Here is a 288358-nt window from a genome sequence, read left to right as displayed (position 1 = left end):
CTACTTTTCCACACTGTCTGCACACTTTGTCTTTGAACCAGCAATCATTCTGGTCGTGTGTTGTTCTGCCGCAGCAATAGCACTTCTCTGTTCCATATGACATTTCGTTTGTGCCATATTCTTGCGGTCTCTGTTGTATCTCTGCAGCGCCCCATGCTGCTACTTCATATGATACCTCAATGCTGAAAGCCTTTTCCAGCGTAAGGTCCTTTTCAGATAAAAGCCGTTTCTGGGTTCCTTCACTTTGAAGCCCACATACAAACTTGTCCCTTAAGGTATCTGCCAGTCCCGCTCCAAACTGGCAGTGTTTCGATAGTTTACGCAGTTCTGTTAAATAATCAGCATTGCTTTCATCCTTATGCTGGTTCCGTTTGTGAAACTTGAATCTTTCTGCTATCAGCAGCGGTGTGGGTTTAAATGTTCCTTTAGTATCGTTACTATGTCTTCAAAACTCTTTTCCATTGGCTTCGTTGGGGTTACTAGATTTCGTAATAAACCATACGTCTTTGCACCCATTAAATTTAACAATACCGATGCTTTCTTGTCATCTGACACCTCATTTGCCTTGCAGTACACCTCTATTCGTTCGACATATGTAGTCCAATCTTCGACTTCATTGTCAAATGCGGTGATACTGCCACTCTTCGGCATTTTGGGTGTGGTTTAAAATGGCGTCTCCCAATGACTTAAAATTGCATCTCCCGCTCTTTCCTTCCTCCCCCGCTGCTGCCAACGCCGCTACCGGCGGTTCTTGTGGCAATGGCGGCGCCCTGTAGGTTTCGTGCGCTTCTCCTGCACTGCTGCCAACACCGCTCTCAGCGGTCCTCGTGGCAATGGCGGCGCCTCGTGTGTTTCTGCGCATCTCTCTCACCCTCTCTCCGATGCTGCTCGGCCCCTGAACACCGGCTGCACCCTCTGCGCTCTGCCCTCTCTCTCTCTCCCCCGTCGACGCTGCTCGGCCCTTTGCTGTGCCGCTCGGTCGGGTTCTAGCCCGCCGCTGTCCGGGAAGGGTCTGCGCACTACCTGTTGCCAGCCCGTTTCGCTGGACCACCTCGACTGGAAAGCCAAGCCTGGCTCTCGACAGCCTCCCCCGCAATTCTCGAGTCTCTGCTGGATGACTGGGCGGTTGCCCGTGGTTGATGCCCAAGTCTCTGGCCTTGACCTCCAATCCACTGATCTCCAGGAACTAATCCCCGGGAGGTGATGCAGAGTTGCAGGTAGGTTCGTAATTGCCTTGTCGCCAATGTTGCATCCGTGTATAATAAGACAGAGACTGCGGAGAACGGTACAACAGGTGTTTACTCAACGTGGCTCACACTGCAACTGACCTGTACAGATTACTACTCAGTGCTATATACAGGTGTGGTCACTGCCGGTACTGCAGTATACATGAGCTGTAAAAGATAGATCCCCCCCCCTTAAAGGTATATACATTACACTCTCCTACTGCCACTTCTACCACTTGCCCGAGTACATTCCCTAGAGTTAGTTCCAGTACCGCCCCCTCTCTTGTAGGACTTTCTACATGCTGGCTCAAAAAGCTCTCCTGGATGCACTTTTAGAATTCTGCACCCTCTAAGCCTTTCACACTCTGACAATCCCAGTTAATATTGGGGAAGTTAAAATCCCCTACTATTATTACCCTATTATTTCTACACTTCTCAGATTTGCCTACATATCTGTTCCTCTATCTCCCTGACTGTTTGGGGGCCTATAGTACACTCCCAGCAAAGTACTTGCCCCTATTTGTTTTTATGTCCTACCCATATGGCCTCATTAGAGGAACCTGCTAAGATATCATCCCTCCTTACAGCAGTAATTGACTCCTTGATTAATATTGTGACACCCCCTCCTCTTTTACACTCCCCTCTGTATCGCCTGAAGATTCTATACCCCGAAATATTGAGCTGCCAGTCCTGCCCCTCCCTCAACCATGTCTCTGTGATATCAACAATATCATACTCCCATGTGTTCATCAACACCTTTAATTCATCTGCCTTACTTGCAAGACTCCTTGCATTAAAATAAATGACATCCAGCCTGACCATACTCCCTTGTGCCGTTACATATTTGCTCTGCCTTCCAGACTGACTTGTTTTTTCCTCTATATTTGGCTGTGCATCACCCCCTACTATAGCTCTGTATCCCATCCCCCTGCCAAGTTAGTTTAAACCCCCCCCCCAACAGTACTAGCAAACCTCCCCGCAAGGATGTTGGTCCCGTTCCGGTTCACGTGCAACCTGTCCGACTTGTACAGGTCCCACCTTCCCCAGAAGCAGGCCCAGTGATCCAGGAAACTAAAACCCTCCCTCCTGCAACAACTCTTTAGCCACGCATTCGTCTGCTCTATCTTCCTATTCCTATACTCACTAGCACGTGGCACCGGGAGTAATCCAGAGATTACAACCTTTTCTGCTTCAGCTTTTTAATCTGCTACCTAGCTCCCTAAATTCTTGTTGCAAGGCCTCATCCCTCTTTCTACCCATGTCGTTGGTACCAATGTAAACCACGACCTCTGACTGTTCACCCTCCCCCTTCAGAATGCCCTGCAGCCGTTCAGTGACATCCTTGACCCTGGCACCAGGGAGGCAATATACCATCCTGGAGTCAGGTCTGCGGCCACAGAAATGTCTATCTGTTCCCCTTACGATAGAATCCCCTATCACTATTGCTCTCCCACTCTTTTCCCTCCCCTCCTGTGCAGCTGAGCTCCTCACTTAATTGAAGGTAGGAGAGGTGCTATCGGAATGCCCACAGAGGGTAAAGCCTCCTGGTGAGGGCCCTGATGTCCCTCCTTGTTGTGTTTTGAATGTTGTATTTGAACTGTCCCACATAGCTTACCGTAGTTGTGATGTGCAATGCACTATGGGAAATAGAGTGCATTAAGTGAGAGATTCTTCTGGAAGTAAAGATGGCTGTGAACTGAACTCTGTCTCCTGCGTACTCTTTTAATTGTTATACAAGCAAGGTTATTAACCTCTTGAGATATAACAAAAGTGGTGACGAGGACGTCTGAACTTACGTGGACTTGAGGAAGGGGAGGAAAAGCAGTGAGTAAATCGGGAAGGACATTTATTCAACTGTGAAACGATCTGTGAATTGAAGCACTAAATAACTGATAGTGATTTTAGTTGAGTTCAACATTGGAAGGCTCCTTAGTGAATGATAATTAGGAGCCTGAGAGAAGGAAAATGGCTGGAATTATCGGTAACATTGGATCATTTGATGAGAATGTCGAACAATGGAGCTCATACACAGAACGATTTGAATACTTCACACAAGCAAATGACATTGGAGGGAACAAAGTAGTACCTACATTGTTAAGTGTGATGGGACCAAAGACTTTCAATCTTTTGCGTACTTTAGTGCATCCAGATAAACCAGGGACTAAACAATATAGCGAAATTGTTGAGATACTAAAAGGGCATTTTTCACCCAAACCCCTAGTCATAGCTGAGAGGTTTAGGTTCCACAGGCGTAACCAGGAAGAAGGAGAAACAATGACCATGTTTGTAGCGGCACTAAAAAGACTATCAGAGCACTGTGAGTTTAATGACGTGCTAAATGATACTATAAGAGACAGGCTAGTGTGCGGTATGAGAACTGAAGCCATACAGAAGAAACTATTAACGGAGAGTAATCTGACTCTACAAAAGGCCATTGAAATCAGTATTTCCATGGAATTGGCAGCTAAGGAAGCTCAACAGTTGGGTGCAACAGAAAAAGTGCACAAAGTAAGAACAGAGAGCCAAGGGCCATGTTTCCGTTGTGGCAAAACGGGGCATCTTGCGTCTGCATGCTGGTGTGTGGACATGGATTGCCACAGCTGTGGTAAAAAGGGATATATTCAGCGCGCATGCAGAAATAAAAAGCACACAGCGAAAACGTCAAAGACGGAAGGAAGAAAAAAAACATTCAGACAAAAGACAAAGAAGCATGTCCGCTCTGTAGAACAGGACAAAACAGAGGCAAGTGACACTTCAGAGGAGGAACTATCACTGAACATGCTGACTGTAGTTGGGGATTCGCATGGCTACTGGGTCTCACCCTTGTTAGAGGGGCAGCCTGTGCGAATGCAGATCGATACCGGGGCAGCAGTATCTCTTATGTCAGAGACAGTCTACAAAAAGACATTAAAGCACCTTCCACTTCAGCCAGCTAACTTAGCATTAAAGACATATACCAGTGAAAGAGTAACCGTGAGAGGTATCACTGAGGTCACAGTTCAGTTGAATGGACAAACTAGGAAGTTACCACTCTACGTAGTTAAAGGAGTTAAAGGCACGGTGGCATAGTGGTTAGCACTGTTGCCTCACAGTACCAGGGGCCCGGGTTCGAATCCGGCCTCGGGTGACTGTCTGTGTGGAGTTTGCACATTCTCCCCGTGTTTGCGTGGGTTTCCTCTGGGTGCTCCGGTTTCCTCCCACAGTCCAAAGATGTGCGGGTTAGGATGATTGGCTATGATAAAAATTGACCCTTAGTGTTAGGGGGGATTAAATACATGGGGTTATGGGGATAGGGTGGGATATGTGTTGGTGTAGGGGTTACGGGGATCGGGTGGGATATGTGTCGGTGCAGGCTCGATGGGCCGAAATGGCCTCTCTCTGCACTGTGGGGTTTGTGTGATTCTGTGAGACTACCCCTCCCTACTGGGACGTTCGTGGATGGAGAGAATAAAATTAGACTGGTCATCAGTCTACATGATGTCACACAATGATCCAGGCTTACTCGCCATCTTAAAGAAACATGCAGAGGTCATTAATGGAGAACTGGGTAGCATGAAAGATATTACTGTGAAGCTTCGTATTAAGCAGGATAGCAAACCCAAGTTCATGAAGGCACGACCCGTACCTTATGCCATCAGACCAAAAGTCAAGGCTGACTTAGAAGCCCTAGTTGAAGGCGGAGTACTAGAACTGTTGTGTATGTACCTTTAAGGGAATAACTGGTCTTAGCTTGCAGTACTGGCAGTGACCACCCCTGTATAAAAGGCCCTAGCAGGCTTCTGTAGTTTCAGTTTCAAGCTGCCTCTTGTTCAGTAAAATACCTGTTAAGCTGTTCTCCCGAAGTCCATGTATTATTGAGGCACAGACTTTACAGTGGCGACGAGTAAGTTCGAACTCACCTGCAGTGTGGCATCATCTCACGGGGATCTCGCCTGAAAGGAAGGTCCTGGAAGGCCGTAGTCTGAGCAACGGGCGTCGACCGAGGGCAACCGCCCGAAGAATCCATCGGTGTTTGGAGAATTGCAGGAGAGACTGTGGTTCCAGCGAATCGTGCTGGTAGCAGGTAGCGCACTGACCCTTCCGGACTGCTGCGGGCTCAAGCTCGATCGAGTGGCTCTACAAAATCGGGCGGCGCAGCGTCGCCGGGAAAAGAAAACAAGAGAGAGAGGGCGGAGTGCACAGGGCGCAGTCGGTGCTCGAGAACAGGACAGCGGAGAGAAACTAAACGGGGGGGAAGGAAAGCGAGATGCGCCGAAGCTGCGGGTCGCCGCCATTACCCCGTAGAACGCTAGGAGCAGCGTGGCAGTAAGGGGAAGAAGCAAAAGCACGGGAGGCGCCATTTTATCCCATTGGGGAAGAAGCAAAAGCGCAGGAGGCGCCATTTTAAATCGCCCAAGATGCCGAAAAGTGGCAGTATCACTGCTTTCGACAACAAGGTAGAAGACTGGACCACATATGTAGAAAGAATTGAAGTGTACTGCAAGGCAAATGAGGTGGCTGATGGAAAGAGGGCGTCGGTATTATTAAATCTGATGGGTGCGAGTACGTACGGCCTATTGCGGAATTTAATTACCCCAGCTAAACCAATGGAGAAAAGTTTTGAGGAGATTGTTCATATATTACAGGAACATCTAAGCCCTACACCACTGCTGATAGCAGAAAGATTCAAGTTCCATAAAAGAAACCAGCACAAAGATGAGAGCAATGCTGACTATCTTATGGAACTACGCAAGTTATCGAAGCATTGCCAGTTCGGAGCAGGACTGGCAGACACCTTATGGGATAAGTTTGTCTGCGGGCTCCAGAGTGAAGGAACCCAGAAACGACTACTTTCAAAAAAGGACCTGACGCTAGAACAGGCTTTCAGCGTGGCAGTATCCTACGAAGCAGCAGCATGGGGAGCTGCGGAAATACAACAGAAACCACAAGAATACAGCGCTAACGAAATGGCGTATGGAGCCGAAAAGTGCTATCGCTGCGGCAGAACAACCCATGAGCAGAAGGACTGCTGGTTTAAAGACAAAATATGCAGGCAATGTGGGAAAATGGGGCATATAGCAAGAGTCTACAGGTCGGGAAAGAAGACCAACACGACAAGAACTACTAAGGAACAGTACAGGAAAGTAAAGAAACTGACAGATAGTAGTTCAGAAGATCAGGAGAGTGATAAGGACTCCGGGAGCAGGCGACTAAGTTGTTTAAAGTTACACAACATGATCGCAAAAGAAGATCACCGAACCATTTGGGTCACCCTCATGATAGCAGGGTCCCCAGTGAAGATGGAATTGGACACAGGATCAGCCCTAACTGTCATGAATCGACGAGACTATGAGCGGCTATTCTCACACATACTCTTAAAGGACACGTCCATTGTATTGAAGACATACACGGGGCAAAAGGTCTACCCCAGAGGAAAAATAAGGGTGCCAGTTGAATATAACGGAAAGGAAACATAGAAACTATACATGTATATACTACGAGATGGAGGACCACCATTATTGGGACGTGAATGGATCCGAAGACTACAATTGGATTGGCATTCCATTCTGGCACTAACTGTGACTGACAAAAAAGATGATGACGTCGCACCTGGACGTCTGTCACAAATTCTATCTGACGCGGAAGAGGTGTTCCAACAAGGACTTGGGACTCTAAAAGGAGTAAAGGCAACCATAAAGATTGAGGATAACGCAACCCCAAAATTTTTCAAGGCCAGACCGGTGCCATACGCGATACGCCCAGCTGTGGAAGCTGAACTGGAGAGTCTGGAGCATTCGGGGGTGCTGTCTAAGGTGGACTGGAGCGAGTGGGCCACACCCATCGTTCCTGTAATGAAGAAAGCATTGAGCAGCACGCCTGGGGAGCCAAGGAAGGTTTGCATCTGTGGGGACTTCAAGGTGACTGTGAACCCAGTCCTGCATACAGTACAGTATCCGCTTCCGCGGATAGAAGATATTTTCGCCTCACTATCTGGAGGGAAACGTTTTACAAAGATTGACCTGGCTCAAGCGTATCTACAAATGGAGGTGGAAGAAGCATCTAGGAAATACCCCACGATAAACACTCACAAAGGCCTTTACCAGTACAATCGACTGGTATTTGGGGTAGCACCGGCCCCGGCTATGTGGCAGAGGGCAATGGAACAAGTCCTGCAAGGGATCCCGGGGACCCAGTGTTATTCGGACGACATCCTGGTTACGGGCGAAAATGACAATGAACACCTTGCCAACCTGGAACGGGTGCTCACGAGATTGCAGGAATATGGGCTACGAGCCAACCGTCCCAAATGCGAGTTCTTCAGGAGACAAATCTCGTATTGTGGCCACATGATTGATGAGGAAGGGTTGCATAAGTCGCCGGACAAGATTGAGGCTGTAGTCAAGGCTCCAGCACCAGGAAATGTGTCGCAACTGAGGTCGTTCCTCGGGTTGGTGAGCTACTACCATAAGTTCTTGCCGAATTTATCTACAATTCTGCACCCACTGAACGCCCTCCTTCAAACTGGTGTAACATGGAAATGGAGTGATGAGTGTAAGCGTGCCTTTCAGGAATGTAAATGCCAAATCACTTCAAAAGAAGTATTGGCCCACTACAACCCAACACTACCGATTCGGTTGGCATGTGATGCGTCACCTTACGGCATTGGAGCGGTGCTGTCACACAAATCCCATGACGGTTCAGAGAGGCCAATAGCCTTTGCATCGCGCTCGCTAACCTCAGCCAAGCGTAACTACGCCCAGATTGACAGGGAGGCCCTCAGCCTGATGTGGGGGGTGAAGAAGTTCAATCACTATCTGCATGGGCAGAAATTCACCCTACTGACTGATCATCAACCCCTGGTCTCAATTTTTAACCCAAAGAAAGGCGTTCCGGTGATGACAGCGCAACGGCTGCAAAGATGGTCACTGTTTCTAGGGGCACATCAGTATGACATAGAGTACAAAGGTACGAAACAACATGGAAACGCTGATGGGCTGTCGCGCCTACCGTTGCCTATGGCAGAAGAAGCACCTGCAGTGGACCCTGTGGAGATATTCCATGCAACCATAGTCGAATGTTTGCCTGTTACAAACGCAAGTATTGAGAAGGAAACCCGAAATGACCCGACACTCTCTCGGGTCTATGATTTGATGGTGAAGGGATGGCCAGCATATGGCGACTCACTGTTGCCAGCATTCTCGCCAAGGAGGGAACAGCTGTCAGAGTGCCGGGGAACCTTGATGTGTGGATCCCGAGTGGTAATACCACCCAAGTTGAGAGATAGAGTACTCAATGAGCTTCACGAGGGTCATCTGGGAGGGGTAAAAATGAAGAGCCTAGCCAGGGCATTTGTGTGGTGGCCGGGAACCGATAAAGAAATTGAGGATATGACCAAGAGATGCACAGGATGCCAGAAGGTCTAAAACGCTCCACCACAGGCCCCGCTACATCCATGGGAGTGGCCCTCATCTCCATGGCAACGGGTACACATTGATTTCGCTGGTCCCTTTATGGACTCAATGTTTCTAATCGCTGTGGACGCCCATTCGAAATGGCCAGAGGTCATTAAAATGTCCTCCACCACCACGGAGAAAACTATTGCAGTCCTAAGGACCATCTTCACCAGGAATGGGTTGCCAGAACAGATCTGTTCCGACAATGGCCCACAGTTTGTGTCTGAGGATTTCCGGAGGTTCCCGAAGAATAATGGGGTGAAACATTACACATCTGCCCCATATCATCCAGCCACAAATGGATTGGCTGAGAGGTTTGTTCAGACCTTTAAAAAGGCCATAAAGGCAATGTATAATGATGACATACCACTGCAACACAAGGTGGATAACTTCCTGTTTGCTTACCGGAATGCGACACATGCAGTAACCAACCAAACTCCAGCCGTACTGTTTTTCAACCGGAGACTAAGATGTCACTTGGATTTGCTCAAACCAAACATAAGACGAGATGTTGAGGATAAGCAGTTCCAGCACATAAATAAGAAGCCAACCAGGAGCTTCAAGATAGGGCAACCAGTCTTGGCCCGCGACTACCGAACAGAAAAATGGCAGCCAGGCACGATATGCACACAGCAGGGACCACTAATGTACACAGTGGACGTTGGAGAGAGCATCGTGAGATGCCATGCTGACCAGATTCTAGAGTCACAGGAACAAGCCAAACCTGTACCACAAGCATGTGCACCTGGTAATGAGCCCGAAGTACAGATTGCGTCTACCTCAGAAGCAGGGGTATTGGAAGCTGACGAACCAACCAATGACAATGAGCCAGAATTGACTCCACCACCAGAACAGGATACTCGAGAAAGGCGCTATCCAGTCCAGATCAGGAAGCCTCCTCAAAGACTGAACTTATAAATGACTATTTCAGTTGATGTATATATTACTGAGAAAATTGTAATTGTAATTAGTTAAATGAATGTTATGTACTGTTTATCTAAAAGGGGAGGAATTGTTGTGTATGTACCTTTAAGGGAATAGCTGGTCTTAGACTGCAGTACCGGCAGTGACCACCCCTGTATAAAAGGCCCTAGCAGGCTTCTGTAGTTTCAGTTTCAAGCTGCCTCTTGTTCAGTAAAGTACCTGTTAAACTGTTCTCCCGAAGTCCGTGTATTATTGAGGCGCGGACTTTACAAGAACCAGTCAGCGTGAGTGAATGGGCAACACCCATCGTACCAGTGCTCAAGAAAGGGGGTGGAGTTAGGATATGTGGAGATTTTAAAGTAACTGTTAACCCTGTATTGTCAGTGGAGCAATATCCACTCCCCCATATTGATGATTTGTTTGCGGGACTTGCTGGGGGCCAGAAGTTTAGCACAATCGACCTCTGTCAAGCCTACCTGCAAATGCATGTGGATGAACAGTCACGAGAAATGCTGACTATTGTGACGCACAAGGGCCTATCTAGGTATCGTCGACTTCCTTTCGGAATTACATCAGCTCCAGCGCTTTTCCAACGTGCTATGAACCAGATCCTTAGTGGATTGCCTGGGGTCCAGTGCTACTTAGATGATATCTTAGTTACTGGGTGTGATGACCAAGACCATCTGCGTAACTTGGACGCAACGCTACAGAGACTGAGGGATTATGGACTCAGAGTTCGCAGGGATAAATGCGATTTTTTTCAGGAATCAGTTGAGTACCTCGGTCATGTGATCGATGCCACAGGCCTTCACAAGGCACCGTCCAAGACCAAGGCAATCGTGGATGCCCCAGCACCTGAAAATATCAGCCAGCTGCATTCTTTTCTAGGGTTACTGAACTACTATGGATGGTTCATACCGAACCTAGCCTCGATGCTGAGGCCGCTGCATTGGTTGCTATGTAAAGACAAGAAGTGGGAATGGACTAACAAGTGCCAGGAGGTGTTCATGACAGCAAAGGACACGCTCCTGAAGTCAGAGGCTTTGACGCATTTTAACCCTTCATTACCAATACAGTTAGCTTGCGATGCATCGTCATATGGTGTGGGAGCGGTCGTTTCTCATATCATGCCAAACGGAGAAGAGAAGCCGATAGCATTCACATCTAGGACTTTGAACAGAGCTGAAACTAACTACGCCCAAATAGAACGAGAAGCACTGAGCTTCGTTTTTGGCATTCGCAAGTTTCACCAATATTTGTACGGGAGACAGTTCACCCTACTAACAGATCACCGCCCTCTCACGATCATCTTCGGGCCACACACAGGGATTCCGTCACTTGCTGCGAGCAGAATGCAAAGGCGGGCGCTGCTGTTGTCTGCACACACATTTGACATTAGATATTGTAAGTGTGACCTGCACGGCAACGCCGACGGTCTTTCCAGGTTGCCACTGCCTGTTACCAAGCTTATGACGCGTAGCATGAACATCTGCTATTTTAGGCAGGTGGAGAACGCGCCTGTTACTTCGACACAGGTCCGACGAAACACCAGAAACGACCCAGTGTTGTTTGCAGTGCTGGACATTATCATCAGGGGCAAGCTTGACAGCGATGACCCAAACCTGAAACCATGGGGGAGAAATTGGGTATAGCCCCGTTTGGGGTGCTAGAATTGGCGCTGCGCAAATTTTATCGCCAGGCGCAACTTATCGCCACCTCGAGCGATATTGGGTTGCTGCGCCCCTAAATGTGATTGCGGCGTTGATTCAGGCGCTGCACGGGAGTCTTAAGGCGCTAACCCGGCGGCGCTACTCAATATGTCGGTGGCCGGGTGCAGCGCAGGTGCTGTCAATAATCGATTACCCCAAGACATGCTGGCGCCAGCCAGCTCTTAAAGGGGTGGGTCAATTAGGATCAGCAGCCACACTCTGCGCCTTGTAGGTCTCAAAATCGGCGCTGTGCTTTCTGTGGCGTTCCAAACTTTGAACATATGGAGAGGGTGAGGCAGAGAGCGGAGCGCTTTACCGATGGGGCATTGGATGCTTTGGTTGGCGAAGTGGAGCGCCGGCGAGCTGTGCTGTACCCCGACAATGGCAGGAGGCCTCATCAGAGCGAGTACCGCAGGGCTTGGAGGGAAGTTTGTCAAAGAGTCACCTCAAGCAGCGTGGTGCCCAGGACTCCTGTGCAATGCAGGAAGAAGTTCAACGACCTCACTCGGGTCGTTAGGGTGAGTGCCTTTTTTGCAATCTTCTTCATCCCTCCATCTGCACCTGACATTATGGCCAGAGGGTGCGCGAAGCCCCAATGGCTATCTGTCAGCCAGCACCCATGGCCCTTTCTGGAAACACACACGCACATTCAGCTCAATGCATAATGTAAGGGCCATTCTACCATGGGGGGCATGTGATGTCAGCTCAATGCATAATGTAAGGGCTATTCTACCACGGGGGGCATGTGATGTCAGCTCAGGCCAGCATGTTTCATCACTTCCCGTCCTTTCTCCTGAAGGCCAAGCTGGCCAGGAACCGGAGGGAGCAGCTTCTTACCGGAGGAGGCCCTCCTCAGCTGCAGACACTGACGAACCTGGAGGAACGAGTCCACCAGATTGTTGGAGGCCGGATGATTGGTCCTGTCACCACTGGAGCTGCCGACCCCATTGTGCACAGCGATGGTAAGGTCATCACCTTTTTGAACTCTCTCCTTCAACTTGTTCCCCCCACCAGCATGCTTTTTCACTCTGGACCCATGTCAGAGCATTGCAGCACTCATGCATCCCTTGCTACCACCCTGTCCTTTCGCTAAAGCCACTCTTCAACCTCCCTGCTTTCAGATGCTGCATCACCAGCTCGGGAGCTGGGCCCTCAAGCTGCCACTGCCATTGACTCCGGAGGCGACGAGCAGGAGGAAGCCGGACCATCCCTGCCACCCTCAGGCGAGCCAGCCCCTCTGCAGACTGGGGAGACTACTTCCCTGGAGGGGAGCGGGGGGGAATGCTCTGAGGAGGAACCAGTTCCAGGAACCAGCGGGCTGCAGCAATGCAAGGGGGGTAGGGAAGCTCGGGGGCCGTCTCCCCGGAGGGCGAGTCAGGCCGTGAGTACTGCTGCACAGAGCGCAGAAGAGGTGTGTTCCCTCGCAGAAATGAGCGCCCAGGCTTGGCTCAGGCACACTGAGCTCATGGCTGCAGTGACAAGGATGCCTGAATCCATCGAGACACTGGCAAGGAGTGTCCAAGACTTCGGGGCAGCACAGGCAAGGAGTGCGCAGGACTTTGGGGCAGCACAGGCAAGGAGTGCGCAGGACTTTGGGGCAGCACTGGAAAGGACTGTCCAGGGCATCGGGACATCACTGGAAAGGACTGTCCATGGCTTCGGGGTAGCACTGGAAAAGACTGTCCAGGGCATCGGGTCATCACTGGAAAGGACTGTCCAGGGCTTCACCGAAGCAGTGGAAAGGACGGTCCCGGCCTTCAGCGAAGCACTGGAAAGGACTGTCCAGGGCTTCACCGAAGCACTGGCACCTGCCACGCAAGTGCTGAGTGCTGCCACGCAGTCACTCGCTGGTCTCATGCAGACGCATATTGAGGCCACGCGACCAATGACTGCTGCCACCCTCGCTGGATCAGGCGGGATTACCCGGGGCCCTTGCAGCACCACAGCAGGGCATCAATCTGTGGACCAACCGATTGGTGCGCATGCTGCGGTGCTGCCCCGTCAGAGTGCCAGTGTGTCGGTCGACCAGGGAGCTGCTGTCTGCTCTCAGGATGTCAGCATTCCTGATGCCACCGCTGGCACGTCTCCACTGCAGCTGCCACCACCTACAGGACAGACTGCTTCCACCCATGCACAGTTGGAGCAGTCAGCATCCGGGCCCTCCAAGGCCAGAGGTCGTCCAGGACGTCCCTCAGGGGCATCTACGCTTTTGGACAGCCAGCAGGCCTCCCCCAGCCTTGATGCAGCCACTGGGGTCCCATTACGGAGGAGCTGCAGGGAGGGAAGGGGCCGATCTCGCAAGAGAAGTAGATCACCATCAAGGGGGAAAGAGTAGAAGGTGCTGCTGAGACATCTTATTTGTAGAAATCAAGGCCGTGGATGCTGGTCTGAATGTTAGTAATGTTTTGGATAGTCTCCCGGGTGTGCGAGCCACTTATGTGTTAGTGTGTTACTTTTGCTTTCTGTAGCCATTGCTTTGTCATGTTGGAAGGAAGCACATTTTGCAAAATAAACAACTTTTTTTATTTACATTGGCCATGTCTGCTATTTACATTCATACTACCCTTCATAGGCTTTGGGTTATCTGAACTGTTCCATTCTTGCTCTTCGAATGGCACCAAGCATTCCGTCAGAGGGGCCTAGAAGCGGCTTGTTATCAGCCTCTGACGGACGGCCCTTCCAGTTTGTACCTCCCTCCCGTCTTGGTCCTCCTCCTCCTCCTCCTCCTCCTCCTCCTCCTCCGCTGGTGCTTCAATGTCTGGTGGCATTGGCTGGGTGTGTAGGATGGCGAAGTTATGCAGCATGCAACAGACTACGACGAAGTGGGAGACTTGCTCTGGTGAGTACTGCAAGGCGCCTCCGGAATGGTCCAGACAGCGGAACCGCTGCTTCAGCACACCGATTTTGTGCTCCACAATGTTCCTCGTCGCCTGATGGCTCGCATTGTAGTGCTCTTCAGCAGGGGTGCTGGGCGAACGGAGCGGGGTCATCAGCCATGGGCACAGAGGATAGCCCTTGTCACCGAGAAGCCAGCCTGCTGGGTGAGCCGGGGCCTCGAATAGGTCTGCAACTGAAGTCTGGCGCAGGATGAAGGCGTCGTGCCTGCTGCCAGGGAACTGCGCATTGACTGCGAGGATCAGCTGTCGGTGGTCACAGACCAGCTGAACATTCAAGGAATGGAACCCCTTGCGGTTGCGGAACTCCTCCGGATTCAAAACAGGCGCCCGCAAAGCCACGTGCGTGCAGTCAATGGCGCCCTACACCATGGGGAAGTCCGCTATTGCTGTGAAGCCCTCTGCGCGCTCCCACTGCTTCTCCAGTGTCATAGGGAAGGAGATGTACTGCGGCCTCCTTTTAAATAGGGCATCTGTTACTTGACGGATGCAGCAATGCACCGCAAACTGCGATATGTTGGCGATGTCCCCAATTGCGGCCTGAAAGGAGCCGCTCGCATAGAAATTCAGGGCAACAGTCATCTTCACAGCCACCGACAGAGAGGTCCTGCACCTTATCTGAGGCTGCAGATCTGGCTGAAGCAGGTGGCACAGCTCAGTTACCACCTCCATTCTGAAGCGCAGCCTTCTAAGACACTGCTCCTCTGACATGTTCAAGTAAGAGAACTGCTGTCGGAAAACCCTGGCAGCGTAAGGTCTGGTGTGGCGACGTCTGTTGGCCCTCCTCCGTCTGGCCATTCCTGCCCCTCTCTCCCTGCGTCTCTGTGCCCTTTCTAGATGGTTTAGCAGCAGGACGTTCTCCTCCAATGCAGCCCCCATAATAATAGCGCACAAGAAATTGTTAACGTTGTAAATGCTCACCAGCAGCAAGGTGATGGTCAGAAGGCTGAAGTTCCTCTGGCCAGCGCTGGCTCACTGGTGCAATGGCTCTCAGAGTGCAGCTCAGCAACTCTGGAAAGTCTCGAGGAAGTTGTGCTCCCAAAATGGCTGCCGCTTTTATACCAGTGCAGTCCCCTTTAAAGAGCGCCCCCCCAGCCTGAGAGCGACTGGGGAACGTTCCAGGTAAGCAGTCCTTATTAGCGCCAGGCGGAACGGAGGGAGGCGCCACTGAATTTCCGGTCCGGGGCGCCAAAAAGGCGTTGCACACTGAAATGACGTCATGATCTGCCTGCGCCCGCGAGCGGGCGCTAAGATTTAGCGCCGGCGCTAAAAGCCCACTCAATATGGCAAGAGGCGCAGGGTTTGCTGCGCCCGGGCGCTAGTGGGTTAGTGCCCCGCTTCTCGGCCTCTTTAGGCGCTAATCGCTGGCGCTACCAACCGAATTTCTCCCCCCATATCTCTTAAGGAGAAATGAACTGTCGGTGCAGTCTGGATGTTTGCTGTGGGGGAGGAGAGTGGTTATTCCACCATCGCTACGGAAACCAGTGTTACAGCAACTGCACTCCGGACACTATGGAATGGTTCATATGAAAGAAATAGCGAGGAGCTACTTCTGGTGGCCGGGTATGGATGGACAGATTGAGGACAAAGCTAAAACCTGTTCCTCGTGTCAGAGAGTTCGTAATGTGCCACAGCTTGCACCTCTTCACCCCTGGGACTTTCCGGAGGAAGCATGGCACCGCATTCATGTAGACTTTGCAGGTCCATTCGAGGAGAGAATGTTCCTGGTGGCTGTTGACATGCACAGTAAGTGGCCAGAGGTTGTTATAATGAGGTCCACCACCGCTGAGAAGACCATCGAAAAGTTAGTTGAGGTGTTCAGCCGATTTGGATCTCCGATGCAACTTGACTCAGACAACGGTCCACAGTGGGTGTCACAAGAAATGGCTACATTCTTGCAGGTGAATGGCGTACAACATATCAGGGCTGCACTATACCACCCTGTGACCAATGGTCTAGCTGAGAGGTTTGTTCAGACCATGAAACACTCTCTAAAGGTATCGCAAGGCCAGGGAACGCTTCATCAGCGCCTGAATAGTTTCCTGTTGAGTTACAGGAACACACCACATGCAACCACAAAAGCATCACCTGCCACTCTACTGCTCAAAAGAGAGCTACGAACCAACTTCGACCTGCTGAAACCGCCAAAGGTGAAAGACGTGGTACAGTATCAGCAGGACAAGCAGATCAAGCGACGTGAACAACACTCCAAAGAGAGAGTCTTCAGTCCAGGTGAACATGTGTTGGCACGGAACTACAGTGGTGGACCTGCTACTGTCATTGCACAGACTGGTCCAGTATCCTACACTGTACAGACACCTGAGGACATTGTCTGGAAGAGACACACCGATCAGCTTCTACGAAGTGCAGCAACACCCACTGAACCACCAACAGCAGTTTATCTGCCATTGGGTGACGCTGTGGGTCATCCGCCTTCTACACTGAGAGACTCACCTTCTGAGGAAGCAGCCGCTTCAGCCCCTATCTCATCAGCAAGGGAGACCTGTATACAGGCACCTCAGCCGCCCACACCTGTGTTGATGTCACCTGTGAGAGACAATGAACTGGAGAGCCAGATTGACTGCCGGTATCCTACCAGAGAGCGGCGGGCCCCTATACGTTTGAACTTATAGTTCAGAGACTTACCCTTTATCTGGGGCAAAATAATCCCCATGGGTATAACAGGTTATTGTTTTTTAAAAATGTTGTGGTTCTATTGGGACATCTAATGTAAGAGGGGAGGAGATGTTGTGTATTTTGAATGTTGTATTTGAATTGTCCCACATAGCTTACCGTAGTTGTGATGTGCAATGCACTATGGGAAATAGAGTGCATTAAGTGAGAGATTCTTCTGGAAGTAAAGATGGCTGTGAACTGAACTCTGTCTCCTGCGTACTCTTTTAATTGTTATACAAGCAAGGTTATTAACCTCTTGAGATATAACACTCCTCACCCCTCTGCACACATGTTCCCATATTTCTCACTGCCTACACTCCCTCTGCCATAGGTCCTGGAGGGCGAGGTGGGTGCCAGTACAGCCCCCATTAACGTTGTCAAGTGTAGCAGTTTGACTCTTTGAATAATAAATGTAGCTACTTTACACTTGCCAGAAGACTGCTGATAAAAAGCTTGAAATTACTTAAACAAACTCATTAAATGTGTGAAACTGAAAAGAAACCACTGAAACTAACCTGCCCTGACAGCTGTGAGTGATTAATGCGGATGCCTTTAAATCATGTCGCTGGAGCCAGCATCCTGCAGCTGTAGGCCTGCTGTCCCTGTCACTGTCTGGTTGAGGCGCAGAGGTAAGTGGCGACAATGAATTTTCCAGAACGGGCACCCAGTGCTCACTGACGTCACGATCTGCCTGGCGTTGAAGTCCCCGGTGGTACCTTGTACTAGCGGTGCAATGGAGGGGGGGGGGGAGCGGATTTGCTGGATTCAGCTTACCCCAGCGCTACTGCATCAGCACCTCGTTACTGCCCTCTGTAGGCGCTACACTACCGAATTTTTCCCCCATAGAATCATAGAATGATTACAGCACAGAAGGAGGCCATTCAGCCCATCGCGCCCATGTCAGTTCCTGCAAGAGCACTTCAGCTAGCCCCACTCCCCCGCCCTTTCCCCATAGCCCTGCAAATTATTTTCCTTCAGGCACTTATCCAATTCCCTTTTGAAAGCCATGATTGAATCTGCCTCCAACACCCTCTCAGGCAGTGCATTCCAGACCATAACCACTTGCTGCATAAAAATGTTTTTCCTCATGTCGTCTTTGGTTCTTCTGCCAATCACCTTAAATCTGTGTCCTCTGGTTCTCGACCCTTCCGCCAATGGAGCGAGACCCCTCATGATTTTGCACACGTCTATTAAATCTCTCAACCTTCTCTACACTAAGGAGAACTGCAGTGTATGTGCCTTTAAGTCAGAACTACTTTTACAGCTCCTGTATACTGTAGTACCAGCAGTGACCACACCGGTATATAAGCTTTGCGCATGCCTCTGTACCCCCAGTCTAGAGACTACCCTCCTCCAGTAAAGACCTGTTTATTGTTAATGTACAGCATCCATGTGATTATTTAATAATAGCATATCCACTGAACCACGGATCCAACAGTGGCGACGAGTGGCGATTCGAATCTACCTGCAACATAAAAAAAAAAATAGTCGAGGCCAGGAACACGGGCGTTGACCATTAGCAACCGCCCAGCAGTTAGACAGAGATTCAACTTCGCAGGGGAGGCTGTGGAGAGCCGAGCTTGGTTCCCCAGCCACAACGAGCAGTAAGAGACCGACGACAGGTCCAGCGCAGACCCTTCCCGAGCAGCGGCGGCTGGAGCCGACCGACGGCGGAGAGAAAGCCGAGCAGCGTCGACGGGGTAAGACAGAGGGTGAAGAGCGCAGGGCGCAGCCGGGGGTTGAACACCGAGCGGCATCGAGAAAAATAAAACAAACCGGAGAGAGAGAGGGTTAAGAAACAGCCGGGTTCTAGACTGAGCGGCATCGAAAAATATAAAAAGAAGAATGCGCAGAGCACAGCCAGGGCTCACGGGCTGAACAGGGTCCGCGGGGCGAAGAAAGGGGAGACGCCATTGAGCCACGGAGAAGAAGGAAGAGCGCGGGAGGTGCCATTTTTAGAAGCCGCAGCGGAGAAGAAGGGTGAGCGTGGGAAGGAAGGAAAGCGCGGGAGACGCCATTTTGTGCCAGCGGAGAAGAAGGGGAAGCGCAGGAGGCGCCATTTGTGACAGTTAACTCACACCCAAGGATGCCGAAGAGTGGCAGTATCTCTACGTTCGACAATGAAGTCGAAGATTGGGTGACATATGTGGAATGTATTGCGGTGTACTGCAGGGTGAATGAAGTGCCAGATGCTAATAAAGCACTGGTTCTGTTAAATTCCATGGGTGCAAAAACTTATAGGTTACTGCGAAATCTAATAACCCCAGAGAAGCCGGTAAACAAGAATTTTGAAAGTATAGTAGAAATCCTACAGGACCACTTAAACCCCACACCGCTGCTGATAGCAGAACGATTTAAGTTCCATAAAAGGAACCAACACAAAGACGAAAGCAATGCTAAGTATCTAACGGAACTGCACAAGCTATCGAAACACTGCCAGTTTGGAGCGGGACTAGCAGATACGTTAAGGAACAAGTTTGTGTGTGGGCTACAAAGTGAAGGAACCCAGAAACGGCTTCTATCAGAAAAGGACCTTACACTGGACAAAGCTTTCAGTGTGGCAGTATCACACGAAGCAGCCGCAAGGGGCGCTGCAGAGATACAATGGAGACCGCACGAATATGGCACCAATGAAATGTCCTATGGAACAGGGAAGTGCTATCGCTGTGGCAGAACAACACATGACCAGAAAGATTGTTGGTTCAAGGACCAAGTGTGCAGACAGTGTGGGAAAGCAGGATACATAGCAAGAGTCTGCAGGTCTGGGAAGAAAACCAACAGTAAGAAATCTCCACAGGAGAAGTACAAAAAGGTACACCAGGTGATGGACAGTGGTTCAGACGAACAGAAAAGTGATACAGACTCCGGAAGCAAGGAGCTGAGTTGTCTGAAACTACATAAGGTAACAGAAATGGAGGATCACCAGACTATCTGGGTTACACTCAAGATAGACGGAGTCCAAGTGAAAATGGAATTGGACACAGGGTCAGCTCTAACAGCCATAAATCAAAGAGACTACAAGCGGCTATTTTCACACATACCCTTGAAAGCTACAGAGATTGTCTTGAAGACGTATACGGGGCAAAAAGTCTACCCCAAAGGAAAAATAAGGGTGAAAGTGACATATAAAGGCCAGGAAATACCTAAAATGGATATATATGTATTGCCAAATGGAGGACCACCACTGCTAGGACGTGAATGGATCCGGAAGATACAATTAGATTGGCATTCCATATAGGCACTAAAGGTTGAGGCCAAAAAGGATGACGACGCCACAGCTGGACGACTGTCAAAAATGCTAACTGGCGCAAAGGAAGTGTTCCAGGAGGGACTAGGAACACTAAAAGGAATAACAGCAACAATTAAAATAGAGGAAAATGCAAGCCCAAAGTTTCTGAAGGGCAGACCAGTGCCTTATGCGATCAGACCAGCTGTTGAAGCAGAGCTGGAAGGGTTGGAACGTTCAGGAGTACTGTCCAAAGTGGACTGGAGCGAGTGGGCTACACCCATCGTTCCTGTAATGAAGAGGTCGTTGAGTAATACGCCTTGGGAACCAAAGAAGGTCCGCATCTGTGGGGATTTTAAGGTGACAGTGAACCCAGTCCTTCACACGGTGTAATATCCGCTTCCACGAATTGAGGATATTTTCGCCTCGCTGTCTGGAGGTAAACGCTTCACCAAAATTGATCTAGCCCAGGCGTACTTGCAAATGGAGGTAGAAGAAGCTTCGAAACATTACCTTACGATCAACACTCATAAAGGTCTCTATCAATACAAACGGCTGGTGTTTGGAGTAGCCTCGGCTCCAGCTATCTGGCAAAGGGCGATGGATCAGGTCCTGCAAGGGATTCCAGGGACCCAGTGTTATTTGGACGACATCTTGGTCATGGGCGAAAATGACGGTGATCACCTCGCCAACTTGGAGAAGGTGCTCACCAGATTAAAGGAGTATGGGCTACGAGCTAATCGCCACAAGTGCGAGTTTTTCCAGAAACAGATCTCGTATTGTGGCCACGTCATCGATGAAGAGGGGTTACATAAGTCCCCTGACAACATTGAGGCAGTAGTCAAGGCTCCAGCACCGGAAAATGTGTCACAACTGAGGTCGTTCCTCGGGCTGGTAAACTACTACCACAAGTTCTTACCAAATTTGTCCACGGTATTACACCCGCTGAACACCCTACTGCAAACAGGGGTACCATGGAAGTGGGATGACGAACGTAGATGAGCTTTCCAGAAGTGTAAAGAATTGATCACATCAAAAGAGGTGTTGACCCATTTCAACCCAGCACTACCAATTCGTTTGGCATGTGATGCATCACCCTATGGGATTGGAGCGGTGCTGTCGCACAAATTCCCAGACGGGTTGGAGAGGCCAGTAGCCTTTGCGTCTCGGTCACTAACCTCAGCCGAGCGCAACTACGCCCAGATTGACAGGGAGGCCCTCAGCCTAGTATGGGGAGTAAAAAAATTCAACCACTATCTGCATGGGCAGAAGTTCACCTTGCTGACTGACCACCAACCACTTGTCTCCATCTTTAATCCTAAGAAGGGCATTCCAGTGATGACTGCACAGCGGTTACAAAGATGGTCCCTCTTTCTAGGGGCGAATCAATATGAAATAGAATATAAAGGCACGAAACAGCATGGGAACGCTGATGGGCTATCACGCTTGCCACTGCCTACTGTGGAGGAAGCACCTGCAGTGGACCCTATCGAGATATTTTATTCGTCAATAATTGAACGATTGCCAGTAACAAACGTGGATATAGAGAAGGAGACCCGCAATGATCCGACGTTGTCACGGGTATATGAATTGACGGTGAGGGGATGGCCAACACATGGCGACTCACTGTTGCCAGCATTCTCATCCAGAAGAGAACAGCTGTCAGTATGCCAGGGGACAGTGATGTGTGGATCCAGAGTGGTGATTCCACCCAAGTTAAGGGAGAGTGCTAAATGAGCTACATGAAGGTCATCTGGGGGGAGTGAAAATGAAAAGCCTTGCTAGGGCTTATGTGTGGTGGCCGGGAATCGATCAACAAATCGAAGACCTAACTAAGAGCTGCTTAGGATGCCAGAAGGTCCAAAATGCACCACCACATGCCCCTCTACACCCATGGGAGTGGCCCGCCTCTCCATGGCAACGGGTGCATATTGATTTCGCTGGTCCATTCATGGACTCAATGTTCTTAATAGCAGTGGATGCTCATTCAAAGTGGCCTGAGGTGATAAAATGTCTTCAACCACTACAGAGAAAACGATTGCAGTCCTACGGACCATATTTGCCAGAAACGGTTTGCCAGAGCAGATTTGCTCTGATAATGGACCACAGTTTGTGTCCGACGAGTTCCAAAAATTTATGAAAAGGAATGGGGTAAGGCATTACACATCCGCCCCATATCATCCAGCCACAAATGGATTGGCTGAGAGGTTCGTACAAACCTTTAAGAAGGCGATAAAGGCCATGTGCGACGATGAAATTCCACTACAGCATAAGATGGACAGTTTCTTATTAGCCTACCGAAATGCGACACATGCAGTTACCAACCAAACCCCGGCCATGATGTTCTTTAACTGAAGGTTGAGATCTCGTCTGGACTTGCTCAGACCAAATGTGCGAAGAAATGTTGAGGACAAACAATTCCAGCACATCAACGAGAAGCCGACAAGGAGCTTCAATTTAGGGCAACCAGTCTTGGCCCGTGACTATCGAACAGAGAAATGGCAACCCGGAACGATATGTACAAGGCAGGGGCCATTAATGTACACAGTGGATGTTGGGGAGAACATTGTGAGACGCCACGTTGATCAGATCTTAGCGTCACAGGAACGCGTCAACCCCATGTCTCGAGTACCTGGGGATGAACCCGACATACCGGTAGCATCTACTTCAGACCCAGTAGCAGTGGAACCCGATGAACTACCCGATGAAAAGGGGTCAGAATCGCCTCTGCACCAAGAACAAGAACCTCCGGAAAGGCGCTATCCCGAAAGGGTCAGGAAGCCGCCCCAAAGACTGAATCTATAAATGGACTTTTGTTGTTTAATGTACATGTTGAAATGTTAATTGTTATTTGAATATTAGGGGTATTACTAATCTAAAAGGGGAGGAATTGTAGTGTATGTGCCTTTAAGTCAGAACTACTTTTACAGCTCCTGTATACTGTAGTACCGGCAGTGACCACACCGGTATATAAGCTTTGCGCATGCCTCTGTACCCCCAGTCTAGAGACTACCCTCCTCCAGTAAAGACCTGTTTATTGTTAATGTACAGCATCCGTGTGGTTATTTAATAATAGCATATCCACTGAACCACGGATCCAACAAGGACAACCTCAGTTTCTCCAGTCTATCCACATAACTGAAGCCCCTTATCCCCAGAATCAATCTTGTAAATCTTTTCTGCACCCGCTCTAAGGCCTTCACATTCTTCCTAAAGCGCAGTGCCCAGATTGGACACAATACTCCAGTTGAGGTCAGACCAATGTTTTATAAAGGCTTATCATAATTTCCTTGCTTTTGTACTCTATGCCTCTATTTATGAAGCCCAGGATCCCGTATGCTTTTTTAACCGCTATTTCAACCTGTCTTGCCACCATCAACGATTTGTGCACATATACCCCCGGTCTCTGTTCATGCACCTGCTTTAGAATAGTATCCTTTAGTTTATATTGCCTCACCTCGTTCTTCCTACCAAAATGTATCCCTTCGCACTTTTCTGCATTAAACTTCATCTGCCACGTGTCCACCCATTCCACCAGCCTGTCTACGTCCTCTTGAAGTCTTTCACTATCCTCATTGTGCAAGGTCATATATATATATGTAAAGAAAAGCAGTGGTCCCAGTACCGACCCCTGGGGAACACCACTATATACGTTCCTCCAGTCCGAAAAACAACTGTTCACCACTACTCTGTTTCTTGCCACTTAGCCAATTTTGTATCCATGCTGCCACTGTCACTTTATTTCATGGGTTTCAGCTTTGCTAGTAAGCCTATTATGTGGCACTTTGTCAAACGCCTTTTGGAAGTCCATGTACACCACATCAACCGCATTGCCCTCATCAACCCTCTCTGTTACTGTTAGATCCGTGTATCTTGATGTTGTGTCCTTCAATAATTAGACAAGAGACTGCAGGGAACGATCAACAGGTGTTTACTGAATGAGGGTTACTCTAGAACTAACTGTACAGATCACTACTCAGGGTTTATATACAGGTGTGGCCACTGCCGGTACTACAGTATACAGGAGCTGTAAAAAGTAGTTCTCCCCTTAAAGGTACATACATTACAATTCCTCCCCTTTTAGATTAACATCACCATAACACTCATTTAACAATTGACACTTTTAACATGCAACATTAACTGAAAATAGTCTATTTATAAATTCAGTCTTTGGGGAGGCTTCCTGATTCTTTCTGGATAACGCCTTTCCCGAGTGTCTCGCTCTTGGTGCGGAGGCGATTCTAACACCCTGTCGTCAGTTGATTCATCAGCTTCCAATGCTATTGTTTCTGAGGTAGATGCGACCTGTACATCGGGTTCCTCACCAGGTACGTATGGCCGAGACATGGGGTTGACTCGTTCCTGTGACTCTAGGATCTGGTCAGCATGGCATCTCACAATGTTCTCCCCAACATCCACTGTGTACATTAGTGGCCCCTGCCGTGTGCATATCGTTCCTGGTTGCCATTTCTCTGTTCGGTAGTCGCGGGCCAAGACTGGTAGCCCTACATTGAAGCTCCTTGTCGGCTTCTCATTGATGTGCTGGAATTGCTTATTCTCAACATCTCTTCGTACATTTGGTCTGAGCAAATCCAGACGAGATCTCAACCTTCGGTTAAAGAACATCATGGCCGGGGCCTGGTTGGTGACTGCATGTGTCGCATTTCTGTAGGCTAACAGGAAATTGTCCACCTTATGCTGCAGTGGAATATCGTCATCGCACATGGCCTTTACTGCTTTTTTAAAGGTTTGTACGAACCTCTCAGCCAATCCATTTGTGGCTGGATGATATGGGGCGGATGTGTAATGCCTCACCCCATTCCTTTTCATAAATCTTCGAAACTCTTCGGACACAAACTGTGGTCCGTTATCAGAGCAAATCTGCTGTGGCAAGCCGTTCCTGGCAAAAATGGTCCGTAGGACTGCAATAGTTTTCTCCGTGGTGGTGGAGGACATTTTGATCACCTCAGGCCATTTCGAGTGCGCATCCACGGCTATTAAAAACATTGAGTCCATGAATGGACCAGCAAAATCAATATGCACCCGTTGCCATGGAGATGAGGGCCACTCCCATGGGTGTAGAGGGGCATGTGGTGGTGCATTTTGGACCTTCTGGCATCCTGAGCAGCTCTTTGTCAGGTCCTCGATTTGCTGATCGATCCCCGGCCACCACACATAAGCCCTAGCAAGGCTTTTCACTTTCACCCCTCCCAGGTGACCTTCGTGAAGCTCATTTAGCACTCTCTCACTTAACTTGGGTGGAATTACAAATCGGGATCCACACATCAAGGTCCCCTGGCATACTGACAGCTGTTCTCTTCTGGATGAGAATGCTGCCAACAGTGAGTCGCCATGTGCTGGCCATCCCTTCACCGTCAAATCATATACCCGAGACAGCGTCGGGTCATTTCGGGTCTCCTTCTCTATACCAGCGTTAGTTACTGGCAAGCATTCAATTATAGTCGAATGAAATATTTCGACAGGATCCACTGCTGGTGCTTCCTCCGCAGTAGGCAGTGGCAGGCGTGATAGCCCATCAGCGTTTCCATGCTGTTTCATGCCCTTATACTCGATTTCATATTGGTGCGCCCCAAGAAAAAGGGACCAAATTTGTAGCCGTTGCGCAGTCATCACCGGAACGCCCTTCTTTGGATTAAAGATGGAGACAAGTGGTTGGTGGTCAGTCAGCAAGGTGAACTTCTGCCCGTGCAGATAGTGATTGAACTTTTTCACTCCCCACACTAGGCTGAGGGCCTCCCTGTCAATCTGGGCGTAGTTACGCTCGGCTGAGGTTAGTGACCGAGACGCAAAGGCTGCTGGCCTCTCCGAGCCGTCCGGGAATTTGTGCGACAGCACCGCTCCAATGCCATAGGGTGATGCATCACACGCCAACCGAATTGGTAGTGCTGGGTTGAAATGAGCCAACACCTCTTTTGATGTGATCAATGCTTTGCTCTTCTGGAAAGCTCGTTTACATTCGTCACTCCAATTCCATGGTACCCCCGTTTGCAGTAGGGTGTCCAGTGGGTGTAGTACGGTAGACAAATTCGGCAAGAACTTATGGTAGTAGTTCACCAGCCCGAGGAACGACGTCAGTTGTGACACATTTTCCGGTGCTGGAGCCTTGACTACTGCCTCAATCTTTTCAGGGGACTTATGTAACCCCTCTTTATCAATAACATGGCCACAATACGAGATCTGCTTCTGGAAAAACTCGCATTTGTGGCGATTAGCTCGGAGCCCATATTCCTTCAATCTAGTGAGCACCTGCTCCAGGTTGGCGAGGTGATCACTGTCATTTTCGCCCGTGACCAGGATGTCGTCCAAATAACACTGGGTCCCTGGAATCCCTTGCAGGACTTGTTCCATTGCCCTTTGCCAAATAACCGGAGCTGATGCTACCCCGAACACCAGCCGATTGTATTGGTAGAGACCTTTATGAGTGTTGATCGTGAGGTACTGTTTCGAGGCTTCTTCTACCTTCATTTGCAGGTACGCCTGGGCCAGATCAATCTTAGTGAAGCATTTCCCTCCAGATAGCGAAGACAATCTTTGTATCTCTCAAGGGTATATGTGAGAATAGCCGCTTGTAGTCCCTTCGGTTTATGACTGTTAGGGCTGATCCTGTGTCCAATTCCATTTTCACTTGGACTCCTGCTATCTTGAGCGTGACCCAGATAGTTTGGTGATCCTCCGTTTTGATCACATTATGTAGTTTCAGACAACCCAGCTCCTTGCTTCAGGAGTCTGTATCACTTTTCTGTTCGTCTGAACTACTCTCCGTCACCTTATGTACCTTCTTGTACTTCTCCTGTGGAGATTTCTTGCTGCTGGTTTTCTTTCCCGACCTGCAGACTCTTGCTATGTGTCCTACTTTTCCACACTGTCTGCACACTTTGTCCTTGAACCAGCAATCATTATGGTCGTGTGTTGTTCTGCCGCAGCGATAGCACTTCACTGTTCCATAGGACATTTCATTGGTGCCATATTCTTGCGGTCTCCGTTGTATCTCTGCCGCGCCCCATGCTGCTGCTTCGTGTGATACTGCAATGCTGAAAGCCTTGTCCAGCGTAAGATCCTTTTCTGATAGAAGCCGTTTCTGGGTTCCTTCACTTTGAAGCCTACACACAAACTTGTCCCTTAAAGTATCTGCTAGTCCCGTTCCAAACTGGCAGTGTTTCGATAGCTTGCGCAGTTCCGTTAAATACTCAGCATTACTTTCATCTTTATGCTGGCTCCTTTTGTGAAACTTAAATCTTTCTGCGATCCGCAGCGGTGTGGGGTTTAAGTGGTCCTGTAGGATTGACACTATGTTTTCAAAATCCTTTTCTACTGGCTTCTCTGGGGTTACTAGGTTTCGTAGTAAGCCATACATTTTTGCACCCATTGAATTCAACAATACCAGCGCTTTCTTGTCATCTGGCACTTCATTCACCTTGCAGTATACTTCTATGCGTTCGACATATATCGTCCAATCTTCGACTTCATTGTTGAACGCTGTGATACTGCCACTCTTCGACATTTTTGGGTGTGGTTAGACTGGCTTAAAATGGCGTCTCCCGCGCTTTCCTTTCTTCCCCGCTGCGGCATAAAATGGCGTCTCCCGCACTTTCCTTTCTTCCCCGCTGACGCTGCTCGTCCCTTGAACACCGGCTGTGCTCTGTGCATTTTCCTGCGCGCCTCTCTCCCCCGTTGACGCTGCTCGGCCCTTGAACACCAGCTGCGCTCTGCTCTCTCTCGCCTCTCTCCCCTGTTGACGCCGCTCGGTCCTGAACACCGGCTGCGCCCTGTGCGCTCTACCCTCTCTCTCTCTTCCGTCGATGCTGCTCGGCCTTTTTCTGTGCCGTCGGTCGGCTCTATCCGCCGCTGTCCGGGAAGGGTCTGCGCAGTACCTGTTGCCAGCCCGTTTCGCTGGACCACCGTGACTGGAAATCCAAGCCTGGCTCTCGACAGCCTCCCCTGCGATGCTCAAATCTCCGCTGGATGACTGGGTTGTTTCCCGTGGTCGACGCCCGTGCTTCTGGACTCGGCCTTCTTCCACTGTTCTCCAGGAGCGAATCCCTGGGAGGTGATGCAGAGTTGCAGGTAGGATTGAATCTGCTCGTCGCCAATGTTAGATCCGTGTATCTTGATGTTGTGTCCTTCAATAATTAGACAAGAGACTGCAGGGAACGATCAACAGGTGTTTACTGAATGAGGGTTACTCTGGAACTAAGTGTACAGATCACTACTCAGGGTTTATATACAGGTGTGGTCACTGCCGGTACTACAGTATACAGGAGCTGTAAAAAGTAGTTCTCCCCTTAAAGGTACATACATTAGTTACCTCATCAAAAAACTCAATCAAGTTAGTTAAACACAATTTGCCTTTAACAAATCTGTGCTTTCTTTCCTTAATTAATCCATACTTGTCCAAGTGACTTAATTTTATCCCGGATTATAATTTCTAAAAGCTTTCCCGCTAGAGGTTAAACTGACTGGCCTATAGTTGCTGGGTTTATCCTTACACCCTTTTTTGAACAAGAGTGTAACATTTGCAATTCTCCAGTCCTCTGGCAGCAGCCCTGTATCTAAGGAGGATTGGAAGATTTTGGCCAGTACCCCTGCAATTCCACCTTTACTTCCCTCAGCATCCTAGGATGCATCCCATCTGGTCCTGCTGACTTATCTACTTTAAGTACAGCCAGCCTTTCTAGTACCTCCTCTATCAATTTTTATCCCAATCCAGTATCTCAACTACCTCCTCTTTCACTATGACTTTGGCAGCATGTTCTTCCTTGGTAAAGACAGATGCAAAGTACTCGTTTAGTATCTCAGCCATGCCCCCTGCCTCCATGCATAGGTCTCCATTTTGGACCCTAATCAGCCCCACCCCTTCTCTTACTACCCATTTACTATTTATATGCCTATAGAAGACTTTTGGATTCCCTTTTATGTTAGTTGCCAATCTATTCTCATACTTTCTGTTTGACCTTCTTATTTCCTTTTTCACTTTCCCTCTGAACTTTCTATATTCAGCCTGGTTCTCACTTGTATTTTCAACCTGACAGCTATCATATGCCCCCTTTTTCTGCTTCATCTTACCCTCTATCTCTTTCATCATCCAGGGAGCTCTGACTTTGGTTGCCCTACATTTCCCCCCTTGTGGGAATGTACCTCAACTGTACCTGAACCATCTCCTCTTTAAAGGCAGCCCATTGCTTGATTGCAGTTTTGCATGCCAATCTTTGATTCCAATTTACCCAGGCCAGATCCGTTCTTAACCCACGGTACATTTCCATGAGGGGGGAAAGGTAGGGCAACCAAAGTCAGAGCTCCCTGGATCATGAAAGAGATAGAGGGTAAGCTTCATCGGAGAACCTCCAGGCTTTCTCCCTGGTGCAATGATCTGCCATGCGTACACAACTCTTGCTTGTCCTTAAGCTTTTCCTTCGGGTTGTTGGGGAAGCTGCAAACCGAACAGCCCTGACAATGAGGTGCTGCAGCATCAATGCACCTCCCCTTTAAGTAGTGGAAAAAACCTGTGCCAAACATAACTGTGAGTTAGACTGGCTCTGATATTGGTCCACCTGTTGAGTGTTAAGCCAATGAGCAGCAGTTTTAGTGCTGAAATCATAACTATAATCATGTTAATGAAGAGTGAGTGCAAATTTTGCGTACTACCTATAACATTTTCAGGTAGCACAGCTTAACATCGTTTGGCCTTAGCACTGCCCATTTCGTGGCTATATCCAATTTCTAGCCCTATACAATTATAGTTAGCAATGTTTCCAGAATGTACCGCTGATTTGACACATGACCTGCCTTTTTCAACGTAGCCACTCCATTCAATGCCCTCTCCTAAATACACACAGCTGAACATGCGTGCAGCTGCATGAGGGACCCCCCACCCCCACCTGCACTACTTAAGGGCGTATATCTAACTTGCACGGAAGTTGATTATTGCTTTTGTACTGGTTCTTGCAGAGTATTGGGTTGCTGGAAGAGATTAAAATTTGTTAAAGTGTGCAGGGAGTGCTGCAGGATGTTAGGAAGGCATTGGCTGCTACTGGAAGACCTCTAACTACACCACTTGCTCCCCAGTCATGGGGGCTCTAGTTGCAGTTCCCCTCGCACTGCAGCATGACAAGGAGATACAGAAGAGGCAGAAAGACTAGCTCCTCGCAGAGGGAGGAGGGGCAGGAGGACTCTCAGCAGGAGGCCTTATCCACCTCTGTTCTTCAGGGAGCACTTCTCCTACCTACACTTAAGCCAGGAGCAGTGTGTTCGGTGGCTCCGCTTAACCAAGGAGGTGGTCACAGAACTCTGCCACCTCTTGGAGCCAGACCTGCAGCCTCAGAGCAGGGTAACAATGGCATTGCCAGTGCCCCTCAAGGTGACCATGGCCCTGAATTTTCCACCAGCGGTTCCTTCCAGGCTGGAACAGGCGACATCGCAAATATCTCTCAGTTCGCCATCCATCGCTGCATCCAAGAGGTCACAGAGGCTCTGTACTCCAGGAGAAGGGATTTCATTGCCTTCTCTCTGAACAGAGAGAAGCAGGAGGAGCGCGCTTGTGGCTTTGCCAGGATATCAGGTTTCTCCCTGGTGCAGGGTGTAATCGACTGAACACATGTGACTTTACGGGCACATCTCAAGGCTCAGTTGGTAGCACTCTCACTTTCTGAGTCGGAAGGTTGTGGGTTCAAGTCCCAATCCAGGGACTTGTACACAAAAATCTAGGCTGACACTCCAGTGCAGTACTGAAGGAGCGTTGCACTGTTGGTGAGGCCCTGTCTGCTCCCACAGGTGCATGTAAAAGATCCCATTGCACTATTTCAAAGAAGAGCAGGGGAGTTATCCCTGGTGTCCTGGCTGATATTTATCCCTCAACCAACATCACTAAAACAGATGATCTGGTCATTATCACATTGCAGTTTGTGCGAGCTTGCTGTGTGCAAATTGGCTGCCACATTTCCTACATTACAACAGTGACTACATTTCAAAAAAGTACTTCATTGGCGGTAAAGTGTTTTCAGACATCCTGAGGTTGTGAAAGGTGCTATATAAATGCAAGTCTTCCTTTTTAAAAAATTTTCAATGGTGAGATGTTCCATATCCACATGGAGGAGCCCGGCTTAATGTGCAGTTGGTGTGCAACCAAGCCCAGCACAACATGATGGTGAATGCCTGGTATCCTGGCAGCAGTCATGATGCCTTCATCCTGTGCCAGTCCAGTGTGCCAGCAATCTTCCAGCCACCACATTGAGCCTGAGGGTGGCTGCTATCCGCCCTGCACCTGGCTGATGACACCCCTCCGCAACCCCGCCACTCATGGCCAGCACTCATATAATGACAGCCATGCTGCCACGAGGAACATCATCGAGCAGACCATCGGGGTGCTCAAGCAACAGTTCCGCTGCCTTGACTGCTCAGGAGGAGCCCTCCATTACTCGCTGGAGTGGGTGTCCCAATTCGTGGTGGTCCGCTGCATCCTCCACAACTTGGCCATGATGAGGGCACAGCCCTTGCCACCACGGGTTCCATGACCACCACAGGAAGAGGAAGAGTATGAGTAGTAGGAGGAGGAGGAAGGGAAGTGGCTGCCTGCAAATTGACATTCTGGACGGGCTGTCCATGAGCGCATCATCAGACTCCGCTTCCCCTGAATGAAAACCCAGATCTCCATTGCTCAAGACTTCCCCAGCTTGCCATCCCTCTGCCACGGAACATCACAGCGTCCTTTTGGCCACAATGCTCAAATGAAAGCCACCACAAAACAAACATTCCAAACCTAATTTATAAATGAATCAAAGTCAAGTAATCAGCCTTGTGCATTCCCATAGTGCCCCTCTTCCATATGCATTTGCCTGTCCTAGTACTCCTATGAAGTGCTACCCCAGTGGCTGCAGCATGGCTGGTGGAAGGCTGCTGACTTTCCATGGGGGACAATGCAGGAAGACCTTGAGCAGGTGAGGGACTAGAAGGCCCGGCTGTAGACTGCACCTCCTCGGCATGGACAGCAACAGCCTGGACATTGGCGGAGTGGCAGTGGTGGAGAGAAGACAGCACGTTCATGCTCCATGGAGCCACTGGTACTCCCCCAGGATGGTGCCTCAGCAATCGTAATAATATGTTGGAGGACAGGTTGTTGGACTGCTGTGACACCCAGCAAGCCCCTTTCCACACTGGTAAACCCAGCCACAATGGCAGCAGCCTGAGCTTGTGTGGCACCAAGCTGAGCTGGCATTTCAGTCTGAGCTTCCACTGCAGCATTCAGATGTTGGGTTGCTTCTACTTGTGCTGTAATAGAAGCTGAGACGTCGGCCATCAAATCCTCCATCACGGTTGGGTCCACAAGTTCTCTAATGGAGTTGCCCATCACTTCCATCCTGGAAAGTATGGGCTCCAAGCTTTGTGCAAAGCCCTGTGCAAGGTTGGAGCCGGACTCCTCCATGCGCCTTGACAGTGACGACAGGCTCGCTGGAAGGCCTGCCATTGCACCAAGCATTTCTGTGAACATGCCCAGCACCCTTCTTTTGCCCATCAAAGTGTTCATCTGAGTCCTCTGCAGCAAAACTCGTGTGCGACCTCGCCCTCCGGGGAGCTGACACCTGCACTACCTTTCTTTCTGCCCTTGCTGCAGCCCACTCGTGCCAGGTGACTCACCACATGCAGATCCCCCCTCTATGCTAACTTCTGAAGTACACTCAGTGCCAGTTTCTGAGCTGGTGCCTGTGAGTGTCTGATCGAGTGATGGTGTCTCTTTTCCATCACTCTCCTCTTGTTCTTCCTACACTGGCTGGGAAGTTCTGAAAGGAGAAAGGCACAAGGGTAGGGTTGTGGTAAGGGAAAGGGGTGTAAAGGAAAATGTGCATCAGCATCTTGTAAATGAGAAAAGATTGTGGGATGAGGGGGAAGTGGGATGTGAGAAGGAGGATTAGGTATGAGCATATAGTTATCATCAATAGGTTCAGCCTTTCTGATCACCACAGCCTCAGTGACGGCCCCTCCAATAATGTATAGCACAGTCTCCTCCAGCTGGGTCAGGTTATACAGCGGTGCCTGACCCTCGCAGATTAGCTGCTGCTGTCTCCTGTTATGCGCCACCTTGGCCTGCAAGAGAAAGGGAAGTGTGTCAGAGAGTGTGGTGCAAGTTGTTTGGGTGATGTGCCTGTCATGTTTGAATAGCTGACAGTGTGTGCAAGTTGTGGGCGGCTTGTAGCAGTGTTAAGTGTATGAGGGTGAGATGAAGCTATGATTGTGAGGTATGTGTCGAGGTTGATAGAGATTGTTGGTAGGTGAGTACTGGGGGTGTGGTCCATAAAAGTGGCTAAGGCTAGTGGTGCAGTTGGTGGCATATGGCATTGGAAGATGCATTCACTGACCTTGACCACTCGTGTGAAGTCATTAAACTTCTTTTGTCATTTGATCCAGTTCCTCAGGGTTAAACTACTGGCAGTGTCCACTTCAGCTATGTGCAACCACTGCCTTCTTACAGTGAGTTTGCAGGGCATCCTGGCCCCCTGCAGGTAGAGAACCTGTCTCCTCCATTCAACCCCCTGCACTAAGGCCCCCAGTGTTGCATCTGAGAACCTAGGTGCCCTTTCTCAGTCCTATTGAGCCACAACAACCTTACAGTTGCCTCGACAACAGTTACAATGAGGTGCTGAATTCAGAAAGCACCTCCCCCTTAAGAAGTGCAGACTGCATTTAAAACTGGAGACTAGCTTTAAATAGAGCTCACCTCCCATGAACTTGGGCCCCCCTGCTGAGCGCTCAGCCACTCAGCAGCGCTCTCGGCACTGGGCTGAACACATCAATCATACTCCAATTTTTAGCCCTATGTGTCTTAATTCTTATAACAAGACTCTTAAGTGGCACTTTATCAAATGTCCTCTGAAAATCCAGATATACAACATCCATTGCAATCCCTTTATCTAAAGCTTTTTTGATTTCCTCTAAAATTTCAACTAAAATTGTTGGGAATGGTAGCATAGTGGTTATGTTACTGGTTTAATAATCCAGAAGTCTGGAGTAATAATCTGGTGATGCATGAGTTCAAATCCTACCATGGCCGCTGGGAAATTCAAATTCAATTAATTAAATAAACCTGGAATTTAAAAAAGCTAGAGTCAGTGACTGTGAAACTACCAGATTGTTAAAAAAAATGATCTGGTTCACTAATGTCCTTTAGGGAAGGAAATCTGCTGTGGGTCTGGCCTACATGTGATTCCAGACCCACAGCAATGTGGTTGACTCTTTTAAATGGCCTAGCAGCCACTCAGTTGTATCAAAACCGCTTCAAAGAAGTGATGGACTGCAGTGGTTCAAAAAGGCGGCAAATTTAGAATTTGTGGTTTTGATTCCAAAGTCTAAATTGTTAATATAAATTGTGAACAACAGTGGTCCAAGCACTGACCCTTGTGGGACACCACTTTCCACATTCTGCCACTCTGAATAGCTATCCTTTTCCCCTACTCTCCACTTTTTGTCTTGAAGCCAGCTAACTATCCATTCATAAGAACATAAGAAATAGGAGCAGGAGTAGGCCATTTGGCCCCTCGAGCCTGCTCCGCCATTCAATAAGATCATGGCTGATCTTCCATCTCAACTTCACTTTCCTGCACTATCCCCATATCCCTTGATTCCCTTAATAGCCAAAAATCTATCGCTCTCTACCTTGAATATACTCAACGACTGAGCCTCCACAGCCCTCTGAGGTGGAGAATTCTGAAGATTCACCACCCTCTGAGTGAAGAAATTTCTCCTCATCTCAGTCCTAAATGGCCAATCCCTTATTCTGAGACTGTGACCCCTGGTTCTAGACTCCCCAGCCAGGTAAAACATCCTCCCTGCATCTACCCTGTAAGAATTTTATATGTTTCAATGAGATCACCTCTCATTCCTCTAAACTACAGAGAATATAAGCCTAGTCTACTCAATCTCTCCTCGTAGGACAATCCCCTCAACCCAGGAATCATTGCACTCCCTTTATGGCAAGTATATCCTTTCTTAGGTAAGGAGACCAAAACTGTACACAATACTCCAGGTGTGTTCTCACCAGGGCCCTATATAATTGCAGTAAGATGTCTTTACTCTTATACTCAAATCCTCTTGTGATAAAGGCCAACACACGATTTGCTTTCCTAATTGCTTGCTGTACCTGCATGTTAGCTTTCAGTGATTCGTGTACAAGGACACCCAGGTCCCTCTGAAAACCAACATTTCCCAATATCTCACCATTTAAAAAATACTCTGTTTTTCTACTTTTCCTACCAAAGTGGATAACTTCATATTTCTCCACGTTATATTCCATTTGCCATGTTCTGGCCCACTCACATAGCTTGTCTATATCCCCTTGAAGCCTCCTTGCATCCTCCTCACAACTTACATTCCCACCCAGCTTTGTTTCATCAGCAAACTTGGATATATTACATTTGGTTCCCTCATCCAAATCATTGATGTAGATTGTGAATAGCTGAGGCTCAAGCACTGATCCTTGCGTTACCCCACTAGTTACAGCCTGCCAGTCCGAAAATGACCCGTTTATTCCCACTCTCTATTTTCTGTCCATTAACCAATCCTCAATCCTTGCTGGTATATTACCCCCAATCCCATGAGCCCTAATTTTGTTTAATAAACTCTTGTGTCACACCTTATCGAATGCCTTCAGAAAATCCAAATACACCACATCCACTGGTTCCCCCTTATCTATTCTGTTAGTTACAACCTCAAAAAACTCTAACAGATTCGTCAAACACAATTTCCCTTTCATAAACCCGTGTTGACTCTGCCCAATCCTAATATTATTTTCTAAGTGCTCTGTTACTGTTGTGTATGTACCTTTAAGAGAATAACTGGTCTCAGACTGCAGTACTGGCAGTGACCACCCCTGTATAAAAGGCGCTAGAGAGCCTCTGTTGTTTAGATTCGTTATGGACTTCCACCAGTAAACATCTGTTTGTTTTCACTCCTGCTAGTCCGTGTCTAAATCATTCACGGACTTAACACTGGCGACGAGGAAAGAAACGAACTTACCTGCAACTCAGCAGCAGCTCCGACGACGTTGTTGAAGGTCGGAGCCAGAAGAAAAAAAAATAGAGGCCATTGAAACTCGAGAAACGGGCGTCGACCGTCAATCATCGGGTTCAAGGCTTTGCAGGAGCGACTTTCCAGAGCCAGGCTGGGTTCCTCGGTCCGTGGTTTCCCAGCTAATCGGGCTGGTGGCAGGTAGTGCTCTGATCCTTCCTGGGCTGCGGCGGGCTGAAGCTCGATCGGGTGGCCTTTCAACGGGGCCGGGCAGCGAGTCGGGAAACAAAGAGAGAGAGAGAGGGTGGAGCACACAGGGTGCGGCCGGTGTTTCGAAGCCGGGCAGCGTTCGGACCTCAGAAGAGGGAGGGAAGTGTCCCAGAGGGTCCGCTCCATGACGGGAAAATAATAAAAGAAAAAGAATACGCGCAAGAAACCGTGGAAAGCAGTGCTAACAACAGCAGGGAAGAAGACAAAGTGTGGGAGGCGCCATTTTATTAAATCGGAGAAGAAGGCAAAGCGCGGGAGGTGCCATTTTAGATTTGCAAGATGCCGAAGACTGGCTGTATCACTGCTTTTGATAATACATTAGAGGACTGGACCACGTATGTGGAAAGAGTAGAGGTATATTTCGAGGCAAACGATATAGCGGAGGGGGAAAAGGCATCGATATTGTTAAACTTAATGGGTGCTAGAACGTACGGCCTATTGCGGGATCTGATTACTCCAGCCAAACCGAAGGCGAGGGGCTAGATTTTCAGTTGCTTGCGCCAGCAGTTAGCGCCTTAAGAGAAGTGATTTTCGGGCGCTATGCGTGTAGCGCCCGGGCGCAGCGCAGTTTGCGCCCCGCCCCAAATTAAGTTGCCCGTTAGCGCCGGCGCAAAGTTTAGCGGCCGCCCGGATGCGCGCGCAGAAAATGACATCACATCCTCGTGCAACGCCCTTTGGCCGCCCCGAATCCAAACTTCAGTCGGACCGCCCCATTGTGCGGCTGGCGTCCAGAGCGTTTGTAAAATGGAACGCAACAGACCCTGGGGAGCGCAAATTAAAGGGCACTCCTCATGCACTATAAACGGCAGTCTGCATGTATTGTGTGGAAGGATCCAGTGTGTTGTTGTGAACGGTGTATTTATGTTTTCCGGGCACCACCACCACCACCACCACCACCACCACCACCACCTCCTCCTCCTCCTCCTCCTCCTCCTCCTCCTCCTCCTCCTCCTCCTCCTCCTCCTCCTCCTCCTCCTCGTTTCCCCCCCAGACTCTGCTTTTGAAAAGAAGACATACACCCTTCCCCTTTAAGAGCTCACTGGCACCAGAGTGTCTGCCGTGCGCTGCGCCCGAGCTCGGGCGTTGCGCTCTGCACCGCCGGCTTAGCGCCTAAAGATAGTAGTGGAACGCCTCTTTTAGCGCTCCACCAACCTCTTAGGGCGAAGCCACTGAATTTTTGGCAACGGGGCGCTACTTTGGGGCGGGCGCTAACTTCGGGCGGGCGCTAAGGTTAGCGCCCCAAAACTGTCTATACTGAAAATCTAGCCCGAAGAGTTTTAACGAAATTGTTGCTGTTCTACAGGAGCACTTAAACCCTGCACCGCTGTTGATAGCAGAAAGATTTAAATTCCACAGGAGAACTCAGCACAAAGATGAGAGCAATGCTGAGTATCTTACGGAACTGCGCAAGCTATCAAAGCACTGCCAGTTCGGAGCAGGACTGGCAGATACCCTACGGGACAAATTTGTCTGTGGACTCCTGAGTGAAGGAACACAGAAGAAGTTACTCGCAGAAAAAGAGCTGACGCTAGATCAGGCTTTCAGCGTGGCAGTATCGTATGAAGCAGCAGCCAGGGAAGCTGCAGAAATTCAACAAAAACTACAGGAATACGGCACCCACGAAATGACACGGGGATTTGCAAAATGCTATCGCTGCGGCAGAACTAACCATGACCAGAAGGACTGCTGGTCCAAAGACAAAATATGCAGACAATGCGGGAAGATTGGACACATTGCACGAGTTTGTAGGTCTGGGAAGAAGACCAGCGACAACAAAAAGGCTACTAAGGAACCGTACAAGAAAGTACAAAAGACAGTAGTTCCGAAGCAATTATAAGTTCAGTCTTTGAGGAGGCTTCCTGATTCTGTCTGGATAACACCTCTTTGGGGTAACAGGTTCTTCTGGCAATGTTGAGTCGGAATCAATGTCGTTGTTTGGTTCATCTGCTTCCAATATTACCGGTTCTGCGGTAGCTGCAATTGGAACGTCAATTTCATTACCAGGTGTATCAGATCGTGGTGTGGAGTTGACGTTTTCCAGTGACTCTAGAATCTGGTCAGCATGGCATCTTACAATGCTCTCCCCAACATCCACGGTATACATGAGAGGTCCTTGTCGTGTACAAATCGTTCCTGGCTGCCATTTCTCAGTGCGGTAGTCCCGGGCCAAAACTGGTTGACCTATCTTAAAACTCCTGGTCGGCCTTTCATTCATATTCTGAAACTGCCTGTTCTCCACATCTCTTCGGACGTTTGGCTTAACCAAATCCAAGCGGCATCGTAGTCTTCGATTGAAGAACATCATGGCTGGAGTTTGGTTGGTAACCGCATATGTCGCATTCCGGTAGGCAAACAAGAAGTTGTCCACCTTGTGTTGTAGGGGTATATCTTCATTACACATTGCCTTGATAGCCTTCTTGAATGTTTGGACAAGCCTCTTGGCCAATCCATTAGTGGCTGGATGATATGGGGCAGATGTGTAATGCTTAACACCATTGTTCTTTAAGAACCTCCGGAACTCTTCAGGCACAAACTGTGGTCCATTGTCAGAGCAAATCTGTTCAGGCAGCCCATTCCTGGCGAATATTGTTCGTAAAACTGTGATAGTTTTTTCCGTGGTGGTTGAGGACATTTTTATTACCTCTGGCCACTTTGAATGTGCATCCACCGCAATTAAAAACATCGAGTCCATGAAGGGACCAGCAAAATCAATGTGCACCCTTTGTCATGGAGATGAGGGCCACCCCCATGGATGCAGAGGAGCTTGTGGTGGGGCGTTTTGGACCTTCTGGCATCCTGCACAGCTCTTGGTCATCTCTTCGATTTCTCTATCGATTCCCGGCCACCACACAAACGCTCTGGCTAAGCTCTTCATTTTTACCCCGCCCAGATGACCCTCATGAAGCTCATTGAGCACTCTATCCATCAACTTAGGTGGAATTACTACTCTGGATCCACACATCAAGGTTCCTCTGCACACTGACAGCTGTTCTCTTCTCGGCGAGAATGCTGGCAGCAGTGGTTCACCATGTGCTGGCCATCCATTCACCGTTAAATCATAGACCCGTGATAGTGTCGGGTCATTCCGTGTTTCCTTTTCTATGTTTGCATTCGTCACAGCGAGACATTCGACTATGGTCGAGTGGAATAACTCCATTGGATCCACTGCAAGGTGCTCTCTAGATTGAAGGAACATGGGCTCCGAGCTAATCACCACCAATGCGAGTTTTTCCAGAAGCAGATCTCGTATTGTGGCCACGTTATTGATAAAGAGGGGTTACATAAGTCCCCTGAAAAGATTCAGGCAATAGTCAAGGCTCCAGCACCAGAAAATGTGTCACAACTGAGGTCGTTCCTCAGGCTGGTGAACTACTACCATAAGTTCTTGCCGAATTTGTCTACCGTACTACACCCACTGGACACCCTACTGCAAACGGGGGTACCATGGAAGTGGAGTGACGAATGTAAACGAGCTTTCCAGAAGAGCAAAGCATTGATCACATCAAAAGAGGTGTTGGCTCATTTCAACCCAGCACTACCAATTCGGTTGGCGTGTGATGCATCACCCTATGGCATTGGAGCAGTGCTGTCGCACAAATTCCTGGACAGCTCGGTGAGGCCAGTAGCCTTTGCATCTCGGTCACTAACCTGAGCCGAGCATAACTACGCCCAGATTGACAGGGAGGCCCTCAGCCTAATGTGGGGAGTGAAAAAGTTCAATCACTATCTGCACGGGCAGAAGTTCACCTTGCTGACTGACCACCAACCACTTGTCTCCATCTTTAATCCAAAGAAGGGCGTTCCGGTGATGACTGCGCAACGGCTACAAAGATGGTCCCTTTTTCTAGGGGCGCACCAATATGAAATTGAGTATAAGGGCACGAAACAGCATGGAAAAGCTGATGGGCTATCACGCCCGCCACTGCCTACTGCGGAGGAAGCACCAGCAGTGGATCCTGTTGAAATATTTCATTCGAGTATAATTGAATGCTTCCCAGTAACTAACGCTGGTATAGAGAAGGAGACCCGCAATGACCCGACACTGTCTCGGGTATATGATTTGACGGTGAAGGGATGGCCAGCACATGGTGACTCACTGTTGCCAGCATTCTCATCCAGAAGAGAACAGCTGTCAGTATGCCAGGGGACCTTGATGTGTGGATCCCGAGTGGTAATTCCACCCAAGTTAAGGGAGAGAGTGCTCAATGAGCTTCACGAAGGTCATCTGGGAGGGGTGAAAATGAAAAGCCTTGCTAGGGCTTATGTGTGGTGGCCGGGGATCGATCAGCAAATCGAGGACCTGACAAAGAGCTGCTCAGGATGCCAGAAGGTCCAAAATGCACCACCACATGCCCCTCTACACCCATGGGAGTGGCCCTCATCTCCATGGCAATGGGTGCATATTGATTTTGCCGGTCCATTCATGGACTCAATGTTTTTAATAGCCGTGGATGCGCACTCGAAATGGCCTGAGGTGATCAAAATGTCCTCCACCACCACGGAGAAAACTATTGCAGTCCTACAGACCATTTTTGCCAGGAACGGCTTGCCAGAGCAAATTTGCTCTGATAACGGACCACAGTTTGTGTCCGAAGTGTTTCGAAGATTTATGAAAAGGAATGGGTTAAGGCATTACACATCCGCCCCGTATCATCCAGCCACAAATGGATTGGCTGAGAGGTTCGTACAAACCTTTAAAAAAGCAGTAAAGTCCAGGTGCGATGACGACATTCCACTGCAGCATAAGGTGGACAATTTCCTGTTAGCCTACAGAAATGCGACACATGCAGTCATCAACCAGGCCCCGGCCATGATGTTCTTTAACCGAAGGATGAGATCTCATCTGGATTTGCTCAGACCAAATGTACGAAGAGATGTTGAGAATAAGCAATTCCAGCACATCAATGACAAGCCGACAAGGAGCTTCAATGTAGGGCAACCAGTCTTGGCCCGCGACTACCGAACAGAGAAATGGCAACCAGGAACGATATGCACACGGCAGGGGCCACTAATGTACACAGTGGCTGTTGGGGAGAACATTGTGAGATGCCATGCTGACCAGATCCTAGGGTCGCAGGAACGAGCCAACCCCATGTCTCGGCCATACGTACCTGGTGAGGAACCCGATGTACAGGTCGCATCTACCTCAGAAACAGTAGCATCGGAAGCTGATGAACCAACCGACAACAGGGGGCCAGAATCGCCTCCTCACCAAGAGCAAGACACTCGGGAAAGGCGCTATCCAGAAAGGATCAGGAAGCCTCCCCAAAGACTGAATTTATAAAAAGACTATTTTCAGCTAATGTTGCATGTTAAAAGTGATAATTGTAATTAGTTTGATATTTAATTGTTAAATGAGTGTTATGGTACTGTTAATCTAAAAGGGGAGGAATTGTAATGTATGTACCTTTAAGGGGAGAACTACTTTTTACAGCTCCTGTATACTGTAGTACCGGCAGTGGCCACACCTGTATATAAACCCTGAGTAGTGATCTGTACAGTTAGTTCTAGAGTAACCCTCATTCAGTAAACACCTGTTGATCGTTCCCTGCAGTCTTTTGTCTGATTATTGAAGGACACAACATTAAGATACACGGATCTAACACCTTTAGCCTCAGGAAATATATCCAACTCCTTCTTGAATATATTTAATGAATTGGCCTCAACTGCCCTGTGTGGCAGAGAATTCCACAGGTTCACCACTCTCTGGGTGAAGAAATTCCTCCTCATCTCAGTCCTAAATGGCTTACCCCTTATCCTTAGACTGTGACCCCTAGTTCTGGACTCCCCCGCCACCGGGAACATCCTTCCTGCATCTAGTCTGTCTAGTCCTGTTAGAATTTTATAAGTTTCAATGAGATCCCCTCTCATTCTTCTTAACTCTCGCGAATATAAGCCTAATCGGCCCAATCTCTCCTCATACGTCATTCCTGCCATCCCAGGTATCAGTCTGGTGAATCTTCGCTGTACTCTCTCCATGGCAAGAACATCCTTCCTCAGATAAGGCGACCAAAACTGCACACAATACTCAAGGTGTGGTCTCACCAAGGCCCTGTACAACTGCAGCAAGACATCCTTGCTCCTGTACTCAAATCCTCTCGCTATGAAGGCCAACATATCATTTGCCTTCTTAACCGCCTGCTGTACCTGCATGCTTACCTTCAGCGACTGGTACACAAGGACACCCAGGTCTCGTTGCGCTTCCCCTTCTCCCAATCTATTGCCGTTCAGATAATAATCTGTCTTCCTGTTTTTGCCACCGAAGTGGATAACCTCGCATTTATCCACATTATACTGCATTTGCCATGCATCTGCCCAATCACCCAACCTGTCCAAATCATACTGGAGTTTCTCTACATCCTCCTCACAGCACACACGCCCACCCAGCTTTGTGTCTTCTGCAAACTTGGAGATATTACATCTAGTTCCCTTGTCTAGATCATTAATATATATTGTGAATAGTGGGGTCCTAGCACCGATCCCTGCGGTACCCCACTAGTCACTGCCTGCCACTCGGAAAAAGACACATTTATTCCAATTCTTTGCTTCCTGCCTGCCAACCAGTTCTCTATCCAAGACAGTACCTTACCCCCAATCCCATGTGCTTTAACTTTACATGCTAATCTCTTATATGGGACCTTATCGAAAGCCTCCTGAAAGTCCAAATACACCACATCCACTGGTTCTCCCTTATCTATTCTACCAGTTACATCCTCAAAAAATTCCAGTAGATTAGTCAAGCACGATTTACCTTTTGTAAATCCATGTTGACTTTGTCCGATCCTGTCACTGTTTTCCAAGTGCTCTGCTATTATATCTTTTAAATAATGGTCTCTAGCATTTTCCCCACTACCGATGTCAGGCTTACCGGTCTATAATTCCCTGTTTTTTCTCTACCACCCTTTTTAAATAGTGGGGTTACATTAGCTATCCTCTAATCCATGGGAACTGTTCCAGAGTCTATAGAGTCTATAGCACTGAGATAACGATTTTCATTAGATTGGGCTTATTAAAACCACCGTGTGCGTTACCCGGCCGAATCAGTGGGTGCCGGTCTGCTGCTCGCTTCTGCTGACATCTTCAATTCAGCTGCATTTAAGGGGCCCATGTAGCCTTTGGGTTTCATTAACATTCTGATGCTCCTGAGTGCTGGTCTTTGCGAGATGACAGCTCCAAGAACAAAGGCTTCTCCCCACTTTGATGATGACTCCCTCCATGCTCTTGTGGAGGGAGTGAGAGGGGACAAGGAGGTTCTGTTCCCCTCAAATGGATGGAGGAAGCCTCCTCAGCAAACCAAAGCAGCCTGACTGCGGATTGCTGAGGATGTTAGTGCCAGGTCTTTGTGTTTATGCACTTGGGTGCAGTGCAGGAAAAGGTTCAATAATCTGCTCTGCTCAGCAAAAGTGAGTATAACATCATACTTACCTTCAATGTGCTCCCCATCTCCTCTCAGGGAACTTGGCGCAAACATGCATAATGTTCTTCCTGTGGTTACACACCAGCTGGACGTTAAGGGAGTGGAAGCCATTGCGGTTGACAAAAACAGTTGGGTTGTGATGGGGTGCCCTGATGGCCACTTGTGTGCAGTTTACGATGCCCTGCACCCGTGGGAAGCCAGCCAGATTGGCAAACCTAACCTCCCGTGTGGTAACACTTGCTTCATCCATTGAGAAGTGGATGTAATTGTGCGACTTGGCAAACAGGGCATCGGTAACTTGTGTGATGCAACTGTGTGCGGCCGACTGGGTGATGTTGCTGATGTCTGCTGCTGATCTCTGGAAGGACCCTGAAGCAAAGAAGTTGAGTGTGGTGGTGACTTTGACAGCCACAGGTAAGGAATGTCCACCCGCTCCTCTGGGCTCTAGGTGTTGGTGCAGCATTGTGCAGATCTCAGCAACTACCTCTCGCAAAAGTCTCAGCCTCCTTTGGCACTGCTGCTCAGTCATGTTGAAGAAGCTCATCCTCTGCCTGTAAACCCTGTGTTGGGGGTATCTCCTGCGGTGAGGTGCAGCCCTGCGCTGACGCCCTCTGCCCTGTGCAGCATCAGGCGGCTGAGGACAAGGTTGGCGCTCATGTTGTTGGTGCTGCTGATGTGCCTGGTTCTGCTGCTGCCACGGCTGCTCTTCCTCCAAATCTGAGGACCAGGATGAGAGGGTATAAGTGGTTCCCATTCTGCTGGTCTATATGTCAGTTGAGGAAGAGATTTATAAATGCTCAGTCAATGTGGGGAGAGGTTATTCCAAGGAGGTCACAGTGCATATGGATCTCAGAACAAACACTTACAAGCTCAATGCACCTGAAAAATGTCTTCCAAATCCTGAAACCAGAAAGTTCTGGCATCTGAAATTGAACTGATGTTGCAGGTTAGCTTTTATTTTGCAGTCGCAGTTGTCGACTATTCAGCTTGTTGCAATATCTGACACAATCAGCTGGCGTGTTTGTCGAACGACGTGGAACACGCTGAAAATGTGGCAAAATCGAAAAAGCCTGTAAAAATAGGATTAAGCAGGTAGTTAACAAGCTGTTAATTACCTTAAGTGCCTCTCCCGCCGCTTGGTATCGGGTCTGATCAGAAGTCGCAGACCCGGCACTTTGGAAAGTTGCGTGGAGGCGGGACAGCGGCGGGTTCGCAACCCACCGTAAATCATTTTGATTTTAACTCCGGACCCGCCTCCAAACCCGCCCTCTGAGTGCCGGCAAAATCGCGGCCAAAGTATTTGTTCAGCCACTTGTCCCCTGACTCTGCACTCTCTGACCTTATTCATTAATCTATTATGTGGTACCTTATCAAAGGCCTTTTGAAAATCTAGATAAATTACATCTACTGCATTACCCTTGCCTACTCTCTGTGTTACCTCTTCAAAGAATTCAAGAGGTTGGTCAAGCAAACTTTCCCTTTTGAAATCCATGCTGACTATTCATTATTATATTTTTAGTTTCTAGATGTTCTTCTATTTTCTCCTTTATTAGGGATTCCATTACTTTTCCTACCACCAATGTTAAGCTGACTGGTCTATAATTCCCTGGACATGTTCTATCTCCCTTCTTAAATATAGGCATTATGATAGCTATGCACTACACCTTTTTCTAATGAATTATTAAATATGTATAATAGTGCTTCTATTATCTCTTCCCTAAATTCTTTTAAAATGCGCAGATGTAATCTGTCTGGACCAGGGGTTTTATCCTCTTTGAGTTTGATTAGTTTATTTAATATTTCTCCTCTTTTTATTTTAAATGTGGTTATATCATTTCTAATTTCATTTTCCAATGTCATGTCCACCTGATCTACCCCCCTGGTAAATACTGAATCAAAGTAATTATTTAATAATCCTGCCATTTTGCTATCGCTGCCTGTGACTTTATCGTGTCCATCCCGTAGTGGCCCTATTCCCATCCCGACTTTCCTTTTTTTATTTACATGCCTGTAGAATATTTTACTATTTTGTTTTATTTCCTTGATAATTTAATTCCATTGTTCCACTTTGCCTTCCAAATTGTGTTTTTTTTAATGTTCTCCTAAGCTCTTCATATTCTCCCTTGTCATGCTGTCCCCTGCTGTCCATGGATGAACAAAGACATAAGGGAAAAATGGAGGATAAGGAAAGAGGCATGCACTAAGTACATGGACTGCAGGGGAGAGCATGACAAGGGAGAAGTACCCGTCCAGAAGTGGCATTCCAGCTTCTAACAGCCTCTGGGAGTGAGGCTGTGGAGTTCTCAAGGAATTATGGGCAATTAAAAGGGCTATGAATTAAAGGGGAAATGCATTCAGAACTAATAAAAATTAGAATGAAGTGGAAAAAATGAAAAAGGTCCATACTGCCTTTCAAAAAAAAATTTACATTAAAAAGCCCCAAATGGGAATCTTCAGCACTAATAGCCAAATTCCCTTCTGAACATCAAAAAATGGGAATAGTGCTTCAATACTAACACAAATGGCTCAGTAAGCCAGGGAGGGGGCACCCAGGGTCTCGCATGCAGCACTCCAGCTTTGTGCAGGGGGTCAACACTGCAAGAGAGGTCCTATACCCACAGGGGCCAGGAGGCCCTCCAGAAAGAACGATGTGGGACCAGATCACTGAGGTCATCACTGCCAGCAGCGTCGCCTCCACCCCCTGGTTCCAGTGCCCAAAGAAGCTTCGTGACCTCAGACCAGTGGTCAAGGTCAGTGAATGCACCTTCAAAGGCCGTCTCCTACCAACTGCACCACTAGCCTCACACATTGCTCATTGCACAACTCCGCGCACCCCCCGCACCCCCAATCACTTGCCTAATAACAATCTGTACCAATCATGAGGCATATCTCCCATTCCTAGCCTCACCTCACCTCCTTGGAGGAGATGGTGCTGGCTATTCTTGGCAGGGGCATGGCTGAGTCCTTGGCCAGTGGCAGGGCAGAAAGGATACAAGATGCTGGTATCCTCATATGTTGTCATCCTCCTGGCATATATCTCTTGCTTTCCCGCCCTCCCCTCACCACAGCTCCACCCTTGTGCCGTCCTCATTTCACACACCCAAGAAATCTAGCCTGCTCAGCCAATGGGTGACCAAGAAAAGGGAGAGGAAAGTGAAGAAGAAGAAGAACGTTCATTTGACGCAAAACCTGCTATTTTGGAAGTTGCTGTTGGTATGTACGTCCTCTTCAAAGCACACACAACTGAACATGCATTCAGCTGCATGACAGACCCACCACCAGCCGTACTTAAAGGGACACACGTAACTTTGAGGTAAGTTGTTTTTTAGTTTTGTACTGGTTCCTGTACAGTTTATTTGAGTAGTGGCTTGGTGTAAGAAGTTGTTAAATGTGCAGGGAGTGCAGGCAGTGCAGTTGGATATTTGCAAAGTGTTGGCTCTTAAAGGTAGGCCTCTGGGAACACAACTTGCTCCCAGTCCACGGGGCTATAGTTGCAGTCTCCCTTGGAGTGCAGCATGACATGGAGATGGAGCAGAGGCAGCAAAGGGGACAAGCTGCTCGCAGAGGGAGGAGGAACAAGAGGAAAAGGAAGAAGCAGAAGAGGAAGAAGTGGAACAGGAGGATGAAGTGGAAGGAAGGAGGCAACCTAGAGAGCCTCTTTCTGGCTGGGATATCTGGGATCGACTCATCCGCCTGTGGTATCAGTGAACGCAACCCCAATTCCCCTTTCAACATTAGTCCACACCTTACCTTCCCTGTGTTACTGACCATCACAGCATCTTCTTGGCCACAATGCTGAAATAAAAACCACCACAAGGCAAACATACCAATCCAACTTTATAGATCTATCCATCCAACATTACATCAAAAAATCAATTAATCACCCTTGTACATTCCCTTAGTGTGCCTTGCATCTTGCATGTGCCGTTGCCTATCCTAGTGCTCCTATGCAGTGCTATCCCAGTGGCTGCAGCATGGCTGGTGGAAGGCTGCTGACGTTCAGTGGTGGAGACTGTAGATGACCTTGTAGGGTGACCTAAAGCAGCGCTGGGCCGAGTAGGCCCGGCTTCGGATTGAACCATCTGGGGCATGGGTGGCAGCAGTCTGGGTTGGCTGGCTGACAGGCAACAGCAAGGGCACTGGCGGAGTGGTAGTGGTGAGAGTATGAATGCTGTCATCCTGAGAGAGGACAGCAGGTTTGGCCTCCACAGATCCATTGCCACTCCCCTGGGGCAGCACCTCACCAATTCTAGTAATCTGCTGGGGTACAGACTGCTGTGAAACCCTGCAAGCCCCTTTCAACACTGGTAAACCCAGCCATGCTGGCAGGGGTCTATGCTTGCGTGGCAGCAAGCTGAGCTTGCATGACTTCAGTTGAGCTTCTGTTGCAGCATTCAAGCATTGGGTGGCTTCTGCTTGTGCTACAATGGAAGCAGAGACTTCGGCCATCAGACGTGGTATGATGTTTGGGTTTACAAGTGCATTAATGGATCTGCCCACCCCTTTCACGCTGGAAAGGATGGGCTCCAAGCTCTGTCCAAAGCCCTGTGCAAGGCTGGGGCTGGACTCCTCCATGCTCCCTGACATTGCATTCAGGCTTTCTGGCAGGCCTGCTAATGCAGAATTTTTCATCTGAGCCCTGTGCAACCGTGTACAACCTCACCCTCCGGGAAGCAGGCAGCTGCCCACTCATGCCCGGTGTCTCACCATGTGCAGATCCCACATCTAACCTCGCCTCTAACATATGCGGCGTGTCAGTATCTGAGCTGGTGACTGTGAGTGTGAAATCGAGTGACAGTGTTTCTTATTCACTCTCCTCTCCCTCTTCTGGTTCAACCACTGTTTGGGGAGGCTGGATTTTTTGGGTGTCTGAAATGAGAAAGGCACAGGGGCAGCCTACTAGGATTGCTGAGGTGCCGCCCCGGGGAAGTGGCAGGGGATCCTTGGAGCACAACCCTGCTGTCCTCTCTCAGGATGACAGTATTTGCACTCCCACCACTGCCTCTCTGCCAGTGCCCTTGCTGTTCCCTGTTGCGGTGATGAGAGGAGGGGTGTGGAAGCAAGAGGTGCATGCCTACACCATGTGCAGCTTGCAAATCAGAAGGGATTGTGAGATGAGGGGGATGTGAGAAGGAGGATAACATATGAGGATACCAGCATCTTGTATTCCTTCAGCCCCACTGCTAGCCACAGGATTAGTAATGCCCTTGTCAAGAATGGCCAGCACCGTCTCCTACCTGGGGGTGAAGTCATGCAGGCGAGCCTGCCTCCTGTCGGTTAAGTTCGGCTGGTGCCAGTTATATGCCACCTTTTCCTGCAAGAGAGAAGTGAATGTGGTGTAATATGTTTGGGTGATGTAGCTGTCATGGTTGAATAACTGACAGTTTGTTCAAGCTGTGAGATGTGGGTGTGAGGCTTGCAGCTTTGGTAGGTGTGCGCGGGTGAGATGAAGCTATGAATGTGAGGTGTGATTAGTATTTGGTAGAGATTGTTGGAAGGTGAGTGATGGGGGTGTGGTGCATTGAGCAGTGCATGAGGCTAGTTGTCTATTTAGTAGGAGATGGCTTATGAAGATGCATTCACTGACCTTGACCACTCATCTGAGGTCATTAAACTTCTTTGGGCACTGGAGCCACATCCTAGGAGCGACACTGATGGCAGTGACGGTCTCGGCGATCTGGTCCCACATCCTTCTTACAGTGTTTCTAGAGGGCCTTATGGCCCGCTGTGGGTAGAGGACCTCCCTTCGAGCATTCACCCCCTGTACAAAGGCCTCAAGTGCTGCATCTGAGACCCTGGGTGCCCTTTCCCTGGCCTTTTGAGCAATTTTGGTTTATGCTGAAGCAGTTTTAAAATTTTTGACCACCAGAAGGCAGCTCATCTTTAAGAGGTGCAGACTGCCTTGAAGAGGTGCAGGCTAGATTTAAATAAAGCTAGCCTCGCGTGAACTTTGTGTACTTCGGCCCCCTGCTGAGCGCACGACCAGTCAGTAGTGCACTCAGTGCTGGGCTGTGAGCTGCTATCATTTTAATTAGCAGGCAGCATGAATTTTACATGCTGCCTGCACGCCCCGCGCCCATTTTCGGGCATAATCTAATTTCACCCCCCCCCCCAGAGAAAGCTCGATGATATCCAGAGAGAGCTTAGCAACACCATGGCCTGGATATTAACAGAGGCAGGTTACGTGGGCGGGGGAAGGGTGGGGTGGTGTGGGGTGTGGGCGGCGTTTCGGATGGGATAACCCCGAAGTCTAGGTTTCCTCGCTTGCAGTGGGGTTTTAACTCCACAGCGTGCGCCTTTTGGCTCTGACAGGTTCCCCGCCCGGAAGTCAGCCCGATTGACAGGCTTGGCTTCCAGTCAGGCTGGGAGCACTCCAGAGCAGGCTACAGGACCAAGTAGGTCCGATCCCGGAGGTGTCTGATCTGGGGCAGGGTTCCAATCCCCGACCCGGGGGGGTGGGGGGGTTGTCTGATCCCCATCTCCAGGGGGTCAATTCCTGGGGGGCGCGGTTCCGATCCCCAACCACCGACCCCCTACTCCAGCGGCCTATGTATGGGGGGTGTGACGGTCTGATGGGGATGTTCGGGGGGGGGTGCAGGAGGAAGCCCTCCTGCTTCTCCTGGCCCACAAGCAGTGCTATGAAGGTACTTACCTTCTCCACAAAGCTTTCCTCGCCTCGCTTTAGCTGTCGGGTTTCTCAAGGCCTGGAAGCAGGTTGGCTGTCCCCCTCTTGTCCCGCCTCCGTAAAACCAGGAATTAGGTGGGTTGGAGTCGGGGTTCAGAATTTTAAATTTTTTACTCCCCCACCCGCTCCCAACCCATCTGTTTTTGTGTGCTAAAGTTCCCCCCATGAGTATCACTGAAACCTGTTTGGTGTGGCCTCATGTCCCTGGAGTTTATACTTGTGGGCTCTCATGTCCCTGGAGTCTAAGTTATAAGTAGATCTGAGCTCAATAACAGCAAATTCACAATAACTAGGGAAGAAAAGGGTTTAGTGCCATTTTGTTCACAAAAATGGCTTTTCACACAATCTCTGACTGCTATCAGTAATTCTGTCCATTCTGCTCTGTGTTCTTCATCAAAGAGTTCAGTAGGGTTGGTTTACACAGGATTGAAAAGAAGGGAAGCAATGGTGGCTTCATATCAGAGCAGTACACAAAAGCATGTATAGAGCCAGCAAGAATTTGTGACGGGTATATCCTTACAATAAAATATGGCACTATTACAAGGCATGAAATGTTACTCAGCCAGACAGCAGTAAACTGAGGTATTATTTAGAGTACAGCTACACTCTGACCCCACAATCAATGATAGCACTGACCTTCTGTATTATGTGAGTGGTAATTATTGCATCTTGACCAAACAGTAATGAATAGAGGAGACGGAATGAACCTTTTACTATTTACTGAGTAAGTGGGTGGACATTACAGCACATTGTCTGCATGGCAGAACCCGAAACTGAAAGTGAAAGACAAAGTAAAACTGAGCCCCCCAGCACCCGCTTCAGGTAACACCCAGGAACTGGAACAAACTTCATTGAAGCAAAACTCAAAACACAACACTCCTTTCCCCCAGATAAAACCCCTTAGTCCTCCAGGCATCTGGGACAGAATCTAACCCGACTTGAGCGCCGCTGGACAGGCATAGTCGGGGTGCCACTGCTAGCCGCAGGAAAACCTTCCTCCATGGCTGATGACTCCATGACACCTTCTGTCGATGTGGCTTCCGTCGTTGTTGCAGGAAGCAGGCCGTCACTGCCTGGCAGAGGTGGCGGAGACAATGGCCTAGCCTGTGACGTCTCTGTTACTCTCACCGGACTACGACCCCGTAGCTGGTCTACGTGGCGTCTGTGTAGCTGGCCATCAGGTGTACGGACGCTGTACAACAGGGGACCCGTGGCCTGCTCCACCACGGCAGGCATCCATTTGTCTCCTCCTGCATAGCAACGGGCAAACACAGTCTCTGACGGCTCGAACTGCCTGGCGGTGCCCTGGTGCTTCTTAGCCAGCTCCTCTTGCTTTGTGTGCATCTCATCCCTGTAGTCTGGGTGTAGCCGGTCCAGTGCAGTCGCCAGCCGGCGACCCATCAGCATCTCGGCAGGACTCTTCCCCGTTGCTGAGTTTGGTGTGGTATGCTGTGATAACAGGAACCTGGCCAATCTGGTTTGCCAGTCCCCCACCGATATCCTCACCAGTGCCTCTTTTGTGGTTTGCACCATCCTCTCTGCCTGCCCGTTAGAGGAGGGGTGATAGGGCGCTGTGGGCACGTGGCGGATCCAGTTTCTGCCTGCAAAAGCCTTGAACTCTGCTGACGTGAAGGCTGCTCCATTGTCCGAAACCAGCACGTCGGGGACCCCATGTGTGGCAAACAGCAAATGCAACGTGTTGATCACTGAACTGGATGTCATGGAGCTCATGTTAGCCACCTCCAGCCATTTTGAATGAGAATCCACCACTATCAAAAAGACCTTCCCCTGAAATGGCCCTGCAAAGTCAATGTGGAGTCTTGACCATTTACGAGTGGTCCACTCCCAGGGGTGAAGAGGAGCCTTGGATGGGCTATGGCGAGTCAGCTGACATGTCTCACAGCTCTTTACCACCTCCTCCACGTCTCGGTCCAACCCCGGCCACCAGACGTAGCTTCTCGCCAACACCTTCATGTGCACAATCCCAGGGTGTGAGTCATGCAGCATTTTCAGCACCTCCTCTCTTGCGGCGGCAGGAACCACCACACAGCTTCCCCAGAGTACGCAGTTCTTGTGTGCAGACATTTCATGGTGCCTCTGAACGAAGGGCTTGAAATGCTCCTCCTGGACCTCGGAGGGCCAGCCATGCAGCAGCCAGCGTAGCACCCATGATAAGACTGGATCTTTCTGTGTGAGGCTACCAATCCGCTGGGCATGGAGTGGGGCCTCCGGAACCTCCTCCAGTAGCAGCACCTCCAGGGGTGGTGGCGTCTCAGCCATTGGCCGGTTCAAAGGCAAGCGACTCAGAGCATCAGCATTAGCCAGCATCTTCCCAGGCCTGTAGCAAAGTTCATAACTGTAGGCCCCCAACATCAGACTCCACTGAAGCATACGCGGTGATATGATCTGGGGCATGGGCTTGGAGTGATGCAGGAGTCCCAAGAGTGGCTTGTGGTCTGTGTAGATGACGAACTGTCTCCCTAACAGGTACTGGCTGAACTTCTTTACCCCAAATATGATGGCTAGGGCCTCCTTGTCAATCTGGGCGTAATTATGTTCTGTTGTTGAGAGTGTTCTTGAGGCAAAACTGATAGGCGCTTCCCGGCCATCTGGCTCTATGTGACCCAACAGAGCTCCCAGCCCGTATGGTGAGGCATCACACACCAACACCAATGGCTTGTTTTCATCATAGTGTGCCAGAACCATATCTGCTTGTAGCAGTTCCTTTGCCTGTCTGTAGGCTGTTTCATGAGCTGAGGTCCAGTTCCACACTGTTGCTTGGTCTAACAGCCTGTGCAGTGGCTCTAAGATTGTGGCTTTGCCCTTGAGAAAACAACTGTCGAAGTTTAACAGTCCGAGGAATGCCTGCAGTTCGGTCTTGTTCTTGGGGGTGGGAGCACTCCTGATAGCCTCCACTTTCTCCGTAGTCGGATGCACACCGTCTTTGTCCACTCGGAATCCCAAGAACTCCACCCCATTGGCAGCGAACACGCATTTCTCCTTCTGAAGGCGTAGTCCTACCTCAGCCAGCCGGTGTAGTACTTCCTGCAGCCGCTCATCATGGGCTTCCTGTGTCTTGCCTGTAATCAGTATGTCATCCAAGTAAGGCTGAACTCCTGGAACACCAGCCAACAGGGTGTCCATGAACCTCTGAAAGGTTGCCACAGCCGTAGACACCCCAAACTGCAGCCTTGTGGCTTGGAAAAGTCCTCTGTGGATGTTGATTGTCAACAGCTTGGCTGACTCTTCATCCAGGACCAGTTGCTGGTATGCTTGCTTGAGATCCAGCTTGGTGAACAGAGTGCCTCCAGCCAGTGTTGAAAACAGCTCTGTAACTGTTGGTAAGGGATACACATCTGGTAACACAGCAGTATTAACTGTACATCTGTAATCTCCACAGATTCGCAGGCCCCCATCCTTCTTTGCAATGGGCATGATACGGGTGGCCCAACGGGAGTTCTTCACTGGCAAGAGAACCCCTTGGTTCACCAGCTTATCCAGGGCCTCATCCACCTTCTTGCGCAACGCAAAAGGAACTGGTCGCGCCTTGAAGAACTTAGGCGCTACCCCTGGGTCCACTTCGATTGAGACTGGCGGTCCCCGACAGGCCCCGAACTCACCAAAAACCTCTTCATAGTTCTCCAACATAGGCATTATGGGCTGTCGCTGTACCATGTGTACTCCTGTCACTTCAATACCGAGGGGCTCAAACCAATCTCTGCCCAGCAAGCTTGTGCCCTGCCCCGCCACCACATAAAGTGGAAGTGTGTCCTTGACTGCCTGATACTTAACTTCCACATGAATCATACCCAGCACCTGGAGTTGAGCTTGGGACCACTGCCGTAGCACGCCACTGACCTGAGCCATCGCCGGGGGTTCACTTGGCCACAGCCTATTGTAAGTCTCTTCACTTATCAACGAACACGCTGAGCCTGAATCCACCTCCATGCAGTGGTGCCCCATTCATGATCACATTTGCCGTATATCCCCACTGTCTGTGGGGTAGCTGCTCAGCTTCCGTGGTATACACTGTGTACTCATTGTTGTCCTCCAGTGTCAGGGTGTGTGTCTGCGATGCTTGTGTTGGCTCTGCTGCAGCAGCCTGAGCTTTCTTCATGCAGACACGAGCTATGTGTCCTCTTTTCTTACAGAAATGACATACCGCTGACACAAATTTGCATGTAGTGGAACCACGGAGAGCCCCACAGCGGAAACATTTTCTTCCTGTCTCTTTAGTTGCCTCCATGTCTCTCGCAGCAGCAGCTGCGTGTGTGGTTTTGTGCACCTCCTCGGCGGCCTGAGATGGTGCTGCCTCTGTACGGAACATACGTGTGTTCATCGATGCAGCCTCTACTGCTAAAGCCTTCTCCTCGGCCAGTCGGAACGTCAGGGCCTTCTCCGCTAACAGCTGTCTCTGCAATGCCAAGTCCAGCACTCCACACACATGGAGCATATTGTCTAAATGGTCACCAAAATTACAATGTAATGAGCGTTTCCTCAACTCAGCAATGTAACTTGAAATAGATTGTCCAGGCCGTTGTTTACAATTGTGAAAATGGAAACGCTGCACAATCTCTGAGGGTTTTGGGTTAAAATGTTTCTGCAGCTTCTCAATCAAATCAGCATAATCCACCTCACTAGGTTTACGAGGAGCCACCAATGAACACAGGACGGAGTAAGTAGCAGCTCCGCATACACTTAGCAACACTGAGCGCTTCTTCTCTTCTTTGTCAATATTATTGGCCTCAAAGAAACACCCCAGTCTTTCTGCGTATTCCTCCCATGAACTGTCCTTATCCCCAGAGAACTCTTCAATACGTCCCAAGGTCATCATAGTTTTAATGTGCACTGTCTCTTTAAGATCCACGGACTTTTTTCTTTTTAAAAAAAATTATTTTTCTCCTCTGGCCAGAGTTATGGTAGCTACACTCACGGTAGTTGCCTGGCCCGCACAATACTCTGTCCGCCGTCTACGTCGCAGCTAGCCAACTATCTAAATGCCGTTGATGTTGCTAGCTGAGTGGCCCGCTCGTCGCAATTTCCAATATCATGGCTGTAGGTTCGCATGTCTATCTCCGTCCTAGAGAGTTCAACAGCCGCCTCGTCGCCAGTATTGCATCTTGACCGAACAGTAATGAATAGAGGAGACGGAATGAACCTTTTACTATTTACTGAGTAAGTGGGTGGACATTACAGCACATTGTCTGCATGGCAGAACCCGAAACTGAAAGTGAAAGACAAAGTAAAACCGAGCCCCCCAGCACCCCCTTCAGGTAACACCCGGGAACTGGGACAAACTTCATTGAAGCAAAACTCAAAACACAACAGGAGTACAAGCCATGTTTCAAAGTAAATGATAGTGTAAGAACTGGGGTTCCTAGCCGAAGAATTGAGATCGACTCAGAAAATCAAAAACAATAAAATTTAATGAACAAACGAAGCTGTACAGGAAACTGTAGGATACAATGCAAATAGGTCTGGTCTGCTTGAAAGCCTCTCTGGAAACTGCTAGAAGGTTCCGAGCTCAACTGCTAGCAGGTTCCGAGCTCAACTGCTAGCAGGTTCCGAGCTCAACTGCTAGAAGGTTCCGAGCTCTACTGCTAGAAGGTTCTGAGCTCTGACATCATGACGTCATCACGTTCTTCCCGCCGTTGAGAGATCACGTGACGGACGGCATGACGTCATCACGTGGAGTACAGGAAAGAAGCCCTAGTACATTTAACAGATACATTAAAGGTGCAGCCCCCAGCTGTACTACATTGCTGTAAAAGGAATTATAAACAATTGTCCATAATCCTCTGGTGGTTCTGCCACAATAGGACACTTTAGCAAAACAGAAACACGTTGAGGCATAATAAACTGAGAATGAAGCAAGAAAATTGGTGTTTACCATTTCTCCTTGTGGAATTTTATATCATTAGTAGTTGATATTCTGTGGCATTGCACATGAAGCCATTGTTTTTGATCACAAACTTTGTTCCCTAGCCACTGACTCCACCCTCTCCCTAGCATCTGTCTGAGGCTGAACCACACTGTTTGCAACCTTGGTGTTGTATTTGACCCTGAAATGAGCTTCTGACCACATATCCGCAGCATAACGAAGACCGCCTATTTCCACCTCCGTAACATCGCACGTCTCCGCCCTTGCCTCAGCTCATCTGCTGCTGAAACCCTCATCCATGCCTTTGTTACCTCTAGACTTGAATATTCCAACACACTCCTGGCTGGCCTCCCACATTCTACCCTATGCAAACTTGAGGTTGTGGCGGAGCCACTAAAGGACTCAGATCGTTTGTATATAATTCCCTTTAACAACATGTTAGCTACAGCCTGAGTCTGTATCTTTATTTATACTGTTTACTTGTACAGAGCGTGATTACTTTAACAGCGCGGGTAAGCGCGATGACATCACGCCGTTCATCACGTGATCCCCCACTGGCGGGAAGAACATGATGACGTCATGACGTCAACCACGGGACCGCCCGAGCAGTCCTTGTGGAGCCTCCGAACTGAGCAGACCTACACTCAATGTTCTCCTGTAGTTACTTGTTTAAACCTGTTAGTTTCCATTAAACTTCATTTTGTTTGATCGTCTGAGTGGACCTCAGTCTTTGGATAGGAACTAAACATTCCTACAAGGTCATCCAAAACTCGGCTGCCTGTGTCCTAACTCGCACCAAGTCCCGTTCACCAATCACCCCTGTGCTCACTGACTTACATTGGCTCCCAGTTAAGCAACACCTCGATTTCAAAATTCTCATCCTTGTTTTCAAATCCCTCCATGGCCTCGCCCCTCCCTATCTCTGTAATCTCCTTCAGCCCCACAACCCCCCGAGATATCTGTGCTCCTCTAATTCTGCCCTCTTGAACATCCCTGATTTTAATCACTCAACCATCAATGGCCGTGCCTTCTGTTGCCTAAGCCCTAAGCTCTGGAATTCCCTGCCTAAACCTCTCCGCCTCGCTACCTCTCTTTCCTCCTTTAAGACGCTCCTTAAAACCTACCTCTTTGATCAAGCTTTTGGTCACCTGCTCTAATTTTTCCTTATGTGGCTTGGTGTCAAATGTTTTGTCTTATAATACTCCTGTGCAGCGCCTTGGGACGTTTTACTACGTTAAAGGCGCTATATAAATACAAGTTGTTGTTGATGTTGTTATGGGTAGTCAAGACTAAGTGCTGTCTTGAGGTCAAGCGGTTAAAGGGCAAAGGAAAAGGGAGGAAGGGGAATGGAGGGGATGTCCAATTCACTGCTTGAGATGCTCAACTATATTTACAAGGAAAGCTTGATGGATCTCTATTCAAACCTTAGCTTTGTATTCCCTCTCCTTTTGCCTGTGCCTCTAACTGTGGCATCAGGAGCGAGCTTTTCACATTTGAGGTTAATCAAGAACTATTTGCATTCAACAATGCCATAAGAATGTCTGAATGGTCTAGCTGAGATAGCCATTGAGTATGATGTTTGTCTCAAGTGGGACTTCTCTAAAATAATTGAGGACTTTGCCTCCGTAAAAGCATAAAACATCCATTTCTAACTGACTGGGATGTTTGTCATGTTTCAGTCGCTAAAAAATTTATTCTGAATTTTTTAGTGATTTGTTTATTTCTTACATGAAAAGCCTTTTCCAAGCAAAGTAACACTGGAAGTCATCTGAAGTGCGGGAGGGAGGGGATGGTCCATGCCTAAGTCTCTGCTCAGAGTTCCTACGAGTCTACTGCTGGTGCTGGACTTTAGTCAGCTTCTTTGAGGGTGGAAGGACTGGGAGAGATGTTGGACATGATACCGGCTGAGCAGGGATTGTTCACTGATGGCTCCATGTAATGTCTCCGTTGCAAAGCAAAATTATGCAGCGTACCGCAAACCACTATCATATAGGACATTCTTCGTATATTGCAAGAACCCACATTACCTGTCCAGGCAGCAGAATCATTGCTTGAGAACTCCAATGGTCTGCTTGATGAGGGTTCTGGTTCACCCAATAATCTGATTGTAGGAACATAGGAACAGGAATAGGCCATTTAGCCCCTCAGGCCTTTTCTGCCATTCAATTAGATCATGGCTGATCTGTATCTTAACTCCATCTACCCATCTTGGTTCCATAACACTTAATACACTTGCCCAACAAAAATCTATCAATCTGAGTTTTGACATTTTCTGTTGAATTAGCCTCAACAGCCTTTTGGGGGAAGAAAGTTCCAGAATTCCACCTCCCTTTGTGTGAAGAAGTGCTTCCTGACATCACCCCTGAATGACCTAGTTCTAATTTTAAGGTTATGCCCCCTTGGTCTGGACTCTCCCACCGAAGCGAATAGTTTTTATCTACCCTATCAACTCCTTTAATCATATTAAACACAAACATTGTGGTGTAGTTCAGCAGCTGAGCATGGGTTCCTAAGAGGGGTCATGAGTCAAATGTGTAGGCGCTATCCCTTGTCCAAAAGCAGCCAACTTCTCATTTACTGTGCAAGGGTAGTTTGCACAGTAGTTGTAATGTGCAGAGTATAAATCAGGAAATTAGAGGTGCAGGTAACAAGGGTAATACAGTAATCATGGGGGACTTTAATCTATATATAAACTGGGCAAACCAAATTTGCAGTAATAGTGTGGAGGACGAATTCATGGAATGTATGCAAGATAGTTTTCTAGATCAGTATGTTGAGGAACCAACTAGGGAACAGACTACATTAGATCTAGTATTGTGCAATGAGAAAGGATTAATTAATAACCTTGTAGTAAAGGGGCCTTTAGGGAAGAGTGACCATAATATGATAGAATTTTATATTGAGTTTGAAAGCAACTCAGTTAAATCTGAAACTAGGGTCTTAAATCTAAACAAAGCAAACTACGTAGGTATGAGGGGCGAGTTGGCTAAGATAGATTGGGAAACTACATTAAAGGGTATAACAGTGGACATGGCTAGCATTTAAAGAATTAATACATAATTTACAATAAAATATACATTCCTTTAAGGCACGAAAAACCGACAGGAAATGTGGTCCAACCGTGGCTAACAAGAGAAGTTAAAGATAGTATTAAATTAAGGAAGAGGCTTTTCATGCTGCCAAAAAGAGTAGTAAGCCTGAGGATTGGGAGGATTTTAGAATGCAGCAAAGGAGGACCAAGAAATTGATAAAGAAAGGAAAAATAGAATGAGAGTAAACTAGTGAGAGGCATATAAACAAACTGTAAAAAGGAAAAGATTAGCAAAAGTAAATGTGGGTCCCTTACAGGCTGAGACAGGAGAAATTATAATGGGGAATAAGGAAATGGCAGAGAAATTAAACAACTACTTTGTGTCTGTCTTCACGGAAGAAGATGCAAAAAACTTCCCGGAAATAGTGCACAACCAAGGGTCTAGCGAGAATGAGGAACTGAAAAATATTAGTAATAGTAAAAAAGTAGTACTGGAGGAATTAATGGGACTGAAAGCCGATAAATCCCCATGATCTGATGGCCTGCATCCTAGGGTTTTGAAAGAGTTGGCTATAGAGATAGTGGATGCATTGGTTGTCATTTTCCAAAATTCCATACATTCTAGAATGGTTCCCGTGGATTGGAAGGTAGCAAATGTAACCCCACTATTTAAGAAAGGAGGGAGAGAGAAAATGGAGAACTACAGACCAGTTAGCCTGACATCAGTAGTAGAGAAAATGCTAGAATCTATTATTAAGGATGTGGTAACAGGGCGCTTAGAAAATAATAATAGGATTGGGCAGAGTCAACATGGATTTATGAAAGAGAAATTGTGTTTGACAAATCTGTTGGGAGTTTTTTGAAGTTGTAACTAGCAAGATAAGGGGGAACCAGTGGATGTGGTGTATTTGGATTTTCAGAAGGCATTCGATAAGGTGCCACAAAAGAGGTTATTAAACAAAATTAGGGCTCATGGGATTGGGGTAATATACTAGCATGGATTGAGGATTGGTTAACGCACAGAAAACAGAGAGTAGGAATAAATGGGTCATTTTCGGGTTGGCAGGTTGTAACTAGTGGGGTACCGCAAGGATCAGTGCTTGGGCCTCAGCTACTCACAATCTACATCAATGATTTGGTTGAGGGGACCAAATGTAATATTTCCAAGTTTGCTGATGATACATAGCTGGGTGGGAATGTAAGTTGTGAGGAGGATGCAAGGAACATTCAAGGGGATATAGACAGACTAAGTGAGTGGGCAAGAACATGGCAAATGGAATATAATGTGGAGAAATGTGAAGTAATCCACTTTGGTAAGAAAAATAGAAAAGCAGAGTATTTTTTAAATGGTGAGAGATTGGGAAATGTTGGTGTTCAGAGGGACCTGGTTGTCCTTATACACGAATCACTGAAAGTTAACATGCAGGTACAGCAAGCAATTAGGAAAGCAAATGGTATGTTGGCCTTTATTACAAGAGGATTTGAGTATAAGAGTAAAGATGTCTTACTGCAATTATATAGGGCCCTGGTGAGACCACACCTGGAGTATTGGGTACAGTTTTGGTCTCCTTACCTAAGGAAGGATATACTTGCCATAAAGGAAGTGCAACGAAGGTTCACCAGACTGGTTCCTGGGATGGGGGGATTGTCCTATGAGGAGAGATTGAGTAGACTAGGCCTATATTCGCTGGAGTTTAGAAGAATGAGAGGTGATCTCATTGAAACATACAAAATTGTTACAGGGCTTGACAGGGTAGATGCAGGGAGGATGTTTCCCCTGGCTGGGGAGTCTAGAACCAGGGGTCACAGTCTCAGAATAAGGGGTCAACCATTTAGGACTGAGATGAGGAGAAATTTGTTCACTCAGAGGGTGGTGAATCTTTGGAATTCTCTACCCCAGAGAGCTGTGGAGGCTCAGTCATTGAGTATATTCAAGACAGAGATCAATAGATTTTTGAATATTAAGGGAATCAAGTGATATGAGGATAGTGCAGGAAAGTGGAGATGAGGTAGAAGATCAGCCATGATCTTATTGAATGGCGGAGCAGGCTCGAAGGGCCAAATGGCCTACTCCTGCTCCTAATTCTTATGTTCTTAAGGGTAAAGGGAGTAATTTAAAATGTTATCAGCAGGCAAAAATTGGGTGATAGTGAATCAGCAGCTCATTTTACACCTCGCCCAATTTTCTTTTCCATTAGCCGCAATCGGCTGCCTAAAATAGGCATTAGCCGCCTTACATATGTAAATGAGAGGCCTAACGCCTGTTTAAAGATGCCGCACCGAAAATGGTTGCCAATCAGTGGAGCAGGTGCCGGGTCGCTGCTCCACGCCTCCACCCGGGACTTACCTTTGGGTCACTGCTAGCAAGGCAGGCGGCCAGAAATTCTTCTCTTTCAAAGGAGCGAGCTGCCTGTGGATGTGTGACAGGTAATGGCAACTTACTCAAATAATGTTAATGAGACCCGGGGCCCAATTTCAGGCCAGCCTCGGGCCTCCCATTTGGGGTGTGCGCTACTTATGCAGCGCTGATTAGGAGCTTGGCAAGTTCTATTTGGCATAGTAATCTTTATAAGAATTCTTTCATGTACTCATGGAACTGTTGAATGAAGAACACACAAAACATCAACTTAATTGAACTCTTTTTATTTATACTGATTATAAATTCCAGTAACATGGGCATGCAAAGGTACATGTAATGCAGTAACATTTTCTGAGAAGGCTAGAAAAAGAACAATCATATTTTAACGACAATGTCCATCTTACTATATACATTTCCAGTGGCAGACTGCTATCTGACTATTGCCAGCTTATTGCTTGTGACATACACAGCTCATGCATTTTATCTATTCATCTCATTTATGTACTGCCAAAGTGGGTCAGATCCAGCTCCGAGGACAAGGCATTCACATTCTAAATGTAAAGCGGATTCTTTAACATTCTTCACCATAGGAAACAATGAAAATGCTAGTGAAGGGATGTTTGTGCATCATTCTTCCTGTACCTCCAGCCAACACTCTAAATATCCCACTGCGTGTACACCCGTCAAACAGTGTGAGAAAATATAAATTGCAAGGTGAATGGTGACGGTAGTCAATGCTATACTCTGGCATGGGACATCTTGATAAAGAAATTACACAATCAGGTGAACATCCACTTTATTTATATTCAGAATTAAAAGTTCTCAGGGAAGCAGAAAGAAGCCATGTGTCCTTCCCTACATCTGCCACGACCTATATTCACCCAAATTTCCGACCTCTTCTATATATCTTATGTCACACTCCATACTCAGCTGTAAGTTGTCATCTGTTTGGTTTATTTGGTTGATTTCTAGTATTAATAGTTGTTAGTGAGGAGAGGCATTCAAATATTAGACAGGATTGGGACGCTATACATGTCTCTTAAGAACATGACACCCTGTAGGGTTGTAGCTGATCCTATTGAGCCTACAGCAATCAAGGCATGGAAGAGTGTTTTTGTAATTGACATCATTATGCATAATATTCATGCAAATGCAATAAATAGCGTTTCACATTTTGGCGACTGAATTCTTGAGCTTTTCATGTTTTTACTGTATCAACACAGCACCAAGAATCCAGTCAGTTTTTTCCTTGAGTAAGCCTAGGTATAAAACTACAGTAGTCTGTAACAGTGCACAGTCGAGGTATGGCAATACTGACTCCAGTCTCTTATTTCTGCCTGAGAATTGTCAATCAACAAGGATGAGCAGTCTTCAGACATGATCATCCAAATTTATATATAAATATATATATATATATGTATGTGTATACGTTAAAGGTCTCAGTGGAAAGAAAACATCATCCTTTTCGTAGCTTTGTTGTTGGTGCTGATTTTATTTTAAGACAAAATGCAATGGTCCTAATTCTGATCCAGATAATCACTTGAAATAAATCCCGGCTATCTAAGAGCCTTCCAGCTGCTGGTTATGGTTATATTGAATGGAGGTTGAGTATGTGCAGCCCAATCCTGTTGGTTCTGTGATAGCACCAGATGAATGTGTTACAGTGAGACGTATCCCAGCAGCCAACTCTTAGATTCATGTGAAATACCGACAGCTCGTGGAGTCAATGTAACAATATGAAGTGCATTTCAGTTCTCCATAAGACCTAAAGCAAACAGGACACAAAGAGGGAACCAGAGAGAATCTTTTCATACTGTTTCAGAAAGGGGTGCATAAAAAATACTCAATTACATAATATAGTACACAGCTTGTATCCAGAAGCAAAAGGGCAAACGGTAATGGGAAGAATAAAAAGAAAATCCATTAATGCAAGAGATGTGAATTAACAGAAAGTGCTGGAAATGCACAATTGATCAGTCAGTACACGAAAGGTGAAGATAGGCTAATCTTTTGCCTGTGACCATTCATTAGAGTGGTGAACTGATGGGCCGTTCATTCACCTAGACCACTCTTGTAGACCTTCTATTAGATGTTTACAGAGTGCTATTGGCAGAGGCCTGGTTGCAGGTCTCCTGATTGAAGATGGTCCATATCACAGGTTCTTAGAGGAAAAGAGGAAGAGTAGAATGGTAAGGATTTATTTTAAAAAAACACCTGTGAAGTATTTTTTTAAAAAATTGCTAAGCACACACCCTCCTTATCAGAGCTCACAGAGGTGCTCTGTTTGCACTCCTTTCAGGAAGTTAGTCTATGTAGGGGATTGACAGGTGATCTTTAGGTGAACTTACCCGGGAAGATAGGTTTTACAAGTTTGGTAACCAAAATCTTTGCCATCACATTCTTCAAGTCCCTTCCATAGGTATCCGTCCCCGCAGTGGGCTTGCTTACAATCTGCAACAATGCAGCAACACAGCAACTGTATTATCAGAAGTTTATGAAACAGATCAGCATCACTGAAGGATACTAAAAACATTTCTAATGATTTGTATTTAAAGGTCCTTCTTTTTAATTCATAAAGTCACTAATATATTGATTAGGTGTAATCTGGACAGCAATTTATATTAAACAAAATATGCATATTTTTGAAATGTATTTATTCATTCACAGGATGTGGGCATCGCTGGCAAGACCAGCATTTATTGCCCATCCCTAATTGCCCTTCAGAAGGTGGTGTTGAGCCGCCTTCTTGAACTGCTGCAGTCTGTGTGGTGAAGGATCACCCACAGTGCTGTTAGGTAGGGAGTTCCAGAATTTTGACCCAGTGACGATGAAGGAACGAAGATACATTTCTAAGTCAGGATGGTGTGTAACATGGAGGGGAACTTGGAGGTGGTGCTGTTCCCATGTGCCTGCTGCCCTTGTCCTTCTAGTTGATAGAGGTTGCGGGTTTGAGAGGTGCTGTCGAAGAAGTCTTGGCAAGTTGCTGTAGTGCATCTTGTAGATGGTACACACTGCAGCCACGGTATGCCGGTGGTGGAGGGAGTGAATGTTTAAGGTGGTGGATGGGGTGCCAATCAAGTGGGCTACTTTGTCCTGGATAGTGTCAAGCTTCTTGAGTGTTGTTGGAGCTGCACTCATCCAGGCAAGTGGCGAGTTATCCATCACACTCCTGACTTGTGCCTTGTAGGTGGTGGAAAGACTTTGGGGAATCAGGAGGTGAGTCACTTGCCGCAGAATACCCAGCTCTGACCTGCTCTTGTAGCCACAGTATTTATGTGGCTGGTCCAGTTAAGTTTCTGGTAAGTTCATCATCGCTGGATCAAAATCCTAGAACTCCCTACCTAACAGCACTATGGGAGTACCTTCACCATTCCGACTGCAGCGGTTCAAGAAGGTGGCTCACCACCACCTTCTCAAAGGCAATTATGGATGGACAATCCAGGATGTGCTATGCCAGTGACGCCCACATCCCATGAACGAATTTAAAAAAATGGTGACCCCCAGGATGTTGATGGTGAAGATTCGATGATGCAATGCCATTGAATGTCGAGTTGGAGGTGGTTAGACTCTCTCTTTTTGGAGATGGTCATTGCCTGGCACTTGTGTGGCACGAATATTACTTGCCATTTATCAGCCCAAGCCTGAATGTTGTCCAGGTCAAGGGCAGTCACTCTCATCTCACCCCTGGAATTCAGTTCTTTAGTCCATGTTTGGAGCAAGGCTGTAATGAGGTCTGGAGCCGAGTGATTCTGGTGGAACCCAAACTGAGAATCGGTGAGCAGGTTATTGGTGAGTAAGTGCATGTACATTTATCATTTTGCAAAGAAAAGTATGGTGTATAGTGTAAGATTCTTCACTCTGCAATCTTTACTGGTTGTAAGCAGTGGTAGCAAATAATTATTGATGGCTGTGGAATATTACTTTTGCCCCCAATTATTAGGAAACGCGTTATGGTTGGGCTTCAAGATTTTGGAGGTATCTGTTTGAGGCGCTAATGACATGTTCGTTTATTTTTACCAATTTGGGGTGACTTTTAACAGAACTACCTGTTTAAATCCATAAGAGCAAGGGAATGATTTTACTGACTACTGCAGTCCTCTGGCATGACCATCACCATCAGACTGTGGATGTGATTTGGTTGCTCATCTCAATGCCCTTTGAGGTGTGTTATTCCTCTGACTGCTAATGCCTCTCTGCCCATGGAGATCGTTGTTATGGAGTCACTAGACCAAGGGTAACTTTAAGTTAGCTTGCTTTGATTCAAAAGTTTGGTTTGAATGCATCTGAGCCAATTTTTCTAACCCTTCCCCCTGGAAAACACTCAATTCTCTGAGAGAAAAGATCAGGAAAATGTTGCAGAGACCTCATCACTAAGTCTTCACCCCTCTGATGTTGGCTTAGGATTTCCAGGGCTTCACTGACAAGGGGGCGGAGCCTGGGCTGCACCTGGAGAATGTACAGGCCAGACAAGGCAACTATAATAAGGCAGAAGGCAGTGTTCCTAGACTCCTACCTTATTTCCTCAGTGTACTACTTGCTAGATGTCAAAGTGCAGAGGCATCCAAAGAAGGTAGTGCTGTGGGTTGCTCCAAACCCCGACTGGCCCTGATTCAACAGAGGACATGAGGGCAGGCTGAAAATTACAGGTAGGCCACCTCTTTAATTTTTAGGACCGCCCTCACTTCCACTTCAGGATGAAATCAGGACCTTCTGGCTGCTAATGGTCCTGATCCTATGGCTACACTTGCAGCTTCAGCTGACTTTCCTGTCCGACATCTTGTGCTAAGCCTTGATAGGGGACGGGCCTGCACCAAGGCTGTCCCTGGGCCATTTAAATGGACTGGGACAGGAAATCCAGACAAGTCAGATTGCGAAGGATTAGCCCACTTCAGGTTTGTTGCTACTGTCCAGTGCCCAGGCAGGGTGGTTTCAGGAAAATCAGCCATATCGAGTTTGACTTTTCTTAAACTGAACTGAGCTCAGTTGTCCACAAATAAAAATGGTAATGTGCAGGTGTACATTTCCAATGAAAGATTTAAGAACAAACTTTTTTAAAAATATGAAGTTAGCTAACTTACTTATACAGCTATCGGTGACAATCTTGTTTCCGTCGTCACATTCTTCTCCATTTTCCTCCTGAACTATTCCATCTCCACAGAACCCTGCTGGATGTGGAGAAGAAGCCTCCAGCTGGATAGGGGAGAGCTATATGAAAATAAAATACACAAGGCAGGCTCGTTATGTACTGTAACAGCTTCACTATTGGTTTGCCTGCTTCCAGGAATATGGAGTGGGGTTAACATAGCCTACATTACTGCTAGCAGCAAGTCAGTAAAAATGGTCATAGCAACTCCTTTTATACCAAAACCTAAACAAAAATTGACACTGAGCCAAAGAAGGAGACATTAGGACAGGTAACCAAATGCATGGTCAAATAGGACGGTTTTAAGCAGCATTTTAAAGGAGAGAGTGGTGGACAGGCGATGAGGTTTGGGAAGGGTATTCCCGAGCTTAGGGCCTAGACGGCTGAAGGCATGGCCACCAATGGTGGGGCGAACGAAGTGGGGGATGCACAAGAAGGCAGACTTGGCAGACGGTTATACGGCTGGAGGAGGTTACAGAGATAGGGAGGGATAAGGGCATGGAGAGACTTGAACACAAGGATAAGAATTTCAAAATTGAGGCATTGGTGGACCAGGAGCCAATGTACAGTAAGTCAGCGAGCACAAGGATGATGGGTGAACGGGACTTGATGCGAATTAGAATACGAGCAGCAGAGTTTTGGATGAGCTCAAGTTAATGGAGGGTGAAGATGGGGGGCTGGCCTGGAGAGCATTGGAATAGTTGAGTCTGGAGGTAACAAAAGCATAGAAAATAGAAACTTTTATGTTGAAAATTTTTAGTAATTTGTTTATCTAGTGCAGGAAATCTTAACAATGGCAAGAAATCCCACTGATCTTGGAGAATAGATATCAAATAAACTGTTCTTTGCTGATGCATCCTTTAATTGAAGTAAATGTTAGAATCAAACAGCTGATCAGAAAACTGGTCAATTCTACATTGGTCAGTTCTCAACAACTGCCTATAACCTTGCAATGGCTTAGGCAAACTCCACTATTATTCCTCTCTAGACTTAGCTTGTTTGTTTTCAGATGGGCTATCTATAGCCTCTTTCCAGGTTATGCTCCCAAAGAAAGCTCAAGACAGAATGAAGGATGGGTGTAGTTATTTTTTGTTTTCTAAAGACTCGAACCATGATCCCTGCCCTATTACTTCACTTACAGGTCTTAATGAAGGTTGGAATGAACATTTCTTTTGGGGAAAATTTCATCATCCACTTGGCTTGATGCCTGAAGCCCAGGTCAGTGGGGGATGTTTCTGGGCTGCCAGCAATTTCTTCTGTTACTCAGAGTCAGGAAACATCAGTGTTTGCCCAAGCATGGCCTGCTTCTTTTCTTTTCCCTCCTGATTACTGAAAGATGCTACAACCTCCAATTAGCACTTCCCCAGTGGAGGCGGATATATTTCAGATCAACAAACGGTGTGGAGAAGGATTTGAACCTCTATCCTTCCCTAGCCCATGGCATCCCAAACACCTCCTTTAAGATAGGAGACTTTTCAGTGCAGCATTTGAAAGAAGAAGCACAAGGGGAGGGGGTTACGAATTCATGCATTCGCTGCAGAGTTTCATACAGCAATAAAACATATCGGGAACTCGGACAGAAAGATCAGCGGAATTTTCCATTATTTATTTTCCTTTTCCAGTATGGATGGGAAATCCTGCAAGGCCCACTGAGCTCTATGCCCAAATTCCCTATATACGCTCCACAAGGCCCACTCTGCCAGTGCAAATTTGTAAAAGTGACACTACAATTTCAAGCTGCTCCTTTTATCACTTCACAGTTTTTTTTAAAAATTGTTTCAAATTAACTAACCTGATTATAAAAGTCTACCTACAATTTCAAATCTTCACTGCGCCACCTGGGAGTTTGTACAGTCTCCAAATCAAAAGGGAAAGTCTTGCTTGACCAACCTCATTGAATTTTTTGAAGAGGTAACAGAGAGAGTAGACAAGAGAAATGCAGTAGATGTAATTTATCTAGATTTTCAAAAGGCCTTTGATAAGGTGCCACATAATAGATTAATGAATAAGATCAGAGAATGCAGAGTCAGGGGACAAGTAGCAGAATGGAAAGCTAGCTGGCTTCAAGACAGAGGGCAGAGAGTAGGGGTAAAGGGTAGCTATTCACAGTGGCAGAAGGGAGAAGTGGTGTTCCACAAGGATCAGTGATGGAATCAAAAACACAATTTCTAAATTTGCAGATGACACCAAATTGGGGGGGATAGTCAATACTGAGGAGGACTGCAACAAATTACAGGAAGACATTAATAAACTTGCAGAATGGACATATAATTGGCAAATGAATTTCAACACAAATAAATGTGAGGTATTAGATTTTGGTAGGAAGAATAGGGAGGGCACACATTACTTGGAGGGTGCGAGTCTGGGTGGGGTAGAGGAGCAAAGGGATCTCGGAGTACAAATACACAAATCACTAAAAGTAGTGACACAGGTTAACAAGGCTATAAAAAAGCAAACCAAGCACTAGAGTTTATTTCTGGAGGGATAGAATTGAAAAGTAGTGAAGTTATGCTAAACTTGTATCGAACCTTGGTTAGACCATACTTGGAGTACTGCATACAATTCTGGTCACCATCTTATAAAAAGGATATAAAGGTACTGGAGAGGGTGCAGAGAAGATTTACAAGGATGATACCAGAAATGTGAGGGTACACCTATCAGGAAAGGATGAACAGGCTGGGTCTCTTTTCTCCTGAAAAGAGAAGGCTGAGGGGTGACCTAATAGAGGTCATTAAAATTATGAAAGGTTTTGATAGAGTAGACACAGAGAGAATGTTTCCACTCGTGGGGAAGAGCAAAACTAGAGGCCATCAATATAAGATAGTCACCAAGAAATCCAATAGGGAATTCAGAAGAAACTTCTTTACCCAGAGAGTGATGAGAATGTGGAACTCGCTACGACAGGGAGTGATTGAAGCAAATAGTATGGATGCATTAAGGGGCGTTTAGATAAACTATGAGGGAGAAGGGAATAGAGGGTTATGCTGATAGAGTTAGATGAGGAAAAACGGGAGGAGGCTCGAGTGGAGCATAAACACCAGCATGGACTGGTTGGGTTGAATGGCCTGTTTCTGTGCTGTATATCCTATGTAATCCTATGTAGTCTCTTTGTGTAACTGTTGACAGGTCATTCGGAAGTAGTAAACTTGAAGGAACATTGGTCTAATGCTCTCCCTTCTTTTTAATACAACTTGTACTGCATTTCAGTGTCCCAGTGGAAAAATTACAGAACTCTCCCAAGTGAATTTGAAGGAAAGTCAGCCCAGGGACATAAAGTTATGACTTTCTGGCTGAGAGCCAAACATTCAACTGCTTATGCTGTCAGGCCTCGCAAGTCAGGCTGACAGTTAAAGAAGATTAATTCTCCTCAGTAACTGTTAAGACTCGCAAGAGCTAAGTCATGGCAGTGTCAAATGTGAAATTCTCTTTGAACCAAACTAAAAAAATAACAGAAATCTTAAAACAACAAGGCCTAGCTTTCTGCCCTTCCACACACCCCACCCACCTACTAATTTTTAAAGCCGATATTGGGTGGGCTGCAAGTTGCTCAGGGACGCACTCCACTGCCTCGCTGCATGTCCCCGACATTTTCTGGGGCTTGATCCTGTTGGCATATCCTTTGGGTTATATCAACAGCATACTAATGCAGTAAACAAGACCACTGCTGCATTGTCCGCCATTTACATTATTAAAAAAATTATTTAAAAGCTGAACGTAGAGGATGTTTGGAAGGGGAAGAAAATAATTTCCCGGCCGCCACTCACAGAGCACGGCCTTGCACACACCAAAGAGGGTGGAGGAAGAGCTTTATGAAGAGAGCAAAAACATGGAGGCAGCTTGCTTTCTGATGCTGCCATGCCAAAACTCTGCCTTCTTCCTGGCAGGACTTCTGCTGGTAGCCCACCGTCTGTATGCTAATGATTCCAAGGCCAGAATGTCAGCTGCAATTTGGGATTCATTTGCATGGTGGTGGGAAATCCCGTTTTCCCTCCCACCTGATCAATGCGAGAGACTGAATGTCTATCATAAATATAGGCAAGCTTCATACTTGGTGGTTTTAGGCAGTGCAATCTATGAAAAGGAATTCCAAATCTCTTATCTACAGTTGAGGTTAAAAATTAGACATTTTAATTTGCATTCCTCTGTGTTTTTGGTGTGATATTTTCAGAGAGTGTCGGCTCGAACATTTGCCTCTCCTTGCATTTACAAATCTGATTGGTTTGAAGCCAAGGCCAGCCGGCATTGATCTGACTGTAATATTTCTCGGCCTTGCCAATAAAGCGCATGACTTGTGACAGCAGATTGTCTCATTGCGATGGAGGAGGGAAGAGGTCTGAAAAATGAACATGTTGCACCTGCTTCCATCCCATTCTTTCCACATATAAGAGAATGGTGGGAATGAAAAGGACACAGCCTCAAATGGAGAAATACAGGGACTCCAGGGACAGATGCAAAAATCAAAATGTTATCTATAATTATTGAAATGCCCTTATAGTACTGGCAGCTTAAACTCCATCTTTTATCTTAAGATTTGCACAGTCCAGCAGATGGCGTTCTGCTATGATTAGAGAACCAGCTTGCATTTCCAGCAATGCTGAGGATAGGAGGGAGGAAAGTGGAGACCTATCTTTAACTGGTGCTGTTCACATTACATCGTTCTGACACAGAAACATGTGAATAAAAACCATAACAAGTAAGAGTGGGAGCAGAAACACTTTCCAATTCATCAGTTACATTGTTATTCTCACTCTTTAAATTCCAAGATAGAAGTTTAAGGGAGTGCGCAACAGTTAAAATCTCATTACCTGAATCGGTAGCCATCCCACAGTATCTTTGAAGTACAATGACCTCTGATCTTTTCGGAAGGCTAGTGCATTTTCAGTGTTCAGATTTTTCAGCTCTTCTTCGCTATTTACAACAAATATCTAAAAAGAAAAAGGAAATCTTTCTAATTTTATTAAATATTATTTTGATGTTACAATATTTTCAAGAAAGCCAAGATGGCTGCAGTATGATTAACTGAAGTAGTAAAAGAACTTAAGAACTACACTGACAACTTGGCCTTTATGACTGCAGTGTTTTTATGAGCACACTCTAATTTATTGGTCATGTAACAATGTAGGTCGCGATTTTACGAACCTCGGCGGGTCCCGACCCCGCTGCTGTCTCCATCCCGGCCTCTGAAATGAATTTCCCCTGATTGGGCTTGTTAAGCCCACCCAGAGCGTTTGCCAGCTAATTAGAGGAAGCGGGTCTGATGATGTCATTTGATGATGCGTCATCAGCCACTTTCCTTAAAGGGGCCATGGCCAAATTTATTTTGACAGTTGTGCTGTCAGTGCTCTACAGCATTGAGGTACTGCAAACACTGACAAGCACTGCACAGAGGTGCAGGGCTGCACCCAGGTTCTCCCATGACTCCCTCCATATGCTTATATGAGGTCCTCTACCCTTCCCATGGGCGGAAGAGACCTCCCCAGGAGATCAACGCAGCCTGGTTACACATTGCAGAGGAGGACACAAGCAGGGATGTCGTCAGGAGGACCTGGGTGCAGTGCCGCAAATGTTTCAACGCTCTCAGTAGATCACGAATCGTTAATACAAAGCCACACTCAACCTCATCCTGCTGTGCCTCGCATTACATCCCTATCACTCTGCCTTCCCTACTCTACTCCTGCACATCCTTACTCACACCAACTTACCTTGCACCTCCACCCATCCCTCTCTATCTACATTATCACTTCCCCATCTCACTAGCCACCCCTCACACTCACCCCCATCCTAGTCCAATCATACTAATTGACAACACACAAGGGTGGGCACTTGGATGTTTTATACAATGTTCATGTAAAGTTTCTGTTAATGTGGTGTCAAACATTGAAACCTTTATTTTCAACACTTTGTGTACTTGGACAGATTTGTGTGCAACTTTGGAAGTGACTTAGTGAGTTGCAGTGAATGGTGAGACATAACGGTACCCCCTGCAATGGTGATGAGTGCGAAAGAAATGGCTTGGGCATTGTAGGGATGCTTTATGGTGTTGGTGTGGGGTGGTGCCAATCTGGCACATCATGTGACTGCCAGCGTGAAACCGGTGGGCGATCTGTCAAATCCAAAAAGCTTGGAAAAAACCATTGGTAAGTGGCTGTAAACAAGCCACTAATGACTTTAATTGCCTTCCCTGTCGCTGCATGTCGGGTCTGCTCAGCGTTGACAGACCCAACATTTGGTAAAGGCGCATGGTGGTGGGTTCACAGCGGGGTCCCGACCAACAGGGAAAAAAAAACTTGACACCCGACCCGCCAGCTGACACCCCACAAAATCCAGCCCATAGTGTTTGTGCACTAGCATGGTTTGTTCCAATATACCAATCAACACAGCCAGATATAACATTCCTTTTTAAAGACTATTTCTAGGCCTATAATGAATAAAACTAGCTACTTTTCCAGCTTTGTTTTCTGTTACGAATTCCACTGGGAGGTACATCTTAACTTCACCCCTTCCCCCACATCCAATCATCTGTATATAAGTACACAAACACATTTACACACACACACACACATAACAAAGTTAAATACAGAATTGGAATTGAAGGCTTGGATCGGGGTGCAATAAGTCAAATATTTTTGTAATATAAAGTAGGGTCTCCACCCAAAATATGTACTTACTACTGGCACTTGTGGAGAGTGGATCAAAGATGGGAGTTCACTATATGATGGGTTGCTTACGGTCTGAGGGAGATTACAGTAACATCTTCCTACTGGCCCTGGGAGTCCTCTTTCACCCTTTGGTCCAACCATTAAGCGGCCTTTTAAATGAAAACAAGTAGGTTGATAGTAAATAATGGCCAGCCAGGAGTATAACCTTTTAATCAAACTGCCTAGCCTTAGTTCCATCCTTCTTATTGCAAAATGACAGTAAAGTTGGCCTCCTTTAAATACTCTTTGCTCGCCATATGGAACAGGTATTGCGGGGAGAGGGGGAGAGGAGCTTAGTACGGTATATCAGACAGCATTCAAAAAGGACATTAATACAGTTCTGAGTCATTTTGCATTTAAACCTGGAAATTTATGTTGCAATATTAGAGGGTAAATGTTTAACATTGTTTTGTCTGCTAATGCTTCCACTAAAATAGTAGAGGAAGGTCATACAAACAAACTTGTCCACTAACATAAGCAACAGTAATGGGTCAGATTTTGCTGTTGGAGGTAATCTAACGCTGTCTGCCGTTAGTTAGACTTACCTTTCCACATTTAGGTTTTTACATTTTTTGTGTGGCAAGTTGCTGAAAGAGCGAGCTGATAATGGCGCAATGAGGGGAACAGGGCATCTGGGACCTGAGTGAACAGGACAAGCAACTGTGTATCTCCTTAACCAATCAGATTGAAGGATTGAGAAGGAAATGTAAATTAGAGTGGGTGAATTCAATGTCAAATCAGGTACAGAAAGAGAAATAAAGAGAGGGAAAGAAAGATTGAATTAAGAGGGAGAGAAAAAAGAGACAGAAATGAAAAGTAAAAATAATTGAAATTTGAAATTTTTCAAATCTCCAACAACAATTAAAACCTGAAGGAATGAGACTCTACACTGGAAATAGTTTATTTTCAGTGCCAAAGTGGTTGTTTGGCAATAATTAACACTCATCACATCGTTAAAAGGGTACTTTGACTGAAATGGACAAGACTTAACTTTCTGTGGTGAGTTTAGTTCATATCTACTGTGCAAATACAGCAACGTCATGCCAATGCTCCTTGTAACTTTTTTTGGGTGCAGGAGCCCTTTAACTGGCTGCAGAGCCCATTCGATTTTTCAAGAATGCCATTTTCATGAAGCTACTGGTGGACTAGAACAACTCAGACAGCAACCTTGGATAGTTGAGTTTAACTGCACATCTGCCCCTCACCTGAATTTGCTGTAGCATTTGCGCATAAATAATGATGAGCGCCATTAGCCTCACTGTTATTTTGACAGGAAAATCTGGGACAATAACTTCTCATACCTTAAAACAATTGTGCTTTTTCCCATACATTAACATACAGACCCTGGAACGAGTTTCTCACCTGATGCAGACATCCCAGGTGGGCCAGGAAGACCAGATGGTCCTGGTGGACCTGAAGGTCCCATAATTCCAGCTGGACCAATTTCGCCTTTTAGCCCCTTATAGATAAAGAAAAATAAGTTAATGCAGAGGCAACAGACTTTTTGGAAGATAAACACATTTGATAAAGTAAGAGCAGGTTAGAGGCTGGGTATTGTACAGCGAGTGTCTCACCTCCTGACTCCCCAAAGCCTTTCCACCATCTACAAGGCACAAGTCAGGAGTGTGATGGAATACTTTCCACTTGCCTGGATGAGTGCAGCTCCAACAACACTCAAGAAGCTCGACACCATCCAGGACAAAGCAGCCCGCTTGATTGGCACCCCATCCACCACCTTAAACATTCATTCCCTCCACCACTGGCGCACCATGGCTGCAGTGTGTACCATCTACAAGATGCACTGCAGCAACTCACCAAGGCTTCTTTGGCAGCACATCCCAAACCCGCGACCTCAACCAGCTAGAAGGACAAAGGCAGCAGGCGCATGGAAACACCGCCGCCTCCAAGTTCCTCTCCATGTCACACACCATCCTGACTTAGAAGTATATCGCCGATCCTTCATCGTCGCTGGGTCAAAATCTTGGAACTCCCTCTCTAACAGCACTGTGGGAGTACCTTTACCACACGGACTGCAGCGGTTCAAGAAGGTGGCTCATCATCACCTTCTCAAGAGCAACTAGAGATGGGCAATAAATGCTGGCCTTGCCAGCGACGCCCACATCCCATGAACGAATAAAAAAAAAAGTAGGTTTCAAATATATTTCATGAATCTTCTTGAAATAAAAGTCAACATTACATTTCTATTAAATGTGATATTCAACGGCTGTTATTTTTTCTCTTTGTTTAATTACCATCATGATACGGCAGATATTATAGGGGCGATTTTGCAAGACTCCACTGTTGGTGTGGAGGCTCACTAAATGCGAGTGTGGTTGGAAATAAGATTATAACCCTATTGCTCCAATTCCCCAACCATGCTTGGTACTAGTACAAAGTTCCCACAGCTGCTGTGAAGGCTTTGGGTTCCAAATGCAAAATATAGCTATGGCTGGTTTCAACTAGTTTGGGGAATCATCACAAACGTAGTCATAAGGAAGATAACCAGGGACGTCCAGTGTTCACATAGATCATTAAGCATTGTTAGGATATCTTGTCCGCCATTGACGTATGTGGAATAGCACAGAAACAGCAGGTTGACCCGCATATCAATTGCATTTCTATGCCATCTCATTGCACTAAATAAGGGAGCAAGGTCTTGGGTCCGCAAGCGATTCCCGCAAAGACATCTCGGCCTAATGCAGGCATACTGGGGTTAGCCCACATACAGGTAGTCAGACTTTTACATTCTCTGCAGCTCAACAGTTGGCTAAAAAGCCACCTACAACTCTCTCATAAAGGCAGCATGAATTCATTGGATACATCTACAAATAACAAGCTGAAGTTCACAACACGCAAGGGGCAATCCATCAGTAAAACACATTAAACACATGCAGCACAAGGACTGAAATACTTCAAGTCAATTTACTTTTACTTTACACTGTCCCCTGGTATACTTTCATTGGCCAGAAAAGAAAACATCCAGCTCTCCAAAAGGCAAACAAAGTAGCTGGTTCCAGAGATATCAGCTGTAGGTGCCTGGAAGGTCCTTGTGGCATGAAAATTAATGGTAATGGTGACCTTTAATGCCACTGGTAGTGCATTGCCGACTATCTTGACAGGTTTTCATGGATCAGGGTGGTGTGCCCCTGATTAGTCACAACCTCCTGTTGACCTTAAGACTCCTCACGCATTGTTCCATCACCATGCCAAGCCAGCAGTTGTGAGAGATCTATTGCCTGGTATATTAACTGCTCCAAGCTGTGTGCTTCCTATGTCCTCCAATTTATCCTCCCCACCTATTGTTCTGCTGTTGTAAACCCACTACTATCTGCCACACCATTGCTCTGGGACAGTAAGCGTGTCTGCACTATTCACTTTTTGCGCTGCTGCGATGATACTTTTAAACTTCATTAACACCAGGTCTGACCTGAAATTAAATATTCCCATTCTCAATTTGACACAGAATGAGGCACAACTTCCTTATTGTCGACCTCTACGATCAAGGAATAGACTTTTAATTCAGTCTTCAGTTGATGCTTGTTTATCCATTTCTGAATGGGGTAAGAATTCTCAGTCAGCACTAAGTATATAGGCCTAGAAATTCAGTTGCGTTCGCCAGCCGTTAGCGCCATAAGAGGAATAGATCTCGAGCGCTAGGCACTTAGCGCCCGGGCGCAGACCGATCTGCGCCTACACCCAACTTCAGTTGACATTTAGCGCCGGCGCAAAGTGTTTGCGCGCGCTCAGCTGCGCGCGCAGCTTATGACGTCATTTCGTCGTGCAACGCCGTTTGTGCGCCCCAAACCAGAACTTCAGTGGCGCCCGCCCAATGTGGGCGTGGCGCTGTTAAGAACTGTGAAGTGGAACGCAGCAGAGGCCCTGCGGGCCTCGGGGAGCGCTAATTAAAGGGCACTTAGACTGAACTATAAAGGCCAGCCATTTTGCTGCAATGACTTTAGTGCTACAGATTTCTGGACAGAGACCAAGGAAGAGACCTTACTGATTTGGGCCAACATAGGAGAGGTATTTTTGGCTTCTGGCCAGAGCTTGGAAATTTGACTCATTGTGATTTCACTGTTTGCAAGTATATTATGGGGGCTGCATGGGGTTCCAACCCTCAGTTCCAGCATTATGTGCGAAGGGCTCGCAGACGCTGTGTGAGAGGGGCAGCCATGCCTAGACGCAGAGGGGCCATCAGGCGTCGGCAACGTAGGCCTTACCCACTCAGGGAATACCGCCAGCAGGTGTCCTATCTCACCATGACTGCCGCGCATTGTGTTAAGAGGCTGCGCTTCAGAAGGGAGGTGGTTGCAGAGATCTGCCAGCTGCTTCACAGAGATCTGCGTCCACAGCTGATGTGCAGGACGTCTCTGTCGGTGGAAGTGAAGGTCACGGTGGCTCTGAACTTTTATGCAAGCGGCTCCTTCCAAGCCGCTGCTGGGGACATAGCGAACATCTCCCAGTTCGCCATGCATCGCTGCATCCGGCAGGTCACCGATGCCCTTTTCGCAAGGAGACACCAATTCATCTCCTTCCCCATGACCCTAGAGAGGCAGGAGCAGCGTGCAGTCGGATTTGCGAGGATCGCCGACTTCCCCATGGTGCAGGGCGCCATTGACTGCACGCATGTGGCTATGCGGGCACCTATCGACAATGCCGAGGATTACCGCAACCGGAAGGGCTACCATTCCCTCAATGTACAGCTGGTGTGTGACCACAGGCAGCGCATCCTAGCTGTCAATGCCCGCTTTCCAGGCAGCAGCCACGATGCATTTATCCTGCGCCAGACTACTGTGGCTGACATGTTCCAGGCACAGCCTCCCCCAAGAGGATGGCTTATCGGGGACAAAGGCTATCCTTTGTGTACATGGCTCATGACCCCGCTCCGCGCGCCCAGGACCCCTGCTGAGGAGGCATACAACGAAAGCCATCAAGCCACAAGGAACATCATAGAGCAAACGATTGGCGTCCTCAAGCAACGGTTCCGCTGCCTGGATCGCTCCGGCGGATCTCTCCAGTATTCGCCGGATAGAGTCTCCCAGTTCGTCGTCGTTTGCTGCATGCTGCACAACCTGGCTATCCGCAGGACTCAGGCACTGCCACCTCACGTTGGACCACCACCTCAGGAGGATGAGCAGGAGGGCCATGAGGAGGAGGAGGAGGAGGAGGAGGAGTACCAGCCCAGGAGGGAGCCACAAGGTCCAAGGGCCGTCCGTCGGCGGCTTATTGAACGACACTTCTAGGCCCCCTGTCAGGGAATGGCTTGTGGCAATGAAGGCACATGAATGCAGCCGCTCCGCAAGCCCTCAGCCGGTTAACGCAACAACCACTTGAAACATCACACATGGACAAGCTGAATAAATAAAAAGCTTTATTGAACAAACTCAGGGCCCTTCCCACATGAAACCCAAAAACAGACAAGACCCCCAAAAAACAGTAAAAAACATATCTCACTCCCACAACCTGGGGAGGAATAACAAAACTTGTCCATCCAAATGGCCTTCATCCTCGGCCTTACCAAGACAAACCCCCCCATACAGAACACAAACACCCCCATATAAAAAAACATTAGCCTTCATCTTCGGCCTTACCAAAATAAACCCCCCCCATACAGAACACAAACATCCCCATATAAAAAAACATTTGGCAACACACTCTACTTTGTGTGCCGAGAGGGCGAGTCCTTGTCCAGGCTTTTCCGGCCCCTGGCCGACCTGCTGCTCCGCCTCAACCTGGGCCCTGTGGGTGCTGCAAGGCTGGGGGAAGGCTCCTGAGGGGCACAATGCATGACGGCAGATGCCCTTGGGGGTCGGCCTAGACGAGCTCCGGCCCTGGAGGGGCCGGCTGCTGACTGCTGCAGCTGTGGCTGGGCAGCATCAGTCTCTCCAGCAGCTCGTCGCAGCTTTGCTGGGGGAGTGGCAGTGACGGCTGCAGCAATGGGGGCAAGCTGGCTGATGCCAGGCGCTCGCTGGTCGCCAGAGACACTGGCAGTCGGCCGGGCTGGCACTGCAGCAAGCGCAGCAATCTGGTGAAGGCCAGACCGCTGTGCTGCAGCAGCGCGGCGGGTGCCCTGGCGATGCGTGCGTGACACAGCGAGTGTGGCAGCAGTGAGTGCCCGTACTGCCCTGGTCTGTGCCCGCATCAGACCAGCCAGTGACTGCATGGCACCACTCGTCAACTCTCCACTCGCTGCCTGTGCTGCCCTGAATTCGGACCGACTCGCGTCCTGTGATGCCCTGAATTCTGCCCGACTCGCGTCCTGTGATGCCCCGAATTGTTCGAGACCCCTGGCCTGTGCTGCCGCGAGTTGTTCGAAACCCCTGGCCTGTGAGGCCCCGAAATCGGCCACACTATGAGCCAGGGACTCAATGGCCTCAGGCAACCGTGCCACAACCCCCATGAACTCGGTGTGGCGACGATCCGAGTCCGTGGACATTTGATCAAGGAGGCGCACCTCCTGGGCGAGGACCGTCTCCGGACTGGAGGCCGGACTCTCCCTCTGGGGAGAAGGCCGCCGAGCTGCCCGACCCTTCCCGCGTGGCTGGACGCCACTGGGCCCAGCAACTGCACTCCCCTGCAACACTTCCCCCCTCTGGGGAGAAGGCCGCCGAGCTGTCCGACCCTTCCCGCGTGGCAGGATGCCACTGGACACAGGAGCTACACTCCCCTGCAACACTTCCCCCCTCTGGGGAGAAGGCAGCCGTGCTGCCCGACCCTTCCCGCGTGGCTGGACGCCACTGGGCACAGGAGCTACACCCCCCTGCAACACTTCCCCCTGGCTCTCCTCCAGGCAAGACGTGTCCCCTCCATTGCCATCCCCTGGCGCGGATGAGGGTTCCCCCGATGTGCCGCCTTCCTCTTGCTCTTCGTTGTCCTCCTCTTCCGAGGGACTGACACTCGCAGCTTCAGGGACCTCCTCCTCACCAGCTGAAAGCAGGAAGGCACAAGAGTAGCTTTAGAGTGAGGCCAGGGCATCAGCGAGGGAGGCATGAGTGGTGGCATTATGCGCATTGGTCGGACAGTGGCAAAGGATGTAGATCTGAAGCGCAAGGGGAACGAGAGAGGTCCAAACGGTCATGTCCTTACCATTGGGGCCCAGCACAGGGTCGGCATCTCCAATTGCAACAGGGCCAATCACCCGGGCACCCATGAGTCGACCCACGCGCTCCTCCAGGTCACTGAGCTCCTGGAACTGGGCACGGCCTCCCCCGGTGACAGTCCGGCTCTTCAGATTCTCGGCCAGCTTGGCCTGCAAGAGAAAGGACGGCTTCTAAGTACAGTGTGGTGCCCTGTTGTTGTGTGCACTGCCTCCCATGGTGGAATAGCTTGGCCAGTGTGGTGCCCTGTTGTTGTGTGCACTGCCTCCCATGGTCGAATAGCTTGGCCAGTGTGTAAAGTGCAGAAAGTGCTATTGATGTTCATGCCAGTGCCATAGCTGCTGGAGGAGGGCTGGCCATTAGGCCTTTGAGGTCCCTTTGCCCATAATGTGAGGTGCACATGCAAGGATGAGGAGGACACTGGAAAGGGTACTCACCCTGACCAACCGAGTGAGGTCGTTAAACTTTTTCCGGCATTGGTCACCAGTCCTGGGGACATCGCTGTTGGCTGTGACCCTCTGGCCGATTTCCCTCCAGGCTCTCCTGTACAGCCTCTTGGGAGCCTTCTTGCCACTGGCCGGGAACAAGATGTCTCTTCTCTTCTCCAAAGCCCTAACCAGCACCTTCAAATCATGGGCAGAGAAGCGCTGCGCTCGCTCACGGGCCCTCTGCATCCTTGCTGGCGCTATTTCTCTCCAGCAGCAGTGTTTAGGCCTAGCTGGAGGGCTGCAGTATCCAGGGCGTGGCAGCAGACCAAGTCGACCCTTCCCCCTTTAAGAGCTGGCCGGCGCCAGGGTGTCTGCTGTCAATCAAAACATGACCGCACCTGCGCTGCGCCCGGCCTCGGCGGTATCAGTCTGCACCGCCGGCTTAGCGCCTAAAGATAGGGGTGCAACGCCAGTTTTAGCGCTCGAGCAAACTCCTTGGCCAAAGCTACTGAATATCGGCGAAGTGGCCTCCACTTTCCAGCGGGCGCAAACTTTAGCGCCCGCCCGACTTTACCGCCCCAAAAGTGGCTATACTGAATTTCTAGGCCATAGTCCGTTAGTATTTTCTACTGATGTTACACCACATTTTACTTTTTTGCTAAAATTAGTAAAGAAAGAAAAAGGTTCTCCATTTGTAATCCATTTTAACTGTTCAAAACATTCAGTGCAGTGGATGTGGTTTACATGGATTTCAGTAAGGCTTTTGATAAAGTCCCGCATAGGAGACTGGTCAGGAAGGTAAGAGCCCATGGGAACCAGGGTGCCTTGGCACATTGGATCCAAAACTGGCTTAGTGGCAGAAGGCAGAGGGTGTTGGTGGAAGGTTGTTTTTGTGACTGGAAGCCTGTGTCCAGTGGGGTACCGCAGGGATCGGTGCTGGGTCCCTTGCTGTTTGTGGTCTACATTAATGATTTGGATGTGAATGTAAAAGGTATGATCAGTAAGTTCGCAGATGACACGAAAATTGGTGGGGTGGTAAATAGCGAGGCGGGAAGCCTCAGGCTACAGGATGATATAGGTGGGTTGGTCAGATGGGCGGAACAGTGGCAAATGGAATTTAACCCTGAAAAGTGTGAGGTGATGCATTTTGGACGGACTAACAAGGCAAGGGAATACACAATGAATGGTAAGACCCTAGGAAAGACAGAGGATCAGAGGGACCTTGGTGTGCATGTACATAGATCCCTGAAGGCAGCAGAATAGGTGGATAAGGTGGTTAAAAAGGCATATGGGATACTTGCCTTCATTAGCCGAGGCATAGAATATAAGAGCAGGGAGGTTATGATGGAGCTGTACAAAACGCTGGTAAGGCCACAGCTGGAGTACTGTGTGCAGTTCTGGTCGCCACACTATAGGAAGGATGTGATTGCTTTGGAGAGGGTGCAGAGGAGATTTACCAGAATGTTACCTGGGCTGGAGCGCTTCAGCTATGAAGAAAGACTGGACAGGCTGGGGTTGTTTTCCTTGGAGCAGAGAAGGCTGAGGGGGGACCTGATTGAGGTATACAAAATTATGAGGGGCATAGATAGGGTGGATAGAAAGGAACTTTTCCCCTTAGTAGAGGGGTCAATAACAAGGGGGCATAGATTCAAGGTAAGGGGCAGGAGGTTTAGAGGGGATTTGAGGAAAAACTTTTTCACCCAGAGGGTGGTTGGAATCTGGAACTCACTGCCTGAAAGGGTGGTAGAGGCAGGAACCCTCACAACATTCAAGAAGCATTTGGATGAGCACTTGAAATGCCATAGCATACAAGGCTACGGGCCAAATGCTGGAAAATGGGATTAGATTAGATAGGGCTTGATGGCCGGCGCGGACGCGATGGTCCGAAGGGCCTCTTTCTGTGCTGTATATATGACTCTATAAAAATGACTGTGTCTTCAAAAAGCCACTCTCATCTTAAATGCTACCCACTTGGCACACTGGTGTGTGCCACATTATTTTGATTTAAATTAAGGACATTGAAAAAAATCTCAGTTAACACCCCTTTAAAATATATAGGCCTAGAAATTGGGTATAGCCCCGCTTGAGGCGTTAGAACTGGCGATGCGCAAAGTTTATAGCCAGACGAAACTTATCGCCGCCTGGCGCGATATTGGGTTGCATCGCCCCCAAAGGGGATTGAGGCGCTAAATCAGCCATTGCATGGTGCTCTTAAGGCGCAAAAGGTCAGGCGCTACTCAATATCGACACGGACGGGTGCAGCGCAGGTGAACTCAATTACGGGAAAGCACGAGGCCTCCAGGCGCCGGCCGGCTCTTAAAGGGGTGGGTCAGTCAGCCTGCGCTTCAACACCCAACGCCCTGTAGGCCTCAGATTTGGCGCTCGCCCTTGTCTGGTGGTACAAACTTGCTCATCATGGAGAAGGTTAGACAGAAAGCAGAGCGCTTCAGCACTGAGGCTCTGGACCACTTGGTGGCTGCAGTTGAACACCGTCGAGAGGTTCTGTATCTGGAGGCCGAATCAGAAGGCTTACCGACGATCTTGGAGGGAGGTTGCTGTGAGGTTCAACTCCAGCAGCATGGCGACCAGGACCCCTGTTCAGTGCAGGAAGAAATTCAACGACCTCACACGGATCGTTTGGGTGAGTGATGGTTTACCAAACTTGTGCTTCCCTCCATCTGCAGCTGACTTCGGGCACCCTGTTGCCATGATGCCCCAATGGCCATCTGTCAGCAAGCACCCATGGCCCTTTCTGGCCACACACATGGACAGATGTCTCAAGGCCTCATGTAAGGGCTCTTGCACCATGGGGGGCATGCGATGAGGTCTCAAGGCCTCATGTAAGGGCTCTTGCACCGTGGGGGGCATGCGATGAGGTCTCAAGGCATCATGTTACAGAACTTCCCCTTCTTTCCCCTGCAGTCCAAGCTGGCAATGATTCGAAAGGAGCAGCGTCGAACCAGTGGCGGACCTCCACAAGTGGTCACTCTCACGGATCTGGAGGAGAGAGTGCACCAGATACTTGGAGGACGTCTGTCTGGTCCTGTGACCACTGCATCTGCCGACCCCATTACCGACAGCAAGGGTAAGACTCTCACCTTTTTCACCTGTTGCCTTCCACTTGGTCCCCCCGCCAGCATGCATCCTCAGTGTGCAGCCATGTCAGAGCCTTGCCGCAATCTGGCATGCCTTTCAGCAAAGCTGTCCTTTTGCTAAAGCCACTCTTCCGCCTCCCACTTTCAGATGAAGCAGCACCAACTCGGGCTCAACGCGCTGAAGCTGCCAGTGCCACCGGAGGCGAGGACCAGGAGGAATCCGGACCAGCCATTGCAGAATCCGGGGAGCTGACACATCTACAGACTGGGGATAGTAGTCCCCTGGAGGGGAGGGGGGGGGCTCTGAGGATGAACCAGTTGCCGGACCAAGCGGCATGCAGCCACGCACGGGGGATAGGCAAGTGCGGCCACCGTCTCCCCGCAGGGCAAGGCAGGTCGTAATGACTGCTGCACAGAGTGCAGATGAGGTCCGTCGCCTGGCTGAGATGAGCAAACAGGCCCGGCTCAAACACACAGAGCTGATGGCTGCAGTGGAGAAGATGCCTGAGTCAATAGATTCATTGGCTAGGTGTATGTTGGACTTCGGGGCAACAATGGAGAGGACTCTGCAGGGCTTTGGGGCAACAATGGAGAGGACTCTCCAGGTGTTCAGGGAAACAATAGACAGGTCTATCCAGGGCTTCGGGGCAACAATGGACAGGACTATCCAGGGCTTCGGCCCAACAATGGAGAGGACTGTCCACGGCTTTGAGTCGGCTATGGAAAGGACTGTTCAGGGCTTCGGACAATCCCTGGAAAGGTCTGTGCAGGGCTTGTCCGAGGCAGTGGAGCGGTCGGCACCTGCCTTGTCCGAAGCAATAGGAAGAACTGTCCAGGCCTTCTCCGAAGCACTGGCACCTGGCACACAGGTCCTCACTGTTGCCACGCAGTCACTTGCTGGGCTCCTCCACAGCCAGATTGACGCAACGCGATCTCTCACTGCAGCCACCCTCTCTGCATCAGATAGGATCACCCCGGGCCCTTCCACTCCCGTACAAGGCCAGGAATCAGTGGAGCATGCGATTGTGGCGGATGAGCCGAGCCGGTCCCCTCAGATAGCCAGTGTGTCGTCCGACCATGGTGCAGGTGTCCTCTCTCGGCAGGAGACCATTGCACATGCCAGCACTGGGACGCCTGCATTGCAGCTGCCACCACCTGCAGGCCACACTGCTTCCAGCCATGGTCACAGCAAGCATCCTGCGTCCACACCCTCCAAGCCCAGAGGTCGGCCAGGCCATCCCTCAGGGGCTTCTGCGCTTCCAGACAGTCAGGAGGCGTCCCCCAGCCTTGAGCCCGCCACTGGGGTCCAATTACGTAGGAGCAGCAGGCAGAGAAGGGGCCGGGCGCGAAAGAGAAGTCGTTCTCCCTCAAGGGGCCAGTTGTAGAGGGAGGTGCTAAGACGTTTGTTTGTCCAAATTCAAGGACACCCTCACCTGCTGTTATATTTGCAGAAGGTTTGTTGAGTTTTGCGGCTTTGCCGAAGAGTTCACAGTTATTTTGAAAGTTATGGTTTCTGCTGACATTACGTTGTTTAGCTGTAATGAAAGACTTTTGTGCCAATAAACAGAAGTTCCAATGTGGCATGGTGCATGTGATTACTTTCAGCGATGCTGGCATTCAGAGGCCCTCAAACATCCAAAGTGCGCATGAGTTAAGACTCTCATCATTCCGCCACAGGGGTGTCGACAGGAGTCCAGAGGAGCCTCTGACGTATGGACCTTCCACTTTCAGCAGCCCTTCCATCTTCCTCCTCCTCCTCCTCCTCCTCCGCCTGCTCTTCCTCCTCCTCCTCCTCCTCATACTCCTCCGCCTGCTTGTGCAGGGTCCGAGGGAAGGTAATGAATTGACGCGTTCACCTATAAAGGGCATCTGTCACTTGCCGGATGCAACAGTGGACTGCAGCCTGAGCGACAGTCACATTGTCCCCAATGGCTGACTGAAAGGATCCGTTGGCATAAAAATGGAGGCCATCAGTCAGTTTAGCCATCACGGACAGAGAGGTTCTGCAGCGTTCACGCGGCTGCAGATCCTGACCAAGCAGGTGGCACAGATCAGTAACAATGTCCCTCCAGATTCGGAGCCTTTCCAAACACTGCTCCTCCGACATGTCAAGGCTTGTCACCTGCTGCCTAAAGACCCTCGCAGCATCCCGTCGGATTGGCCGACCTCCATTGCCCCTCCTCCTTCTGGCCAATCCCGGCCCTCTCTCCCGCCGTCTCTCTGCCCCTTCACAGTGTTGGGCGATGAGGCCGTCGCCCTCCAAACAAGCTCCCATTCCGATGCCAGTTGGTCAAAAGGCTTTTAGGTGTAGTGCTGCAAGTGCTTCGGACAGGGTTGAAGGTCCCAAGTACTGTAAAGCTAAATTCCCAGAACTCCGCTCCACATTAGCTCGCCAACTCTCTCTAGCAGCGATCGCAATGAGCAGGCCAAGTGGCAGAAGATTCTGCACTAGAGCTGTCCCCTTTAAATAGCGCCCCCCTACTCCGAGAAGGGCCTGTTAGCCCTCCCTCGAACTGTCACTAATAGCGCTGGGCGCTAAGGCTCCGGGCGCCACCTAATATGCGCTCAGGCGCTCCTAAAAGGCGTTGCACACTGAAATGACGTCATGAGCTGCTTGTGCTCGCGGGCGCACGCAAACACTTAGCGCAGGCGCTAAATGTATAGTCAATATCTGAGTTGGCGCTATCCTCATAGTGCTCGCCCCAACATAGGGCTTCGCCCCAATTCTAGGTCTCGTTAGGCGCTCAGCGCCGGTGCTACCAACCCAATTTCTAGGCCATAGAGTACAAAGCTTAAAACATCCTTTTCTGTCTCCCTGCCTCAATTTGGTTTTGTTTATGTCTAGCAGGAAGAAACAAGAAATATAATACAGTACCCAGGACATGACATCACAAACCTTAACAGGATGAAACTCTGGCTCCAGACAGTTGGAGAGTAAATCATACCAACAAGTTATTTATGTCTACAAATATGTCAGAAAACTGCTTGTGTTATAAATAAGCTGCAGAAATAGAAATTCAGTGACCTTTTTTGAACAGGAATTATAAAATTAAACCATGACAAGAATCTAAGAGGACATACTGTGAAGGAATGCTAAGTCCAGAAGCTGTCTCCATTGGATGGTTATTAGTTTGGGGTTTAAAATAGAAATGGGAAGTTCCTTTCTCCTGAATTAATTAAAAATTTTAGCGAAGCATGCACTCACAGTGCTCCTATATTAAGTCAACTAAAATACGAAGACTGACAGGAAATAGACTGGACTTTGGCAGGACTAACATGATATGGTAGTCTCCTTATATTATCAAGGAATTTACTTTTCATTACTTTTTTTAGCTCATTAGAGATGAATCCAAATGGCATTGACTAATGGCCACGGCCCAAAAAATATTAATGGCTACGGTCACTCAACTGATATTCAAGCAGGCAGCACCTCCAAGAAAAATGACTTATCCATTGAGATTTGGATTTAAAACAGTTTGCAACAATCAGCTAATAATATTAGCCAATATACTATCATTCACAGAACCTGTATTTACTGTAAATTCTGAAGTATTACCATATTAAGAAAGGAGGGAGAAAGAAAATGGAACTTGTACGGGAAACACAGAGAGTTAGCCTGACATCAGTTGTCAGGAAGATTGGAATCCATTAATAAGGAAATGGTAACAGGGCACTTAGAAAATCATAATATAATTAGGCAGAGTCAACATGGTTTTATGAAAGGGAAATAGTGTTTAACAAATTTATTAGAGTTTTTTAAGGATGTAACTAGCAGGGCAGCTAAAGGGGAACCAGTAGATGTAGTATATTTAGATTTCCAAAAGGCATTCGATAAGGAGCCACATAAAAGGATGATATGCAAGATAAAGGCTCATGGGGTTGGGGGTAATATATTAGCATGGATAGAGGATTGGTTAATGGAGAGAAAACAGAGAGTATGGATAAATGGGCCATTTTCAGGTTGGCAGGCTATAACTAGTGTGGTGCCACAAGGATCAGTGCTGGGGCCTCAGCTATTTACAATCTATATTAATAACTTAGATGAAAGGATGAAAGTGTAATATATCCAAGTTTGCTGATGATACAAAGCTAGGTGGGAAAGCTGTGAGGACACAAAAGCCTGCAAAAGGATATAGACAGGTTAAATGAGTGGGCATTAAGGAGGCTGATGGAGTATAATGCGGGGGAATATGAAGTTATTCACTTTGGTGGGAAGAATAGAAAGACAGAATCTTTTTTAAATGGTGAGAAACTATTAATGTTGGTGTTCAGAGAGATTTAGGTATCTTTGTACAGGAAACACAGAAAGTTAGCCTGCAGGTACAGCAAGCAAATAGGAAGGCAAATGGCATGTTGGCTTTTATTGCAAGGTGGTTGGAGTACAAGAGTAAGGAAGTCTTATTACAATTGTACAGGGCTCTGGTGAGACCACACCTGGAGTACTGGGCACAGTTTTGGTCTCCTTATCTGAGGAAGGATATACTTGCCTCAGAGTTGGTGCAACAAAGATTCACTAGATTGATTCCTGGGATGAGAGGGTTGTCCTAGAGGAGAGATTGAGTAGATTGGGCCTATACTCTCTGGTGTTTAGAAGAATGAGAGGCGATCTCAATGAAATATGCAAGACTCTGAGGGGGATTGACAGGGTACATGCTGAGAGGTTGTTTCCACTGGCTAGAAAGTCTAGAACTGGGGGCATAGTCTCAGGATAAGGGATCGGCCATTTAAGACAGAGATGAGGAGGAATTTCTTTACTCAGAGGGTTGGAATTCTTTGGAATTCTCTACCCCAAAGGGCTGTGGATGCTGAATCATTGAGTATATTCAAGACTGAGATCGATAGATTTTGGACTCCAGGGGAATCAAGGGATATAGAGATTGGGCAGAAAAGTGGAGTAAAGGTCGAAGATCAGCCATGATCTTATTGAATGGCGGAGCAATCTTGAGCGGCTGTATGGCCTACTCCTGCTCCTAATTCTTATGTTCTTATTATTTTTAATAGTACTGAAAAGTCAAATTTAGAATTAAATAAAGGAATTGTGTAATCCCAAACACATTCTGAATGGACAATACACAACAGGCAAACAGGGAAATTAAAATTACACTCATTATATAAATCATTTCCTGATAAAATAGTGCATTATGTTGTCTCAAAATAGGAGGAAACAGCAAAGCCCTGTTAAAAGTCTATCTAAAGGCAAGTAGAATATAGAACTGTAGATGACTGCAGCAAAAAACAATGCAATTCGATCCACTGTGTCAGTACCAGCTCTTTGCTGGAGCAGTCTAAAACTATTGCCAGTGTCCCATTCTCTCCTCCTAACCTTGTATCTTCCTCCATTACAAATGTTTATCCTAACCTCTCTCCTCACTCTCTTAGGGATAATTTTAAATTGATACTCCCTTGTCATTGACTTCCCAACCAGAAGAAATAATCTTTCCCTATTCACCCTTACAAGATCCTTCATAATTTTAAAAAACTTGAATAAATCTCCTCTTAGTTGTCTCTGCAAATAGTCTCAATATCTCAAAATCTCAAGGCCGAGAAATTGAGTTTGCGCTGCGCCAGGGCTTTAGCGCCGGAAGTTAGCGCCGGCGCTAAGTCCCTTTGCGCGCGCCAAAAATTCAGTAGCGCCGCGCCCAAACGGCTGCCGGCGCTACTGAAGGGTTTTAGCGCCTGAAAACTGGCGCAACGCGCCGCATTGCGGCGCTATTCCGGCGCTGCGGCGCCCGCTGCGGTGCGGCAGGCTCGGGAAGTGCAGGCCTCCTCCTTCCGTTAAGGAGGAGCTGCCTGCACCCGGCCGCGGCCCGCGCAAATCTCTTCAAAAATGAGCCCGGCACCTCGGACAAGTGCCGGGCTTGCATCTGTTCCGGGGGGGGGGGGGGGGGAGAAGTCCGGGGAGGGAGCTGCGGGCAGGCGGCCGGCGGGAAAGCGGCCGGCCGCCGCGCCTCCTTAAAGCGCCGGCGCAGACTCCGGCAACACTCGTTTGCCGGAGTCTTAGTTGCGGCTGCCACTGGTGAGGCGGCCGCAACTGAATTTCGGCTTGGGGCCGGGTTACCACGGCAACCGGGACGCTGCGCACACCGATGACGTCATCGGTGCCGGCGCAGCGCTACCGGTCTACCGCCGCGGAAGGGCCCCAGGCAATTTAGGAACCGGCGCCAATTGCAGCGCTAGGCCCTCTAGCGCCGCAAAATCGGTGCTAAGGGCACTGAATTTCTAGGCCCAAGTCTCTTCTCATTACTATTGTTTCCCATTCCTGGCATCATCCTGGTGAATGTTTGCTGTCTGTAATCTATGGTTTTAACGGCCTTTCTATAATGGGATGCCAAAAACTGCACACTGTACTCTAACTGTGATCTAACCATTGACTTTTCCACAGTTATTGTTGTCTCTTTACTCTTGTACTCCACGCCCTTATTTTTAAAACCCCAAATGCTACTGGCCTTTTTTATGACTTTGTATATGAGCACCCATACGTTAAAATTATATTTGCCACATAAGTAGTTCATCAAAGTCTAGCCACACTACAGTTATATTTGAGATCATATTTTTCACTGACAGTGGAACTATTCTTCTCTGAGATCCGAGAGACTATTTTTCACTGGGTTTTGACATAGATTCATTTGCACTGAGATTTAGGACATTATTCTTCACTGAAAAATGACTCCTCATTGAAAATTGAAAAACAATTCTTCATTGAAATATTATTCTACAGTGAATATTATGCAGAAAGGGCTATTTAATGTGCTTAAAAATTAAGACAGAGCCTAACATAACAATGAAAATTAGCACATAACAGAAGATTAGAATAATTCAAAGCATGTCCTAAATCAGGTCATGAGGGGCGGGGTTATCCCTAACACCCAGGTGAGGTTTGTCTGCTCCTGTGTGCTAGTAGACACCTTCATCAATTAAAACATGCTACCGGCTACAGTGGTGACGGTTACGAAAATGCTGTTTACTTGCATGCAGAAGATCCTAACTCCTAGGCTGCATTACGAGAGGTGCCTCACTGAGTGAAGGTGGACACCTTGGGCTAGATTTTCAGTTTAGGCAGTTTTGGGGCGCTAGCTTTAGCGCCCGCCCGAAGTTAGCGCCCGCCCCAAAGTAGCGCCCCGTTGCCGGGAATTCAGTGGCTTCGCCCTAAGAGGTTGGTGGAGCGCTAAAAGAGGCGTTCCACTACTCTCTTTAGGCGCTAAGCCGGCGGTCCAGAGGGATAGCGCCCAGGCGGGGCGCAGCACGGGTGCGGTCATTTTTGCACTGACAGCAGACCCCGTGGTGCCGACCAGCTCTTAAAGGGGGAAGGGACGAATTGGTCTGCTGCCACGCCCTGCACACTGCAGCCTTGCAAAGAGGCCTCAACACTACTGCTCAGCCCCAGGGAGTCATGGCAACGCCAGAGAAGGCCCGTCAGCGTGCCCAGCGCTTCTCAGAGGGTGATCTGGACATCATGCTCACAGCTCTGGAGGTGAGGCGCAAGATCTTGTTTCCAGACAGTGGGAGGAATCCAACCCACCACGACTACACCAAAGCCTGGAAGCAGATCGCCCAGAGGGTGACGTTCACCGGCGAGGCCCCCAGGACCCACACACAATGCCGTAAGAAGTACAACGATCTGACCAGGATTGTGAGGGTGAGTAGCCTTTCCAGTCTCCTCCTCATTCTTGCATGTACACCTGACATGATGGGCAAAGGGACCTGAAAGTCCTTTTGGCCAGCCCTCAGCCAGCAGCATTGGGACAGTCATGAGCATCAAATGGCCATTCGGCACTCTACACTTTGGCCAAGCTATTCCACCATGGGAGGCAGTGCACACTACATCAGGGCTTCACTCTGTCCAAGCTATTCCACCATGGGAGGCAGTGCACACTACATCAGGGCTTCACTCTGTCCAAGCTATTCCACCATGGGAGGCAGTGCACACTACATCAGGGCTTCACTCTGTCCAAGCTATTCCACCATGGGAGGCAGTGCTCACTACATCAGGGCTTCACTCTGTCCAAGCTATTCCACCATGGGAGGCAGTGCACACTACATCAGGGCTTCACTGCGCACTTACAGCCCGTCCTTTCTCTTGCAGGCTAAAGTAGCGTTTAATCGCCAGGCCCGTGCCAGGGGTGGCCGCGCCAAGCTGCAGAAGCTCACTCGGCTGGAGGAGCGCGTGTGTGTGCTCATGGGAGCACGTGTGATTGTCCCCACAGCGTGCGGTGTATCCGACCCTCCACTGCCCGGCAATGGTAAGGACCTCGCCTTTTGGCCCTCTCGCGTCGCACTGGCCCATCCGAGCTACCTCCTTTGCCACTGTCCCACCAATGCGCTGAATCCCACCAGTCCTAACTCCCTCGCTGACGCCGTCTCCTCACTCTGAAGCTACTCTTGTGCATTCCTGCTTTCAGCTGGTGACGACCAGGACCCTGAGGCTGCCAGTGACAGCACCTCCAACCAGGAGGAGGAGGAGGAGCAAGCTGGACCTTCGGGGGAACAGTCACGTCCCGCAGGAGAGGAGGAAATGCTCGACACCTCCTCACTGGACGAGTGCCTGGAGGAACTGTCGCAGGGCAATGCAGCTTCTGGGACCAGTGGCGTCCAGCCACCCAGCAGCCGTGCGCGTGGCCCGCGGCCTTCCCCCCAAAGGGGGGAAGGATCAGAGGGGAGTGCTGCTGCTCGGCACACTCGCCGTCACCAACGCGGCAAGGGTCCCCTAGTTCGGCCCCCTCCTCCCCAGCGGGAGAGTCGCGACTCCAGTCCGGACACCTTCACTTCGGAGGAGGTGCGGAAGCTCGATCAGATGGCCGACGACTCGGACCGGCGCCACACGGAGCTCATGAGCGTGGTGGGGCGCATGCCTGAGGCCATCGAGTCGCTGGCGACCAGTGTGCGCGAGTTCGGGGCAGCAACTGCCGCGACTGGCCGCATGCTAACTGATGCCGTCAAGACCCTGGCGGATGTGATGCGCGCGCACACCAGGACCACAGGGCCACTCACTGCTGCCACACGCGCTGTCTCAGGCAGGCATCGCCAGGGCAGGCGCCGCGCTGGACCATCCCAGCAAGCCGGCCGTCGGCTGATTGCTGCGGATCCTGCAGTGCGGGCCCGGCCGAGTGCCACCGCGCCACAGCACCAGCCAGCGCATCCCAGACGCCAGCTGGCCCACATTGCACCATCCGTCGCCGCCATTCCCCCTCTGGGGCGTCAAGGGCAAGCGGCTGCAGCTGATGGTGGCCAGGCTCAGGCGCGCCACTCAGGAGACGGCCCCTCGAGGCCCAAACGCCGTGTAGGCCGCCCCCCAGCGGCATCTGGCGGAAGGGCATCTGAGCCTCAGGCGCCTTCCCCCAGCCTCGCAGCAGCCACTGGGCAGAGCTTGCGAAGGAGCAGCAGGCAGGGCAGGGGAGGCAAAATGCTGGCCAAGGTCTCGCCCTCGCGGGCCACTCAGTAGAGGGTGTGGCCAGCTTTCCTTTAATATGGCGGTGGCCATCTTTATTTTGCCCATGGTTGTGCTTTTGGAGGGCTTTTTTTTTGCGTTAGGCCGACGTTGAGGCCCGGTTTCAATAAAGGTGGAGTGGCTCCTCCCCAGTTTGTGGGAGTGAGTCGTTTGTTGGGCTTTTTGTGGGGCCCATTTATTGTTTTTGGGGATTCATGTGGGAAGGGCTTTTCATTTTTGTTTAATAAAAAATTATCTTTATTCATGCAGTCTCCATGGTTGTTCTTCTTAGTGTTTGTTGGCTTCGCCGGCTGAGGGCTTGCGGAGCGGCTGCATTCATCTTCCCTCATGGCCCCTGGCCATTCCCTGACAGGGGGCTTAGAAGTACCGTGTAATAAGGTGGCGTCGTGCGGCCCTTGGCCCTGGTCGCTCCCTCCTGGGAACGTACTCCTGCTCCTCCTCCTCCTCCTCCTCCTCCTCCTCATGCTCCTCCTGCTCCTCCTCCTGAGGTGCTGGTCCAACGTCAGGTGGCAGTGCCTGAGTCCTGCGGATAGCCAGGTTGTGTAGCATGCAGCAAACCACCACAAATTGGGAGACCCGGTCCGGCGAATACTGGAGCGCTCCTCCGGAGCGATCAAGGCAGCGGAACCGCTGCTTGAGGACCCCAATAGTTAGCTCGATGATGTTGCGGGTGGTTTGATGGCTCTCGTTGTAGGCCTCTTCAGCAGCGGTCCTGGGCGCGCGGAGCGGGGTCATGAGCCAGGTGCACAAAGGATAGCCTTTGTCCCCGAGTAGCCATCCTCTTGGGGGAGGCTGTGCCTGGAACATGTCATGCACAGTACTCTGCCGCAGGATAAAGGCATCGTGGCTGCTGCCTGGGAAGCTGGCATTGACTGCCATGATGCGCTGCTTGTGGTCACAGACCAGCTGCACATTCAGAGAATGGTAGCCCTTCCTGTTGCGATACTGCTCGCCATGCTCCAGAGGGGCCCGCAAAGCCACATGCGTACAGTCAATGGCGCCCTGCACCAAGGGGAATTCCCCGAGTCTGGAAAATCCCAATGCGCGCTGATGCTGGCTCTCCAGGGCCATGGGGAAGGAGATGAATTGGCTTCTCCTTCTGAACAGTGCTTCGGTCACCTGGCGGATGCAGCGATGCGCGCCGTACTGGGAGATGTTTGCTATGTCCCCAGCAGCGTATTGGAAGGAGCCGGTGGCATAGAAGTTCAATGCCACTGTCACCTTCACTTCCACCGACAGAGACGTCCTGCACCTGAGCTTTGGCCGCAGATCTCGGCGAAGCAGGTGGCAGATCTCTGCAATCACCCCCTTCCGGAATCGGAGCCTTTTAACACATCGCGCGGCACTCATGTTTAGGTAGGAGCGCTGCTGGCGGTATAGCCTGACTGGGTAAGGCCTACGTGGCCGACGCCTGTAGCCCCCTCTGCCTCTAGCCAGGGCTGCCCCTCTCACAATACGTCTGCGAGCCCTACGGACATGGAGCTGCAGCTCCGCGTTGGCACCCCATGCAACCCCCATCAAATCCTGGCAAACACTCTAATTTCCAAATGGCCACTTGCAGCGCTGTTGCCTGAGTCCAAAAATACCTGGCTCTTGCTGCTTGAAACCAGTTAGCTATCCTCCTTGTTGTGTCTCCAGAAATGCGTGGCACAAGACTGTTTTCTGAAATAATGGATGGCCTTTATACTGGAGAGGACGTTCCCTTTAATTAGCGCCCCCCGGGGCCCGCGCTGGTTGTGTTGCGTTCCTTTTTCCAAACGCTCCGGCCGCCCGCCGCACAATGGGGCGGTCCGACTGAAGTTTGCAATCGGGGCGGCCAAAGGGCGTTGCACGAGGATGTGACGTCATTTTCTGCGCGCGCATCCGGGCGGGCGCTAAACTTTGCGCCGGCGCTAACGGGCAACTTAATTTGGGGCGGGGCACAAACTGCGCTGCGCCCGGGCGCTACACGCATAGCGCCCGGAAATCACTTCTCTTAAGGCGCTAACTGCTGGCGCAAGCAACTGAAAATCTAGCCCCTTGGGCCTAGAAATTCATTATAGCCACTTCTGGGGCAGTAAAGTCGGGCGGCCGCTAAAGTTTGCGCCTGGCGCAAATTCGAGGCCACATCGCCGATATTCATTAGCTTCGCCCTAAGAGTTTGCTCGAGCGCTAAAACTGGCGATGCACGGCTCTCTTTAGGCGCTAAGCCGGCGGCCTGGGCGCTAACACCGGAAGGTGGGCGCAGGGCAGGTGCAGCGAGCTGCTGATTGACGGCTCCTCCTCCTCCTCATCATCATCATCATCATCATCTTTGTCTCTCACAAAGTGTTGCAAAACGGCTGCCTTTTCTACTGCAGGAGTGCCCTTTAATTTGCGCTTCCCGCGGCCCGCCTCGGCTGTGTACCGTTCCACTTCACAGTCGTTCGGGCCGCCAGGCGCACAATGGGGCGGCGCGAGTGAAGTTCCGGTTCCGGGCGCACAAAGGGCGTTGCACGACGAAATGACGTCATGATCTGCGCGCGCAGCTGAGCGCGCGCAAAGACTTTGCGCCGGCGCTAAATGTCTACTGAAGTTGGGGCGAGGCGCAGATTGCGCTGCGCCCGGGCGCTAAGCGCCTAGCGCTCGAGATCTGCTCCTCCTAAGGCGTTAACGGCTGGTGCAGCCAACTGAATTTCTAGGCCCTAGGGTATGGTGTCAAAAGGAGGATGCAGCAGAGCCTAACCTGGAGCATTCATTGAGTCCAGGAGGAGGAGATGCTATTTCAATTGGATGAAACGTTTGCAATGGAATAATGGGAATGGAGAACTATCATGCAAACCATAACGGGTTTGAACTTTTTTCCTCCAGGATCTAATTAGCCAGTGGAGTCACATGGTTGTAATGGACCAATCAGCAACATTAAAGACATCCTGCAATAATTAGAATCATATACACTGCCGTGTGATTTTTTTTAATAACATATTGGCCTGGGAATTACACAGTGTGATATTGTCAGAGTTTAACATGTCCAATCAAATTCCTTTGTTCATAATTTTAACCACTTATATTGGTTAACACTCCATTAAAAAAGCAGAAGGAAGTTGATACAAATGTATTAAGTGTCCATACAATAATACCACACTGAGCAATTTTCATCCAAAGATACAAAGTATACAATGCTGCTAACAGTAATTTACATGACGGGGAGAGATATAGGACATAAGGACAATAGGGGAGGGATATTCGATCCCCTCTTGGATGCCCGAGACCCACCTGATGCAATTTTCAAGTAGATACGGGCAGAGTGTGCGCATGCTCCGCCCATTTGCACCAGGTGGTGAGCAGCCTAACCATTTCAAGGGAATGCTGGTGTCCACTTCACAACAGAGCTCCTCGGCTCTTTGTCCCTTATTTTTGGGTACTTCACCTGGCTCCATAAAAACACTGTGGCCTGCTGCTGGCCGATGCTTGCCTCCCTCTGGGATCGGCCTCCGCACCTCCCCCCCACCCCACCCACCCCCAGCCTGACCTGCCAATCAGTTCAATGTAGGAGCTGGCCGACTTCCCATCCTCGCACAACTGGAGAGCTGCAGCAGAGCACTTGTTTGGTGCTTCACAGCTCACTGGCTGCAGACAAATGAGGCCCAATCTCACACCTGTTTCGGCGGAAGTTTAAAATTCCCCCACAGTATATTTGCAAGACCCCTTTGCTAACAATAATTGTTTTGCAAACATGAAGAGGAAAGATATCAGTTAGTTTAATAATTTTTGATTGTGATGTTCAGCTGCTGCTGGCCAGCGAGCAGGAGAAGGAGTAGGCCACCATTTTAAAGAAGTTTTCAGGATATTTTGGAAATAAAAAAGGCAGTGCAGCTTGAAACCATAACCTCTTGATTCAGAGGTGTGAATACTATAAACTGAACCAAGCTGAGGTGTTCAAAATCTTGAGGGGTCTGGACAGAATAGATAGAGGGAAACTGTTCCCATTGGCAGAAGGGTCGAGAACCAGAGGACACCGATTTAAGGTGATTGGTTAAAGAACCAAAGGCGACCTAAGAAAATACTTTTTTACGCAGCGAGTGGTTAGGTTCTGGAATGCACTGCCTGAAAGGGTGGTGGAAGCAGATTCAATCACGGCTTTCAAAAGGGAGTTGGATAAGTATCTGAAGGAAAGAAATTTGAAGGGCTACGGGGAAAGGGCGGGGGCGTAGGACTAGCTGAAGAGCTCTGGCAGAGTGTCGCCTCGGGCTCGATGGGCCAAATGGCCATCTTCCATGCTGTAACCATTCTATAATTCTATGACACTTACTTGCCAGAATATGATCCCAATTTGCCTTAGCTATCTACTGTTTTTGGAAAGACACTTCGGCCTAGAAATTGGGTTTTGGCGCAGCCAGGGCTTTAGCGCCGGAAGTTAGTGCCGGCGCTAAGTCCCCCTGCGCGCGCCAAAAATTCAGTAGCGCCGCGCCCAAACGGCTGCCGGCGCTACTGGAGGGTTTCAGCGCCTCCCAATGGGCGCTACCTGCCCCATTGCGGCGCTGTTCCGGCGCTACGGCGCCCGATGCGGTGCGGCAGGCTGGGGAAGTGCAGGCCTCCTCCTTCCGTTAAGGAGGAGCTGCCTGCACCCGACCGCTGGCCGTTGACGGCTGAATAAAAATGAGCCCGGCACCTCGGAGAAGTGCCGGGCTCGCGGCCCACATGCATCTGTGCCACGGGGGGGTCTTGGAGGAGTCCGGGGAGGGAGGTGCGGGCAGGCGGCCGCCGGGGAAGCGGCCGGCCGCCGCGCGACATTAATGCGCCGGCGCTAACTTCAGCAAGGCACCTTTTACAGAACGTTGCTTGCGGCTGCCACGGGCGAGGCGGCCGCAACTCAATTTTGGAGTTCGGGCGGGTTACCACGGCAACCGGGACGCTGCGCACACCGATGACGTCATCGGTGCCGGCGCAGCGCTACCGGTGCAACGCCGCTTTAGGGCCCCACTCAATTTTTCAAATGGCCATAACTCTGGCGCTAGTCCCTCTAGCGCCTCAAAAGCGGCGCTAAGGCTAGTGAATTTCTAGGCCTTCATCTTTATAGAAACCAGCATAAAGAGGCAGAGACCGTAGTAATATTAAAATGAAGTGAGCAGTGCTATTTTTGAAAATTAAGGGGGATAAATTGAGTCACGCCCCTTTGGGGCGCTAACTTCGCCAGGGTGCTACGTTTAGCGCCCTGAAAAAATTAGCGCCCCCACAGCCAAAATTGAATGGCAGCGCCCCAAGAGGGATGCGGGGCGCTGCTGGGAATGCCCGCCTTCCTCTTGGGGCGCTGCGAGGGAATATCATGGTGCTACATGCCGCAGCATGTGCCGCGGTACTGCAGGCCTTCCTCCCCTTCTTAAAGGGAAGGAGCCTGATGCAGCGCGTCCCGGCGCCTAGCTGGGCCACCAGGGATCGGGCGTGCCAGCAAATGAGCCTGGCACCCAAGAGGAGTGCCGGGCTCATAGAGAGCAGCTGGCACCCCGCGGGATGGCTTCACGGGGACCGGGGATGGCAACGGGGGCAGGTGCTGGCAGGCAGCCAGCAACAAAAATGGTCACCCGCCACCTCCCCTTTAACTAGCGCCGCTCCGGCCGCAGGTAGGCCCCCCTGACCCCGTCGGACATAGCATCTGGCGGTAAGTCGGGGGGGGCACCACCGAAGATCGGGGCCGGGGCACGAGTGGGGCACTGCGCACGGTGATGACAGGGCGCTAATGGTTACCGCCGCCGCTAACCTCCCGCTGAATTTGGCGGGAGGCGCTGGCGCTGGCAGCGCTTGTTGCTTTGCGTCCCGTAAGCGCCCGCTTAGGGCGCTTACTGGAGGCACAAAGCAACCAAATTTCTCCCCCTAAGTGTCTATTAATAATATGTAGCAAGACATGTTAAGTAGCCTATAATAGTGAGAGCACCTGGCAATCATCTCACATATATATATAACTTTTAAATAACTAAATGGTTGGCAGGGCTGCATTATGGAGTAAAGATATATTGGCCTAGACATCCTAGGGCATGATCCCTGTGCCTGAACGTGTCGACCAGTGGCACACTCGATATTGGGCCTCCTCTAAGGCCTCAGCTGTGGCGAGCTGCGGATGCATACTGGTCAGGCAGCTCGTTGGTGATAAGATTTAGAATTTCAGGCATCTGCTTCACCAGCAGCAGCTCTCAGGTAGGTCATCAAAGGGGAAAGGGATGTGATCGGTAGGGGTGCGACAGGGAAACGGAGGGCAACCATGAAAAAGGTTACCGGGATTGGGGCAATCAGGTGACCGGAATGGGGCGGATCGGGTGACTGGAATGGGGCGGATCGGGTGACTGGAATGGGGCGGATTGGGTGACCGGAATGGGGCGATCTGGAGCTGGAAGTGGCTGTGGAAGACATTCTGACCTGGAAGAAGAAGTATTAGTGGTAAAACAGGGGAGAGAGCGGGCTCCAGGATTCTCCTACACTACACTCGAGGCCTAGGTAGAGGATGTAGAGAGGAGAAGAGATGTGCTTTATCCACAGGGGTCCAGGAGGACCTCCAGAAAAACATTGCGAAGGCATTGGAAGCATCTAGCCATGGCGGTCAATGCCAGGAGTCAAGCCCCGAGGACCTGGATCGCAAGAAGTTTAATGACTTCACACGAGTGGTCAAGGTCAGTGAATTCATCTTCAAATGCCATATCCTATGAACTGCACCACTAGCCTCACCCACTGCTCAATGCTCTACACCCCCATCACTCACCCACCAACAATCTCTATCAAACATGATTCATACCCATCATTCATAGCTTCACCTCACCCTCACACACTTAGCACTACTGCAAGCCTCACACCCACATCTCATAGCTTACACACTCTGCCAGCTATTCAATCATGACAGCCACATCACCCAAGCACATTGTATTAGAATTGCTGAGGCTCCGCCCCAGGGGAGTGGCAGTGGCTCCATGGAGGACAAACCTGATGTTGTCTCTCAGGATGACACCATTGGTACTCTCACCACTGCCACCCTGCCACTGCCCTTGCTGTTGCCTGTCAGCCAGCCAACCCGGGCTGCTGCCACCCATGCCGAGATGGTACAATCTGCAGACGGGCCTTCTAGGCCAAGAGCTGCTCAAGGTTGTACTCCAAGGCCACCTGCAGTCACCTCCACTGAACATCAGCAGCCTTCCACCAGCCATGCTTTGGCCACTAGGGTAGCACTGTGTAGGAGAATGAGGACAGGCAAAGGGACACGGAAGACAGGCACTAAGGGAATGCACAAGGGCGATTAGTTGACTTTTGTATGCAATATGGCATGATTTCATTTATAAATTTAGTTTGGAATTTTTATTTTGTGTTGGCTTTTATCTTTGCATTGTGGCCAAGCGTGTGAAGGAATATATTATATAACCTTTTTAGAAAAATATACTATATAGCCTTTTTAGAAAAATACACTATCTTATGAAAGAATTCTGGCCTTGTTGAGATAAGACAGTGGTTGACCCTGAAGAGTACCTTATAACGAATTCTACCTTATAAATTCTTTAAAACATGACAAACTGGGTTTGGAAATTTAGAAATCTAACTATGAAATATCTATGAAAGAATTCTGGCTATTGAAGCAGGACAAGTTGTTGACCCTGAATAAATAACCTTATTGAAACAGAAGAATGGTTGGCTCCGAGTGGCTGGCCTTTTGGGAACAGAACAATGGTCAACCCTGGATAAGTGAGCTAAATTAAACCTCTTAAAGATGGCACATAAGATAAGAAACATCTGCCCTCGTAAAGATGACACATGAAATAAGAGACATCTGCCTTCACACCTATATGGTAAAAACTCCCAATAACTATTGCCGAAGCAGCAGTAAGACTTGCAAGGGGTCAGCAGAAAGATGAATAGTGATAATTAACTTGGATCAGCAGAAACCTTCTGGGATACAACTGAAAAAGGGTATAAATATTGAAGTCTCAAATGGGATATCAGACTCGTTTTAATCAGGCAAAGCGATTCTCGACTACAGAGGCGGCTCTGTGGTCTTCCACTCTTTGTACCTCGGGGATCGAAGGTAATTTGATATTGATGGATATCCTGTTTAGAAAATTTTAAGAACTGTAATACTGTAGCGCAGTTAAGATTTAAAAGTAAGATTCTCTGTTAAAAAGATCGTATTTTTTCTCTTTTTAGAACTGTTAACGTTGCGATTGACTGATTCACCAACTGTAAATTGCATGTCGGTTCTTTTAATAAATCTTTATATATTTTTAGAATTGTCTCACATAAGTTTTCTGTATCATTAAGCTCGCAAACTCAATCTCTGTTTACTTTTTGGTGGAGAGTTACTTTTCTGAAGGAGATCTCCGGACCCTCATAATATGTGGGATGTTACAGTTTGGCTAAACTTATTAAAAGTGCTATCTGGAGGATGGTAACATTCTCGGGTTGTTCCTTTCCTTTAGGGAGAGATAGCCCGGACCTTTAGACCCAGTTAAGCGTCTTTAGGATTCGGCTACCTCAAACTTTAGTTGAAAGTGAACATCTGAGAAATATGCCTGATCCAGGATAGCCCCAAAGGGGCTAGGACTAGTAAATATCCTTTCGAGCGGACGCTGTGATGGTCAGTGACAGAGGGAAGCTAAGGTGTGGAACAGTTGGTGAATGGGGAATTGGGGTTGCATTTAATGGTATCGCAGTCAGATGAGATGTTCATGGTCAGCCCGGGCAAAAAGGGGCTGCCTAGGTTGCCTCCTCCTTTCCTGTTCTCCTCCACCTGCTCCTCCTCCTCCTGCTGGGAGATGTTGCAAATATCTCCTGCTCCAGTCTGGAAGGAACCCGACGCATAAAATTTCATGACCACGGTCAACTTCACAGCCACTGGCAATGCGGTCCTTGCCCTACTCTGAGGTTGCAGTTGTGGCAGATTTCAGTGAGGACATCTTTACTGAAGCTCAGATGTCTCACACACTGTTCCTCGCTGAGGTCCAGGTAGGTGAATTGCTCCCTGCACACCCTGGGTGGATATGGCCTCCTGCTGAGAGCCCTCCTCTCCCTCCTCCATCTCCCTCTGCCAGCAGCTTGTCCTGCTCTGCATGGTCTCTGCTGTATTCCAAGGGGAACTCCTACTAGTGCGCCCATGCCTGGTAGCAATTGTTTGTACAGAAGCCTTGAAGTCAGGATAAATTCCTTCAGCACCTCCCACATCACTCCCTGTAGACTTTAGCGACTTTAAGGAACTCGAAAAAGCACCAAACACTTGTACAGTCGAAGCAAGAGCCAGTATAAATCAATCAGCAACTAACATGTAATAGGTGATGAGTTCTTTAAATAGCGCTGTTGGGGGCTCCTTCCTGCTGCTGAACATGTGTTCAGCTGTGCGAGTTTAAGAGACAGCGTTAGCTGGAGCGCTGAGGTCGAAAATGACAGCACTGGCGTCAAATCAGTGTTCCACACTGATCGACATCACGATCTACCCACTCTGTATACCTCTGGCAGATGCTCACTGCATGTGCGCTAACACCCTCACCAAGATGGCGTCTGGCGTAACTCGTTCCAGAAGTGTGTGCGCGCACTGAGAATGCCATTTTTGAGCCAAAACGGCACTCGCAGCGCCAATGAGCCGAATTTTGCAGCCACTGACTCCCATACCTAATCAAGATAGAGACAGAGATAGAGAAAGATAGGTAGAGGTGCTGGTGTTCTTAAATATAAACTAAATGTAGGGACACAACACAGAGTATCCATTGGAAACAGTCAGAAGTGGAAAGTAAAGTGCCTTCCTCGCAGCTCATATCATTGTGAAGTTAGAGAAGGCAGAGAGCTCCTTTTAATGATACTCAAACATATATTTGAAGTCATCAGCCATTGACCAGCGGTGCAGTTTTTAATGACCGAAAAGAGCTGTCAGAAAGCAAACTAGCAAAGATTGTTTGACTTTAAAAGCTTTCCTGTTCTTATGATATGTTGCATCAGCTGCTTTTATACTACAACCAATGTCAATTCTTCCCACGGAAACCACCCCTTCCAGATACCTTTACTAAAAATGCACTGATACCCATTTCATACTGCAAGTATTGCATCTGTCCTCAAAAGGCAGCATATCTACATAAAATGTGCAGTATAAAAGTAAGATCATTTGTATAATACAAAATTCAAATCCCTTAGAGAAGCTGTGGTTTAATGGACCAGTTACTATGCAACAAAAGCATAGGGCTCAGGACATGGTATATGGAATCAAAACAGGTGCCCTTCAATTTGATCTTTGGTCCCTGATATTTGCAGGTAACCTCCCTGAGTGTTAGTTCAAAGGATGACAGGTATGTTCAGAAGAAATTTATTTCTGCACGTGCACTGTACTCTTATGTGTTTTATTATGTCATGATGTCTATTTGCATCACGATAAATGTTCAAAGTATCTCAGATGAGGTGGTCTGTAAAGTTTCATAGTTTACTACAGTGCTGCCATTTCATTGAACGTTTGAATCAGGCTAGCTGATAAATAAGCAAGGTCAGGCAATGGTTACATAATCACTCAGCTGATTCTTCTTATTTATAATTGATGAGGTAGTAAAACTGGCAGGACGTTCAGAGGCTGTTCACACCAAGTCAATACTTTGAAGTGCCCAATTGATCAGATAAACATACAAACTGGAATGGCACAGGAAAATCCATAGCCTTTGCAGAAAGAAAAATAGGATTCACACTTTCTGGGGGAAGTAAGATAAATAAAGTGTCAGTCTGTGAGGAAGTTGAAAGGCTTTCTGCAGTATGGGACAAACGGACATTAGACAGGACTCAATATCACTTTAAGCACATGCCCTTCAGGAAAATGCTCAACAAGTTTTACATGCCTAAATGCCTGTCTTAGCTTGCTGAATAAATATGTCAACACCATTAACTATTATTCATTGTTTCCAGGTTCAAACATAGCCTCCTGTTTCAGTGCCCTCTAGACTTAAAGATCCACTGCACCTCTCCAAAATACAGAAAATCTCAAGCCTCTAAGGGATGTGTTGAGGTATCTCACACAGCGTGAGTACACATGGGAAAATCTCAGGGCCCCTGATGTTCTTTTGCATGCTTGCACCATGCGCAGGGACTCAGAAAAAGCTACCCTCAGAGGTCTGTCTAGTCCACCATTCTGCTCCCCTAGCAGTTGTAACCAATAATATGTTTCACTTCAAGATAGCTGCCTAATTTGACCTTGAAGAGATCTGAACTACTTGTCCCTAAAATCTTCCTTGGTACACTATACATTCTGCCTCAATCTACCTGTTGTATTGATTTCTTTGTGGGTTCAATGATGAGACATTTATGAAAGAGAATGAGTTTTAATCTAAAGTCTGTTCAACTCTTTTATACAGCTTTTACAGGAGACACGATGCTGTGATGCATCTAGAACGAAACCGAAACTAAACTAACTGCCTTGCTTCTCTCGGTCACATGCCCTCTGCTGGTCAGGTGCAAGCAATCAATACATGCAATCATGCTATTAAGGCATCATAATCAAACAGGCAAATACCATCTCTATTTGCTGATATCATTACATCTCCTTTTCTTAAAACAAAAGTATTTTACTTTTAACTAACAACATGTTTTCTTTGTATTAATCTGCATTTTAACTGTAACACTTAATGAACTTACATTATCATTATCATGATCAAGGTTTTTTTAACCTTGCTTTGTGTGTTCACATGAAATATGTCAATACACTAGAACTTGAAGAAAGAATAAGATAACATTACTTCCTTCTATAACAATAGTCCTTAAATTTGCTCAATGAGTCTCTCAGGAGGCTTCACGTGTCTTGAGGATTTTCTGATTGATTGTCCTTGAATCTGAGTTGTTGCCTCAGATGATGTGTTCTCAGCTGTGTGATCAGGTTGTTCAGCAGTATCAGTCTCTTGACCTGCTGTGGCTGGTCCCATGAGAAGATCTCGACGATTTCTTCTCAGAACAGCACCCTCATCTGTCTGAATGGTGTATGATCTTGGTTGAACTTCACTCAGGACAGTTCCCTTCTGAGTCCATGTGTTTGTTTTGTCTTTGAACCTTACTTGGTCACCAGTGTGGAGTTCAGGTAGGTTTTGTGTTCCTCTGTCATAGTAGTACTTTTGCTTTTCTTTCTGTTGTTCTTTGAACTTCCTCACTTTCTCCCCCTCTTTTGTTTTCAGGAGGTTCTCTGGGATGGGTAGGTTTGACCTTAGCCGACGTCCCATCAGGAGTTGGGCTGGTGACATACCACACTCAAGCGGCGTTGTGCGGTATACAAGCATGCTCTGGTAGAAGTCAGTTCCACTGTCTTTTGCCTTGTACATCAGTCTTTTCACTGTCTGGACCGATTTTTCCACTAGTCCATTGGACTGTGGAAAGTGAGGACTTGACGTTGTGTGGACAAAGTCCCACTCTTTGGCAAAGTGTCGGAAACTTGCATTGTAAAACTGAGGTCCGTTGTCTGTGAAGACCTCGCTTGCCACGCCATGTCTGGAGAATATGGCTTTCATACATGTTATCACAGCATCTGCAGTGGTGGTGTGCAGTCTACAAACCTCTGGATACAGGGAGTAATAGTCTGTGACTACAAGATAGTCCTTCCCTTGACATACGAATAGGTCAGCGCCTACCTTCTGGTAAGGTCTGTCTGGTGCTGGGTGTGGCTTTAGTGGTTCTACCGGGTTGCTTGCTCGATATTTCAGGCATATTGTGCAGTTTGACACCTCATTTGTCACATCTTGGTTGATTCGTGGCCAGTACATCACCTCTCGTGCTCTTTTCTTACACTTTTCGATTCCCAGATGTCCTCCATGGATCTTTTTTAGCATCTCTCTTCTCAGACTCTTTGGGATAACTATTTTACTTCCTTTGTAGATGATGTCTTCAACCACTGATAGTTCCGCCCTGCAGTTCCAGTACTCTGTTATATCAGGTGAGCAGTCTTGCTTCATGTTGGGCCATCCATCCAAGATGCTTTTTCTCAGTCGTCTCATTGTTTCATCTTTGTTTGTCTCAGTCTTTATGAGCTCCATTTTTGCATCTGCTATGGGCAGTGCACTTGTGATCATGTCCACGTAGGTGTTCACTTTGTCATCCATTGTGGTGTTTGCGGGCTCACTTGGGTCTACAGCTCTGGACAACGTGTCTGCTGTATACATCAGCTTACCCGGTGTGTACGCAACATTCAGTGTATAGCGTTGCAGCCTGATCATCATTCTTTGTATTCTAAGCGGACAGCTATTTAGTGGCTTTTGGAACAATGCAATCAAGGGCTTATGGTCAGTCTCTACACTGATTGCTTGTCCTGCCACAAACTGGTGAAATCTTTCACAGGCGTATGTGATGCTGAGCAGCTCCTTTTCTATTTGAGCAGATCGCGTCTCCGCGTCTGTCATTGAGCGCGATGCATATGCAATAGGTTGCCAGTAGTCATATTGTTGCAGAAGAATGGCACCGAGCCCACTCTGTGATGCATCTGATGATATCTTGATGGGTCTCGCTGGGTCATAAAACCTCAGAACTGGTTCCTCTGTGAGCAGTTTCTTTAGATCGCTCCATGACTTCTCATGCTCATGATTCCATTCCCATTCTATGTTCTTTTCAGTTAGTCTTCTCAGTGGCGCCATCTTTTCTGAGAGGTTGGATATGAATTTCCCCATGTAGTTGATCATTCCATTAAACCTCTGCACATCCTTTTTGCATTGTGGCTTTGGCATATTCTCAATGGCGGACACCTTTCTGGGATCTGGTCTGATGCCCTCACTGCTAAGGATATCTCCCACGAATGTCAGTTCTGTCACCCCGAGCTGGCATTTCTCTCTATTCAGCTTCAGGTTTGTTTTCCTTGTTGCTTCCAGCACTTTTTTCAGTCTCTCGTCAGGCTCAGTTCTCGTGGTTCCCCATACTATGATGTCATCCATTGATGTATCAACTCCCTCCAGGTGCTCATAGATCATATGGATAGTCTTGTGATACACTTCAGGAGCTGAGGCAATGCCAAATGGTAACCTTAGGAATCTGTATCTGCCAAATGGACTGTTGAACATGCACAGTCTTGAACTTGCTTCGTCCAGCTTCATCTGCCAAAATCCTGATGATGCATCTAACTTGCTGAAATATTTTGCATTTGCAAACTGTGCCATGATTTCCTCACGTGTAGGAAGCTTGAAGTGCTCTCTCTTTATTGCTCTGTTTAGATCTCTTGGATCCAGGCAAATTCTGAGCTTTCCATTCTTTTTGTCCACTACGACGAGGGAACTCACCCACTCAGTTGGCTCATCTATCTTCTGAATCACGTTCAGGCTTTCCATCCTGTCCAACTCTGCCTTCAGTTGCTTTTGAAGAGCAAATGGAACTTTTCTGCATGGATGTATGACCGGTGTCATAATTTTATCTACTCTGATCGTGTGTTCTCCTGGAATGCAGCCTAGACCCTTAAATAGGTCGTTGTACTCTTTCATGAGTTCATCATAGACTGTCTCTCCTTCGCTTTCCACAACGAGGACTTTCTTTACCAGGTTCAGTCTCTCACAGGCTTTTAAACCTAGTATGGCTTGCACATCCTTTGGCACCACGATTAATGCTAGCGTGTGCTCTCTGTCCTTGTGTGTTACTTTGACAATGCATCTTCCTTTCACTGGTATATCAGTACCTGAGTACCCTGTCACTTTCACTTTTATTCCATGTATCTTTGGTCTGGGTCTAATTTTCTTAAAATCAGTCTCTGATATCACATTAACTTGTGCTCCAGTATCCAATTTAAATGGAATATGTATGTCATTCACTTTTAGTGTCAACATCCAGTCTCTTTTTTCTTCTTTGTTTTCAGACACAACATCTACATTGAACTCCTCTATCTTGCTTTCATCTACTGCATGGACCTTGCTTTGTTGCGCTTGGTTCTTGCAGCAACGGGCATAATGGTTGTTTTTGTTGCAACTATTGCATGTTTTACCATATGCTGGACACTTTCTTGGTGGATGCTGTGTACCGCATCGACTACATGACTTTCGATTGGCCCTTTCATTTTTGTTCGCTGGCCACGCCTCTTTTTTCACATTGGCGCTCTTTTTGTTAAATGGTTTGTATCCGTTCTTTCTCACTGCATCCACATTGCAGCTATTGTCACTGAACAGCTCCTTTGCCTGCAACTTCACAGTCTCTGTAGCCCTACACAGTGCTATGGCTTTTCCCAGGTCTAGATCTTGCTCTCTTAGCAGTCTTTCCCTTAGACCATTATCTGGAATACCACACACCAGTCTGTCTTTTATCAGCGAGTCTGCCAGTCCCCCAAATTCACACGATTTGCTTCTGTTTCTCAGTTCAGTCACATACTGATCAATAGCCTCACCCGTTTTCTGTACACATGTGAAAAATCTGTGCCTCTCAAACGTCACGTTACATTTAGGTATGCAGTAGGCCTCAAACTGTTCCATTATTTTATCTAGTTTCATTTTGTCTCCATTAGCAACGAATGTGAAGTTATTATACACCTCCAGCGCTTCATCACCCACGACATGTAAGAACACTGACGATTTCTGTTTATCACTTTTCTCATCAGCTCCGATTGCCGCTAAATGAACCTTCTCCAATTTTCAGCCACATTACCTGTCATCTGAAGCGTCGCCGGTGGGAGTAAACCTTCCATTTTTCACTTCGTTAGCTATTCTGTAATGGTAAGTAACGATGTTCTCTTTTGGCTTGCTAATCTGTGGAGAGCTGATTTAACTTCAGACTTTTTCTCTTCATCCCTTTCAGCCACTTCTGACACCATGTATTGATTTCTTTGTGGGTTCAATGATGAGACATTTATGAAAGAGAATGAGTTTTAATCTAAGGTCTGTTCAACTCTTTTATACAGCTTTTACAGGAGACATGATGCTGTGATGCATCTAGAACGAAACCGAAACTAAACTAACTGCCTTGCTTCTCTCGGTCACATGCCCTCTGCTGGTCAGGCACAAGCAATCAATACATGCAATCATGCTATTAAGGCATCCTAATCGAACAGGCAAATACCATCTATATTTGCTGATATCATTACACCTGTCTTCACTTTTTTTTAAATTCATTGATGGGATGTGGGCATCGCTGGCTGGCTAGGCCTGCATTTAGTGCCCATCCCTAATTGCCCTTGAGAAGATGGTGGTGAGCCACCTTCTTGAACCGCTGCAGTCCATATGGTGTAGGTACACCCACAATGCTGTTAGGAAGGGAGTTCCAGGATTTTGGCCCAGCGACAGTGAAGGAACGGCGATACAGGTCCAAGTCAGGATGGTGTGTGGCTTGGAGGGGAACTTGTAGGTGGTGATGTTCCCATGCGTCTGCTGCCCTTGTCCTTGTCCTTCTAAGTGGTAGAGGTCGCGGGTTTGGAAGGTGCTGTTGAAGGAGCTTTGGCGAGTTGCTGCAGTGCATCTTGTAGATGGTACACACTGCAACCACAGTGCGCCGGTGGTGGAGGGAGTGAATGTTGAAGGTGGATGGAGTGCCAATCAAGTGGGCTGCTTTATCCTGAATGGTGTCGAGCTTTTTGAGTGTTGTTGGAGCTGCACTCATCCAGGCAAGTGGAAAGTATTCCATCACACTCCTGACTTGTGCCTTGTAGATGGTGGAAAGGCTTTGGGGAGTCAGGAGGTGAGACACTCGCCGCAGAATTCCCAGCCTCTGGCCTGCTCTTTGTACTCGTGTCCCCTTGTTCTGCTCTTTCATACCAAATCCTTTACATTCCTGAGCCTTATGAATTTGAAAACCTCAATCATGTTCTCCCTCAGTCTTTTCTCCAATGAGAAGATTCTCAGTTTTGTGTCGATTTACATATATTTTATTCTCCAGTACCACTCATGCAAGAAGCTCTTATTTGCCTTCTTGCAGCCTCTGTTGGACTTAACTGACCCTAAACAAAATTGTCTCTCCTTTTTGTTAATTTTGAACTCAGGGAGTGGAATCTCACCAGACTACCCTGATAGCTACGCATGCTGAGCTCAAATGAATTGGGTCATCTCAACCAGGAAAAGATGTAAATGATCACTGAAATGTCCAAACTAACTTTCATTGTCTGAAGCATATTGGATCAAACACCCTGTCTGAGTCCCAATCTATATCTTCCAGCCCTGCTTTCCTGTGAATTTAACCCCTTGAGAGCTGGGCTTAGCACAATAATTGCATATTTAGCATATATTATGCCAAGGTCTTCCCATGGTGACATAGTCAGAAATCCTAAAATGTTACAACCACATTGCCTCATAACTGACCATCATAAAGACAAAATCTAGTAGCAGAATCTTAAGGTTTAACTGGTGAAAAAGGGTGGCCGTGATCTTATTTTGCCACAGAATCATGATTTATACATAGGTTCCTAAGATGTGAAATTGCTCTCAGTGCGATTTGTAAATGGGTTAACAAATGTTTTAAAATAGTACAAAAAGGAATTTCATATTGATACTGAAAGCATTCATTGTAAATATCAGAGAGCAATTTCACCCCATAATTCCTCATTTATAGCAAGTAGAGGTGCCACATTTAGTCATATATTAACAGCATTAAGATTTCCATTGTTCAAACATATATCTGCGTTGTTCTGCAGACACAAACACTTTCCTTTCTATTCTACATCACCAGACTACGCTGTATGCAATGAATGGTGTTTGGGTTCTCAACAAGCCATGGTGAACCCCTTCAGCATTTAAAAAGCATGAACCCATTCATAGAAATCAATCAATGTACCCAAAGAAACAAGAGCTGCCTAGTACCAACCAGCTTTGCTGCCATAAATTGAGGATTTGTTTAGTACTTTCATGGTTAAGTCTATGTCAAGTGAGTATTACTTGGTGGATGACTTTTGTAGGTCACCTTCAACCTTTCATTCTTATACAGGATGGAGCTTATCATGTCTTACAAGCTATTATCAAGCTTATCCCTTCTTTTGCACTCTTCCTCCTTGATTCCACACTAAGTTGAAATCAAAACTTATCACATAATCTACTACTCTAATTGTAGCCTCAAAACTCTGGGACTCCTTATCACCCTCTGTCTTCCCTTTTTCCTACAGCCTACATGATTTTAAGACCCATGCTTCGCTTCATATGTCCACTAATACTTGATTTATTTGACCTTCCTTCCTATTCGGTATAGCCGCGTTTGGGGCGCTAGTCCTGGCGATGCGCAAAGTTTAGCGCCAGGCGCAATTTAGCACCACCTAGCGCGATATTGGGTTGCAGCGCCCCTAAAGGTGATTGCGGCGCTAAATCAGGCGCTGCACTCCGCTCTTAAGGCGCTAACCCGGCGGTGCAACCCAATTTCGCGGCGGCGGGGCGCAGCGAGGGTGCTGTTAATAATCACTTTCCCTGAGACACACTGGTGCCAGCCAGCTCTTAAAGGGGCAGGTCACTTGGCATCACCAGACACACTCACTGCCTTGTAGGCCTTCAATGCGGTGGGAGCCTACCTGTGGCGCACCAGCCTAGCAAGACATGGAAAGGGTGAGGCAAAGGGCGGGACGCCTCACTGATGGGGCATTGGATGCTTTGGTTGGCGCAGTGGAATCAAGGCCAAGGAAGATGGTCGGAATGTGATTTATGTTTTGGACAGTCTCCCGGGTGTGAGAGGCAGTTATGTGTCAGTGTATTAGTTTTGCTTTCTGTTGCCATAGCTTTCTCATGTTTGAAGGAACCACATTTTGTGTAATGAAACACTTTCTTCATTTACAATGGCCATGCCTGCTATTTACATGCATCTTGCCCTTCCCAGGCTTGGGGGTATCAGACCGGTTCCATTCCTGTTCTTGGAATGGCAGCAAGCATTCCGTGAGAGGGGCCTAGAAGCTACTTCTGATCAGCCTCTGACACGCAGCCTGAGAAGAGCCGCTCGCGTAGAAGTTCAGGCCAGCATGCATCTTCTCAGCCACCGACAGAGATGTCCTGCACCTTATCTGAGGCTGCAGATCTGGCTGAAGCAGCTGGCACAGCTCAGTCACCACCTCCTTTCTAAATCGCAGCCTTCTGACACACTGCTCTTCCGGCATGTTCATGTAGGAAAACTGCTGTCGGAAAACTCTGCCAGTGTAAGGTCTGCTGTGGCGACGTCTGCTGGCCCTCCTCCATCTGGCCATGCCCGCCGCCCTCTCCCAGCGTCTCAGTACCCTTTCCAGATGATTCAGCAGCAGGATGTTCCCCTCCAATGCAGCCCCCATAATAAGTGCCCACAGGAAGGTTCCCCGTTGTCAAGGCTCACCAACAGCAAGGTGATGGTCAGAAGGCTGAAGATCGTCTGCCTGCGCTGGCTCAGTGGTCAAATGGCTCTCAGTGTGCAGCTCAGCAACTCTTTGTAGCTCTCGAGGAAGTTGTGCTCCAAAAATGGCTGCCGCTTTTAAACCACACCAGTCCCCTTTAAATAACGCTCCTCCAGCCCGAGAGTGACTTGGTAAGGTCCAGGTAAGCTGTCACTATTAGCGCCAGGCGCTACGGAGGGGGGCGCCACTGAATTTCAGGTCTGGGGCGCCCAAAAGGCGTTGCACACTCAAATGACGTCATAATCAGCCTGCGCCCATGAGCGGGCGCTAAGATTTAGCGCCGGCGCTAAATGCATGCTCAATATGGGGCGAGGCGCTAGGCACCCTGCGCCCGCCCGGAAATTGGCTAGCGCCCCACTTCTCGGCCTCTTTAGGCGTTAATCGGTGGCGCTAACAACCAAATTTCTCCCCCCTACTCTTTTCAGATTTGGTGTTATTTCATACCATAGCCCTTGGCTTTTCATATTTCTCAATAAAAAAGCCATGCACAAGAAATGGTTTTCTTGTTAGTAGAAATTATAATTGTGGAGCACATTTTTTTGTTTCCTTTCCAGTTTTCTCTGCTCGTCTGAATTCACTGACATTAGTTCCACAGGTACTAACTGTTATATCCGTGTATCTTAATGTTGTGTCCTTCAATAATCAGACAACAGACTGCAGGGAACGATTCAACAGGTGTTTACTGAATGAGGGTTACTCTAGAACTAACTCTACAGATCACTACTCAGGGTTTATATACAAGTGTGGTCACTGCTGGTACTACAGTATACAGGAGCTGTAAAAAGTAGTTCTCTCCCTTAATACAATGTTACAATTCCTCCCCTTTTAGATTAACAGTACCATAATACTCATTTAACAATTAACATTTTTAACATACAATGTTATATGAAAATAGTCCATTCATATATTCAGTCTCTGGTGAGGCTTCCTGATTCTTTCTGGATAACGCCTTTCCCGAGTGTCTCGCTCTTGGTGCAGAGGCGATTCTAGCACCCTGTCGTCAGTTGATTCATCAGCTTCCAATGCTATTGTTTCTGAGGTAGATGCGACCTGTACGTCGGGTTCCTCACCAGGTACGTATGGCCGAGACATGGGGTTGACTCGTTCCTGTGACTCTAGGATCTGGTCAGCATGGCGTCTCACAATGTTCTCCCCAACATCCACTGTGTACATTAGTGGCCCCTGCCGTGTGCATATCGTTCCTGGTTGCCATTTCTCTGTTCGGTAGTCGCGGGCCAAGACTGGTAGCCCTACATTGAAGCTCCTTGTCGGCTTCTCATTGATGTGCTAGAATTGCTTACTCTCAACATCTCTTCGTACATTTGGTCTAAGCAAATCCAGACGAGATCTCAACCATCGGTTAAAGAACATCATGGCCGGGGCCTGGTTGGTGACTGCATGTGTCGCATTTCTGTAGGCTAACAGGAAATTGTCCACCTTATGCTGCAGTGGAATGTCGTCATCGCACATGGCCTTTACTGCTTTTTTAAAGGTTTGTACGAACCTCTCAGCCAATCCATTTGTGGCTGGATGATACGGGGCGGATGTGTAATGCCTTACCCCATTCCTTTTCATAAATCTTCGAAACTCTTCGGACACAAACTGTGGTCCGTTATCAGAGCAAATCTGCTCTGGCAAGCCGTTCCTGGCAAAAATGGTCCGTAGGACTGCAATAGTTTTATCCGTGGTGGTGGAGGACATTTTGATCACCTCAGGCCATTTCGAGTGCGCATCCACGGCTATTAAAAACATTGAGTCCATGAATGGACCAGCAAAATCAATATGCACCCGTTGCCATGGAGATGAGGGCCACTCCCATGGGTGTAGAGGGGCATGTGGTGGTGCATTTTGGGCCTTCTGGCATCCTTAGCAGCTCTTTGTCAGGTCCTCGATTTGCTGATCGATCCCCGGCCACCACACATAAGCCCTAGCAAGGCTTTTCATTTTCACCCCTCCCAGATGACCTTCGTGAAGCTCATTGAGCACTCTCTCCCTTAACTTGGGTGGAATTACCACTCGGGATCCACACATCAAGGTCCCCTGGCATACTGACAGCTGTTCTCTTCTGGATGAGAATGCTGGCAACAGTGAGTCGCCATGTGCTGGCCATCCCTTCACCGTAAAATCATATACCTGAGACAGTGTCGGGTCATTGCGGGTCTCCTTCTCTATACCAGCGTTAGTTACTGGCAAGCATTCAATTATAGTCGAATGAAATATTTCGACAGGATCCACTGCTGGTGCTTCCTCCGCAGTCGGCAGTGGCAGGCGTGATAGCCCATCAGCGTTTCCATGCTGTTTCGTGCCCTTATACTCAATTTCATATTGGTGCGCCCCTAGAAAAAGGGACCATCTTTGTAGCCGTTGTGCAGTCATCACCGGAACACCCTTCATTGGATTAAAGATGGAGACAAGTGGTTGGTGGTCAGTCAGCAAGGTGAACTTCTGCCCGTGCAGATAGTGATTGAACTTTTTCACTCCCCACACTAGGCTGAGGGCCTCCCTGTCAATCTGGGCGTAGTTACGCTCGGCTGAGGTTAGTGACCGAGACGCAAAGGCTACTGGCCTCTCCGAGCCGTCTGGGAATTTGTGCGACAGCACCGCTCCAATGCCATAGGGTGATGCATCACACGCCAACCGAATTGGTAGTGCTGGGTTGAAATGAGCCAACACCTCTTTTGATGTGATCAATGCTTTGCTCTTCTGGAAAGCTCATTTACATTCGTCACTCCACTTTCATGGTACCCCCGTTTGCAGTAGGGTGTTCAGTGGGTGCAGTACGGTAGAAAAATTCGGCAAGAACTTATGGAAGTAGTTCACCAGCCCGAGGTACGACCTCAGTTGCGACACATTTTCCGGTGCTGGAGCCTTGACTACTGCCTCAATCTTTTCAGGGGACTTATGTAACCCCTCTTTATCAATAACGTGGCCACAATACGAGATCTGCTTCTGGAAAAACTCGCATTTGTGGCGATTAGCTCGGAGCCCATATTCCTTCAATCTAGTGAGCACCTGCTCCAGGTTGGCGAGGTGATCACTGTCATTTTCATCCGTGACCAGGATGTCGTCCAAATAACACTGGGTCCCTGGAATCCCTTTCAGGACTTGTTCCATTGCCCTTTGCCAAATAGCCGGAGCTGATGCTACCCCGAACACCAGCCGGTTGTATTGGTAGAGACCTTTATGAGTGTTGATCGTGAGGTACTGTTTCGAGGCTTCTTCTACCTCCATTTGCAGGTACGCCTGGGCCAGATCAATCTTAGTGAAGCGTTTCCCTCCAGTTAGCGAGGGGAAAATATCTTCAATCCGCGGAAGCGGATATTGTACAGTGTGAAGGACTGGGTTCACTGTCACCTTAAAGTCCCCACAGATGCGAACCTTCTTTGATTCCCCAGGCGTATTACTCAACGACCTCTTCATTACAGGAACGATGGGTGTAGCCCACTCGCTCCAGTCCACTTTGGACAGTACTCCTGAACGTTCCAAACCTTCCAGCTCTGCTTCGACGGCTGGGCGGATTGCATAAGGCCTTAAAAAACTTTGGGCTTGCATTTTCCTCTATTTTGATCGTCGCTGTTATGCCTTTTAGTGTTCCTTGTCCCTGCTGGAACACTTCTTGTGCGTCAGTTAACAATTTTGACAGTCGTCCAGGTGTGACGTCGTCATCCTTTTTGGCATCTACAGTCAGTGCTTGTATGGAATGCCAATCTAGCTGTATCTTCCGGATCCATTCACGTCCTAGTAGTGGTGGTCCTCCATCTGGCAATACATTTAGGTCCATTTTTGGTGTTTCCTTGCCGTTATATATAACATTCACCCTTATTTTTCCTTTGGGGTAGACTTTTTGCCCGTGTACGTCTTCAAGACAATCTTTGTATCTGTCAAGGGTATATGTGAGAATAGCCGCTTGTAGTCCCTTCGGTTTATGACTGTTAGGGCTGATCCTGTGTCCAATTCCATTTTCACTTGGACTCCTGCTATCTTGAGCGTGACCCAGATAGTTTGATGATCCTCCGTTTTGATCACATTATGTAGTTTCAGACAACCCAGCTCCTTGCTTCCGGAGTCTGTATCACTCTTCTGTTCGTCTGAACTACTCTCCGTCACCTTATGTACCTTCTTGTACTTCTCCTGTGGAGATTTCTTGCTGCTGGTTTTCTTTCCCGACCTGCAGACTCTTGCTATGTGTCCTACTTTTCCACACTGTCTGCACACTTTGTCCTTGAACCAGCAATCATTATGGTCGTGTGTTGTTCTGCCGCAGCGATAGCACTTCACTGTTCCGTATGACATTTCATTTGTGCCATATTCTTGCGGTCTCCGTTGTATCTCTCCAGCGCCCCGTGCTGCTGCTTCGTGTGATACTGCAATGCTGAATGCCTTGTCCAGCTTAAGATCCTTTTCTGATAGGAGCCATTTCTGGGTTCCTTCACTTTGAAGCCCACACACAAACTTGTCCCTTAAAGTATCTGCTAGTCCCGTTCCAAACTGGCAGTGTTTCGCTAGCTTGTGCAGTTCCGTTAAATACTCAGCATTACTTTCACCTTTATGCTGGTTCCTTTGGTGAAACTTAAATCTTTCTGCTATCAGCAGTGGTGTGGGGTTTAAGTGGTCCTGTAGGATTGACACTATGTTTTCAAAATCCTTTTTTACTGGCTTCTCTGGGATTACTAGGTTTCGCAGTAAGCCATATGTTTTTGCACCCATTGAATTCAACAATACCAGCGCTTTCTTGTCGTCTGGCACTTCATTCGCCTTGCAGTATACTTCTATGCGTTCGACATATGTCGTCCAATGTTCGACATCATTGTCGAACGCTGTGATACTGCCACTCTTCGGCATTTTTGGGTGTGGTTAGACTGGCTTAAAATGGCGTCTCCCGCGCTTTCCTTTCTTCCCCGCTGCAGCTTAAAATGGCGTCTCCCGCGCTGCTGCCAACGCCGCTCTCGGCGGTCCTCGTGGCAAATGGCGACGCCCTGTGGGTTTCGCGCGCTGCTCCTGCGCTGCTGCCAACGCCGCTCTCTGCGGTCCTCGTGGCAATGGCAGCGCCTCGCATTTTCCTGCGCGCCTCTCTCCCCCATTGACGCTGCTCGGCCCTTGAACACCGGCTGCGCTCTGCTCTCTCTCGTCTCTCTCCCCCGTTGACGCCGCTCGGTCCTGAACACCGGCTGCGCCCTGTGCGCTCTGCCCTCTCTCTCTCCCCCGTTGACGCTGCTTGGCTTTTTTTTTGTGCCGCTCAGTCGGGCTCTAGCCCACCGCTGTCCAGGAAGGGTCTGCGCAGTACCTGTTGCCAGCCCATTTCGCTGGACCACCGTGACTGGAAAGCCAAGCCTGGCTCTCGACAGCCTCCCCTGCGATGCTCAAATCTCCGCTGGTAACTGGGCGGTTGCCCGTGGTCGATGCCCGTGCTTCTGGACTCGATCTTCTTCCACTGTTCTCCAGGAGCGAATCCCTGGGAGGTGATGCAGAGTTGCAGGTAGGTTCGAATCTGCCTCGTCGCCAATGTCATATCTGTGTATCTTAATGTTGTGTCCTTCAATAATCAGACAACAGACTGCAGGGAATGATTCAACAGGTATTTACTGAATGAGGGTTACTCTAGAACTAACTATACAGATCACTACTCAGGGTTTATATACAGGTGTGGTCACTGCCGGTACTACAGTATACAGGAGCTGTAAAAAGTAGTTCTCTCCCTTAAGGTATATATACATTACACTAACCATTTTCCAGTTACTCATCTAAGTGCCCACTACTCATGTGTGAGCCAACACAGTGAGCGGCAGCAGGATTTTTGACTATAGTGTCACACCTGCCCCTCCTGCTCCTAGTCTTGTCCGAAATCCAGACACATAACAGAGAATTCTCCTCTTCCGGGTGGGACAGGATGTCCATCTGATCCATTTTCCTAGGTTGGGGTTTATTATGAATGCACACGGGGCTCCCGGCAGGAATCCCACTATCAGGAGCGAACCCATCAATGTGAGGGGGAAAAATTTCAGGGCAGCACGGTGGCATAGTGGTTAGCACTGTTGCCTCACAGCGCCAGAGACCCGGGTTCGAATCTGGCCTCGGGTGACTGTCTGTGTGGAGTTTGCACATTCTCCCCGTGTTTGCGTGGGTTTCCTCCGGGTGCTCCGGTTTCCTCCCACAGTCCAAAGATGTGCGGGTTAGGTTGATTGGCTATGATAAATTGACCCTTAGTGTTAGGGGGATTAAATACGTGGGGTTACGGGGATAGGGTGGGATATGTGTTGATGTAGGGGTTACGGGGATCGGGTGGGATATGTGTCGGTGCAGGCTCGATGGGCCGAAATGGCCTCTATCTGCACTGTGGGGTTTCTGTGATTCTGTGTTGCAGTTGAGATGCTGCTGAAGCACCATTAAAGGGGCAGAAGCATCCCAAAGATCCAACCAGATGTCCCACTAAATGTCTTGGCCAAGACCAGGGTCTTCAGCAGGTAAATGTTGGGGGCAGAATGGAAGGAGAGGAGGCCACTCTGTGGCTTTCTCCTGCCATGGGGGCATCTCAGAGTCACTGGTGTTGCCTCCTGGACTCTACTGTTGTCTTTCACATGCTGACCCTGGGAAGCTGCAGCATCACAGTTGGTTGGAAGGGAAATCTGCCGGCACCCTGGACCCTAACCCCCTGCCACCATTTACATGTGCTAGGGGCGGGAGGAGGAATTCTTGGTTATGCAGTGAGGCAGTGGCACATCTCACAATTTTAATCATTCTCCACTGCAATTCTGCCTGATTTGGGGGAGGATCACAGAGGACAATTCCTCCCGTGATATATTCAACATGGGTTCATGGACAGTAATCAGCAGTGGCGTGCTTTGCTAATTTTCTTTTGCACAGCGTGATACATATTGTACTTCCATATTGTTTATTGACCATTAGAAGGCCCCCTGATGGGAGCAAGAATATTGCAGCAATTACACTCATATTGTTTTTGTGATCAGCCATGATCGCATTGAATGGCGGAACAGGCTCGAGGGGCCGAATGGCCTACTCCTGCTCCTATCTTCTATGTTTCTATGTTTCTTATGTCTAAAGAAAATATTGCAGAGAGTCTGAAATTAAAGCAGCCATTACATTACCACACCAACGGAAGCAGGAATTTTCTGGGGTCCGGCGGGTGGGGTTGGAGACGGGTCGGGAGGGAAATTTGAAATACCTTGGAGTGGGTCGGGAACCCGCTGTTATCCTGCTCTCACATGCTTTTCCCTCGGGTGTGTTTGCCAGCGCGTCAGCAACCGAACGGCAGAGGCGACCGAGGTAATTGAGATCATTATGACCGTTAAGCGTCTTGTAACCCTACCTTTCAAATTTCCCTGGATGAGCACGGGAATCACCCAGCTCAGGAACCACGTCTGTCAACCTGAGGCAGAAGTTCAGTGGCCATTGCTGCTCCTCATTAGAGCAAAGCATGAAAAGTACAATAAACACTCCTAGGTTCAAAGCTGGACGGGCTGCAATCCTAAAATAGGCCTCGGGCCGAGCAAGAGATCGCCAGCTCATCTCTGACAGGAAAACTGTGTACACAGAGAGAGGGAACACAATAAAATCAAAGGAGAAAGAAACTTCTACAACAATATCCTGGCCCAGGCCAGTTGGGACTACTCCTGACCAGATGACTGCAGCAATGGTTTGGCACCTCTTCGTCTTAAGCTCTTGAAGCACTGAAAACTAACCGGACGCGGCCAACGGGACAAAGATATCGATGTGGCCACCATCTTCCTGCGGAAGGACGCAGCCGCCCAGATTCTCCCAGAACCCTCTGATCTTGGCCTCTGGAAGATTCTCTGAACTGATTTTTCATAACCAGAGGACGCAGATTTAAGGTGATTGGCCAAAGGACCAGAGGCGACATGAGGAAAAACTTTTTTACGCAACGAGTGGTTATGATTTGGAATGCACTGCCTGATAGGGTGGTGGATACAGAGTCAGTAGTAACCTTCAAAAGGAATTTGGATAAATACTCGAAGGAGAAAGAATTGCAGGGATTTGGGGAAAGAGCGGGGGAGTGGCACTAACTGGATTGCTCTTCCAAAGAGCCGGCGCAGACTCGATGGGCCACATGGCCTCCTTCTGTGCTGTACTATTCAATAATTCTAACACCTGGTTACTTTCCTAAGGCAGATGCTGTTGCTGAGTGCACTGTCAACACAGATTTAGCTATTTAGAGATTTCAAGTGTTTCCAGCAAAGTCAGGATCCACTGTCACCTCATTGGTAGAACCTATCACACCATTGACAGATTGCTTCTATCATCTCTACTTGACCTGCCACCTATTACATCAGCATGAGTGCCGCTTATACTGTCTCACCTTGGTCGTCAGAATCGGAGCACAATGAGCCCCAACACCAGCAGCACCAGGCACATCAGCAGCACCAACAACAATACCACCAACCTTGGCTTCAACCACCAGATGTTGCACAGGACAGAGGGCATCAGTGCAGGGCTGCACCATGCTGGAGGAGATACCCCTCAACACAGGGTATACAGGCAGAGGATGAGCTTCCTCAACATGACTGAGCAGCAGTGCCAAAGGAAGCTCAGGCTATCGCAGACATTTGGAGCAAGACCTACAGCTCAGAGGAGTGGGTGGACACGCCTTACCAGTGGCTGTCAAAGTCACCAGTGCCCTCAACTTCTTTGCCTCAGGCTCCTTCCAGGGTTCTGCAGTAGACATTCGAAGCATCTTGTAGTCGGCTGCCACAGATGTATCACAGAGGTCACCAATGTCCTGTTTGACAAGTCAGCCAATTATATTACCTTTGCCACTGATGAAGTCAGTGTTACTGAGCGGGCGTTCAGCTTTGCCACTTTGGCTGGCTTCGCACAGGTGCAGGGCATCATTGACTACACACATGTGGCCATCAGTGCACCCCATCATCACCCAGGAGTCTTTTTCAACCACAAGGGCTTCCACTCCCTCAATGTGCAGCTGGTCTGCAACCATAGGAAGATCATCATGCATGTGTGTGCCAAATTCCCTGGCAGCTGCCATGACTCTTTTGTCCTGCACCAGTACACCCTCCCTCAGCCTTTTGCTCCTCCAAACAGACTTTCCGACTGGCTGCTTGGAGACAAGGGCTATGCACTGAAGATGTGGCTCATGACACCCTTGAGGAGGCCAAGTACTGAGGCCCAGGAGAGATATAATGAAAGCCACATGTCCATCAGATGTGTCATAGAGCAGACAATAGGCATGCTGAAAATGCGCTTCAGATGCCTTGAAAGATCTGGAGGAGCCCTTCAGTACGCACCAGCCAGGGTCTCCAGAATTGTTGTGGTCTGCTGTGCCCTGCACAACATAGCGCAGCAGCGTGGATTAGCGCTGCATGAGGGGCAAGGCTCTGAGCACGCAGCCTCTTAGGAGGAGGGGATTGTAGTGTATGTACCTTGAAGAAGGAACTATATTCTGCAGCCCCTGTATACTGCAGTACCAGTAGTGACCACCCCTGTATATAAGCCTGTGTAGTAACTTTGTATAGTAGTTCCAGTTTTGTCTCCATTCAGTAAACACCTGTTATAACCAACTTCTGCAGTCCGTGTCTCAATTACACACGGACATTACATTGGCGACGAACAGATCCGAACTTACCTACAGTTCTGCACCACCTCACGGGGATCCATCCCTGAAGCGAAGTTATTAGAGGTCGAAGCCAGAAGGAAGAAATCCAAAAAGAAAAAAAAAACAAACAGAAGAAACGGGCGTCGACCGTGGGCAATCCCCCTCTGATTCATCGAATTCGAAGATTTGCAGGAGAGGCTGTCGAGAGCGGGGCTTGGTTCTCCAGTCTATGGTGTTCCAGCTAATCGGGCTGGTGGCAGGTAGTACACTGTTCCTTCCTGGGCTGCGGCAGGCTAGAGCTCGATCGGGTGGCTTTTCAACGGGGCCGAGCAGCGTTGTCGGGAAGAGGAGAGAGAGAGAGAGAGGGTGGAGCACACAGGGCGCGGCCGGTGCTATGAAGCCGGGCAGCGTACAGACCCAAGAAGAGGGAGGAAAGTGTCCCATAGGGTCTGCTCTGACGACAGGAACAGTAATTAAAATAAAAGAAAAAGAAATTAGAAGCGCAGAAAGCCGCGAGGAGCTGCAGTTTGCCACGGGGACGGCGGAGAGCGGTGTTGGCAGCAGCGCGGGGGGAAGCGCGCGAAGACCATAGGGCGTCGCCATCAAGGCATAAAAACGCCAGCAACAGCGTTGGCAGCAGCGGAAAAGAAGGCAAAGCGCGGGAGGCGCCATTTTGTTCAATCGGGGAAGAAGGCAAAGCGCGGGAGGCGCCATCTTAGATCTCCAAGATGCCGAAGACTGGCAATATCACTGCCTTCGATAATGAAATAGAAGACTGGACCACGTATGTGGAAAGAGTCAAAGTATATTGCAAGGCAAATGAAGTAGCCGATGAGAAAAAGGCATTGGTACTACTAAACTTAATGGGCGCAAGAACGTACGGCCTATTGCGGAACCTGATCACTCCAGTCAAACCGGTGGAGAAGAGTTTTAACGAAATTGTTGATATCCTACAGGAACACCTAAATCCTACACTGCTGCTGATAGCAGAAAGATTTAAATTCCACAAGAGAAATCAGCATAAAGATGAGAGCAATGCTGATTACCTTACGGAACTACGCAAGCTATCAAAGCACTGCCAGTTCGGAGCAGGACTGGCAGATACCCTACGGGACAAATTTGTCTGTGGACTCCTGAGTGAAGGAACCCAGAAGAGGTTACTCTCAGAGAAAGAGCTGACGCTAGATAAGGCTTTCAGCGTGGCAGTATCGTACGAAGCAGCAGCAAGGGGAGCTGCGGCAATACAGCAAAAGCCACAGGAATACGGCACCCATGAAATGACACAGGGATTTGAAAAATGTTATCGCTGCGGCAGAACAACCCAGGACCAGAAGGACTGCTGGTTCAAGGACAAAACATGCAGTCAATGCGGAAAGATGGGACACATTGCACGAGTTTGCAGGTCCGGGAAGAAGACTAACGACAACAAAAAGACTACTAAGGAAAAGTACAGGAAAGTACAAAAGATGACAGACAGTAGTTCCAAAGACCAGAAGAGCGATAGTGAATCCGGGAACAAGAGACTAAGCTGTCTCAAACTACACAACGTAATCGCAAAAGAGGATCACCGAACCATTTGGGTCACCCTCACGATAGCAGGGTCCCAAGTCAAAATGGAATTGGATACAGGATCAGCCCTGACCGTCATGAATTGACGAGACTACGAGCGGCTATTCTCACACATACCCTTGAAAGACACATCCATTGTCTTGAAGACATATACGGGGCAGAAAGTATACCCCACAGGAAAATAAGGGTGCCTGTCGAATACAACGGCAAGGAAATACAGAAATTGTATCTGTACATACGGCAAGATGGCGGACCACCGTTATTGGGACGTGAATGGATCAGAAAGATAAGTTTAGACTGGCACTCCATTCAGGCATTGACTGTGGCTGGTAAAAAGGATGACGACGTCACACCTGGGCGATTGTCAAAAATCTTAGCTAACGCCAAAGAGGTATTTCAACAAGGACTGGGAACTCTTAAAGGCGTAACCGCCTCGGTAAAAATAGAAGAGAATGCAATTCCCAAGTTTTTCAAAGCAAGACCGGTACCGTATGAAATTCGCCCAGCCGTCGAGGCAGACCTGGAGAATCTGGAGAATGCAGGCGTGTTATCAAAGGTAGACTGGAGCGAGTGGGCGACACCCATCGTTCCTTTCATGAAGAAAACGTTAAACAATAATCACAGAAATCACAGAAATCACAGAAATCACAGAAACCTCACAGTACAGATAGAGGCCATTTCAGCCCATCGAGCCTGCACCGACACATATCCCACCCGATCCCTGTAACCACTACACCAACATATATCCCACCCTATCCCCGTAACCCCACGTATTTAATCCCCCTAACACTAAGGGTCAATTTTTATCATAGCCAACCAACCTAACACCGCACATCTTTGGACTGTGGGAGGAAACCGGAGCACCCGGAGAAAACCCACGCAAACACGGGGAGAATGTGCAAACTCCACACAGTCACCCGAGGCCGGATTTGAACCCGGGTCCCTGGCGCTGTGAGGAGCCAAGGAAGGTTCGCATCTGTGGGGACTTCAAGGTGACTGTGAACCCAGTCCTTCACACAGTACAGTATCCTCTTCCGAGGATAGAAGATATTTTCGCCTCACTATCTGGAGGGAAATGTTTTACAAAAATTGACCTAGCGCAAGCATATTTGCAGATGGAGGTTGAAGAATCCTCTAGGAAATATCTCACGATAAACACTCACAAAGGTCTTTACCAGTATAATCGACTGGTATTCGGAGTAGCATCAGCTCCGGCTATATGGCAAAGAGCGATGGAACAAGTCCTGCAAGGGATTCCGGGGACTCAGTGTTACTTGGACGACATCCTAGTGACAGGTGAAAATGACAGTGAACACCTTGCCAACCTAGAGCAGGTGCTCACTAGACTAAGAGAACATGGGCTACGAGCCAATCGCCCCAAGTGCGAGTTTTTTAAGAAACAAATATCGTATTGTGGCCACGTGATTGATGAAGAGGTGTTACATAAGTCCCCTGACAAAATTGAAGTGGTAGTTAAGGCTCCAGCGCCTGAAAATGTGTCGCAACTGAGGTCATTCCTCGGACTGGTGAATTGCTACCATAAGTTTTTGCCGAATTTGTCCACAATTCTGCACCCACTGAACGCCCTGCTACAAACTGGAGTAGCATGGAAATGGAGCGATGAATGTAAGCGGGCCTTTCAGAAGTGTAAAGGCCTGATCACTTCAAGAGAAGTATTGGCTCACTACAACCCATCACTACCGATAAGACTGGCGTGTGATGCGTCTCCCTACGGCGTTGGAGCGGTACTGTCACATAAATTCCTTGATGGTTCAGAGAGGCCGATAGCTTTTGCGTCACGCTCGTTAACTTCAGCCGAGCATAACTACACCCAGATTAACAGAGAGGCCCTCAGCCTGGTGTGGGGGGTGAAGAAGTTCAATCACTACCTGCACAGACAGAAATTTACTCTACTAACTGATCATCAACCTCTTGTCTCCATTTTCAACCCTAAGAAGGGCGTCCCGATAATGACAGCACAACGGCTACAGAGGTGGTCCCTTTTCCTAGGGGCACACCAATATGACATCGAGTACAAAGGAACTAAACAGCATGGGAATGCTGATGGATTATCGCGCCTACCGTTGCCGACGGTGGAAGAAGCACCTGCAGTGGATCCTGTGGAGATATTCCACTCGACCATAGTCGAATGTCTACCTGTGATGAATGCAAGCATAGAAAAGGAAACACGAAATGACCCGACACTCTCCAGGGTCTATGATTTAACGGTGAAGGGATGGCCAGCACATGGCGAACCACTGTTGCCAGCATTCTCGCCGAGAAGAGAACAGCTGTCAGTGTGCAGAGGAACCTTGATGTGTGGATCCAGAGTAGTAATTCCACCCAAATTGAAGGATAGAGTGCTCAATGAGCTTCATGAGGGTCATCTGGGAGAGGTAAAAATGAAGAACTTAGCCAGAGCGTTTGTGTGGTGGCCGGGAATCGATAGAGAAATCGAAGAGATGACCAAGAGCTGTACAGGATGCCAGAAGGTCCAAAACGCCCCACCACAAGCCCCTCTACATCCATGGGAGTGGCCCTCATCTCCATGGCAAAGGGTACACATTAATTTTGCTGGTCCATTTATGGACTCGATGTTTTTAATTGCGGTGGATGCACATTCAAAGTGGCCAGAGGTAATAAAAATGTCCTCAACCACCACAGAAAAAACTATCACAGTCTTATGAACCATATTCGCCAGAAATGGGCTGCCTGAACAGATTTGCTCTGACAATGGACCACAGTTTGTGTCTGAAGAGTTCCGGAGGTTCTTAAAGAACAATGGTGTTAAGCATTACACATCCGCCCCATATCATCCAGCCACCAATGGATTGGCTGAGAGGTTCGTTCAAACATTCAAGAAGGCTATCAAGGCAATGTGTAATGAAGACATACCCCTACAACACAAGGTGGATAACATCTTGTTTGCCTACCGGAATGCGACACATGCGGTTACCAACCAAACTCCAGCCATGATGTTCTTCAATCGAAGACTAAGATGCCACTTGGATTTGGTTAAGCCAAACATCAGAAGAGATGTGGAGAACAGGCAGTTTCAGAATATGAATGAAAGGCCAACCAGGAGTTTCAAGATAGGTCAACCAGTTTTGGCCCGGGACTACCGCACAGAGAAATGGCAGCCAGGAACGATCTGCACACGGCAAGGACCTCTAATGTATACCGTGGACATTGGAGAGAGCATTGTAAGACACCATGCTGACCAGATTCTGGAGTCACTGGAAAACGTCAAATCTACACCACGATCCTATACACCTGGTGATGAAACCGAAGTACCAATTGCATCTACCTCAGAATCGGTGATATTGGAAGCAGACGAACCAAACAACGACGTTGATCCCGAATCAACTTTGCCAGAAGAACCTGATACCCCAAAGAGGCGTTATCCGGACAGGATCAGGAAGCCTCCTCAAAGACTGAATTTCTAATTGATTAACTTCAGCTAATGTATATAGCAACTGTAATTGTAAATATGTTATTTAATTATTAATCGAATGTTATGTGCTGTTTAGCTAAAAGGGGAGGAATTGTAGTGTATGTACCTTGAAGAAGGAACTATATTCTGCAGCCCCTGTATGCTGCAGTACCAGTAGTGACCACCCCTGTATATAAGCCTGTGTAGTAACTTTGTATAGTAGTTCCAGTTTTGTCTCCATTCAGTAAACACCTGTTATAACCAACTTCTGCAGTCCGTGTCTCAATTACATACGGACATTACAGGGATCAGCTAGAAGATGTGGAGGAGGAGGAGCAGGAGGAAGCTGCAGTCCAGATCCCAGCAGCACTGAGCACATTGCTGCCCGGGAGGCCAGGGATGGCCTCATCATATCCAGATTTACTTAACTTCACGCATTGCAACCATATGGCTGCCACATGCTGCGCTAGGTTCGCACCAGCCCACAGCAACACCATAAAGGATCCCTACAATGACCAAGCCCTTCCTTTCACATTGACCACCATTGCTGGAGGTACCGTTATGTCTCACCATTCACTGCAACTCACTAAGCCACTTCCAAAGTTGCACACAAATTTGTCCATGAAAGTGGTGAAAATAAATATTTTTAGCTGTAACATCACAGTAATGGAAACTTTACTGAAGCATTTATTAAAACACCCAAGTGGCTACCCTTGTGCATCTACTTGTGTTTCATCTTTCTCTTCCACACGCTTCGAGGAGATGCTACTCGTGGCTTCAGCAGAGGTAGAGGCAGCATGCTCACTTCTCTGTTGTGACTGCATAGACACTTTTGGCAGACATCCTCTGGGTTTTGGAGCCTGTGATGGCTCCGCCAAAGTCTGCTCCTCCTGCGATTGGGCAGGGGCAGACTCTGCCATCGTGACGCGAGGAGGCATCTGGGGCTCTGACTGAGGGGTAGGGGGGCAATGGGGTAGAATTGAGTGTGGCTTTGCACTCACCTTTCCTGATCTAATGAGATCATTGAAACATTTGCGGCACTGCACTCAGGTTCTCCTGACAACATCCCTGCTGTTGACCTCCTCTGCTATTTGAAGCCAGGCTCCTTTGGTCTGCTGGGGAGGTCTCTTCCGCCCATCTGAAGGGAAGAGGACCTCCCCGCATGCTCTGACTCCCTCCACAAGCATATGTAGGGAGTCATCTGAGAACCTGGGTGCAGCCCACTGCCTCTGTGTAGTCATGTTTGCCACTCTTTGCAACACTCCAATGGTGCAGTGCAGTGCCTGCACTATCCTAGATGAGCCTTTAAATGCACTGTGTCCATGGCTCCTTTAAATATCTCGGCTGAAGATGCATTATTGCTGACATCATCAGAACCATACCATTTAATAGGGCCGGGTAATGCGCAGGGTGGGCTTAATAGGCGCCATTAATGGAAAGTCGACCTCAGGAGCGGGATGGAATGAAGAACGGGGTCGCAACCCGCCACAACGACCACCCGCACCTGACCTGGCCAGGTACAGAGAATTCCAGCCTGGGTGTTTAATGGACATAGCATAACCCAGGGGCTGAGACCAACTATCATGTCCATCTAGGATCAGATAACCTAGACCAAACAAGGAATGGAACCTTGGGCCATCTGTTTTACATGGCTTCATGTTACACCAAATGGTGCCTTTACCCATTAAGCCATGGGGAGAGTGGGGTGGGAGCGTTCCATGCAGATACTTTTCAAGTAAACCATATTAGGCTGTTTAGGAGAATCTGTTTGCCATGTTTGTTTGATGATATCTGTCTGTATCCTGGTATTTGTTAACTACTCACACAACAATAAACCCTGAACAAACAATGCAAAATCTAATAGGAAAATAGAAAAGAATGTAATAGAAGGGAAAAATACTCTTACAGATTTTCCTCTCTTTCCAGGTCTACCAACAGGTCCTCTGTGTCCAGGGGCTCCAGATTCTCCTTTTGGACCCATTTCACCCTTTTAAAAAAAGATATTATTTTAAAAAGTTAGGTTCTTGATAAATCATACTTACCCTTCACAATTTTGTATACGTTTGTAAAACCCCAATTCTTATTTGTCCCTTTTACTATAACACTGAAGCAAAGTATTCCAAGATTCATATTTTGAACATCACCTAATATCCATGATTTTGAATTTATATCCATTTGTGTTCTTATTGGTAATTTCAAAATCACTGGTACTTAAATAAGTTACACTATCCACCACTTGTAAAACCAAATTACCAGTCCCTGCTGGCACAAGACTTGCCCAGAAGATACTTTAATTCCCCTCTTCATCCACCTATCCCACTTCACTCCACCCCCTCCTCCACCTTCCCCCCACCCCACACACACACACACACAATTTACATGCAAGTGATAATATTGCAAATCTCAGGAGTTTGAGCATCTGAGAGACTCCCAGGGGGCACTGGGAGCAAGTTTGAAGCCCACATTCCTTTAGAAAGGGTGGGCCTCTGTGTTTTCCAACAATACTTAGGCAATTTTATGCGTAAGTTTAAATATTTTTAGTGAATTATTTAAGTTTTTAATGTGTCATGTTATAAATTATATTTTTTAGTTGTCAGCTGGCTAGGAAACTTAAGGAAATTAGAAAAAATTGTTTGACCAATTTGATTAAGTTGTTTTATAACAGTTAGGTGAAGGTGAGGTTTGTGAAGCATAATCGTCCATTTTGAAATCCTTCTACTATTTTCTCTTTATCTAGATACAATGGCCCGGGTTTTGCCATCAACTGCAAACGTACGGCGCTAGCCGTTCATTACACTTACACTTGCCCACAGACTTTCTATGGGCTTTTGCACTGGAACTTGCTGTGATTAGAAAACCATTTCGGCACAGCGCCCTCTACAGGGGTCTGGGACCTGTGTGAACAAGGCAAGCAACTCCTTAACCAATCAGATTGAAGAATCCATACTGAGGCATGCAGTGTCTCAACCAGGAAGTGTAAGTTAGAATAGTTAATTCAATGCCAAATCATGTACAGAAATCAAAATAAAGAGAGGGAGAGAAAGATGGGATTAAGAGTGAGATAAAAGAGACAGAAAGAAAAAGTAAAATTTTTTTTACATTTTTTAATTTTTTTAAATCTCCAACAATAATAGAAATCTGGAGGAATGAGATTCCTCACTTGTAAAAGTTAATTTTCAGTGCCAGATAGATTGTTTGGCAGTAATTAAGACTTATTACACCGTTAAAAATTCACTTACACTGGAATGGACAAGCCCTAACTTTTTCTGGTGAGTTTAATGGGTATCTAGTGGGTAAGTACCTCAACTTCATGCCCTTCCATGTATTTGAATGGTGAGTCTCTCGGCGAGATACTGTTATAGCGAAGCTTCTGAAGGAGCAGGGCAACTCGGACAGCAGCTTCCTGATTTCCGAGTTTAACTGCACAGGTACATTCGCCTAAAGTTGCTATCTGATTTACTCGTTAATAACAGTGAGCACTGATAGTCTCACCATTATTTTTACCACAAAATCCGGGCCGTGGTGGTAATTTCATCCTGTGAGACTCTGCAATTTTCCCAACCACAGATGTTAAACTAACTGTCCTATAATTAATCAGATTGGCTCTGTCTCATTTTTTTTAATTGGATACAGTAGTGGCCACTCTCCAGTCCTCTGGCTCACAGCCACACTCAATAAAGCCATAAAATATAATTTCTAGGGATTCAGCAATTTCCTCCTTCACCTCCCTCAGGATTTATCCCATCAGGCCTTGGTGCTTTGTCTTTAGCCTAACTAACTTATCTGAAATTTTCCTTTTACCCAGCTTTCTTTCAGTTACTTCAAGATTCACCTCCAACATCCATCTCTTTAGTAGATCAGTGCAAAGTACTTATTAAATAGTTCTGCCATTTTTTGATCCTAATTTACAAATTGACAAGCCTCTCCTCTCAGGGGTCCCACATCACTTTAACAGCCCTCTTTTTACTGATGCACTTGTAAAATACTTTACTGTTCATTTTGATGCTTTTTGAAATGTTTTCCTCATACTCCTTCTTAGCTTCCCTTGCCCCACTCTAAACTCTTTCCTTATTTTCTTATATTCTCCCAGTGTCCTGGCCAACATTTCTCCTTCAACTAACATCACCAAATACAAACTAACTGGTCGATAATGTTCACAGAAATCACAGAAACCCCACAGTGCAGATAGAGGCCATTTCGGCCCATCGAGCCTGCACCGACACATATCCCACCCGATCCCCGTAACCCCTACATCAACACATATCCCACCCTATCCCCATAACCCCACGTATTTAATCCCCCTAACACTAAGGGTCAATTTTTATCATAGCCAATCAACCTAACCCCGCACATCTTTGGACTGTGGGAGGAAACCGGAGCACCCGGAGAAAACCCACGCAAACACGGGGAGAATGTGCAAACTCCACACAGACAGTCACCCGAGGCCGGATTTGAACCCTGGTCCCTGGCGCTGTGAGGCAACAGTGCTAACCACTATGCCACCGTGCTTCCCTATGTTGCTGTTGTTTGTAGATCTTGGATAAAATGGCTGCCATTTTTGCTTATGTAGCAACAGATATTGCAGTTCAAAGTAATTCATAGGCTCCAGGGGTGCTTTGGGATGTGTCTAAAAGACTCTATAAATGAAGCCCTGTCTTTTCTTTGTCAACAGCTCCTAAGTCTATAAAGCCCAAGCCTATCAAGGAATTGAAGGTTAGTCCCATATTTGGCGAGGCTCCTCCAGCACCTCTTGTACAATGCTGGACAGAGTACATGAATACAAGAAAGCAATTCCTCTCTCACCTCTAGTCTCCAACCTCTATCTGTCTCAACCTTTCCCTCTCTCACTTTGCTCTATTTTATCTTTATTACTATGGTCAGTGTTTCTCTGTCTTGTTCTTCCTAAACATCAACTACACCATCCTACTTGCCTTACTCTTCCCTACACCCTCACTGAGCAAAAATCGCATATCCCATTCTAATCCATTCTTTTTCAGAACTGTTGGATTTTTTTTGTCCTAAAAATGGGTATATTCTTGCCTCCCTTCCTCCTATAAACAGTAGGTATTTAAAACTCAAACTTCGTGTCACTCAGTCCCTTCAAATTATCTCCTAACCTTTCAAGCTGCACTATGGACCTTGATCATTCACCTGTGTTTCTCCATTAAGGCCTAATCAAACCAAACCTGTACCAACACTATGTGTGTATGTGTATGGACAGTCAAGGGGGGGGGCATGGAGAGGCACTAGCTGTGTACATGGTTGGAGGTGGGGTGGGTGGAGAGGCACTAGCTGTGTACATGGTTGGAGGTGGGGTGGGTGGAGAGGCACTAGCTGTGTACATGGTTGGAGGTGGGGTGGGTGGAGAGGCACTAGCTGTGTACATGGTTGGAGGTGGGGTGGGTGGAGAGGCACTAGCTGTGTACATGGTTGGAGGTGCGGTGGGTGGAGAGGCACTAGCTGTGTACATGGTTGGAGGTGGGGTGGGTGGAGAGGCACTAGCTGTGTACATGGTTGGAGGTGGGGTGGGTGGAGAGGCACTAGCTGTGTACATGGTTGGAGGTGGGGTGGGTGGAGAGGCACTAGCTGTGTACATGGTTGGAGGTGCGGTGGGTGGAGAGGCACTAGCTGTGTACATGGTTGGAGGTGGGGTGGGTGGAGAGGCACTAGCTGTGTACATGGTTGGAGGTGCGGTGGGTGGAGAGGCATTAGCTGTGTACATGGTTGGAGATGGGGTGGGTGGAGAGGCACTAGCTGTGTACATGGTTGGAGGTGGGGTGGGTGGAGAGGCACTAGCTGTGTACATGGTTGGAGGTACGGTGGGTGGAGAGGCACTAGCTGTGTACATGGTTGGAGGTGGAGTGGGGGGAGAGGCACTAGCTGTGTACATGGTTGGAGGTGGGGTGGGTGGAGAGGCACTAGCTGTGTACATGGTTGGAGGTGGGGTGGGTGGAGAGGCACTAGCTGTGTACATGGTTGGAGGTGCGGTGGGTGGAGAGGCACTAGCTGTGTATGTGTATGAAGTGTGGAGGAGGGTGGAGAGATTTTAAACAGTATGGAATCATCATCCTCTGCCGACTAATGCCTTTCATAGCCAGAGAAGATACAGAAGACGTACTTAAATGTCTATTAAGATTTAAGCTTAGAAATGGCTATTTCAGCACTATTGAGGGGTTAACTGAACATTGTTTAATTTTCTAAGAGCTCCCAAGCACGATAGTTAATTCCCCATTTTACGGTTTTCCTGGAGCTGCAGTAACATGCGCACTCAGCGGGCCATCCAATAAAGCAGCAGAATAAATAATCTAGACTATCTGTACGAACTTCAGTAATGAGCCATTTAAACAGCTGGAATCATGCTGGAAGCTGGGGCAATTAAGACTCAACGATATTCATGAAGGATGGAATATTACAGACAAAGGAAAGCCACGTTTACTGACGAAATGGTGGAAGCGCTGGAGCAAGGAGCTAGGGAGAAGAAGAGCACACTTTATGGGATTGACGGCACCCTGCTTGCCAAGAAGCACGTAGCGCCTGGTGCAGCAGGCACAGGAGGCAGAAGGTGAAAGAATAAACACTGTGTCCAGGAAAAGATATTTGGCCTGAAGGAATCTGCATCACAAGCACCTGCCAAAAGTGTAGTGTATGTACCTTGAAGAAGGAACTATATTCTGCAGCCCCTGTAGTGACCACCTCTGTATATAAGCCTGTGCAGTAACCTTGTATAGTAGTTCCAGTTTTGCCTCCATTCAGTAAACACCTGTTATAACCAACTCCTGCAGTCCGTCTCTCAATTACACACGGACGTTACACTGGCGACGAACAGATCCGAACTTACCTACAGTTCTGCACCACCTCACGGGGATCCATCCCTGCAGCGAAGTTGTTAGAGGTCGAGGCCAGAAGGAAGAAATCCAAAAAGAAAAAAAAACAAACAGAAGAAACGGGCATCGACCGTGGGCAACCGCCTCTGATTCATCGAATTCGAAGATTTGCAGGAGAGGCTGTTGAGAGCTGGGCTTGGTTATCCAGTCTATGGTGTTCCAGCTAATCGGGCTGGTAGCAGGTAGTACACTGATCCTTCCTGGGCTGCGGCGGGCTAGAGCTCGATCGGGCGGCTTTTCAACAGGGCCGAGCAGCGTTGTCGGGAAGAGGAAAGAGAGAGAGAGGGTGGAGCACACAGGGCGCGGCTGGTGCTACAAAGCCGGGCAGCATACAGACCCGAGAAGAGGGAGGAAAGTGTCCCATAGGGTCTGCTCTGACGATGGGAACAGTACTTAAAATAAAAGGAATTAGAAGCGCAGAAAGCCGCGAGGAGCTGCAGTTTGCCACGGGGACCGTGGAGAGCGGCGTTGGCAGCAGCGCAGGGGGAAGTGCGCGAAGACCTTAGGGCGTCGCCATCAAGGCTTAAAAACGCCAGCAACAGCGCTAGCAGCAGCGGAAAAGACAGAAAGCGCGGGAGGCGCCATCTTAATCCAGCGGGGAAGAAGGCAAAGCGCGGGAGGCGCCATTTTGTTCAATCGGGGAAGGAGGCGAAGCGCGGGAGGCGCCATCTTAGATCTCCAACATGCCGAAGACTGGCAATATCACTGCCTTCGATAATGCAATAGAAGACTGGACCACGTATGTGGAAAGAGTCGAAGTATGTTGCAAGGCAAATGAAGTAGCCGATGAGAAAAAGGCATCGGTACTACTAAACTTAATGGGCGCAAGAACGTACGGCCTATTGCGGAACCTGATCACTCCAGTCAAACCGATGGCGAAGAGTTTTAACGAAATTGTTGATATCCTACAGGAACACCTAAATCCTACACCGCTGCTGATAACAGAAAGATTTAAATTCCACAAGAGAAATCAGCATAAAGATGAGAGCAATGCTGATTACCTTACGGAACTACACAAGCTATCAAAGCACTGCCAGTTCGGAGCAGGACTGGCAGATACCCTACGGGACAAATTTGTCTGTGGACTCCTGAGTGAAGGAACCCAGAAGAGGTTACTCTCAGAGAAAGAGCTGACGCTAAATAAGGCTTTCAGCGTGGCAGTATCATACGAAGCAGCAGCAAGGGGAGCTGCGGAAATACAGCAAAAGCCACAGGAATACGGCACCCATGAAATGACACGGGGATTTGAAAAATGTTATCGCTGCGGCAGAACAACCCATGACCAGAAGGACTGCTGGTCCAAGGACAAAACATGCAGGCAATGCGGAAAGATGGGACACATTGCACGAGTTTGCAGGTCCGGGAAGAAGACTAACGACAACAAAAAGGCTACTAAGGAACAGTACAGGAATGTACAAAAGATGACGGACAGTAGTTCCGAAGACCAGAAGACCGATAGTGAATCCGGGAACAAGAGACTAAGCTGTCTCAAACTACACAACATAATCGCAAAAGAGGATCACCGAACCATTTGGGTCACCCTCACGATAGCAGGGTCCCAAGTCAAAATGGAATTGGATACAGGATCAGCCCTGACCGTCATGAATCGACGAGACTACGAGCGGCTATTCTCACACATACCCTTGAAAGACACATCCATTGTCTTGAAGACATATACGGGGCAGAAAGTATACCCCAGAGGGAAAATAAGGGTGCCTGTCGAATACAACGGCAACGAAATACAGAAATTGTATCTGTACATACTGCAAGATGGTGGACCACCGTTATTGGGACGTGAATGGATCAGAAAGATAAGTTTAGACTGGCACTCCATTCAGGCACTGACTGTGGCTGGTAAAAAGGATGACGACGTCACACCTGGACGATTGTCAAAAATCTTAGCTAACGCTAAAGAGGTATTTCAACAAGAACTGGGAACTCTTAAAGGCGTAACCGCCTCGATAAAAATAGAAGAGAATGCAATTCCCAAGTTTTTCAAAGCAAGACCGGTACCATATGCAATTCGCCCAGCCATCGAGGCAGAGCTGGAGAATCTGGAGAATGCAGGCGTGTTATCTAAGGTAGACTGGAGCAAGTGGGTGACACCCATCGTTCCTGTCATGAAGAAAACGTTAAACAATAAGTCTGAGGAGCCAAGGAAGGTTTGCATCTGTGGGGACTTCAAGGTGACTGTGAACCCAGTCCTTCACGCAGTACAGTATCCTCTCCCGAGGATAGAAGATATTTTCGCCTCACTATCTGGAGGGAAGCGTTTTACAAAAATTGACCTAGCACAAGCATATTTGCAGATGGAGGTTGAAGAATCCTCTCGGAAATATCTCACGATAAACACTCACAAAGGTCTTTACCAGTATAATCGACTGGTATTCGGAGTAGCATCAGCTCCGGCGATATGGCAAAGAGCAATGGAACAAGTCCTGCAAGGGATTCCGGGGACTCAGTGTTACTTGGACGACATCCTAGTGACAGGTGAAAATGACAGTGAACACCTTGCCAACCTAGAGCAGGTGCTCACTAGACTAAGAGAACATGGGCTACGAGCCAATCGCCCCAAGTGCGAGTTTTTTAAGAAACAGATATCGTATTGTGACCACGTGATTAATGAAGAGGGGTTACAAAAGTCCCCTGACAAAATTGAAGCGGTAGTTAAGGCTCCAGCGCCCGAAAATGTGTCGCAACTGAGGTCATTCCTCGGATTGGTGAATTACTACCATAAGTTTTTGCCGAATTTGTCCACAATTCTGCACCCACTGAACGCCCTACTACAAACTGGAGTAGCATGGAAATGGAGCGATGAATGTAAGCGGGCCTTTCAGAAGTGTAAAGACCTGATCACTTCAAGAGAAGTATTGGCTCACTACAACCCATCACTACCGATAAGACTGGCGTGTGATGCGTCTGCCTACGGCATTGGAGCAGTACTGTCACATAAATTCCTTGATGGTTCAGAGAGGCCGATAGCTTTTGCGTCACGCTCGTTAACTTCAGCCGAGCGTAACTACGCCCAGATTGACAGAGAGGCCCTCAGCCTGGTGTGGGGGGTGAAGAAGTTCAATCACTACCTGCACGGACAGAAATTTACTCTACTAACTGATCATCAACCTCTTGTCTCCATTTTCAACCCTCAGAAGGGCGTCCCGATAATGACAGCACAACGGCTACAGAGATGGTCCCTTTTCCTAGGGGCACACCAATATGACATCGAGTACAAAGGAACTAAACAGCATGGGAATGCTGATGGATTGTCGCACCTACCGTTGCCGACGGTGGAAGAAGCACCTGCAGTGGATCCTGTGGAGATATTCCACTCGACCATAGTCGAATGTCTACCTGTGACGAATGCAAACATAGAAAAGGAAACACGAAATGACCCGACACTCTCCAGGGTCTATGATTTAACGGTGAAGGGATGGCCAGCACATGGCGAACCACTGTTGCCAGCATTCTCGCCGAGAAGAGAACAGCTGTCAGTGTGCCGAGGAACCTTGATGTGTGGATCCAGAGTAGTAATTCCACCCAAATTGAAGGATAGAGTGCTCAATGAGCTTCATGAGGGTCATCTGGGTGGGGTAAAAATGAAGAACTTAGCCAGAGCGTTTGTGTGGTGGCCGGGAATCGATAGAGAAATCGAAGAGATGACCAAGAGCTGTACAGGATGCCAGAAGGTCCAAAACACCCCACCACAAGCCCCTCTACATCCATGGGAGTGGCCCTCATCTCCATGACAAAGGGTACACATTGATTTTGCTGGTCCATTTATGGACAGTGGGCTAGATTTTCAGTATAGGCAGTTTTGGGGCGCTAACCTTAGCGCCCGCCCGAAGTTAGCGCCCGCCCCAAAGTAGCGCCCCGTTGCCAGAAATTCAGTGGCTTCGCCCTAAGAGGTTGGTGGAGCGCTAAAAGAGGCGTTCCACTACTATTTTTAGGCGCTAAGCCGGCGGTCCAGAGGGATAGCGCCCAGGCGGGGCGCAGCGCGGGTGCGGTCATTTTTGGACTGACAGCAGACCCCGTGGCGCCGACCAGCTCTTAAAGGGGGAAGGGACGAATTGGTCTGCTGCCACGCCCTGCACACTGCAGCCTTGCAAAGAGGCCTCAACACTGCTGCTCAGCCCCAGGGAGTCATGGCAACGCCAGAGAAGGCCCGTCAGCGTGCCCTGCGCTTCTCAGAGGGTGATCTGGACATAATGGTCACAGCTCTGGAGGTGAGGCGCAAGATCTTGTTCCCAGAGAGTGGGAGGGATCCAACCCACCATGACTACACCAAAGCCTGGAAGCAGATCGCCCAGAGGGTGACGTTCACCGGCGATGCCCCCAGGACCCACAAACAATGTCGTAAAAAATACAACGACCTGACCAGGATTGTCAGGGTGAGTACCCTTTCCAGTCTCCTCCTCATTCTTGCATGTACACCTGACATGATGGGCAAAGGGAGCTGAAAGTCCTATTGGCCAGCCCTCAGCCAGCAGCATTGGGACAGTCATGAGCATCAATTGGCCATTCGGCACTCTTCACTCTGGCCAAGCTATTCCACCATGGGAGGCTGTGCACACTACATCAGGGCTTCACTCTGTCCAAGCTATTCCACCATGGGAGGCAGTGCACACTACATCAGGGCTTCACTCTGGCCAAGCTATTCCACCATGGGAGGCAGTGCACACTACATCAGGGCTACACTGCGCACTTACAGCCCGTCCTTTCTCTTGCAGGCTAAAGTAGCCTTTAATCGCCAGGCCCGTGCCAGGGGTGGCCGCGCCAAGCTGCAGAAGCTCACTCGGCTGGAGGAGCGCGTGTGTGTGCTCATGGGAGCCTGTGTGCTCGTCCCCACAGCGTGCGGAGTAGCCGACCCTCCACTGCCCGGCAATGGTAAGGACCTCGCCTTTTGGCCCTGTCGCGTCGCACTGGCCCATCCGAGCTACCTCCTTTGCCACTGTCCCACCAATGCGCTGAATGCCACCAGTCCTAACTCCCTCGCTGACGCCGTCTCCTCACTCTGAAGCTACTCTTCTGCATTCCTGCTTTCAGCTGGTGACGACCAGGACCCTGAAGCTGCCAGTGACAGCACCTCCGAGCAGGAGGAGGAGGAGGAGCAAGCCGGACCATCGGGGGAACAGTCACGTCCCGCAGAAGAGGAGGAAATGCTTGACACCTCCTCACTGGACGAGTGCCTGGAGGAACTGTCGCAGGGCAATGCAGCTTCTGGGACCAGTGGCGTCCAGCCACCCAGGAGCCGTGCGCGTGGCCCGCGGCCTTCCCCCCAAAGGGGGCAAGGATCAGAGGGGAGTGCTGCTGATCGGCACACTCGCCGCCACCAACGTGGCAAGGGTCCCCTAGTTCGGCCCCCTCCTCCCCAGCGGGAGAGTCGCGACTCCAGTCCGGACACCTTCACCTCGGAGGAGGTGCGGAAGCTGGATAAGATGGCCGAGGATTCGGACCGGCGCCACACGGAGCTCATGAGCGTGGTGGGGCGCATGCCTGAGGCCATCGAGTCGCTGGCGACCAGTGTGCGCGAGTTCGGGGCAGCAACTGCCGCGAGTGGCGGCATGCTGACTGATGCCGTCAAGACCCTGGCGGATGTGATGCGGGCACACACCAGGACAACAGGGGCACTCACTGCTGCCACACGCGCTGTCTCAGGCAGGCATCGCCAGGGCAGCCGCCGCGCTGGACCATCCCAGCAAGCCGCCCCTCGGCTGATTGTTGCGGATCCTGCAGTGCGGGCCCGGCCGAGTGCCACCGCGCCACAGCACCAGCCAGCGCATCCCAGACGCCAGCTGGCCCACATTCACAGAAATCACAGAATCACAGAAACCCCACAGTGCAGATAGAGGCCATTTCGGCCCATCGAGCCTGCACCGACACATATCCCACCCAATCCCCGTAACCCCTACACCAACACATATCCCACCCTATCCCCGTAACCCCACGTATTTAATCCCCCTAACACTAAAGGTCAATTTATCATAGTCAATCAACCTAACTCGCACATCTTTGGACTGTGGGAGGAAACCGGAGCACCTGGAGGAAACCCACGCAAACACGGGGAGAATGTGCAAACTCCACACAGACAGTCGCCCGAGGCCGGATTCGAACCCGGGTCCCTGGCGCTGTGAGGCAACAGTGCTAACCACTATGCCACCGCGCCATCCGTCGCCGCCATTCCCCCACTGGGGCGTCAAGGGCAAGCGGCTGCAGCTGATGGTGGCCAGGCTCAGGTGCGCCACTCAGCAGATGGCCCCTCGAGGCCCAAACGCTGTGTAGGCCGCCCCCCAGCGGCATCTGGCGGAAGGGCATCTGAGCCTCAGGCGCCTTCCCCCAGCCTCGCAGCAGCCACTGGGCAGAGCTTGCGAAGGAGCAGCAGGCCGGGCAGGGGAGGCAAAAGGCTGGGCAAGGTCTCGCCCTCGCGGGCCACTCAGTAGAGGGTGTGGCCAGCTTTCCTTTTATATGGCGGTGGCCATCTTTATTTTGCCCATGGTTGTGTTGTTGGAGGGCTTATTTTTTGCGTTAGGCTGACGTTGAGGCCCGGTTTGAAGAAATGTGGAGTGACTCCTCCCCAGTTTGTGGGAGTGAGTCGTTTGTTGGGCTTTTTGTGGGGCCCGTTTATTGTTTTTGGGGATTCATGTGGGAAGGGCTTTTCATTTTTGTGTAATAAATAATTATCTTTATTCATGCAGTCTCCATGGTTGTTCTTCTTAGTGTTTGTTGGCTTCGCCGGCTGAGGGCTTGCGGAGCGGCTGCATTCATCTTCCCTCATGGCCCCTGGCCATTCCCTGACAGGGGGCTTAGAAGTACCGTGTAATAAGGTGGCGTCGTGCGGCCCTTGGCCCTGGTCGCTCCCTCCTGGGAACGTACTCCTGCTCCTCCTCCTCCTCCTCCTCATGCTCCTCCTGCTCCTCCTCCTGAGGTGCTGGTCCAACGTCAGGTGGCAGTGCCTGAGTCCTGCGGATAGCCAGGTTGTGTAGCATGCAGCAAACCACCACAAATTGGGAGACCCGGTCCGGCGAATACTGGAGAGCTCCTCCGGAGCGATCAAGGCAGCGGAACCGCTGCTTGAGGACCCCAATAGTTTGCTCGATGATGTTGCGGGTGGTTTGATGGCTCTCGTTGTAGGCCTCTTCAGCAGCGGTCCTGGGCGCGCAGAGTGGGGTCATGAGCCAGGTGCACAAAGGATAGCCTTTGTCCCCGAGTAGCCATCCTCTTGGGGGAGGCTGTGCCTGGAACATGTCATGCACAGTACTCTGCCGCAGGATAAAGGCATCGTGGCTGCTGCCTGGGAAGCTGGCATTGACTGCCATGATGCGCTGCTTGTGGTCACACACCAGCTGCACATTCAGAGAATGGTAGCCCTTCCTGTTGCGATACTGCTCGCCATGCTCCAGAGGGGCCCGCAAAGCCACATGCGTACAGTCAATGGCGCCCTGCACCAAGGGGAATTCCCCGAGTCTGGAAAATCCCAATGCGCGCTGATGCTGGCTCTCCAGCGCCATGGGGAAGGAGATGAATTGGCTTCTCCTTCTGAACAGTGCTTCGGTCACCTGGCGGATGCAGCGATGTGCGCCGTACTGGGAGATGTTTGCTATGTCCCCAGCAGCGTATTGGAAGGAGCCGGTGGCATAGAAGTTCAATGCCACCGTCACCTTCACTTCCACCGACAGAGACGTCCTGCACCTGAGCTTTGGCCGCAGATCTCGGCGAAGCAGGTGGCAGATCTCTGCAATCACCTCCTTTCAGAATCGGAGCCTTTTAACACATCGCGCGGCACTCATGTTTAGGTAGGAGCGCTGCTGGCGGTATAGCCTGACTGGGTAAGGCCTACGTGGCCGACGCCTGTAGCCCCCTCTGCCTCTAGCCAGGGCTGCCCCTCTCACAATGCGTCTGCGAGCCCTACGGACATGGAGCTGCAGCTCTGCGTTGGCACCCCATGCAACCCCCATCAAATCCTGGCAAACACTCAAATTTCCAAAAGGCCACTTGCAGCGCTCTGGCCTGAGTCCAAAAATACCTGACCTCTTGCTGCTTGAAACCAGTTAGCTATCCTCCTTGTTGTGTCTCCAGAAATGCGTTGCACAAGAGTGTTTTCTGAAAAAAGGCTGGCCTTTATACTGGAGAGCACGTCCCCTTTAATTTGCGCCCCCCGGGGCCCGCGCTGGTTGTGTTGCGTTCCTTTTTCCAAACGCTCCGGCCGCCAGCCGCACAATGGGGTGGTCCGACTGAAGTTTGGAATCGGGGCGGCCAAAGGGCGTTGCACGAGGATGTGACGTCATTTTCTGCGCGCGCATCCGGGCGGGCGCTAAACTTTGCACCGGCGCTAACGGGCAACTTAATTTGGGGCGGGACGCAAACTGCGCTGCGCCCGGGCGCTACACGCATAGCGCCCGAAAATCACTTCTCTTAAGGCACTAACTGCTGGCGCTAGCAACTGAAAATCTAGCCCTTGATGTTTTTAATTGCGGTGGATGCACATTCAAAGTGGCCAGAGGTAATAAAAATGTCCTCAACCACCACAGAAAAAACCATCACAGTCTTACGAACCATATTCACCAGAAATGGGCTGCCTGAACAGATTTGCTCCGACAATGGACCACAGTTTGTGTCTGAAGAGTTCCGGAGGTTCTTAAAGAACAATGGTGTTAAGCATTACACATCCGCCCCATATCATCCAGCCACCAATGGATTGGCTGAGAGGTTCGTTCAAACATTCAAGAAGGCTATCAAGGCAATGTGTAATGAAGACATACCCCTACAACACAAGGTGGATAATTTCTTGTTTGCCTACCAGAATGCGACACATGCGGTTACCAACCAAACTCCAGCCATGATGTTCTTCAATCGAAGACTAAGATGCCGCTTGGATTTGGTTAAGCCAAACATCAGAAGAGATGTGGAGAACAGGCAGTTTCAGAATATGAATGAAAGGCCAACCAGGAGTTTTAAGATAGGTCAACCAGTTTTGGCCCGGGACTACCGCACAGAGAAATGGCAGCCAGGAACGATCTGCACACGGCAAGGACCTCTAATGTATACCGTGGACGTTGGAGAGAGCATTGCAAGACGCCATGCTGACCAGATTCTAGAGTCACTGGAAAACGTCAAATCCACACCACGATCCAATACACCTGGTGATGAAACCGAAGTACCAATTGCATCTACCTCAGGATCGGTGATATTGGAAGCAGACGAACCAAACAATGACGTTGATCCCGAATCAACTTTGCCAGAAGAACCTGATACCCCAAAGAAGCGTTATCCGGACAGAATCAGGAAGCCTCCTCAAAGACTGAATTTATAATTGCTTAACTTCAGCTAATGTATCTTGCAACTGTAATTGTAAATATGTTATTTAATTATTAATCGAATGTTATGTACTGTTTAGCTAAAAGGGGAGGAATTGTAGTGTATGTACTTTGAAGAAGGAACTATATTCTGCAGCCCCTGTATACTGCAGTACCAGTAGTGACCACCCCTGTATATAAGCCTGTGTAGTAACCTTGTATAGTAGTTCCAGTTTTGTCTCCATTCAGTAAACACCTGTTATAACCAACTCCTGCAGTCCGTGTGTCAATTACACACGGACGTTACAAAAAGTAGTTATGTAAGAAAATCATCACTGCACACATTTTAATCCTTTCATCCTGGAATAAATGAAGCAGTAAGAGGAGGTTGCCCAGATGCAGTACTGGCACAATCGAACCTGAGCAATGAATACTTTGCATGAATGGAGAAACTTAGATATAATATAGTTACAATTAGGAAGGATATATGGCAACCTGTGTGCACATCAATAATTGTTAAACAGCCTTCACACATGGAATATATATCTTTATTTATAGCCTGCAGTATGCCCCTGACGCTGTGCAGATCTATCACATTGTCACTGCTCTGTCTGCAATATCTGTGAATTTTTCTTTGCTAGCAAGATGGCCCTTAATGCTGTCAACATACAGAAAGTGGCCACTACATAGGTCAGATCCTTGTCTACCCTTCACATCATTGGCTGGAACAGCATTAATGGAATGGGACACAGTGAAGCCAGTTTCAATTGAGGGCCACCAATACACCACACATGAGATTTATTAACTTTGCAATATAATATCTTTCCACGCAAGTTATTGTTATGCTGGCAATAATAAACTCAATTGTCCAAATAAAAATAACATAGAGAAGCATGTCCTCTAAACATCAATTTGGCAACATGCGTTAAATGGGTGGGAACTCCCAAAACTACTGCTCTGCAACAAGGCATGACATCTAATGCTGACAGTCATTTCCAGTCTATCAAGTAGACTACTATTATTATTTAAAATTACTCAGTCTCATTGTCTTCAGTACTGGGTAGTAAATAGGCAGGATGAGAAAACATTGTATTCTTTTGCTTTATTTATTTTCTACCTCTAATTGTCATTTTTCCTATTTTCAGTCTTATTTCTATCACCTTCTCCGTTTTTAGCTTTTGATTTCTTGCGGTCACTCTATTTGCAGGATGTGACGTATTCAGCCAATTATAACCTAGCTTTAACTCTTCTATTTTTAATGCAAAATGTAAATCATGGTACCAGCACAGGCATGATGGGCCGAATGGCCTCCTTCTGTGCTGTACCATTCTATGTATCATTCTATGGTAGATACTTACTTTCTGTCCCAGCATTCCAGGAAGACCCATAACACCCTGAAATTTAAAGAGAGATTCTGAGGGTCAGTCATCTTGTCAGAGAAGCTTTTGCATTTATTTCTATTTCTCAAGTCACAACCATACTGTATAATGCCAGAATAACAAATTAGGACAAATAGTATGCGTATAATATATACCATAATCTACACTACAGATTATATGACAATGGCTCTTACCATTTCTCCTTTGATTCCTTGTTGACCCCTTTCACCTATTCTCCCCTGCAAAAAGCACACTTTGTTAGTTTTTTCATTTTTAACCAGTCAGCGAACAAATAAATGTAATTAGAAATAGTATTTTGAACATGATGAACAATTTTTTTTTCCTTTTCCGCTATGGTTTTCTGCTCGCCCATTCTGAAAGTGCTGACTCCTTGCTGGGGTACAGTTACCCCACGGGAGGTACTGGGCACCCTCCAAAGCAGCCATTATTTATGCTTGAGCCTACTTGGTGAGCATTGATAGATTCTATCCTCACCTGACATCCGCTTCCAGCAGAGGTAGTTGGGTAACAATCAGGACTAAGAACCTGAATCAATTATCCCGTCCCTAATACAGGGACATTGAAGCCAACTGTAGCAGCTTGCTCACACCACAGCAGCAATCAGCTAAGTCAGCGCAGACCAGGCACTGAACCTCAGAGCTTCCTGGTCTATATGGCTCAGCTATACTGTTTTCACCATTCAGCCATCAAGGAACTGAAGGCAGATTTCAAAAATTAAGTATTATTAGATGAGTTTATTTCCTTTAATTATTTACTGACCTTTTCACCTTTTTGTCCAATTAAACCCTAGAAAAACAGAATACAAATGCAATTAATTATCTCTTCTCTTCAGTCAAGGGATTAACATTCCTCTATAATATGGACAAGAATCAATATAATTTCTTATGGTTCCTTTCTCCCAATGTGCACTGATGTATACAGTCAGATTTTCCTGATCACCTTACTTAACAAAAATCTATCAACCTCAGTCTTGAAAATTTCAATTGGCCCAGCATCCACAGCAGTTTAGGGGAGAGAGTTCCAGATTTCCCTTTGTGTGAAATAGTGCTTCTTGATATCGCACCTAAATGATCTAGCTCTAATTTTAATATTATGCTCCCTAGTTCTAAGTTCTCCCATCAGAGAAAATAGTTTCTCTGTATCTACCCTATCGATCTCTTTATCATTTTAAACACCTCTATAAGATCCCCTCTTAACCTTTTAAGCCCAAGGGAATACAAACCATATTTATGCAGTCTGTCCTCATAATTTAACTTTTAATCCCTGGCATCATTCTGGTGAAACTGTGCTGACCCACTCCAAGGCCAATAAATCCTTCCTGAGATTTGGTGACCAAAACTGGCTGCAGTACTCCAGATGGGGTCTGACCCAAGGTCCTGTACAACTGAAGTATCACTTCCTCACTTTTGTATTCCAACCCCCTTGAGATAAAGGTCATAATTCCGTTAGTCTTTTTAATTACTTTTTTTTTAACCATGCACTAGCTTTTAGTGATTTGTGGACATGGACACCTAAATCCCTTTGCTCCTCCACAGCTCTCACCATTAAGAAAATATTCCAATTTGTCTTTCTAAAATCCAAAGTGGATGGTGGCACACTTCCCCACATTGAACTCCTTCTGTCATAGTTTTGCCCACTTACTTAATCTGTCATTGCCCCTTTGTAACTTTCTGCTCCCATCTACACAACTCACTGTGCCTGTTAATTTAGCGCCATCTGCAAACATGGATATGCAATTCTCTATTCCTTCATCCAAGTCATTAATATATATGGTGAAAAGCTGAGGCCCCAGTACAGAACCCTGGGGAACATTACTTGTCACATCCTGACAATCAGAGAATATTCCCTTTATCCCTACTCTCTTCTTCATATCTCCCAACCAATTTTCAACCCATGTGACAAGGTTACCTCCTATTCTGTACGTGTTCATTTTTGCTAATAATCGCTTGTGCGGAACCTTATCAAATGATTAAACAATCAAGTGTAATTTGTTACTGATGCTGAAATACTTTCACAATCCTAGACTGAAAAATCCTTTAAAAATCATATTAATTTCATAAATGCAGATTGATAGTTTATAAGTCAGCAGTAATGCAGTTACAGGACAGAATTTTACCCCACTGAGTAGAAATTCCAGCCACACTCGTAAATCCTCTTGTACGAGCCTCATCGTGGTTCAAGGGCACGGAACACACTGGCAATTGGCATCTGCACTGCCAGTCCCTGGTTGCACAAAAATGGAGGAAAACAAAAATACCCAACCCCTTCCCCTACATGTTAAATTGAAACAGTATGTTATAAATAGTAAGATATCAGGGAGACATTTGAAAACTATAAGCCAATTGCAGGGTTCAGGTGTCAGTCATAAATGACTTCATTCATGACTTCATCTGAACTCCATGGTTGGATTACAGTCTTGTGATCACTCCTAAGTATTTTCAAAAATATTAATTGTTTTTAATATTTATTTATGCTGCTAGGTTAGCATTATAATATTTTGAGACCAAATGATGTCTTCCTTATGTTCCTAGACTGTTAATTGTGACAAAACAAAGATGTTTTTGACAGATTACAAAGCCATTGCTTGGTCTCGTCAAAGGTGTGACTTTTAGATGTTCATCCCATTAGAGGCAATAGCTATGCTCTGGCCGATCACATCTACAATTCCTGTGTAGGCCTGTTGTGACTACACATTTTAATCAGCATGCATCTGTTTTTGCATATACATTACAAAAACAACTTGATCTCCATTTTGACCGTAGGAACAAGCCGTCTTTTTCCATTGAGTGCACTATAGATAGCTTTCCACACCATGCAGATGCCATTCAGATGTGTTACAAGTAAATTTAGTGAGAGCTGCAATACCTGCCTCAAAGAACAGCTGATTGTTGCTGTACATCAGCTTCACTGGCTCTGGCTAAATCGAACATTAGTTGCAATATATAGAGTAACCTACATTCCTCGATGTGTTATATAGGGATCTGACAAGACTTTGAGTAAGTCTGTTGAGGGTCTGGCAAAAATACAACAGGATAATAAGTGACTGGGGAAATGCACTTGAGTGTTTTGATCATTCGTGCATGTTCAAGCCCAAATCTAAGAGACACTCTTATGCCACATCTCCTATCTCTCAGCTATTTTAATGGAAGCAGATTTTCTGTCTTCATGAATCTTGTTTCTTAAACATTGACAAGTCTTGCTCCATAAACTAAAGAACTGAGTTTGAAATTAAAACAACTAAGTTAGTTTGGAGTGAGGTGCAAAGTTATAGGTTTATTTTAGTCCCTATTCTAATGTCAGATTATTCTATGATTTGAGTAACTAGCATATGCAGTCTTGAATGCAGTACTGAGGGGTGTTGCATTGTTAAAGATGCTGCCCTTTGAATGAGATGTAAACCTTATCCTAGAGTCCTGGCGGATCATATAACTAGGGCTGTAGTGAGGGCTTTAAACTAACTAGTGGGGGGGAGGTTCCTAGAGAGCAAATAATAAAAATGACAACAGAGAAGGTCATAGACTTAGGTAGCAGTGGGGAAATTAAAAACCAGAGCGTGTCAGGAAGGGGCAGAAGGCATGGAGTAAAAGGTAAAGTGATAAAAAGGGCAAAAACAGGAACTAAGTGTCACAAAACATATTTGAAAGTTGTCTATCTGAATGCACGTAGCATTCGTAACAAAATAGACGAGTTAATGGCACAAATAACTACATATGGGTATGATCTTGTGGCCATTACAGAAACATGGCTGCAGGGTGACAATGCCTGGGAATTAAACATACCAGGTTATTTAACAATCAGGAAGGACAGGCAGGAAGGAAGAGGAGGTGGGGTGGCTATGTTAATAAAGGAAGGAATCACTGTAATACAGAGAAATGATATTGGGTCAAAAGATCAGGATAATGAAACAGTTTGGGTGGAGGTAAGGAATAATAAGGGGAAAAAAACACTAGTGGGCGTAGTCTATAGGCCTCCGAACAGTTGCAATTCTGTTGGACGGATTATCAATCAGGAAATAGTTGAGGCTTGTAATAAGGGAGCATCTATAATTATGGGGGATTTTAACTATCATATTAATTGGACAAATCAAATTGGGCAGGGCTGCCTTGAGGATGAGTTCATTGAGTGTATTAGGGATGGGTTTCTTGAGCAGTATGTAACTGAACTGACCAGGGGGCAAGCAACCTTAGATCTGGTCCTGTGTAACGAGACAGGATTAATTAAAAATGTCCTAGTAAAGGATCCCCTTGGAATGAGTGACCATAACATGGTTGAATTCCATATTCAATTAGAGGGTGAGAAGGTTGGATCTCAAACAAGCGTGCTAAGCTTGAATAAAGGAGACTATGAAGGTATGAGAGCGGAATTGAATAGAGTAGATTGGGAAAATAGATTAAAGGGTAAGACGATACATGATCAGTGGTGTACATTTAAGGAGTTATTTTACAACTTCCAAAAAAAAAATATTCCACTGAGAAGAAAAGGGTGCAAAAGAAAAGACAGCCATCCGTGGCTAAGTAAAGAAATTAAGGATAGTATTCGACTAAAAACAAGGGCATATAAGGTAGCCAAATCTAGTGGGAGGATAGAGGATTGGGAAAACTTTAAAAGACAGCAAAAAATAACAAAAAGATTGATTAAGAAAGGGAAGATAGATTATGAAAGTAAATTAGCAAAAAATATAAAAACAGATAGTAAGAGTTTTTATAGTTATATAAAAAGAAAAAGGGTGGCTAAAGTTAATGTTGGTCCCTTAGAGGATGAGACCGGGAAATTAATGGTGGGAAATATGGAGATGGCAAAAACACTGAATGAATATTTTGTATCAGTCTTTACAGTAGAGGACACTAAGAATATCCCAACACTGGACAAACAGGGGGCTATAGGGGGGGGAGGAGCTAAACACAATCAAAATCACTAAGGAAGTGGTACTCGGTAAAATAATGGGACTCAAGGCGGCTAAATCACCTGGACCTGATGGCTTACATCCAAGGGTCTTGAGGGAAGTGGCGGTAGGGATTGTGGATGCATTGGTAATAATTTTCCAAAACTCCCTGGACTCAGCAAAGGTCCCGGCAGACTGGAAAACTGCTAATGTAACGCCCTTATTTAAAAAGGGCAGTAGACAGAAGGCTGGAAACTATAGACCGGTTAGCCTAACATTTGTGGTAGGTAAAATATTGGAGTCCATTATTAAGGAGACAGTAACAGGACATTTGGATAATCATAATTTAATAGGACAAAGTCAGCATGGTTTTATGAAGGGGAAGTCATGTTTGACAAATTTGCTGGAGTTCTTTGAGGAAGTAACATATAGGGTGGATAAAGGGGAACCAGTGGACATAGTGTATTTAGACTTCCAAAAGGCATTTGACAAGGTGCCACACAAAAGATTATTGCTTAAGATAAAAAATCACGGGATTGGGGGTAATATTCTGGCATGGATAGAGGATTGGCTATCTAACAGAAGGCAGAGAGTTGGGATAAATGGTTCATTCTCGGACTGGCAATCAGTAACTAGTGGTGTTCCACAGGGGTCAGTGCTGGGACCCCAACTCTTTACAATCTATATTAACGATTTGGAGGAGGGGACCGAGTGTAACATATCAAAGTTTGCAGATGATACTAAGATGGGAGGGAAAGTAGTGAGTGAGGAGGACATAAAAAACCTGCAAGGGGACATCGACAGGCTAAGTAAGTGGGCAGAGATTTGGCAGATGGAATACAATACTGGAAAGTGTGAGGTTATGCACTTTGGCAGGAAAAATCATAGAGCAAGATATTATCTTAATGGCAAGAAACTGGAAAATACTGAAGTACAAAGGGATCTGGGGGTCCTGGTGCACGAAACTCAAAAGGTTAGTATGCAGGTGCAGCAAGTGATTAAGAAGGCCGTTGGAATGTTGGCTTTCATTGCTAGGGGGATAGAATATAACAATAGGGAGGTATTGCTTCAGTTGTACAAGGTATTGGTGAGACCGCACCTGGAATACTGCATACAGTTTTGGTGTCCATACTTAAGAAAAGACATACTTGCTCTCGAGTCAGTACAAAGAAGGTTCACTCGGTTAATCCCGGGGATGAGGGGATGGACATATGAGGAGAGGTTGAGTAGATTGGGACTCTACTCATTGGAGTTCAGAAGAATGAGAGACTGTTGAGATACCGCGGCAAACGTGGGAGTCAAGACCAGAGTTAGTGAAACACAACTGCTTTAATCAACCTCATGGCAAAGAGGAACTGGAAAAGCCCACGCAACCACTTAAATACTCCCCAGACAGGAAGTGCTCCCGGCATGCTGTCCCTGCGGGAAACAAGTTGCTGGAGGAGAGGGCCCCCGGCTGGGGGCATCTGCTTAAACTGTCCGTGCCGCCGTGAGCGGATTATGTCCAGTGGTGGCGTGTCGCCACAGAGCTCCCCCCAGAATCCGCTTAGGAGGAGTGGACGAGTCGTGACGGTGGTCTAATGGTTCTGCCGGAGCGGCTCTGAGTGTCGCCGGTCTAGTTGGTGGGGCCGGGCGGTTCGCCGCCGGCTGTGCTGGCTTGCTGGCGGGATGGCCTCTAGTTGGAGGTTGGGCCACGGGGACCTGTTCCCCTGGTTGTGTGTGTGCTGGTTTGAGCCGGTCGATGGAGACTGTGTCGACCCTGTCGCCGAGTCGCAGCTTGAAGACCTTGTCCCCGGTTTGTAGTACCTCGTACGGTCCGTCGTACGGGGGTCGCAGGGGTCTGCGGTGCGCGTCGTGTCGCACGAAGACGAAGCGTGCCTGCTGTAAGTTTGGCGGGACGTGAGGTGCGAGTTCGCCGTGATGGTTGACCGGAAGTGGGGCGAACTGTTGAGCGGAAGAGAAAGAGTTGAGCCGCTGCTGTTCGGCCGACCAAGGCGTGGTAGCCTCCGGAAGGAATTCGCCTGGGACGCGCAGCGGTTGTCCGTAGACTAACTCCGCTGCCGAGGACTGGAGGTCTTCCTTGACCGCGGTGCGTAGGCCTAGCAGCACCCACATTAGGCGGTCAGTCCAGGTACTGTCCTGCAGGCCGGCGCGGAGTGAGGCCTTGTGTGACCTGTGGAAGCGTTCACACAGCCCATTGGCCTGCGGGTGGTACGCCGTGGTTCGGTGGAGCGTCACCCCGAGGTTGCGTGCTGTGGTCGTCCAGAGTTCGGAGGTGAACTGGGCGCCTCTGTCGGAGGTTATGTCGGCTGATACGCCGAACCTTGCGACCCAGGTGTTAACGAACGCCCTGGCGATGTCGGCTGTGGTGGTGGAGGGCAGCGGCACTGCCTCAGGCCAGCGTGTGTAGCGGTCGACCATCGTGAGGAGATAAGTTTGGCCTTGCGATGGCGGCAGAGGACCGACGATGTCGACGTGTACGTGGTCGAAGCGGCGGCTGGGTACCTCGAAGTCTCCCAGGGGTGCTTTTGTGTGTAGCTATACCTTAGCCCATTGGCAGGCGAGGCAGGAGGTGGCCCAAGTCCGAACATCTTTGCTGAGGCCGCGCCAGACGAAACGCTGGGAGAGGAATTTGACGGATGCGCGGGCACCCGGATGGGAGAGCGCGTGTAGCGCGTCGAAGATGCGGCGGCGCCAGGTTGCAGGGACGACCGGCCTGGGTTGGCCGAGTGAGACGTCGCAAGTGACTGCCGTGGCTTCGGGCCCGTGCGCGACCTTGGCTAGGCGTAGCCCTGGCAGGCTGGTAGCCGCCGAGAGGAGGTCTGGATCCGTGAGCTGGGCCGCTGCTAGTTGCGCGTAGTCGACCGCGAGGTGATTCGCACAGATGGCGGGACGGGAAAGGCAGTCGGCGACAACATTGTCTCTACCGGAGACGTGCTGGATGTCCGTAGTAAACTCGGACACGGCCGCGAGCTGGCGTTACTGCCTAGCGGACCAGGGTTCGGTGTGCTTGGCCATCGCGTATGTGAGCAGCTTGTGGTCCACGTACGCGGTGAAGGGGCGGCCCTCCAGGAGGAACCTGAAATGGCGGACCGACAGGTGGAGCGCGAGAAGCTCGCAGTCGAAAGCAGAGTATTTGACCTCCGGGGGGCGCAGTTGGTGGCTGTAGAAAGCAAGTGGCTGCCACGCGCCATTGACCCACTGCTCGAACATGGCTCCGACCGTGTGGTCGGAGGCGTCGGTGGTGAGCGCGACCCGGGCATCGGCCCTCGGGTGCGCGAGCAGGGTGGCGTCGGCGAGCGCGTTTCTGGTGGCGTCGAAGGCGGCTGACGTGTCAGTGGTCCAGGCTACGGCCATCTTGCCGGATTTACCTCGGAGGGAGTCGTATAGGGGCTTCATGAGGGCTGCAGCGCTGGGGATGAACCTGTTGTAGAAGTTCACCATCCCGAGGAACTCCTGGAGGCCCTTGATGGTTTTGGGGCGGGGGAATTGCTGGACGGCCTGCACCTTGTTGGGCAGGGGGACAGCCCCAGCAGGGGTGATGTGGTGACCGAGAAAATCGATCTCGGTTAGGCCAAATTGGCACTTCGCCGGGCTGAGGATGAGCCCGTGTTGGGCTAGGCACCCGAACAGGATGCGAATGTGTTCGAGGTGTTCCTGTTGGGAGGAGCTGTCCGCGAGAATGTCGTCTAGATAGACGAATAGGAAGTTCAGGTCCCGGAGGACTGAGTCCATAAGGCACTGGAAAGCCTGGGCTGCATTCTTGAGGCCGAAGGGCATCCTCAGGAACTCGAACAGGTCGAATGGGGTGATGACGGCCGTTTTGGAGATGTCCGCGGGGTGTATGGGGACTTGGTGGTAACCGCGCACCAGGCCGACCTTGGAAAAGACGGTTCGTCCGGCCAGTCGGGCCGAGAGGTCCTGGATGTGCGGCACCGGGTATCGGTCAGGGGTGGTGGCGTCGTTGAGGCGGCGGTAGTCCCCGCAAGGGCGCCAGCCTCCGCCGGGCTTGGGGGCGATGTGGAGGGGCGAGGCCCAAGGGCTGCTGGAGCGGCGGATGATGCCGAGTTGTTCCATGGTGGTGAATTCGGCCCGCGCGATTTCCAGCTTGGCTGGGTTGAGTCTGCGGGCGTGGACAGAAACCGGGGGGCCGGTGGTGGGAATATAGTGCTCCACACCGTGTTTGGCGGCTTTGGCCGAAAAGGTCGGGTTAGTGAGGGCGGGAAACTCGGCTAGAAGTGCCGAGTAGTCGTCCGTGGCTCTGGCGAGGCAGTAGGTCATCAGGCCGGCCAAACGGGCCGGGGTAAATGCGCCAGGGATGGGGGCCATAGTGTTGACGTCGACGAGGCGGTGCCTCGGAATGTCGACAAGGAGGCCGTGGGCGCGTAGGATGTCGGCGCCGATGAGTGGGCAGAGGACCCTGGCTGTGAGGAACTCCCAGCGGTAGCGGCGGCCTGCGAGGTCGAGCGTGGCCATGCGGGTGCCATATGTGCGGATGTCAGAGCCATTGGCTGCGGCCAGCGTGATACCCCGTGCGCCGCGTTGGATTTCGAGGGCGGAGGCGGGGGTGATGCTGTGCTGGGCCCCTGTGTTGCACAGAAATCGGCGGTTGGTGCTGTCGTCGGTGACGTACAGTAGAGGCCCCTTTTGCCCCGCGGCCATCGTGGGGGCTGGTGCGGCAGGGGGATTTGAAAGTGCACGGTGGCGTGCAGCGTTGGGCCCTAGTGCCAAAACAGGTGTGGTAGTAGCAGTGACCTGGAGTGGTAGGGCGGTCGGGCCTAGTGGGCCGGGAAGACCGCGTGGTCGTTGCCGTGAGGTCGGGCGCGACGTCGCGGGCGGACTGTGCAGAGAGCAGCCAGTCGGCCTTTTCGGCTATCTCATTCAGGTCCGTAGAGCCAGATTCCACAATGAGCGGGCGGATGCTGGCGGGGAGCTGCCGAATGAAAAGCGTGCGAAAAAGGGCGTCGGTGTTTTTGTCGTCCGAGAGGGACAGCATGTGGCGAAAGCAGATCCGACGGTGAAGCGTCACCAAGGCCGGGGAGGTCGAGGAGTTGGCAGTTGCGCTGGTAAGAGGACGTTTGAAATTTTTTAAGGAGCGCAGCCTTCAGATGTTCATACTTGCCTTCCGCTGGTGGCTCCTGCAGCGCTGCCCAAACCTTGGGGACTGTGGCGTAGGTGAGAGAGGCGATGAGGTAGTCGTACTTCGTGGCGTCGACTGTAATGTGTTTCAGCCGGAATCTGGACTCAGCTTGAACAAACCAGGCTTCGGCCAGGTTCTCCCAAAAGTCCGGTAGTTTAACCGTGACTGCGTTTGTATCCGCCATGCTAGCTTAGGATTCGTCCTGAGCGTCGGGGTCACCAGTGTTGAGATACCGCGGCAAACGTGGGAGTCGAGACCAGAGTTAGTGAAACACAACTGCTTTAATCAACCTCATGGCAAAGAGAAACTGGAAAAGCCCGCGCAACCACTTAAATACTCCCCAGACAGGAAGTGCTCCCGGCAGCCTGTTCCTGCGGGAAACAAGTTGCTGGAGGAGAGGGCCCCCGGCTGGGGGCGTCTGCTTAAACTGTCCGTGCCGCCGTGAGCGGATTATGTCCAGTGGTGGCGTGTCGCCACAAGGCGATCTTATTGAAACATATAAGATTGTGAAGGGGTTGGATCGGGTGGATGCAGGGAGGATGTTCCCGATGATGGGTGAAACTAGAACTAGGGGGCATAGTCTTAGAATAAGGGGCTGCTCTTTCAAAACTGAGATGAGGAGGAACTACTTCACTCAGAGGGTGGTAGGTCCATGGAATATGCTGCCCCAAAAAGCTGTAGAAGCTACATCATTACATAAATTTAAAACAGAAATAGACAGTTTCCTAGAAGTAAAGGGAATAAAGGGTTATGAGGAGCGGGCAGGAATTTGGACATGAGTCTAGGTTCGGATCGGTCATGGCCCTATGGGTAGCGGAGCGGGCCCAGGGGCCGTGTAGCCTGATCCTGCTCCTATTTCGTGTGTCTAATTCTGTTAGATTCAGGAGATGGTTCTGTGATAGTAGATTGGCGGTTACGATCAGATCAGCCATGATCTTATTGAATGGCGGAGCAGGCTCGAGGGGCCGATTGGCCTACTCCTGCTCCTATTTCTTATGTTCTTATGTTATGTTCTTATCCAGTGGTTGAGGGTAAAGATGTTAAAGATCCCATGGCACTCTTTGAAGAGCAGGAGATCCCAACATTCCTCTCTCAAGCAACACCCAATGAAAAATTAACTGATTGTCCTATTAGTAGCATCGTGGTGTACACAAATGGATGTTCCACTTATCTATACAACGGTAGGCAGTGCAGTTCAAAGTAATTCCTTCTATGTGAAATGCGGTGATGTGATAAGGTGATATATAAATGCAAGTCTTTCTTTCATTCTAGTAGTACAAAATACAATCTTACTTTCCTATTGAAAATAGAATTGCTAGCTTTTTTTGATCTTGTTACTTTGTAAGGAAGTTTTTTATTTTTAATATCTATCTTTGGAATGTGATTGGACACATTAAATTGTGTTATTGTAAGCTTCTTGTCTCTGGGTGAGGTAGAATCCATATTCTGTAGCTGTGGCTAGAAATTGTATTGTGAGGAAAACCAGGTCCACAGATGATGTAGCTGCATATCGCTGTGATGACACTAGCTGGTCACAATATGTTAATACGTAGCGTTGATCTCACCGGAGGCAATTCCTAATACAGGTATTTATCTGCATAGTTATAATATTGATTCCGGTGATTGTCAGCTCATCACATTGGTTGCTGGAGACAATTTTCTTTTGGGTGGGGTGGGAATGACGACACTGATCCTATCAAGGTCATTTGATGACCACCGACTGATTCTGAAGGATAAATGGGACAGCCTTCCCCAGTTCATCTGTTCATCTCGAGCTTCTATACTGGTGCTTGAGTGGAGGTGGCGGGAGGAGACTCTCATGGTAGTTAGATGAAACGTCATGTCGAAGTTTTAGGATATAGATGCCGGACCAGATTTAGTATTATAACGAGAGTTAGCAAAACATTGCAAATTTTGTTATGTTTGTATTTGAGGAAGTATATGTTAGAAATTCTGTAACCAAATGAAATCTGCTGTACTGAATTTATGCTACTGTTTAACTGTAACTTTTAATAGTTTATAGCCTGAAATACACTGTTGGATAAAGTGTTTATTCTTCCATTATCTAAAGACTAGAAGAAAACCAGACAACTCACTGTAAGGAGGGTTTATTTTTGACCTTTGGCCAATGCTTCATTATCAAATATTGTGTGTATAAAGACACACTCTGGTTCGTAGGGAGCAAGGGCTTGATTGTAGGAGTGGTCTTTGGCAATGAATATGAGAGAAATATCTGAGTAATAATCATATTGGCAGCATCTCACCTGACATCAAAATGAGGCTAATATCTGATCCTGCACAACCAGGTTTAGTTCCAATATGTTGCAGTCACTGGAGGCTTTCTTTCAATTACTGGATACTATGCTAAACATTTCTAGCATTAGGAGACACACAGGAAGTGGAAGTTACAAACCTTAGGGCCCATTTGTCCTCTTGCACCTGGCAACCCCATTAATCCTAGATCACCCATTTCACCCTTAAAATAAGAAACAGAAATGAGTTGTTGTTGTTAGCACTAACTTGCTGTATTGCAATGGCTCAAAGAGAGCCTGGACAACAATTCTAGGTGACTGCAATTCATCAAAATAATGCTCTACAATTCCATATCAATTGTTCTTTCTTTGTAACAATTAAGGCGATAGTGTCTTCAGGGAAAAGTAATTGACAAACACGTTTTATTTGTTTGCAAGTACATTATGTAATTACATAAGCAGCATTGAAACACTTTGGGGTAGATTTCTGTCTGTCTGATTTCATGGGGTGGGAGGTGGACATTATGAGCCTACCACTTGCCCATTGGAATCAACGAATTCATGTGATTGGGCGACATCAGAATAATTCTAGAGAGCTGGTAGTGCTGACTGGGCACTGACAGGCAGCTCACTCATCGCAGGAGGGGTGAGGTGGGGAGATTGCAGTAGCTGCTCTGCACAGCTGAAAAAGAAGTGGGATCTTAACGGGGGAGGAGGTAATCCCAGGGAGGGAACAGGGCAGGACCTGTAGCGGGTGGTGAAGATTTTTGTGGGGCCAGGAGGATCGTTCATGCTCCCCTTGACCCCACAAGAATCAGTGCACAGTGGTTTTTTAGCGTTTTCAGAGGTGCCTGCAATGGTCCCTTTAATGGCCGCTGGTTAGACTGTTCCACACCAAATATCAATGGTACCTGACAATTGTATACGGGTCCTATATTAAAGGACCCTGAATTGCATACCTTAATGAGGTGCTTGCCTGAAATGGGCGTGCGCTCTAGCCACCAAGATTGGATGGAAATGGCAGCAGCAACTGGGCTATAAGCAGTGCACTGCCATTTTCCCTGCGCTACTGCCCTGTTACCATCTGAAAATGAGGAGGAAAATCAGCCCCATTTTATCAGTTGTTCATGATCCTTTGATAGACATGACACACAGTTCTACTGACTCATCTGCTGCTACCCAAATAAGAAACGGTGCGCCGAAACTTTTTTCCGTAAATATAGTGCCCCTTTAAAGCTACCTCCCTATAATATGTTTGGAAACAACAGTGCTGCATTTTAACGGACTTTTGTTTTGTAATAGTTAATAAACGGTTTGCTTATTGGTTATGCAATTTCTCCCCATCCCCAACAAATGTAAATTTGATGATTAGAATTGCTATTCTATCAGGTAGATGATGGAGTCCCTGGTGTAAAATCACCCTCTGTACTCACCACACAACAGTCAGAAAAATAGCAACAATGTTTGTTCTGAATGCAGTGCATATTATCTACAAGAACAAATAGGTGGCACTGATTCAATACCAGTCTTTGCTGCCATGGTTTATGATGCTGTCAGACCCACTGTATTAAATTACAGCTTGATAATCCACTTGATAGTCTATAGGTCAATATTTAAGAGACAGCATGAAAAATGACATTGCAGATGTGTTATACTGCCTCCAAAAATGAAGAGGTCACAGCCACTGCAAAGGTCACTAATCGAGCAATAAACTTGAAAAAGGTTCCCACACAGTCCAAATTTTATTTTTAAACTTTTCCAGTCAACTATTTGCTAAAAAGTAAAAGTAGTTGGAGTTGGACACGTTGGCTAAACCATTTTTATTGTTATTGTCTAGTACACAAATTCGTTTATAGGATTAACCAGGTTGATAACTTGATCTCACCATTTTGTCGGGCATTTGTAAATTTGAACCAATTAGATCTGTTTAAGAGGAAGGCAGTATACGTCTGTGTGCAATGCATCTGCACGAATCCAGAAAGTCAACAGCCCTTACCTTAGGCCCAATTGGTCCTGGTGAGCCAGCTGGCCCTGGCATTCCATGGGGGCCTGGTAAACCTGCTCTACCCTTCAAAATAAATATTAAAGAATTAGTGAAATTTCTTTATTTGAAACAAAGTCAAGAAAACAGACACATTAAAAGCTTTGAGAACACACCTCTTGCTTTGAATGAATAACTATCAATAGTTAATAACTGACTATCAGTGTGCGTGTTTACTAAACAGACCATACATCATACCACTATTTTTAAAAGAAGTGCAATACTGCGCTTCATGTCCATTTACTGTGAGGTAAACAGAATGCTGAATTCTATTGCTAATTCAGTAGAGCACAAGTCAGAAGATGTCATGGTAAAACCACACAATGCTCTGCTGGACTGCAGCTTGAATACTGCGTCCTGTTTTAGTCACTGAGACACAAGGGAGTCGACCAAACTCTAAAGACGGTGCAGAAAAAAGCCTCAAGTCTGATCCCTAGAAACTCTAAATCTGATTGTATTTTTTTATTTAAAAGGTTAACAATCAAAATAATACCCTAAATGTAACTGATTCTCAAAATAAAGGTTACAATGAAAATGAAATGTGGAGCAATATCAATAAATGAGAGTCCTGGTTCTACACTCCACCTTAGAATTAAGGAGGCGGATGGGGGGAGTAACTTTAGTAGCGTTAGGGGATACCAGCTGTGCAATATTGAGCATATTTTATGTCAGAACATTTTTAAACTCCAATAGTAGAGGGACTGCAGAAGCTGATGAAAAGTATTGTTGTCGGCCTTAGCCTCACTTACTTTTCTTCCTGGCCTTCCGATTTCTCCCTAAAAGGGACAGAAACACATTTGGTTGATACCTGTTTCTTGCCCTGAGCTTGCAAAGCAATGACTGTAATTAGGCATTGTCACTTACAATATAAACACTGGAATTACTGAGCATAGCAAAGGAGATTGGAAAGCCACACACATACTTACGTTCTCTCCTTTTGGTCCTCTAATCCCTTGAATTCCTTGTGAGCCCTGTTGGTAAAAAAGTGCATTATTTCAGTTTCAGAAATTCCCACATAAGAGGCAAATGTCAAATGTCAAATACAACTACTGTATGTTCAACCTTTCCAGACCAATTGGTTTCATTTAAGTAAATAGCTTTGTAACTACATCAGGGTCTAATTTTTTTTAACCAGAAATGAATACGAACTCATAGCAGTGTACAGACCTACGCTTTCTGACAACTGAATATAGCAATGGTTACTAATACGGTCAGGTTTACTGTTCTTAAGTTGGCATAGGGACAAACAGATTAGAGGTTTAAATGCGTGGCTCAAAGACTGGTGTGGGAGGAAGGGGTTCATGGGGTACTGGCACCAGTACTGGGGAAAGAGGGAGCTGTTCTTTTGGGATGAGCTCCATTTAAACTGGGCTGGGACCAGTGTCCTGAGGAGCCAAATAACTAGGGCAGTTGACAGGGCTTTAAACTAATGAAGGGAGGAGGGGGTTGGGACAATTCTGGAAAGAGTAAATTTAAAAGCAGCGAGAGAAATGCCAAGGCTCTAGAGAAGAGTAGAGTTTTGGGTAAAAATAAGCAGAGTGGGTCAGGAAGGGACAGCGAGAGTAACAAAGGTAATAAGGCATCAGTGACTAAGGTAACATCAGGGAAAAAGAGGGAACAGGTTATTTTAGATCTAGTATTGTGCAACAAGAAAGGGTTAATTAATAACCTTGTAGTAAAGGGGCCTTTAGGGACGAGTGACCATAATATGATAAAATTTTATATTGAGTTTGAAAGTGATTTAGCTAAATCTGAAATTAGGGTCTTAAATCTAAACAAAGCAAACTACATAGCTATGAGGGGTGAGTTGGCTAAGGTAGATTGGGAAACTACATTAAAAGGTATGATGGTAGAGAAGCAATGGCTAGTATTTAAAGAATTAATACATAATTTACAACAAATATACATTCCTTTAAGGCACAAAAGCCCCACAGGAAAAGTGATCCAACTGTGGCTAACAATTATTCTCTGACTATATAAGCTGTGTCTTTATGCATCTCTCCACCTCACCTGACGAAGGAGCAGCGCTCCGAAAGCTTGTGATTTCAAATAAAACTGTTGGACTATAACCTGGTGTTGTGTGACTTCTTACATAAGGAAAGTTAAAGATAGTATTAGATCAAAGGAAGAGGCTTATAATGTTGCCAAAAAGAGTAGTAAGCCTGAGGATTTTAGAATTCAGCAAAGGAGGACCAAAAAATTGATAAAGAAAGGGAAAATAGACTATGAGAGTAAACTAGCGAGATGCATAAAAATAGACTGTAAAAAGGAAAAGATTAGCAAAAGTAAATGTGGGTCTGTTACAGGAGAAATTATAATGGGGAATAAGGAAATGGCAGAGAAATTAAACAAATACTTTGGTCGGAATTTTGCCAGTCCTCAGAGTGCGGGATTGGAGGCGGGATCACTGTCAAAATTGCAAAGATTGCCAGCGGGTAGGAAACCCGCTATCAACATGCCTCCAATCAATCTTCCCAAGTGTTGGGTCCCCGATTTGTGCATGGACCCGACACCTAGCGGCGGGAAGAGGATTATAACCACTTACCTGCCTGTTAACAGGTACTTGATACTAGTTAACAGGATCTTTTTCCATTTTGTTGCTTCTGCCTCGGGGTTCCCGACGTCCGGACACCACACCAGGTAAGTGTGGCGTGCTGTGAGTCTGCTGTAATGTTTCTGCATTGATGACAGCTGCAGAAGTGGTTTGAAGGATCCAATGGTCCACTGGTGAGTTTCAGAGGTAAGAAAATGTTGGGAAAATCATTTTTAATGCATTTACACTTTTCTGTAAGTAACAAGTTTTGAATTGGCTGTCTAGCCCCACCTCATTGGGAGAACCTCGCTCAACAATGACAGATCACTTCTGTAGCCTCACCTGCAGCTGCCATCTGTTCTAGCCTATGGAGGGATTAATTGGACAGCCTAAGTGCAAGAGCTCACCTTTGTCAGTGTTTGCAGTGCCTCAATGCTGTCAAACACTGAGAAATGAGCTGTCAAAGAAAAATTGTGTGTGGTCCCTTTAAGAAAACCGGCAGATGATGTGTCATCAAATGACGCCATCTGACCGGCTTCTTCTTAATTGGCCAGAAAGCCCACAGGACGGGTTTAACAAGGTCAATCGATGTAAAATCAGTTGGGGGTGGGACTGGAACCCAGAAACCAGCTGACCCACCTTTGTGTCTGTCTTCATGGAAAAAAACGCAAAAACCTTCCCGGAAATAGTGGAGAACAAAGGGTCTAGCGAGAATGAGGAACTGAAAGAAATTAGTATTAGTAGAAAAAATAGTACTGGAGAAATTAATGGAACTAAAAGCTGATAAATCCCCTGGATCTGATGGCCTACATCCTAGAGTTTTAATAGAGGTGATTATATAGGTAGTGGATGCATTGGTTGTCATTTTCCAAAATTCCATAGATTCTGGAATGGTTCCCGCAGTTTGGAAGGTAGCAAATGTAACCCCACTATTTAAGAAAGGAGGGAGAGAGAAATCGGGGAACTACAGACCAATTAGCCTGACATCAGTAGTAGGGAAAATGCTGGAATCTATTATTAAGGACGTGGTAACAGGGCACTTCGAAAATAATAATAGGATTGGGCAGAGTCAACACGGATTTATAAATGGGAAATTATGTTTGACAAATCTGTTAGAGTTTCTTGAAGTTGTAACTAGCAGAATAGATAAGGGGATCCAGTGGATATGGTGTATTTGAATTTTCAGAAGGCATTCGATAAGGTGCCACACAAGAGGTTATTACACAAAGTTAGGGCTCATGGGATTGGAGGTAATATGCTAGCATGGATTGAGGATTGGTTAACAGACAGAAAACAGAGAGTAGGAATAAATGGGTCATTTTCGGGTTGGCAGACTGTAACTAGTGGGGTACTACAAGGATCAATGCTTGGGCCTCAGCTATTCACAATCTATATCAATAATTTGAATGAGGGGACTAAATATAACATATCCAAGTTTGCTGATGATACAAAGCTGGGTAGGAATGTAAGTTGTGAGGAGGATGCAACAAGGCTTCAAGGGGATATAGACAAGCTAAATGAGTGGGCAAGAACATGGCAAATGGAATATAATGTGGTGAAATATGAAGTTATCCACTTTGGCAGGAAAAATAGAAAAGCAGAGTATTTCTTAAATGGTGAGAGATTGGGAAATGTTAGTGTTCAGAGGGACCTGGGTGTCCTTGTACACGAATCACTGAAAGTTAACATGCAGGTACAGCAAGCAATTAGGAAAGCAAATGGTATGTTGGCCTTTATTACAAGAGGATTTGAGTATAAGAGTAAAGGCGTCTTACTGCAATTATATAGGACCCTGGTGAGGCCACACCTGGAGTATTGTGTACAGTTTTGGGGGGGACAATTCAGTTGCTTTGCGCTTCCCATTAGCGCCCTGAGGGGGTGCTAATGAGGCACGAAGCAACTAGTACCTGGGCGCGGCGCTGCTAACACCTCCCACGAAATTCAGCGGGAGGTTAGTGGCGGCGGTGGCCAGTAGCGCCCCGTGGCGCTGCACCTCCGGCGATGACGTCATCTATGTCCGACAGGGTCAGGGGAGGATGGGGTGACGATAATTAAAGGGCAGGTGCCAGGCGGCCATTTTGTTTAGGCTGCCTGCCAGCACCTGCCCCCTCTGACCTCCTGCTGCGGAGCGCCGGTCACGATCCGTCAGCCTGGCACTCCTCTTGAGTGCTGGGCTCTTTTGCCGGCACCCCGCTCCCCGGTGGTCCAGTATGGCCCCAGTGCGTGCTGCGTTTGGCCCCTCCCTTTTAATCAGGGGAGGGAGGTCTGCAGTACTGCAGTGCTACGTGCTGCCGCGCATGGTGCTGCTGCACGTAGCACCGCGATGTTCAATGGGAGCGCCCCAAGGTGGAGGAGGAGCACTTCCAGTGGTGCCCCACCTCCTGCTTGGGTGGCTACCATTGAATTTCGTGCGCAGGGGCGCTAACTTTTTCGGGGCGCTAAAAGAAGTTATTGCCCCAAAGGGGGCATGAGCCAATTTCCCCCCCCCCACCCCCCACCCGGTCTCCTTACTTAAGGAATTATATATTTGCCATAGAGGGAGTGCAACGAAGGTTCACCAGAATGATTCCTGAGATGGGGGGATTGCCCTATGAGTACAGATTGAGTAGGCTAGGCCTATATTCTCTAGAGTTTAGAAGATTGAGAGGTGATCTCATTGACACATACAAAATTCTTACAGGGCTTGACAGGGTAGATGCAGGGAGGATGTTTCCCCTGGCTGGGGAGTCTAGAACCAGGGGTCACAGTCTCAGATTAAGGGGTCGGCCATTTGCACACGCACTTTAGAGGTATCTGCCTTGATAGAGGGAATGAAAATCAGAGTGGTGCCATGCCACTCCAACAGCAGTCCAGAGGCCCAAGAAGAGCAAAAGACAAACATCTCTTAAATTAGTAAAATTCTCTTAAAGTATCATATGGGCATTTTGAAAAAGGTAATCAATTCTCACTGAGATCAATTATCTCTTGCTGGTGCAGTCTTGAAAGAAAGACTTAAATTTATATAGTGCCTTTCACAATCACCGGACGTCACAAAGCACTTTACAGCCAATGAAGTACTTTTTTGAAGTGTAGTCACTGTTGTAATGTGGGAAACAGGGCCCTCAAGGAATTCAAAGGATTAGGGGACCAAAAGGAGAGAATGTAAGCGTGTGTGTGGCTTTCCAGTCTGACTTCGCTATGCTCAGTAATTCCAGTGTTAATGGCCCAGAAATTCGGGTCTCCACGGGTGAGTACGCATGGGGTACTCACCCGTAGGCCCAATGGAAGTGCCGGTTTCGTGCATGCACTGCGCATGCGTGGGAAACCGGAACTTCCATTCCCTTAAAGGAAGGGGTTCAGAGGTCGAACGCATACGCCGGAGAGGCAGCGTGTGCGCATGGAACTTACTTTTTTTTGAAGGGTTCTCCGGGAGGGTAAGTCTCCAGGAGTTACACATGTAAAAAGCAGGCGTAAGGCCTGCTTTTAACAAGGTAAGTGGTGAATTAATTAAAATTAAAACATTTTTTCCACAGGTTTATTCTTTTAAAATACTTTAAAGAAAGGTATTTTTAGCCCTGTTAGAAAATGTAATTAATTTTTTCAAAAATTTAAATTATTGTTTAAAATAGTTATTTTATGTAATTTATAATTATTTTAAAAATGTGATTAACAAAAATTATTTGAAGTTTTAGTGATGTTTTGGGGCTTATAGTATTTATAGTTTTGACAGCTCTTCCTGTCAATTTTATGAATGGGCATTTCCCTGCTACCATTGGCTCTCCATGGCCCACGTGATCCCAGGAGATGCATCGAACTAACTGCGCCCCTGCGATACGCAAGCACTGCGCGCCAGCAGTTGGAGGAAGCCCAGGATCGGAATCCCACGCGGGCCCACAGCTCAACGGTAAGTTCAGGTCGGAGGCTTGTACCCGCGGGAAGCCTCCGACCCAAATTTCTGGGCCTATATTGTAAGTGTCAAAGCCTAATTACAGTCATCGCTTTGCAATATAATATTAGGCCCTAAACAGAACTCTCACCAGCTCTCTACTTGCTTGACTAACCCGCTTCCCACTGACAGGAATTTCAGGGGCTTCTTGCACAGGGCAGAATCCCAATGGGTCTGGGTTCAGCTCCAAATTCCATCCCCTGTCTGGCAATGGACCCTCTCTAGCCTCTGAAATTTGTGGCCAATGTGACTATCTTGGGATGTTTATTCTGTGTTAATAACCTAGAAATGGCACATCTGTGGGTGGTGTGGGTGGGGTGAGTAAGATTTGCTGCTATTCCAAGTTACTTTCTGCCTTTCCCACACTCCCGCCTTCTCATGCAGCATCCACAGGCATGGGGGTAGTTTGGGTGTTTGCTGTCAGCTCTCCATCAATGCTTTTTTAAAACCAGCTGGAAGGTGTGAAAGGGCAACCCTGGGGACTCCCTCTCCACTGATTTTTATTCCTTACAGCAGCATGGGTGAGTACAGGAATCAATACAATGAGGGATTATGGGAATAAACTGTGGCAGAGCGCTGATCCTGGTGGAGTATGTGGGAGAGTGGGAGACCACCTAATCTGCATATGGAGTGGTGACACTTGTGCCTCTCGGGGTACATCGGGGTACTGTCTTCTCCCAGAGACTAGAAAGTGCACCAGTTCTGGGGGACGCCAACCCATCCCCCTCCCCACACCCATCAGAAAGATGCCCACATTTGCCCCATTGGCTCTCTTTAAAATGAGGTTGAACAATTCCCCTCAATTTTCTTATCTCTTCAATCCAGGTCTGGACCCCTGATGGGCTCCACTTCTACCAGGGGAAAGGTTGATTGGCCTCTTGCGAGTATCAGAAGATGTGTCCGACCACTGAGAGGCTGAGGCCGCAGGGACTCCCAAGATGGGGGGGGGGGGTGTAGCTTTGACTTTTACTGATGGTGTAAAATGGGTGATACAGGATCGGCTGCCCATATACACCCCACCCGATTTTCCCCTCCATTGAAGTCAGTAGAAAAGAAAATTGGGCATTGTGTATAATTCGCTATCTTCCATTTTACACCATCGCCCAAAGCTAAAATTACAGCCAGGGAGTCCTCATCCTCCAGCCCTGCTCCCATCATGTCGTTGGCTTGTAAAGTGCAAGGAAATGCACTGCTTCTTACGAGGGAACTCCCAGCACAGAGCAGGGCCCATCATATCCAGGTCCTGGTCTATTTCCTGCGCTACTCCTCTGCACTTCCTCTGGAGTTAAGGCGGGAAAATGCTGGAAGGGCTGAGGAAATTTTAGCCCCTATATAACTTTCTAAGAAAAATAAAAATCTATCATTCCAATGAAACCTCACTTCTACAAAGTCTCATGGATAACAACAACAACAACTTGTATTTATATAGCGCCTTTAACATAGTAAAACATCCCAAGCAATATTTCCTTTAACGGGCTGCACGGCCCATTCACATTTCAGCGCATGCTTGGTTTTCCGTTTAAATGCCACTGAGTGGCCTGCGTGGGACCTCCAGGCCACTAAGCTTATCGGGAACATTGGTCCCAAGGCATTTCAAGGAGCGTATCAAACAAAATTTGACACTGAGCTACATGAGGAGATATTAGGGCCGAAGCTTGGTTAAAGAGGTAGGTTTTAAGGAATGTCTTAAAGGGGGAAAGAGAGGTGGAGAGACAGAGAGGTTTAGTAAGGGAATTCCAGAGCTTAGGGCCGTGGCAGCTGAAGGCACAGCCACCAATGGTAGAGTGATTAAAATCAGGGATGCTTAAGAGGTCAGAATTGGAGGAGCGCAGATATCTTGGAGGGTTGTGGGGCTGGAGGAGATTACAGAGATATGGAGGGATTTGAAAATAAGGATGAGAATTTTAAAATCGAGGCGTTGCTTAACCGGGAGCCAATGTAGGTTAGCAAGCACAGGGGTGATGGGGTCTTGGTGCGAGTTAAGTCACGAGCAGTAGAGTTTTGAATGACCTCAAGTTTACAGAGAGTAGAAAATGGGAAGCCGGCCAGGAGTGCATTGGAATAGTCAAGTCTAGCGGTAACAAAGGCATGGTTGAGGGTTTCAGCAACAGATGAGCTAAGGCAGGAACGGAGTTGGGCGATGTTAAGGAGGTAGAAATAGGTGGTCTTAGTGATGGCGCTAATATGTGGACGGAAGCTCATCCCAGAGTCAAATATGACACCAAGGTTGCGAACAGTCTGGTTCAGCCTCAGACCATTGCCAGGAAGAGGGATGGAGATGGTGACTAGTGAACGGAGTTTGTGGCGGGGGCCAAAGACAATGGCTTCGGTCTTCCCAATATTTAGTTGGAGGAAATTTCTTCTCAACCAGTATTGAATATTAGACAAGCAGTCTGACAATTTAGAGGCAGTGGAGGGGTCGAGAGAAGTGGTGGTGAGGTAGAGCTGGGTGTCGTCAGCGTACATGTGGAAACTGACGCTGTGTTTTCGGATGATGTTGCCAAGGGGCAGCATGTAGATGAGAAATAAGAGGGGGACAAGGATAGATCCTTGGGGGACACCAGAGGTAATGATACGGGAGTGGGAAGAAAAGCCATTGCAGGTGGTTCTCTGGCTACAGTTAGATAGATAAGAATGGAACCAGGTGAGTGCAGTCACACCCAGCTGGACAACAGTGGAGAGGCGTTGGAGGAGGATAGTGTGGTCAACCATGTCAAAGGCTGCAGACAGGTCGAGAAGGATGAGGAGAGATAGTTTACCATTGCCACAGTCACATTGGATATAATTTGTGACTTTGATGTGGCAGGGGCGGAAACCTGATTATAGGGATTCAAACATGGAGTTCCGGGAAAGATGGGCATGGATTTGAGAGGTGACAACACATTCAAGGACTTTGGAGAGGAAATGGAGGTTGGAAATGAGGTGACAGTTTGCAAGGACGGAGGGGTCAAGGGTTGGTTTGTTGAGGAGATGGGTGATGATGGCAGATTTAAAGGAGGGGGACAGTACCTGAGGAGAGAGAACTGTTAACAATATCAACTATCATGGGAGCCAGGAAGAGAAGTCGTATGGTCAGCAGTTTAGTGGGAATAGGGTCGAGGGAACAGGAGTGGGGTCTCATGGACAGGATGAACTCGGAGAAGGCATGAGTAGAGATAAGAGAGAAACTAGAGAAAGATGCGAATTCAGGGCTAGGGTAGGGGAACCTTAGAAGAAATTTAGCCTGATGGGCTAGAGGAAGTGGCAGAGGCAACTGAACGGATGGTCTCAATCTTGGTGATAAAGAAATCCACAAGCTCCTTGCATTTGTTGAGGTGAGGGTGGAAAAGACAGGGGAGAGGGGTTTTAAGAAGAGAAAGAAGCCAGGGTTATCTTTGCATTCCAGGGTGATCCTGGAATAGTGAGCAGTGAGGAGAACAGGATCCGATGGTGCTTTATGTGGTCCAGCCGTGGATAAGCAAATTCACTGGCTATAATGAAACTTCAGCTGGGACCAAAGGAAGAGATATTTTTTAATTAATCTTTGTCATTACAGAATTCATAATAATAAGATTCCACTGCACTATTAATAATACTTGCATTCATACACATCACATCAAGACATCTCACAGCACTTCACAAGCAATGAATTACTTTTGGAATGCAGCTCCTATTGTTATGTGGACTGTTACTATAATAAACACTTGTCCTGGCTCAGGCTCCATTATAATCAGTGGAGGAGCTGAAAGTTTGATTGTAGGAACTATTGTTTAAACTATCTTGTTAGTTCCCATGAGCTTTTAAGAATGACACTTGGATGTTTGTTCTTGGGCAAGTTTCCTATTTGGTACTAATTAATATATTCACTTGTTTACACGTTCAGAAGCTTATCATCATCATTCCAGTTAATTTACACTCTATAGATCTTTATTGTTTATGACAACGAGCCATGTCCATCCTTTAAAATACTTCTTTGTCCATCCATTTTAATCTCTTTGAGACTTGGACTGATGAAGCAATTAACTGAATGAGTTCAATTACACCCTGACTAACAAACAGAATCTACATGTAACTTTAATTATATCCTAGAGATCGCTATTAGCGCTATTAGTAAATGAATGCTTAATGCTTTCGAATGATCGTCCTCTGTCCGCTTTTTACTATTAACCCATTTATAATGTCTCCATTAAAGTAATGGGCAGAGGAAAGCCACAGAAATATCTTGTGTTCATCCAACAAAATCATCAACAGTCATTTTTAGCCTTGCTGATTTAAATCATTTTTTAAATTGGTCTTTATTGTATCCTTGAAATTTTAAAACTTGGCCATTATTACAGAAACCAATTAATCTCTTGTGGTGTTAAGGAGAAAAATGAAAATGATTTCTAATATGAGATGATGCTATTGTTTATTCAATCTTTCAATATTATTTTATCTTTTTTTGATTGGTCTTATGTTTTAAAATTTGCAACTTTTCATTATTATGTTTTTGTTCACATTTACTTACATTTATTTTTAATTTAAGTTTGCCAATTGTTTTTTGTTGTTGTGCTACAATTTGTTTTACTTTTTGTTAAGGAAAATCATGTAAAATAAGTATAGATGAGAGAGGGCGTTCTTGTTAGCAGAGCATCTCTGTGTTTGAAAAGATGTGAACATTTAGCCTTATCGTATCTATGATGTCACCATGCTATTCCTGATAGGTGTACCCTCGCATTTCTGGTATCATCCTTGTAAATCTTCTCTGCACCCTCTCCAGTACTTCCACATCCTTTTTAAAATATGGCGACCAGAATTGCACACAGTGCAAGTGTGGTCTAACCAGGGTTCGATACAAGTTTAGCATAACTTTACTACTTTTCAATTCTATCCTTCTAGAAATAAACTTTAACCTCCATTATTTGTTTAACTTTAGCTGGTCGGGTTTTGCATGCCTCGTGAAACCCACGGGAATATTTTTTATATGGTGAGAAACTATTGTTCAGGTGGATGTGGGTGTCCTTGTACACAAAACACAGAAAGTTAACACGCAGGTATGGTAAGCAATCAGAAAAGCAAATGGTATGTTGGTCCTTATTGCAAGGGCTTTCGAGTACACGAGTAAGGAAGCCTTGCTGCAATTGTACAGGGCTTTGGTGAGACCACACCTGGAGTACTGTGCACAGTTTTGGTCTCCGTATCTAAGGAAGGATATGGCCTTAGAGGCCATGCAATGAAGGTTCCCTAGATTGATTCCTGAGGTGAGAGGGTTGTCCTATGAGGAGAGATTGTGTAGAATGGGCCTATACTCTCTGGAGTTTAGAAGAATGAGAGGTGATCACATTGAAACATAAAAGATTCTGAGAGGGCTTGACAGGATAGATGCTGAGGCTGATTCCCCTGGCTGGAGAGTCTAGAACTAGGGGGCATAGTCTCAGAATAAGGGGTCGGCCAATTAATCATAATCATAATCATAATCATAATCAACTTTATTGTCATTGTTAGTGCACAAGTGCAGTACAACGAAATGTAGGCTTGCGGCTCCCGAGAGTGTACATTTAGATTAAGACATTTAAACATTCAACATACATTTGGCTTGTAATACATTAACATAAACATAACCATGATAAAGTGCATTGGCAGATGTGCAGGCTTTAGAGTTTATTTGTGGAGTTCAGTAGGATGACAGCCCTGGGAAAGAAGCTGTTCCTAAATCTGGTCGTACGGGTGCGAATGCATCTGTAGCGTCTCCCAGATGGCAGGAGGGCGAACAGACTGTGGCTGGGGTGGGTAGGGTCTTTGATGATGGTCCGTGACCTCTGTAAACAGCGTTTCTGGTATATGTGCTCTATGGTCGGTAGCCGGGTGCCGGTAATGCGTTGGGCAGTTTTGACTACCCGCTGCAGGGCTTTCCGGTCATAGTAGCTACAGCTGCCATACCATCCTGTGATACAGTTCGTCAGGATGCTCTCTATTGTGCAGCGGTAAAAGTTAGAGAGGATCAGGGGTGACAGGTTACATCCCTTCAGCCTCCTTAGGAAATATAGGCGCTGCTGGGCCTTCTTCACCAGAGAGGAGGTATTGAGGGACCAGGAGAGGTCTTCCGTGATGTGGACTCCGAGGAACTTAAAGCTGTCCACCCTTTCCACCACAGCCCCATTAATCTGGATGGGGGTGTGACTTGATGAGGAGAAATATCTTCACTCAGAGGATTGTGAATCTTTGGAATTCTCTACCCCAGGGGACTGGAAATGCTCAGTTGTTGAGCATGTTCAAGGCTGAGATCGATTAAACTTTTGGACTCTAAGGGAATCAAGGGATATGGGGATCGGACATGAAAGTGGAGTTGAGGTCAAAGATCAGCCATGATCTTATTGAATGGCGGAGCAGGCTCAAAGGGCCATAATGGCCTACTCCTGCTCCTATTTCTTATGTTCTTATGTTCTTACATCGATGGCTTTGTTTGAGGTAAGCATCCAGAAAATGGAATGCAAGGCCAGGATCCAGCGTATTGAGTCCTGGCCTAGTTTCTGGCTGTTCTGGCAGATTCCTGCCAATGGGGGCACTATTACTTCTGTCTGGGGGAAGGAGAGGGAAGGGAGAGTGGGTGGGAGAGGAGGGGAGGGGTGAGGATAGGGAAACTGTGCATGAGAAGGGCATAGGGGGAAGAGAAGGAGGATCTTGGAAGGGGGACAAGGGGTGGTAGATGGGGAAAGAGGGATATGAGGGAGAAAGGGAGGAGGAAAGGGAGAATGGAATTAGTCAGAATAATGCTTGGAGGAGGGCGTTGGTCTCATAAAGCCTGGAGCCATTAATGATTTTGGGAAGCTGCATTGGCCTCCCTAATGCCAGGGCTGGGGAAGTGGCAGATAATTAACATGGTGAGTTTAAAAACGAATGCTGGCTTGGAAAAGAAAACAGGTTCTGCAATGACCATTTTCAAAGGTCAGAGGAGGGAAATAAGTAGACTGGGTTAGTTGAACACAAATGGTATGCTAAAACCATAATTCACATTTATTGCCTTGATCCCAACATTTCATCTTTGAAACAATAGGATAGATTATCACTCTGGTGCGGTCAGCCAGCAAAGTACGTGAGCCGGCTGCCTAATCCTGCTGGCGGGAGGCCTGGACTATTTTGAGGGTCGGATCACATTACGTGCTGCTGGCAAGCTGCATGCCCTAGTGGGTGTCCCGCAGCAGCTCGCCATCACCAGGACAGCCTACTATTGGGTGGCCCGGAGGCTGATCCAGCTGGCAAGAAATTAGGCCTGGCGAGCAGGGGGAGAGCCTGGGGTGGCAGCTGCCCACATTATTCTGGTTGAGCACTCTTGCTCCGCTTGGCCTCGCAAGAATAATTGTTCCCATACCTTTTTGGGACCTCTTCCACTTTGTCACCTGGTACAACTGGGGAGTAGCACCCTCTGCCCGGTTAGCCCTCAAAATTGCATCGGAGTTCTATGTGCATCATAGGACCCTAGGTTGCATACAGTAATGAAACCTCCTGCCTGATGTGGGCACGTGGGCCACCCAGCGGAAGGGCCCAGTAAATATGGCGGCAGAGCTGGAATGGGCCGGTAAGTTCACCACAGCTATTTTAACTCCACTACGCTCCATTTCCACCGCGTGGGCCGAGTTAAAATCACCTCTAATATTTGAGAGAAAGCCACCTGGAGGGGAGGGTGGGGAACTGCATGAAGACTCCCAACTACCAGATTACAGTATCAGCTCCTGCTTTTCAACCTGACATTATGTGGCATATTTAACATATGTAAGAAGTCACACAACACCAGGTTATAGTCCAACAGCTTTATTTGAAGTCACAAGCTTTCGGAGCGCTGCTCCTTCGTCAGGTGAAGTGGAGAGATGCATAAAGACACAGCTTATATATAGTCAGAGAATAATGTCAGATGTTTACAGGTAATCTTTCTAACTGCCATTTATCACACCTCGGCAGAGAGATAATCACAGCAATCAAAGCTGTGAATGGTGTCCAAACAGGTCAGTCAGGAAAACATTACATCAAAGAACAATGAGGTGGGGTCACAAGGGGTCAAATGTTGCAGATGCTGGGGTCTGTGTGAAGAACAAAAAAAGACAAAAAACATTTTTTTGCTGGAAATCACAGCAGGTCCAGCCGCATCTGTGTAGAGAGAACAAGCCAACAACGACTCGAGTCTGGTTGACCCTACGTCAGGTGGGGTTACATGTAGCATGACATGAACCCAAGATCCTGCTTCAGTCCGTCCTCATGGGTGCGGAACTTGGCTATCAACTTGTTCTTCACACAGATCCCAGCATCTGCAACATTTGACCCCTTGTGACCCCACCTCATTGTTCTTTGATGTAATGTTTTCCTGACTGACCTGTTTGGACACCATTCACACCTTTGATTGCTGTGATTATCTCTCTGCCGAGGTGTGATAAATGGCAGTTAGAAAGATTACCTGTAAACATCTGACATTATTCTCTGACTATATAAGCTGTGTCTTTATGCATCTCTCCACTTCACCTGACGAAGGAGCAGCGCTCTGAAAGCCTGTGACTTCAAATAAAGCTGTTGGACTATAACCTGGTGTTGTGTGACTTCTTACATTTGTCCACCCCAGTCCAACTCCGGCATCTCCACACCATATTTAACATAGAAATGGTCTATTGCAGCACCACCTACAGGTGTAACTGGTACTGCAGGTGCATGTGGACACTTTTGTGATGGATTTCCCCTAAAGAAGGCCTGACGGGGGTTTTCAATGCATTTTGAAATGAAATGTTGTGAACCATTCAGCAATTTTAATATAAAATAGATTTATATTTTGGTTTTGTTTCATTGTAGTTAAATAGTAAAATTTACCGTAATTTGGCAAGCAGAGAAGCAGAGATAGTTGGTACAGAGAAGTTTCTTGACAAAGGCTGAGGAGCTGGGAGATATAAAACTAAGATGCTACAGCACCACCACTGGCAAGAGAGTGTAATTCCAGAGGTAGCTTCTAATATAAATATAATAATAAAACCACACAGGAAGTGTGCACAGATATCTGATTTTTAATATATTATCGATGATTTTATATTCATATGTGTTTTGATTTCTTTTTGGGTTCAATAAAGACTCATTTCTGAAAGAGAATGTTGTTTAATCTAAAGTCTTGTTCAAGACTTTCTACAGCTTTTTACAGAACACACTATGCTGTGATGCATCTAGAATGAAACTGAAAGTAAAACTCCTCTGGACTGCTTGTCTCTCACATGACCTCTGCTGGTCAGGCACAAGTAATCAAAAACACAGAAAAATATGCTGTAAGGCATAAGTAATCAAACACAGACAAATATCATCACTATTTGCTGATATCATTACATCTCCCTTTCTTAAAACAAAAGTATTTTACTTTTAACTAACAACATTTAATGAACTTACATTATCATTATCATGATCAAGGTTTTTTACCCTTGCTTTGTGTGTTTACATGAAATATGTCAATATACTAGAACTTGAAGAAGGAATAAGATAACATTACTTCCTTCTTTAACAATAGTCCTTAAATTTGCTCAATGAGTCTGTCAGGAGGCTTCACGTGTCTTGAGGATTTTCTGATTGATTGTCCTTGAATCTGAGTTGTTGCCTCAGATGATTGGTTCTCAGCTGTGTGATCAGGTTGTTCACCAGTATCAGTCTCTTGACCTGCTGTGGCTGGTCCCATGAGAAGATCTTGACGATTTCTTCTCAGAACAGCACCCTCATCTGTCTGAATGGTGTATGATCTTGGTTGAACTTCACTCAGGACAGTTCCCTTCTGAGTCCATGTGTTTGTTTTGTCTTTCAACCTTACTTGGTCACCAGTGTGGAGTTCAGGTAGGTTTTGTGTTCCTCTGTCATAGTAGTACTTTTGCTTTTCTTTCTGTTGCTCTTTGAACTTCCTCACTTTCTCCCCCTCTTTTGTTTTCAGGAGGTTCTCCGGGATGGGTAGGTTTGACCTTAGCCGACGTCCCATCAGGAGTTGGGCTGGTGACATACCACACTCGAGCGGCGTTGTGCGGTATACAAGCATGCTTGGGTAGAAGTCAGTTCCACTGTCTTTTGCCTTGTACATCAGTCTTTTCACTGTCTGGACCGATTTTTCCACTAGTCCATTGGACTGTGGATAGTGAGGACTTGACGTTGTGTGGACAAAGTCCCACTCTTTGGCAAAGTGTCGGAAATTTGCATTGTTAAACTGGGGTCCGTTGTCTGTGAAGACCTCGCTTGCCACGCCATGTCTGGAGAATATGGCTTTCATACTTCTTATCACAGCTTCTGCAGTGGTGGTGTACAGTCTACAAACCTCTGGACACAGGGAGTAATAGTCTGTGACGACAAGATAGTCCTTCCCTTGACATCCGAATAGGTCAGCGCCTACCTTCTGGTAAGGTCTGTCTGGTGCTGGGTGTGGCTTTAGTGGTTCTACCGGATTGCTTGCTCGATATTTCAGGCATATTGTGCAGTTTGACACCTCATTTGTCACATCTTGGTTGATTCGTGGCCAATACATCACCTCTCGTGCTCTTTTCTTACACTTTTCGATTCCCAGATGTCCTCCATGGATCTTTTTTAGCATCTCTCTTCTCAGACTCTTTGGGATAACTATTTTACTTCCTTTGTAGATGATGTCTTCGACCACTGATAGTTCCGCCCTGCAGTTCCAGTACTCTGCTATATCAGGTGAGCAGTCTTGCTTCATGTTGGGCCATCCATCCAAGATGCTTTTTCTCAGTCGTCTCATTGTTTCATCTTTGTTTGTCTCAGTCTTTATGAGCTCCATTTTTGCATCTGCTATGGGCAGTGCACTTGTGATCATGTCCACGTAGGTGTTCACTTTTTTATCCATTGTGGTGTTTGCGGGCTCACTTGGGTCAACAGCTCTGGACAACGTGTCTGCTGTATACATCAGCTTACCCGGTGTGTACGCAACATTCAGTGTATAGCGTTGCAGCCTGATCATCATTCTTTGTATTCTAAGCGGACAGCTATTCAGTGGCTTTTGGAACAATGCAATCAAGGGCTTATGGTCAGTCTCTACACTGATTGCTTGTCCTGCCACAAACTGGTGAAATCTTTCACAGGCATATGTGATGCTGAGCAGCTCCTTTTCCTGCAACTTCACAGTCTCTGTAACCCTACACAGTGCTATGGCTTTTCCCAGGTCTAGATCTTGCTCTCTTAGCAGTCTTTCCCTTAGACCATTATCTCGAATACCACACACCAGTCTGTCTTTTATCAGCGAGTCTGTGAGTCCCCCAAATTCACACGATTTGCTCCGGTTTCTCAGTTCAGTCACATACTGATCAATAGTCTCGCCGATTTTCTGTACACATGTGAAAAATTTGTGCCTCTCAAAGGTCACGTTGCGTTTAGGTATGCAGTAGGCCTCAAACTGTTCCATGATTTTATCTAGCTTCATTTTGTCTCCATCAACAGCAAATATGAAATTATTATATACCTCCAGCGCTGCATCACCCACGACATGTAAGAACACGGACGATTTTTGTTTATCACTTTTCTCGTCAGCTCCGATTGCCGCTAAATACAACTCTAAACGTTGTTTGAACCTTCTCCAATTTTCAGCCACATTACCTGTCAATTGAAGCGTCGCCGGTGGGAGTAAACCTTCCATTTTTTCACTTCGTTAGCTATTCTCTAATGGTAAGCAATGATGTTCTCTTCTGGCTTGCTAATATGTGGAGAGCTGATTTCGCTTACTTGCCACAACTGCTTTCACTGTCCCATCAAGTTGCTAACTTCAGATTTTTTCTCTTTCAGCCACTTCTGACATCATGTTTTGATTTCTTTTTGGGTTCAATAAAGACTCATTTCTGAAAGAGAATGTTGTTTAATCTAAAGTCTTGTTCAAGACTTTCTACAGCTTTTACAGAACACATCTGTGATGCATCTAGAATGAAACTGAAAGTAAAACTCCTCTGGACTGCTTGTCTCTCACATGACCTCTGCTGGTCAGGCACAAGTAATCAAAAACACAGACAAATATGCTGTAAGGCATAAGTAATCAAACACAGACAAATATCATCACTATTTGCTAATATCATTACAATATGGTCTTTACTCTCCATAGGCAACACCACAGGAAATTGTAGTCGGGTTGTCAGCATCAAAACAAAGTAGGCTATTGTCAGAGTAATTCATCCTTCACTCAGAGGACCACAATTACATAAAGAAACCCTCACGCTACTGACATCAGCACCAAACAAAACCAGGTATTAGTGCGTACAGTCACACAACATGTTTCCTCTTGGGAGATCTAGCCCCCAAATATAGAGGCACAAAACTAGTTTGCTTTATGTAGTGTATGTGCTTTAAGTCAGAAATACTTTTTACAGCTCCTGTATACTGTAGTGCCGGCAGTAACCACACCGGTATATAAGCTGTGCGCATGCCTCTGTACCCCAGTTTAGAGATACCCTCCTCCAGTCAAGACCTGTTGTTTGTTTATGTACAGCAGCCGTGTAATCATTTATCCACTGAACCACGGATCGAACAGTGGCGACGAGTGTTGATGCGAATCTACCTGCAACATAAAAAAAATTTTGAAAAATAGTCGAGTTCAGGAACACGGGCGTCGACCGCGAGCAACCGCCCAGCAGTCAGGCAGAGATCCAACTTTGCTGGGGAGGCTGTGGAGAGCCGGGCTTGGTTCCCCAGCCACAACGAGCAGTAAGAGACCGACGACAGATCCAGAGCAGACCCTTCCCGAGCAGCGGCGGCTGGAGCCGACCGACGGCAGAGAGAGAGAGCCGGGCAGCGTCGATGGGGTAAGAAAGAGGGTGAAGAGAGCAGGGCGCAGCCGGGGATTGATCAGCGAGCGGCGTCGAGGAAAAATACTGCAAACCGGAGAGAGGGTAAGAAACAGCCGGGTTCTAGACTGAGCGGCGTCGGCAACTATCAAGAGAAGAACGCGCAGAGCACAGCCAGGGATCACAGGCTGATCAGGGTCCACGGGGCGAACAAGGGGAGATGCCATTGAGCCGCGGAGAAGCAGGGAGAGCGCGGGAGGCACCATTGAGTCGCGGAGAAGCAGGGAGAGCGCGGGAGGCGCCATTGAGCCGCGGAGAAGAAGGAAGAGCGCGGGAGATGCCATTTTGCGAAGCCGCAGCGGAGAAGACGGGCGAGCGCGGGAAGGAAGGAAAGTGCAGGAGACGCCATTTTGTGCCAGCGGAGAAGAAAGGGAAGTGCGGGAGGCACCATTGGGGATAGTTAACGCACAACCAAGGATGCCGAAGAGCGGCAGTATCTCTACGTTCGACAATGAAGTAGAAGATTGGGCGACATATGTGGAACGTATTGAGGTGTACTGCAGGGCAAATGAAGTGCCGGATGCTAATAAAGCACTGGTTCTGTTAAATTCCATGGGCGCAAAAACTTATGGGTTACTGCGAAATCTAATAACCCCAGAGAAGCCGGTAAACAAGGATTTTGGAAGCATAGTAGAAATCCTACAGGACCACTTAAGCCCCACACCGCTGCTCATAGCAGAACGATTTAAGTTCCATAAAAGGAACCAACACAAAGACGAAAGCAATGCTGAATACCTAACGGAACTGCGCAAGCTATCGAAATACTGCCAGTTTGGAGCAGGACTAGCAGACACGTTAAGGGACAAGTTTGTGTGTGGGCTACAAAGTGAAGGAACCCAGAAACGGCTTCTATCAGAAAAGGACCTTACGCTGGACAAAGCTTTCAATATGGCAGTATCACACGAAGCAGCCGCAAGGGGCGCTGCAGAGATACAACGGAGACCGCAAGAATGCGGCACCAACGAAATGACCTATGGAACAGGGAAGTGCTATCGCTGCGGCAGAACACATGACCAGAAAGATTGTTGGTTCAAGGACCAAGTGTGCAGACAGTTTGGGAAAGCAGGACACATAGCAAGAGTCTGCAGGTCTGGGAAGAAAACCAACAGTAAGAAATCTCCACAGGAGAAGTACAAAAAGGTACACCAGGTGATGGACAGTGGTTCAGACGAACAGAAAAGTGACACAGACTCCGGAAGGAGCTGGGTTGTCTGAAACTACATAATGTAACTGAAATAGAGGATCACCAGACTATCTGGGTTACACTCAAGATAGACGGAGTCCAAGTGGAAATGGAATTGGACACAGGGTCAGCTCTAACAGTCATAAATCAAAGAGACTACAAGCGGCTATTTGCACACATACCCTTGAAAGCTACAGAGATTGTCTTGAAGACGTATACGGGGCAAAAAGTCTACCCCAAAGGAAAAATAAGGGTGAAAGTGACATATAAAGGTCAGGAAATACCTAAAATGGATATATATGTACTGCCAAATGGAAGACCACCACTGCTAGGACGTGAGTGGATCCGGAAGATACATTTAGATTGGCATTCCATACAGGCACTGAAGGTGGAGGCCAAAAAGGATGACGGCGTCACACCTGGACGACTGTCAAAAATGCTAACTGACGCAAAAGAAGTGTTCCAGGAGGGACTAGGAACACTAAAAGGAATAACAGCAACAATTAAAATAGAGGATAATGCAAGCCCAAAGTTTCTGAAGGCCAGTCCAGTGCCTTATGCGATCAGACCAGTGGTTGAAGCAGAGCTGGAAGGGTTGGAATGTTCAGGAGTACTGTCCAAAGTGGACTGGAGCGAGTGGGCTACACCCATCATCCCTGTAATGAAGAGGTCGTTGAGTAATACGCCTGGGGAACCAAAGAAGGTCCGCATCTGTGGGGATTTTAAGATGACAGTGAAACCAGTCCTTCACACGGTGCAATATCCGCTTCCACGAATTGAGGATATTTTTGCCTCGCTATCTGGTGGTAAACGCTTCACCAAAATTGATCTAGCCCAGGCGTACTTGCAAATGGAGGTAGAAGAAGCTTCGAAACATTACCTTAAGATCAACACCCATAACAGTCTCTATCAATACAACTGGCTGGTGTTTGGAGTAGCCTCGGCTCCGGCTATCTGGCAAAGGGCGATGGATCAGGTCCTGCAAGGGATTCCAGGGACCCAGTGTTATTTGGACGACATCTTGGTCACGGGTGAAAATGACGGTGATCACCTCGCTAACTTGGAGAAGGTGCTCGCCAGATTAAAGGAATATGGGCTACGAGCTAATCGCCACAAGTGCGAGTTTTTCCAGAAACAGATCTCGTATTGTGGCCACGTCATCGATGAAGAGGGGTTACATAAGTCCCCTGACAAGATTGAGGCAGTAGTCAAGGCTCCAGCACCGGAAAATGTGTCACAACTGAGGTCGTTCCTCGGGCTGGTAAACTATTACCACAAGTTCTTACCAAATTTGTCTACGGTACTACACCCGCTGAACACCCTACTGCAAACAGGGGTACCATGGAAGTGGGATGACGAACGTAGACGAGCTTTCCAGAAGTGTAAAGAATTGATCACATCAAAAGAGGTGTTGGCCCATTTCAACCCAGCACTACCAGTTCGTTTGGCATGTGATGCATCACCCTACGGCATTGGAGCGGCGCTGTCGCACATATTCCCAGGCGTTTTGGAAAGGCCAGTGGCCTTCGCATCTCGGTCACTAACCTCAGCCGAGCGCAACTACGCCCAGATTGTCAGGGAGGCCCTCAGCCTAGTATGGGGAGTAAAAAAATTCAACCATTATCTGCATGGGCAGAAGTTCACCTTGCTGACTGACCACCAACCACTTGTCTCCATCTTTAATCCTAAGAAGGGCGTGCCAGTAATGACTGCACAGCGGTTACAAAGATGGTCCCTGTTTCTAGGGGCGAATCAATATGAAATAGAATAGAAAGGCACGAAACAGCATGGGAACGCTGATGGGCTATCGCGCCTGCCACTGCCTACGGTGGAGGAAGCACCAGCAGTGGACCCTATCGAGATATTTTATTCGTCGATAATTGAACGATTGCCAGTAACAAACGCGGATATAGAGAAGGAGACCCGCAATGATCCGACGCTGTCACGGGTATATGAATTGACGGTGAGGGGATGGCCAACACATGGCGACTCACTGTTGCCAGCATTCTCATCCAGAAGAGAACAGCTGTCAGTATGCCAGGGGACAGTGATGTGTGGATCCAGAGTGGTGATTCCACCCAAGTTAAGGGAGAGAGTGCTAAAGGAGCTACATGAAGGTCATCTGGGGGGAGTGAAAATGAAAATCCTTGCTAGGGCTTATGTGTGGTGGCCGGGAATCGATCAACAAATCGAAGACCTAACTAAGAGCTGCTTAGGATGCCAGAAGGTCCAAAATGCACCACCACATGCCCCTCTACACCCATGGGAGTGGCCCTCCTCTCCATGGCAACGGGTGCACATTGATTTCGCTGGTCCATTCATGGACTCAATGTTCTTAATAGCAGTGGATGCTCATTCAAAGTGGCCTGAGGTGATAAAGATGTCTTCAACCACTACACAGAAAACGATTGCAGTCCTACGGACCATATTTGCCAGAAACGGTTTGCCAGAGCAGATCTGCTCTGATAATGGACCACAGTTTGTGTCCGACGAGTTCCAAAAATTCATGAAAAGGAATGGGGTAAGGCATTACACATCCAGCCACCAATGGATTGGCTGAGAGGTTCGTACAAACCTTTAAGAAGACGATAAAGGCCATGTGCGACGAGGAAATTCCACTGCAGCATAAGATGGACAATTTCTTATTAGCCTACCGAAACGCGACACATGCAGTTACCAACCAGACCCCGGCCATGATGTTCTTTAACCGAAGGTTGAGATCTCGTCTGGACTTGCTCAGACCAAATGTGCGAAGAAATGTTGAGGACAAACAATTCCAGCACATCAACGAGAAGCTGACAAGGAGCTTCAATGTAGGGCAACCAGTCTTGGCCCGTGACTATCGAACAGAGAAGTGGCAACCCGGAACGATATGTACAAGGCAGGGGCCATTAATGTACACAGTGGATGTCGGGGAGAACATTGTGAGACGCCATGTCGATCAGATCTTAGCGTCACAGGAAGGCGTCAACCCCATGTCTCGAGTACCTGGGGATGAACCCGACATACCGGTAGCATCTACTTCAGACCCAGTAGCAGTGGAACCCGATGAACTACCCGATGAAAAGGGGTCAGAATCGCCTCTGCACCAAGAACAAGAACCTCCGGAATGGCGCTATCCCGAAAGGATCAGGAAACCGCCCCAAAGACTGAATCTATAAATGGACTTTTGTTATTAAATGTACATGTAAAAATGTAATTGTTATTTGAATATTAAGGGGTATTATTAATCTAAAAAGGGAGGAATTGTAGTGTATGTGCTTTAAGTCAGAACTACTTTTTACAGCTCCTGTATACTGTAGTACCGGCAGTAACCACGCCGGTATATAAGCTGTGCGCATGCCTCTGTACCCCAGTCTAGAGGTGACCCTCCTCCAGTAAAGACCTGTTGTTTGTTTATGTACAGCATCCGTGTAATTATTTATCCACTGAACCACGGATCTAACACTTTACACCTAAACACACTAAAAATAAACTAAGGCCTAGAAATTGAATACAACCATTAAACGGGCAGTGTTAAGGCCATAGAGTCATAGAATTATACAGCACAGAAAGAGGCCCTTTGGCCCATCGTGTCTGCGCCGGCCATCAAGCCCTGCCTATTCTAATCCCATTTTCCAGCACTTGGTCCGTAGCCTTGTATGCTATGGCGTTTCAAGTGCTCATCTAAATGCTTCTTGAATGTTGTGAGGGTTCCTGCTTCTACCACCCTTTCGGGCAGTGAGTTCCAGATTCCAACCACCCTCTAGGTGAAAAAGTTTTTCCTCAAATCCCCTCTAAACCTCTTGCCCCTTATCTTGAAACTATGCCCTCTAGTTATTGACCCCTCTACTAAGGGGAAAAGTTCCTTTCTATCTACCCTATCTATGCCCCTCATACTTTTGTACACCTCAATCAGGTCCCCCCTCAGTCTTCTCTGCTCTAAGGAAAACAACCCCAGCCTGTCCAGTCTCTCTTCATAGCTGAAACACTCCAGCCCAGGTAACATCCTCTGCACCCTCACATTCTTCCTATATTGTGGCGACCAGAACTGCACACAGTATTCCAGCTGTGGCCTAATTACTGTTTTGTACAGCTCCATCATAACCTCCCTGCTCTTATATTCTATGCCTCGGCTAATGAAGGCAAGTATCCCATATGCCTCTTTAACCATCTTATCTACCAGTCCTGCAGCCTTCAGGGATGTACATGCACACTAAGGTCCCTCTGATCCTCTGTTCTTCCTAGTGCCCAACAATTTTCAGCTGCACCACATCAAAATAGTCTAGGTAGCACGCAAAATTCAGGCTCATTCCTCATTAACATGATTATATTCTTGATATCCGTGCTAAAACTGCTCCTCATTGGCTTAACGCTCAACAGGTTGGCCAATACCAGGTCCAGCCTAATTCGCAGTCATGTTTGCCACAGGCTTTATTCAGTACTTAAAGGGGAGGTGCATTGATGCTACAGCACCTCATTGTCAAGCCATTCAGAACTGCAGCTGTAAGAAGGTGGTACTGCAAACCCATGGCGGAGCGTCAGCAAATGGAGAGAGCCCGCAGATTCTCCAATGCAGCTCTGGAAGCACTGGTCATGGCTGCGGGGAGAAAGCGTGCTGTCCTCTTCCCACACAGTGGCAGGAAGCCTTCGCAACACAGCTCACGAAGGCTCTGGCAGGAGATAGCCGCCCATGTCACTGTGGTCTCCAGATCAGCCATCCAGTGCCAAAAGAAGTTTAATGACCTCACACAGCAGGCCAAGGAGCGTGAAGGCTTCAGCAAATGCCATATCCCACCATCTGCACCACAAGCCTCATACACTGCTGCACCACACCCCCCATCAATCACATACCAACAATCTCTACCGATCACTGTTATATTCATAAATAAATAGACATTTTCATTATGAACAGCTAGCTTGAGCTAATCATTTATTCAGCCATGTGGACTAGTGTACAGGCATCCATCTTGACTACTGCCTTGTGGGTAGCCCTCCACTAAACATACAGCTCCACCTAGTGTACCATTCTAGAATGACATGTTACTGATCATTACATCCCCTTCCTTAGAGGTTAAACAAAATCAATATCAATCAATCATAACGACAAAAACATCTTCACAACAGTCAACACATTTTCAAAGCTTTACTTTATGAGCTCTAAGCTTTTCATTCTTTTATTATAGTTTTCTTTGTGCTGAAAGATTAAGTCTATCAGGCTTTTTTACTTCACGTGTGGATCTTCTCAGCACAGGTAAGTCTGATGTGTTTTCATGAGAGCCTGTATGTGTGTTTGTGCTAGATTGTTCTGGTGGTGAGTGACAAGATTCAGTTGCGGCATTGTCATCGATTTGCTCTTGGATAGTTTCTTGTGTTTTCAGGAGGGAACGGCGGTTCCTCCTGAGAATCTGTCCTTCCTCAGTTCTAACAGTGTATGACCTTGGTCCTACTTCCTCAAGAACTGTAGCTTTCCTGTTCCATGCATCTGGATCCTCAATCCTGACAACATCATCCCTTGTCAATGGTTTCAAAGTTTTGGATGACTTGTCATAGTGTGATTTCTGTTTCAGCTACAACAGTTGAAGTCTCTGTCTCAGTTCCTTACTCTGCTTTTCTTTTGCACAGCAGGGTAGCGTGGTGCGCAACTTGCGACCCATTAGGAGTTCAGCAGGTGAAGAACCACAGTCTAAAGGGGAGGCTCGGTAGCCCAGCAGGGCGAGATAAGGATCAGACTTCCTTTCTGTTACTTTCTTCAGTAGCTGTTTGAGAACTTGAACACCTTTCTCTGCCTTACCATTTGACTGAGCATACAGAGGACTGGATGTGATGTGTTGAAAGTCATAATGTGCTGCAAACTGTTGCCACTCCTTACAGTTGAAGCACGGACCATTGTCGCTAACGGCAATCCTGGGAATTCCATGTCTGGCGAAGATGGATTTAACATGCATTATGACACTGCTTGCTGATGTGCTTGAGAGCAGCACCATCTCAGGATAGATAGAATATTAGTCAATCACTATTAGATAGTCTTTACCATTCAAATGAAAAAGGTCCATACCAACTTTTTGCCATGGTGCTGTTGGTAAGTCAGCTACTATCATTGGTTCCTTTGCTTGTTTGTTTTGGTGTTTCTGACATGTCTCACATATGCCTATCATGTTCTCAATGTCCTTATTTATGCCAGGCCAATAAACAGTGTCTCTTGCTCTCCTTTTGCATTTTTCAATTCCGAGGTGTCCCTCATGAATCCTTTTGAGCATGTCTTGACGTAGAGCCTGTGGAATGACTATTCTGTTCTGTTTTAGTAATAGTCCACTTGCGACACTCAACTCTGACCTGATGTGATAATACTTTGGACAGGAACCTTTTGGCCAACCATGATGAATGTTCTCTATTACTGTTTGTAACACTGTATCTTTTACTGTTTCTTCTGCTATTTGCTTTGATTTTGTGTCTGACATGGGCAGCGCAGCAGTGACCATACTCACATGAACGTCCACGTCTTCCTCAGTAGAGCTCACATGACTCATTATGGGTGCTCAGGATAGTGCATCTGCGAACATTATGTGTTTGCCTGGTGTGTAGATCAGTTCAAAGTCATATCTTTGCAGCTTCATCATGAGTCGTTGAATCCTTCGAGACATCTCATTCAGATTTTTTTTTATGATGGCAACCAGTGGGCAGTGGTCTGTCTCAACTGTGAAGTTGGGAAGTCCATATATGTAGCCATGGAACTTTTCTAGTCCAACTACCAAGCCTAGACCTTCCTTTTCAATCTGGGCATATCGAAACTCAGAATCAGTCATAGACCTGGAGGCATAGGCAACAGGCTTCCAATCTTCACCCTCTGCTTGTAGCAAGACCGCGCCTAGGCCATCTTTTAATTCATCCGTTGACACTTTGATTCTCTTTGTTGGGTCAAAGAAGGTGAGTACAGGTGCGGTTGTCAGCACTGTTTTGAGGTTCATCCACTCTTGTTCATGTCTTTCTGTCCATGTGAACTCATTTGTTTTATGTAGCAGGTCTCGCAGACAGGCTGTCTTGGCTGACAAGTTAGGAATGAACTTTCCAATGAAGTTTATCATCCCCATGATGCATAGCACTCCTTTTTTGTCAGTGGGTCGGGGCATGTTGAGTATGGCGTTTACTTTTTCCATATCTGGCTCTATTCCTTTACCAGATAGATTATCTCCTCGGAAAGTGACTTCCTGGACGCCAAACTGACACTTGGCTTTGTTGAGCTTCAGTCCATTCCAGCGTATGCTCTGTAGCACTTTAGTCAGTCTCTCATTGTGTTCTTTCAGTGTGGAGCCCCAGATGATGATGTCATCAACATAGACCCAAACTCCTTCCAGACCTTCAATTATGTGTTCCATCGCTCTATGAAAGATTTCAGATGCAGATATTATCCCGAAAGGCATTCTGAGGAAACAATACCTGCCAAATGGTGTGTTGAATTACAGTATTTGGTGCTCTCTTCATCCAGTTTTAGTTGCCAAAATCCTTGTGAGACATCGAGCTTTGTGAAGTATCTGGCACCTGACATTTCACTGGTGATTTCTTCTCGCTTGGGAATCTGGTAGTGTTCATGTTTTATGTTTGCATTTAAGTCCTTTGGATCCATGCATACTCTTAGATCATTGTTCTTTTTCTTTACACATACCATGGAGTTAACCCAGTCTGTTGGCTCTTCGACTTTCCTGATGACTCCTAGTGTGGTCACTCTGTCCAGTTCTTTCTTGAGCCGGTCACGCAGGGGTGCTGGAACTCTCCGTGGAGCATGTACCACTGGCTGAGCATCCTCCTTTAGCTGGATCTTGTAAGTGAATGGTAGAACTCCAAATCCTTTGAACACATCCTGGAAATTACTCACTACAGAATCCACTGAGTCATCTGGTCTCCTTATGGCACAGTTTATACAGTAGACTCTCTTGACCAGTTCTAAGTCCTCACAAGCTTTGTCACCTAATAGTGAATCAAGTCCTTCAGCCACAACAGAAAACATGAGATGATGCACTTTGTCTTTGACTGTCACTTTAAGTGTGCATACACCTAAGATATCTATTTTCTGTCCATTATATTTCTTCAGTAGTACTGACTTTTTCTGTATTTTGGGCTTTTCTTTCATATTTTTAATGTCACTCATACTGATTAAGTTTGTTTTTGCCCTAGTGTCTAGTTTCAATGTAACTAATGCTCCATTTACCTGCAGTGGCATCATCCATTTGTCCTCTTTTACTGCATTAACTTTATGTTTAGCATTGTCCATTCCTGAGGGCTGCACATTTTCTGTATCCTTTTCTACATTGTCACATGACACCATTCCTACAAAAAATGTCTCACTTAAATCAGTGTCCTCAATCACATTGACTTGTTGCCCTTTCTTTGTTTTTACTTTTGAAAAGCATTGTTTGGCAAAGTGATTCTTTCCATTACATTTTGTGCACATTTTCCCAAACGTTGGGCATTGTCATGACTGGTGCTGGTAACCACAGCATTTACAATTAAAAATTCCATCCTCCGATTGCTTTGCATTTCTGTTCTGCCCATGTTTTTCCCCCTTGTAGGACACAGCACCGACAGCAGCACAGTCATTCACTACAGTCGCATTATTATTAATTTCACTGAAAATCTTTGCGTGCTGCCGAGCTAGCTCACTGGCATGGCATATTTTCACAGCATCCTCCAATGTTAGTTCGGTTTCTCTCAACAAACGTTCCCTGACCTTTTTATCATGAATACCAAACACAATCTGGTCACGAATCATGGATGATTTCAGTTCAGAGAAATTACATGTCTGTGCTTTCAGTTTCAGATTGGTCACAAAGCTATCAAAAGTCTCATCTTGCTGCTGTGTCCGTGAACGGAACACGTACCTCTCATAGGTCTCGTTCTTTTTGGGAGAACAATGTGTATCAAACTTCTTTAGCACATCGTCCATTTTTTCTCTGTCCTCCTCTTGATCAAATACAAACGTATTAAATACCTCTATCGCCTGCGGGCCTGCAACCGTGAGCAGTAACGCTATTTTCCTTGCGTCTGGCATCGTACCGAACCCGATGGCAGCAATGTAGAATTCGAATTGTTGTTTGAAAGTCCGCCAATTGCAGTCGACATTCCCCGTGAGTTTCAAACCCTCCGGTGGCTTCAAATTCTCCATGTCGCATTTTGCAATATTCAGCAGATATTACCACTTCTGGTACCATGCTATTATGTTCATAAATAAATAGACGTTTTCATTATGAACAGCTAGCTTGAGCTAGTCATTTATTCAGCCATGTGGACTAGTGTACAGGCATCCATCTTGACTACTGCCTTGTGGGTAGCCCTCCACTAAACATACAGCTCCACCTAGTGTACCATTCTAGAATGACATGTTACTGATCATTACAATCACCACTCAGACCTCACAATCATAACTTCACTTCACTCTCACAACCTTACCACTGCTGCAACACTCACACCCACATCTCACACCTTGCACACACTGACAGCTATTCAACTATGCACATCACCCGAGCACATTGCACCACTCTCGCTCATATTTCTCTTTCTCTTGCAGGCCAATGTCACTCATAACTGGAGGGAACAGTGGCAGACAGGCAGGGGGAAAGCTGCCATTGACCAACTCAGCCAGCTACAAAGACAGTGTTGAAGATCATTGGGTGGCAGATCATAGAGGCTGTGGCAAACGGCGAGGTTGAAGCCCATGGGTATGCTCATTCCTAATCCCCCTTCTCACATCCCACTTCCCCCTTATCCCACTTACAAGCTGCTGATGCTGTATGCGTGGATATCTTGCTTCCCCCCTCCCCTCACCATAATCCGACTCTTGTGCCTTTCTGCTTTCAGATAATCAAGAACAAGCACCTGAACAGCCTGTCCCGAGGTGATGCATGAGAGCAAGGGGGGAGAAGAATGAGGAGAAGAAAAAGAAGATACCACATCACTGCATCTGTCACTCACAGACACCAGCTCAGAAACTGGCACTGCGCGTACTTTAGAGGCTAGTGTAGAAGCAGGATCTGCACAGAATGAGGCACCAAGCATGAGTGGGCTGCAGCAAGGTCAGGGGGAAAGGGTGGCTCAGGGGCCAACTCCCCCGAGGGCGAGTTCATGTGCGAGTTCTGCTGCACAGGACTCAGCTGAGGACCTCGATGGGCCGGCCTTCAGACGAAGGGTGTTGGGCACACCGAATTGATGGGTGCAATGGTAAGCCTGCCGGAGAGCATCTCAGCAATGTCAAGGAGTGGGGAGGAGTCAGCCTCCAACATTGCACGGGGCTTTGTGCAGAGCATGGAGCCCAGTATTTCCAGCCTGGAATGGTACACTACAAAGAGTCCGTGACGACCTAGACGTGATGGTGTGCATGATGGGTGATGTCGCAACTTCCATTGCAGCACAGGCGGAAGAAACCCAACAACTTAGTGCTGCAGCGGAAGGGCAGACTGCTGCCCTGCAGGCTCAACTTGCTGCCATCATTATGGCTGGATTTACCACTGGCGACCGGGGCTTGCAGGGTGTCGCAGCAGCAATCTGTGCTCCAACAGATTGCTAGGAATGCTGAGGCAGTGGCAGTGGGTCAGTGGAGCAGGACCCTGCTGTCCTCAGGATGACAGCATTCCTGTTCCCACCATTGCCACTCCGCCATTGCCCTTGCAGCTGCCTGTCAGCCAGCCAGCCAAGAATGCTGCCGCCCATGCCAAGGTGGTGCAGTCTACAGCCGGGTCTTCTAGGGCCAAAGATGTCTCTCATTTCAGCTTTGTGCCCAGGAGGATGCTGTGATATTCTGTGACAGAGGGGATGGTATGATGGGGATGTGGTGAGCAAGGGGGGTCTGATGAGGCGTTCACAGACAGCCCGTCCAGAAGGGGGATTGGCTATCTGCCTCCTCCCTGCCTCCCTGTCCTCTTCCTCTAGCTCTTCTTCCTCCTCCTCCTCTCCATCATCCTCCTGAGGTGGTCCCGCAGTCCCTGGTGCCAAGGGCTGAACCAAGTTGTGAAGCATGCAGCAAACCATCACAAAATGAGACACCCACTCCGGCGTGTATGCGAGGGCTCCTCGTGAGCGGTCAAGGCAGCGGAACCGTTGCTTCAGGAGCCCGATGGTCTGCTCAATGATGTTCCTGGTGAAAGCATGGCTCTCATTATATGAGTGCTGGCCACGAGTAGTGGGGTTGCGGAGGGGAGTCATCAGCCAGGTGCAGAACAGATAGCCCTTGTCTCTGAGCAGCCACCTTTGAGTTTGATGTGGTGGCTGGAAGTTTGCTGGCATACTGGACTGACACAGGATGAATGCATCATGGCTGCTGCCAAGATAGCGGGCATTTTCCATTTGGAATCACTGGGTGTGGTCGTACACCAACTGCACATTAAGTGAGTGGTAGCCTTTGCGGTGCAGTCGATGGTGCCCTGCACCATAGGGAAGTCCGCTATCCTGGCAAAGCCACATGCGCGCTTGTCCTGCTTCTCTCTGCTGAGAGAGAAGACAACGTAGTCCCTTCTCCTGGTGTAGAGAGCCTCAGTGACCTCCTAGATGCAGCGACGGACAGTGAACTGTGAGATGTTAGCTATGTCTCCTGCTGCAGACTGGAAGGATCTGCTGCCGAAGAAATTGAGGGCCACGGTGACCTTGACTGCCACTGGGAGAGCCATGTTTGCCCTGCTCTGAGGCTACAGGTCTGGTGGCAGAGTTCTGTGACCACCTCCTTGGTGAAGCGGAGTCTCCTAATACACAGCTTCTCGCTTAACTAGAGGTAAGGCAAGTGCTCTCGGAATACATTAGGTGGGTAAGACCTCTTGTTGAGAGCCCTCCTGACCCTCCTCCTTCTTCTGCGAGCATCTTCTCCTCTTCTTCGCTGTCTCTGCTCCCTCTCCCTAAGATACTCGAGCATGAGTGGGACTGCCAGTAGAGCCCCCATGACTGTAAGTGTTGTGAGCAGAAGCCTTTAAAATAGATTGAAGGTGTTCTGCACTTGCAACAACACTCCCTGTCACCTGAGGATCTTGAAAGAAGTTAATGAAGCTGGTGGAGATGCAGAAAGTTGCACAGAGCCAGTCAAACTGCAGAAACATGTCAGGTAGTTGCTGATGATCCCTTTAAATATCGTTGCTGGAGCCTCCTTCCTGCTTGACAATGCTTGCTCAGTTCATCGCACTTGAGGCATGCTGGTAAGTAGAGCGGCGAAGTGGAATCTCACAGATCAGGTGTCAAGTGAGCGTTGCACACTCACTGATGTCATGACCTGCATCATCTACTTGATTTTAGCAATCACTGATATCTGCAGCACTGCTGCCCATCCGGGACCCGCTGGCAGCTGGCGGAAGACCAGCGGCTGCCATTTTTTCACCCGAATTTGGCGGTAATGAGTGGCGATAAACCCACAATTTCTAGGCCTATATATTTAACATGGATATAGCATCTGGAAAAATGCTCATATAGGAACTCTACTCTGGGAAATACTTCATGAATTTGTTGCATATGACCTTATTCACAGCAGAAATATTATTTATATCCTGCTCTTTTATTCCTACAGGTCCCATGTCTTTTCATTGGATTCCCCATACATGTTTGTATATCATAAGGCCACTATTTACTGTCAGTACTTGTTCATGAAGATATTTTTATAGTGCTTCTGTACATCTCATTTTTATTTTACTGTTAATACTCGACAGATGCAAATATTTCCACAGAACATCAAATAATTGCAGCTATTGCAAAAAGTGACAGACTTTTGGTCATCACGTTATTATAAAATGGTTCATCTTAAGTGTTTCCTTAAGCAGAACTGTATAATGGGCCAGTAATTCCTGTCCCAACGCATGTGTACGGACGATGTACTCACGCGTGGGCCCGGAGGAATTGCCGGTTTTCAGCATGCACAGCGCATGCGGGGAAAACCGGCATTTCCTCTCCTCTGACCCAAGGGGTTAAGAGACGGAACGCGTGCGAGGTTTCAGGTAGCGCGTGCGCGCTGTACTTCCTTTTTTTTGAAGAGTTGCCCGTGGGGAAAAGACTCCGGTTTTTACGCGTGGAAAAAGCAGCCGTAAGTACTGTACTTACTTTTAACAGGTAAGTGGTCTATTAAGTAAAATTAGAAAATTTTTCCACACGTTCATTATTTTTGAAGACTTTACAGTAAGGTAAGTGTATTTTTAGCCCCGATTTTTTATATAATAATCTTTTTCAAAATTTAAAATTATTGTTTAAAATAGTTTTTTTACAGTTATTTATAGTTCATTTAAGTAGTGCAATGTTTTTTTTAATTTTCTTTCAAGTTTAAGTAGTGTTTTGGGGCCAGGAGTTTTCATGAGTTTGACAGTTCTTACTATCAAACTCATGAATGAACTTTCGCAACCTCCCATTGGTTGCCCAGTGCTCACATGATCCCAGCCGCCTCATCGCACTAAGTACACCGCTGGGTCACGCACGCACAGCGCGGCAGGACCTGAAGCAGGCCAGTGACAGGAAATGCAATGCGGGCCAGGATTGAAATGTCAGTGCGCCGGGTAAGTGCACATCGGGGGCTTGCACGCGCGGCAAGCCCCCGAACCTAATTTCTGGGCCAATGTTGGCAAAGAGTCCATTTACTGGTGAAAAGAAATCATGTTAAATTAGTTTAGAGCTGAACTCAAATTTGGTGGCTTTGACACTTGGGTAACTCTAAAGGCAAAGTCCAATTTTTTTTAAAACCATGGTGCACAAGTCAAAGGGATACCACTCCACGTTGTGGGACAGTGTAGGGAAGTTCACACACCAACCTCCAGCCAGCTTCTCAAATTCTTGAATTTCTACAGCTTTTACAAATTCCAAAGCCAGAGAACTCAAGCACCCAACACTGTTCTTTGATAGCCCACTTTAATATTGTATCCAAAAATATGGATTGAACCTTCCTCCTTTTACAGCAACAACTGCAAATATAACTGATCCCTTCATGGCTTAAATGGCACAAAAGCACCTATTGCAGTTGTCTGAAAATATATAGTTTATTCAATAATATCAATCCGAGACAAACAAAAAGATTAGAATCTTCACTTCCTTAATGGGAGAGTGGCTGGGAGCAGGGAAATGAAAGGCGGAGGGCTGAGTGAGGCTGAAATCAAACACCTGCAATTTGTATTACTTTTAAATAATGCAAATTCAAGGTTAAAAAAGAGTGAAGATTCAGATCATCTTGTTCATCCCAAACTGTCTACTAATCTTACCTGGGGGCCTGTAGGCCCAGGAGGACCAATTATACCTGATACTTTACATGAAGATTCAGTTGTCTTTATTTCCAAAGGTAAATTCTTCAAATTTACTTCTTCTTGCTAAAAAACAAAAACATTACAGAAAAAATGTCATGTATAAATGATACATATTCCTAATAAATGAACTAATTAAAAAGATGATTAGGCTGTAAAAAGGACTCAGTCTTTTCGTTTGCGATCAGTTCATTGATCAGTCAAGTGCCACGCATAACTGCTTCTAAACACCATGGCAGACTCTCAAAAGAAGACGCGAAGGGAGATTTTCCTGTTATCGTAACTGGGCATATTGGAACACCTGGGCGCAGCGCACAGAGTAAAATCAAGTGGGGAGGGTGAGATCCAGGAGCAGAGCCCACTCAACTTTCCAACAGTTTTAATTAATGGACAGAAATTTGAACGGGCTCCATTAGCGTGAGATTCTTCCTATTCGTCACCAAGCAATTCAATACGCCCAAGTACAATAATATGAATATCTGATCCACTGTTTATTAAATTGAAAGTCTAAGGTGAAGGGTCAAGGTCAGTGGTACTGGACACCACCAACTTTGAAAAGAGTAGGAGAGCAGACAAGGTAAATTAAAGAGTAAGTGATTAGATGGTCAGTCATTGATTTGTGGCCCAGGGTGCTCCATGGTGTGTGAATAAATGGTCCACAGAAACAAAAAGTTTAGACATTCCTGTTCAATAGTTACCATCAAAAAATGAATGGCTAAGATAAATTCTGTCTGTCATGGGCTACTACCTAAGCTACATGCCTGAATGTATAGACCTGTTCCAAAGCAATCCTTTACTGTGTAACAAGTATAATAGAATCCTAAATCGGAAATCCAAATATAACTAAATGTAGATTTCAAAAGACAATCCACACTTTTCAGATGACTCAGTTGGTAAATGCACTGTCCAGTGTGGAAGTGAGACATACCGGTCTGGAAGGTCAAACAGTGCTGATTATCTCTCCCCTGGGTCAAATATCCTTCTAACAGCAAGACTATCTAGGCTCATACATGAAGACATTTGTGTGAGATGTCTATTGAACCATATCCCAAGAAAGAAGGGCAAGAAATTGGAAATGGGGGAAGGGGAGAATGATAGTACCATTTTTGTCAGGAAAAATACAGATCTCAATCAATTCTTTGGTCAGTGCAGACTTCAAAGTTATTTTTCCTCTGTGGCAACAGCCTCCAAAAATAAAACATTTAAGAAACATGTTAAAAGTGAGGCAGCTCTTTTTTAAGTTTATAGAAATTCTGCAAATATTTTAAAACCTGATAATACATTACCTACATTATAATAACTGTCATTTAATCACTCCTGCTCTCCATGCTATCATAGACCTTCCTTTTTGTTCTTTCTTCAACCTAGCTCCGCCCCCCACCCCCCAACCTGCCTTTTTCCTCTGCCTCTGTATTTGCTTATAAACTGTTAAATCTCTAACTCCTTCCAGTTCTGATGAAAGGTCATCAACCTGAAACGTTAACTGTTTCTCTCTCCACAGATGCTGCCTGACCCGCTGAGTATTTACAGCATTTTCTATTTTTCTTTCAGATTTCCAGCATCTGCAGTAATTTGCTTTTGTGATAATAACTGTGCTAAACTTGACGTATGAAATATTCCCGAGGCTGTCTCAGGAAGCAGTCCATGCTCCTGCAAAATAACAGTTACTGTTGTGTTAAAGGGATTCATTCAGGTCGTTTTTGTAACATTGTAGTATATTATTATTATTTAGTATACTGACATTTCCTCTGTCCTAGTAGATATTGTAGTACAGGTACCAACAAAGTATGTCAAAGAAAAGCAAAGCAAAATAATTCTGGGTAAGGGTGGATAATTTGTTGGTGTACTGATCTGTTTTATATTCTTCAAATACTTCAATATACTGTCAGAATTTGTGTTTTATGAAGTGTTTATATACTTCACCTGAGGAAATCAATACAGCTAATAGCTATCTTGATAAAGACTATTTAGAGATCATTACCTGCCCCTGACTTTTATCCCTTTCTAGTCTCCCCATGCATGTGCCTCCTGTGATGGAGAGGACAGCTTTCTCCCATTTCTTGGCCAAGCCTGCTCTGAAGCCTAGGGGTGACTCTTTCCTAAAATTTTCCTTCTTTCTTTTCTAAATTGATCTCTGATTACTATCTTTCCACAGTGGCACAGTTGAGATCTTTAATTCAGTTGGGGCAGTGGGATGGGGGTGGGTAAGAGGAGAAATCAAACCTATTCCATGGTATAACAACAGAAAATGCTGGAAACACTCAGCAGGCCAGGCAGCATCCGTGGAGAGAGAAACAGAGTTAACGTTTCAGGTCTGGTACTGTTCTTCAGAATTCTGAGTTCTGACGAAGGGTCCCAGACCTGAAACGTTAACTCTGTTTCTCTCTCCACAGATGCTGCCTGGCCTGCTGAGTATTTCCAGCATTTTCTGTTGTTATTTCAGATTTCCAGAATCTGCAGTATTTTGCTATTCTATTCCATGGTATCTTGTATTGGTGCTTTAAGGCACTTCAACAGTATGCTGCCCAAACTCATCAATTATTTATTTTAGTTACAGAACATTTTAATTATAGCCTAGAGTTCCGATAGTCTACTCCACATCATATAAAGCCAAGTATAGTCAGCCTAATGTGTGCTTATAACATAGCAGAGTGTTGCTGGAAGTATTGAGGCAGATCCAGCAATTATTTATTTCTAAGCCCTGTACTCCAGACCTGGTTCTTCCCCCTTGATCAAAGCCACAGTACAACAAAGAGCCTATCCCAAAGAGGGTACTGTTAGTTTTATCGCTGTAAGCAGTAAATTAGCAGCATCTAATAGCAAATGTTTGTATTCAAGTGTAAAATTGAGGGTAGATTTAAGGAATTCATACACCAGGCATGGATCTTCACCAGCAGTGCGTATTGGTGATCCAGGTGCAGAGGTCACCAGACCCTGCAGGATTTCCCATGTATAACGGATGGTAAATACAGGAGAGCCTACTGAGCTCCATTCTCAAATTGTTAACATGGGCTCTGAGTGCACAAATTTGTAAATTCTGTACTTTGGTATTTTACATTGTGTACCATCACCTCAATCTTTATCAGTACCATTTAAATATTTATACTTACATGATATCCTGAAACATTTTTCCTATCATTTCTTTTTACTTTTGTGGGGGTATTCAAGTAAATTTCCCCTGGTATTTTCATTTGTCTAGCTTGTTGCTTGGAGCCAAGAGGGCAGATGCATGGCTTACTTCCAGATCGCTATCAATGCCCTCTGTAATTGGCTGCCAGAAATCACCTACATGTGATACTCCCCTCCAACTATTGGAAAACATGGCACACATCAGGAAATGGAGTTGCATTGAGATTACAAGCTTAGCATTGGTACCAAGGGTTTTCCGACACTGAACTTGTATAGTATAAATCTGGAGCTAGGACTGAACTGACTCCAGAGCAGCTTAGAGTGAAGCTACCTCCTCCACCGAGTCTTATTCCCATGGCAGATTAGGTCCTGACTCTGGACTTCATTTACAAGCTAACTGCAGTGCTGGTGCAAAGCAAAACACTACAGTTGTGTAAACGTAAAGCTCCCTGAGTAAGCTAGCACTCAAACTGTATCCACTCCATCTCTGTGGCATTGAGCATTAGCCACTGTTCAACATCACTGAGCTAATTCAAGTCTCCCATCACTTGCATTGAGTTTATGAATCCAGGTCATTGATACAAATTAGAAACAGTCGTGTTCCCCGCAGGGAGCACTGAAGTATCCCATTCTGAACAGTACTTCCCCCACTCCGACATAACTCCTCTAACAAGTACCCATTGGTTTCTACCCTATAAAGATATTAAAAAATACTTAAAGGAAGCCAATTAGACCCTTTACACTATAAGCAGGAAACAGGGAACGTCTCCAAACTACAGAAGCTGGGCACAATCATTACTATGAATATATTGTAATACAAATATTGAATAATAAGGAGCCAAAGGTACTGTATTTAAATCTGTATCATCTAAACAAAGAGCTGGCAAACAGGCCATACCAAGAAATCCTGTATCAACAGAGAGGAAGAACGAGTGCATTGAAATTAAGATATTTTCGATGCACAGTTGAATGTTAAGAGATATAATAATTTGTCTTAATGCCAGACTTAAACACTGCTTTTCCAAAGGCTCATTCCTGCCCCAACCCCTAGCCTGACCCTTTGACCAGTTTTGGACTTGCCAAAAGGTGGCAATTTTACCTCTGTCACTCCGGGGTGCTCTGTAACCAGCTGCGGGACAGTAAATAGGAGCAGCTCCCTGTCTGCAGGAAAGCAAATGGCCTTCAACTAGTATATCACCTGAATACCCAGCAAAAAGAACAATCCACTCCATGTTTGTTCCTCTTAAAATTAAATTTGTTTTCTTAGCATCTGAACTACCCACACAATGGGTATATTACATGGATGAGGAAAAATACTTTGAAGTAACAAAGGGGGCAGAACACAGCATTTGTTGGTGCTTCACTAAGAAGAAGAAGAAGAAGAGCAGTAACTCAGTGTGGAGAATCACTCCATGGTGCATTGCATTGGCACATCTTACCATTGTTTTCATACGTATTCAGAGGATATTATGGTTGTACCACAGTCCTTAGTAGGATGTGAGTTGGCGTGAAGTATTTTAATCAGCTCAAGCACTCTGTCACAACAAAGCCTGAATAGCTATTAGTAGATAGATTGGTTCAAATTGAAATATTGTTCTTCGAATGTGACGCTAGGGATTACTCATTTATGGCCATCCAGTTAGAACACCTAAAATGCAATTTGCTAATATGAAATGAACAAGTTCATGATTCCACATAGCTCCCTAGACAGCAATAAACAACAAAGAGTGGCTGTATCATGAATGAGGTTTTATCAGGTAAGGATGTATCTTGGCATGAGGTGCTAAAACAATTGCTGACAAGGTAAAAACCTGATGTACACATGTAGTGCTTTACTTCCGATTTTATTTGCTTCTCTCCCGAAGGTGCTGACTCTTGTTGGGGTATGGTTTCATAGGCACCAGCAAGCCTCTGTTATTTTAACTACTGTAATGTCCGTGTGTAATTGAGACACGGACTGCAGAAGTTGGTTATAACAGGTGTTTACTGAATGGAGACAAAACTGGAGCTACTATACAAAGTTACTGCACAGGCTTATATACAGGGGTGGTCACTACTGGTACTGCAGTATACAGGGGCTGCAGAATATAGTTCCTTCTTCAAGGTACATACACTACAATTCCTCCCCTTTTAGCTAAACAGTACATAACATTCGATTAATAATTAAATCACATATTTACAATTACAGTTGCTATATACATTAGCTGAAGTTACTCAATTATAAATTCAGTCTTTCAGGAGGCTTCCTGATTCTGTCCGGATAACGCCTCTTTGGGGTATCAGGTTCTTCTGGCAAAGTTGATTCGGGACCAACGTCGTTGTTTGGTTCGTCTGCTTCCAATATCACCGATTCTGAGGTAGATGCAATTGGTACTTCAGTTTCATCACCAGGTGTATAGGATCGTGGTGCAGATTTGACGTTTTCCAGTGACTCTAGAATCTGGTCAGTATGGCGTCTTACAATGCTCTCTCCAACGTCCACGGTATACATTAGAGGTCCTTGCCGTGTGCAGATCGTTCCTGGCTGCCATTTCTCTGTGCGGTAGTCCGGGCCAAAACTGGTTGACCTATCTTGAAACTCCTGGTTGGCCTTTCATTCATATTCTGAAACTGCCTGTTCTCCACATCTCTTCTGATGTTTGGCTTAACCAAATCCAAGTGGCATCTTAGTCTTCGATTGAAGAACATCATGGCTGGAGTTTGGTTGGTAACCGCATGTGTCGCATTCCGGTAGGCAAACAAGAAGTTATCCACCTTGTGTTGTAGGGGTATGTCTTCATTACACATTGCCTTGATAGCCTTCTTGAATGTTTGAATGAACCTCTCAGCCAATCCATTGGTGGCTAGATGATATGGGGCGGATGAGTAATGCTTAACACCATTGTTCTTTAAGAACCTCTGGAACTCTTCAGACACAAACTGTGGTCCATTGTCGGAGCAAATCTGTTCAGGCAGCCCATTTCTGGTGAATATGGTTCGTAAGACTGTGATAGTTTTTTCTGTGGTGGTTGAGGACATTTTCATTACCTCTGGCCACTTTGAATGTGCATCCACCGCAATTAAAAACATCGAATCCATAAATGGACCAGCAAAATCAATGTGTACCCTTTGCCATGGAGATGAGGGCCACTCCCATGGATGTAGAGCGGCTTGTGGTGGGGCGTTTTGGACCTTCTGGCATCCTGTACAGCTCTTGGTCATCTCTTGGATTTCTCTATTGATTCCCGGCCACCACACAAACGCTCTGGCTAAGTTCTTCATTTTTACCCCTCCCAGATGACCCTCATGAAGCTCATTGAGCACTCTATCCTTCAATTTGGGTGGAATTACTACTCTGGATCCACACATCAAGGTTCCTCGGCACACTGACAGCTGTTCTCTTCTCGGCGAGAATGCTGGCAACAGTGGTTCGCCATGTGCTGACCATCCCTTCACCGTTAAATCATAGACCCTGGAGAGTGTCGGGTCATTTCGTGTTTCCTTTTCTATGTTTGCATTCATCACAGGTAGACATTCGACTATGGTCGAGTGGAATATCTCCACAGGATCCACTGCAGGTGCTTCTTCCACCGTCGGCAACGGTAGGCGCGACAATCCATCAGCATTCCCATGCTGTTTAGTTCCTTTGTACTCGATGTCATATTGGTCTGCCCCTAGGAAAAGGGACCATCTCTGTAGCCGTTGTGCTGTCATTATCGGGACGCCCTTCTGAGGGTTGAAAATGGAGACAAGAGGTTGATGATCAGTTAGTAGAGTAAATTTCTGACCGTGCAGGTAGTGATTGAACTTCTTCACCCCCCACACCAGGCTGAGGGCCTCTCTGTCAATCTGGGCGTAGTTACGCTCGGCTGCAGTTAACGAGCGTGACGCAAAAGCTATCGGCCTCTCTGAACCATCAAGGGATTTATGTGACAGTACCGCTCCAACGCCGTAGGGAGACGCATCACACGCCAGTCTTATCGGTAGTGATGGGTTGTAGTGAGCCAATACTTCTCTTGAAGTGATCAGCCTTTACACTTCTGAAAGGCCCGCTTACATTCATCGCTCCATTTCCATGCTACTCCAGTTGGTAGCAGGACGTTCAGTGGGTGCAGAATTGTGGACAAATTCGGCAAAAACTTATGGTAGTAATTCACCAATCCGAGGAATGACCTCAGTTGCGACACATTTTCAGGCGCTGGAGCCTTAACTACCGCTTCAATTTTGTCAGGGGACTTATGTAACCCCTCTTCATCAATCACGTGGCCACAATACGATATTTGTTTCTTAAAGAACTCGCACTTGGGGTGATTGGCTCGTAGCCCATGTTCTCTTAGTCTAATGAGCACCTGCTCTAGGTTGGCAAGGTGTTCACTGTCATCTTCACCTGTCACTAGGATGTCGTCCAAGTAACACTGAGTCCCCGGAATCCCTTGCAGGACTTGTTCCATCGCTCTTTGCCATATCGCCGGAGCTGATGCTACTCCGAATACCAGTCGATTATACTGGTAAAGACCTTTGTGAGTGTTTATCGTGAGATATTTCCTAGAGGATTCTTCAACATCCATCTGCAAAAATGCTTGCGCTAGGTCAATTTTTGTAAAACGTTTCCCTCCAGATAGTGAGGCGAAAATATCTTCTATCCTCGGAAGAGGATACTGTACTGTGTGAAGGACTGGGTTCACAGTCACCTTGAAGTCCCCACAGATGCGAACCTTCCTTGGCTCCTCAGACTTATTGTTTAACGTTTTCTTCATGACAGGAACGATGGGTGTCGCCCACTCGCTCCAGTCTACCTTAGATAACACGCCTGCATTCTCCAGATTCTCCAGCTCTGCCTCGACGGCTGGGCGAATTGCATATGGTACCAGTCTTGCTTTGAAAAACTTGGGAATTGCATTCTCTTCTATTTTTATCGAGGCAGTTACGCCTTTAAGAGTTCCCAGCCCTTGTTGAAATACCTCTTTAGCGTTAGCTAAGATTTTTGACAATCGTCCAGGTGTGACGTCGTCATCCTTTTTACCAGCCACAGTCAGTGCCTGAATGGAGTGCCAGTCTAAACTTATCTTTCTGATCCATTCACGTCCCAATAACTGTGGTCCACCATCTTGCAGTATGTAAAGATACAATTTCTGTATTTCCTTGCCGTTGTATTTGACAGGCACCCTTATTTTCCCTCTGGGGTATACTTTCTGCCCCGTATATGTCTTCAAGACAATGGATGTGTCTTTCAAGGGTATGTGTGAGAATAGCCGCTTGTAGTCTCATCGATTCATGACGGTCAGGGCTGATCCTGTATCCAATTCCATTTTGACTTGGGACCCTGCTATCGTGAGGGTGACCCAAATGGTTCAGTGATCCTCTTTTGCGATTACATTGTGTAGTTTGAGACAGCTTAGTCTCTTGTTCCCGGATTCACTATCGCTCTTCTGGTCTTCGGAACTACTGTCCGTCATCTTTTGTACTTTCCTGTACTTTTCCTTAGTAGTCTTTTTGTTGTCGTTAGTCTTCTTCCCGGACCTGCAAACTCGTGCAATGTGTCCCATCTTTCCGCATTGCCTGCATGTTTTGTCCTTGGACCAGCAGTCCTTCTGGTCATGGGTTGTTCTGCCGCAGCGATAACATTTTTCAAATCCCCGTGTCATTTCATGGGTGCCGTATTTCTGTGGCTTTTGCTGTATTTCCACAGCTCCCCTTGCTGCTGCTTCGTACGATACTGCCACGCTGAAAGCCTTATCTAGCGTCAGCTCTTTCTCTGAGAGTAACCTCTTCTGGGTTCCTTCACTCAGGAGTCCACAGACAAATTTGTCCCGTAGGGTATCTGCCAGTCCTGCTCCGAACTGGCAGTGCTTTGATAGCTTGCGTAGTTCCGTAAGGTAATCAGCATTGCTCTCATCTTTATGCTGATTTCTCTTGTGGAATTTAAATCTTTCTGCTATCAGCAGTGGTGTAGGATTTAGGTGTTCCTGTAGGATATCAACAATTTTGTTAAAACTCTTCTCCATCGGTTTGACTGGAGTGATCAGGTTCCGCAATAGGCCGTACGTTCTTGCGCCCATTAAGTTTAGTAGTACCGATGCCTTTTTCTCATCGGCTACTTCATTTGCCTTGCAATATACTTCGACTCTTTCCACATACGTGGTCCAGTCTTCTATTGCATTATCGAAGGCAGTGATATTGCCAGTCTTCGGCATCTTGGAGATCTAAGATGGCGCTTCCCGCGCTTTGCCTTCTTCCCCGATTGAACAAAATGGCGCCTCCCACGCTTTGCCTTCTTCCCCGCTGGATTAAGATGGCGCCTCCCGCGCTTTCTGCCTTTTCCGCTGCTGCCAGCGCTGTTGCTGGCGTTTTTATGCCTTGATGGCGACGCCCTATGGTCTTCGCGCGCTTCCCCCCGCGCTGCTGCCAACGCCGCTCTCCGCGGTCCCCGTGGCAACTGCAGCTCCTCGCGGCTTTCTGCGCTTCTAATTTCTTTTTCTTTTATTTTAATTACTTTTCCCGTCGTCAGAGCAGACCCTATGGGACACTTCCCTCCCTCTTCTCGGGTCTGTACGCTGCCTGGCTTCGTAGCACCGGCCGCGCCCTGTGTGCTCCACCCTCTCTCTCTCTCTCCTGTTACCGACAACGCTGCTCGGCCCCGTTGAAAAGCCACCCGATCGAGCTCTAGCCCACCGCAGCCCAGGAAGGATCAGTGTACTACCTGCCACCAGCCCGATTAGCTGGAACACCATAGACTGGAGAACCAAACCCAGCTCTCGACAGCCTCTCCTGCAAATCTTCGAATTCGATGAATCAGAGGGCGGTTGCCCACGGTCGACACCCGTTTCCTCTGTTTGTTTGTTTTTTCTTTTTGGATTTCTTCCTTCTGGCTTCGAACTCTAATAACTTCGCTTCAGGGATGGATCCCCGTGAGGTGGTGCAGAACTGTAGGTAAGTTCGGATCTGTTCGTCACCAATGTAATGTCCGTGTGTAATTGGGACACGGACTGCAGAAGTTGGTTATAACAGGTGTTTACTGAATGGAGACAAAACTGGAACTACTATACAAAGTTACTGCACAGGCTTATAAACAGGGGTGGTCACTACTGGTACTGCAGTATACAGGGGCTGCAGAATATAGTTCCTTCTTCAAGGTACATACACTACACCTACGAGGCTTTTCTTTATGCTTAAACCTAGACTGTAGCTGTTGGGAGGCTATTTGACTACAGGGGCATCATAGCTGAGTTCTGTTTGATGTTTTTCCCTTCCAGCAGCACTGAGTATCTGCTGCTGCTGGCTGAGATCAGCTCAAACCACGGCGCAAACCTGGGACCTTCCCAGCCTATATAACTCCTTAAACATCAGGATATACATCCGTTCAGTTCATTAATGTCATGAGAACATATGTTCATAATTTTATATATAAAATAGATACTATGCATTTTTATATTTGCAAGATAGCAAAACAATTGAAATCAGCTGAACAGCTGCAAGGAAAGGCGCATTGGAATTTGTACTGAATGTTCAAAACAAACAAGAGTTTCATAACCAATTGCAGCAATCCTGTTCTTTCAGAAGTTGTCACATTTTTAATATTCGTCATTGAAATTTGTCGCAGGTAATTTCTGCAGATGTTATTTGACAGAACACGTGCAACTGATGAAAATTGCAAAGGACATTTCAAAGCTTAAAGAAACAGTGAAGAGATCAGTGAAGCTGGGGGTAGACATCCATCATGCAGTAAGTAACAATGATAGCAGAGTGGGTATGGCACGAAGGAACTTGGTGGTACTCACAAGACTTTTGCTTTCCCCGAAGACGGGTGGTGGGAACATCGGGGGTGGTGGAGGGGTCGGAAGACAACATTTGTTAGTGCTTCTCTTTTTGTGTTCCACAGGCGCCAGTGCTGAATCACAAAGGAAATACAATCAGACATCACCTTCCTGTTGTTACCGTTACAGCTCAACACTCCCCACTTTAAGGAATAAGCATCTCAAGAATTGGAGTAAAACAATGCATTGATCTTAAAGGGAATTTCTGCTCAATATCTTGCTTTTAGACAGAGTACCTTAAGATTGCAACATAAATCTGAAAGCTGATCTTGTATTGATCGACAGGTAGCCATGTTAAGAGTTTAAATTGTATCCTAGGCAGAAATAAAATTCTACAGATTAGTATTGATCCATGTAAAATCGTGGATTTATCCGTTATTCAAAACATTCGGTTTCATTTATTAGTAAAATTGACTTATATTTTAAATTAGCCAATAATGAAGTTTTTCATTTTGAAAATTAGGAGACATTATTCTTGTTAAAGTGTTTTATTCCACTTGGTGCATCGTTAAAAATTCTGAAGCAGCGATAAGCTGCAGTGACCAGTTGTCATGGATGTCCATTTAACATAACTGCAGAGATCATTGCTTGCAGATAGCGAACCCTTTGTTTCTCACATTGCAGATTTCAATGCCGCTGTTACATTGCATTAAATGCTTCTATTTTTAGGGAACTACATGTTCACTAAAATAAAAGCAAAATACTGTGGATGCTGGAAATCTGAAATCAAAATAGAAAATGCTGGACTCAGCAAGTCAGGCAGCATCTGTGGAGAGAGAAACAGAGTTAATGGGCTGGAATTTGTCAAAGGGAAGCTTTTGGAGCTGGGACTGCTGTTTGCCGGCTTTCAATCCCACCTCCATCAGCTTCTGGCTAACCAGAGGGATTTTCCCCTGTTTGACCTTGTTAAGCCCGCCCAGCGGGCTCTGCAAGCCAATTAGGGTGAAGCCATTGACAGAGCACGTCAATGTCTGACGTGCCATCTGTCAAGATTTTTTGAAAAAAGAAATGTCAGCGTTTGGCAGCTCTGTGAAGCTGTCAAACACTGACATTCTGTGTAGTTTAATGAGTCCTTGGGTTCAGGACTCATCAAACCTTTCAATTTTGCAGAAATCACCTGGCTGCTGGTTCGGAGGATCCAACAGCCAGTCTGTGAAATCTACAATGGAGATGTCGGGACTCCGGCTTCTCAGTGGCTGAAGGCAGTAGGCAGAAACAAAGGTAAGTGAACATTTTCTAACACTTTACACTTACCTTACATACTTACCACTCCACACTTGCACCCATAACTCACCTCTACATTGCACTTTCAGACCCCTCTGACCCCCGCAGACCTCCTACTCGTCTCCTCCACCCAGGCGGGGTTCTCTGAGGTCGGGAAGCCTGCACTTGGGAAGGTAAAATGGGAATAATCCTATTTTCTGCCTGTTAACTACCTGTTAACAGGCAGTTAATAGGATTTAATCCCTTTCCTTCCTCGAGGAGACAGGACCAGGGGCAGGATGGCTTCCCGCCTCCTGGCAAGAGGGCACGGAGGCGGGATGGGGGCGGGTTTGCCACCCGCCCCCAAATTCTGCAACTTTACCGCCTCCATACCCGCCTCCTTGGGGCTGACAAAATCCAGCCCAATGTTTCAGGTTGATGACCTTTCATCATTAACGACCCTGTTTCTCTCTCCACAGATGCTGCCTCACCTGCTGAGTATTGCCAGAATTTTCTGTTTTTACTGCACTTTCACTGGCTGCTCAAATCATTATAAAGTTGGAAATCAAACAATTCCATCAGTATGTACTCAAACGCATGCATTGGCATTGTTCAGATTTTTAACAATTAAATTGAGCTGGGATGATAATGAACCCAGACAGGTCATCGCATTCTGCTTTCTATTGCCAGTTTTCAATCCAAGTAGTTAATTTTCCATTACTTATGTGAGATTTAAATCTACCTTAAAACCTCACATGTGGAAGCTTATTAATTGCTTTCTGCAAATCCAAGCTAATCATATCCCTCTGGACTGCCCTTGTCAATTACTGTTGTTGCCTCCTCCAAGAATTCCAGTAGATTACCAAGCGATAACCTATTACTTTCGAAACCCATGCAGAATACACCTTATGGCCGCTACACTTTTTAGATGAACATAGATTGCAACCTGTAAAATGCATTTAGGTATTTTCTCCATTATTAATTATGATTTCTTGGTTCCTGTCACACTCCCTTTTCTGAATATTGGAATTGTGGCGGAGCCACTAAGGGACTCCAATCAATTGTATATAATTCCCTTTAATAATATGTTGGCTACAGCCTGAGTCGTTTTCACTGTTTACATGTACAGAGCGCGATCACTTTAATAGCGCGAGTAAACGCGATGACGTCACGCCATTCATCACGTGATCCCCACCGGCGAGAAAAACATGATGATGTCATGACGTCAGCCACGGGACTGCCCTGGCAGTCCTCGTGGAGCCTCCAAACTGACTAGACCTATATTCGATGTTCTCCTGTTGTTATCCGTTAAACTCTGTTACTTTTCATTAAACCCCGTTTATTTGATCGCCTGAGTGGACCTCAGTCTTTTGGATAGGAACTAGACATTCCTACATTGGTGACCTCGACTTTTGCGAACGGTTTTCGCAGAAGTTACTGAACATGGAATCGAACGCCGTTGCTTTGAAGCTACCACAGTTCTGGGAGCAACAGCCTGCCGCGTGGTTCATCCAGGCTGAAGCCCAGTTCACGATCAGGCACATCATTGCGGATCAGACCCGTTACTATCACGTGGTCTCCGCCCTCGACAGCGCCACAGCCTCACGGATCGTCAGCCTGCTTGGTAATCCACCAGAAGAGCGCAAGTATGATACGATAAAGCCGCGGTTGTTACAGGTCTTCGGGCTCACGAAGTCGGAGCGCGCCCGCCGGCTGCTCAATATGTCCGGCCTCAGGGACTCCAAGCCGTCCAAGCTCATGAGCCAAATGCTCACGCTCCTGGGCTCCGAACCGGAATGCTTCCTCTTCAGGGAGCTATTCCTCAGCCAGCTACCGGAGCAAGTTCAGGCTGCCCTAGCCAGGTCGGAAGTCACCGACTGCGCAGAGCTGGCTGCCGATGCGGACAAGATCTTCGCGGTGACATGGCAGGACTGCGCTGCCACGAGGCGCCCATCCCCCACAGATACCGCTCCAGCCCCTCAACCTGCGGGGTTGTGCTCCTACCACGCCCGTTTTGGCGCGAAAGCAAGATGCTGCCGCCCTCCCTGCAGCTTTTCGCTCAAAAAAAAGAAACAGCAGCCACGCTGTCGAAAGAGGACCGGTTATAAGGAGCGCCCCGCGGCTGCGATGGCAATCGGTAATTCGGGAAAACTCCTCTTCATCAACGACTCCCTATCTGGTCGACGTTTCCTTTGCGACACCGGGGCGCAGCGTAGCATCCTACCCGCGTCAGATCTTGATCTACAAGTTGGGGGGCACGGCCCCTCCCTCCAGGTGGCTAATGGCGGGGCCATTCGGACCTTCGGAAGCCGGCGGGTCCAGGTGTGCTTCAGCGGCCAGCGGTTTTACTGGGATTTCATCACGGCCAAAGTCTCTCAAGCCATCCTTGGAGCGGATTTTTTGTGCGCCAACGGCCTCCTGGTGGATGTACGGCACCGCCGGTTGATCAATGCGGCCACTTTTCACTCCATCCCGTGCTACCGCGGTAACACTGTCTCCTGCGCGTCCCCACCTCCGGATGACTTCACTCGCCTCCTCGGAGATTTCCCAGACCTGACCAGACCCACTTTCTCTTACACGGCCACGAAACATGGTGTCGAACATCACATCACTACTACTGGCTCCCCGGTCTACGCACGGGTCCGGCACCTCGAACCTGGCAAGCTCGCGGCTGCGAAAGCGGAGTTCGACACGATGAAGCGGCTAGGGATTATTCGCCGGTCGAATAGTCCCTGGTCTTCGCCTCTCCACATTGTTCCGAAACCTGGTGGCGGATGGCGGCCTTGCGGAGACTACCGATGCCTGAACGACGCCACTACTCCTGATCGGTACCCGATCCCTCATATTCAGGATTTCTCTGCACATTTGGCAGGAATTACCATTTTTTCAAAAGTCGACCTTGTCCGTGGCTACCACCAGGTCCCCGTACACCCGCAAAACGTCCCGAAAACTGCAGTCATCACACCTTTCGGCCTGTTTGAATTTCTGCGGATGCCGTTTGGATTGAAGAACGCTGCACAGGCTTTCCAGCGCTTGATGGACTCCGTGCTTCGGGACCTCAAGTTTCTATTCGTCTACCTCGACGACATCCTCATCGCCAGCCCTAATAAAGAGGAGCACATCTGCCATTTGCGCACCCTCTTTAGATGCCTCAGTCAACATGGCTTGATCATCAACCTGGCCAAGTGCCAGTTCGGCCTGCTGCAGATTGATTTCTTAGGCCATCGCATCACATCAGACAGCACAATTCCCCTGCAAACGAAGGTGGAGGCAGTTACTTCGTTCCCACGCCCGCAGCCCATCAAGGCCCTGCAGGAGTTCCTCGGGATGGTAAATTTTTATCACCGGTTCGTCCTAATGCAGCTCTGCTCATGCAGCCCCTGTACAAGGCCCTCAAGGGCAAGTCCGGCAAGGATCCGATCAACTGGACGGTCGACATGGACCAGGCGTTCGTCGACACAAAAGGCGCTTTAGTCAACGCAACCATGCTGGCACACCCACTGCCAGGTGCCACCATCGCCCTTACCACCAACGCATCAGACTACGCCATCGGCGCAGTGCAGGAACAGTGGGTGCATGGGACGTGGCAACCGCTGGCGTTTTTCAGCCGTCAACTACGGCGAAACGAACGAAAGTACAGCACGTTCGACTGGGATTTGCTGGCCCTTTTTCTGGCCATCCGCCATTTCCGGTTCTTGCTAGAGGGACGTCGTTTCACGGCTTTTGTGGACCATAAGCCACTAACGTTCACTATGGCCAAGACCACTGAACCGTGGTCAGCTCGGCAACAACGTCACTTGACGTTTATCTCAGAATTAACCACTGACATTCAGCATGTGTCCGGTAAGGACAACTTGGTGGCGGATTGCCTCTCCCACGCGACCATTCATGCGGTCCAGCTCGGCATCGACTATGCCCTCATGGCTGTGGATCAAGCTTCGGATCCGGAGGTTAAATCTTACAGAAACATCCCCTCTAGCCTCCAAGCGGCCGACGTCAAATTCCATGCCGCGGGCACTACGCTACTCTGCGACGTCTCTGTAGGAGATCCTCGCCCTATCGTCCCGGTCGCCTGGCGCCGAAAAGTTTTTGACGTCATCCACGGGTTGTCGCACCCTGGCATGAAGGCCTCGCAATGGTTGATGTCGTCCAAATTCGTGTGGCGGGGCATGCACATGGATGTTCGCAACTGGGCCAACACCTGCGTGGTCTGCCAAAAGGCCAAGGTGCAGCGTCACGTCAAGACCCCATTGGCCACTTTCGCCGTTCCGGAACGTCGGTTTGATCATGTGCATGTGGACCTGATGGGCCCACTTCCGTCTTTGCACGGGTTTACTCATCTTCATACAATGGTGGACCGCACCACTCGATGGCCGGAGGCGGTTCCTCTGTCTTCCACCACTTCCGCAGACGTCGCCATGGCATTCATCTCCTCTTGGGTCGCCCGCTTCGGGGTACCGGTGGACATCTCGTCCGATCGTGGGCCGCAGTTTTCTTCAGAGCTCTGGAACACTGTGGCTCAGGGGCTCGGCGTCAAGCTACATCGCACCACTGCCTACCATCCACAGGCGAACGGCCTGTGTGAACGATTCCACAGGTCGCTCAAAGCCGCACCGCGAGCCAGCCTTCAAGGCGCGGGCTGGGTGGACAGACTTCCATGGGTCCTTTTGGGTCTTCGTACGGCACCTAAAGATCTTCAATCGTCCTCGGCGGAGCTCGTATATGGCCAGCCACTACGCGTACCAGGGGATTTCCTTCCGTCTCCAACAGAGCCATGGTCCGCATCCCAGCAGCTCGTCAGCCACCAGGAGGCAGCCAGAAGTTTTGATCCAGTGCCTATGTCGCATCACGGCTTGCAGAGCTCCCACGTCCCAGCTGAGCTGAAGAACGCCGACTATGAGTTTATCCGCCACGACGCTCATCAGGGCCCGCTCAAACCCCCTTACACTGGTCCTTTCCGTGTAATAGAGCCGGGAGACAATCTTTTTCGGTCGACATCGGAGGTAAACCGGACCACATTTCGGTTGACCGGTTGAAGCCGGCTCACTTGGACCTTGACCGCCCAGTCGAGATCGCACAACCGCCGAAACGTGGCTGACCGCCCACAGTCACCATGCCAGATCAAACGCAACCGCCCGCCAGCTCGCCCGCTGTCCATCAGCTTCCACTTCAAGGCTACAGAAGTCGATCTGAAAGGCTTGTCAGGCCTCCTCGCCATTTTACTTTTGCTATTAAAGACAATTCTGGGGGAGGCGCATGTAGCGGAGCCACTAAGGGACTCCAATCAATTGTATATAATTCCCTTTAATAATATGTTGGTTACAGCCTGAATCTGTATCTTTGTTTTCACAGTTTACATGTACAGCGCGCGATCACTTTAATAGTGCGGGTAAACACGATGACGTCACGCCGTTCATCACGTGATCCCCCACCGGCGGGAAAATGTGATGACGTCATAACATCAGCCACGGGACCGCCCTGGCAGTCCTCGTGGAGCCTCCGAACTGACTAGACCTATATTTGATGTTCTCCTGTAGTTATCCGTTAAACTCTGTTACTTTTCATTAAACCCCGTTTATTTGATCGCCTGAGTGGACCTCAGTCTTTTGGATAGGAACTAGACATTCCTACAGAATAGCAATTATTTCCCTCAAACCCTCAGGTACAGCTCCTACATTTATGGAACTCCTATACATCTTAATGCAGCCTCACCTATTTCCTCTTTTACTTTCATTAGGATTTTATGATGTGTCCCATCTGGTTATTCTTTGAGTTTCTTCATAACACGTGCTTTACTGACCACTACATATGCCATAGATTACTGAACTAAAATGATTGGGATTGGGAACTGTCTGTTGTCTTCATTTGTGAAGAATTAATTTAACGTTCCTACCATTTCTTAAGCTTCCAAAATATTTCTACTCTGCTTAAGCTTCGAAGATCTAATGTGGTCTGCATGCTTCATCTACCATTTACATAACTAAAATGGCTACTGTGTAAAATCAAGTAAAAATTGCCCTATTACCATACCTGGTCCAGTTATCCTCAACTATATGATTCGCAGACTTCACTTGTATTTGTTTCAGGTTTTCAAAAAAAATTCGCTGGGTGTTTAAGTCATTTTTCAATTCATTGGTCCAGAAATTCGGGTCTCCACGGTGAGTACGCACGGGGTACTCACCCGTAGGCCCGATGGCAGTGCTGGTTGCCTGCATGCACTGCGCATGCGCGGGAAACCGGCACTTCCATTCCTCTGAACAAAGAGGTTCAGAGGTCGAACGCGTGCGCGGGGGAGGCTGCGCGTGCGCATGGAACTTTGTTTTTTTTTACAGGTTTTCCCGGGAGGGTAAGCCTGCAGAATTTAGAAATATGAAAAGTAGGCGTAAGGCCTGCTTTTTACAAGGTAAGTGATGAATTAATTAAAATTAAAACTTTTTTCCACAGGTTTATTATTTTTAAATACTTTAAAGCAAGGTAAGTTGATTTTAAGCCCCATTAGAAAATAAAATTATTTTTTTCAAAAATTTAAATTATTGCTTAAAATAGTTATTTCATGTAATTTATAGTTTATTTAAAAAATGTGATTAAAAAAAAATTATTTGAAGATTTAGTGCTATTTTGAGCCCGTAGTATTTATAAGTCTTGACAGCACTTCCTGTCAGACTTATGAATGGAGCATTCCCTGCTCCGATTGGCTGCCCATGGCCCACGTGATCCCAGGGGACGCATCGAACTAACTGCGCCCCTGGGATACGCAAGCACTGCGTGCCGGCAGCTGGACCAGGCCCCGGATCGGAATTCCACGGGGCCCTACAGCCCCCAACCCGAATTTCTGGGCCATTATTCAGCAGGGTCTGGGTCTTACTTTAGTTCTTTTTCACAAAAGGATATACTTCTATGCTCCTTTAAGTAATCTTTAATGAAAAATCTGTGCAGCTGATTTTTATGAACTTTACCCCTGGGGAACATCCATTTCCCAAATCCAGATATCAGGAAAAAGATTGGAGGGTAGCTAATGTTACCCCACTATTCAAAAAAGGTGGTAGAGAGAAAACGAGGAATTACAGACCGGTAAGCCTGACATCGGTAGTGGGGAAAATGCTAGAGTCCATTATAAAAGATGTAATAGCAGAGCACTTGGAAAGCAGTGAGAGGATCAGACAAAAAGTAAATCGTGCTTGACTAATCTACTGGAATTTTTTGAGGATGTAACTGGTAAAATAGATAAGGGAGAACCAGTGGATGTGGTGTATTTGGACTTTCAGAAGGCTTTCGATAAGGTCCCGCATAAGAGATTAGCGTGTAAAGTTAAGGCACATGGGATTGGGGGCAAGGTATTGACTTGGATAGAGAACTGGTTGGCAGACAGAAAGCAAAGAGTTGGAATAAATGGGTCTTTTTCCGAGTGGCAGGCAGTGACTAGTGGGGTACCGCAGGGATCGGTCCTTGGACCCCAGCTATTCACAATATATATTAATGATCTAGACAAGGGAACTAGATGTAATATCTCCAAATTTGCAGACGACACAAAGCTGGGTGGGCGTGTGTGCTGTGAGGAGGATGCCGAGAAACTCCAGGATGATTTGGACAGGTTGGGTGATTGGGCAGAAGCATGGCAGATGCAATATAATGTGGGCAAATGTGAGGTTATCCACTTTGGTGGCAAAAGCAGGAAGGCAGATTATTATCTGAATGGCAATAGATTGGGAGAAGGGGAAGTGCAACGAGACCTGGGTGTCCTTGTGCACCAGTCGCTGAAGGTAAGCATGCAGGTGCAGCAGGCGGTTAAGAAGGCAAATGGTATGTTGGCCTTTGTAGTGAGAGGGTTTGAGTACAGGAACAAGGATGTCTTGCTGCAGTTGTACAGGGCCTTGGTGAGACCACACCTTGAGTATTGTGTGCAGTTTTGGTCGCCTTATCTGAGGAAGGATGTTCTTGCCATGGAAGGAGTTCAGCGAAGATTCACCAGGCTGATACCTGGGATGGCAGGAATGATGTATGAGGAGAAATTGTGTCGATTGGGCTTGTACTCGCTGGAGTTTAGAAGAATGAGAGGGGATCTCATTGAAACTTATAAAATTCTGACAGGACTGGACAGACTAGATGCAGGAAGGATGTTCCCGATGGTCGGGGAGTCCAAAACCAGGGGTCACAGTCTAAGGATAAGGGGTAAGCCATTTAGGACAGAGATGAGGAGGAATTTCTTCACCCAGAGAGTGGTGAACCTGTGGAACTCTCTATCACAGAAGGCAGTAGAGGCCAATTCATTAAATATATTCAAGAAGGAGTTAGATATATTTCTTAAGGCTAAAGGGATCAAGGGGTATGGGGAGAAAGCAGGGACCGAGTACTGAATTTGGATGATCAGCCATGATCGCATTGAATGGCGGAGCAGGCTCGAGGGGCCAAATGGCCGACTCCTGCTCCTATCTTCTAGTTTCTATGTCTATGTAAGAGGATGGATATCTGTTCTAATGGGCCTCTGCCCCCTTTGTATTACTCCAGAATTTCCAGGGCTACCCTGGAGGGAGCAGAACTAGATCTACACCTGAAAAAGGTGCAAATGCAGCAGGAGGGGCAGTCCCTGTCAGTGTTTGCCAGGCGTAGTCAGTCACAGGGGCCCCGACATTGATATGAAGGCGGCTTCCGAGCGGGAGGGTAGAATTGCACGGGCGAAACCCGGAAGTTAAATGAGCGGGTTAGAATCTGCGATCTCAACTCAGTTGTACCAATAAATTTTGACTTCCGGGTTTAATGTCTCCAAGCTATGCAGCTGGCGTGATGCACACCCACATGACGCGATCTCAGCTGTATTTAAAGGGACAGTGCACAAATGGAAATTTGATATGTTCAGGATGGCTGGTGGACATAGAGCAAGGGCAGCACCCAGATTTAATAATGCATCGCTGGAATTACTGCTGGGTGCAGTCAGGAGCAGGAGGGATATACTTTTCCCGAACAATGGGATGAAGAAACCTGCTGCTCTCACCAAGTAGGCGTGGTTTGTAGATGGTGGAAAGGCTTTGGGGAGTCAGTAGGTTAGACACTCGCTGCAGAAAACCCAGGCTCTAACCTGTTCTTGTAGCCACAGTATTTATGTGGCTGGTTCAGTTAAGTTTCTGGTCAATGGTGACCACCAGGATGTTGATGGTGGGGTGTTCGGCAATGGTAATGCTGTTTAATTTCAAGGGGCAGTGGTGAGAAGCTCTCTTGTTGGAGATAGTCATTGCCTGGCACTTGTGTGGCGTGAATGTTACTTGCCACTTACCAGCCCAAGCCTGAATGTTGTCCAGGTTTTGCTACATGCGAGCATGGACTGCTTCATTATCTGAGAAGTTGCAAATGGAACTGAACACTGTGCAATCATCAGCGAACCTCCCCACTTCTGACCTTATGATGTAGCAGCTGAAGATGGTTGGGTTTAGGACACTGCCCTGAGGAACTCCTGCAGCGATATCCTGGGGCTGAGATGATTAGCCTCCAACAACCACAACCATCTGCCTTTGTGCTAGGCAGGACTCCATCCAGTGGAGAGGTTTCCTCCTGATTCCTATTGACTTCAATTTTACTAGGGCTCCTTGATGCCACACTTGGTCAAATGCTGTCTTGGTGTCAAGGGCAGTCACTCTCACCTCACCTCTGGAATTGAGCTCTTTTGTCCATATTTGGACCAAGTCTGTAATGAGGTCTGGAGCCGAGTGGTAATCAGCAGGATGTTTCCTTGCCCATAGTTGACCTGATGCCATGAGACCTCATTGGGTCCGGAGTCAATGTTGAGGACTCCCAGGGCCACACACTCCAGACTGTATATCACTGTGCCGCCAGCTCTGGTGGGTCTGTCCTGCCGGTGGGACAGGTCATACCCAGGGATGGTGATGGTGGTGTCTGGGACATTGGTTGTAAGGTATGATTCTGTCAGTATGACTATGTCAGTCTGTTGCTTGACTAGTCTGTGGGACAGCTCTCCCAGTTTTGGCACAATCCCCAGATGTTAGTTTGGAGGACTTTGCAGGGTCGACTGGGCAAGGTGTGCCGTTGTCGGGTTCAAAGCCGATGCTGAGCACGATGCCGGGTGGTCCATCCAGTTTTATTCTTATTATTGTTTCTTTTAGCGGTTTGTTACAACTAAGTGGCTTGCTAGGCCATTTCAGAGGCCAGTTAAGAGTCAACCATATTACTGTGGGTCTGGAGTCACATATAGGCCAGACCAGGTAAGGGCGGTAGATTTCCTTCCCTAAAGAACATTAGCGAACCAGATGGGTTTTTATGACAATCCGGTAAGAACATCAGAAATAGGAGCAGGAGTAGACCATTCAGCCCCTTGAGCTTGCCCACCATTCAATAAGATCATGGCTGATCTGATTTTGGCCTCAATGCCACTTTCCCGCCCACTCCCCATAATCCTTGACTCCTCTGTAGCTCAAATATATGTCTATCTCCACCTTGAATATATTCAATGACTCCGCCTCCACAGCTCTCTGGGATAGAGAATTCCAAAGATTCACGACCCTCTGAGAGAGGAAATTCCTCCTCATCTCCGTTTTAAATGTGCAACCCCTTATCCTGAATCTATGCCCCCTAGTTGTAGATTCCCCCATGAGGGGAAACATCCTCTCTGCATCTATCCTGTCCAACCCCTCAGAATCTTATATGTTTCAATAAGATCACCTCTCATTCTTCTAAACTCCAATGACTATAGGCCCAACCTGCTCAACCTTTCTTCATAAGACAACCCTTTCATCTCAGGATTTAACCTCGTGAACCTTCTCTGAACTGCCTCCAATGCAAGTATATCCTTCCTTAAATAAGGAGACCAAAACAGTACGCAGTACTCCAGGTGTGGTCTCACCAACGCCCTGTACAGTTGTAGCAAGACTTCCCTACTCATACTCCATCCCCCTTGCAATAAAGGCCAATATTCTGTTTGCCTTCCTAATTACTTGCTGTACCTGCCTGCTAAATTTTGTGTTTCATGTACAAGGACCCCTAGATCCCTCTGTACCACATTTTCCCACATTATACTCCATCTGTCAAATTTTTGCCCGCTCACTTAACCTATCTATATCCCTTTGCAGACTCTTTGGGCTCAATTTTACCAGCGCTGAGGTGGCAGGTTTGGAGGCATGTCAGCTGGTAAAATCAGAAAAAATGGCTTCAGACACCCAACCCACCTCCATCCCGCCCCCATGCAATTTTCCTGAGTGTCTGTTCAGCTGCTCCCAAACTGACCCAACTCCAACCGGTGGGACAGGTAATTAAGGCAGTTAAGAGCCTGTTGACTGCCTTGATAATCCTACTTTGACAGAGGTTTCCCATTTTCCTGCCTCTAGCTCCTGTTTCCCGTCTTGTCAGAAACAGCCCTGCTGCAAGGAGACAAGTTGGTGGAGGACATGATCTGTCGTCATTACTGGTGCGGAATTTTAAAAGCGCCCCTGTAACATGGCTGGCATTCAAATGCAGCAACTTTGTTGTTGGAGGTTTGGGATAAGATTTTGCAAATCTAATGACCTTGTGACTGGTTAAGCTGACACACATCTGCTGTTTGAACTGATTGGAAAAATTTCAGGCCACTTTGAGTGCGCGCTTGCAAGCTTCTTGCCTCAACTGCAATCTATAACAACGGGATGGGAACCATTTACATCCTCTCATCCTGGTCACCTGATTCGGAGGAAGATCAGTGCGGCTTAGTGCTGCCAGATGAACAAGTGACTCAGCACACAGCCTCCTTGGAGGAAGATGAAGAGGACGAGGAAGAGGATGAGGAGGAGGACGGGGAGTGACGGCTTGTGGGGTCGGATGTGGCCAATCTAGCAGCAGGCAACCATATTGCTGGCCATCAGGCAAGGGATGCACTCATCCATGCCAGATTCGTGTAATCTTACACTTCAACCACAAGTGGCTGGCACATGGAGATGAATATAAGTCCGACATTCTCAAAACCAGGCATCATCTGTCCAATAAATGGTGGTTTACACTCAGTGTCACCACCAATATTCTACATGGAAATCACCCTGAGCCCTCACTCTTGAACTTCCATTTCCCAGAACACAGAGGCCACACTTTAGGTGGTCTCAGCAGATCATTAAACCTTTGTCCACACTGAACCCATGTGCATCCGCACACAGACCTTGAGCTCACCTCCTCAGCAATTTGCAGCCAAGCTGCCTTGTTTTGCTGAGGAGGCCTCCTCCTTCCATTTCCAGGGAAGAGGAGCTCCTTATGTCCACTAACGGACCAAGAGATTGATTAAGAGGGGAAAAATAGAGTATGAGAGTAAACTTGCAAGGAACATAAAAGCTTCTACAAGTATGTAAAAAGAAAAAGATTAGTGAAAACAAATGTAGGTCCCTTACAGTCAGAAATAGGAGAATTTATAATGGGGAACAAGGAAATGGCAGAGCAATTAAACAAATACTTTGGGCTGGATTTTCATTGAGGAGACGGTAGGAGGCGGGACTACAACTTTCGGGGTTGTAGTCCTGCCTCCATCAAGTTGTAGCCAACCCATGCGATTTTGACTTGATTGACCTTATTGAGCCCGCCCAGCGGGCTCAGCAGGCCAATTAAGGGCCACCCGGCAACAGGTGACATCACAGATTGATATTTCATCTGTCAAGACCTTTTGGCAGATGAAATATCAGCATTTGACAGCTCTTTGAAGCTGTCAAACACTGACAATCTGTACTCTAAGTTAATTCCTTCCTCTCAGGATGATTTAGAGATCTCTCCAGAACAGAAAGCTGAATGCTGCAATTTTTGACAGATCGCGGCCATTCTGCTTTCTGTGCCGGTGAGATGAGGGACTCCCGAGAGCTGAAGGAAGGAAGGCTATAAAGGTAAGTAAAACTTCTTTAAACACTTTAAACACACCAAACGCACTTAACTCTGCACTCATGCACCCATCACTCACCTGAACACCAGACATCTCGACCCCTCCAAGCCCTTCAGCCCGACGGCCCGCCTTGCTAACTTGGCGTGGTTTGGAGCTGTCGGGAAACCCACACTTCAAGAATGAAAATAGGGATCAGGCTAAAAACTGCCTGTTAACTACTTGTTAACAGGCAGTTAATTGGCACTAATGCCCTTCCCGCCTCAGGGAGGCGGGTCCCAGCGTGGGTCGGGTACCCGCCTCCATTGAAACTGGCATGGAGGTGGGTTGGGGGTGGGATGGGTTCTTGCCCCCCGATTTCAAGATTTTAACCCCCCACACATCTCCAATCCCGCCTCCACGGCTCAATGAAAATCCAGCCCTTTGGCTCTGTCTTCATGGAAGAGGACACAAATAACTTCCCAGAAATGCTGGGGAACCAAGGGTCTAGTGAGAAGGAGGAATTAAAGGAAATTAGTTAGTAAAAAAAATAGTGCTGCAGAAATTAATGGGACTGAAAGCTCATAAATCCCCAGGACCTGATAATCTGCATCCCAGAGTACTAAAAGAGGTAGCCATGGAAATAGTGCATGCATTGGTTGTCATCTTCCAAAATTCTATAGATTATGGAACAGTTCCTGCAGATTGGAGGGTGGCAAATGTAACCCCACTATTTAAAAAAGGAGGGAGAGAGAAAAGGGGGAACTACCATCAGTAGTAGGGAAAATGCTAGAGTCTATTATAAAGGCTGTGATAACAGGACACTTAGAAAATATCAACGGGATTAGACAAAGTCAACATGGATTTATGAAAGGGAAATCGTGTTTGACAAACCTGCTGGAGTTTTTTGAGGATGTAACTGGTAGAATAGATAAGGGAGAACCAGTGGATGTGGTGTATTTGGATTTTCAGAAGGCTTTTGATAAAGTCCCACATAAGAGGTTAGTGTACAAAATTAAAGCACATGGGATTGGGGTAATATACTGACCTGGGTTGAAAATTGGTTACCAGACAGGAAACAGAGAGTAGGAATAAATGGGTCTTTTTCGGGGTGGCAGGCGGTGACTAGTGGGGTACCGCAGGGATCAGTGCTTGGGCCCCCAGCTATTCACAATATATATCAATGATTTGGATGAGGGAACCAAATGTAATATTTCCAAGTTTGCTGATGACATGAAACTAGGTGGGATTGTGAGTTGTAAGGAGGATACAAAGAGGCTTCAAGGCGATTTAGACAAGTTGAGTGAGTGGGCAAATACATGGCAGATGCAGTATAACGTGGATAAATGTGAAGTTATCTACTTCGGTAGGAAAAACAGAAAGGTAGAGTATTGTTTAAATGGTGATAGTTTGGGAAATGTTGATGTACAAAGGGACCTGGGCGTCCTTGTACACCAGTCACTGAAAGCAAACATGCAAGTGCAGCAAGCAGTTAGGAAGGCAAATGCTATGTTGGCCTTCGTTGCAAGAGGATTTGAGTACAGGAGCAAGGATGTCTTACTACAGTTGTACAGGGCCTTGGTGAGACCACACCTGGAGTACTGTGTGCAGTTTTGGTCTCCTTACCTAAGAAAGGATATACTTGCCATAGAGGGAGTGCAGCGAAGGTTCACCAGACTGATTCCTGGGATGGCAGGACTGTCGTATGAGGAGAGATTGGGTCAACTAGGCCTGTATTCACTAGAGTTTAGAAGAATGAGAGGGGATCTCATTGAAACATATAAAATTCTGACAGGGCTAGACAGACTGGATGCAGGGAGGATGTTTCCCCTGGTTGGGGGTCTAGAACGAGGGGTCACAGTCTCAGGATATGGTGTAGGACATTTAGGACTGAGATGAGGAGAAATTTCTTCACTCAGAGGATGGTGAACCTGTGGAATTCTCTACCACAGAAGGCTGTGGAGGCCAAGTCACTGAATATATTTAAGAAGGAGATAGATATATTTCTAGACACAAAAGGCATCAAGGAGTAAGGGGAGAGAGCAGAAATATGGTATTGCGATAGAGGATCAGTCATGATCATATTGAATGGCGGAGCAGGCTCGAAGGGTCGAATGGCCTATTCCTGCTCCTATTTTTCTATGTTTCTATGTTTCTATGGAGAGAGCCCTCATTGAACCTGGGTGCAGCCTTAGTTATTGGGGCTGCCATTCCTGCAGCAGCCAGCACCTTTAAGAGGAAAAAGCATTAATATCACTAAGCCAATGATTGGAACAAATCTGACATCTTTTTCATTTCATAGTCAGATTATAAATTGATATATACAAAAAGTCATTAAAATCTTTCTGGAAAAATATGACCAGCAATTTCATTCATTAAATTTTGTTCAGAAGACATTTTTCCCAAAGGGGACATGGCCCCTTTAAATTTTCTTTCAAACAACGTGTCATCAGAAGCGAGAAACTGACAGCCTCCAAGCAATTGCCTGGAGGGACCCATACATCGGTCGTAATGAGGCCACTCAACGCAAATTTGTAATTTCTAGGAGGCGGCTGCCGGAAGCGGGTCGGAAAGCCTCGGAGCAGCGGACCCGCACTCAAGCCGCCTCCATTAGTAAAATTGCGGCCTACGTGTCCTCCTCACAACTTGCTTTCCTACCTATGTTTGCATCATCAGCAAATTTGGCTACAGTACATACAGTCCCTTCATCCAAGTCATTAATATAAATTGGAACTAGTTGAGGCCCCAGCACTGATCCCTGTGGCACCCCACTAGTTACAGTTTGCCAACCTGAAAATTACCCATTTATCCCGATTCTTTGTTTTCTGCTAGTTAGCCAATCCTCTATCCATGCTAATATATTACCCCCAACCCCATGCGCTCTTATCTTGTGCAGTAACCTTTTATGTGGCACCTTATTGAATGCCTTGTGAAAATCCAAATACACTACATCTACTGGTTCCCCTTTATCCACCCTGCTCGTTACATCTGCAAACACAATTTTCCTTTCATAAAACCATGTTGACGCTGCTTGATTGTATTATGATTTTCTAAATGTCCTACTATTACTTCCTTAATAATGAATTCCAGCATTTTCCCAATGACAGATGTTAGGCTAACTGGCCTATAGTTTCCTGCTTTCTGCCTCCCTCCTTTCTTGAATAGGAGCATTACATTTGCGATTTTCCAATCCGCTCGGACCTCTCCAGAATCCAGGGAATTTTGGTAGATTACAACCAACGCATCCGCTATCTCTGCAGCCACTTCTTTTAAGACCCTAAGATGTAGGCCATCAGGTCCAGGGGACTTGTCAGCCTTTAGTCCTATTAGTTTCCCTAGTACTTTTTCTCTAGTGATAGTCATTGATTTAAGTTCCTCCTTCCCTGTAGCCCCTTGAATTTCAATTATTATTGGGATGCTTTTAGTGTCTTCTACCGTGAAGACCGATACAAAAATATTTGTTCAAAGTCTCTGCCATTTCCCTGTTTTTCATTATTAATTCACCAGTCTCATCCTCTAAGGGACCAATGTTTACTTTAGCTACTCTCTTCCTTTTTATATACCTGTAAAAGCTCTTACTATCTGTTTTTATATTTTTTGCTAGTTTACTTTCATAATCTATCTTCTCCCTCTATTATTTTTTTAGTCATCCTTTGCTGGTTTCTAAAAATTTCCCAATCCTCTGGCCTACCACTAATCTTCGCAACATTGTATGCCTTTTCTTTCAATTTGATACCATCCTTAACTTCCTTAGTTAGCCACGGATGGTTCATCCTTCTCATAGAGTCTTTCTTTCTCACTGGAATAAACCTTTGCTGAGAGTTATGAAATATCTCCTTAAATGTCTGCCACTGTTTATCTACCATTTTACCCTTTAATCTATTTTCCCAGTCTACTTTAGCCAACTCTGTCTTCATACCTTTGTAATTGCCTTTATTTAAGTTTATGACACTAGGTTCAGATCCAAGTTTCTCACTCTCAAACTGAATTTGAAATTCTATCATGCTATGATCATTCTTCCCTAGAGGATCCTTTACTATGAGATCATTAATTAATCCTGTCTCATTACACATTACCAGATCTAAAATAACCTTCTCCCTGGTTGGTTCCACAATGTATTGTTCTAAGAAACCATTCCGAATATATTCTATGAACTCGTCCTCAATGCTACCCTTGCCAATTTGATTTGTCCAATCTATATGAAGATTAAAATCGCCCATGATTATCGCAGTACCTTTCTTACAAGCCCCTATTATTTCTTGAGTTATACTCCCTCCTACAGTGGTAGCTACTGTTAGGGGGCCTATAGATTACTCCCACCAGTCACTTATTTCCCTTACTATTTCTTATCTCCACCCAAACTGATTCTACATCTTGATCTTCTGAGCCAATATAATTTCTCACCACTGCCCTGATCGCATCCTTTATTAACTAAGCTACCCCACCTCCTTTTCCTTTCTGCCTATCCTTCTGAAATGTCAAATACCCCTGATTATACAGTTCCCAACCTTGGTCACCTTGCAAACACATCTCTGTAATGGCTATTAGATCATACCCATTTATTTCTATTTGTGCCATCAACTCATCTATCTTGTTATGAATGCTGCGTGCATTCTGATAAAGAGCCTTTAATTTTGTCTTTTTACCATTTTTCCCTACTCTGACTCTATTTGCTGGTGCACGCTTATGTTCATATGCTCTGTCTCCTCCTGTCACACTTATCACTACCCTGCACTTTTGCCTTCTCCTTTCTCTTTGACTTTCTAAATTCCCCTTCACTTGAACCCTCCTCCCAAGTTTCGTGGACACCATTACTGATATTAGCTTTGTATTCCAGATTTATTTAATTAACTGAATTGATTTGAACTCATGTCTCTGGATTATTAGTCTGGGCCTCTGGATTACTAGTCCAGCAACATAACCACTATGCTACCATCCCCTTGTTTGACAAAATGTTCTGTTACATTTTCTTTTATTATAATGCCACATAAAATTTATTGATTAGCACCACTTCCACATCTTGTCCATTATTGCATCCTGAGTGTCAACTCGCCCTTTCACTTATTTCATAATGAATGGCAATATATGACGGAACCCATTGGACGGATGTGCAATGAGTGGATGAGTGGTTGAAGGACTATTTAGTACAAAGAGAGTGGGGTTGCGGGTGTGTGGGGGGGCAGGGTGTCCCTGGTGGTACGAGTGGACCACAGGATTTCATTTCTTATGTTGCACACTAGGTGAATCTTTGCGATATTAGGGCATCTCGGGCAGCAATGTAAGCAGCTGGTCTGGCGATGGGTACCCTATAATCATCCTCCTCCTCCTCCTGCTCCTCTATGTTCTCCTCATCCGAGGATGAGTAATGACCTCCTTCGTCCTCCTCCACCTGCAATTGTCTCTGCTGCACAATGTTGTACAGGATGCAGCACACCACTATTAGTCTGGAAACTCTCGCGGGCGAGTACTGAAGGGCACCTCCAGACCTATCTAGGCACCTGAAGCACATCTTCAACATTCCGATGGCTTGCTCTATGATACATCTTATGGTCATGTGGCTGTTGTTGTAGCGCTCCTGCGCCTCATTGGTGTGGTTCCTCATAGAAGTCATGAACCAAGTTTTAAGCAGGTGTCCCTTGTCTCCTATGAGCCAGCCCTTCCTGGAACGAAAAGGTCTGGCACGTTGGACTAATACATTATGAAGGCATCAACCAGGGAATTGCCTTATCCATTTATGTGCACCGGACTGCAAAACCCTCGCGATGTCTCCAGTAGCGCCATTGATGGATCCGGGGGCGGAAAAGTTGAGGACGGTGGTGACTTTCACAGACACTGGTAATACATGTCCACCAGGTCCAGCAGGCCTTCCTGTACGAGGCTGCAGGTGTCTACTATACCTGATGTGACAACCTCAGCCTGTGGAGGCACTGCTTTTCCGATAGGTCAAGAAACCTGAGCCATTGTCTGTTAACCCTGTGTAATAGGCTAGTGCCTCCTGCAACCTCGCCCCCTCTCCTGCACACCTTTCTCCTATGCACCTCCATCCTGTGCACCTCTCTCCTGTACACCACTCGCCTGTGAATCTCCCACCTGTCTACCTCCTTCTTGTGCATGAGCTGATTCTACTACAGCACATTGTCGCTGCTGTGGATGGTGATGGTCTTCCTTTTCTGAAACACATCCAACACACCTCCCATCCTGATCCTGTCTCTTTAAAATCCTCCAAGGTTGAAAAAAGCTGTATCTACACTCACACTCTCTGCCAAACATTTGCCAGAGAGAATTGAGACACCAGCTGCAATAAGTGAGCTTTTATTCAGATGGGGCAATGACAAGTTTAAATACCCACCTGAACTGCTACTCAAACTCGCCTCCATTTCCCTGATCAGTTTCTCGAGCCCCAGGAAACCTGTGCTGCACGCATTAAATTTGGAGCCATGTTAAAAACAATTTGAAAATACCTCATTAACATCACCTAAAGATGTTAATTACGCCAATAACTACCCACCCACATGCAATAATTAAATCCCTGACTTTGGCAAGTAGGTTTCTTGCCAGTATCCAAATGCACGTTGGAGCCAGGTTGCACTCCCGCTCTAAAAATCAAAAATATTAACCCCCCACCTGTTCCCAACCCACCCATTCTTGGGGGTTTAAATTCCAACCCACCCCCCAGGGATGCCTTAAGAAACTGGCAGTGGACTTACGATGGGATTCCACTTCATGACAGGCAGCAGTCCAGAGTGGATCCCAAAGGTAAGTTTAAAAATGTTCAAAACTTCCCAATAGAATTTCAGGCATTGAAGTCTAACTCTCTAATCCCTTCTCCCTCATATGTCTCACCGCCCCTTAAATGCATCTATACTATTCGCTTCAACCACTCCCTGTGATAGTGAGTTCCACATTCTCACCACTCTCTGGGTAATGACGTTTCTTCTGAATTTCCTATTTGATCTCTTGGTGACTATCGTATATTGATGACCTCTAGTTATGCTCTTCCCCACAAGTGGAAACATTCTCTCTGGCCAGAATTTTCCCCCAAAAGAACAGGTGGGTTTGGAGCGTGGGGGCAATTAAAGTGTTAAAAATGGGATTTCTGACCTGATCCCACCTCCAACCTGCGCACTTCCGGTTTCACAGGAGGAGGGATAGAGGCAGAATGGGGGCGGGCGACCAACCCACTCCCAGGGGGCATTACCTCAATTTAAATATTGTAATGAGGCTGGAAGCCTCTTTTTCTCCGTCCATTTTGTGTTTAACTGCCTATGGACCGGTTTCACACAATTCGTGAAACCCAGCAGTTAAACCGGGGAGTAGACTGCTGCATCCAGGAGGTAAGTGGCATTATAGCCATTCCTCGACCATACACACACACCCCCACCCCCCCCCACGATTGGAGACTCCCACACGTGGCCTCCGATCACCTTCCCAGGCCTCCTCAGCCACCCACCCCAGGCCTCCCCCACCAGCCCCCCTCAGCCACCCCCACACCCCCACATGATGATGATGAGGCTGACCCCCCCACCGCCCCCGATCCCCAGCCGACCTCCCCCCCCCCACACAATACCTGGCCACCGCCCCCGCTCTGATACCTGCCCGACCCTCTCCCCCTCACAATTCCCCGACCCCTGTCGATCCTCTTCCCACCCCAATCCCTACGCTGGCTGATTCTCTCCCACCGCACCCCCCCCCCCCAACAATCCCTGGCCCCAGCTGATCCTCTTCTTCCCTCCCCAATTCCCGGCCACAGCCGATCCTCCCCACCCGATCCCGGATCTTGGCAGATCCTCTCCCGCAATCCCTCCCCCGGACCAGCCCCTCGCTTCTGAGGCCTACCCGCCTGCAGCCAGCCAGACTCTCAATTAACCTGTGTCGCTACTTTCAGTGATTTGTGTATTTGTACTTCGAGATCTCTTTGCTCCTCCACCCCACCCAGATTTGCACCCTCCAAGTAATAAGTGACCTCCCTATTCTTCCTACCAAAATGTAATACCTCACATTTATCTGTGTTAAAATTCATTTGCCAATTATATGCCCATTCTGCAAGTTTATTAAAGTCTTCCTGTAATTTGTTGTAGTCCTCCTCAATATTAACTAACTATCCCCCCCAATTTGGTGTCATTTGCAAATTTAGAAATTGTGTTTTTGATTCCAAAGTCTAAATTGTTAATGGCCCAGAACTTGGTGTCGGGGGCTTGCCGCGCGTGCAAGCCCCCGATATGCACTTACCCGGCGCACCGGCATCTGAAACCTGGCCCGCAGTGGATTTCCTGTCAGTGGCCCGGTTCTGATGTCGGCGCGCTGTGCTAACCTGACCCAGCGGCGTAGTTAGTGCGATGTGCCGGCTGGGATCAGGTGAGCACTGTTCAGCCAATCAGGGGAGGGGAAACTTCATTCATAAGTTTGAGAGTAAGAACTGTCAAACTCATGAAAAGTACTGCACCCCAAAACACTACTTAAACTTTAAATAAAATTTTAAAAAACATCCCAATCATTAAATTAAGTATAAATAAGTTAAAAAAAATAATTTAAACAATAATTTTTTTTTTTTTGAAAAAAATAAATTTTTAATAAAAAGGGCCAAAAGCTAAACTTACCTTATTGTAGATTCTTTAAAATAATAAACCTGTGGAAAAAAAAATTCTAAATTGCACTAAAACACCACTTACCTGTAAAACTAAATACTTACGTGTGCTTTTTACAAGCGTAAAGACCGGAGGCCTTTACACATGCGCAAATCCCCCCAAACAGAGGAAATCCAAGATGCACGCGCTGCCCCCTACAGCACACGCGCTAGCCTCTTCACCTCTTGGGTTAGAGGAGAGGAAATGCCGGTTTTCAGCGCATGCGCTGTGCATGCTGAAAACCGACATTTCCTCTGGCCAGACTTACTGCCCCAATATAAATTGTGAACAACAGTGGTCCCAGCATTGATCCTTGTGGAGCTCCACTTCCCACCTTTTGCCACTCTGAATAGCTACCCTTTACCCCTACTCTCTGCTTTCTGTCTTGAAGCCAGCTAACTATTCATTCTGCTACTTGTCCCCTGACTACGCATTCTCTGACCTTATTCATTAGTCTATTATGTGGTACCTTATCGAAGGCCTTTTGAAAATCTAGATAAATTACATCTACTGCATTACCCTTGTCACTCTCTCTGTTACCACTTCAAAAAATTCAATGAGGTTGGTCAAGCAAGACTTTCCCTTTTGAAATCCATGCTGACTATTCATTAATATATTTTTGGTTTCTAGATGTTCTTCTTCTTTCTCCTTTAGTAGGGATTCCATTAATTTTCCTACCACCGATGTTAAGCTGACTGGTCTATAGTTCCCTGGACATGTTCTATCTCCCTTCTTAAATATAGGTATTACATTAGCTAACCGCCAGTCCTCTGGCACTACACCATGTTCTAACAAATTATTAAATATATGTAGTAATGTCTCTGCTATCTCTTCCCTAGATTCTTTTAAAATGTGCGGATGTAATCAGTATGGACCAGGGGTTTTATCCTCTTGAAGTTTGATTAGTTTATGTAATATATTTCCTCTTTTTATTTTAAATGCAGTTATCTCATTACTAATCTCATCATCCGATATCATGTCCACCTGTTCTATCTCCCTGGTAAATAATGAATCAGAGTAATTATTTAACATTTCTGCCATCTCTCTGTCACTGCCTGTGGTATTATTCTGTCCATCCCTTCGTGGTCCTATTCCCATCCCAACTTTCATTTTTTTATTTATGTGCCTGTAAAATATTTTATTATTTTGTTCTATGTTCCTTGATAATTTAATTTTATACTTCTGCTTTGCCTTCCTAATTGTCTTTTGGAATTCTCTCCTAATCTCTTCGTATTCTCCCTTATCATGCTCCCCCCTGCTGTCCATGTACTTAATGTAGGCCTCTTTCCTTACCCTCATTTTTTCCCTTATGCCTTTATTCATCCACGGTGTCTCATTAGTGTTTAGCTTGTTCTTGTTTTTTAGCGGAATATTTTTTTCCTGGACTCTGTTGAATGCCGTTTTAAATGTTTCCCATTGCTGTTCTATGTCATTGTTTGCCAATATTGTTGGCCATTTTATTTTCCCAAGTTCTATTCTAGCCCCTCAAAATCAACTTTTCTCCAATCTATTATCCTGATCTTCATCATACTTATGTCCTTCTCAATTATTATCTCAAAGCATATTATATTATGGTCACTATTGCCTAGATGTGCCCCTACTTTTACTTCTCTTATCTGCTCTGGTTCATTCCCCATTACTAGATTCAATAGTGAATCCTCCCTTGTTGGGCATTTTACTTATTAGGTTAGAAAGGAGTCCTGTACACATTGTAACAACTCAATTCCCTTATCCCCTTTACCTACCTCTTCTGTCCAATTAATATCGGGGTAGTTGAAATCCCTCATAATTATTATTCTATGTTTTTTACTCATTTCCCTAATTTGTTTGCATATTTCTTCCTCCACCTCCCTTCCACTATTAGATGGTCTGTAGACTAGCCCTATTAGTGTATCTGATCCTTTATTATCTTTTATCTGTATCCACATTGGGGCAGAAATTCCTCCCCAAACGCGTGAGTACGGAAGGGGTACTCACGCGTCTGGCCGGAGGAAATGCCGGTTTTCAGCATGCACAGCGCATGCGCTGAAAACCGGCATTTCCTCTCCTCTAACCCAAGAGGTGAAGAGGCTAGCGCATACGCTGTAGGGGGCAGTGCGTGCGTCTTGGATTTCCTCTGTTTTGGGGGATTTGCGCATGTCTAAAGGCCTCCGGTCTTTACGCACACGTAAGTATTTATTTTTACAGGTAAGTGGTGTTTTAGTGTAATTTAGATTTTTTTTTCCCCACAGGTTTATTATTTTAAAGAATCTACAATAAGGTAAGTTTAGTTTTAGACCCTTTTTATTAAAAATTTATTTTTTTCAAAAAAAAAAATTATTGTTTAAATTATTTTTTTAAACTTATTTATACTTAATTTAATGATTGGGATGTTTTTTAAATTTTTATTTAAAGTTTAAATAGTGTTTTGGGCCCCCGTAGTTTTCATGAGTTTGACAGTTCTTACTCTCAAACTCATGAATGAACCTTCCCCTCCCCTGATTGGTTGTACAGTGCTCACCTGATCCTTAGCCGGCACATCGCACTAACTACGCCACTGGATCAGGTAAGCACTGCGCGCTGACATCTGAACCGGGCCTGTCACAGGAAATGCAAGCAGGCCCGGGCTTCAGATGTCAGCGCGCAGGGTGAGTGCAGATCGGGGGCTTGCACGCACGGCAAGCCCCCGACACCAAGTTCTGGGCCATTGAATCTATTTTGTCTTGCTGATAGCTGCGTCACTTTTTTCTACTGCCATTATGTTATCCCTAATAAGTACAACTACTCCACCTCCCCTTTTCCCCTCTCTATCTTTTCTAAATATGTTATACCCTGTAATGTTTAATTCCCAGTTCTGATTTTTCAGTAGCCATGTCTCAGTAATCCCTATTATGTCTGGTTCCTCGCAATGCATGATTGCCTCCAGCTCCCCTGTTTTATTACAGACAATGTGTGCATTGCTGTACAGACAGATTAACTCATTTTTAATAGCAGTTCCTCTCACTTTATTTTTAACCATCTTTTTAAACTCCTGTTCTATAACTCTATTTATTCCCTGGCCATCAATGTCCTCCCTTACTTTATTCTTTCCTATGCTTTCTTTCCAGTTTTGTTTATATTTAGGCTGGTTTCATTTCTTGTAGAGTTCTCCCCCCGTCTTACTAGTTAAAAGCCTTTGCCACCTCTCTATTTAACCTTTCCGCTAGGACACAGGCCTCATCCCGGTTCAGGTGGAGCCCGTCCCATCGGTACGCTCCTTCTTGTCCCAGTACTGGTGCCAGTGTCCCATGAAAAGGAACCCCTCTTTCCCACACCAGCCCTTTAACCATGCGTTAATTCTCATAATCAGACTGCTTCTATGCCAATTTGCATGTGGCTCGGGCAATAATCCAGAGATTATTACTCTCGAAGTCCTGCTTTTTAATTTAGCTCTTAACTCCTGATACTCCCTCAGCAGGACCTCCTCCCTGTTCCTACCTATGTCATTTGTTCCGACATGGACCACGGCAACTGGATTTACCTCCTCCCTTTCCAAATTCCTCTCCAGCCGCCACAAGATATCCCTTACATTGGCACTGGTTACGCAACACACCCTTCGGGATTCTCGATCTTGGCTGCAGAGGATGCTACCTATCCCCCTAATTATAGAATCCCCTATCACTACCACATTTCTATTCTGCTCTTCACCCCACCCCCCACACCTCCCCCCACCCCCGCCCCACCCCACCCCCTTGGACAGCCTTCTGAGCCACGGTGCCTTGTTCTGCATCGTGGCTGTCCTCACTATAGTCTTTCTCCTTGTCACACAGGTAACAAGTACATTGTATCTGTTGGACAGGACCTGTGTCTGAGGGGCCTCCTTCTCAACCTCTCCAAAGTCCTCACTGCCCGGCTCCCTAACAGTCACATTCTCCCTTTCCTGAACCTGTGCTTTCCTCTGGGGAGTGACTGTATTCTAGATAAAACTATCCAGAAATTCCTCCCCCTCCCTTATGTTCCAGAATGTCTCTAACTCCGACTCCAGCTTTTTGTTTTCATTAGTTTATGGGATGTGGGCGTCATTGGCAAGGCCAGCATTTATTGCCCATCCCTAATTGCCCTTGAGAAGGTGGTGGTGAGCTGCCTTCTTGAACCGCTGCAGTCCGTGCGGTGAAGGTACTCCCACAGTGCTGTTAGGTAGGGGGTTCCAGGATTTTGACCCAGTGATGATGAAGGATCGGCGATATACTTCTAAGTCAGGATGGTGTGCGACTTGGAGGGGAACTTGGAGGTAGTGGTGTTCCCATGCACCTGCTGCCCTTGTCCTTCGAGGTGGAAGAGGTCGCGAGTTTGGGAGCTGCTGCCGAAGAAGCCTTGGTGAGTTGCTGCAGTGCATCTTGTAGATGGTACACACTGTAGCCACGGTACACTGGTGGTGGAGGGAGTGAATGTTTAAGGTGTTGGATGGGGTGCCAATCAAGCAGGCTACTTTGTCCTGGATGGTGTCGAACTTCTTGAGTGTTGTTGGAGCTGCACTCATCCAAGCAAGTGGAGAGTATTCCATCACACTCCTTACTTGTGCCTTGTAGATGGTGGAAAGGCTTTGGGGAGTCAGGAGGTGAGACACTCACCACAGAATACCTATCCTCTGACCTGCTCTTGTTGCCATAGTATTTATGTGGCTGGTTCAGTTAAGTTTCTGGTCAATGGTGATCCCCAGGATGTTGATGGTGGGGGATTCGGCGATGGGAATGCCATTGAATGTCAAGGGGCAGTGATTAGACTCTCGCATGTTGGAGATCGTCATTGCCTGGTACTTGTGTGGGGCGAATGTTACCTGCCACTTATCAGCCCAAGCCAGAACGTTGTCCAGGTCGTGTTGCATGCGGGCATGGACTGCTTCATTATCTGAGGATTTGTGAATGGCACTGAATACTGTGTAATCATCAGCGAACATCCCCATTTCTGACCTTATGTTGGAGGGAAGGTCATTGATGAAGCAGCTGAAGATGGCTGGGCCTAGGACACTGCCCTGAGGAACTCCTGCAGCGATGTCCTGGGGCTGTGATGACTCTGAGCTGAAGTGACTTGCTTGAGAACTTCTCATCTACAAAGTTCACTGTATTATTATTTGTGACTTTATCCTTCACTACTATGCAGTGTACTGTAAACATAATTACACAGTGATCACTAAAACATTGTTTTCCATTATTTCCAGGTTACTAATCAGTTCAGGGATCTGATAAATACCAAAATTATTTTAGCATTTTATCTTCCAGAATTCCCTAGATTCTAGAATGGTCTCAGTAGATTGGAAGGTAGCAAATGTAACCCTGCTATTCAAGAAAGGAGAGAGAGAGAAAACGTGGAACTACAGACCAGTTAGCCTGACATCAGTAGTAGGGAAAATACTAGAATCTATTATTTGGGACGTGCTAACAGGGCATTTAGAAAATCATAATATGATTGGGCAGAGTCAACACAGATATATGAAAGGGAAATCGCATTTGACAAATCTGCTAGAGATTTTTGAGGTTGCAACTAACAGGGAAGATAAGGGGGAACCAGTGGATGTAATGTATTAGGATTTTCAAAAAGCATTCGATAAGGTCCCACACAAGAGGTTATTATTCACATGGAATTGGTGGTAATATGGATTGAGAATTGGTTAATGGACAGAAAACAGAGAGTAGGATTAAACAAGTCATTTTCGGGTTGGCAGGCTGTAACTAGCGGGGTACCACAAGGATCAGTGTTTGGGCCTCAGCTATTTACAATCTATATTAATGACTTAGATGAGGGAATTGAGTGTAAAGTATCCCAGTTTGCTGGTGATCTCATTGAAATGTATAAAATTCTTAAGGAGCTTGATAGGGTAGATGTAGGGAGGATGTTTCCCCTGGCTGGTGAGTCTAGAACCAGGGGTCACAGTCTCAGGATAAGGGGTCGGCCATTTAGGACTGAGAAGAGGAGCGATTTCTTCACTCAGAGAGTTGTGCATATTTGGAATTCTCTACCCCAGAGGGCTGTGGATGCTCAGTCATTTGAGTATATTCAAGACTCAGATCGATAGATTTTTGGACACTAAGGGAATCAAGGGATATGGGGATAAGGCAGCGGCGGACCTGGGTGTGGCGTGAGGAGCGAGGCGGAGCATAAAAGTGGCAGCAGCGAGGCGAGGCCCGACCACAGCGGTGGACCTAGGTGTGGCATGAAGAGCGAGGTGGAGCATAAAAGCGGCAGCAGCGAGGCGAGGCTTACCAATTCAGCAGCGGGAGAGAGAGGTAAAAGGTAATCAAAGTGAGACGTCACCAGAACGCAGGTGAGTGATTGGTTGGTGAGTATTTCTCTCTTTCTCCTTTTTTTTCCAAACTTAAACTCTGTGGTTTATAGTTTCTAAGCTCTGAGGTGTAGCGGGGGCTGCTGGTAACCAAAAATTTAACTTAATTTAAAGGAAGTAAAGGGTAAGTCATGTCAGGACAGCTCAGCCCCATAGATTGCTCCTCCTGCACTATGTGAGAAATCAGGGACACTTCCTGTGTCCCTGACGACCATGTGTGCAGGAAGTGTGTCCAGCTAAAGCTACTGATAGACCGCATTGCGGCACTGGAGCAGCGGATGGATACATATTGGAGCATTCGCGAGGCTGAGGAAGTCGTGGATAGCATGTTTAGGGAGGTGGTCACACCGCAGGTAAAGGTTGCACAGGCAGAAAGGGAATGGGTGACCATCAGGCAGAATACTAGGCGCAGGCAGGTAGTGCAGGAATCCCCTGGGGTCATCCCCCTCTCGAACAGTTATACCGTTTTGGATACTGTCGGGGGGGATGGCTTAACAGGGGAAGGCAGCAGCAGCCAACCTCCTGGCACCAGAGGTGGTTCTGCTGCACAGGACGGGAGGAAAAAGAGGGGTAGAGCTATAGTGATAGGGGAATAGATAGGCGTTTCTGCGGCAGCAAACGAGACTCCAGGATGGTGTGTTGCCTCCCTGGTGCAAGGGTCAAAGATGTCTCGGAGAAGCTGCAGAAAATTTTGGAAAGGGAGGGTGAACAGCCAGTTGTCGTGGTGCATATAGGTACCAACGATATAGGTAAAGAACAGGATGAGGTCCTAAAAGCTGAATATAGGGAGTTAGGAGGTAAATTAAAAAATAGGACCTCAAAGGTAGTAATCTCAGGATTGCTACCAGTACCACGTGCTAGTCAGAGTAGAAATAGAAGGATACTTCAAATGAATACATGGCTAGAGGAATGGTGCAAGGGGGAGGGATTCAAATTCCTAGGACATTGGAACCGGTTCTGGGGGAGGTGGGACCAGTACAAACCGGACGGTCTGCACCTGGGCAGGACTGGGACCGATGTCCTTGGGGGAGTGTTTGCTAGTGCTGTGCGGGAGGGTTTAAACTAAAATGGCAGGGGGTTGAGAACCTGAGCAGGGAGACAAAGGAAAGGGAAACAAGGATAGAAGCAAAAGACAGGAAGGAGAAAAACAAAGGTGGTAATCAGAGAAATCAAGGGTTTAAAACAAACATGGCCACAGTAAATAATAATTCTAAAAGGTCCAAGAGCGTTAAAAAAACAAGCCTGAAGGCTTTGTGTCTTAATGCAAGGAGCATTCGTAATAAGGTGGATGAATTAGCAGCGCAAATAGACGTAAATGAATATATGATTGGGATTACGGAAACATGGCTCCAGGGGGACCAAGGCTGGGAACTCAACATCCAGGGGTATTCTATATTCAGGAAAGATAGGCAAAAAGGAAAAGGAGGTGGGGTAGCATTGCTGGTTAAAGAGGGGATTAACACAATTGTAAGGAAAGATATTGGGGCAGAAATTCCTCCCCAAACGCGTGAGTACGGAAGGGGTACTCACGCGTCTGGCCGGAGGAAATGCCGGTTTTCAGCATGCACAGCGCATGTGCTGAAAACCGACATTTCCTCTCCTCTAACCCAAGAGTTGAAGAGGCTAGCACGTGCACTGTAGGGGGCAGCGCGTGCGTCTTGGATTTCCTCTGTTTTGGGGGATTTGCGCATGTGTAAAGGCCTCCGGTCTTTACGCTTGTATAAAGCACACGTAAGTATTTATTTTTACAGGTAAGTGGTGTTTTAGTGTAATTTAGAATTTTTTTTCCCACAGGTTTATTATTTTAAAGAATTTACAATAAGGTAAGTTTAGTTTTAGACCCTTTTTATTAAAAATTTATTTTTTTCAAAAAAAAAAAAATTATTGTTTAAATTATTTTTTTTAACTTATTTATACTTAATTTAATGATTGGGATGTTTTTTAAATTTTTATTTAAAGTTTAAATAGTGTTTTGGGCCCCCGTAGTTTTCATGAGTTTGACAGTTCTTACTCTCAAACTCATGAATGAACCTTCCCCTCCCCTGATTGGTTGTACAGTGCTCACCTGATCCCAGCCGGCACATCGCACTAACTACGCCGCTGGATCAGGTAAGCACTGCGCGCTGACATCTGAACCGGGCCTGTCACAGGAAATGCAAGCAGGCCCGGGCTTCAGATGTCAGCGCGCAGGGAAGCCCCCGACCCGAATTTTTGGCACACTAGCTCTGATGATGTGGAATCTGTATGGGTAGAACTGAGAAATACCAAAGGGCAGAAAACGTTAGTGGGAGTGGTGTATAGACCCCCAAACAGTAATGCAGGGGTTGGGGATGGCATTAAAAGGGAAATTAGAGAAGCGTGCAATAAGGACACAGCAGTCATCATGGGTGACTTTAATCTACATATAGATTTGGCTAACCAAATTAGTAACAATACTGTGGAGGAGGAATTCCTGGAGTGTATACGGGATGGTTTCCTGGACCAATATGTCGAGGAACCAACTAGGGATCAGGCCATCTTAGACTGGGTATTATGCAATGAGAAAGGATTAATTAGCAATCTTGTTGTGCGAGGCCCCTTGGGTCGGAGCGATCATAATATGATAGAATTCTTCATTAAGATGGAGAGTGAAGTGGTTGACTCAGAGACTAAGGTCCTGAATTTAAATAAAGGGAACTATGATGGTATGAGACGCGAGTTGGGTAGGATTGATTGGGTAATGTCACTCAAAGGGTTGACGGTGGATAGGCAATGGCAAACATTCAAAGATCACATGGATGAACTACAGAATTTGTTTATCCCAGTTTGGCATAAAAATAAATCAAAAAAGGTGACTCAACAGTGGCTAACTAGGGAAATTAGGGATAACATAACATCCAAAGAGAGGACATATAAATTGGCCAAAAAAAGCAGCAAACCTGAGGATTGGGAGCAGTTTAGGATTCAGCAAAGGAGGACAAAGGGATTAATTAAGAGGGGGAATATAGATTATGAAAGTAAGCTTCCAGGGAACATAAAAACTGACTGTAAAAGCTTTTATAGATATGTGAAGAGAAAAAGATTGGTGAAGTCAAGCGTAGGTCCCTTACAGTCAGAATCAGGGGAATTTATAATGGGGAACAAAGAACTGGCAGACCAATTAAATATATATTTGGGTTCTGTCTTCACAAAGGAGGACACAAATAACCTCCCAGAGATGTCGGGGAACATAGGGACTAATGAGAGGGAGGAACGGAAAGAAATCAGTATTTGTAGGGAAATGGTGTTGGGGAAGTTGATGGGATTGAAGGCCGATAAATCCCCAGGGCCTGATAATCTACTTCCAAGGGTACTTAAGGAAGTGGCCCTGGAGATAGTAGATGCATTGCTGGTCATCTTCCAGAACTCGATAGACTCTGGAACAGTACCCATGGATTGGAGGGTAGCTAATGTTACCCCACTATTCAAAAAAGGTGGTAGAGAAAAAGCGGGGAATTATAGACCGGTAAGCCTGACATCGTTAGTGGGGAAAATGCTAGAGTCCATTATAAAAGATGTAATGGCAGCGCACTTGGAAAGCAGTGACAGGATCGGACAAAGTCAACATGGATTTACAAAAGGTAAATCATGCTTGACTAATCTACTGGAATTTTTTGAGGATGTAACTGGTAAAATAGATAAGGGAGAACCAGTGGATGTGGTGTATTTGGACTTTGAGAAGGCTTTCGATAAGGTCCCGCATAAGAGATTGGCGTGCAAAATTAAGGCACATGGGATTGGGGGCAAGGTATTGACTTGGATAGAGAACTGGTTGGCAGATAGAAAGCAAAGAGTTGGAATAAACGGGTCATTTTCCGAGTGGCAGGCAGTGACTAGTGGGGTACCACAAGGATCGGTCCTAGGACCCCAGCTGTTCACAACATATATTAATGATCTGGACGAGGGAATTGGATGTAATATCTCCAAATCTGCAGACAACACAAAGCTGGGTGGGAGGGTATGCTGTGAGGAGGATGCCGTGAAACTCCAGTACGATTTGGACAGGTTGGGTGATTGGGCAGAAACATGGCAAATGCACTATAATGTGGATAAACGTGAGGTTATCCACTTTGGTGGCAAAAACAGGAAGGCAGATTATTATTTGAATGGCAATAGATTGGGAGAAGGGGAAGTGCAAAGAGACCTGGGTGTTCTTGTGCACCAGTCACTGAAGGTAAGCATGCAGGTGCAGCAGGCGGTTAAGAAGGCAAATGGTATGTTGGCCTTCGTAGCAAGAGGGTTCGAGTACAGGAACAAGGATGTCTTGCTACAGTTGTACAGGGCCTTGGTGAGACCGCACCTTGAGTATTGTGTGCAGTTTTGGTCGCCTTATCTGAGGAAGGATGTACTTGCCATGGAAGGAGTGCAGCGAAGATTCACCAGGCTGATACCTGGGATTGCAGGAATGACGTATGAGGAGAGATTGTGTCGATTGGGCTTATACTCACTGGAGTTTAGAAGATTGAGAGGGGATCTCATCGAAACCTATAAAATTCTGTCAGGCCTGGACAGACTAGATGCAGGAAGGATGTTCCCGATGGCCGGGGAGTCCAGAACCAGGGGTCATAGTCTAAGGATAAGGGGTAAGCCATTTAGGACTGAGATGAGGAGGAATTTCTTCACCCAGAGAGTGGTGAACCTGTAGAATTCTCTGCCACAGAGGGCGGTGGAAGCCAGTTCATTAAATATATTCGAGAAGGAGCTGGATATATTTCTTAAGGCTGAAGGGACCAAGGGATATGGGGAGAAGGCAGGGACAGGGTACTGAATTTGGATGATCAGCCATGATCTCATTGAATGGTGGAGCAGGCGCGAGGGGCCGAATGGCCTACTCCTGCTCCTATCTTCTATGTTTCTATGTTTCTATGAAAGTAGAGTTCAGGTAGAAGATCAGCCATGATGGTAGTGAAAGGAGAAGCAGGCTCGAGGGGCCGTATGGCCTACTCCTGCTCCTTTTTCTTATGTTCTTATGTAAACATGGTGGGTTTCAATTGTCAATTGTCCCATTAATGTTAGGCACTGAGCACATACTTGCCACTTCCCCATATGGTTGGAGGGAAAACTAGAAATGTTCTTCTTGTGCACCTTTTAATATTCAGCTTCAGATTCGCTTTGGCAAAAGCTAGAGTTTAGGTCATCAATTCTGGCCAGAGATAGTGCATGGTGACCCAAGAAAAACTCCTGTACAAGAAGACAGGAGAGTTTGAGAGTTCCTTACAATAAGGATGAAAAAGATACAGTGGACACCAAACATGGAAAAAAGGAAATAAAATGAGGAGTCTAAGATGGGGAGCCTAAAAGCATGGTTTGGAATGCCGAGGGAACTGGGTAGAGTTCCAGGGGACAGGAGCATAGTGGTTGAATGAACACACATCACGGGTGCAACATAGGCAGCATGAGAAGGTAGGGCTGATGTTAGAAAATGGAAGGTGCATGGAGGGGTGTATGGCAGCAGATCACTAAGATAAGGGAGGGCAAGACCATGGAAAGATTTGAAAACATGGATGAGAATTTTGAAATGATCTCTCTGGGGCACAAAGACCCAATTGACATTGGAAAGAATGGAAATAAAGGGAGTGTGGAGCATTGCACGGATGGGGACTTGGAAAAAGAGGAAGGAAATACTTTAAAATCAAAGGTAAATAAATAAAAGCTACCTCAAACAAGCAATAAGGATGCCATTGACTGAATCCCAAGTGCTCTCTTTTAAAGTACTAATGCATTGTATTGTATAGGTTTTCCCGATTGTAGGACATTTGCTATGCTTTAGTAAAATGAATGTTTGTTAAATGTAATGGTTACGATTTAGGATATTTTTGTAACCACCTCCTCTCTCAATGATTTGACACCAGTCACCAAAAGCAGACCTTGCCCATTCCTATCTGGAAGCTGTACCTTTTCCTTGTTCCCTTGTCACAGAAATGCACTAATCTGTTTATAGAAGTTAATGTAATCCTGCACTACGTTACCAAACTCTCTTTGAAATGGCTAACAAGGCTGACAGACTGGCGATTTACAAACTAAAGCAACAAACATCTTTCTTTACAATAAAATAGTATATGAAACACAAAATATTTGACAAATACTAAGGCCATGATTTTGCTGGCACTCAGAGGGCGGGTTTAGAGTTGTGTCAGAGGTTAAAGTGGTTTTGATTGATGGCTGGTTCCACACCCGCCATCAACCCGCCTCCAAACAATCTTCCCAAGTGTCGGGTCCACAATTTGCAAATGGATCCGACACCTCATTGGGAGAACCTCTCTCACCAGTGACAGATCGCTTCTGTCATCTCACCTGCAGCTGCCATCTATTCCAGCAACATCAGAGCCAATGAAACAATCAGACCTTGGTCCGCCGAATCCTTCCACAATCATCCCCAACACCAACATCACCAACCTCATCACCAACCTTCGCCGCCATTACCTGATGCTGCACTGGACATAGGGCACCAGCCTCTGACAAAACTGCTGGCCGGGAGGCCAGCGATGGCATCACCATGGCCAGATTTTCTTCACTTGACGCACCAGGTTGACACCATCCCACACCAGCACTGTGAAGCTTCCCTTTAATGTCCAAGCCATTCCATGCACACACATCACTATAGTGGGGTGGGGTGGGGTGGGAGTGGGGGTGGGGGGAGTTAAGACTGAACAATCACTGGAACTCAGTAAGACACTTCTCAATGTCTGCTCAGATCTGTCCAATAAGTGGCACTTTTTGAAAAAGAGATTTCACTGTATGACAACACATTACCAGAAACTTCACATGGACATTGGCTAAACCTTTTAAGTGTCCACCCTTGTGAGTTGTTAGTTGGTATGCTTGCAGTAGAATGAGGGTGAGTGTGAGGGATGGCTAGTGAGATGGGGAAGTGATAAAGTAGATAGAGAGGGTTGGGTGGAGGTGCAAGGTAAGTTGGTGTCCTGGGGAGGTGTCTTCCGCTCTTGGAAGGGAAGAGAACCTCCCTGCGTACTGTGACTCCCTCCATAAGCATATTTGGAGAGCCTGGGTGCAAGAGTTCACCTTTGTGCAGTGATTGTTTGTGTTTTCAGCACCTCAAAGCTGTCAAACACTGAAAAATCAACTGTCAAAATAAAATTGTGTATGGTCCCTTTAAGGAAACCGGCAGATGACGCGTCATCAAATGACGTCTTCAGACCCGCTTCCTGTTAATTGGCCGGCTTACTAAGGCCAATCAAGGAAAAATCACATCTGTAGAGCGGAGGCAGCTTGGGGCGGGACTGGAACCCGGAAACCAGCTGACCCGCACCCATCTCGACACCGAGGAGAAAAATCGCGGCCTACGAGTGGAACATAGGAGCAGGAGCAGGCAATTCAGACCCTGGAGCTTGTTCTGTCATTCAATGAGATCATGGCTGACCTGTACCTCAACTCCATTTATCCATCTTTGTTCCATATCCCTTGATAGCCCGCGAATAAAAATTTATTGATCTCAGTCTTAAAAATTTCAATTGATCCAGCACCTACAGCGTTTTGAGGGAGTGAGTTCCAGATTTCCACTACTGAAAAAGGGCTTCCTGATTTCACTCCTAAATGGCCTAGCTCTAGTTGCCCTAAAGTGCACTATGGGATAGATTTTGTGAGACTGTGCCAGCAACAAAGTACACTGACCCGTCACGAGCATGCTTTGGAAAATTTTCCAGCCTGCACTGATGCTGGGTGTGGTCCCTCTCCACCAGCACAGACTCAGAAAATTAAGACTTGCGTTTATACATCCATACAAGAAGAAAATCTGTCAAGTGTTAATGACTTTTCTTAAGAATGTCTTCAGGTGGAATATAAAAGTCTCCCATGAATGTGGAATAAAATCCTGTTCTTGAATGATGACTTGAATTAGGCTCATCTACTTTATGTAACAGCAGATTGTAACACGTGGGTGAAATGGAGGCTTTCATCAAACTAATCAGCAGAACTCAGAATCTAGCCTTTTTCCAACACCAGTGTTTAACTTCTTCAGTGTCAAATCCCAAACGTCTTCCAATTCCTTTTGAGGTATAGCTTTCAGACTTAGCAATGCAGTATCTGTGTGTATGATTAAATACATTTTGCAAGAGTGCAGCTAGGCAGAATTCAAACAAAACAGTGAATTGCACAAACCTATCTGCTGAGATACAAACATGTGTGACCAAATGGATTTGTTTGCTAAATGCATAAGATCTTCATGGGGGACTACAATTTATTTCAGTAATGTTACAATGAGCCTCTGTTAATTGAATCATTGAACTAAACAACGTTGATCTTTGAAATAAATGAAACCAGCAACTCACACTTCGGGCTGAATTTTGCCGTTGCTCAGAGTGCGGGTTTGGAGGCGGGTCCGCTGTTAAAATCACAAAGATTGTCAGCCGGTCGGTATCCCGCTGTAAATGTGCCTCCTTGTCAGTTTCACAAGTGTCGGGTCTGTCATCCCTGAACAGACCCGACACCAAGCGGCGTGTCAGCCAATTTAGATAGTTAAAAGCTTATTAAAAGGTACTGAGAATCATTTTCCCATGTACTTACCATTTTACCAGATTTTCAATGAGGTTCCTGGAGAGCGGATATCACGTCAGGTAATTATGTTGGGTTCTCAATGACTGTAGATTGCTGTGAATAGGTGAAAGCTACAAAAGTGGTATAAAACCTACCATTTCACAGCTGTTCACTTTCCAATTTTAGAAGCTGGAGTATTTATGATTTGGAATCCAATTTTGAGCTTTATGCACTTTTGAAGTGTTTGGAGTAATCTCTCTATCCACTGTCACCTCCTTGGAACAACCTATCTCAACACTGACAGATTACTTCTGTCATCTCAACTTAACCTGCTATCTATTCCATCAGCATCGGTGCCCTTGAAAAAATCTCACCTTGGTCCTCAGAATCCCAACACGATCAGCCCCAACACCAGCATCACTGGGCACACCAGCAGCACCAGCATCCACACCAACCTTCTCCGCAATCAACTGATGCTGCACTGGACACAGGGCATCGGCATCTGACCACATTGCTGCCCGGGATGCCAGCGATGGACTCACCATGTCCAGATTTGCTTCACTTAACACTGTACACCCTGGCTGCCACATGATGCACCAGTTTGGCACCACCCCACACCAGCACCAAAAAGCATCCCTACAATGTCCAAGCCATACCTTTCACACTCATCACCATGGGTGGGGGGAGGGGTGACATTATGTCTCACCATTCACTGGAACTCACTAACACACTTTCAAAGGTACACACAAATCTGTCCAAGAAGGCAAAGTGGTGACAATGAGGATTTCAATGCTTGACAACACAATAACAGAAAGTTTACATGACCATTGGCTAAAACACTCAAATGCCTACCCTTGTGTGTTGTTAGTTGGTATGATTGGGCTAGAATGAGGGTGAGTGTGAGGGGTGGCTAGTGAGATGGGGAAGTGATAATATAGATAGAGAGGGTTGGGTGGAGGTGCAAGGTAAGTTGGTGTGAGCAAGGATGTGCAGGAGTAGGGTAGGGAAGGCAGAGTGATGGGGATGTGATGAGTGGCACAGCAGGATGAGGTTGAGTGTGGCTTTTCAGTAACGTTACGTGATCTACTGAGATCATTGAAAGATTTGCGCCACTGCAGCCTGGTCCTCCTGACAACATCCCTGCTTGCGCCCTCCTATGCAATGTGCAACCAGGCTGCGTTGGTCTCCTGAGGAGGTCTCTTCCACCCATTGGAAGGGAAGAGAACCTCCCTGCGTGCTGTGACTCCCTTTGTGCAGTGCTTGTCAGTGTTTGCAGCAGCTCAATACTGTAGAACACTGACAGCACAACTGTCAAAATAAATTTGGACATGGTCCCTTTAAGGAAAGCGGCTGATGACGCATCATCAGATGACGTCATCAGACCCGCTTCCTTTTAATTGGTCAGGAACCTCGCAGGGCGGGCTTAACAAGCCCAATCAACGGAAAATCACTGTTTTCGGCCGTTGTCTGCTCCGGCCGCATCGGACTCGCTGCGGCTGGCGAAATCGTGGCCTTTGCGACAGTATTCCTAGCATTTGGAATATATTGAAGGTCTTAATGTCAAGAATAATTCAATGTGTTAATAAAAACAGAACCCTAAACACAGTAGACGAGGGAAGTTGAGGGTATACAGCAAGCTCCTGCATCTGACTTATCTGTCACTGCTCCTTTTCTCTTGGTTGTGTATATGTGCAGGCAAAACCTGAGCTCAGCAGAGCTGACTAAAGGGAGCCATAAACCTACATTCATAAGGGAACACACTGCTGTATCAAGTGTACGGGATTCTTACATATGTTTGTTCTCCATTTTCAAAACGCCTCACTCCACAACTAATCAGCACACATTACATGCAGCAAGGTCACAAAGGTTTAAGACAAAAGTCTGATCACAGGAGTTTTTCTGAGTGCATGTAGGTAGGGCATAGTTGTTGGATTTGGGTGTAACTGTTTATCATGAGTACTGTAGAATAATTGGAAGCGCATGCATTGTGTTGTAAGTAAATTGGCTGTGTTCATTACTGCTGTTTCTGACTCCATTTACCATTTGCTCCTCAATGTGACCTGCTATACTGTCCAGAGAGCAACAATGATACAGGAGGAGCGTAGGTAAGAGATACCATCATGCTGGTTTACAGACCAAGGGGGAAAAATTTGGTATCGACCATTTTGGGGCGCTAACATCAGCCGGCTGTAAACCTTAGCGCCCAGTGCAAATTAGTGCCGGCGACCGCAAAATTCAGCTTTAACGCCCCAGGAGGTGATTGGAGCGCTAAATCAAGCGCTATACACTTCTCTTAGGGTGCTAATGTCATGGAGCAGGGCGCTACCTCAGAGCGCTACTGAAGCTCAGGCGATGTCAATTACCTAGTACTCAGACATACTGACGTCTTCCAGTTCTTAAAGGGGAGGTTCAATCATGCTGCACAGCCTCACCCTATATCATTGCTGCTTGTGACCTGGGCCTGCAAGGAGCTGGAATCCTTCAACCATAAATCTCATGGCTGCTCAGAGGCCCAGGGAGAGAGCGCGCCGGTTCAGCGACCAGGCATTGGAGGCTTTGGTTGTGGCTGTGGAACGCCGACAGGCAGTGCTGTTCCCAGACACTGGCAGGAGGCCATTGCCACGGGAGTTCACAAGGATGTGGAGGGAGGTGGCCCAGTACGTGTCAGCCAGAAGCGTGGTCCACAGGACTCACACCCAGTGCCGCAAGAAACTCAACAACCTCACTCGGGTGGTCAGGGTGAATACATGCTTCAAAAACCTTTACATCCCAGCATCTCAACCTCACTCTGTGCACAGATGGGAGGAGCAAATCAACCGAATTTTTCCCCCTATATATTTTTTAAGTTTGTTCATATTTAATTCATGTTTACCTTATCCCCATGTGAGAGCCACAATCTTTGTTTTACTCTCTGTAACATTTTTAAAAACTAGGGATAAAATCAGCTTTTCAATTCCTGCTTCCCTGTCTGTGGGAATTCTGCATTGTGATTGGCTGCTTAGACAGCTTATTGATGTCACAGCAGAGCGCTCTAGGGATTCCCCATAATATTACACTGATCTGACTTATGCGTTGAAAAAGGCAAACTTCTCGCCACAGAGATCACGAGATCTTTGTGGGCAGCTTTCGTCGGGGCCAGCGGCGGATGTCTTTGCTTCGCCGCTGACCGCAAATTCCGGGCCAAAACCACAGACCCTGACAGGCCAGGCTAGGCATCAACAACAATTTGTATTTATATAGTGCCTTTAATGTAGTAAAAATATCCCAATGCACTGCACAGGAGTATTATAAGACAAAATTTGACACCAAGCCACATAAGGAGAAATTAGGGAAGGGGTAGATTTTAAGGAGCGTCTTAAAGGAGGAAAGAGAGGTAGAGAGGTGGAGAAGTTTGGGGAGGGAATTCCAGAGCTTAGGGCCCAGGTAACAGAAGGCACGGCCACCAATGGTTGAGTGATTATAATTAGGGATGCTCAAAAGGGCAGAATTAGAGGAGCGTGGATATCTCGGGGGGTTGTGGGGCTGGAGGAGATTACAGAAATAGGGAGGGGCGAGGCCATGAAGGGATTTGAAAACAAGGATGAGAATTTTGAAATCGAGGCGTTGCTTAACCGGGAGCCAATGTAGGTCAGTGAGCACAGTGATGCTGGGTGAACGGGACTTGGTACGAGTTAGGACACGGGCAGCTGGGTTTTGGATGATCTCAAGTTTACGTAGGGTGGAACATGGGAGGCCAGCCAGGACTGCATTGGAGTAATCAAGTCTAGAGGTAACAAAGGCTTGGATGAGGGTTTCAGCAGTGGATGAGCTGAGGCAAGGGCGGAGATGGGTGATGTTATGGAGGTGAAATTAGGCGGTCTTAGTTATGCCATGGATATGTGGTCAGAAGCTCCTTTCAGGGTCAAATATGACACCAAGGTTGCGAACAGTGTGGTTCAGTCTCAGACAGATGTTAGGGAGAGGGATGGTGTCAGTGGCTAGGGAATGGAATTTGTGGCGGGGACTGAAAACAATGGCTTCGGTCTTCCCAATATTTAATTGGAGAAGATTTCTGCTCATGTCAGTCTGACAATTTAGAGACCGTGGAGGGGCCGAGAAAAGTGGTGGTGAGGTAGAGCTGGGTGTCGTCAGAATACATGTGGAAACATACACTGTGTTTTCGGATTATGTCACCAGGGGCACCATGTAGATGAGAAATAGGAGGGGGCCAAGGATAGATCCTTGGGAGACCCCAGAGGTAATGATGTGGGAGTGGGAAGAGAAGCCATCAGGTGATTCTCTGGCTATGATTAGATAGATTAAAATGGAACCAGGTGAATGCAGTCCAACCTACCTGGACGACAGTAGAGAGGCATTGGAGGAGGATGGAGTGGTCAACCGTGTCAAAGGTTGCAGACAAGTCAAGAAGGATGAGGAGGGATAGTTTACCTTTGTCACAGTCACAAAGGATGTAATTTGTGACTTTGATGAGAGCTGTTTCGGTACTGTGGCAGGGACGGAAACCTGATTGGAGAGATTCAAACATGGAGTTGCGAGAAAGATGGGCACGGATTTGGGAGGCGACAACACGTTCAAGGGAGGCTGGAGATGGGGCGGTATTTTGCAAGGACGGAGGGGTCAAGGGTTGTTTTTTTGAGAGGGGTGATGTCGGCAAATTTGAGGGAGAGGGCGACAGTACCTGAGGAGAGAGAACCATTAACAATGACAGCTAACATGGGAGCCAAAAAAGGAAGTTGGGTGGTCTGCAGTTTGGTGGGAATAGAGTCGAGGGAGCAGGAAGTGGGTCTCATGGACAAGATGAGCGCAGAGAGGCCATGAGGGAAGATTGGAGAAAAACTGGAGAAATATGTGAGTTCAGGGCTATGACAGGGGAGAGCCTTAGAAAAAGTTTGGCCCGGTGGGCTGGGGGAAGAAAGGGAAGTGGCAGAGGCAGCTGAACGGATGGCCTCAATCTTAGAGACTGAGAAGTCCATGAGCTCCTCACACTTGTTGTCGGAGGTGAGGGTGGAGGAGACGGAGAGAGGGGTTTAACAAGATAGTTTGCAGTAGAGAATAGAAGCCGTGGTTTATCTTTGCATTCCAGAATGATTCTGGAATAGTGAGCTATTTTGGCAGATGAGAACAGGACACAATAATGCTTTATGTGGTCCAGCCAGATATGGCTGTGAATGGCTAAACCAGTTGTCCACCATATCCATTCAATTCTGTGTCCCTTGGACTTACGGGAGTAAATATGAGGGCAGTACCGGGGGAATGGCCAGGGTGAGAGAGAGTAATTGTTTTAATAGGGACTAGGGCAACAAAGATGGTGGTGAGGGAGTGGTTGAGCAGATCAGTAGCTGCAGAAATGTCATGGTGAATGGACGGTCAAAGACTGGGCAGTTGGGACTTCATAAGTGCAGTTTTAAGAGTGTAGGGAGAGAGTTTTTTCCAGGGGCGGACACGGAAGGAAGTAATGTTGGGTGGGGGGAAGGGGGATGTGGGTGGAGAGCGATACAAGGAAGTGGTCAGAGATGGCCTTATCTGTGATTGACACAATGGGAGTAGCGAGGCCACGAGAGATGGCAAGGTCGAGGGGGTGGCTGTGAATATGGGTTGGGGAGTTTACATAGAGGGAGAGACTAAGGGAGGATAAGAGGCTAGTGAACTCAGAGGAGAGATAGCATGATGAATTGAGATGGAGGTTGAAATCACCGAGGATGAGAAGTCACTCATTGCAGAGGCTGAGGGAGGAAAGCAGTGAAGATGCCTTGGTAATAAAATTTTTATGGTACTTGGGTGGGTGGTAGAGAACGAGAATTTTAAATGAGAGGTGTGAGAGGTGGAATAAAGTGAGAGGCTCAAAGGAGGAGGAAGTACCGGAGGAATAGGGGGACAGAATTTGGTGATGAGCACCACACCGCCACCATGGCGGTCTGGGCAGGGCAAGTGGTGGAAGGTATAGCCAGTATAACCAGGTGGGGAGACTTCAGTTAAGGGTAAGGTGTGATTACCCCTCAACCAAGTTTCCGTTAGGGCCATGATGTCGATGCAATCATCCACGATAAGCTCATGGATGGCAAGGGCCTTGTTTGCAAGTGAACAGACATTCTGGAGGGAGATGTGGAGCGGCTCGGTGATGGCTGACCCACTGCCAGCGTCCACAGGGTCAACACTGGGAGGGGTGAGTTGGACGGGGAGGAGAGGCAGGACCAAATGGTAAAACTTCATCTCATGCAGGACTCTGTTGGGCTCTTTTTTTGCCCTGATTTTATAGATGCTGTGATTTGCACTGCATGTTGGGTTTATTCTCAGTGGTTTATCTATTGTAGGAGCTGCTGCAAAATGACTTATTAATTCTACTAAAACTAGGGATACTGAATAGATAAACCACTTGTGAATAGCAATCATAGAATATACAGTCCCAGATTCACTCAGTGGTACCAAATAGATAAATCAATGCAGAACATTAATTACCTCAGAGCTCTATCGCTATGGGTCTACACTGCAGCCCTCAGGTATATTCTGAAATGGCACAGACTAAACACACTTTTGCATTGAGATGGTGCAGTGGTTGGTTAAACGTATAGCTTCAGGAATACAAGGATTCTCTGATACCATAACAGAACCTATCGTTAGTGTAAAGGCCAAGACCTGTAAAGTCACTACAAACAGGACAAAACCAGTGCAATTGTGACTACTGGGAGAGATAAATGTATTGTTCTCTACAAACTAGGGCCCCCAATGACCTCACAAATCATAAAAGCTTATCGTAGCCCACTTATGAAACATTTCCTGAACCCTGATACTGGGCATAAACCTGAGTCCCAGCCAGATGCCTGCTGTTATCTGTAATACATTCTGTCCACATTACGGCATGATCCACGGAAGACAAACACTTTACAATGAGATGCATTCTACAGTAAATGTCATAAAGGGCAGTATACAATTTAACATAGAACAATTAGAAGGCGAGGTCTAACAGTGTTATAACAGAGGCACAGTTAAGTACACCATTTATTGGTACTAACATTATTTGCAGTGAGGAACAATGGTTTACATTAGTCCTAAATCACTGTCCGCCTCTCAACTCTCCTCCAATCTACAACAAGACAACCAGCACCAGGTGTCATTTATAATGAATGTAAATGATCTTTGACGTGGGAAGGGACAGAAAAAGTGTTTGTGTTGGCAAAACATTTAGTTGCATCACAAAATGCAACTAAAACATATTTTTGCTTTGACGGAGCATAACAATTTGGCCCATAAATTGTACTTTCATGCAGAATTTTTTGAACTGCAATGCTGGGCAGTGACTTTTATAGTGCAGTTATATTATAGATACAGTACAACTTTTGAAGTAGTGTGAGCAGACAATACAGTGTCCTACTGGCTCATTGGCAACAATCTCTATACAGGCCAAGCAGGTCTTTTCATTTATATGAATTTAAATATATGTGTAGAGCTCCAACTGTTGGTCTCTGACTAACAGTAAAACATCTGAATATCAGCCTCAGTTTTTTACTTCCCCTAATACCCACTGATTTATGCACCATTTTCTTCTCCTTCCCTGAAGCCCGTGCCTCCTGGCTGAGGTGTGGTTCTACAAGTACCAGGCAACCTCCAACATCAATGACCATTCTATATCCTAGAAATTGGATATGGGCACGAAACGGGCAGTGTTAAGGTCTAATGATGTTAAGCTGCATCAGTTCAAAATGGTCTTGGTAGCACGCAAAATTCATGCTCAGTCTTCATTAACATGATTGTAGTGTTGATCTCAGTGCTAAAACCACTGCTCATTGGCTTACCGCTCAACAGGTGGGCCAATATTGGGTCCAGTCTAATTCCCAGTCATGTTTGGCACAGGCTTTATTCTGTACTGAAAGGGGAGGTGCATTGATGCAACAGCACCTCATTGTCAATCCACTTACAACTTCACCTGGAAGAAGATAGCAGTGGAAGCACATAGCTGAGCCTCAGCACAGGGAGAGAGCCCGCAAATTCTCAGACGTGGTTCTTGAGGCACTGGTTGTGGCCTTGGAGGGGAGGCGGGCTGTCCTCTTCCCACACACTGGCAGGAAGCCTTCGCCACACACCTCTCGAAGGCTCTGGCTGGAGATAGCGCCTATGTGACGGCCAGCACTGTGGTCCCAAGGTTGGCCATCCAGTGCCAAAAGAAGTTTAATGACCTAACACGGCAGGTCAAGGTGAGTGAAGGCTTCAGCAAATGCCATATCCCACCATCTGCACCACAAGCCTCACACACTGCTCAATGCACCACACCCCTAGCATTCACCTACCAACAATCTTTACCTATCACCACTCAGACCTCACAATCATAGCTTCACCCTCACAACCTTACCACTGCTGCAACACTCACACCCACATCTCACATCTTGCACACACTGACAGCTATTCAACTATGGAAGGCACATCACCCAAACACATTGCACTACACTCACTCACACACTTTCTCTTGCAGGCCAAGGTCATGTATAATTGGAGAGAGCAGTGGCAGACAGACAGGCAGGGGGGCAAGCTGGCATCCACGACCTCAGCCAACTGGAGGAGATGGTGCTGGGGATCTTTGGGCGGCAGATAATGGAGGCTGTGGCAACTGGCGAGGTTGAATCCCTTGGGAACAACAACAGTATGGTCATTCTTAATCCTTCTTCTCACATCCCACTTCCCCCTCATCCCTCAATCTCTCCTCACTTTCAAGCTGCCGATGCTGTATGCATGGATATCTTGTATCCCTGCCCTCCCCTCACCATAACCTGACTCTTGTGCCTTTCTGCTTTCAACTATCAAGACCAAGCACCCGAGCAGCCTGTCCCCAAGGCGATGCAGGAGAGCGAGGGGGCAGAGAAGAAGAAGACACAGCATCACTGCAGCTGTCACTCACAGACAGCAGCTCAAAAACTGGCACTGTGCTTTAGAGGCTAGAAGTAGGATCTGCACAGGATGAGGCACCAGGTATGAGGGGGCTGCAGCAAGGCCAGGGGTTAAGGGTAGCTCGGTGGCTAGCTCCCCGGAGAGCGAGTTCATGCCCGAGTTCTGCTGCACAGGACTCAGATGAGGACCTCGATGGGGCAGCCTTTAGAAGAAGGGTGAAAGGCATGCACACTGAATTACTAGGTGCAATGGCAAGCCTGCCAGAGAGCCTCTTGGCAATGTCAAGGAGCATGAAGGAGTCCGCCTCCAACATTGCATGGGGCTCTGCGCAGAGCTTGGAGCCCAAGATTTCCAGGCTGGAAATGATGGAAATCTCATGAAGAATTCGTGTCAACCCTGACATGATGTTGTATGTGATGGGCAATGTTCCGGCTGTCATTGCAGCACAGGCAGAAGCGACCCACCGTCTTAGTGCTGCAGCAGAAGCGCAGACTGCTCTCATGCAATTTCAGCTTGATGCCAGCAAAGCTCAGACCACTGTCCTGCAGTCTTAGCTTTGTGCCATCTAGTCTCAGACTGCTCTCATGAAGTCTCAGCTTGAGGCCGCCCAAGCTCACAACTGCTACCATTTTGGTTGGGTTTACCAGTGTCGACCGGGGCTTGCAGGGTGTCGCAGCAGCCCAGAAATCTGTGCACCAACAGATTGCTAGGAATGCTGAGGCGCTGTCCCGGGGGAGTGGGACAGTGGAGCAGGAAATTGCTGTCCTCTCTCAAGAGGACAGCATCCTTGTTCCCACTGCTGCCATTCCGTGAGTGTAAATATGTGTCAATTGATTTTGGATAAATTTATTAATTTATTAATTTTGTTTGGAATCTTTTGTAGTGGCTCTCAATTCAGTGTTGTGCCCAGGAGGACACGGTGATATTCTGTGACAGAAGGATGGTATGCTGGGGATGTGGTGCCCTTGCCACTGCCTATCAGCCAGCCAGCCCAGACTGCTGCCACCCATGCCAAGGTGGTGCAGTCTACAGTCGGGTCTTCTAGGGCCAGAGCTGGTCGAGGGCATCCTGCATGCCCATCTGAAGTCTCACCCACGGAAACTCAGCAGCCTTCCACCAGCCCTGCTGCAGCCACTGGGGGAGCACTTCGTAGGAGCATTAGATCAAGAAAGGACAACAGGCACTAACATACTGCACAAGGGTGATTATTTCATATTGTATGTGTAATCATATCAATTGATTTTCTATAAATTTATTAATTTATTAATTTTGTTTGGAATCTTTTGTGGTGTCTCTCATTTCACTTTTGTGCCCAGGAGGACGTGTGATATTCCGTGATAGAGGGATGGGATGATGGGGATGTGGTGAGCAATGGGGATCTGGAGTTTCATTCATTGGAATTGGAGTCTGATGAGTCATTCACCGACAGCCCGTCCGGAAGGGGGTTTGGCTGCCTGCCTCCTCCCTGCCTCCTTGTCCTCTTCCTCTTGCTCATCTTGCTCTTCCTCCTCCTCCTCTCCCTCGTCCTCCTCCTGAGATGGTCCTGCAATTCCTGGTGCTAAGTGCTGCGCCCTCATGATGGTCAAGTTGTGAAGCATGCAGCAGACCACCACGAAATGGGACACCCATTCTGGCATGTACTGGAGGGCTCGTCCCAAGCAGACAAGGCAGCGGAACCATTGCTTCAGTAGCCCGAAGGTCTGCTCGATAATGCATGGCTCTCATTATATGAGTGTGGGGCAGGAGTGGTGGGGTTGCGGAGGGGAGTCATCAGCCAGGTGCAGAGTGGATAGCCCTTGTCTCCGAGCAGCCACCCTCAAGTTTGATGTGGTGGCTGGAAGATTGCTGGCACGCCGGACTGCTGCCAGGATAGTGGGCATTGACCATCAGGATGTGTTGGGCGTGGTCGCACAACAACTGCACATTAAGTGAGTGGTAGCCTTGCGGTTACGGAACATCTCAGGATTGATATACTGTGCCTGCAAAGTCACATGGGTGCAGTCGATGTTACCCTGCACCATGGGAAAGCCCGCTATCCTGGCAAAGCCACATACGCGCTCGTCTTGCTTCTTTCTGCTCAAAGAGAAGAAAACATAGTCCCTTTCCCTGGTGTAGGGAGCCTCAGTGACCTCCCGGATAAAGCGATGGACAGAGAACCGTGAGACGTTAGCTATATCTCCTGCTGCAGTCTGGAAGGATCCGCTGGCAAAGAAATTGAGGGTCATGGTGACCTTGACTGCTACTAGGAGAGCTGTGGTCACCCTGCTCTCAGACTGCAGGTCTGATTGCAGGAGGTGGCAGAGTTCTGTGACCACCTCCTTGGTGAAGCGTAGCCTCCCAATACACTGCTCCTCGCTTAAATGGATATAAGAGAAATGCTCTCGGAAGACCCTAGGTGGGTAAAGCCTCCTGTTGAGTGCCCTTCTGGCCCTCCTCCTCCATCTTCTCGTCTTCTTTGCTGCCTCTGCTCCCCTTCCCAAAGACGCTCGAGCACAAGGGGGACTGCCAGTAGAGCCCCCATGACTGTGAGCAAGTGTTGTGAGCAGAAGCCTTTAAATAAGAATGACGGTGTTCTCCACTTGCAACAACACTCCCCGTTACCTTAGAACCTTGAAAGAAGTTAATAAAGATGCTGTAGTTCTAGAGAGTTGCACAGAGCCAGTCAAACTGCAGAAACGTGTCAGATGCAACTAGTTGCTAATGATTGCTTTAAATACTGCTGCTAGAGCCACCTTCCTGCTTGTCAATGCTTGCTCAGCTCATTGCACTTGAGGCATGCCGATTAAGTGGAGCGGCAAAGTCGAAACTTGCAGATCGGGGGTCAAATGAGTGTTGCACACTCAGTGACACCACGATCTGCATAATCTACATATCCTTAGCGAGTGTTGACATTGGCAGCGCTGCCATCGATCCGAAAATGTCCGCCACCATGGGACCCACTGGCAGTGGGCGGAAGAGCGGCACCCGCCATTTATTTGCCCGAATCTGGCGGTAACCGGGTGGTGCTAAACCCCCAAATTTTTAGGCCCTTTTCTGTAAACTTAGACAGTGTCTGTGGTCTGTTCACCAGCAGTGAGCCTGATCTGGTCCTATCTAGTATTTCACGTGCACAAACCTCCAGCAGGGAGTCAGGAGATAGTGACCAGGAGCAGAAATCCTGGCTGTTTTTTCCCTCCTAGCGTTGAAGACAGTTGTTGCACCATTGATCTGGCTAAGATCAACTAACTCAGCGCAGAACAGAGATCAAAATTTGAGCCTTACTAATCTGTATGGTCCTGCTATTCACTGGCATAATCAGGGAGCATCGTCAACTCTCATTAATAATTAGAAGTTTAAATTTAATACGTGTTCTTCAGCTGGTTATATGAAGAGTTTCAAAAGGCGAGCTTGGCATAGGTTATAGTCATAATACAGCCAGTGCAAAGATGGTGTTGTGCAACACTACCTCCTCCAGTTGGTCCCTTGACAATGTTATATTGCTCATCTTGCACCACACAATGTGAAAATTCCTTGTACCAATACAGATGTGCAATATAATTGCCCCATTGTACAGCTGCAACCAAATAATCTGGAATTATGGCAAAAGTTTAGAATTCACTTTTATACGTGAATATAGCTTCCCTCTGGCATTGTAATTCTAAAGCATTTATTTTCACTGCAGTATTTTTTTCAGAGCTACTGTATAAATAATCATTGTCAGTGAGCCCAACAGTTATTACGGACACTGGATATATGTCTTAAATGTATAATCATAGAATCACAGAATAGTATAGCACAGAACATGGCCATTCGGCCCATTGAGTCTGCACCGGTTCTTACGAAGAGCAATCCAGTTAGTGCCACTCCCCTGCTCTTTCCCCATATCTCTGCAATTTTTTCTTCTTCAAGTATTTTTCCAATTCCCTTTTGAAAGCTACTATTCAATTTGTTTCCAACACCCTATCAGGCAGTGCATTCCAAATCCTAACCACTCGTTGTATAAAACATTTTTTCCTCATGTTGCCTCTGGTTCTTGTGTCAATCACCTTAAATCTGTGGCCTCTGGATATCGACTCTTCAGCCATTGGAAACAATTTCTCGTTATTTACTCTATCTAAATCCAGCATGATTTTGAACACCTCTATCAAATCTCCTCTTAACTTTCTCTACTCTAAGGAGAACAACCCCAACTTCTCCAGTCTATCCACGTAACTGTAATCCCTCATCCCTGGTACCATTCTAGTAAATCTCTTCTGTACCCTCCCTAGGCTTCACATCCTTCCTATAGTGTGGACACAATTGGACACAATACTTGAGCTGGGGCCAATCTAATGTTGATATAGGTTTAACTTCCTTGCTTTTGTACTCTATCCCTCTATTTATAAAGCCCAGGATCCCATATGCTTCATTAACTGCTTTGTTAACCTGTCCTGTCACCGTCAAAGATGTGTACATAAACTCCCCCAGGTCTCTCTGTTCTTGCACCCCCTTTAAAATTGTACCATTTAATGTGTGTCTGGTCTTTCCTCATTCTTCCTACCTAATAATACAATGAACTGGATTGAAAATAAATGATACATTACTGCTGATTATACTTTATTATTACTCTGTACAAATGATAAACAAAGCACATATATTATTGTTGTATAAAAGTTATTTTGTTTGTATTCTTTGGTGTAACCTGCTCTCCTTATATCCCTATTTGTGTTCGGTGCATGTTCCTCGGAAGTAGACTGGCCAACAACAGCGACTTTGTATTTTCTGGATTAAATTTAACATGAACTGATATCTCGTGTTAAACAAAAAACGACAAAACCCTGCACGGGATGAATGCTTAATAATTTCTGACAGCAAATTCTAACTTTAAAATAAAACGGACTTCACACTCTGAAGCGTTAAAGGAGCGATATTATTATTATATAAGTACCGTCTGTTGCACAATAGTTCCTTCCTAAATGTTATTCTCGCTAAATTGATCCTTTGACATCTAACTTCTGAGATGCTGTGCTCAATAACTCGAACATGCTCATTATGGTCTGACTTTGGTGTTCCCAAGGCAACAAACGCAAACAATTAGAAATAGTTTCCCATAAATTCTTGCTGGCTGAACAAGTTATTTCAGGAGGCCTGACTGAATATGTGATATGTACGGAGCCAGCTGATGTTTACCCTCTCACATCCGATTGGAGTCCTATAGCAATAAGGAAGAGACCCGTTGTATTTTTAGAAAGAAGATTTACGTTTGGACCGTGTTCTCTCTCCTAGTGGACCGACCGAAATAGAATGAACGTGAAGACATGCGGCCAGCTTACAACATTAGAAATCTAACACTGGACCAAGAAAACCTCGTAACATCCTGATCCAGGTCAGGTCGTTAATCCGGTGGGATAAGACCTCACCGCATTGAGAAGAACAATCTGCAGCCGAATCCGGATTGTCGGTTTCACTCAGTCACACACACTGCCGATCACATGCATTTTATACTGAGCAAGGGGGGAGGAAAAGGGGTTCTATCACTTAATCTGTTATACCTGCTTGTAATGTGAAAGCGTTGTCCAAGAAGGTGGATTCAGCCAACACATGGCAGAAAAAGAGCTGGAGGAAAAGTCCGAAGGCGATCGGGAACATCCCGGCTCGGCGACAATTCAAACTTGACGCTGGCGACGCTGTTGCCTTTTGGAGAAGAATGCCAATCATTTCCCATTAAATCTTCTCCTTACCGCACACCGGCTATATTTAACCAGAAAGTACATCAGCTGCTTTTACAACACAAGCCCCATCGCGCACATTAGACACTGGCATCGCACATTACTGCTAGAACCTGATCAATATCCCGAACGATCAGACAGTATAGAGATTTAAACACACACACACACCAGGAGAGTGCATTCATGGACCGGGTTTCACCGCCCACAGACGATTACTGAGGACACTGATCATGTCAAAATCGGATGGGGCCTTTGAAATTACAAACGGCAATAGCTTTATTTTTCATTTCATGCCTTCCAATAATATAATTCCCCCTCCCTCCCCACCTTCTGAAGGTTTCGATGAATTATTTTTAAATGCTTGTATAAAATCATTTCCTGCTCCTGTGAACCGATACCAACAAGGTGAAATATTGCATATGTGTCAGTTCTTCTCACCGAAATAAGAATTACCTCATCATTATCGCGAATTTGAAAGGAGAAGCGATTTTATTCTTAAAACCACCAAGTAACGTACAAGAAAAGTAATGCAGATCAAACACCACCGCTATTAATCCTAACCCCACTATTGACATCACCAATAATGTGATCACCCTATTAATGTAACCCCAATAATGTCATCACCCCATTAATGTAACCCCAATAATGTCATCGCCCTATTAATGTAACCCCAATAATGTCATCGCCCTATTAATGTAACCCCAACAATGTCATCGCCCTATTAATGTAACCCCAACAATGTCATCGCCCTATTAATGTAACCCCAACAATGTCATCGCCCTATTAATGTAACCCCAATAATGTCATCACCCCATTAATGTAACCCCAATAATGTCATCACCCTATTAATGTAACCCCAACAATGAAATCACCCCATTAATGTAACCCCAATAATGTCATCGCCCTATTAATGTAACCCCAATAATGTCATCACCCTATTAATGTAACCCCAATAATGTCATCACCCTATTAATGTAACCCCAATAATGTCATCGCCCTATTAATGTAACCCCAATAATGTCATCACCCTATTAATGTAACCCCAATAATGTCATCGCCCTATTAATGTAACCCCAACAATGAAATCACCCCATTAATGTAACCCCAATAATGTCATCGCCCTATTAATGTAACCCCAATAATGTCATCACCCTATTAATGTAACCCCAACAATGAAATCACCCCATTAATGTAACCCCAATAATGGCATCACCCCATTAATGTAACCCCAATAATGGCATCACCCCATATTAATATAACCCCAATAATGCCATCACCCCATTAATGTAACCCCAATAATGTCACCACCCCATTAATGTAACCCCAATAATGTCATCGCCCTATTAATGTAACCCCAATAATGCCATCACCCCATTAATGTAACCCCAATAATGTCACCACCCCATTAATGTAACCCCAATAATGTCATCGCCCTATTAATGTAACCCCAATAATGGCATCACCCCATTAATGTAACCCCAATAATGTCACCACCCCATTAATGTAACCCCAATAATGTCACCACCCCATTAATGTAACCCCAATAATGTCACCACCCCATTAATGTAACCCCAATAATGTCATCGCCCTATTAATGTAACCCCAACAATGTCACCACCCCATTAATGTAACCTCAATAATGTCACCACCCCATTAATGTAACCCCAATAATGAGACCACCCCATTAATGTAACCCCAATAATGAGACCACCCCATTAATGTAACCCCAATAATGTCACCACCCCATTAATGTAACGCAATAATGAGACCACCCCATTAATGTAACCCCAACAATGAAATCACCCCATTAATGTAACCCAATAATGAGACCACCCCATTAATGTAACCCCAACAATGAAATCACCCCATTAATGTAACCCCAATAATGAGATCACCCCATTAATGTAACCCCAATAATGTCACCACCCCATTAATGTAACCCCAATAATGTCACCACCCCATTAATGTAACCCCAATAATGTCACCACCCCATTAATGTAACCCCAATAATGAGACCACCCCATTAATGTAACCCCAACAATGAAATCACCCCATTAATGTAACCCAATAATGAGACCACCCCATTAATGTAACCCCAACAATGAAATCACCCCATTAATGTAACCCAATAATGAGACCACCCCATTAATGTAACCCCAACAATGAAATCACCCCATTAATGTAACCCCAATAATGAGATCACCCCATTAATGTAACCCCAATAATGTCACCACCCCATTAATGTAACCCCAATAATGTCACCACCCCATTAATGTAACCCCAATAATGTCACCACCCCATTAATGTAACCCCAATAATGAGACCACCCCATTAATGTAACCCCAACAATGAAATCACCCCATTAATGTAACCCAATAATGAGACCACCCCATTAATGTAACCCCAACAATGAAATCACCCCATTAATGTAACCCCAATAATGTCACCACCCCATTAATGTAACCCCAATAATGTCACCACCCCATTAATGTAACCCCAATAATGAGACCACCCCATTAATGTAACCCCAACAATGAAATCACCCCATTAATGTAACCCAATAATGAGACCACCCCATTAATGTAACCCCAACAATGAAATCACCCCATTAATGTAACCCCAATAATGAGATTACCCCATTAATGTAACCCCAATAATGTCACCACCCCATTAATGTAACCCCAATAATGTCACCACCCCATTAATGTAACCCCAATAATGTAATTGACGTAATAAAACTCACTACGCACTTGGTTTGAGTATAAAGCTAGGCTTTAATCAACTTGTTTCAAAACATGAAGGTCTAGTTGTACTTCACTAGTTCCTATCTTACAAAATGTCCCCGGGCAAGCTGGGCCCACGCCCGAGTATTTATACTCCTTGGACGGTGCCACCAGCTGGCCGTCCAGTGTTATTTCATGAGTCGTTTCTTCATGATGATGAGATTGATAACATTCTTCCTGCCTAAAATATTTGGAAGTCTGACGACTTCCTCCTAATGGATTAGGCGGACCACGAATAGCCGCAGTCTTTTAGATCTTTGTTTATGGCTGGAAGGCACGTCTACGTGTCTTGGTCTCTGGGCCGCTTGATCCGTACTGGTAGATCGACAGGGCCCGTGTCGCCTTGATCGACCTGAGGGAGACTGGGGAGATCGCGACTCCGGGTACGGGTCCCCATAGGTGCAGAGCTGGATTCATCTTGTTTGATAGCCTGGGATTGACCGGCGTCCTGGATTCGGGTGGCCATCCCACGGGGAGTGCTCGAATCCTGAGTGGATCCGGTGGGGTAGCCGGCCGATCTCTTGATGTCCCAGGTAGGGCACCATCTTCAAAGGAGCGCAGAGTGTCGGCATCATTACCATGGGTTCCTTTATCAGTTGGGTCCGTGGGACTGGTTGGACAGGGAGCCAGATCTCAGAGCGAAACGGTGGACTCCCGGCCATCAGGGTACCACATGTGCGCGTACGTAGGATTAACGTCTGTGAGTTCCACCTCATTGAAAAGGGGATCGTTTTTGGAAGATCGGACGAATCTACGGAGCAGCACGGGGCCGGGAGCTGCCAACCATGACAGTAGGGACATCCCATGAGTGGAGCGACGCTGGAACCTGAAGAATTGCTTGTGAGGCGTGACATTGGTGGACGTAGAAAGAAGAGACCTGATGGAATGCAACACATCAGGGAGCATTGTTTCCCACTGCTGGTCTGGTAGGTTGCATGACTTCAGTGCAAGATGAACAGCGTTCCAAATGATAGCGTTGTATCTCTTAACCTGTCCGTTACCGATGGGATGGTACGGTGTCATTTTACTTGTGGTGATTCCCCGTTGGGAAAGATCACTTTTGAGTTCGCTTGACATGAAGGAGGGACCCCGATCAGAGTGGATGAAATTGGCCGTACCGCAAAGGGAAAAGACTTGATCAAGGCATTTGATCACTGTGGAAGTAAGCATATTCGGACAGGGGAAAGCAAAGGGAAAGCGTCAATATTCGTCCACCATAGTAAGTAGGTGTTTCGCGTTGAGGAAGGCAATGGCCCTTTAAAGTCAATGCTGAGTCGCTGCATAGGCTGCATAGCGTGCATGAGTGAGCCATCCGATGGACGGAAGAATTGCGGTTTTAATTCCGCACAAATTCTACAGGAGGAGCATGTTCTTTTCACATCTTCCGTGGAAAATGGGAGATTTTTAGATCGCACAAAGTGCAACATATGGGTGAAGCCAGGATGGCGTAAGTCAGTATGAAGATCCGCAAGAGTCGAAGTTGACATAGAAGAGCAGAATGCCAGCGTGAGGGTATCTGGGGCCACATTCTCTTTGCCGGGTCGATAATGTATGGTATATCCAAAGGCGGCCAATTCCATCCTCCAGAGTTGTATTTTGTTATTCTTGATCTTAGTGCGTTTCCAGTTATCCAGCATAAAGGCCACGGAGCGCTGATCGGTTATAAGTGTGAAATGGTGACGAGCAAGAAAATGACTCCATTTACGTGCAGCTTCGATGATGGCCGCAGCCTCCTTCTCGACAGGAGGATAATGGAGCTCGCTACCCTGCAAAGTTCTGGACAGAAATGCAACGGGTCAACCACCTTGATTCAAGGTAGCAGAGATCGCCACCTCCGATGCATCGCACTCGACCACGAAAGGAAGATTTTCATCAATGGAACGAAGCGTGGCTTTTTCCAGTTGTCGCTTGAGGAGGTTGAAAGCTGAAATAGCCGTTGCCTCCAATGGAAATGACTTTGCGTGAAGCAGGGGCTGGATCTTGTCGGAGAAGTGGGGTACCCACTTCACATAATAGGCGAACATGCAGAGTGCCCGACGAAGAAAGCCGAGATTCGTAGGGGGAGGGAGCTCCTGAAGTGGACAAAGTCGCTCCGGATCCGGTTTGATGACACCGTTGCCCACCTAGTAGCCAAGGATGTTGACTGATGGTACTGATTTCACAGATTTGGACTCATTTAAGGTTAAGTTGCGACGACAGAGAACGTCAAAAAATTTCTGGAGATTGGCATCATGCTCCTTCTGGTCATGACAAGCAATGGTGATATTATCTAGATATGGAAAAGTGTCCGTTAAGTTCTCCTGTTTGACTAGGCTATCCATTGCCCATTGAAAGACAGCCGCCCCATTGGTGACCCCAAATGGAAGGTGACAAAACTGATAAAGCCGACCATTGGCCTCAAAGGCCATATACTTTTTGTCGGAGTACTTTAATGGTACTTGATGATATGCGCTCTTCAAATCAAAAGTTGAAAATACCTTGTAGTTGGCAAGGTTATTGACCATATCATCGATGTGTGGTAGTGGGTAGGCATCTAGGTTGGTATACTGGTTAATAGTTTGCGAGTAATTGATGCAAAGACGTTTCTTGTGTTGCTTCAGAGGATTTTTAACAACGACGACTTGAGCCCGCCAGGAAGATGAACATGGCTCAATGATACCATCAGCTAGAAGGCGAGAGATTTCTGCCTCGATAAAGGATCGATCATCTTGGCTGAAACCTCGTGATTTAGTGACTATGGGTTTACATTGGGGGGAAAGATTGGCAAACAAGGAGGGCTCATCGAGCGAAGCCACTGAAAGCGCACAAAACGGTACTTTGGAAATAGTAAGCTCTGGCTTTGACCCTCCAAACTCGAAAGTGAGTCTTTTGTGTTGCTTCTGGAAATCCTCCCCCAGGAGCACATCGCTGCATATGTTTTTGAGCACCCCGAGCCAACTGGAGAAATAAGTGCAGCCATTGAGAATAAGGTCGACAAGACAAAAGCCGGAAGAGTTGGTGGTCAGTGTCGTCAGAGCCATTGCAATTTCCCTGTCTGAGGGGTAAATATGCAGTTTTAACTTACTGACAGCCCGCTCACTAATGAAGCTGTCAGAGCTGCATGAGTCGATTAGTGCACTCAAAATGTGTCCATTTACTGAAACCTTTGTGGCTGCATAGGACAGACTTTGGGGAAAAACATCTGTGATGGGAGGAGGAGCAGTTTTACCCTTGACAGCTGTAACTTTAGTAGTGGCTCTTGGGGGAGGAGCAGTTTTATAGATAGTAGCTGCAAAACTAACAGGAGCTCTCGACCGGTATACCTTAGAAAAATGGCCTTTCTTACTAACAGAGGCTCTTGACTGGCATACCTTAGAAAAGTGACCTTTCTTGCTGCGATGATTGCAGGTTGCGTTACGAGCAGGACAAAATTTTCTATAATGGAACGCACCTCCACAGAAGAAACACTTCCTTCCAGATTGCCAAGATGCCGCTAGGGCGGGGTCGTCATTAGTGAAGGCTTTTAGGGTAGGGTTGTCATCCGCTACATTAGAGTCATCATCAGTGAGGGCTTCCGCCCGAGACCTATCGAAGGAGTCATTAAAAGTGATAGCAGCAGCCCGTGCACGAGGTAAAAGATAGGTATCTGCATTCCTCTTTGCTAAGTCCAGGGAACATGCCTGGTCATAGGCAGCCTGTAATTCAAGGGTTTTATTCTCCAACAGATGCTGGCGTATGAAGGGAGACGCAATCCCATTAATAAAGGAATCACAAATTAACTCCTCCTGGTACTGCTCAACTGTGACAGCTTTAAGATTACAATCCTTGCTGAGCCTGCAAAGTTTCTGAAGGAATTCGTCAAGTGATTCCCCGGGTGGTTGTCGAGTTGTGGCCAGTAGATGCCGAGCAAAAATTTTGTTTGGGGCCTTAACATATAGTCGCTGTAATATTAGGATAGCGGAGTCACAGTCTACACAGTCTTCGATATAGTCAAACACATGAGGAGATAGATAATTGGTAAGTATCTCTAATTTATCAGGAACATTCTCACCACACACCCCGAGGAAGTTGCTGAAGGTACGATACCAGTGTTTCCATACCTTAACAGTTGTAGGTGAATTTGGGTCCAGGTCAAGACAGGCGGGTCTGAGTAGTTTGTCCATGATGGATTGATTACTACGCCGGAGTTCCCTTCTGCAGTTGAAGTCATAGCTGGCTGTTCCCAAAATCACTCAGAGCGTGGAGTCGATATCAAGTTGATTAAATTGACGTAATAAAACTCACTACGCACTTGGTTTGAGCATAAAGCAAGGCTTTAATCAACTTGTTCCAAAACATGGAGGTCTAGTTGTACTTCACTAGTTCCTATCTTACAACATGTCCCTCGGCAAGCTGGGCCTATGCCCGAGAATTTAAGCTCTTTGGACGGCGCCACCAGCTGGCCGTCCAGTGTTATTTCATGAGTCGTTTCTTCATGATGATGAGATTTATAACAGTCATCACCCCATTAATGTAGCCCCAATAATGACATCACCCTATTATTGTAACCCCAATAATGCATTCGCCCCATTAATGTAACCCCAATAATGTCATCACCGCATTAATGTAACGTCAATAATGTCAACACCCCATTAATGAAACCCCAATAATGTCATCACGCTATTAATGTAACCCCAATAACGTCATCACCCTATTAATGTATCCGCAAAAATGTCATCATCCCATTAATGCAACCCCAATAATGTCATCACCCTATTAATGTAACCCTAATAATGTCACCACCCCATTAATGTAACCCCATAATGTCATCACCATATTAATGTAACCAAAATAATGTCATCACCCTATTAATGCAAGCCCAATAATTTCATCACCCCAAGAATGTAACCCCAATAATGTCAACACCCTATTAATATAACCTCAATAATGTCATCACCCTATTAAATATCGCCAATAATGTCATCATCCCATTAATGTACCCCAATAATGTCATCACCCTATTAATGTAACCCCAATAATGTCATCACCCTATTAATGCAACCCCAATAATTTCATCACCCCATGAATGTAACCCCAATAATGTCAACACTCCATTAATATAACCTCAATAATGTCATCACCCTATTAATGTATCGCCAATAATGTCATCATCCCATTAATGTACCCCAATAATGTCATCACCCTATTAATGTATCCCCTAAAATGTCATCATCCCATTAATGCAACCCCAATAATGTCATCACCCTATTAATGTAACCCTAATAATGTCACCACCCCATTAATGTAACCAAAATAATGTCATCACCCTATTAATGCAACCCCAATAATTTCATCACCCCATGAATGTAACCCCAATAATGTAAACACTCTATTAATATAACCTCAATAATGTCATCACCCTATTAATGTATCCCCAATAATGTCATCACCCCATTAATGTAACCCCAATAATTTCATTAATGTAACCCCAAAAATGTCATCACCCCATTAATGTAACCCCAATAAAGTCAGAACCCCATTAATGTAACCCCAATAATGACATCACCCTATTAATGTAACCCCAATAATGTCACAACCTCATTAATATAACCCCAATAATGACATCACCCCATTAATGTAAACCTAATAATGTCACCACCCCATTAAAGTAACCCCAATAATTATATTGCACCATTATTGCAACCTCCATAATTTCATTACCCCATTAATGTAGCCCCAATAATGACATCATTCTATTAATGTAACCCCAATAAGGTCACCATCCTATTATTGCAACCCCAATAAATTCAACACCCCATTAATGTAACCCCAACAATGACATCACCCAATAATGTATCCCCAATAATGTCATCACAGCATTAATGTAACCCCAATAATGTCATCACCCCATTAAAGAAACCCCAATAATGTCAGCACCCTATTAAAGTAACCCCAATAATGTCATCACCCTATTAATGTAACCCCAATAATGTCATCACCCCATTAATGTAACCCCAATAATGTCATCACCCCATTAATGTAACCCCAATAATGTCATCACCCCATTAATGTAATCCCAATAGTGTCACCACCCCATTAATGTAACCCCAATAATGTCATCACCCTATTAATGAAACCCCAATAATGTCATCACCCCATTAATGTAATCCCAATAGTGTCACCACCCCATCAATGTAACCCCAATAATATCATCACCCTATTAATGTAACCCCAATAATGTCACAGAAATCACAGAAATCACAGAAACCCCACAGTGCAGATAGAGGCCATTTCGGCCCATCGAGCCTGCACCGACACATATTCCACCCGATCCCCGTAACCCCTACACCAACACATATCCCACCCTATCCTTGTAACCCCACGTGTTTAATCCCCCTAACACTAAGGGTCAATTTATCATAGCCAATCAACCTAACCTGCACATCTTTGGACTGTGGGAGGAAACCGGAGCACCCGGAGAAAACCCACGCAAACACGGGGAGAATGTGCAAACTCCACACAGACAGTCACCCGAGGCCGGATTCGAACCCGGGTCTCTGGCGCAGTGAGGCAACAGTGCTAACCATGTCATCACCCTATTAATGTAACCCCAATAATTTCATCACCCTATTAATGTAACCCCAATAAAGTCAGAATCCCATTAATGTAACCCCAATAATGACATTACCCTATTAATGTAACCCCAATAATGACATCACCCCATTAATGTAACCCCAATAATGATATTGCACTATTATTGCAACCTCCATAATTTCATTACCCCATTAATGTAGCTCCAATAATGACATCATTCTATTAATGTAACCCCAGTAAGGTCACCATCCTATTATTGCAACCGCAATAATGTCATCACCCTATTAATGTAACCCCATTAATGTCATCACCCCATTAATGTAATCCCAAAAATCTCACCACCCCATTAATGAAACCCCAATAATATCATCACCTCATTAATGTAACCCCAATAATGTCATCACCCCATGAATGTAACCCCAATAATGTCATCACCCTATTAATGTAACCCCAATATGTCATCACCCTATTAATGTAACCACAATAATGTCATCACCCCATGAATGTAAACCCAATATTGTCATCACCCCATGAATGTAACCCCAATAATGTCATCACCCTATTAATGTATCCCCAATATGTCATCACCCTATTAATGTAACCACAATAATGTCATCATCCTATTAATGTAACCCCAATAATGTCATCACCTCATTAATATAATCCCAATAATGAAATCCTATCATTAATGTAATCCTAATAATGTCACCACCCTATTATTGTAACCCCGATAATGTCTTCACCCCATTAATGTAATCTCAATGTCATCGCCCCATTAATGTAATCTCAATAATGTAATCACCCCATGAATGTAACCCCAATAATGTCACCACACTATTCACCCTATTAATGTAACCCCAATGTCACCACCCAATTAATGTAACCCCAATACTGTCACCAAACTATTAATGTAATCCCAATAATGTCAACACCCCCATTAATGCAACCCCAATAATGTCAACACCCCCATTAATGTAACCCCAATAATGTCATCATGCCATTAATGTAACCCCAATAATGAAAGAATCCCATTAATGTAACCACAATAATGTCATCACACCATTAATGTAACCCCAATAATGAAAGAATCCCATTAATGTAACCACAATAATGTCATCACCCCATTAATGTAACCCCAATAATATCATCACCTCTTTAATGTAACACCAATAATGTCATCGCCCCATTAATGTAACCCCAATAATGAAAGAATCCCATTAATGTAACCACAATAATGTCATCACACCATTAATGTAACCCCAATAATGAAAGCATCCCATTAATGTAACCACAACAATGTCAACACCCCATTAATGCAACCACCATAATGTCACCAGCCTATTATGTAACCCCAATAATGTCTTCACCAGATTAATATAACACCAATAATGACATCACCCCATTAATGTAACGTCAATAATGCCACCACACATTAATATAACCACAATAATGTCATCACCCCATTAATGTAACCTCAGTAATGTTATCTCCCCATTAATATAACCTCAATAATGTCATCACCCCATTAATGTAACCTCAGTAATGTTATCTCCCCATTAATATAACCACAATAATGTCATCACCCCATTAATGTAACCTCAGTAATGTTATCTCCCCATTAATGTAACCCCTATAATGTCACACTATTAATGTAACCCCGATAATGTCATCACCCCATTAATGTAATTCCAATAATGTAATCACCCCATGAATGTAACCTCAATAATGTAACCACACTATTCACCCTATTAATGTAACCCCAATAATGTCAAAACCCCATTAATGTAACACCAATCATGTAATCACCCAGTTAATGTAACCCCAATAAGGTCATCACCCCATTAATCTAAACCCAATAATGTCAACACCCCATTAATGTAACCCCCATAATGTCACCACCCGATTAATGTAACCCCAATAATATGCTCACACCATTAATGTAACCCCAATAATGTCAACACCCCCATTAATGTAACCCCAATAATGTCATCATGCCTTTAATGTAACTCCAATAATGTCATCACCCTATTAGTTTAACCTAAAAAATGTCATCACCCCATTTATGTAACCCCAATAATATCAACACCCCATTAATGTAACCCCAATAATGTCACCATGCCATTAATATAACCCCAATAATGTCATTAACCCATTAATGTAACCCAAGTAATGTCATCACCCTATTAAGGTAACCCCAATAATGTCATCACCCTATTAATGTAACCTCAACAATGTCACCACCCCATTGATGGAACCCCAATAATATCATCAATGCATTAACTTAACCACAATGTCACAACCCCATTAACGTAACCCGAATAATGTCACCACCCGATTAATGTAACCCCAATAATGTCATCACTCCATTAATATAACCCCAATAATGTCACCACCCTATTAATGTAACACCAAATAAGATCATCACCCCACTACTGTAACCATAATAATGTCATCACCCCATTAATGTAACTTCAATAATTTCACCACCCTATTAAAGTGAACACAATAATGTCAACACTCCATTAATGTAACCCCCATAATGTCACCACACTATTAAGGTAACCCCAATAATGTCACCACCCTATTAATGTAACCACAATAATGTCATCACACCATTAATGTAACTCCAATAATGTCATCACCCTATTAATGTAACCCCAATAATGTCATCACTCCATTAATGTAACCCCAATAATATCATCAATGCATTAACTTAACCACAATAATGTGACAACCCCATTAACGTAACCCGAATAATGTCACCACCCTATTAATGTAACCCCAATAATGTCATCACTCCATTAATATAACCCCAATAATGTCACCACCCTATTAATGTAACCCCAAATAAGATCATCACCCCACTACTGTAACCACAATAATGTCATCACCCCATTAATGTAACCTCAATAATTTCACCACTCCATTAATGTAACCCCAATAATGTCACCACCCTATTAATGTAACACCAATAATGATGCCATCCTATGAATGTAATCCCAATAATGTCATCAACCCATTAATATAATCCCAATAATGTAATCACCCCATTAATTTAACCAAAATGATGTCACAAACCCATTAAAGTAACCCCAATAATGTGATCACCCCATTAATGTAACCCCAATAATGTCATCACCACATCAATGTAACCCCAATAATGTCATCACCCTATTAATGTAACCCCAATAATGTCATCACGCCCCATTAATGTAACCACCATAATGTCACCACCCCATTAATGTAACCTCAAGAATGTCATCACCCCATTAATGTAACCTCAATAACGTCTTCACCCTATTAAGTTAACATCAATAATGTCATCACCCCATTAATGTAACCCCAATAATTTCAACACTCCATTAATGTAACACCGATAATGTCATCACCCCATTAATGTAATCCCAATGATGTCATCACCCCATGAATGTAACCCCAATAATGTCACCACGCTATTCACCCTATTAATGTAACCCCAATAATGTCACCACCCAATTAATGTAACCCCAATAATGTAATCACCCAGTTAATGTAACCCCAATAAGGTCATCACCCCATTAATGTTACCCCATAATGTCACCACCCAATTAATGTATCACCAATAATGTCGCCACCCTATTAATGTAACCCCAATAATGTCATCACCTCATTAATTTAACCACAATAATGTCACAACCCCATTAATGCAACCCCAATAATGTCATCACCCCATTAATGCAACCCCAATAATGTCATCACCCCATTAATGTAACCCCAATAACGTCATTATCCCATTAATGTAAACCCAATAATGTCATCACCCCATTAATGTAACTCCAATAATGTCATCACCCAATTCTTGTAACCCCAATAAGGTCACCACGCTATTAATGTAACCCCATTAATGTCAACACCCCATTAATGTAACCCCAATAATGTCACCACCCAATTAATGTAACCCCAATAAGGTCACCACGCTATTAATGTAACCCCAATAATGTCACCACCCAATTAATGTAACCCCAATAAGGTCACCACGCTATTAATGTAACCCCAATAATGTCAACACCCCATTAATGTAACCCCAATAATGTCACCACCCAATTAATGTAACCTCAATAAGGTCACCACGCTATTAATGTAACCCCATTAATGTCAACACCCAATTAATGTAACCTCAATAAGGTCACCACGCTATTAATGTAACCCCAATAATGTCAACACCCCATTAATGTAAACCCAATAATGTCACAACCCCATTAACGTAACCCAAATAATGTCACCATGTGGCAGAACCACTGAATGACTCTGGCTAACTGTAAATAATTCTCTTTAACGATGTTCTAACACCAGCCTAAACCTGTACCATTGTGTTAGCCATTACTGTGTTTTGTATATAGAGATTGCATGTACGGGGCGTGGCCCCTTTAAGAGCGCAGGAAAACGCGGGCAAACGCGATGACGTCACGTCGCAAACCATGGGGCTGCCCAGGCAGTCTTCATGGCATCTCCGTTGAATAAAGACCTGTTTAGTTGTTCTCTTGTGTCGATCTCCGTTATTCGTTGGAATTCGTTAATTCCTACAACCACACTATTAATGTAACCCCAATAATGTCATCACTCCATTAATATAACCGCAATAATGTCACCACACTATTAATGTAACCCCAAATAAGGTCATCACCCCATTAATGTAACCATAATAATGTCATCACCCCATTAATGTAACCTCAATAATTTCACCACCCTATTAATGTAACCCCAATAACGTCATCACTCCATTAATGTAACCCCAATAATGTCACCACCCTATGAATCTGACCCCCAATAATGACACCATCCTATTAATGTAACCCCAATAATGTCATCACCCCATTAATGTAATCCCAATAATGTAATCACCCCGATAATTTAACCACAATAATGTCACAAACCCATTAATGCAACCCCAATAATATGATCACCCCATTAATGCAACCCCAATAATGTCATCAACGCATTAATATAAACCCAATAATGTCATCACCCTATTAATGTAACCCCAATAATGTCACAAACCCATTAATGCAACACCAATAATGTCATCACCCAATTAAAGTAACCACAATAAGGTCATCACCCCATTAATGTAAACACAATAATGTCAACACTTCATTAATGTAACCCCCATAATGTCACAACCCTATTAAGGTAACCCCAATAATGTCACCACCCTATTAATGTAACCAAAATAATGTCATCACTCCATTAATGTAACCCCAATAATATCACCAATGCATTAACTTAACCACAATAATGTCACAACGCCATTAACGTAACCTGAATAATGTCACCACCCTATTAATGTAACCCCAATAATGTCATCACTCCATTAATAAAGCCCCAATAATGTCACCACCCTATTAATGTAACACCAAATAAGATCATCACCCCACTACTGTAACCACAATAATGTCATCACCCCATTAATGTAACCTCAATAATTTCAGCACCCTATTAATGTGAACACAATAATGTCAACACTCCATTAATGTAACCCCCATAATGTCACCACCCTATTAAGGTAACCCCAATAATGTCACCACCCTATTAATGTAACCACAATAATGTCATCACACCATTAATGTAACCCCAATAATGTCATCACTCTATTAATGTAACCCCAATAATGTCATCACTCCATTAATGTAACCCCAATAATATCATCAATGCATTAACTTAACCACAATAATGTCACAACCCCATTAACGTAACCCGAATAATGTCACCACCCTATTAATGTAACCCCAATAATATCACCAACCAATTAATCTAACACCAATAATGCCATCACCCTATTAATTTAACCTCAAAAATGTCATCACCCCATTTATATAACCCCAATAATGAAACACCCCCATTAATGTAATCCCAATAATGTCACCACGCCGTTAATGTGACCTCAATAATGTCATCACCCTATGAATTTAACCTCAAAAATGTCATCATCCCATTTATGTAATTCCAATAATATCACCACCCCGTTACTGTAACCCCAATAATGTCACCACCCGATTAAGGTAACCCCAATAATGTCCTCACCCTATTAATTTAACCTCAATATTGTCACCATGCATTAATGTAACCTCTATAATGTCACCACCCCATTAATGTAACCCCAATAATGTCATCACCCCATTAATCTAAACACAATAATGTCAAAACCCATTAATGTAACCCCCATAATGTCACCACCCAATTAATGTAACCCTAATAATATCATCACACTATTAATGTTACCCCAATAATGTCATCACCCTATTAATGTAACCTCAATAATATCACCAACCAATTAATCTAACCCCAATAATGTCATCACCCTATTAATTTAACCTCAAAAACGTCATCACCCCATTTATGTAACCCCAAAAATGTCAACACCCCCATTAATGTAATCCCAAAAATGTCATCACGCCATTAATGTAACCCCAATAATGTCATCACCCCATTAATGTAACCATAATAATGTCATCACCCCATTAAGGTAACCCCAATAATGTCATCAGCCTATTAATGTAACCTCAATAATGTCATCACCCCATTAATGAAACCTCAATAATGTCATCACCCTATTAATTTAACCTCAAAAATGTCATCACCCCATTTATGTAACCCCAATAATGTCAACACCCCATTAATGTATCCCAAATAATTTCATCACCCCATTAATGTAACCTCAATAATGTCAACACCCCATTGATGGAACCCCAATAATGGCATCACCCCATTAATGTAACCTCAATAATGTCATCACCCAATTAATGTAACCCCAATAATATCATCACCTCATTAATGTAACACCAATAATGTCATCGTCCCATTAATGTAACCCCAATAATGTCACCAGCCCATTAATGTAACCTCAATAATGTCACCACCCTGTTAATGTAACCACAATAATGTCATCACACCATTAATGTAACCCCAATAATGTCATCACCCTATTAATGTAACCCCAATAATGTCATCACTCCATTAATGTAACCCCAATAATATCATCAATGCATTAACTTAACCACAATAATGTCACAACCCCATTAACGTAACCCGAATAATGTCACCACCCTATTAATGTAACCCCAATAATATCACCAACCAATTAATCTAACACCAATAATGCCATCACCCTATTAATTTAACCTCAAAAATGTCATCACCCCATTTATATAACCCCAATAATGAAACACCCCCATTAATGTAATCCCAATAATGTCACCACACCGTTAATGTGACCTCAATAATGTCATCACCCTATGAATTTAACCTCAAAAATGTCATCATCCCATTTATGTAATTCCAATAATATCATCACCCCGTTACTGTAACCCCAATAATGTCACCACCCGATTAAGGTAACCCCAATAATGTCCTCACCCTATTAATTTAACCTCAATATTGTCACCATGCATTAATGTAACCTCTATAATGTCACCACCCCATTAATGTAACCCCAATAATGTCATCACCCCATTAATCTAAACACAATAATGTCAAAACCCATTAATGTAACCCCCATAATGTCACCACCCAATTAATGTAACCCTAATAATATCATCACACTATTAATGTTACCCCAATAATGTCATCACCCTATTAATGTAACCTCAATAATATCACCAACCAATTAATCTAACCCCAATAATGTCATCACCCTATTAATTTAACCTCAAAAACGTCATCACCCCATTTATGTAACCCCAAAAATGTCAACACCCCCATTAATGTAATCCCAAAAATGTCATCACGCCATTAATGTAACCCCAATAATGTCATCACCCCATTAATGTAACCATAATAATGTCATCACCCCATTAAGGTAACTCCAATAATGTCATCAGCCTATTAATGTAACCTCAATAATGTCATCACCCCATTAATGAAACCTCAATAATGTCATCACCCTATTAATTTAACCTCAAAAATGTCATCACCCCATTTATGTAACCCCAATAATGTCAACACCCCATTAATGTATCCCAAATAATTTCATCACCCCATTAATGTAACCTCAATAATGTCAACACCCCATTGATGGAACCCCAATAATGGCATCACCCCATTAATGTAACCTCAATAATGTCATCACCCAATTAATGTAACCCCAATAATATCATCACCTCATTAATGTAACACCAATAATGTCATCGTCCCATTAATGTAACCCCAATAATGTCACCAGCCCATTAATGTAACCTCAATAATGTCACCACCCTGTTAATGTAACCACAATAATGTGAGCACCCCATTAATGTAAGGTCAATAATGTCACCACGCAGTAATGTAACCACAAGAATGTCATCACCCTATTAATGTAACCTCAATAATGTCATCACCCTATTAATGTAACCCCAATAATGTCACCACCCCATTAATGTAACCCCAATAAAGTAATCACCCCATTAATGTAATCTCAATAATGTCATCACCCATTAATGTAATCCCAATAATGTCATCACCCCATGAATGTAACCCCAATCCAATAATGTCACCACACTATTCACATTATTAATGTAACCCCAATAATGTCACAACTCCATTAATGTAATCACCCAATTAATGTAACCGCAATAAGGTCATCACCCCATTAATCTAAACCCAACAAGGTCACCACCCCATTGATGGAACCCCAATAATATCACCACCCCATTAATGTAACCTCAATAATGTCATCACCCCATTAATGTAACCCCAATAATGTCACCACCCCATTAATGTAACCCCAATAATGTCATCACCCCATTAATGTAACCTCAATACTGTCACCACGCATTAATGTAACCCCAATAATATCATCACCCCATTAATGTAACCTCAATAATGTCATCACCCTATTAATTTAACCTAAAAAATGTCATCACCCCATTTATGTAACCCCAATAATGTCACCACCCCATTAATGTAACCCCAATAATGTCACCACCTGATTAAGGTAACCCCAATAATGTCATCACCCTATTAATGTAACCTCAATTATGTCACAACGCAGTAATGCAACCTCTATAATGTCACCACCCCATTAATGTAACCACCATAATGTCACCACCCCATTAATGTAACCTCAAGAATGTCATCACCCCATTAATGTAACCTCAATAACGTCTTCACCCTATTAAGTTAACATCAATAATGTCATCACCCCATTAATGTAACCCCAATAATGTCAACACTCCATTAATGTAACACCGATAATGTCATCACCCCATTAATGTAATCCCAATGATGTCATCACCCCATGAATGTAACCCCAATAATGTCACCACACTATTCACCCTATTAATGTAACCCCAATAATGTCACCACCCAATTAATGTAACCCCAATAATGTAATCACCCAGCTAATGTAACCCCAATAAGGTCATCACCCCATTAATGTAACCCCAATAATGTCACCACACTATTAATGTAATCCCAATAATGTCATCACGCTATTAATGTAACCCCAATATCACCAACCAATTAATCTAACCCCAATAATGTCATCACCCTATTAATTTAACCTCAAAAATGTCACCACACTATTAATGTAATACCAATAATGTCATCACCCTATTAATGTAACCCCAATAATATCACCAACCAATTAATCTAACCCCAATAATGTCATCACCCCATTAATATAACCTCAATAATGTCACAAACCCATTAATGTAACCCCAATAATGTCATCACCCCATTAATGTAACCCCAATAATGTCATCACCTCATTAATGTAACCTCAATAATGTCATCACCCCATTAATAGACACATAGACACATAGAAGATAGGAGCAGGAGTAGGCCATTCGGCCCTTCAAGCCTGCTCCGCCATTCAATGAGATCATGGCTGATCATCCAAATTCAGTACCCTGTCCCTGCCTTCTCCCCATATCCCTTGATTCCTTTAGCCTTAAGAAATATATCCAACTCTTTTTTGAATATATTTAATGAACTGGCCTCCACCACCCTCTGTGGCAGAGAATTCCACAGGTTCACCACTCTCTGGGTGAAGAAATTCCTCCTCATTTCAGTCCTAAATGGCTTACCCCTTATCCTTAGACTATGACCCCTGGTTCTGGACTCCCCGGCCATCATAAAAATCCATCATAAAAGTCTGTCCAAGCCTGACAGAATTTTATAGGTTTCGATGAGATCCCCTCTCAATCTTCTAAACTCCAGTGAGTATAAGCCCAATCGACACAATCTCTCCTCATACGTCATTCCTGCCATCCCAGGTATCAGCCTGGTTAATCTTCGCTGCACTCCTTCCATGGCAAGTACGTCCTTCCTCAGGTAAGGCGACCAAAACTGCACACAATACTCAAGGTGCGGTCTCACCAAGGCCCTGTACAACTGTAGCAAGACATCCTTGTTCCTGTACTCGAACCCTCTTGCTACGAAGGATAACATACCATTTGCCTTCTTAACCGCCTGCTGCACCTGCATGCTTACCTTCAGCGACTGGTGCACAAGAACACCCAGGTCTCTTTCCACTTCCCCTTCTCCCAATCTATTGCCATTCAAATAGTAACATAGAGATAGGAACAGGAGTAGGCCATTCGGCCCTTCGAGCCTGCTCCGCCATTCAATGAGATCATGGCTGATCCTCGTCTGAGATCATAGCTGATCTTACCAGTTCAGTACCCCGTCCCCGCCTTTTCTCCGTCACCCTTAATCCCCTTAGCCTTCAGAAATATATCCAATTCTCTCTTGAAAATATTTATTGAATTAGCCTTCACAGCCCTCTGTGGCAGGGAATTCCACAGGCTCACCACTCTTTGAGTGAAGAAATTCTTCCTCATCTCTGTTTTAAATGATTTGCCCGCTATTTTTAGACTGTGGCCCCTGGTTCTGTGCTCCCTGGCCATTGGAAACATTCTCTCTGAATTCAGCCTGTCCAGGCCTGCCATAATTTTATATGTTTCGATGAGATCCCCTCTCAATCTTCTAAACTCCAGTGAGTACAAGCCCAAACTATTTAATCTCTCTTCGTAGGTCATTCCCGCCATTCCAGGTATCAGCCTGGTGAATCGCCGTTGCACTCTTTCCATGGCAAGAACATCCTTCCGCAGATGGGGCGACCAAAACTGTACACAATACTCCAGATGCGGTCTCACCAGCACCTTGTACAGCTGTAGTAAGGTATCCCTATTCCTATACTCGAACCCCCTTGATATGAAGGCCAACATACCATTTGCCTTCTTAATCGCCTGTTGCACCTGCATGCTCTCCTTCAGTGACTGGTGCACAAGAACACCCAGGTCCCTCTGCACTTCCCCATCTCCCAATCTATTGCCATTTAGATAATAATCTACCCTCCTGTTTTTACCCCCAAAGTGGATAACCTCGCATTTATCCACATTATAGTGCATCTGCCACGTATCCGCCCATTCCCCCAACCTGTCCAAATCGCACTGTAGCCTCCTGACATCCTCATCAGAGCCCACCCCTCCTCCTAGTTTAGTGTCGTCAGCGAATTTGGAAATATTGCATCCAATTCCCTGATCCAGATCATTTATATATATTGTGAACAGCTGGGGTCCCAGGACAGATCCTTGCGGCACCCCGCTGGTCACTGCCTGCCACTCTGAAAATGAGCCGTTTATTCCAACTCTCTGTTTTCTATCCGCCAGCCAGTTCTCTATCCACGTTAATACTTTGCCCCCAATCCCATGAGCCTTAATTTTGCATGACAATCTTTTGTGTGGAACCTTATCGAAGGCTTTCTGGAAGTCAAGGTACACCACATCCACTGGCTCTCCCCCATCTATTTTACCAGTTACTTCCTCAAAAAATTCCAGCAGATTAGTCAAACACGATTTACCCTTTGTAAATCCATGTTGACTCTGTCCGATCCTTTCCCCATTTGTCAAGTGCTCCGCTATTTTATCCTTAATAATGGACTCTAGCATTTTGCCCACAACCGATGTAAGGCTTACTGGTCTATAATTCCCTGCTTTCTCTCTACCCCCCTTTTTAAATATTGGGGTAACATTAGCTACCCTCCAATCCACGGGTACTGTTCCCGAGTCAATGGAGTTCCGGAAGATGATCCTTAGAGCATCTGCTATCTCCAGGGCCACCTCCTTAAGTACCCTAGGATGTAGTTTATCAGGCCCCGGGGATTTGTCGGCCTTCAGTCCCCTCAACTTACCCAACACCATATCCCTAGAGATACTAATTTCTGTCAGCTCCTCCCTCTCATTAGTCCCTATGTTTGCCGATATTCCTGGGAGGTTATTTGTGTCCTCCTTTGTGAATACAGAACCAAAGTATGAGTTTAATTGGTCTGCCATTTCCTTATTCTCCATTATATATTCTCCCGAATCGGACTGCAGGGGACCGACTTGGGATTTTACCAGTCTTTTCCTCCTGATATACCGATAAAAGCTTTTGCAGTCTGTCTTTATTTTTGCTGCAAGTTTACTTTCGTATTCTATTTTCCCCTTCCTGATTAATCCCTTTGTCCTCTTCTGCTGTATCCTGTACTGCCCCCAATCTTCCGGTCTGGTGCTTTTTTTTGCCAGTTGATATGCCCTTTTTTTTGATTTTATGCTGTCCCTAATTTCCCTCGTTATCCACGGTTGAGTCACCTTTTTAGGTTTATTTTTATGCCAAACCGGTATAAACATGTTCTGGAATTCTTCCATTCTATCTTTGAATGCTTGCCATTGTCTATCCACTGTCAATCCCCCCAGAAACACCACCCAATCAATCTTACCCAATTCCCGTCTCATACCCTCGTAATTCCCTTTATTTAAGTTCTGGACCTTAGTCTCTGATTCAATTTCCTCACTCTCCATCTCGACTGAGAGCTCGATCATATTATGATCGCTCTGACCCAAGGGGCCTCGTACAAGAAGATTGGTGATAAGTCCCTTCTCATTGCACAATACCCAGTCTAAAATGGCCTGATCTCGAGTCGGCTCCTCGACATATTGGTCCAGATAACCGTCCCGAAAACATTCCAGGAATTCCTCCTCCTCAGAATTTTTACTAATTTGGGTAGTCCAATCAATATGTAAATTAAAGTCACCCATGATGACAGCTGTGCTCTTATCGCACGCTTCTCTAATTTCCCTTTTTATGCCTTCCCTCACCTCCATATTACTATTTGGAGGCCTATATATCACACCCACTAACGTTTTTCTCCCCTTGCTATTTCTCATTTCTACCCATACAGATTCCGTTTCATCCGAGTTAATATCCTTCCTTTCCATTGCATTAATCCCCTCCTTTACCAGCAATGCTACCCCACCTCCCCTACCTTTTTGCCGATCCTTCCTAAATATTGTATATCCCTGGATGTTAAGTTCCCAGCCTTGCCCACCCTGCAGCCACGTTTCTGTAATCCCAATCAAATCATACTTGTTTACCTCTATTTCCACAACTAATTCATCCACCTTGTTCCTAATGCTTCTAGCATTAAGATACAAAGCCTTCAGGCTTGCTTTTTTCACACTCTCATTATGAATTAGTTTGGCCCTTTGTGTTTCTCTCCTTTGCTTATTGCTTCTCACCTTTCTACCATCTATTTCTGACTTCATATGACTTCCCTCTTTTCCACTACCTAGGTTCCCATCCCCCTGCCAAATTAGTTTAAATCCTCCCGAACCGTCCTAGAAAATATTACCCCGAGGTAATAATCTGCCTTCCTGTTTTTGCCACCAAAGTGGATAATCTCACATTTATCCACATTATAGTGCATTTGCCATGTTTCTGCCCAATCACCCAACCTGTCCAAATTGTCCTGGGGTTTCACGACATCCTCCTCACAGCTTACCCTCCCACCCAGCTTTGTGTCGTCTGCAAATTTGGAGATATTACATCCAATTCCCTCGTCCAGATCATTAACATATATTGTGAATAGCTCAATAATGCCATCACCCTATTAATTTAACCTCAAAAATGTCATCACCCCATTTATGTAACCCCAACAATGTCAACACCCCATTAATGTAACCCCTATAATGTCACCACCCTATAAATGGAACCCCAATAATGTCCCCACCCCATTAATATAACCCCAATAATGTCATCACACCATTAATGTAACCCCAAAAATGGCACCATCCCATTAATGTAACCCCAATAATGTCAACACCCCATTAATGTAACCCCAATAATGTCACCATGCCATTAATGTAACCTCAATAATGTCATCACCCCATTAATGTAATCCCAATAATGTCATCACCCCATCAATGTAACCCCAATAATGTCACCACACTATTATTGTAACCCCAATAATGTCATCACCCATTAATGTAATCCCAATAATGTCATCACCCCATGAATGTAACCCCAATCCAATAAAGTCACCACACTATTCACATTATTAATGTAACCCCAATAATGTCACAACCCCATTAATGTAATCACCCAGTTAATGTAACCGCAATAAGGGCATCACCCCATTAATCTAAACCCAATAATGTCAACACCCCATTAATGTAACCCCCATAATATCACCACCCAATTAATGTAACCTCAATAATATCACCACATTAATGTTACCCCAATAAGGTCATCACCCCATTAATGTAAACTCAATAATGTCAACACCCCATTAATGTAACCCCCATAATGTCACCACCCAATTAATGTATCACCAATAATGTCACCACCCTATTAATGTAACAGCAATAATGTCATCACTGCATTAATGTAACCCCAATAATTACACCATCCCATTAATGTAACCCCCATAATATCACCACCCAATTAATGTAACCTCAATAATATCACCACATTAATGTTACCCCAATAAGGTCAGCACCCCATTAATGTAACCCCCATAATGTCACCACCCTATTGATTTAACCACAATAATGTCACAAACCCATTAATGTAACCTGAATGTCACCACCCTATTAATGTAATCCCAATAATGTCATCACCCCATTAATTTAACCACAATAATGTCACAACCCCATTAATGCAACCCCAATAATGTCACAATCCCATTAATGCAACTCCAATAATGTCGTCACCCAATTAATGTAACCCCAATAAGGTCACCACGCTATTAATGTAACCCCAATAATATCAACACCCCATTAATGTAACCCCAATAATATCATCACCCCATTAATGTAACCCCAATAATATCATCATCCCATTAATGTAAACCCAATAATGTCACAACCCAATTATTGTAACCCCAATAATGTCATCACTCCATTAATGTAACCCCAATTATATCATCACTGCATTCATTTAACCACAATAATATCACAACCCCATTAACGTAACCCGAATAATGTCACCACCCTATTAATGTAACCCCAATAATGTCATCACTTCATTAATATAACCGCAATAATGTCACCACCCTGTTAATGTAACCCCAAATGAGGTCATCACCCCATCACTGTAACCACAATAATGTCATCACCCCATTAATGTAACCTCAATAATTTCACCACCATATTAATGTAACCCCAGTAATGTCATCACTCCACTAATGTAATCCCAATAATGTCACCACCCTATTAATGTCACCCCAATAATGACACCATCCTATTAATGTAACCCCAATAATGTCATCACCCCATTAATGTAATCCCAATAATGTAATCACCCCGTTAATTTAACCACAATAATGTCACAAACCCATTAATGTAACCCCAATAATGTGATCACCCCATTAATGCAACCCCAATAATGTCATTACCACATTAAGATAAACCCAATAATGTCATCACCCTATTAACGTAACCCCAATAATGTCACAAACCCATTAATGTAACACCAATAAAGTCATCACCCAACTAATGTAACCACAATAAGGTCATCACCCCATTAATGTAAACCCAATAATTTCATCACTCTATTAATGTAACCCCAATAATGTCTCCACCCCATTAATGTAACCCCAATAATGTCATCATTCCAATAATGTAACCTCAATAATGTCAAAACCCAATTAATGTAACCCCAATAATGTTATCACTCCATTAATGTCACCCCAATAATGACACCATCCTATTAATGTAACACCAATAATGACACCATCCTATTAATGTAACACCAATAATGACAACATCCTAGTAATGTAACCCCAATAATGTCATCACCCCATTAATGTAACCCCAATAATGTCATCACTCCATTAATGTCACCCCAATAATGACACCATCCTATTAATGTCACCCCAATAATGACACCATCCTATTAATGTAACACCAATAATGACACCATCCTATTAATGTAACACCAATAATGACAACATCCTAGTAATGTAACCCCAATAATGTCATCACCCCATTAATATAACCCCAATAATGTCATCACTCCATTAATGTCACCCCAATAATGACACCATCCTATTAATGTAACACCAATAATGACACCATCCTATTAATGTAACACCAATAATGACAACATCCTAGTAATGTAACCCCAATAATGTCATCACCCCATTAATGTAACCCCAATAATGTCATCACTCCATTAATGTCACCCCAATAATGACACCATCCTATTAATGTCACCCCAATAATGACACCATCCTATTAATGTAACACCAATAATGACAACATCCTAGTAATGTAACCCCAATAATGTCATCACCCCATTAATGTAACCCCAATAATGTCATCACCACATTAATGTAACCCCAATAATGTCATCAGCCCATTAATGTAAACCCAATAATGTCATCACCCCATTAATGTTACACCAATAATGTCACAACCCCATTAATGTAACATCAATAATGTTATCACACCATTAATGTAACCCCAATAATTTCAAAACCCTATTAATGTAACACAAATAATGTCATTACTCCATTAATATTACCCCAATAATGACACCGTCCCATTAATGTAACCTCAATAATATCAGCACCCCATTAATGTAACCCCAATAATGTCATCAATCCATTAATGTAACCCCAATAATGTCATAACCCAATAATGTAACCGCAATAACACCATGCTATTAATGTAACCCCAATAATCTCATCGCCCCATTAATGTATACCCAATAATCTCATCAGCCCAATACTTTAACCGCAATACTGTCACAACCCCATTAATGTAACACCAATAATGTCATCACCCCATTGATGTAACCCCAATAATGACACCAACCTATTAATGTAACCCCAATAATGTCATCACCCCATTAATGTAATCCCAATAATGTCATCACCACATTAATATAAACCCAATAATGTCATCACCCTATTAATGTAACCCCAATAATGTCACAAACCCATTAATGTAACACCAATAATGTCGTCACCCAATTAATGTAACCACAATAAGGTCATCACCCCATTAATATAAACCCAATAATGTCAACACTCCATTAATGTAACCCCCATAATGTCACCACCCTATTAATGTAACCCCAATAATGTCACCTCCCTATTAATGTAACCACCATAATGTCACCAGCCTATTAATGTAACCCCAATAATGTCTTCACCATATTAATGTTACACCAATAATGTCATCACCCTATTAATGTTACCCCAATAATATCATCATCCTATTAATGTAAACCCAATAATGTCATCGCCCTATTAATGTAACCCCAATAATGTCATCACTCCATTAATGTAACCCCAATAATATCATCAATGCATTAACTTAACCACAATAATGTCACAACCCCATTAACATAACCCGAATGATGTCACCACCCTATTAATGTAACCCCAATAATGCCATCACTCCATTAATATAACCCTAATAATGACTCCACCCCATTAATGTAACCCCAAAATAAGGTCCTCACCCCATTAATGTAACCACAATAATGTCATCAGCCCATTAATGTAATCCCAATAATGTAATCACCCCATTAATTTAACCACATTAATGTCACAACCCCATTAATGTAACCCCAATAATGTGATCACCCTATTAATATATCCCCAATAATGTCAACACCCTATTAATGTAACACTGATAATGTCATCAACCCATTAATGTAATCCCAATAAAGTCAACACCTTATTAATGTAACCCTAATAATGTCACCACTCTATTAATTTAAACCCAATAATGTCATCACCCCATTAATGTAACCCCAATAATGTAATCACCCCATTAATGTAACACAAATAATGTCATCACCATATTAATATAACCCCAATAATGTCATCACCCAATTAATATAACCCCAATAATGTCATCACCCCATTACTGTAACCCCAATAATATCACAATCCTATTAATGTAACCCCGATAATGTCAACACCTTATTAATGTAACCGCAATAATGTCACCACCCCATTAATGTAACCCCAATAATGACATCACCCCATTAATGTAACCCCAATAATGTCACCAATCTATTAATGTAACTCCAATAAAGTCATGACTCCATTAATGTAACACCGATAATGTCACCACCCTGTTACTGTAACCCCAATAATGACACCATCCCATTAATGTAACCTCAATGACGCCGTCCCATTAATGTAACCCCAATACTGTCATCACCCCATTAATGTAACCCCAATAATGTCATCACCCTATTAATGTAACCCCAATAATGTCACCACCCTATTACTATAACCCCAGTAATGTCAACACTCCATTAATGTAACCCCAATAATGTCCTCAACCTTTTAATGTAACCCCAGTAATGTCACCATCACTATTAATCCTAATCTTATAAAGACTGCCCTCCTGTTAATCTTTACCCCAGAGATTACCCTAGACCTGCCATCCCGACTGATCTCGACTCTCTAAAACCACAGCTCCTGCTCGTTAAGTCTCCAATGTAAGACCAACCGTTTTTTTTGTTTAGTCTGAAGTGATGCTGCGTCAATACCCATTTTTTTTTAATGAATCAAAACAAAACAAAAATTGGTCTTTGTGCTGTTTCGCACTTCTGTGTCGCTGGAGCAGTCTGATCTCTTTCAGAATCATTCAGCACTTTTAGGCATTCCGAATCACTTCGAGCAATTTCTGGAATTCTAATAAGCATCTACGAAGTTACGGCGATGTAGCGGACTGGTTATAGGTACACCGAAGGGTTGGCGAGTCACGAACGTAAAATGAAAATCGTGATTAAAATTAGAATTATCAAACTATTGAGAGGTTTAAAAAAGTCCAAGCCAATTGCTTAGTGGAACGTAACTTTCTGCCTTACCTTTTCAGCTAATTTAATTCTGTAAGGTCAATCCTAAAGTCCCTCTTTGTCGTGATCCCATAGCTTTGACCATAAACTCAAATCCTCTGATGCCTGTAGCCGAGACAGGTTTCAATAAATATTCCGCTCTCCAGGTGATCGTTACAATACCCAGTGCGTTTTTCATATATTTTTTCCTCTGCTTTTACAGTAACACGTGCATTTTTTTTGAGTTCTTGTTTTCTCGCAGCTAGAGAAAGGAATGTGATGTTAAAATGCCCAAGTCGACTGGAGCCCCTTGAGAAGCTGCCACACACTCTGAGTGCGGCCAGTGGTACCGAGCAGGCGGTCAGGGAAAGTGTCTATGCACCTTCAGCAGATCACATTGCACCTCGCTCGCTGCGACTGGAATCAGCCATTCCCACTAATGCACCTCACACATAAGGACGACGAACGTGCATTTATGTAGCGCCTTTAACGTCGTAAAACGTCCCAAGGCGCTTGTTCGCAGAAGATTGTTTTAAACCAAACGGAGCCGATCTAGTAACAACAAAAATAAATCTTTCATGTCAAGACACTGCGCCTCTGGTCTGGAGTAGGGCTGGTTAGTGTGAGCTTCTCGAGGCGAACCGGGCAAGGTCGTTGTTCGGTTCTCTCGCGAGCAAATCTGACAGCAGTGCGAGCAGGCCGACTGGAAATCTTAACCGAAAATAACACTCAAAATCTGAATGACATCAACAATCTAAGGGAGCTCACACTCCGCTCTCTCAATATCCACCTTCCACATACCGGCTGTGGGTGCTTGTTATAATGGTCTGTGTTTAATATAAATGGATCAATGTTAGTTTTTAATCTGTATCAGTTTCACCATTCTATAGTTTCTACTATTTATATATCATCATATCCTTATTTAAACGTGCTTCTATACACCCAACTTCCAACAGTCTATATCGACCTGTTACTAGAGCTGTATATTCAACAATATAACTTATCCCTTTAAATAAATAAAATGTACTTCCATTGTTTATATATGTCTCCATTAATTCTCTGCTTCTTCCCGATCATGTAACTACAGATGTATCTCTAGTGATATCATTCTCCCGCTGTGTCAGATTTGTGCATCCAACAGCCGCCGCCCAACCTGGAACGAATGGAGTTGAATTCTACTTCAGCCCAAGACAGCTGAGGAAAGTTGGACACTGGGCTTAACTAATGTAATAACAAAAATAGGGAATATTCTCGTATCCGAGCTGCCATGTTGCCTCTGCTTGTACCAGACAGTTTTTTTTTAAGTTTCTATAAAATAAAGTCAGCTGTGCCTGCAAATCCTCAAACTGGGGTTCGCACGGAAACAGTGAGTAAAGACTAAAGAAATGTAGAGTTCTTACCGCCCGATGAAGGTTGACCAGTCTCCCAGGGATGGATCCGCACTGTAATACAGTGTAAGGTTATTGATCTGCTCCATCTGATTTATTAAACCGTGCCCTTTTATTCTAGAATTAATGGCAATGCAATTAAGGAGAGAGCTATTCCACAGCATGGTATTGCTTTCACTAATACTTCTTTTGGACAGACGGAAGTTAAATAAATCTTTTCCTCTTTCATTAAAGGCTGCAGTCAATTAATGAAAAGCTCTCGACAAAACTGTTGATCAATTCCCGAGAAGCTTCGATGGCTGAAGCAGAAAGATTATACAGTAACACCAATTGTAGAGAGGCCAAGCAAGCACCGGGCTGTCCAGTCCCGCTCCAGCAGAATCGCACAGTGCAAACTTGCATCTACCGAACTGTCAGCAACTAAAGATTATAAAATCCCCAATGCTTTGTACAGATTTGGCGATATGGGATCTCAGTTTTACGATAGCGAATAGGGAATCGGTTTCCAACATGACACGCGATTTTAGAGGGCGACTTTGACGATTTAAAAGTAAACAAAGTAACAATTTTATTTTACAAAAAGCATTGTTGTCACAAATTGAACACGCAAAACTGAAATTCACCGGGAAAATATGGAGCCAAATGTATTTTTTTTTAAACCGTTTTCCGTCGTCTTCTGCAATTTATTGGAGTTATTGATATAAATTCTAACATCAAAATCTTCCCAGGAAACTGCTCTGCTGCAAAAATCAACATAGTTATCTGTTGAGGCTATAGTTTACAAGGTTTTCAACATCAACAACAAATTGCCCAAATTGTTGGAAAACGCCAATTGGCTCATTGACTGGAAGGGGAGGGACGTAGATCCAAATAAGCGGGCCGCCTTGCAGTTCCTACATGTTTAAGAGGTATTCAGGCCTGTCGCCTTTATGACCAGATCAGAGCTGATGATGAGGAAATCGCACGTCAATATTGACATTTTTCTTGTGGGGCCTATGAAACAGGATGAACAGGAGGTTGGGGAAAAATTGAACTGCCATTCATAAGAACATAAGAACATAAGAAATAGGAGCAGGAGTAGGCCAATCAGCCCCTCGAGCCTGCTCCGCCATTCAATAAGATCATGGCTGATCTGATCCTAACCGCCAATCTACTATCACAGAACCACCTCCTGAATCTAACAGAATTAGACACACGAAATAGGAGCAGGATCAGGCTACACGGCCCCTGGGCCCGCTCCGCTACCCACAGGGCCATGACCGATCCGAACCTAGACTCATGTCCAAATTCCTGCCCGCTCCCCGTAACCCTTAATTCCCTTTACTTCTAGGAAACTGTCTATTTCAGTTTTAAATTTATGTAATGATGTAGCTTCTACTGCTTTTTGGGGCAGCATATTCCAGTTAAAGGGAATCTCGTGTGCCAAGGCACATATATACTAGTCTGGGTGATGCCAGGTCACACATAAAACAACCTAGCATTCAATAGAAACAATAGGGTTGGATTTCTGAATCCTTTCATATAGGAGCGCAAAGGAAAGTTGTGGACAGTGGATCTGCATTTTACCAAGGGAGGCCATGTCAGCTACCTGATAGCATGAATGTGATATGTGAAGCCTTAA

At 46.5% G+C, this 288358-nt stretch overlaps 1 protein-coding gene across 2 annotated transcripts; it reads right to left on the bottom strand.

Annotated features, from left to right (window-relative positions):
* Positions 1 to 62014: 62014 nt before the first annotated feature.
* colq (collagen-like tail subunit (single strand of homotrimer) of asymmetric acetylcholinesterase) lies at positions 62015 to 285850 on the bottom strand. 2 transcript variants are annotated; one of them, XM_085988586.1, is made up of 18 exons: positions 285383 to 285850; positions 256761 to 256959; positions 204894 to 205003; positions 193969 to 194073; positions 160274 to 160318; positions 160097 to 160123; positions 159303 to 159374; positions 157468 to 157530; positions 145792 to 145818; positions 145206 to 145250; positions 144991 to 145026; positions 129365 to 129445; positions 74946 to 75042; positions 73554 to 73693; positions 71691 to 71810; positions 66821 to 66947; positions 64091 to 64193; positions 62015 to 63507 (listed from the first exon to the last, which is right to left on the bottom strand). In XM_085988586.1, exons 2-18 carry the CDS (start codon positions 256924 to 256926, stop codon positions 63438 to 63440), a joined length of 1434 nt encoding a protein of 477 aa, XP_085844712.1. In that variant the 5' UTR covers positions 256927 to 256959; positions 285383 to 285850; the 3' UTR covers positions 62015 to 63437. The 2 variants fall into 2 exon arrangements, with proteins under 2 accessions (XP_085844712.1, XP_085844713.1); XM_085988587.1 differs by lacking the exon at positions 285383 to 285850 and having other exon boundaries at positions 256761 to 257134.
* Between the last annotated feature and the right edge of the window lie 2508 nt (positions 285851 to 288358).

The sequence above is a fragment of the Somniosus microcephalus genome, chromosome 5 (assembly GCF_052327205.1).
Source record: "Somniosus microcephalus isolate GS21.2 chromosome 5, FLI_Smic_1.0, whole genome shotgun sequence".
Taxonomy (NCBI): Eukaryota; Metazoa; Chordata; class Chondrichthyes; order Squaliformes; family Somniosidae; genus Somniosus; species Somniosus microcephalus.
This window is presented reverse-complemented; position numbering and strand designations above follow the sequence as displayed.

Excerpts from the sequence above, each read along its gene's own strand:
- colq (XM_085988586.1), bottom strand. The coding sequence starts at position 256,926 with ATGATTGGCATTCTTCTCCAAAAGGCAACAGCGTCGCCAGCGTCAAGT. Across the intron at positions 145,251-145,791 it reads TTGGACAAAAAGGTGAAAAG|GGGAGAATAGGTGAAAGGGG; the intron begins GTCAGTAAATAA and ends TGCTTTTTGCAG. Across the intron at positions 64,194-66,820 it reads TGTCACCGATAGCTGTATAA|ATTGTAAGCAAGCCCACTGC; the intron begins GTAAGTTAGCTA and ends GCATTGTTGCAG.